This window comes from Urocitellus parryii, chromosome 9, assembly GCF_045843805.1.
Source record: "Urocitellus parryii isolate mUroPar1 chromosome 9, mUroPar1.hap1, whole genome shotgun sequence".
NCBI classification, from domain to species: Eukaryota; Metazoa; Chordata; class Mammalia; order Rodentia; family Sciuridae; genus Urocitellus; species Urocitellus parryii.
The window spans coordinates 67,126,318-67,352,791 of record NC_135539.1 but is presented as its reverse complement, the minus strand read 5'-3'; the positions used below and the strand labels follow the sequence as shown (position 1 = coordinate 67,352,791).

The window sequence follows — 226,474 nt, the reverse complement described above, 5'->3', positions numbered from 1 at the left end:
AAACCTCTTGGAAGGGTGCGGGGAGAGCAACCAGAGCCTGCTGGATTGAAGGTTGATGGGGGATGGGATCCAGTCGTTTGATGACCTTGGTCTACAAGGCTTAAAAGGGCCAGCTGCTTACCTGTGACTAGAATTTGTATGTGCGTGGGAGGGGTGCACATTGCTTAGTTTCCAACTAAGCAATTTGGGCTTTCCAAATCCAAGAGGAAAAGAAGGTATTACCTGCTTGGCCCTTCGTTTTAGGGGGCCTCAAAACAATGACCCCCTCCCCCTGCCCCAAGGTAATCTTCAAGTTAGGGGGATACCGAGGAGAACAAGATTGGCTGCCTCTGAGGCTTGGTGGGAAAGAATCCTTTTCTAATAAATGTGAGAGTCTTTTCTTGTCTGATGATTTTCTTTATCTAAAAATGGTTAAACAGGGTAGGTGCTCCAAAGATTTGATTCCAGCAGACTTCCCCTTGCCTTCTTTTGGCAATGGAAAGTGGATATCAACTTTTACAACTGGCAGCTCCGAGGGGATGGGGGGGAGAAAGAGGGAGAGGGAGAGGGAGAGAGAGAGGGAGAGGGAGAGGGAGAGGGAGAGGGAGAAATATGAATATATGGCTCTGGCGGGAAGGAGATGTGTTCAGCCTCTCCTGGTGTCTGCGTTCCCTGAGTCCTCTTGGATCTCAGGTCATTTCCATTGTGTTCACAAGCATTTTTTCTCTGTCTTTAGAACCAGTCACCAAAGCTGTTGCCAAAGCAGAGACCCTTGGATCCTCAGTCTTGGCTACCATCCCTGGATCCTCCTTTAGGAGAGGCGTCTTGGGGCTCGCGATGGCCACGTACAGGCCCAAATTTTGTTTCCCTGGGTATGCTACACTCTGGTCAATTCTTTTCACTAAGCTTTGTCTTCTTTCCACGTGCCTAATCCAGCTGATCCTGGAGGAAACATAGGATCCACACTGCGGCTGTGGGACCCAGGGATGGGAGTAGGGACGGTCACTCTCTGGGTCCTGACCAACGGGTGGAGCTGAGCTGGCTGTATTAAGAAGCCAGGAGTAGGCGGCTGCCAGAGTGCAGCAACCTTGAGTGCAGCTCCGCCCCTTTCAGGAGCTAGGGTTTCCGAAGCTCCGCTTATCAAAGGTTACAAGTCCCAGGAAGCAGAGACCTTGGTTCAGTCGTCTGGGCTGCAGGAAGGTCAGCTCCGCAGTTCTCTCGCGCGCCTCTCAAATACGAATCGACGAACCTAGTTCTTTGTTTAAATCCACACTAAGTCCTGCACATAGTTCTCTCCAAGCCAGCAGGATTGGGTTGTAGAACTTTTCTACTATGGATGAGTGGTTGGAAATTTTAAAAAAGGTTCTTAAGAAAACAAGCGTTTAATGCGCGCGCGTGCACACACAAAAACCCCAAGAAAGAAACGGATATTTTAAAAGATGAAGGCAGAAATCTCAACATCCGAATTTAACTGATTTTTTTTCTAAACAATGATTTAAAATTGCTACTGTTTAAGCGCCATCAAATCCAGCCCCCAAGTACTCTGCATCTGCTGGTGGTATTTAACATTTTTAAAATTTTACTTAAATCCCCTACTTCAGATGCAGACAGGAATCTGGTTCGTCCTTCCTTAACGCCATCTCTCCTTAGACAGCAATTTGCTTTGTGAAGAATTTCATTTCGCAGAAAAGCCCATTGCTCCCTCTCTTCGACTCCGGGTTGGAGATAACAAAAGAGTGAAGGGAGGTAATAATTACAGTCATTAGTTCACAAAGGAGGCAGCCACCGACTGGTTAGAGAAGGCGGGCCAGCGCTGGGGAAAAGCTTTGGAAAGGAAGGCCTTTCCGAATAGGGGGACAGACCCAAAGCTCCAAGGGAAGTCCGCTGGGCACGGTTTACTTGCTGCTGTGACCTATTTCTTGTCCGTAGTTTACCCAGAGGTCGCGTCGTAGCCCGGGCCAAAGAAAAACTATCTGGTACAAGTTTTCCCTTGTGTCCTTTTTTCAGTGCTTAAATGTGGAGGGACAGAGGAAGGAGGAGGGATGCTAAAAAAAAAAAAAAAAAAAAAAAAAAAAAAAAAGGATAAAGAAAAAGGAAACAAATACATTGCAACATTTCACCAAAGCATTGGCCATTCTCCTTTCCAGTCTCACTTAAAAAACAAAAACAAAACAAAACAAAAAACCCTGTGGGGAAGGGCGAGGGGAGAAGTAGGGAATTTAGGGATAATAGCTGATGCCTCCCTATCCAACAAACCAAGCAAGAGCTGATTCCAGGGCTCTCTGATCTGCAGGGGACACCTGGGAAGCTTGGGTTGAAGAATGGGCCTAGCAGCGAAGAGCTCAGTCAGAGCTCAGTCCTCGCACGCACGTACCTGCAGAGGGTCTCCTGGTGGTGGATGGGTAGGAAGGCAGGAGTAGATGGGGCCGGGCCACCTCAAGGTAGACCCTTGAGCCTACCCCTATAACCAGCTACATGCCCTGCTGTGCTGGTTTTGTTGGTGCTAGGACCAGGTCCCATAGCTTCGTGGGTCCACACAACCAGGGGTGACTCTTGGGTCCCAAGCCCTGACAGCGCTAACCCAGGAAACGAGCAGGGCCTACAGAGCATTTCAACTGGTGGTTTGTCCCAGTTCCAGCTGGAGATTTCCCTGGGGCTGGACTTCCATAAAATGGAGAGGGTGCACAAGTCCAATCTCTGGGGGAGCTTTCGGATCTAACTCTCTGGTGAGACTATTACAACCCGTGGAGAAGCGGCGCTACAAATATTATCACACCCCACCGCCACCCTGTCACTTGCTAACTCCCAGTATTTTCCCAGTCTTCTGGCTCGGGCCCCAGGATACAGGAGCTGAGGATACTCCTGGAAAGGACGAGTCCCAGCCAGAACACTTCTTCTGATTCAGTGGTTCAAGGAATCACTTAGCCATCCCACCTCCCCCTTTTCCCGGAGGAGACCTGAAGGATGTCTTTTCTAGAAAGTCTTAACCCTGTTTTTGAATTAACTTGCAGTCAACTGCTGAATGCAGACCTCTGCCCATTCACTACTTTCCCCCCTCATCTTAAGTACACTCAAATTCGGAGCGGTCCAGATTGCCCCAAATCTCAGAGTAGGTGAACTTAAAGCCTGACAGTTCCCTTCACTGGTAGGGCTGGAATTGTTCTAGGCAAGACCAAAGGAAGCCACACTGATTAGGAAAGCAGCACGTTTGTGTGTGGTGTGTTGGGGGTCTGGAGTTTTGTTTGGAGGCCGTGTTTTCATGACAAATTCGGGGGGATTAATTTAGATTGTGTGGGTTTGAGGTGGTTGGGGAGGGCGTTTGCTAATGGCGACTGGGGGCACCTCAGCTCTTGTCTCTGGGAGCTGCCACCAGCACATCTATACAGCAGAAGCGGGGACCCCAAAGCGAACTTGATGAGCCTGCTCTGCAAACCACGGATTTTTCAAGGCGCTTCGTTTATTCAGCAATCTTAGTGACCACGAGAAAGGAAAGCTCAGTTTGAGATGAAATTCACCTTCCTTGCTCCCACCCAGGCTTTGTTCTGGAAGACTCATCCCACCTGAAACTGTCCAGTAGGCCTGAGACGGTTGTTTGCAATAAAGGAAAAAAAACAAAAAACTTTGATGTCACCCAAAATGAGAGAGGGGCTGATGTCAGCTCAGATGCAGCTGGATTCACAAAAAGAGTCTCAAACGAATGAACAGATACATTAGGGAGATAGGGACAGGGCTGCTCCAACTCAAGGGCTCTGGAGAAGGGAGTGCGGGGTCCGGGGAGGGTCTTTAGGGTGCAGCGCCTGGGGCTTCCCGAGGGCTCCTCCTTCTGGGCACGCAAGGCTGGCCCCAGCATTTGAGGAGCACGCACAGCGGGAAGCCCCTACCGAGGTCTAGCACTGGGCTTCAGTCCCTGGAGGTGTCAGAGCTCCAGATTTTCCCTCCTTGGTCCCTGTGGTCCCTCAGGCTTGAGCACTTTCTGGCCACGGTGGCCTCTCAGTAGCTGCGCTACAACTGCTCTACCAGGCGCCGGCGCTGGGAGGTTTTGCGCAGGAGCCTCCGGTAGTCGTAGGGGCTGGCTGCTAGCCCGGTCTCCTCCGGCTCTTCTTCCTGCTCCTCCTCCGAACTCTCCGCACTCTCCGCTGCCCAGCATCTGCGAGCGAGATCCAGGAGTGTCAGCGGCGCCACCCAGCGCAGTGCCTCCCTTCCTGGCACTTCCCACCAACCCCGTGCCTTTAAGAAAGACACCATCTAAATGTCTGGCTAGGAGCTGGGGTTGTGGCTCAGCGGTAGAGTGCTTGCCCAGCACGTGTGAGGCCCTGGGTTCCTTCCAAATAAATAAAATAAAATAAAATAAAATAAAAGCATTGTGTCCAACTACAACTAAAAATTAAAATATATATATATCAATTTAATTTATATATATTAAAATTTCTGGCTAATGGCTAAATGTATCTATCATAATTCTCTCAGCAGGTTTTCAAAATGGAATCCAGTGACTTTATGTTTAGATGAGAGCTACACAAAGCATCAGAAGGCATGATCAAAAAGACAAATTTCTTTTGGGATAAAATAATTCACAACTAATAAGCCACATATTTATTTTAGTACTTTGATTTTTTAGTTGTAGTTGGACACAATATCTTTATTTTATTTATTTTTACATGGTGCTTGGGATCCAACCCAAGGCCTCACAAGTGTTAGGCCAGTATTCTACCGCTGAGCCATTACCCTAGCCCCCAGGACTTTGATTTTTAATACACTTTGGTCAAACAGGAAACCTCAGGATGCCTAATCAGGTACTCACATTTTGAGTTGTAAAACTGCCTTAATATTTTTCAAAATACTCCTCTAAATCTGACCATTCTGTTAGTTACACAGGATCTCTCTGCCCTGTTGGTCTTTCAGTTTTAATATTTTCAGTGGGGCTGTCTAGCCAGCTTTCCTGGATCACTGCTGGGAAACTGCCAATGTTTTCCTTTAGATTGTGCAGTTTGCCTGGGGAAGTGGGGTGCTCTCAAAGATGCTACCACACAGATTCATTCATTCAGCACCTACCAAGTGCTGGGCAACGCTGTAGGTGATGGGTGAACAAAAGTCCCCATTTTCATGGAGTTTTAAATCTAAGGTGGTAGAGGAGCATGGACAATTTAAAAATATCAGGTGATGAGAGGTGCTATATAGAAAAACAAAGCAGGGTAAAGGGGAGTGTGAGGGTTATGCTATAATATCATTTATGTCATAGATGAGGATCTCTATTAAGGTGACATTTGAAGAGAGGCCTGCAGTTAAAAGAGTGACCAAGTCTTGCAGGTGTCTTGCAGAAGGGCAGTTATTCTGGGAGGACAGAGCAACCAATGGAAAAGTCCCAGGACTTCAGTGTACATATTGTGTTCAAGGAACAGTAAGGAGGTCACTGTGGCTTGAATGGAATAAACAAAGGGAAGAATAGAAAGAGATGAGTACAGGAATGAGGATAAAATATGGCAGATAACTTAGGGCTTCAAGACCATAACAAGGATTTGGATTTAACTTAAGAGTGAAAAGAAATATTAAGAGGTTCAGAGTAGAGGAATGACTTATAGAAGAATCTGGCTGCCAGAATGGAAGTAGGTAGGCATGTTAAAAGACTCTGCAGCAGTTCAAGTAAAACTGACAATGGTTTGGACTAGACTTATAGAGGAAGAGGTGAGAATGGGCTGGATTCTGTCATACTTGCAAGGTAGAACCGAGAGTTTGCTGATGGTCTAGGATATGAAAGATAGAAATCACAAATATCCCCAAGACTTCTGGCTTTAACAATGGGAGGATGGAGTTATTTAGTAAGATGGGGAAGACTGCAGAGAGCATTTTGGGGTGGGGATAAGGATTTTAGTTTTGGTTGTTCTAAGTTTGAGATATTTATTAGACATTCAAGAGGAGAGACTGAGTAGGCAATTGGATGTATGAATCCTGGTGTAGGCCAGAGACTCCCGTTCAGGAATTTCAAGTATATAGATGATATTTACATCATGAGAGTGTGTGTTGATACACACACACTCACTTTGACATACACACACATGCACACACATACACATACATTATCTAGAACATTTCACTATTTCAAGTTGAGGACTGGTCAGCAAAAGAGAATAAAGACAAGCAGCAAGTGAGGCAAGAGACAAACCAAAAGAAGTATTGTCTTGGAGGTCAATGAAGAAAATGTTTAAAGACAAACTGAGAAATCACAGTGTTAAATAATGCTAATGGGGAGGGATAAGGATTGGGAATAGATCACGGTTTATGGCAAAATGGAGGTCATTGGTGACTTTGGCAGGAGCAGTTTCAGTAGAAACCTGAGTTAGAGGCTCAAGAGAAAATGGAAAGGAAAGATATGGAGGAGGCAATATCTTTTGCATATTACTCTTTTACTATAATAAAGAGCAGAAAAATAGGTAGTCTCAAAGGAACATTAAGGGTGTTTTTTGGGGGGTTCTGATTGCATCATGCTCATAAATGGCCAGAAATGATTTTATCAAAAGAACCCACAACCAAGATGCAGCAGAGAGGGAAACAACTGCCATACAATATTCTTGAGTGGATGGAAGGACTTGGATGGAGTGCACAATGGTAAGGTGTGGCTTTAGCGGAGGGAAGTACATGCTTAAGTGGCAAGAAGGCTAGTAGATGTGGTGGTGGAAGCTTGTGTCTATACTCTGCTACTGCTTTCTTTCTTTTTTTTAAATTATTTTTTTATTTATGACAGTGGAATGCATTATAATTCTTATTACACATATAGAGCACACTTTTTCATATCTCTGGTTGTATATAAAGTATATTCACACTAATTCATGTCTTTATACGTGTACTTTGGATAATAATGACCATCACACTCCACCATCATTTATAACCCCATGCTCCTTCCCTTCCCCTCCAACCCCTCTGCCCTATCTAGAGTTATCTATTCCTCCTATGCTCCCTCTCCCTATCCCATTATGAATCAGCCTCCTTATATCAGAAAAAACATTTGATATTTGTTTTTTGGGGATCGGCTAACTTCACTTAGCATTATCTTCTCTAACTCCATCCATTTACCTGAAAATGGCATGATTTTATTCTCTTTTATTAGTAATATTCCATTGTGTATAAATGTCACATTTTTTAATCCATTCATTATAATGAAGGACATCTAGGTTGGTTCCACAGTTTAGCTATTGTGAATTGTGCTGCTATAAACATTGATGTGGCTGTGTCCCTGTAGTATGCTATTTTTAAGTCCACAAAATTACAATTATCTTATATTAGACAAAGTTGCCAAAAATATGCATTGGAGAAAAGATAGCCTCTTCAACAAATGGTGCTGGGAAAACTGGAAATCCATATGCAACATAATGAAATTAAAACCCTATCTTTCACCAACTACAAAACTCAACTCAAAATGGATCAAGGACCTAGGACTAAAACCAGAGACCCTGCATCTATCTAATAGAAGAAAAAATAGGCCCTAATCTCTATCATGTTGGATCAGGTCCCAACTTCCTTAATAAGACTCCTTTGGTGCAAGAATTGAAATCAAGAATCAATAAATGGGATGGACTCAAACTAAAAAGTTTCTTCTCAGCAAAAGAAAAAATCTGTGAGGTGAATAGACACCTTGGGAGCAAATCTTTAACCCTCACACATTAGATAGAGCACTAATTTCTAGGGTTTATACAGAACTCAAAAAATTAAATATCAAAAAAACAAATAACCCAATCAATAAATGGGCCAAGCACCTGAACAGATACTTCTCAGAAGATGATATATAATCAATCAGCAAATATATGAAAAAATGTTCATCATGGCTAGCAATTAAAGAAATGCAAATCAAAACCACTCTAAGATTTCATCTCACTCCAGTCAGAATGGCAGTTATTATGAAGGGAAACAATAATAAGTGTTGACAAGGATGTGGGGGGAAAGGTACATTAATACATTGCTGGTGGGACTGCAAATTGGTGCAGCCAACATGGAAAGCAGTATGGAGATTTCTTGGAAAATTGGGAATGGAACCACCATTTGACCCAGCTATCCCTCTGCTACTGCTTTCTAGATAAAAAAAAGGAAAGAAGTTTGTCAGCTGCGAGTGGAAAATTATGAGGACAGAGGAAAGAGAAGCAAATCTTATCAAGTGGACTGGGGAGGGGGAATAATGGACTGAGGCCATACATTTTAAGTGAGAATAGATTTAGCTTATCTCTAACCATGTTAAGCTACATATGGATGCAGGTACAGATTGGCAGAAAGTGGGATTACCCAGCATGAACCTGCCAATAGGGTTTGCCAGCTGAAGATAATTGAGGTAGAATGAGGCAGGGTCACTGAAGGTACATACAAATGGTTGAAAAGAATGATAAAAGAAGAGGGCTAGAACATTGCCTGCTCGTGGAACATGTCATGTATTTTCTGAATAAGGAATCATAAGAAGAACAAACTTTTGGCAAGATCTTTCAGGGCATTTTGAGCTCAGTGGATACTTGACAGGAGAGGTCTTTTGTCTTATAATGGGTATCATAGTTTTATAATAGGTGTCATGGAGCATTCTCCTTTGAGTTACTGACTTGAATTCTCCTATATGAGAATTCAAAAAATGAGTAGTAACCATTTGCCAGATACATTACACACATTATCTCTAATTCTAAGAATGGAAATGCAAGGTCTTAGATCCTTCCTATCCTCAATCTGCTGATGAGAAAACAGATTCTAGATGACAGAACTAGTAAGGTGTTTTGAATGAGGATCCAGCCTAGATTTATAGGGCCCAAATATGCTTCTTACACTGTATCCCTCGACCTCTTTTCTGGCCATACTTCTTTCATAATTCTCTTAGCCTCAACTGATATACTCTTGTTCCATCTTACTTTTAAGTTCTTCCATTTTCTCCATACCTCTTTTTCATAATTAAAATCTGCATATATCCTTAATAAGCCACATCCTTTCAATGCTGCTCAACAGAAACCCCACTGGATTCCATTTTGGGAGGACATAAGAAATGGTCACCATTAATTACCTGCTATCAACTTTTATTTAGAATTCATGAAAATTTATTGAAAGAGAAATCAAGAAAACAATTTCAATTATAATAGCTGCAAAAAATAAAACTCTTGAATTTAACCAAGGAGGCAAAATATTTGTGCACTGAAAAGTATAAGACATGAAGGAAATTGAAGAAGGTGCAAATAAATGAGAATGTATATCCCATTTTCATGGATTACAAGGATTAATAATGTTGAAAATGTCTATAACACTCCATGAGCTACAAATCAAAGCAATCCCTAATCTAAATTCCAACATTTTTTTAATAGAATAGGAAAAACAATTCCAAATGATTTGCATGGAGCCACAAAAGATCCTGTACAGTCAAAACAATCATGATCAATAAGAACAAAGCTGGAGGCATCATACCACCAAATTTCAAGACCTACTCCAAAGCTATGGCAATACAAACCGATAATGGCATGAAAAAAGACACACAGAACAATGTAACAGAATAGAGGGCTCAGAAATAAACCCATACCTTTATAGTAATTTGGTTTTTGAAAAAAGATGCCAAGAAAACATTAAGTAAAGGAGTTTCTTCAATAAGCAGTATTGGGAAAACTGTATATTCACAGGCACAAGAATGATACTAAACTATTATCTCATGCCATATAGAAAATTGAATTAAAAATTTAAACATTAAGACCTGGAACTGTAAACCTACTAGAAGAAAACATAGAGGGAAAGCTCCATGACATGGTCTGGGCAATGATACTTTGGATCTGACACCCAGAGCACAGGCCACAGGAGCAAAACTAGACAAATGGGATCATTTCTAATTTAAAAAATTCTGTGGAGCAAAGGAAACAATTAAAATAATGAAGGTATAACCCGTGAAATGGGAGTTAATATTTGTGAACCATACATAAAACAAGGGGTTAAGATTCTAAATATATGTGGAACTCAAACAACTCCACAGCAAGGAAATAAATAACCCCATTAAAAATGGGTAAAGGGCTTGAGTAGACATTTCTCAAAAGAAGACATACAAAAGGCCAATAGGTATGTGAAAAAAAAAAGAGAAGAAACTCAACATCATTAATCATCAAACCTCAATGAGATATGCCCTCACACTTGTAAATATGGCTGTTATCAAAAAGTCAAAAGATACAAAGTGTTAAGCTGGGTGTTATGACACATGCCTATAATCCCAGAAGCTTGGGAAACTGAGGCAGGAGGACTGCATGTGCAAGACCAGCCTGAGCAACTTAATGAGACCCTGTATCAAAAAAGAAAAAAAAATGATAGCAATTGTTGATGAAGATATAGAAAAAAGGAAACTCCAGCACACTGTTGGTGAGAATGTCAATTAGTACACCTTTATGAAAAGTAGTCTGGAGGGTCGTCAAAAAAATAAAAAAAAAAAAGGTACCTAACAAATTATTCCCAAACTCCCCTACTAGGTATATATGCAAAAGAAATGAGGGAAGTACCTTGAAGGCAGATCTGCATTTCCATGCTCAGGGAAGCACTATTCACAATAACCAAGATACTGAATCTACCTAAGGGTTACCAGAGGACGAATGATTAAAAAAAATGTATTTTCTATACTCAATAGAATACTACTCAGTCATAAAAGAAGAAAATTCTGTTATTTGTGACAATGTAGATGAATTTGGAGGACATTATGCTAAGTCAGATAAGCCAAGACCGGAAAGACAAGTAACATGTGGTCTTGCTTGCATGTGAAATCTAAAACAATCAAGCTTACAGAATCAGAGAATAGAATGGTGGCTGCTAGGGCAGGGGCAGGGGAGAGGACTGGGGGCATGCTGATCACAGGACCAATATCTTAGCATGAGTAAGTTTAGTAGATCTATTTTACAACATGGTGACTATAGTTAATAACAATATATGGTATATTTGAAAACTGCCAAAAAAGTAAATTTTAAATGTTCTCATCATAAAAGACAAGCATGTGAGATGGTGTGTTTGTTAATTAGCTTCATTTAACCACCTATAACGTGTATATATACATTTCTATACATCATGTTCTATACCACAAATGTATATAATTTTTATTCATCAATTAAAAAAACCCATAAGTTTGTCTATTCCTCCCATGCTCCCTCTCCCTACCCTACTATGAATCAGCCTCCTTATATCAAAGAAAACATTCAGCATTTGTTTTTTTTGGTATTGGCTAACTTCACTTAGCATTATTTTCTCTAACTCCATTCATTTACCCAAAAATACCATGATTTTATTCTCTTTTATTGCTGAGTAATATCCCATTGTGTATCTATGCTACATTTTTTTTTATACATTCATCTACTGAAGGACATCTAGGTTGGTTCCACAGTTTAGCTATTGTGAATTGTGCTGCTATAAACATGGATGTGGCTGTGTCCCTGTAGTATGCTGTTTTTAAGTCATTTGGGTACAGACCGAGGAGAGGGATAGCTGGGTCAAATGGTGGTTCCATTCCCAATTTTCCAAGAAACCTCCATACTGCTTTCCATATTGGCTACACCAATTTGCAGTCCCACCAGCAATGTATGAGTGGCAAGGGGGCATGGGGTAATTAATAATGGTTGAATGTGATGATCATTATTATCCAAAGTACATGTATGAAGACATGAATTGGTGTGAATATACTATGTATACAACCACAGATATGAAAAATTGTGCTCTACATGTGTAATAAGAATTATAATGCACTCCACTGTTATATATATAAATAAATAAATAAATAAATAAATAAATAAATAAATAAATAAATTTAAAAAATGAGACATCCAATTTATCATTGCAATGGACACCATATTCCTGGGCTTACTCACATCTTCCTGAGTGATGTCAGAACTTGGTGTGTGTGTGGCTGTATTCACACACACCAAGACATTCTTTTTGCAATACTATCATCGAACATATAGTTTAGTCTCAAGTCCAGTTGCCCCCAAATGTCTTTTAGAGCCACTTTAAAATTTTTTTTTTCCTATTTTAAAACTAGAATCTTATCAGGTTTACTCACTGCATTTGGCTGTGTTATGTCTATAATCTTTAGTTTCAAAAATTCCTTTCTTGGAATTCCCTTCTTGGTCAGCTTTGCTTATTTTTATTTTTATTTTTTTGTAGTGCTGGGATTGAAATCAGGGCCTTACATATGCTAGGTAATTGCTCTATGAATGTGTCATATCCCTACCTCCCACTCTGTGATATCAGTATACTTCCCCTCAACCACCAAGTGCCTTGGATGAAAGGACCATTCCTTATGCATCCTTGTATACACCTCTTCCTAAATGCCCAACACAGTGCTTTGCATAAAGTAACAATATTGAATAGCAGTTAAAGTCATTGAATCTAAAACTGGAGAGTCCTGCATTCAAAATTTCAGGCTCCATCACTTACTATATAGGTGACTATTTGCAGTCTCTAAGTTTGCAGATTTAGCCTCTTTATCTATAAAATGGGGCAATAATACTTACTGTTTCCCTAGCTTGCTGTGAGGATTAAATGAGATAACAGCATAGAGCTAGAACAAATTAAGCATTCAACCAATGCTAGCTGCTGGCATTCTTATTGTAGTGATTACTAAATACACATCCATAAACATAATTTGATAACAGGTAACATTTCAGGGACATAATACTTTTATAGCAGATGTGTTTCTGTCATTGGGGGAAGAGGAAAAATATTCTGGAGAGAGGGAAGAGTTGGCTGTTAAAGTGTGAAGAAGGTAGTCAGTGAAAAACATTGGAGCACAGTGTAAAAACCTTGGACTTTATTTCACTCACTTTGTATGCGACCTGGAGTGAGTCATTTAATCTTTTTGGCACTTGAATTCTGTGGTTAGACTAGCACATCTATAAGCTCCAACATGTTATAGTTCTTGATTTCAAAATGGGAAGAATAAAATCTTTTTGGAGACAAGGAGTAAAAATGATAGTTCAGGTAGATTCTGGAAAAGCAAATAAATAATAGCCACCATGAATGGAACACCTTTCCTATGCTGCATATTGTGTTAAGTGATTCATCATTTCATTTAATCTCTGCAACAATGTAGTGAGGCAGTTATCAGCAAATCCTTTTGCAGATGTGACACTAAGGCTTAAAGAGGTGGGTAATGTGAGCAAGATCACTCAACCACCAAATAGCCTTATCAGGATCCAAATCTAAGACATTCTAACTCTAAAACCTCTGCTCTTACCCATCATGTCACACTGTAATGAGACGAGTGAGGGGTTCTAAATGTTCTAGGCTGATAGGTTGCTGGCTCAGGACTTTTAGATAAACAGCTTCTCATAGCCTGTCATTGTTCCGATTTCTCATATATCATGTTTTTGTCTTATTATCCTCAATCTTAAAACTTAAAAAAGAATTCGTGGAGACAGGGGGAAAAAATCCCTAAAGTTGCAAAAAAGCTGCAAAAGAAGTTGCTTAATATTACAAAGTTGTTGGTAGGAGAAAAACTCCAGTCCCAAATACATATTTTTCTATGAGTCTTACTCCAAAATATTTCTGATTTGATATTCTGATTCTGAGAAATTATAAACCACAATTAAGAAACCAATAAGGAATAAAATTACCATTTAGAGTTTAACATAGATTTTAGATATGGTATGTGGCAGTTTATCATCCAAACTGACAAACTTTTAAAAAGAGATGCTATTAATAATTAGACCAAGAAAACAGGTATACAAACAGGTATAAACTGGGATTTTGCTAAGAAAATGAAGATCGTTTGATTATGCTACTGCAACATTTTATCTTTAAACATTGTATCCTTTGTGAGAAGCAATATTCAGTAAAACCATTTTGTCATTAGCCCATAAGTAAAGTGAAGTTGCTAAAAAAACAGAATTGTGAGCATAAAGTTGAACATGCTGTATTTTAAAATGTAGTTTATTACCTTTCATTAGCCATAAAGCATTGACTCTGGAGTTCCTGCTGTTGTCTTGATTCTCTTAAGTTAGGGTCATGGTACTTTGGTCCAGAATGACTGGGCAAAAATTCCTTATAATAGAAATCTTCCAAATCTAATAATTTTCCCTGACTGTAAATGAACATATAACATATCATGACATCAGTGTAATTCTCTATTTACTTAAACCTACAGAGTATTTGTTTTCCTTTTTTTTTTTTAAAAAAAAATAGTTATTGTAATTTAAGAGTAACACATACAGGTCAATATAAATGAGTCTTGAAATGTGCAAAAACCATATAAATCATAAATTAAAAAGAAAAACAGACTTGTCATCTCTTACTTGGAATAAAGCATTAGCTGCTGGAGCAGCTTTTCCTGGGTCTCTTAGTTTTAACCTGGCATAAAACTAGTAGTTACTGAAACAGCCAGTGATAACGCTGCTCTCGTACATCTGTGTTCACAACTGACCCCAGGGCTGCTATCAGGAAAGCTGGTCTTTATGCACAAGCACAAAGCATTTTAAAAATATATCAGCCATCAGTACACTGATACATACAAGGTTTTATGATCTTAATTTCCCTCATTCACAGGGAACCCTCTGGCCTCCTTCTACCTGTTTGTCTTTAGGGAATTTATTTCTGTGTCAGATTCTAATTCCTGAACACATTATACACACAGGGGTGTGTCTCAACCATTTTAATTCTTGGATCTACTCGGGCCAGAGTCTTGCTCCTGTGGTGCTCAGCACCTGTGGTCTGATGGACATCACAGGATGTAAACCAGTAGGTATGGAAATCCACCAGGTCTCACAGGGCTTCTGGGTAGATGTTTTTAAAGTTACAGATACCAGTTTATAAATAGACTTTCAGGATGCCATCAATTCATAAATAGAAAACTCTGTTCATTCATGCATAAAAGAAGAACACTCTTTTGTTATTAGCACTGTTCAGAAAGTGGTTGGCATTGATTAAAACAGTGGTATAGGGCTAGGGTTGTAGCTCAGTGGTAGAGCGCTTGCCTAGCATATGTGCTGCACTGGGTTCGATCCTCAGCACCACATAAAAATAAATAATAAATAAAAGTATTGTGTCCATCCATAACTGAATATATTTTTTAGAAAGCAGTGGCATAATGTTAAAATAGTAGAGTATTGGTTGACTGAAACCAATATAAGAAAATGAAAATCCCCTGAAGTTAAGTGTGCCACATCTGTAGGTTACACAAATCTTGCTATCCTAACAAACCCATGAAAATAAAAATAAAACATGAGATTTAGCATGTGTTGAAGGAGAAAAAGCAAAAGGAATTTAGGGAAAGAAATTCTGCGAATATGAGTATGTTCAAATTGCCCAATTAAAACTATTCAGTGGACTGAGAAAAGCAAATTCTATATTGGGGATGGTATCCTTTTTTTCAAAACATGTTCAAGTCCTTAGAAAATGCTTCTTACAGTGCTGGCTCAATATATTTTCAGTGGGAAAGATCTTGTAAATTACACATAAACAACACATTTTAAAATATGTTGAGAGCACAGCACTACTAAATGTATCCACATAATACACAGGATTTTTGACCATAATTTGAACAGTGGATTTATATCTCTGTTTGAACAAGACGACTTGTTGAAATCTAGAAGTAATCATTACCTGTCTTTCCTTGGTCTTCGTTTCTCTTCTTGGATTGACTTCTAAAGGGAATATAATTAAAAAGTTCTAATATATAACACTGTGTCATCATAATCTGAAATATGATGGCATTAATGGAAGATAGGAAAGAGGGAAGAGCCCAGTGAGTAGATTTATAAATTTATAAAATTACTTGGTCACTCATAAAAGACCACGTACTATGTGATTCTAATTGTATGGAATGTACAGAAGAGGCAAATCTATACAGGCAGAAAGTGGATTTCTGAAGGCCTAGGGATTGTGGGTAGGGAGTGACTGCTAATGGGTAGGGTTCCTTTTAGGGGTGGTGAAAATCTGGTAAAATTGGTTGTGGTGATGGTTGTACTAAAAGCCATTTACTTGTATGTTTTATATGGCATGCAACTTACATCCCAACAAAGCTGAGTGAGTGTGTATACTCGTGTATAGACATGTCTATGTACATCTTCATACAGAAAATGTAAAAAAAAATTAGTATTAATTTTGGAGCTAGAGAGAGACCTAAGCTCTCTCTAGTTTAGGAGAGAGACCTCTTAGCTAGGGAAATAAAAGAAGAGCTCACATGATCAAATTCTGGGCAACAACAAGAGGGTGACAAGCCTTTTGAAGAAACTCAAGAGATATCACCAGAGTATAGGGGAAGGACTAGAAGACCCTAACTAAGGTGGAGTCAAGTGTGAGCTTCATTGTATCTTGGGAGGTGGAAAATCTGATCTCAACAAATTCTCTGGGTTCTAGCACATTTTTCTGAGTTCTCTGTGGCACAGAGAAGAGTTGCTCCTCTCTGTGGCAATCAGGAGTGAGTGAATCAGTATTGCAAATGGAGTTCCCATGGAGGGAAAGGGACCTGGGACTGTGAGAGGATGCCACTCCCTGGCAGAGTTTCAAGTAGTTAAATATGACCAGTGGACATGGAGGGACCAGGATATAAAGCTGAAGAGTAGTCCCAGGTTCAAAACAAGAAGGTCTTGGAAGGAATCTGGACTGTATACTAGTGGAGCTGCTGAGCCATTAAAGGGCCTATCAAAGGAGGAACAAAATCAAAGTTATGGTTTAGAAAAATTTTCTGATGCAGCCTGTGTGTGAGGTGGAGTCGGGGGTGAGATTAGAAGCAGGTAGGTGGGGCTGGAAATACTCCAGGTGAGAAATGATGATGGTCTGAAACAGGGTAGATGCTGTGAGGTTTCAGAAGGAAGATGAATTGCAGTGAGCTTTTGTCCATAGACGTCAGTTTAGAGCAATGGATCAGGTATGAAAGGGTGAAGCAAGATTCAGGATGACTTCCAGGTTCTTGGTTTAGAAAACCAAGTGGACAACAGTGGGATTTATGGAGAAGAGGAACATGAGAGCAAGGGACACCTAGCAGGGGTGATGTCAGTGAGTTCCCATCTGCAAACTGTGAGTAGAGTCAGAAGACCTCGTAAAATTAGTGGCCCACACATGCTTACCTGTGTCTTGGAATCCTGAACCACGAGATGCGGATATGACATTAAAGGCTGCTTCTGGGATTAGAAATTACAGTGAATGTGAACAAGCAAATCTTTAAGCCTGTAATTTAAGGTGTTCAATGACTGTCCCCTTCTCTTTCACCATAACCCACCCATTTGCATTCCTTAATACACACCCTCTGTAGACAGCTCCAGTCATGATGGCTTTCCCTTTCTGGGTTGATATTTGCATATAAGCTCAGATTAATGGCCAGCAAAGAAAGTTGCTGTCAGAACACAGTGGGTCCAGGACCATAGGAGAGATCTGGACCATGAGGAAGAGGGGTGAGAGGACAGGAAAGTGCCTAGATACTCAGCTGGGGGAAAGTCAGTGAAGAGGCATTCCAGAGGTGTCTCTGGTTTGCCAGGCCTTCCTCTGTGACAGTGTGCCTGCTGCAGCACACTGGCCTTCAGAACATACTCTGGCTCCCGTGGGTAAGAGTGAGCCACTTACATGTAGTAGATAATAGTATGTGGAATCTTCGGGGTCATTTAATGTTTTGGGTTTCCGGGGTCGTCTTGGGGGTCTCAATATTTTTGGTTCTTTTCCTTTAGAGATATCTATAAGAAAGGAGATCATGAACAAATATTTAAGTACAAAAACTTTTATCATGAAATGTTTTCCTTTTGGGGTACATAAGAATTTATATGAAACAACTGAGGTGAAAATTGGGAGGAAGAGGAAATATGTTCCCCCACCAACCCTTACCATAATCCTCACCTCATACTATCTTCCAAATGTCTTGAGAGCTAAGGGAAAGAAAAGAAGAGGAAGAAAAGTAGTGTGGAGTAGGATACACCAATTCATAGGATGGAGGAGGAGGACAAAGTTGGCAGAAAAATTATTCATTTTTATATTTTTGGTGATGATGGGAATTGAACACAGGATCTTGCACATACCAGGCAAATGCTCTACCAGTGACTATTCAGTCCCATAAAACATTTTTAAAAGGGTCATTATATTCATACAACATCTTCTATTCCTTCCTGCCCCCTTCTATGACCCTGGTGAGGTGGCCCAACCACTCAAGCCCTGGGTGATCTTCATTTTAAAGCACCATCTGCTTATGGCCCAAATGAGCAGACTGCTCATTTGTAGGATTGACATGTTTTTAGATGCCTAATCTATCTTTCATGAAAATTTAAAAAGACAAACCCTTAGAATTTTTGGATTCAATTTAAAAATACTGACCAAGAAGGAACACATTTGGTCATCTTTTCCTGATCTTTCTGTCAGTATAGCCAACTTCTTAAAGCTAGAGCAACAGAACTTCTGATGATCTACATGCTTGGTTGTTTATATTCATGACAAATGGCTTTATATTTACAGAATTAATAGGCTTCTCACTAAATATTTCTAGTTTTCAAGACTCTTAAGCACCCCGTCTACCAACTGCAGTTGTAGAGAATGGCTACTTGACAACTACGTCAGGATCGGGGGAGAGGTGGGTCTGGGTGCTGCTGGAGAATGGTGCATTCAACATATATCTGAGCATATATTTCTTAGCAAGACTTTAAGGGCAATAGATCATTATTGCAAATAATGAAGGGACAGCAATGGTTTCTAACCCACAGATGAAGAAATACAGAGAGAAACTGAATCATCCCCAAACATACTGATCCAGTCAAGTTAAATCTATTCAAGTCAATGAATATGTAATACTTAGTATATATAAACAACTGTGGGAGGGTTACTCAGCTCCAAATAGCATGGAAGACTCAGATGTCTAACTTTCTAGTCTCATACCCAGCCTGCTAGGTGAGCGTATTTGTCACAACAGCACTTGTAGTCTAATACTATCCAGTTCACTTATTTCAAAATATGTAGGAAATTACTGGACGATAGAGAAGATCAAGTAATTAGGAGGACTTTTTAAAAGGTGTACTGCATGGACCAAAGCTAACCAGAGAAAATCAAAACAACCATAGTTTACTGCCCTTTTTTTGAATAAAACAAAAGAAAATGAATTAGTTGTTAAGGGAATTATGTTAACAGGGATTAATAATAGCCTGGACACTTTTCTAATCAATTTATCTCCCATTTTCTTTTCCTTCAACATAGAAACAGGACAAGGAGGTGGAGGGAGAAAAAAATATCTGTGCCATATCTAGCTACTGTCATAGACTGTCCTAGGCAAAAGATGGTAAAGCTTGAATTCTTGCTAACACCTAAAATAGTAGTATTTTATATTTTTCCTTCGTTTGATTATCCCAGTGTTGATCCTTAAATAGCTTCTATTTGCTCTTGCAAAGTTTTTTTTTTTTTTAAAGTGTCTTGGTCATATCCACTTATCTCATTTGAATCTGAATGGCAAGAAACGTGAAAATACAGTATCTAGTTACTGTATACTCTTACTATTTTTAGAGACATTTCAAAGTGGCCTGTGACTAAATTTCAACATGGCTTTAATACTATTTCAAATCTGGATTAAAATACCAGCACCTTACTATTGTAACACAAATGAAACTGAAGATGGCAAAGAATCTTATTAAATGCCACAAGAGTGAAAACCAGAAAAGACGTTTCTGGTAATACAGGAATTCTTGATCTTGTCTCCATTTGCTCATCAAATGATCCCTATTCAATCTGATTTCAGTTACAAAGACTCTATTGAAAAATGCCTTCTTGAAGGTCAAAGGTACACTTCATTGAAAAATCCGAAGGCCCTTTATCTGTCCTTATTATCTCTGACTTCTTCATCACTGAGCATTATCGACCACCTCTTGCCTTCCCAACAGAGGATGATGAGGTTTCTGAAGGCAGAAAATGCCTTATTTATTTTTGTACTCCCAGCACTTAAGGAAATGTTTGACATATAATAAGGGCTCAATAAAAGTTCACCCTGAATTCCTGCAGTTTGCACCAACTGCTCCATGCTGATGCACACCTCAGATTTGACCTTTCCCCCTACAAGAGCCCCTGCCCTAATTTGTTATTCCTCAATGAATACTTCTATCTTGAACTCCAGACTCAAATGAACCAGTGGTCCTCTTTTTTTCCAAAATTCTGTTCCCTACAATCTCAATGGCACCATTGTTTGTTGTCTTGGTTCAAAATACTCTGTGGCCTTTGCCTCAGCCTTCTTGCCTTCCTACAATGAATAATGTCTGTCCATTTTTTGACACATTCTTTGAAATGTCTAATATTCATCTCCCATTCTGTTTAGTTGCTACTGCCACCACTCTGGGCCCAATCACCCATATGATAATTGTGTCAGTCTTAATCTGGTCTCCATGCTTTATTTCACAATCAGAAGCCAGATTTTTTTTTCTGTCTTAAATATTATTTCAATTATAAAATTTCATTTTTTTAAAAAAAATTATGATGGCTCTTTTTTTTTTTTTTCAAACTAGACTTCTCCTAAATCCAGGTTATACTTCTCCTAATCCAGATAAAATTCTGATTTTATCTCTTATTTCTCCCCAAAATGAACTATCTCTTCTGTTTAGTCCAATAACCTCATGAGAATCCCGACACATTTTGGAGCCATAACTTTGCTTGTTCTTATCTTCTCATAGAAGAGTGTTTCACCACCTCACTGATCCACCAAGTGCCCTTCAGTGCCCATCTCTGGCCTTTGCTCTCCCTTCCATGAAGCCTTCAATGATCTCCCTCTCACTGATAGCTAATGGCGCTTGCTGATTGTACAAAACATTTGAAACTCATTATGGAATAAATTGTGCCCCCTTAAAATCTGCATCTTGGAATGTGAGCATCTTTGGAGACAGGGTTTTTAAACAGGAAATCAAGTTAAGATGAGGTCAGTCAGAGCTAATCCATCATGACTGGTATCTTTATAAAGAGAAGAAGTTCAGACCTAGACACATGTACAGAAGGAGGAGCACGTGAGGACGAAGGGAGAAGGTGGCCATCTACCAAGCAAGTGCGGAGGCCTCTAAGGAAATGGACCCTGCTGACACTTGGACTTGGAGTCCCCAGAACCATGAGAAAATACATTGATGTGGTTTAAGCTACTAAGTCTATAGTAGTTTGTTATGTCAGCCCTGGAAACCTCATATAAAACCTAACCCCACACTTCTTACCATCTATGATTTTTATCTATGATTTTTATCTATGATTTTGTGAAAACAGTTGGAACAGAAGTTTCTGGATGGAGGGGGTGATGACTCAGGTTTTGGTGTCCTCCTGCCTTCTCATGGGTGGGCCACATGCCAAGAGTGTTGCTTCCATTTTAGCTTAGAGGCATGGTGCTAAGTGAATAGTACACACTGAATATACTTTTGTTAACTAGATCACCAAACTGTCACATATAAAAAAAAGTAAATTCCTTAGGCTTTAAAGACAAATAGAAATTAAAAAATCAATAAAACTCTTGGAGGGAAATCCAAGAAATCCATTATGAACAATCTAGGGGAGTAAATGTCTCCATTCAAATTTAGAAGTCATAAGAAAGTTTACATATTTGCCAATTAAAAACAGATGAGGGGTTGGGGTATTGTTCAGTGATAAAGCACTTGAGTAGCATGCTTGATGCCCTGGGTTCAATCCTCAGGACCACACATACACACACACACACACACACACACACACACACACACACAAGAGGTGGGGGGAGCAGAGAAACCTTTTATGCAATGAAGCCATGGGACACGTGATAAACTAGGAAAACACTGTTTATAGCACAGATGACAGATAAAAGGGTTGGTATTTTTAATATATAAAGAATGCAGGGCTGGGGATGTGGCTCAAGCAGTAGCATGCTCGCCTGGCATGTGTGCGGCCCGGGTTCGATCCTCAGCACCACATACAAACAAAGATGTTGTGTCTGCCAAAAACTAAAAAAATAAATATTAAAAAAAATTCTCTCTCTCTCTCTCTCTCTTTAAAAAAAAGAATGCAAACACTACAAACGTAGAGACTGAAAAATGATCAAAAGATACAATAGGAAGTTCAAGATGAGCAAATTTAAAAATCAAGTAAGCATGGAAAAGCACAATCATACAATGAAATTGAAATAAAAATAAGATATCATTTTACTCTAGACACATCAGACAAGATTGAAAAGATAGATAACACTTCAGGACAGGATGTCAGGACAGTGTAGTCTTACTATTTGGGACAAATGTATTTAATTGTTAAAAGAAATGTTGACTGTTAGAACCTTTTAGGAAAGCAAGCTATCAAAATCAAAAATATCTCTCAACTGAATAATCCTACCACTGAGGATTTATCCTATAAAATTAAAATCCTAATATACAAGAACATTTTTAAAGATATTTAGTGCAACATTTTTCAGAGTGGCAAAATAATGTGAGACAAAGTGAATATCTAACAATTGAAAAAATTTATATAATCATTATAATCCCCAAATGGCATATTATGCAGCTACTAAGAATGAATTATAGCTGAACTAGTTGATGTGAAGGGTTTCCTGATAAGGAGCTGAGTGAGAAAATCAAGCTGCTTTAGTGTTTATATCATGATCTCATTTACATAAAATAATAGTAAAACTTTAGTGTTGGATATATAGATGCATGAATATACATCTATGGAAAATAGGAAAGAATACATAATTTTATAATAAGTGGTCCCTTGAAGGGAGGGTAATGCAGGTTGGGAGGGAGAACAGGAAAATGAACACAAAAAAAGAGAAGAAGAAAAAAAACCTACATTAAAATAACCCCTGAAATGTATGGTAGGGTCACATTTATGTAAAATTATAAATATGCATGTGGGTATATATGTTATAAAGATAACAAAGTCAAAATGCATGGATTTTCAGAATTTCTGATTAATTCTTGTCTTGTAGAATCTTCAGTAGTGTTTATTATTAACTTTTTTCCCTTTACCAGGATAATCTAAAGTGGAGCACTGAATATTCTTTAAAGGTATTTCACTTAAGATATTGCCATGCAAGGTAGGTGGGTGGCCAGTAAATAAAAATTATTGATGGAGGTCTTCAGCAGGTTCTGATTGCTCTGCTAACATTTCCTTGGATTATGTTTTTCAAAATTTTTAAGAGCAAACTTCCCATGAATTTACCAGCATATGAACATTTCAGAGAGGCATAAGTTTATTTTGCCCTTTAATGGCTCTCTGAAATTTTGTTCCTTCGGGAGAGTACAAACCCCATCTACTAACATCATTCTAACCCCTTAATTACAAAAATGACATAAACATTTATAATCACAAATTAATCAGTAGCATATCAATGTTGGCACTAGCAAAATTAGGTTTGTGGTTATTTTGTATGATGTGCATGATAAATATTAGCTTGCAAAGGTTATAGCCAGAAGGTAAGACATCTATTTATATTGCAGTTCTGGTAATAATTTCCTTAAGTGTTTTAATTTATCAGAAATACACCTCTTTTTTTTTCATATAGAATTGATAAAGCTTCTCAATATTTTTCATTTGAAGACAGGAAACAGATTTAAAACTCATTGTCAACATTTGCTTTAGAAAATGAAATTTCAGTATTATTCTCTTTTTTAATGATAATTGTACTTTTACTTAACTATACATGCACAGTATAATTTGCATAAGTATCCTATGTCTAAATCAGATATTAACAGAAGAGACCTTCTGTTGCTGTAATTTTTCCTTTAAGACATGAATTCTTTAGTTGTTGTAAATTTCCATTTCCTCCTGACAGTCCATGACCTTCAAGCAATATAGTGACCTACAGGAAATCTTAGAAGGGAGGAATTTGCATTACTGTATGTTAAAGGCAGACTCAGCCAGTCATGATTATGACCTGCCTTTGAGAAGCTGAAGCTTCCACCATTCACCTCATCTGCCCTTCCACCAGGCTGGCACTTCAGGAGGTCTGTATACAGGTCTGTGTACAGGTTCTGAGCTCACGGTGGACACTCCAGTTCCCAAGTGCTCCTATCTGCCTTGCATGGCCTCATTCCTCTGGCTTCTGGAGATGTCTTCAATTCTCGTGGTTGCCTTGGATTTGACCTCTTGCTTTTCCTGTGTGGTAACCTTTCTTCTGAGTTTACCTGAGGCGAAGTGTTAAGAGCAGGGGCTTGTCTTGCTCTATGTACTTAGCACTACCCATTCCTTTGGCTTTTCTTTTTCTACCAACTGAATATCAGTGCCCCAGGACCAGCTTGTTGGGAACTCTTGGTTTGAAGGTGTCGATCTGAGACTGCCCAGTTGCTATAGTGATGCTCTGTTCAATAGGAGGTTCTGTGCCAGCCACAGAGCTATTCAGTTCTTGATCTTGAGGTTCAGATGCCAGCTGCTCAGGGGTAGAAAGTTATGGGTGCAAGCTGATAATCATAATCAGGCTGCTTGTACTCATGACCTTGGTTCTGCTTACTTTGAAGAAACTTTCTCACAATAAATCCTTGGGATGTTTGTAGCTATATAATAAACATGCTGAGCTTCTTGTATGTCACTACCTTCCTACTAAGGAGTAGTCAACCACTGAGAACCAGTTTTTTCTCTATTTATGTGTCTGATTGTCTTTTCTCCATCCCTTCCATGCCCGGTCCATTAACCTGAATTAAAGGCTGTGCAGGACGTGGCACCAGCTTACACCTGTATCTATCAATGGACTTTCAGCTTTTTGCTACTTTATGACTTGCACTAATATTCAGAAACTTGGAAACAACTTTTAGTTTTATAATTATACTCTTAGATTTACATAAGGGGCTGCCTTCTGCCTCCCCCTCACCTTTCTTTGAGTGTAGACACAGAAGAAAGAGGAGGAGAAAGCAGCCCTGTCAGTAGGGTGGGAACAGACACACCCTCTGGAAGATCTCTTGTTTCTTGGAGATGGCCAGCACAGATCAGCCATCTAATTCCATCACCTCCATTGGGTTGAGGTCATGCATTAGAGACCTCCAAGGCTGGTTAGTCTTGTTCTAGGCATGGGGTTAGATTACACTCTTATTCCCAGGCATCTTTCACATATGTGCAGTCATCAAAAGGAGACGGACAATGGAAACACAGGGGAATGAATGCACACCACAATGCAGATGGGTCTTGAGATTGCCATCTTTGCTGGGCACAGCGAGCACTGTGAATGTGTCTCTTACCATCCATGGGCTGAGGATATGGTCACACACAAACACATACTGATCACACTTACCTGCTGGGAGAAGAAGAGGAACTCAGGGGTGGCATTTAAGACCCCTAACTTTTTCAAACTAATGTTGTCTTTATTTATCTGAAAAAAAATGTTTGGATATATAGCCTGAGATAAACGCTGACATTCTTTTTCCTAAAAGGCCAAATGTTAAAAATTATTTATTGACTAGTCACAATCATTCTCTTAGATTGGTCTTTTTAAAACACAGAAGAGAATAACATTCTTGGACTCTAAACACGTAACATTTAGTTTTTGCTTCCCTCTGCTCATACCTTATCACCCATAGATAAGAGTTTTTGGTTCTTATCAAGGTGAGGTGGAATACACTGGTATTTTTTAAAAGCCATCATTCCTAATTAGAGTGCATTTGGTCACATGCTCTAAGCTGGCTTAAAAGAGCTGGCTAGAAGAGATGTCAAGCAAGCTTCTAGTGGTTTGAGGCAGTTTGGTAGCAAAGATGACATAATCGGAGATGACGCTCTCATCATACAGCTCTGCGGAAGCTCTGTACCAGGTTGCAATGACATTAATCAGATTGTTAATTTTACATGAAGCAAAGTCAGCGAGGGATGGAGAGCATCCACGAGGCTGCAGAGGGAGCATTTTGTTTCCATTCAGCCGTTCAACTTTTCTAGAACTCTTGTTAATGAACCATCTCGAGAGTGGGCAGATTAAGCTGACTTATTTACGGTATTCCAATTCCCATCCTGCAATATTTTATCCAGTAGTTAGATTAGTAGTAGCAGTCTGCTCAGGTTATTCTTTGAAAAATTAATTTTAAGGGCCATTACTATTCCCTGTGTGAATGTGTCATTACTTATTAAACATTCTCTTATTGTCCAATTTGGTTTCTTGCCATGTACATAAATTTTTCTTTTTCAACTTATTTCCTTCTCATAAGTGGGTTTCCTGGGTCAATGATGTAAACTATTTCAGATTGTTATAATTGTTATTATTTTTACATTGTCAATCACTTTTCAAGATGTTGGCTCTTTACAGTCTTACCATTATGTCTGGAAATAATTCAACAGGCATATTCTCATCATAGTTAAAATATTTTTTCATACTTACCGTTTTGATAAGTAAAAACTCGCAACTCGTTTTAATATGTATATCTTTATTCTTAGAGTATTGTCATCTGCATTGCTTCTTCTACAAGCAAATTAATGTCTGGGGCCCATATTCCATTAGAACTATTAATGCTTTTCCTAATAATCCATAAGAACTCTTTCTTCTGTTCTACATGTTAACCTTTTGTACTTTATTCTAAACGTTTTAATCAGTTTGAAACAGCATTTTCATTTCTTTTTTTTTCTATTTATTTTTTAGTTGTAGTTGGACACAATACTTTTATTTGTTTTTATGTGGTGCTGAGGATCGAACCCAGGGCCTCACGCTTGCTAGGCAAGCACGCTACCAATGAGCCACAACACCAGCCCCATTTTAATCAGTTTGTCTTCTGTTCTTTCAACGTTTAATGATGCTTTTGAATCTCTAGGTTTTAATGTTTGTGCAATTTAAATCTTTCACCGTTTTGCCTTGTAATTCCTTTTTGTTATTTCTTATGTTTTATATTTTTATAAGCAGAGATTGTGAAATATTGTTTATGGAATTGGTTTCTTTTGGTTTATGTCTTATCTTTAAATGATTAAAGATTGGTCTTTTTAAAAATATTTGGAAAATACTTGTGTATTCAGCATAATGTAAGGATGTATTTTATTTCTTCTCCTCAAATCAGAGAAAATTTTAAGCATTATTCATCCATTTCTTATAGGTTTGTGAGGCATCTTTTTGTAAATGAAAGGTTTTTTGCTTTTTGTTTTTATTTTGTAAATACTCATTTCAAATTTAGGGCTACTCTCTTTCATTAATCTGTGACTAATTTTTTATAACAAAAGCCTATGTTTTGAATTATTATTGCATAATTTTATTAATCAAATAAAGAAAGTCCTCATTTGTAATTATTCTTTCCCTCCCTGAAATTTACAAATGATCTTTAGGGAGATTTATTAAGTTCCAAAGAAAATTTCACAGAGATTTTGAATGCAACTTCTTTTAAACCTAGAAATTAATTTTGGAGTGGTCATGTTTACAATATCTTATCTTCCAATCTAGAAACACAATGTATCATTCCAACATGTACCTCTTCTTTTTTTGTGATTTTCTTGTAAGCTTTCCTACAAGATTTTATCTTTGCAATGAGTTCTTTTCCCTTGATAAATTTTCTGGGAACAAATATGTAAAGTAGATTTCTATCCTTACTGGATTCTATTGGTTGTACAAATCATGACTTAGGTTCATACTTTGCATTTTTAAGACAAAATTCACATTGTCTAGTAATACTTCTACAATCCTATCTTTTCTTTTTTTGATAAGTATGATTCTCAGAAATTCTTCTTTGTTAACTTATTGCATCAACTAGAAATTCCCCCCAAATAAGAGAAAACATGTTTCTAGCAATTTATCTTAATCCTGCATTTAGTGGAACTGCTTCTAGTGTTTTATAGTTAATTATGATGCTGATGTTTAATTTAGGAAATATAACTTTCATATTGCCAAAGAATATCCCATTTCTAGTTTCATAAGAGTTTTGTGTTTCATCAGTACTAGGTGTTGGATTTTATTGAAAACTGCACCTGCATTTATCAAGATGACTTGTTTCTTTTGACCTTTAATATAATGTTATATTCACATGTATTATTTAGAAAATCTCTTTTTTGTTGTTGTTGTTTATTTATTAATTTAGTGATACTAGGGATTGAATGCAGGAGTATTCTACTCCTAAGCTATAATCTCCAGCCCTTTTTATTTTTCATTTTGAGACAGAGTCTCATTAAGTTGCTGAGGCTGGCCTTGAGCTTGCAATCCTCATGCCTCAGCCTCCCAATTGACTGGGATTACAGACACATATTTTGGCTTATTTGGATAGTCCTTTAAAGTACTATTGCATTCCACTGCCTATTACTAAAATAGTTTTTTTTTCCTAAATCCATAACTGATAATGATCCAGCTTTTTTAAAAAAATGTTGTTTCTCAGACTTATGTTCTAAGATGTATGAACTTTATAAAAGAGGTAACTATATTTTTCTTAAACAGATTATATAGTATGGAAATTATCTATTCTGTGAATACTTGGATGCATTTGCTTAAATACTACACAAGCAAAGGTAATTGTTTGACAGACAGGTTGTTATATTTACATTTTTTCTTTGAAATTTATATTCCATCCCCACATTGCTTTTGTTGAACTTTATTTATAGCATGCAACATTTTAGTATTTTCAACTATCATTGTTATAATCTCATTTTAATTTCTAATATTTTGGGATTCTTTTAAAAATAATTAGCCAGGACTTTGTTTATTCTTTCATTTTTAAAAACATTCTTATATCTTCATTTAGATAATTGTGTTTCTGAATCATCATTATTTTTTCCTTGTCCGATTTTTCCTGGGGTTAAATATTCATTTTTACTTTTTCAGCTTATATCCTTTTATTCACATTTCTTTGCTCTCAATCAACAATAAAAATATGTAATAATTTGAAAATTCCTATCAAATTAGGAAATTTCTGGCTACTTCACATTTAAATTAGGATCTGGCTACTTATCATTCATAGTTTTAATATATGGCTATTCTTTTTTTATTTTGAAATAAGTTATAATTCTAATTTATTTACTATGATTTATAATTTGCAGATTTGCTTTCCACTTCTATGTTGTATTATGGTCAGAAAAAGTAACCTGGTTTAGTTCTGATTCTTGGGGGTCTATGGACTGACCCAGTATGTCTACTTATAAGGACAATTTCTAAAATACACTAGATATTTTAAAAGAAGGCATTTTTCTCTAGCAACAAAATTATAAATACTCTGTAGATGAATTTGCCTTATTGGCTATATTATTATTTTATGCAGTTTCTGTTTGATTTGATCTTGTTTAGCTAAGAACTATGGTATTAAAATATGTAAATGAAAAACTAAAATCTCTGTTTCCAATGCTGAATGACATTGTTGACCTTTGTGTATGTGTGCATTTTTTAAAATCAGAATTTCATGATAAATTTGGAGGAAACATGTAGTTCGTTGTTCTCCTGCATCTATGTCAATTCAGTGTCCTTTGTACATTAGAAGAGATAAAAATTATGAGATGGTGATAGATAATTTGGATTTAAAAAATTAAGTTGTTTCCACTTATGGTTTCTAGTTTAAGTATTTTGCCTGAACTAATTCAGTCAGTGTGTCAGAAATCCATAGTTTATAGAGTATAAACTTACATAAGGCAAACTGTTTTTTTTTAATTTTTTTTTTCAGTTGTTGATGGACCTTTATTATTTATTTATTTACATGTAGTGTGGAGAATTGAACCCAGTGCCTCACACTTGCTGGGTAAGCATTCTACCACTGAGCCACAAACCCAGCCCAGGCAAACTGTTTTTTATAATTAGTATTTAATAAAATTATAATAGAAAAAATGGTTCTCAAAGCAATTATGAAGTATGATTAAAAGTATTTCTTTTTTAAAGAGAATTTTGAGGAATTAGTAATGCTACTTATGCAGGAAGGGAAGTAACAAGTAAACTTAAGAAGGTTAAGTGTTCACCAGAGGCATACTGATTCAGGAAGCAATATAACTTCTCAAATCACATTACTTTCTATTCTTCATGAAAAGATATTCCTAGAAAATACCCAGCTCACCATTATTTGAACTCCCTGGTTTTCATATGTGGAGTTTGTTGATACATGTGGAGATGCATTCTTGTACAGTTTGAAAAACACATGTCTAGATTCCAGCATTACAGTAAGTGATAGAGATACTGTAAAGCAGATCAAATCTGTACCATAATAACTGAAAATACTAGGGCTATTTTATAAATATAAATGACATAAACATTTCAACATAAATAGAAAATTGCTATTTTCCCCTTGACATTTACTTGAAAGCAACATAAAAATATTTCCATAAGATCAACTATATGTGTACATGGAAAGGGACTGCTCTGACTTGGTATGGAACCTACAGATAATATTGGGTAAATGAAGCATGGGGACTATAACAGCATTCTTATTTATTAACCTTGCAACCCATTAAAAACTTTCAGCCTGTTGGATAGTCAGAAAAAGAGAAAAAAAATGTGCTTTGGAGGTACCAAAATGTGCTTTGGTTTTTATCAAATGAAGAATCTGCTTTTCATTTATCTTATAACTAATCTTTTCTTCCCTCTCCACAATGGGCAACACAAATCACCAGGTGTACCATAATTAAGAAGAAAAAAATCCTACAAAGGAGAAGTCTTCAGGAAGAAATCTGCAATACAGGTGATGTCATCATAGACAAATACAAGACCATTTGTTAGGGTCTGTGATCCAATGGCCATGTTCTAATTATCACCCTCTCATACTGCATTTCTCTCAGTGGAAATGCAGGTGTAGTTGGCTCCTATCATTTTAAATTTACAACAATTATTCTCAAATGACAAAGTAAGTTCATATATTTACCTTATTTTATTTTTAAACTTCATTAGTCCTTGGCTTTCATTTGGATATAAACTTTTACCTGATACTTCAACACATTTAAACATATATCTCACAGAAAGAGCCCCTTATAAAATAAGGTTACAGTTACAGTTACAGGTTACAGTTTGTTAAACTTCATTTGAAAAATTTAACTAACCCTCATGTATTATCCATGTTTTCTAGGGCTTTTAAAAAAATAAGTGGTAAGATTTTCCAGATCATTTCCATAATTCAGCCAAGGCTTAGTGAGTTTCTTCAACACAGAGCTAGGTATAGCAAATTATTAAAGATGCCTGCAGATTTTTGAGAGGTATGAGATAAATTTTGGTGGCTTGCAAGCTATTTTAATGGCAGAGTTATCTATAAGTGAATTTGACATTGTTTTCCAAAATTAAATATTTCCTGGGAAGGTATGGTCTTCCAGGAAGTACTGTCCTGCTAGATGACCTGTGGAACCTGTGCTAACACATCAGCCATTCACCTGCATCCTTCCTCTGCAGGTTAGGGCAGCTGCTTGCACTGCAAGGTTTCCAATTCTGTGATTAGTCCTTCTGATTAACTAAGGAGTTAGGATATCTATATAAAACCTTCTTTTTCTGACTAGAGGAGTTTCAAAGCAGATAATATAAGAAAATGAATGAGCATTTAAAGACTATAACGTTACATTCTTCATTTGATAAAACCAAATTTACAAAAATTTTACTTCTCTGGCCACTATGCTTTGTTCCAAAATAGTGTTTGAAGGAAATTAAGCAGCTTTTCAACAAATTAATAGCAGTTAATTACTGTCACTATGCAATGAAAAGAATGAGTACATAGTAAATGACATGATCCTGCTTGCAAAAGACTGAAAATCTACTTGAAAAAGGCAAAGCTAATATATATGAATAAACTTTGAGGATAAGTACATACAGATTTTGGTACTGATAATCTGTTTCCGCCAACAAGTGTGCATCTGAATACCTTTTAGGAAGTTTGTGATGCCTGTGAGGTGTGTAAAAATAACTGCAGAAAAAGCATTAGATCTGCAAGAATCTGGAATGGGTCATGATAATTCTTAGTTTAAGTGTGGAAAGGAAATAAATCTAGCTGAGGAGGTGAAAGACCTTTACAATGTAAACTACAGAACATCAAAGAAAAAAAAATAGAAGATACAGAACATGGAAAGACCTCCCATGTTCATGGATAGGCAGAATTAATGTTTTTCAAATGTCTATACTGCCAAAAGCAATATACAAATCTGGTGCAATCCCCATCAAAATACCAATGCCATTCTTCACATAACTAGAAAAAAACAGCCCTAAAATTTATTTGGAAGAATGAAAGACCCAGAATAGCCAAAGGAATTCCAAGCCAAAAAGGCAATGCTGGAAGCATCACAATAGCTGGCTTCAAATTTTACTACAGAGCTATAGTAACAAAAATCGCATGGTGCTAGCATAAAACCTGATACATAGACCAGTGGTACAGATTAGAAGACACAGAGACAAACACATACAGATACAGTCATGGTCATCTGATTTTGACAAAGGTACCAAGAACATATAATAGAGAAAAGACAACCTTTTAAACAAATGGTGCTGGGAAAACTGGTTATTCATATGTAGAAGAATGAGACTAGACCTTTCTCTCTCATCCTGCACAAAAACCAACTCAAAATGGATCAAAGACCTAGGAATTAGACCAGAAACTATGCAACTCCTGGAAGAAAACATAGGGTCAACAGTCCAATAGGTAGGCACAGTCAATGACTTTCTCAATTGGACCCCTAAAGCTCAGGAAATAATGCCAAGAATTAATAAATGAGATGGCATCAAATTAAAAGCTTCCGCACAGCAAAGGAAACAGTTAAGAATGTGAAAAGAAAACTTGCAGAATTCGAGAAAACCTTTGCTAGTTACTCTTCTGACTAAGGATTAATATCTAGAATGTATAAAGAACTCAGAAAACAAACAAACAAACAAAAAAACCCAACAACCCAATTAATAAATGAGCAAATGAACTAAACAGACATCTTTTAAAAGAAGAAACACAAATGGCCAACAAATCCATGAAAAAATGTTTGACATCATTAGCAATCAGAGAAATGCAAATCAAAACTACCCCAAGATTTCCTTTCACTCCAGTCAGAATAACAGTCATCAAGAATACAAACAAATAACAAATGCTGGAGAGACTATGGAGTAAAAGGAATGAACAATTTTATACTGTTGGTGGGACTGTAAATTAGTACAACCACTGTGGAAATCAATATGGAGATTCCTTAAAAGACTAGGAATGGAACCACCCATGACCCAGCTATGCCACTCCTTGGTATTTATCTTTAAGAGTTAAAATTATCATACTACAGTGACATATGCATACCCATATTTATAGCAACATAATTCACAATAGCCAAAACTATGGAACCAACCTAGGTGTCCATCACCTAGGCTAAAGAAAATGTGTGTGAAAAAAAAAAAAGAAAATGTGTGTGTGTGTGTATAATAAAGTTTTATTCAACCATAAAGAAAAATGAAATTATGTCACTGCAGGAAGATGGATGCAACTTGAGAACATTATGGTAAGCAAAATAAGCCAAACTCAGAAGGTCAAAAGTTGTACGTTTTCTTTCATATATGGAAGCTAGAGAGAAAAAAGGAAAAGAATAGTGGTGATGGGGAATTTTGTGAAAATGGAAGGGAGATCAGTAGAGCAGAGAAAAGGGACCAGGAGAAGGGAGGGGGGAGAGGGGAAATACTGGCAAATGATACTGACCAAATTATATACTTATATTGGATGTATGTACAAATATGTAACAACAAATCCCACAAGTACGTACAACTATCATGCACCAGTAAAAATATGGAATTAAAAAATGTTGACAGAAGATTAGCAAAAATACGCTGTTCTTAAAGAAAAATTAGAAAAATCTTACTTAGGAAGGAATTTTCCTATCCTGAGATAAAGCTGCACAACCAAAGGTACAATAATGAATTTGGTTCCTTTGTGAGGATTAAATATTAATCAAGCAATATCTGGCCCAATTTGTGACCTTGATTTAAATTCTCTGGCCTACATTTTATAGTAAGTGTTTATAAGCTATTCAAAATTTTTTTTAAAAATAAACAGATCATTAAAACATATGAATATGGTTTCTAATCACAGATATAGGGGATAAATCTTCCCAAAAGGAGCCCAATGATTATATCCCTCTTTCCTTCCGCGTCTGTTCTAATATTCAAATAACATTTGGAGAATTCAATTAATAACTGTTAACAAGTAGAAAATTTCCTGGATATTTTATAGTTATTTTCTTGCTCTCTCAGCATCATTTTCCCCACTAGCCTATTAAACCCCTTCTTGCTATGGCCTCTGAGATTCCAGGGTCCCTACCCATCCTACATCTTCTTTGGTTTTTCCTCTTTGCCGATTCTTCTCTACCTGTCCTGCCCATGTCTGAGCTCCTGTGTTAAGCCCCCTTCTCCTTCCTCTTCCCCTTTCCCTCTCTTCTCTTCCCACTGTAGGATTCCCTGCAAAATCCTACCTAGTACATGGTTTCAGTTACCATGTCAGTGTCCACCTGCCTACCTGAGAGACCTGAATTCATCAACAGTTTCTCTTATTTGACATGCCTTGACTCCAACCCACAGCTCTGCTCTTCATCTAACCCTTCCTGTCTCAGGTATACCCCGCTGGAAACCTTGACTTGCCCCATCTCATGCAATCTATCACTAAATCCTTTGCAATCTATTGACTGATCAGCTCGAAATGACCTTCTTGGCCACCGCCTCCTCCAGACTGCCAGCCTCTTGTGCTTCCACATTTCCCTTCATGTGGTCAAATTCTATTCATGTAACATGCAGAATGATCTTTTTAAAAACGAAGCTTTTTAACAGCATATAGCAAAGTTACATTTTTAATCACTACAATTCAGATTCACAAAAAATATAACTTAATTTTCCTAAAAATAGACTTAATTTCTACTTCTTAGGGCTCATCTTTACTTTCTTTTTTTAAAATTAGTTGCTCAAGACAATACAGTGATCTTGACATAATCATACATTTGATTCAAATTCTAGTATTTTTTTTTTTTTTTTTAGCAAATCCTAGTTCAACTCAATTGCTTTCAATTGTCTTTGTGTCTAAGTAAACTTAGCCATTTTGGGTTTCTGACCTTCCCATTTGTTGGCTCAGGGCCACATCAAAGTTGGGGGTGGGGTGAGAGATTTCAGCATCTCTAAGGCATTAGTGAGGAGTGGATACCTGTTCTGTAGCCATTTTGGGCTGTTCAACAGCATCTGTTGAGTGACTTGTCCTGTCTAGTCTCTGGTCACTGGCATCAATGGCATCTTCCCTTACTCCTAGATTTTGGAATGTCAGGTCCACCCAGGTCCTTCTGTGCCTTCTGAGCTACTTCAGACCCTCTCTGAGGTACTTTCTTTGCTACTCTTGGGCACTCAGGACAATTTGATGCTTGCCAATTTAGCCTTCAACAATTGTAGTAGAATACATACCTTCTCCACCTATATAGGGAATAAAAAGATTCTTCCTCTAAACCTAAAGGGTTAAAGAAATAGTTCTCTTCATGTAAACTAATAATTGATCTTTGATATTCTTCTTAAGTCCAAGTAAAACAATGGAAGATTAAAGACGAAAGTGAATCATGACTTGATTTTTCTAGTGTCATTCTGCTGCTTATCCAAAGTCCCTCAAAAGTGATAGCTAGGCCACATACCAACAGCTTCCACAACCTCCCAACGTGGTGCTTCCCACTTCTACCTCCTCTTTTCAGCCATGGACTTGGATAAACATGGACTATATGATCTGCTTTGCAGGTGTCCTGCCTGGCTTCCCCTGCATCCCCACACCTCTGCACCTCACTGCCCACACATACCAGCATAGTCACATGCAACCTGCAGCCGATACCCTCCTCCTCTGCCTAGTCACAGGTCATGTGCCTTGGGGCACAGGTCATGAGCAGTAGCCAACCTAAGGACCTCTGGGATCTGACTTGCTAAAATTCTATTCTTTAAAGCAAAAGGTTGTGGCCAGAACCAGAGAGCAGGAGAGCATCAGCAGAAAGCACCCAAGTGCCAGCAGGTACACCGTTTTTTTGTTGAAGTTTCCTTGTTGAAGCTTTAAGCTTCGCCACAATTCTTGACTTGGAAAGCAATATGGCAGGGTAACTGATAGAAATATTGCCTATTTCCCCTTCCTCCCATGCTAGGAGAGTAGCTGAGCTCATCTTAGTATTTTTTTTGCCTCAGAGATTTTGTGAGGAAGACATCAGAAGCTGCACGAGGCCAGTTGCTCTTCCTGTCTTTCCTAAGAGTCAAACTCATTCCAAAGATGGCATCAAGTATCTGGCAAGAAAGCAGAAGGCCTAAAAGAAAGTGAGGGAAAATAAATGCAGATTCTTTCAGAAAAATCTCCCAGAGGTCAGCAGGGTCCACATGGATGGGGATCCTGAAATTTTGAGTGGCCGTTGATATGGAGGTGATCAGGCCACAGAGGGGAGGCCACCTGGAACATGGCGGACAGTGAGACTCCAGACCTCCAGTTCCCAGGTGCAGCCTGTAGGGTCTGAGAATAGCAGAGATTCTCAATTTGAAGGGGTCATGGAGGCTAGCAATAACTTCACAGACAAATGGCTGGTAAATACAGACTCTATTTGGCCTTTGTACAGCCCTGCGGTGGGGGGTTGATAATTAATGAGGTTGAATTCTTCACCAGTTTAGTTTGGTGCAATGGGGGCTGTGTATGAGTAAGGCTGACCAGAAGAAAATTTTATAATGGCATTTCTTATATATCTGGGTTTTGTACATCTGAACAGAGATTTGCACTTTCCACACTATACTTAAGTTTGCTGGTGTTGACCAAAGAAATAGAAATATTTCATGTGTCTGTTTTCTTTTATTGATCCTGAATCCCGGCCTACTTTCTCTAAACCATTGTTTATTGTTCCCTTCTGGGTGTCATATGACAAGTTCTAATTAAAGTGTGTAAAAGACACACACACACACACACACAAAGTAAAAGAAGAAAACAAGAGGAGAAAGATGTATGAGAAGGTAGGAGGTAGGTAGAACATTCTGGAAAAATGTGTATATGCTTATAAGAAATGGAATGGAACAAAGGTTCCCCTGGGGACAGAACAAGTCACCTCAAATCTGCCATATAATACAGGTGGGAAACTAATAAAGTGTCTGGCAATTTCTCCCCCGTTAGGAAGTTCTGGCTTTATTGATTTTTACCTGAGAGGCACTGCTGAGAAGAAACCGTTCCATTAATTGACTTACAGGGATCAACACCAAGATGAAGTGGCTTCAGTTGCTGTGACAAAATCATTTCATTCATTTTTTTCTGCAGAATGAAATATTCTTCAGATAACTTTGATATCTAAAAAGGTCAAGTGTCAGAACAAATCAAGAAAAAGAATTCTTAGAATTCCATAGGAACACAGCGGTCTTCTGAATTCTTTATTAACATTCCCTGTCACTCCCATGCTCTTCTTTCTCTAGAACCCACCCTGACTTCTGCACCAGGTCTGATAGAGTCCTCACTTACCATAACAGATGTGTCATGCCATCTCCATCAAGTCCTTCCTGGGGTTCCTGAGATCTGACATCTGCCCTTACCATTCTGCTGGGATTGCCTTTCTAATTCTATCCTGAGGAAGCCCTCTGCTGCCTTTCACTATACTAAGCTTCACTCGTTCTTTCTTTTTAAAATATTTTTATTAGCTATAGATGGACATAATACCTTTATTAATTTTTTATGTGGTGCTGAGAATCGAATCCAGTGCCTCACACATGCTAGGTAAGCACTTTCCCACTGAGCCACAACCCCAGCCCCTTCCCTCTTTTTCTTTCCAGTCTTAGCTTGACTTCAGGGCACCTCTCTCTTTCCAGCCTACCCAGCTCTGACAACCTGGCTGTCCCGCTAGGGTGAGTGTGGGCTCCTGCTTGTCTGCCTCTGTGGAGCACTGAATCCACCCCCATGGTGTCATTAGCCAGCCCTGGTGGATGCATCCGTAATGCTAATTCTTTTTGGTGTCTCAGTGACATAGTAGGTCTGGGTTTTAATCCCTGATTTGATTTTTGAGTGGGCAAATTTATGCACCAAATGTGAATTCAATATCCATTCACTCATGAATGTGAATTCACTATTTCCGGGTGCCTAAAAAAGAAAAACAAAAACAAAAACAAAAACAAAACAAAATAGGGACTAGGTAAATTAATCAATGGCAGACCTCCACTGACAGCCAGAGGTTGGAGATGTTAGACCATTCCTATAACACTAAGATGGGGACCAAGGCCAATGATTGCATTTTTCATGGGCTCAGCTGCCACCAGAGACAAAAGGCAGATTTTAAGGGCTCAGGGATACTAGATAATACTTCCTTGAACTGGCCTATTATGATATTTCTTCTTATTTTATATACCATTGACTACCCTAGGAATTCATGTATTTTAGAGGTCACCAAGTTAAAACCTTTCACTTTATACAGAATAAAATAAAGTGCTAGGACAAAGTCATTTCCTTCAGGTTAAATGCCTAGAAAGAGCAGGAACTGGAATAGAACTTAACAGGAACTGGTTCCTATATCTCCCCACAGTAATAATTGGTTAGAAATCCATATATGCCTGCCAGAAGCCCTAAAACCTGAGACATGCCTATGGGTGACATGAAATAATCTCTATGAGAGAATTTCTTGTGTTTTTTTTCTTTGTGATCTTAATTATCCATGATTTGCTTATTGTTGTGAGGGTTTCATTAGATTTGTATATTATTATGGGTACATATTTCATTTTAATATCTAATTATGCCTTTTCAACTAAAATTGGAGTCAGGGAGAAAGAATAAACTAGGGGGCTTACAAAACTTATATATATATTTTAGCCGTAACAAAAGGTCTCACAGAAACATGAAATTTTGCACTATCCGATCCCAGTCTTTTAAAACCTCTCCAGTATCCTCACTACATGAGGTTTCTACCACATTTTTTTGCTTTATTTTTAATCATAGTAAATTTAAAAAAAATTATACAGCATTTAAATAATATAATCCTCGAGACACTTAATTAAAAAGGTCTCAAACAGATGAAACAATGCATCAAGGATTCATCATTTGTTTAATTAAGCTACTGGGTCATTCCCAGAGATTTATACTAGTAAATAAATTTGTTTGTATACATACCTGTTTTGAAAATATTGCCAAATCACAGGCTGCTTTTTCTGAAGTTGCTTTTGAGTGTCTGTCATCCTTCATCTTGATATTGGGGGTTTCCTCATGTTTTGAGGGACAGGAATACACATTGTAGGTGTTTCTTGTTACTTCTGCTGGTGTTGCCAGAACCTTTTCATTCTTAAAAGAAGGAGACACCCTGCCCTCCCTTAGTTGCTGCCTTTGCATAAATCCCCCATATTTGTTCTGAGTGAACACAGCAGCTTTGCTTTCTTCCTGGTCCTGTGTCATTGGTTCAACGGGCCTCTCTTTGACTGCCTGGTATCTCTGATGGACTCTCTCCTGGCTGTACACGGATGAATTCTGGGTAACTACTGAAGTCTTTTCTTTTTCTTTGCTATGATGTGCATTTTGAGAAACTGACCTTTGGTTAAGAGTAGGTTCCCAAGTCTTTTTAAAGGAATTCTCATTCTCAGCTAACCAAAGTCCTGGGTCGCATGGCCCTTCTGATGGGATCCCCTTTCCCAGATATGCTGCTTTGGATTCTTCAAAATTCCTTTCTTCAGTGTACCTCTGATAATGACTCTGGATCACAGTGTTTTCCTCCCTTGTCTTTATTTTGTTTTCTTCTTGGTCTTTGATATACTTCTGTTGGGGGCTTACTTCTTCTGCCCAGGGGTGCCCGATGAGGTACAGTTCTTGATCAGCCTTTTCTCCATACACATTATTCACTTTTTGCTGAGTTTGATATCCTCTGTTGTTACTCTCAACAGCATTGGTGGCTTCCCCTTTGGTTTTGAAAGTAGAAGCCTTCCCTACCAAGGGACTCCCTTTATTATTTGAAGCTGGAATCACAGTTTCATTAGTAGATACTGAATTTTCTGTCCGTTTCTTCACAAAAGATTCCCTGCACAAAAAACATTAGATCTGAATACATGATGATACTAAAACGAGAGCTTATTACTTCTTTTGGCAACAGCTACCAGCCATAAAAGGGTGGGAGAAAAACAAAAGGAGCAAAAAGAGCTCAAGAAAAAATTTTAGCAAGTTACATTAATCAAGAGCTTCCCAAAATGTTCTACTCTATTCTACAACTATTTGAATAATGAGAAAACGTGTTTCAGCTTAGAGGCAGATACAGGCAAGCACACAAAGATCCATATTTTCATTTCACGAGATAATCAAAATTCTAGGAATTTAATTGTATCATTTTTAGAACAAAATGCCACGTGATGAGAGGTTGTGGGAAACATGCCTAGTTTTGAGACCAGTAAGCAGAGTGTGTACATGAGGTTCAGGTAGATAGTTTAATAACCACCAAGTATATTGATCACAGGAAATAGCTTGCAAAATTAAAGCTAGAGCAGTGTCCTCAATAGAGCTCTGATCGTTATTGCTTTGCCAATATCCTTTAAAACTGATTTCACCTTAACTTGAAGATAAGGAAATTGGCCTTCTTTATAGCTCCCCCTCCTCTGCATGCCAAGGCCAAAAACCTCCCAAGAGCAATACAGACATGAAAATGGCATTTTGAATCATGGCATTTGCAGGTAAATCATTGGAGTCGGAGAAGATAATGTTAAGTGAAGTTAGCCAATCCCCCAAAAACAAATGCTGAATGTTTTCTCTGATATAAGGAGGCTGACTCCTAGTGGGGTAGGGAGGGGGAGTTTGGGAGGAATAAATGAACTCTAGATAGGGCAGAGGGGTGAGAGGGAAAGGGAGGAGGCAGGGGATTAGCAAGGATGGTGGAATGTGATGGTCATCATTATCCAAAGTACATGTATAAAGACATGAATTGGTGTCAACATACTTTATATACAACCAGAGATATGAAAAGGATTCCACTGTCATTTATTATTTTTTAAAATCAACAAAAAAATGGCATTTAGGTGGAGTTAAAAAGTCACAACATGGCATTCTAATACCTCTCCCTTCTCTCTGGGGGGCTTGTGCCCAACACTTTCAAATCAGCCCAGAACACATGTAAGAGTTTTGGTCTTTTGCAATTTGAGAAGAAGGACTCTTCTTTGAGTCAAAGGTGGAAAAATCTCCTGGGACTTCATTTTCTTAATACCACTGACCACTTGTTAGGCCTTCTGTGGCATCTTCTGAAGGCCTATCAGAATCTTGGATGAAACAGAAAACGATGCAGGGCACCACAAATCCCAACCATCATTTCGATGAGTGGCCATGCTAGTAATTAAATACTTCATCTTAATTAAACTCACCAGAATATTTATATTTAATCAAAATATGCAACTAATGAGAGAAGATAAGCATGTAACCTCTAAATGTCTACACTCCGGAAAAAACAAGCAAACATTATAAGTTAGTATTGAGACTTCAAATGCATCTTACTGGTAAGCCCTTGTATGCACTGCTCAAATTGCCAGGTCCATCCCATATCAATTATATGTCTGAATTCATGCTACAGAACATTCTGCTGTGCGCTGGAGGCTAGCACAGCACATGGAGGACTTTTAAAGGTTTTCCAAGATGCTTCTCAGGAGAACCTTTCAGAGCTCCAGCAGGGGAAGGACTAGTGATCGTCTCTTCTGACTCCTGCTGGAGAGGGTGGGAGGGCTCAACCTTTCTCCAAATCCTAAGTGTGGTTTTCTAGGTCACAGGTCAGGGGCTGCTCAAGGAAGGGTAAAGAAAACCAAGGGTTTCAGGTGGCTGCAGGAAAGGAAAGTCAGAAGTTGTGGAGGGCTGAGGGTGCTAGAGAGCAGAGCTTGGTAAGTGGGTGTGTGCCAGGTGCACCTGCCTCACTTTCCCTGACATTTCTTTCCTGCCTCTGAACGTCCCTTGCTTCTCTACTTGTACTTTTTCTTAGAAATTAAATTTACTTTAACTGATGTATAAAACACAAAAGTTATACGTATTAATGGGGTACCGGGTGATGTTTCAATACATGTAGCCATTGTGTCATCGAGTTAAACATATTCATTTCCTCCAACTTTATCACTTCTTTATGGCAAAAACATTCAAAATCCTTGTACTTCTTTTATGTCTGGTTTTGCAGTGCACTGCCTCTGACAGGCCAATAAATGTCAAATTTCCCATGCCAGTCCATGTGGGGAAGGTTTCTTATTCACATTCATGTGCTCTAACGTGGATCTGACATGTAGTAGATGCTTAATAAGTATCTGCTAAATTGAAAGCTAACCCTTGGTGTTCTCAGAAGATGGAAGCAAATTAGTGTCTTACCGAACATCAGACTTCCTCATTAAATGTAATATCTAAAAGTAGTAATTTAAATTCTACAGGTAGCAATTTCTAAAAGTAGTAAAATTGGTGTTTCTTTCTTCCATCTGCAACCAGTTTACATATCTCACAGATAGCATCCATCCTCCTGTCCCTGAGGCATGCAGGTGGTCACTCTGAAGTTCGATGGAATGTTTTACAAGGAGAAACAAATCACTTGGACTGTTTGTTACAGACAAGGACAAAGAGCATATATGCAGCTCTTTGAATACACAAAAAACTGAAGACACCACCAAATGCCTTTGCATTTCAGATAAACGTTGTGTTTGTCAAACAAGGAAACAAGGCTGGCCTGAGTGACATAGGGAGAGTGTGGGTGAAGGTGAGGGGAAGAAACGGTAGGAAAACCATCTATGAGATTCACTATTGGTATCAGTGTGTTGGGTGAGAGATTACCAGGTGTGGGTGAGTGGGGAGAGAAGGACATCATCTCTTCTTCTATCTCATTCTTTCACACTTTCTGTACCCAGCTCTGATGTTAAAGTTGGGGCTGGAACCATCTTTACCTCCCTGGAGAATCAGTCACTTATCTTTTGATCAATTCAACATCTAGGTATTTTTCCTTCCTTAATTTTTATCTTGAAGGCAGGGTTCCCTCTTCCTTACCCTCTCCAAACTGCTTGCATATTTTAACCCTTTTCATTAGAAATGTACTTATGGAAGAAAATGGAAGCAATTTGTTGAGATTTTGTTTCATTTATCTATGTGTGCCCACTGCATAGCAAACAGCTTGATGAATAAATGAGTTCAGGTGATCTGCTCATATGCACTTGGAAACATACATATTGGCATATTGGCTCTTAGACCACATAAATGAATGAATGAACCCAAGGACATTGTTTAGATGAGGAGAGGTATTTGAATGTGGGCAAAGGAATTATTATCAAAGGACACTCAGTCTTTGGAACAGAACTACTTCCAGAAAGCAGTCTGTCTGGTAGAGGCCAAGGGGAGCCACAGTACCCTGAAAAGAAAGCGTGATGATCAGTGTGAGATACCAATGACCTCCCAGCTAAGATAAGAGCACAAGGGTGGCCGCTACATGTTTACTGACATTTTTTGGGTCAGTACCTGGTTAGTATGAGAGAGACTGTGAACATTCTTCTATGACCTTATTGGTTTGAAAAACCTTTGTTTCAAATTGGCACAAGAAAGAACATCATTCTACCTCTTATTTTCAAAGTTTTTCTTGTAGTCAAGTTCTTGATCACATATCTGGATGGTTGCTCCTGCTGTGTTTTTCATGTTAACCATTTCTTTTCTTTGTTTCCTGGCTAGATGTCCTCTTGCAGCTGAAACACGCAAGGCCCAAAGCAGTGTTGAACAGAAACAAGTGTTTTTGACAACTTATTTTTTGACCACCCATTTTCAAAGGGAAAATGAAATTAAAGATGCCACATTTTTTTTTTAATGGGCTCAGTAACAAGATGCTTCTAGATACAATTTATAGTCATAGACTCCCTGAAGGGTCTTTCATACCCAAGGAAGGACTAAAATGAAACTAGAATGATACAGATGAACCAAGTCAATGACAAAATTGCCAAAAAATTTCCCCCCTTTTTTTTTTTTGTTATGTTCTACTCTTTACGGGAGAAAGTCCTTATTATCGTATTATCTAACTGCAGGTTTTGGACATTTGGCCAATTATCCTTGGGGCCTGATACATTTCAGAATTTGGATTACAGAATTTTGTTTTAGCTTGGTGCAGTGCGTGTGTACCCGTAGTCCCAGTTACTCAGGAGGCTGAAGTGGGAGGGCTGTTTGAGTCCAGGAGTTTGAGACTAGCCTGGATGACATAGTAAGACCCCCATCTCAGACCCAAAAGAAGTATTTTATTTTAGAAAGGAAACAGTGAGTGATTATCTATTCTGTAACATTCCTCATGTCAAGAAAGCATCCCATATCAAATGAATGAATACTTCAGAAAAATGGAATATTTCAACTCAATGGAATGAATACAGAACTGCACATAACTTCACTTTATATTAGGACATGTTCCACTGCCAAATGATTTCTGAAAGACTTGTTCTCAGAGCTTTGTGCATTTCAGAACTGTGGATGAAAAATTAGACCTCAAATTATAGGGACTGCATTTTGATGTCTTAGCGAGAAGTTCACAGCTTAAAATTCCAAAAGAGATAATGATGACCTGCTATTGATTGATGGAACTGGGACTGGGATGCGACTATCTTGAATGTCAGTTATTCCCACAACAAATCAATTTTCTGCAGAATACAACTACACACCTTTAGAGGATCATAAAATTGACTTAGTGGCCAAAATCTAGCATCTAAAAATGAAATGAAATAGACTAGAATAGAAAATATCAGAGTGTATTGCTGTGTGGTATGTATCAGGTTATCAGGTAAAATACATATTTTACTATGGGTATCCAGTCAAAAATGTTTGAATGACATGGTACCAACCATATTAGGCTCTATTTAAATTTAGCATCCTGTAGAAAAATAGACAGCAAAATACAAAGTCTATTAACATTTCAAGAAGAATTTGTGAAGGAAAGTACGATTATAGATATTATTTCCCTAGAGCTAGTAAAAAGAAATGAATGCCCTTTAACAAAATAAAATTTAATTAAGTTGTGAAAAATTATGGCAAGTGTAACCTTTGGAATACAGTAGTAAAAAAATCTCATTGTCAGATGAATTATAATACTGTAATATGATTCTTGAGATCCATAATTAATTCAATAATTTGCCATATCTTGTGCAATAGGTCAATTGCATTTCACTAATCCTTGACTGAAAATTTAAAAGTTATTTTACTTGAAACAAAAAATTATTCAAATATTAGAAGTGTCAGTCACCGAAACAATCTGATTAGATTTAACATAGAGGAAAATATCAAGGCTACCCAGACCGGGGGTAAACATATAAGCTACATGAAAATTGGAGGTCTGTATATAGCAAGTGCTAGAAGATCTGATTTCATGCCTATATCAAAACAGAACATTATGCTTTGTTACATTGTGAAGTGTCTGAGTAATTACCTGACTGAATTATTATAGCACTTTCTTTCCTTTTCTGTTGTATTTTTTGGTATCTTCTTGAACCCAAGAATGCTCTGACACAGGCTTGAATCAAAATGAGCTTGTCAATGGCTTCTTTCCGCATTAGATTTAGTTGTTCCACGTGATAATATTTAAGGAACACCTTAAAAGAATTAAAATAAAATGTAAATAAAACCATGGCACACAAATGTAAAGCAATCATGTACTATGCTTTGAAGAAACAAATAGGTTGTATGGTCAATCTCTTTTAGATTTTGGGAATCACTTATCTTTTGCTTGTTTGGCCCTGGCATTGCTTGGATAGCATAGATTTTTGTGCTTGAAGAAAACCATTCTCTGAGTAAGAATCAGAAGATGGCAATGATATTGCTCATTTATAACAGGAAATTTTGGGTTCTGTTGGATGCAATAATTAGAGTGAAGGATGTTGAGCTCTTCTAGAAAAATTTTAGCATCATGTATTCTGGGTTAAACAATTTTTTATGTCGTAAATAAAAAAAAGACGATGATACTTCCCAGAGACAATACAGTTATTTGTTTGTCAACTGTTTATTTAGATCTTATGTGTACTTATCTGGTGGGGATACAAAGATAAATAAGACAGAGGCACTGTCTTTTAGAGCTCAGGGCTGTCAGTGGAGGGTGTAAGGCAGAGAGAGTGACCCAGGCAGGTTTAATTAACCCAATAAATCCAAAGTTTTCAATTCTGTGAATATTTCAATGAAATTGACATCAATTCATTAAATTAGGTTGGGAATCACAATCTGAGCTTATATACTTTATGTATATTTGTATATGTGGAAAGACATATACATGAATATACATATATATATATATATTTCAAATGCTCTAATCATTCACTAATCATTTTTACTTTTTTTCAAAAGAAGAGAACTCTAAAAACATACTATTTATTTCAAAAGTTACCGTAAGTCGTATATTTTTTGCTCAATTTAAGTTTTTATATGTATCCCACAACATTTGGCTCAATTTAAGTTTTTATATGTATACCAAATCTGGGAGGATGGGACTTAACATATTAACACAATGTTCTCACTAGATCCAAATGCCATCTTCTAGAAAGGAGGACTGACTTTGGATCACTCTAAAAAATTAAAAGAAATGACAACAGGGAAGAGGCATGAAGATCTGGAGTGGTCTTCTCAGAATTTCTAACTTCCCCATTCCCCCTAATGAAATAAAAAGTTTTTTTTTTCCCTGATGGATAAATTTACTTATGAAGGTTACTTCAAAGAGTTTATTGAATCTATCAAGAAAGTCACTTAAATTCATATTTTATGGCTGACTCATGACACATGGTAATCCTGCATGGAGGATCTCTCAGTGTTCCATTGAACTTGAAAAGCTTGGTACCCACATGCAAATAGTTTAGCATTATAGATTTTGATTGAATTCAGTTATAATTAATACAGAACTCTACATTTTAATGTATTGAGTCCATTCTTCTGTTGACAATTCATTTAAAATACAATCTGTTTGAAAAGGTTATTATTTTTTTGCATAACATTAGAAATGTCCTTATATTAAATACTTTTATCCATGTTAATAAGTTAGAAAAGGTGAAGTGAAAAAATACAAATAGCTTTAAAATGCTACTTAAATATCATGCAAAACTGGGATGGCAAAGGGCCTTTCTACAAGTTAAAACTCCATTTGAAGTTAAGCATGCGTTTCAGACCATAAATGATGAAATTTCAGCCTGACAGAATTCATTTTTGTGAGCATCTAAAAGAAAACAGTGTGAATAAAATATGTATCTTTCTTTTCAATGCCAGGATTTTCCCTGTCTAAATATTAAAGCAAATATGGATTACTGAACGTGTAGGACATTGAGTCTAAGGTAGACTTTTTTTTTTTTTTTTTTTGTAAATCCCTTACACTATTTCAGTACAAACACCTCATCTGAACATTATGAAAATTCTCTCTCAATCCTCCAGCCCCCAAGAAACAATACAAATTTCTTTGCAAATGTGGAAGTTTGTCTTGGCACTGTTGTGGTGTGGCTGATAATAATTACCCTTAAATGGCCAATCTATGAATATCTCTTTACTTATGCTCAGCCCATTATGTTATCCTCCCCAGTGATGAGTTCAGCATGCCCTAAGATACATTTAGTGTGCACTGGTACCCTGTTTATTTCCTTATCTTTATCTTGGGATGCTAAGAGGATATCTGAAAATCCAATGCAGCTTCCCTCCAAACAGCTACCATCTTATTTCCATATTCAAGAAAGGTTGTAACTTTCTACTTTATTCTCAAAGGGATTAAATAGGATAAGATCCCACTGGTTCTCAAAGCTAAAAATAAACACACCACTATCAAAACACATAGAGCAAGTCTAGTAATAATGGTGAATATTTGACTCTAGATAAATTTCAAAATTTATAATAGAAGAAAACTCGAAAATAAAAAAAAGAAAAAGAAAAACAGGAATCCTATTTTGATCACTTTGATTCTCTACAGCTTTTCAACTCTGTTTGTTGGTGATTACAATAGGGAAATTGTATCAGTCTGTTTTCAGTACCATTTGAAGTAAAGTATATTCATGATAAATTTTGTCTGTTTTTGGATAAATCTTTGAGATATATTGTTCTTTGACATAATTTTTTCTTGCATTTCTTAAAAGAAACCTTTATGAAGAACAAAAGTATTTAATTTTGATGAAGTAAATCTTTATGGATTTGTAAATTTATGTCTCCTATTTTAAAACAGAATTCATAAGAAGTCATAATATTTTAATTTTTGTTTGTTTCTTCTTTTTTTTTTTTTTTGCAGTTCTGGGGGTCAAATCCAGGGCTTCAAGCCTGCCAGGCAAGTGCTCTACCACTGAGCTACATCGATCCTTATAATACTTTCAATCACTGTTAAATATTATAATTCTTAATAAATCATTGCTTCCCAAGAAAATTACATGAAGTGTTACTTTTGTTTTTCCAAGAGCCCAGTTATCAAGGCCAGCTTTTTCCAAAATGGTGGCACAGGTGTCAGGGCTCACGGGGGGCTCTTCACTGGACTTGTAGCAGAGAACATAGTACCTGAAAACAGAAAAAAAGAAATGGTTAGCACCATTCAGTGGAGTGGTCCAACATCTCAGCAGCCTGGTGGCCACAGCTTTGTCCAGAGGAGGGGAAGAGAATCCCAGACTTAATGCAGAGGACACTTTAGGAATTCTCAGAGAAGCTTCAAAATACATCAGTTCCAGGCCACTCTAATAGCAAGGTTTTCTGCTGTTGTATGAATCCATCAACAGTTGAGGGAGGAAGGGAGGAAGGGGTTAATGCAGGAAAGAACTGAACCATAAAATTTATTGGGGAAGGGGATGAGTTAAAGGAAGGAAAAATTAGTTTATGCTGTTAAGGATCTTGGGCAAAAAGGAAGATACTTAGTGTTTTCAACACTTCATGATTTTTATTTGATGTCTGGGGGTAAGATCGACCTCCAAGTCAAATGGAAATGAAACAGCAAGTTTTAGTAGATTTTGAATTTTAACACAGAGAATAGAGAGTGGCTCCTAATCTGTAAAGCCGGACATGCCAGGTGACTTTTTTAAAGTATCAACTCCATGACATTTGTTCTATCCGAACACTTCATTTATATTATATCATTTAATGATAATAAACACATGTAAAGTAGTTACTATTATTATTAATCCTATATGCAGATGAGGAAACTGAAACTTGAATCAGTCAAACCACTGTGCAAAGGTGCTGAGTGGGAAGTGGAGCTGACCTCAGTGGATTCCTAGTGTAAGGGGTCATTGGAAATAACTACAGTAAAATCTTAGTGCTACAGTGTGGATCGTTGACGTCCCCAGAGATTCATGTGTGGACGGCTTGTTCCCTGGAGTGGCGCTGTTGTGAGGCTATGAAATCTTTAAGAGGTGGGGCCTACATCTTCATCAGAGTTATACCCTTGAAAAGGGTATTGCCTGCCCATTCCTTTTCCTCTTTCCTTCATTCCCTGTCTCCCACGGGGTAAGTGGTTTTGCTCTAGCACATGAGCCTGATGTGCTGTCACAAGCCCAAGGCAATGGGGTTGGATGATTATGGACTGAAACTTCCAAATAGTGAGCTAGAAGAAACGCTTTCTCTTTAAAAGTTGATTATCCCAGGTATCCCAGTTATCATCATGATGGAAAGCTGACTCTCACACCTAGTGTCTCATGCAAAGTGAGGTCACCTGGCATATCTTCCCTTAAGACTGCTTTCTTATCACAAAACAGAAGAGTTTATCTACAGTGGATCAGATAAAAAGCCTGAGGAATTCTGCACCCTATAAAGAGGATTAGTCAAAGGAAGCAGGACAGAGGGAGGCTATTTAAATCCTATTTACACCCTCACAAGATGTTTGCAAATTGTTCTGCTTTCCTAAGGGGGCATGCCAGTGTGGTTGACAGCTTTCAAATCAGTGACAGAGAAAGGGTAGCCTTTTATTTCTGGAACTTCCTGTTATTCAGAACAGCTATTCATGTGTTTTCTAGATGCTGAGTTTTTTTCCCCCCCTCTTCCTTATTTATCATGAAGTAATTTGCTATTTTATAATAACAGAGGGCTTTGGAACATTTTTAAAGAATTTATTCTCATTTTTTATCTCAATAAATAAGCTACTTTCAATGACAACATTGTCAACACAATAAATTTAGTTCTCCTCATGGTCTACATTCTAAAACCATGGTTATTTTAGAAAGTATAAAGTTAGCTTGGCATGGAAGGTTCTCTCTTTGTAATTTTAATCCTACTGTTTTCCTCATTTTATCTTCTGTCATTTCCTACCACTCACTCTGCCAATCCAGTCCAATCCAAGTCCTGGTAGCTTTTGGCACACCAGCTTGAACACCAAGAAAGTCCCTTTCTGTTTTCTCCACTGCCAGATCCCAAGACATATCCAAGTCAGATCCCAGTTTGAACCTTTCTTCTTAATAACATGGAGATTACTCTTTCCCTCCCCCCCCTTCCAGTATGTGTACCATTCTCTTGGACTAGATATTCATTATTATCATTATTATTGTTTGGTACTGGGGATTTACTCAGAGGCACTCAACCACTGAGGCACATCCCCAGCCCCATTTTGTTTAGAGACAGGGTCTCACTGAGTGGCTTAGCACCTTGCTGTTGCTGAGGCGGGCTTTGAACTCGCAATCCTCCTCCTCAGCCTCCTGAGCTGCTGGGATTACAGATGTGTGCCACATGCCCAGTGTGGACTTGGCATTTATTACCTTGCATTGTATCCTTAACTTTCTGTGTCTAAAGCTCTGATAGCTCTAACTGAATTGTAGATTCTTGAAGATAAAGTCAGTTTTAAAACTCTGTGTCTCCCGCAGTGCTTAGCACAGTGACTTATTTATACACACACAGAAACACAATTACTGAAATTTAAGGTGGATTATATTAATATGACATTACCAATATTTATATTAGTAATTAAACAAGTTACAGGTCTGTTTTCCCAAATCATGCCATGCATGATAATAAGGTCAAATTGTACTTTCAATTTGAAATTTGAAACTCCTTTGTATCTAGGATTTTGGGGCTAGCTGCTTCCAAGGACAGAATGGAGAATTTACCTATTATCCAATGAGAAATTTTAATGCATTTTATTTCTTACTTTGGATAGAGAATTGGGTCTGGTCTGGAGGGAGTAGTCAATGATTAGATTTGGCTATATGTCTAACTCTAAAAAGTTGGTCTTAAAAAACTATAAAAATTCTTTAATGTAAAAGCCACACCATATTGATATAATTGATATAATTTTGATATCCACACCTTGATTTCAAGGCACTTCAAAGGACTACCTTTCTTTCCTTTTCCAGGTCTCTAAAGAAAAAAATTATCCCTATGATACTATGAATTACCAAAAATATGAAAGTCAGCAGAAAGAATTAAAATTCTCAACTGGGTGTGGTGTGGTGTGGTGTGGTGTGATGGCGCATGCCTGTAATCCCAGTGGCTCGGGAAGCTGAGGCAGGAGGATTACGAGTTTAAAGCCAACCTCAGCAACTTAGTAGACTGTCTCAAAATAGAAAATAAAAAGGGCTGGAGATGTGGCTCAGTGTTTAAGCACCGCTGGGTTCAATCCCTAGTACAAAAAAAAAAAATTCTTTACCATTAGTTCCTTAATAATGCGATACAAGATGAACTTTTTCTTTTTCTTTTTTTTTTCTTAGTGAGGAAGAATTAGAAATCACAACTAGTTGTATAATCGCAAAACGAGGTTTTACTTTGCTCCTAATATTCATTCATACACTTTGAAAAAGGCTGGAATGTTATAAATGGAGACTTCTTTAAACACTAAGTTTTACCTGAAAAGTGCAATAGACTTCACCTTTGGAAATAAAAATTTCTTTAAATTTAATGACCATGAGAAATTAAAGAATTTATAACTATCAGAAACTTAGGCATTCAAAATCTATTATTAAATAATGAGATATTTAACTTTGCCATTAGTGTGTTACTTACTAAAATAAAATACAATTACTATGTTGCTTAAATAATTTACATTGATCTCTTTTAGTCACACAAACATTGATGTTTTTGAAAAGGACTCTTTTTAATGTAATTGATAATTTTTTAATTAAAAGTTTTAATTGACATATGAGTCTGCTAAATCACCTTCAGAATCAGTGTCTGCTTTGATAACTATGACCACCCTATCAGATAGTCCTGGAAGATTTAGTAGGTGAAGAAAATGAGCTTCCATGTAGCCTGGGGTTTCTCTACTTGGTGCTGCTGACATTTGGAGTTGGATAATTGTGGGGGGCTGCCCTGTACATTGCAGAATGGATGTTCTGGGACTCTATCCACTAGATGCTAGTTGCACCTCCCAACTTCAGTTGTGACAAACACAAATGTCTCAAGACATTGCTAAGTGTCTTTTAAGGGGCAAAATCTCTCCCAGTCAAGAATTGCTCTTATAACCCTGAGGTCACACCGGAGCTAGGGGGAAAACCTGCATCTTCCAGCTTCACAGAACAGAACTTCCAGACTTTCAATCTTCCTGCTTCTGCCTTGTGTATTTTGCCTTCACAGAGGACCTCCAAGCTGACAAGAGAATCTCCCAGTCCCAGTCAATAACTACCTGTTCTTTTTAATGTATGATCATCTGCATGAACAAAAAAGTTATTTAGGTGGTCTCCTTCCTAGACCACCTAAATAACTCTTTCCTATCTTGTTTCCTATAATTCATCTGCAGAATTTTTATAGAAATAGTTTAATGGAAACTTAAAAAGAAGTCCACATACCGCTTTATGAAGTTAGCAAAAAGTATCCTATGTGAGTATCCCAGTCTTCGGATTCTTGCTGTTTCCAGAATTCCTGTGTAGCGAAGCTGTAGCAGAACTTTCTCTTTGTCATATTTTCTTGCCTGCCGCTCATTATTTGGTTTGATGCAACGGACAAAATGAGGCTGGCCCACCACCATTTTAGATAACAAATCCATCAGGGAATACTGCAATATACAACAAAAGTAAAATTCCCAGTGTAGCATACAAAAACATATGAGTTTGCAGTTCTTTCTTTTTACTACAAGGATAAAATTTGAAAAATGAACATTCTAAATGCCATGCTAATCAGAGCAAGTAGAAAGATGTGACTTAAGGAAAATTACAAATTTACTTATAAAAAAATAAAGGAAATAACTAGTTACTTGGTTATTAAAAACTTTGTCTATAAACTCTTAAAGTAACTTTAATTAGTAGATGAAATTATTTTTGATACAGTTAATATGGAATTACATGCTCTCAAACAAACTTGCCAAATTACAATACTTAGATACATAATCTGGTTATTCCAGCTAATATGCTAATTTTGTTGTACAATTCTCTCTGTACAGAAAATACAAAAGTATAAAATATTAAAAAATAAAAATAAAAAAACAGAAAAGATAGACACTTTAATCCCTGTCAAAATTCTCTCCTATCTTAAAATAAGGACAGAGAGGTTAAAGTAGTTTAATGTTTAGGGCATAGTATAAAAATAAGCACACTGATAACTACTTAAAAGTTCTAGTCAGCACCTGTTTGTTTATTTTCTTATTTCTTTTATATTTTTACTAATATCAATATTAAAGTTGTGCTACGCACCAATACCTTATTAAAACAGTCAATCTCTGGACACTTAAGAATAACATATTATTTAGATTTTGCTAAAAGCAGAATCTCAGCAAACTAGTATCTCAAGGACCAGGACAATAATTTATTGGTAAGTTGATGTAAACACAGATAACTGTTGATCATTAGATCTCTTTTAGTATTGGAGATATAAAAGCCCGTAGTCACAAAGCTAGTGCAAAGTAAACACTGAAATTGAACAGCTGACAAGCATTGAATTTGTATGCCTCCCTCTTGGGTACTGAGACTCAGATGTGATCTTTCCAAACAGCTGGGTCTCCCTTTCATTATATTTATCTGTGAGTCATCATTCCTTTAGTCACACAAACATCTGCCAGGTGCTGGTGATCCGAAGGTGGTACATGTCTGTTGTTTTTCTGAGCAGCAGCTTTTTGCAATTTAAGCACTGGTTTTTCATAGGGACTAAGGCATAGTGTTACACTATGTTCATTCTTGTTTGCAGAATGAAAAATAGCTTTAAAAACACATTACATGCTGTGTGGAATTACCTTCCATAGTTTTCCACATTGGCCTGAAAATTAAAATAACTTCATGAACTAATCTGGCTTAAACACACAGTGTTTGATGCCAACAACACAGGTAATGATAATGGTCTAGATAACTCACTTAATGGAAAGAAAATAATCTGGCCATAACACTTCCAGTGATTTACCTGTGCTGCCTTCCTGATGTAAAGAGAAGGTATCAGCAGCCAGTAAAGATGTTAAGCATATAAATGTCCCAGGCACCACTGAAGGATGATTAAACAAACACAAGCTGTCTGCTATGAGCTTAGGGCTTGAAGAAGATTCACGAAAAGTATTCAGACAGTTTATTAAAGTATTTCATGATTCTCTTAGAGAACTGGATATATTCACTGAACACTTGTAGTAGATTTAATCTGATTTCCTCTATCTCCCCCACCACATTAAATTATATTAAAAATCCCAAGTTTTTGGTGGCATTATCTTTATTTTCATTGGCTGGCAAATCTATTTTATCAGAAAATGCTAAAAAAAAAATAACCAGAACCAAAATAAATAAATAAATAAGGGCAGGTTATTGTGGGTTCTCTAAAGCACAGAGAAAATAAAAGTGCTTCTTTCTTTTTCCTTCTCCCATATTGCCCAAGGAAGGAAGTTCACTTTGGTCCTGTGCTTAGCAACTCCTCTGGCAGATCAATGTGTCTCTTAGATGACTCTTGTCCCTGCCCTTCCTTACACTGGGTTCTGTTTGCCTGCTGAGAGTGTCAGGTATGTGCATGAAGATATCGACTGGAGATGGATGCTCAACCTTGCCCCCATCCTAAGATAATTCATGAGGGGAAGGAGAACTGGTATCATAACATTGGTTTTTATACAGTGGAAATGCATTGGGTTCCTTTGGAAAATTTTAATCAAGGTATAGACTTCCATTGAGATTGTCATGACACACTGTATCTTTACAGACAAAATACTGAAGTAAATAAAGCCACAGTTATTTTTTTAAATGATAATATTTATTAGAAACATTTTTGAGGAGATAGTAGGCAGTGAATCCAGGGGTGCTCACCCATTGAGCCACATTCTCAGCCCTTTTTTGTATTTTATTTAGAGACAGGGTCTACACTGAGTTACTTAGGGCCTTGCTAATTTGCTGAGGCTGGCTTTGAACTTTCGATCCTCCTGCCTCAGCCTCCCAAGCCATGGGGATTGCAGGCATGCACCCGGCAAGCCATTGGTTTTTGATGGTACATTCTAACATATCCTGTACCCAACATATCCTGTAGTAAATGGAATACAATAAACATTCTCTTCTTGCTCAAAGCACTCAGATATTTGTTGCCAGTTTTTGATCTGTAACTCACTTAGAATTATACCTGTATTATGGTTTGGCTATGAGATGCAATCCCTCAAAAGCTCCTGTGTTAATGAAAGAGGTGAAATGAGTAGACTGTTAAGAGCTGCTACCTCATCAGTTCTTCCTAGTTTGAATGAACTAAATGGGTGATAACTGCAGGCGGGGACAGTATGGCTGGAGGAAGTGAGTCCCAGGGGGCATGCCCTGGAAAGGTGCATATTCTCTGGAGTCTCCTCCCCTTTTCTCTTCTTCCTGGCTTCCATGTCCTGAGCTGCTTTGCTCTGCTACCTTCTTCTGTCATGATGTTTGGCCTCACCTCAGGCCTAAAGCAATGAAATTGACCCACCGTGGACTGAACCTCTGAAAATGATAGCCCCAAATGAGCTTTTCCTCCTCTAAGCTGACAATTTGGTCATAGCATTGAAAAGCTGACGAACACAACCGCAAAGTACAACACACTGCAATTTAATAGCTTACTCGAAAATACGATGCAACTGTTTGTGTTTTCATGTTGGTTGTTTCACAGGCATGAGGTGTGGCTTCTCCAGTTTCACCCTAAGAAGATTAAGAAAGACAGTGAGGTTTCAGGACCCTGTGGCATTTTCCTTGCAGGTTATCTTAGTCTATGTATTTAAATACATAAAACCACAAAAAGTTGACATTCATACTTTCAGGTAATCGTCTTGTTAACTGCACTGGCATTTTGATTAGTCTTGTGCACAATGTGAATATTATTGACCTTAGTTGATGCAAACATTTTTAGATGGTCTCAATAGAACATTTAAAATTACCTATAAAAGGAGAGTAGGAATGTACCAGAAATATAAGATTATTTTAGCCATTAGTTGTAAAAAGAAAAACTAAGGAAAAACTGTGTATTTTGAGGAGCACCCAACTATTGCCAAAGGTTAGATTCTAGAATCACTATCAAGAAAAACAAAATGCATTTCCTTACCTTTGTCAGGTTAACTGATTTTTCTGAAGTCCTCATTTTATAGTTTATTATATTTTTAGTTTTAGAGAGTGGCAGGTTACCTGTGGGAATGTAGATAAAGTAAAATTTACCTTTTAGAATCCTTAATGGCTAGATGATTTTTTCCCATTTAGTTAAAATAAGCATGCTGGTCCTGCAATATTTAGATTCAGATGCTTGGTTAACTATTTATTGAGAAAAAGACAAAATAATGTTATATGAAAATCTATAACAAATCTTATATTCAAGAAAAAAAAACAAATATAAAAAAAATACCAAACCCTTCAACTTGGAAAATAGAAGAAATAGAGGTATTGGATTCTCTTTTCAATTGCAAGAACACATGAGGGGCTTATGATGGGGGGAGCAAGTTGCTTCGTGTGTGTGTGTGTGTGTGTGTGAAGTGGCATCTGAGATTTTAATTTGGGTCAAGCTCTACAAAAAGTCTTCAAAATAATATGGGTCATTAATTCAATGAGGTGATATGAGTGAATCAATTATAGTTGAGAGCAATGTCCATTTTCAATCTAAAATTTTGGCTCTTCATGCTAGAGGCAAATGTACACAATCCAAAGCAGTGAAAATACTATGGTGTAGTGAAAAGATTATGGTTTTGGGAAGCAGAAAGACCTGGGTGTGACTCCCAGCTGTAGTACTTCAGTTGTGTTGACACTGGGTCATTTACTCAGTCTCTGTAGTTTGAATCGATGCAACGGGGATAATGATGACTACAGAATTTCAATGAAACGTGATGATTTGACACACGGTGGGTCCCTGGGAATGCAGCTCATTGCTCTACTCTCCCATCCCAGCCTCAAGCACAATAAACCAAACCAAGTCCCAATGCAAGAGTTTTATATTCCTAACAGTAATGTTCAAAACATCACCAGAATTCAGCATCACTTCAGAAAGATTATGTATCTTCTTACTCCTTTTAAGTACTAGAGACAGTGTTTTTTTTTTTTTTTTTTTTTTAAATCTTTCCCATTTATAGTTGCAAAGAGTTGGTCCTGAGAACATGGTGCAGGACGGAACCCTGCCTGAGATGTGCTGGCAGTGCCTCTGATCTGCTTTCTTACTGTTCCCAAACTGCACTCTGTTCTGCCTACTTTCCAGATGGAAAACATTTTTCTTAAAATTTACTTTTATTTTTTTTTTCAGATGGGAAACTGAACTGATTATAGCAAGGTGGACAAAGATAGTAACATTATCTTCAGAGAATTTTCCTTATTGCCCTTTTCTGGACAGGGAGTGGGTAATCAGAGAAAGTTTTAGGAAAAAACTCTTAGTGGGAAAAAAATTACCACAGACTTTGAGATTTCTTAGAAACATGATAAATATACAAGTTCTAGGAGCACATTAATTATCCTAGAACAACTACTTAATAGATACAACTACTTAATATTAACCAAATTATTTGAATTTTAAATTTATCTGAAAACTAAAAGACTAGAGAGAATTTGGTAAAGGATTAGTACTCTCCCTCAATTTATATATTATTCATCAACTTATTTAACAAGAAAATAAATGAAAAGTCTTTTAGAAATTCATCTGTACAAAAAGAACAGGTGCTACAATTAGCTTATATCTCAATTTCAGAAAATACATCAGCTTTGCTTTTACAGTTTATCTGATGAACAAAACTGTGATAAGCCAAACAAGTAATGTAAGCAGCAAGAGCAATATCTCTCATTAATACAGATGCAAAACTTCTTAATGAAATGTTAACAAATTGAATCTAATGATACAAAAAAGTTCAGTCCATAATTAGCATGTGAGGTTTTCCCAGGAATGGTTGAAATTCGGTGTCATTCACCTTATTAACATATGGAAAGAAAATAATGACCTCTTCGGTAGATGCAGAAAAAGCATTCTGATAAAATCCAACAAACATGTCTGATAAAAACTCAGCAAATTAGGAATAGAAAGTAATTTTCTTCTTATGATAAAAAGCATCTACAAAAAATCCATAGCTAATATCATACTTAATGGTGAAAGACTAAGATCAGGAAAAAGGCAGGAATACTCACTCTCAGTAGTTGTGTTGTGTCGTGAAACTAAGGAAGAAGAAGGGATAAGAAGTGAACAAAAGAAAAAGTGACAGTCTTTGTAGATGACATGCTTGTCTATGGAGAAAATCGGAAGGATTATTTGGTTTTTGGTATTAAGTTTTTTGAGTTCTTTGTATATCTTGGAGATTAATGCTCTGAGGTGCGGGTGGTAAAGATTTTCTCCCATTCTGTGGGCTCTCTGTTCATGTTCTTGATGTTTCCTTTGCCGTGAAGAAGCTTTTTAGTTTGATACCATCCCATTTATTGATTCTTAATTTTATTTCGTGTGCTTTAGGATTTTATTGAGGAAGTCCATTCGTGAGCCAACGTAATGGAGAGTTGGACCTACTTTATCTTCTAGTAGGCCCAGGGTCTCTGGTCTAATGCCAAGGTCCTTGATCCACTTTGAGTTGAATTTTGTGCATGGTGAGACACTGGGGTTTAATTTCATTCTATTATATATGGATTTCCAGTTTTCCCAGTATCATTTGTTGAAAAGGCTATCTTTTCTCCAATGTATGTTTATGGCACCGTTGTTTAGTATGAGAGAGTTACTGTACTGATGTAGTTATATCTCTGTGACTTCTATTCTATTCCATTGGTCTTCATTTCTATTTTTGTGCTAATACCATGCTGTTTTTTGTTACTATAGCTCTGTAGAATTATTTAAGGTCTGGTATTGTGATGCCTACCTGCCTCCTGCATTAGCTTTCTCAATAAGGCTTACTTAAGCTATTCCACATCTCTTATTTTTCCAAATGAATTTTGAAGAAGAAATATGAATGGTCAAAAATATATGAAAAAAAATGTTCAACATGTCTAGCAATTAGAGAAATACAAATTAAAACTACACTGAGATTCCGAGTCACTCCAGTCAGAATGGCAATTATCAAGAACACAAGTAACAATAAATGTTGGTGAGGATGTAGGAGAAATGGTTCCCTTAACATTGCTGGTGGCACTGCAAATTGGTGCAACCACTCTGGAAAGCAGTATGAAGAATCCTCAGAAAACATGGAAGGGAACTATCACTTGACCTGCTATCCCACTCCTTGGCTTATACCCAAAGGACTTAAAATCAACATATTACAGTGACCCAGCTACAATCAATATTAATAGCAGCTGAATTCACAATAGCCTAGCTATAGAACTAACCTAGGTGCCCTTTAACAGATGAATGGATAAAGAAAATGTGGTATATATACATGATGGAATATTATTCAGTCATAAAAAGAACAAAATTATGGTATTTGCTGATAAATGGATGGAACCAGAGAATATCATGCTAAGTAAAATAAGCCAGTCCAAAAACAAACAAACAAACAAACAAACAAAAAACCCAAAGGCTAAATGTTCTCTCTGATACGTGGATGTTAACCCAGAATAAGGCAGGGTACACAGGGGAAGTTCATTGGATTAGACAAAGGGGAATGAAGAGATAGGAGAGGGGATGGGAATTGGAAAGATAGTAGAATTATCTGGACATAACTTTCCTATGTTCAAATATGATACATGACCAGTATAACTACACATCTTGTTCATGGGATCAAAATTGCAATGGGTTGCATTGTATGTATGCATGGTATGTCAAAATACACCCGGCTGTCATGCATATATAAAAACAACAAAAAAGTAAAAAAAAAAAAAAGAAGAAAGAAATTTAAAGCAAATACACACACAAAAAAAAAAAAAGAGAAAGAAAATAATAGGATGAAATTCACATGCACAATATACCCCTAAAATCGAAAATCAAAACCAGAAATGCTTTAACAAATGAGGTTTACAGGTGGCAGGGCAAAAAGATCAGTATATAAAAATCAACTGGATTTTTATAAAAAGAACAAACTATATGAATTAAAAATATATTTATAATAGCATAAGAAATGTGAGACATTTGCAGATAATTCAGTAAAAAGTATAAGATTGTGGGCTGGTGATGTGGCTCAAGCCGTAGCATGCTTGCCTGGTATGCATGCGGCCCTGGGTTCGATCCTCAGCACCACATACAAATAAAGATGTTGTGTCCGCCGAAAACTAAAAAATAAATATTAAAAAAATTCTCTCTCTCTCTCTCTCTCTCAAAAAAAAAAGTATAAGATTGTACTTGGACAAGTATAAAACAATGCCGAGAAATGAAGAAAAGCTTAAATAAATGGAAAGTTATACAGCACTCATTGACTGGAAGTTTTAAAACTGTGAAGATCTCAATTCTCTCAAAATTGATCTATAGCTTCAGTGCATTCCAATCAAAATCACACTAGTTTTTTTTTTTTTTTTTTTTTTTGGTGGTGCTGGGGATTGAATCCAGGACCTTATGCATGTGAGGCAAATACTCTACTAACTGAACTGTATCCCTAGCCCCCACACCAGAATTTTTGGTTAAGATTGTCAAATTCATTTTTGGTTAAGATTGTCAAGATTTGTACGGAAAAGCAAACAAATCATTGTTACCTAAACTCTGAAAAAGAACAAGGCCATGTAACTAAACTGTCCTATTTCAAGACTTTCCATAAAGCTACAGTCATCAAGAAGTGAGGTATTGGTATAAAGACAAATACCAATGACATTCAGACAAGAAAGAGCCCAGAAATAGACTGTTATATATACTCATTTGAAAGGTGTCAAAGCAATTCAAGAGGGAGAAGAAAATTTGTTCAAGGAATGATGTTACAGCACTTGGAGAGAGGCAGGAAGGAGCAGAGGAAAGGGTTATAAAGGTCTATGTGGAAACATCACTTGTGACAGTTAACATTTTCCACTGGTAAGCTTTGTCCCATTGTTCCAGACATAGCGCATCTGTCAAAACTTACATATAGTACATAATATACAATATAATCACTATATGTACAGTAATACTATATATACTACTAATATATATAATAATACATAATGTTACTATATGTAGTACATATATAGTAATACTATATATACGTATGTATGTATGTATATGTATGAGCTCTAGATTATGATTTCCAACCTATTTAATGTACTTGTATTAATGTTGCTGAAATATTTGCAGAACTGAAAACTTAGGACTTAATGGGTTATTTCAACACAGAATCACTGCCACCTCATTCACAAGTTTTCCATGAATCCCAATCTTGCACTAAAGACAGTTTAGTAGCAAATGATGTTTAAGTAATAACAGCATGATTTAAAAAATAAAAGTTCACATAATAGTTACAACCCACTTTTTGCCAAAAAAATTGTGATGATTATGAGGAAAAATATGGTAACATGCAAAATTGAGAATTAAAGTCTCAAAAATCACAGAGACAAAAACTATTTGGTGGGTTCTTGAGGAGCCCTCTCAGTTAAATGAAACTGCTCTTACCTGTTTTTGTGAGAGGGTGGTGAACTAGTTGCCGAATTACACTGTTTTCTGATGACCTCAAAAGTAGCACAATATCAGTTGGCAGAGTGTCTCTATTTTTAGCTAAGAACCCACTTGCACTATAGAGGACCTGTGGATAAAGGATGTTATTGCAATTATCACAATCAGTGTCACCGTCATTGTCATCACCATCAGTAAATATTTAAGCAGCTCACTCTGTTCTGAGCAGCAGGGATGCAAAGATTATATAAAGGTAACCCCTTTACAATTTCATTGAAAAACAACCCTCACCAGGTTTACAGTGGATCTAAGAGAAAAACCTGGGCTCACTGATTTTATGTGAGTTGAAATGACCAAAGAGGTTTGGTTCTTCCCATTATACTGGGAATTTGGTGCATTTCTTTTCTCTGGAGGGATGGGCAGCATAAAGGAAGCACACAGGCATTCCTGTTTACGATAACTGATCCACCTGTATTGAATCAGTCAGTGGCCATGATAGATTTTTATCTTAGTGGGAGCAGAATCTAAACACACTGTGGCGTTTGTGCTCCTGGCACTTCTCAATAATGTTAAGACTTTCAAAAGGGGGATGGATTTCAACAATCTCTGAAGGATAATTCACTCTGGTGGTTGTTATGAACTGAATTATGTCCCTCCATAATTCATATCTCCGCATGGGTACAGAGAAAAGGTCCTGTGAGGACACAGTGAGGTGGCATCTGTCTGCAGGCCAGGGAGAGGCCTCATCAGATGCTAACCTGCTAGGAGCACCCTGATCTTGAACTTGCAGTCTCCAGAACAGTAAGACAATAAATTTCTGTTGTTTCAGCCTCTCAGCCTGTGGTATTCTTGAATGCAGCCTGAACGGAATAATAGAGTGGTTAAAATATACTGGACAAAATGGTCATAGTCAATTCTTGATGGATGTTCATTTTTAAAAAGAGGTTTTATTTAGAAAATCATATGCTAAAAACCATGAGAGGTTATAATTGTATACAAACAGAGATATGATAAATTGTTGTATAAAGGTGTATTAAGAATTGTATGCAAAAAAAAATGAGAGAGCTCATGTATAATGGCATTATTTGGCGTGAACATACTTTATATAGAGTTATGAAAAATTATGCTGTGAGTGGATAATTATGAATGTAATGCACTCCACTATTGTCATGTATGTCAGAAATAAATTTAAATATATATATATATATATATATATATATATATATATATATAATTGTGATGGTTCAAAGTTAAACGTTTTTAACAACAAAAGTCTGTGGAACATTGACTAACGTGGAAATTGCTAAAAATGGTAGTAGTTTTATGTTATTTAACTTTTCTAATACATCTCTCACTTTATACATTATTTCTTGATTTGAATATCTTCTCAGTCCTCCAATATGTATGACATAATTATCATGGCCCATTATTCTTCACAAAAGGGGTGAGGCATCTCTGGGTACAGGATCACACATCCGAACCTGGCTCTGGTGTGTGAATGAGTTTCTATCAATGCATGAATGATGTCTCTTCCTCCAACTGCAAAACAGTCCATTAACCAATCTGGGCTATCTCAGCTATCTAGAGTATCTCCAACCCTGCACGTACCTTCTCTTATTTAGAGGGAGGAAAGACAACAGCTGTAGTGGGGAGAGAAACATCTAAAATCCGAAAAGGGCAGTTTCCATAAAAGATCCTCAACTTTCATTAAAAAAACAATAATAAATAAAAAGAAGGGGGAAGGTAACCATTGCCAGCTAATCACCCACAGCAGATATTAAGACCAGGAAGATAGACTCAAAGAATTGTCTCTTTCTTTTTTTCCCTCTTTTCCCTCAGCTTCCTAATAAAAATTCCTCTATGAAAACTATAATATCAGAGAAGTTTTTTTTGTTGTTGTTGTGTTTTTTCCCTTCAGTGTTAGTGGTCATGAATGGCTGGCAAAGTGGCAAAGATCAGGACAGATTATAGGAAGCAAGAGAGCAGCATTGGGGATAGACAGGGGCAGAAACAGCCACTTCATCATAACCACATGCCAATATTTGGGGCCATAATTTTCATGTCCATTCTTATTATTTGATAAAAGGCTAAAGATAAACTCAGTCATAATTCTAAAGTGTCCTTACCTTTCCTGCATAATGGTGAATTCCAAAACTAAGTTCCATTCTTTTGGGTCTCCAGAAGTACTGTGATTTCAGGTTACCCTCAAATTTTTCTGTAGAAAAAGAATTGAACTCCAATGTCAGGCATGTAGAAAATCCTCAAAGAAAACTGATAGTCCGAATCATTTATTTCACCACAATGTGCAGTGAACAAAGACAGAAGATTTTATATAGCTAATCCATGCAGATTTAGAATACAATTATAAGTAGTAAAGCAAAACTTACACTAATAAAGTTTTACCACTGCATTATGATCTAGGGCAGTTTTTAAACTTTAGCACACAAATCAGAGTCACCTTGAAGGTCTATTGAAATACAGGCTGCTGTCCCCATCCTCAGAGTTCCTGACTCAGTAGACTATCTTGGGAGGGAGCCAAGAATGCACATTTCTACTAAGCTCCAGGGTGCTGTTGATGTTCCTGGTCTGGGGACTACTTTTTGAGAACTTCTGGTCCAGAGGAAAGGAACTACTTGAGACTGGCCAAAGAGGTTTGTGAAAAAGAGTTTCATGCCAAGCCAAGAAAATAAAACATCAGTGGTTTGGCCATCCTTTCTATTTGAGGAGCTATAGGTTGCTGATTATGTAAGAAACACAATAGGACCATAAAGGCAGTTAAATTTCTATAACTTCTTTTAATGCATTCAGAGAACTTTCCATTACATGTTTTAGAAGGATTTTTTTTTAAATTAGTGCAGGGTAGTTATACCTAATAGGCTCATTTTGACATATTCACAAACATGTATAACATAGTTTTTTCCATTGCAATTCCCAGTCCTCTTCCCTCTCTGCTCCCTCCCCTGATCCCCTTCCTCTACCCTATTAGTCTTCCTTCTATTTATTTATGTTTTAACTGTTGTGTTATAATTATATTTAAAATTGGAATGCATTGTGATATATTCATCCATGCACATAACACAATTTGGTCAACTTTATTCCCCAGTTCTCTTCGGCCTCCCCTACTCCCCTCCCTTCTTCCCTCCTTCCCCTCCCACCCCACTTCTACTCTATTGCTATTCCTTGTATTTTCATGAGAGTCCCCTCCCCCTCCGCTTTTTTAAAATTCCCTTTTTCTCTCCAGCTATATGAGAGAAAATATTTAACCCCTAACTTTCTGAGTTTGACTTCTTTCACTTAGTAAGATGTTCTGCAGTTCCATCCATTTACCAGCAAATGACAATTTCATGTTTCTTTATAGCTGAGCAGAGTAGAACTCCATTTAGTATATGTACCACATTTTCTTAATCCATTTGCTTGTTGATAGACACCTAGGGTTTTTCCATTAACTTGGCTATTATGAATTGTGCTGCTATAAACATTGGTATGAAAGTATCACAATGGTGTGCTGATTTTAGTTCTTTTAAATAAATACAAAGTAGTGGAAATATTGGGTCATATACTGATTCCATTCCTAGTTTTTTTGAGCAATCCCCATACTGCTTTCCAAGGTGGTTGTACTAAACTGTTGTAATAAACCAAGAATAATGTTCCACCACACCCTTGCCAGCAATTACCACCATTTGTATTCTTGATGATTGGCATTCTGACTGGGGTAAGATGAAATTTCAATGTAGTTTTGATTTGCATCTCTCTGACCGCTATGGATATTAACATTGTTTCATATATTTGTCGGTTATCTGTATTTTGTTTTTTTAAAAAAATGTCCCTTTGGATCTTTCACCCATTTATTGAGTGGGTGATTAGATTTTTCGGTTTTAGGGTTTTTTTTGGGTGATTTTCCCGGTTCTTTGTATACTCTGGTTATCAATGCCCTGTTGGAAGACTAGCTGGCAAAGATTTTCTCCTACAGAGTTCTCTCTTTCTGCTCTTAATGGTTTCCTTTGCTATACTGAAACTTTTTAATTTATTTCTATTCTACTTATTGATTCCTGGTTTTATTTTTTGAGCTTTGGGAGTCTTATTAAGGAAATCAGTGCTTGCATGATTGTGTTAGAGTGTTGCCTTGCTATTTACTTCTAGCAGTTTCACTGTTTCTGGTCTAATTCCTAGGTTTTTGATCCACTTTGAGCTGATTTTTGTTCAGGGTGAGAAGCAGGGATCTAGTTTCATTCTCATACACATGGCTATTAAGTTTTCCTAGCACAATTTGTTTAAGAGGGTACCTTTTCTCCAATGTATGTCTTTGGGGTTATTTTTCTTTCTATCTAGTATTATCAATTAGAGAAGAGAACATGCCAATCAGGGGGTCAAGGGGAAACAATATCACAGACTTAATTGTAAGAAACAGGCTCTGCATATCACCAAAAGTAAATAATAAAAAATGTGAACCTTTATTTTTTGCTAGTACTTATTATACATAATAAATGTTTCTTACCATCAGGGAATATAGTGCTCCACATTTTAAAAATGATTTTTTCAGTTACCTGAAAATTCTGAAGTATTTTCTTTTTTGAACTTAAGTGAGACCTCTCCATTTCAAATTTTTGGATGATCATATTAAGTATATTGTATTCATCTCTGCCTTCTCAAACAGAAAAAAATGAATACATTAAATCTTCCTTTGATGACTCAGGATTATTATCATAAGCATTTATTAATGTGCTGTAACTTAGAGGTTATTAAGGAATTTAAGGCTATTTGTCTCTATTAAATAAATGGCTGGAACATCACAGATAAATTTGTTTCCTGCCTGGTAGCTATCTTTTCAAATCCTAAAATTGTCTTTCTGCTCTGCCCACCAATTTCTAATCTTGGAACAGACAATTTCTAAGGTCATTTCTAACCTTAGATTCTGTGATTGGGACCCTACCATGAAGTACAGAGAAATCCAACATCTATCACTTTATTATAAACATTCACTGGTCCAGGTATTAGGTTCAAATTTTCTTCTTTAAAACCAGCTAGGCAGGCTTTGTGACAGCTCCTTTCTCCCATATAATTTAAAATCATTAAAAAAAAATCATTCAGGATTACATAACTATATTCACAGCATCAAAAAGTCACACTGGATTTGAAACTCACCTATAAGGGTCTGGTCCGTGGCCTTGGGAAATCTACTTTCTTCATCAAGTAGGGAAAGTAAACCCATTGGCTTCTGCAGGAACATATCTAAGAGGGGCCGGTTATCTTCATATTCAATAACTCTAGCATCAACATCTTCGTTTAGGTATTCATTCTATTATAGGTGATGATATAAACAGAAAAATTCACTTAAAACTGTGTGAACAGTATGTAGCTTAATAATAGTAACCTAAAATTCTGCTGTATATGCATTATAATAAGTTGCTGCCTATGACATTGCCTTTAAACTGAGGGACTCATTCTCACTTTCTCTCCACCTAATTACTCGTTCCTTAAAATCCGCACTGATTATACTTGGGATAGTAATAAAAGGATTTCTAGTCTCTATCCTAGAATTACAGACATCTCTAGTTTTCATGTAGGATAGATAATACATGGTTAATGAAAAGCGGTAAGAATCTGTTCCAAGATCTATAGAATATGAATAAGGTACTTTTCCTAGTGGATTTTTCAAGAACATTGACATAACTTTTTGGTCATGACTTGAACATTTACATTGTTAATATGGTGGACATCTGTTGGTCGTAGGATCAACCACAGGGTTTAGAATCAAGGACACACAGATTAACCCCTGGGTTCTGCCACTTAATTGTCTGAATAATCCTTCCAAATGTTCTTACTCTATAAGTTTCCCTCCTCTCATCTATTAAGTGGGGGTAATAATCCCTATCTCACAAAGCAAAAGTATATGGTACATGACTAGCCGATGAGTGCAAGATGTGTGAAATAAAAACAATGGACCAGACAATGATTGCAAGACAGCAACACAGGTGCTCATGATCTGATTTAACAAAGGGACACAAGCTGTAGAAACACAAGTGTGTTTCCGTGACTGCCTTCACACCACACCCCTGTCCCAGTGCAGAAGTTTGTAAAAGAGAAGAGACATAGGTGGCCTCTGAGCTTTCACTTACTAGTGATGCTTCTGTGTAGGAGAATGATTGGTTTTCAGGGATAAGGCAAACATTACTGCTAGGTAAGTATGGAGTATCTGCTGACGTGGGCAGGATGTCTTGCCCATGTTTAAATTACAGGTTATTTTCATGATTATTTTAAGATACTTTTAATTCATGAAATATATTCATCAGATACCTAATAACAATGCACTGTTACAAATGATAAGGAGATGTTTAAAACAAGCTCCCTGATTCAGCAGATTTAAAATATTTTGGGGGCCGGATGTAGTGGTACACACTTGTAATCTCAGTGGCTCAGGAGGCTGAGACAGGAGGATCACAAGCTCAAAGCCAGCCTCAGCAATGATGAGGCACTGAGCAACTCAGTAGTCTCTAAATAAAATACAAAAATAGGGCTGGGGATGTGGCTCAGTGGTTGAGTGTCCCCGCTTTCAGGGTGATTTCACTCTTTGGGAGAGATGGAAAATAATAGACATGCATAAAATTCAGTGTTCCCCCGCCAAAAAATATTATTTGAGTGATAATTCAAGGTAACATGGTAGGTGGGCACTAGGACAATATACTCCAAGAGGTTAGAGAAAGAAATTTTATTTCTGACAACTTTGGAATTTAGTGAATGGCAGGTGAGGCATTTGGTAAACTCAAACTTTTAAACATCATGATACGAGACTCATGAAACTAAAATCTTATTTTAAGGGTGCCACACAAAAATGTATTTTTGTTTTAAATTTTAATTTTTTGTGGTGCTGGGAGGATTAAACCCAGGGCCTTGTACATACTGAGTTATGCCCTCAGGCCAATGTATGTATTTTTAAAATAAAACAAAATACAATGCATAAAAGGAGGTTAACCCATGGTCTGAAAAGTGGAGAACTGGAAAGACATTTAGTTTACTCAGTACAAGAAAATGAAAATAACGTCTTAGAGCTTCATGCCTTTTCAGTTGAAGGTAACCTTGGGAGAAGTCTGTAGCCCTAGAATTATTTTACTGTTAGACACATTATGCTGACAGCATATAATAGCTTAAGTCACAACTGCAAAGTTCAAGAGAATTTTTGTGTGTTTTATACAGAAAGCACATGAGGTTAAGGTCTAAACTGATGCATTTGTCATTTCTATTTGCCTGTGTCAAAATCCATGGAATGCTTTTATGGCAGGTGAAACAGAACAGAGATGAGTAACTTGGCAAACAATGGACTCCCCTGAAAGACACTTGTTAGTATTATGGGTTCCAGGCAACCAATGGAGGAAAAAAAATACTATTATTGTACTCAGGACTAGTAAAGTACTCCTAGTAAAATAATCATGTCTAAAATAATGTTACATATTTTATAGCAGTTTTGATAGCAAAAGGCCTAATTGTACATAGAAAAGCAAAACCCGTATTTCCTCAAAAAAGTCCTGCACATTAAAATCACACTTATAGCAGAAAATGAGCAGAGTTATTATCTTCATTAATGATGAAGTATTTAGTCTACATAATTTCCACTCTGTTCAGATTGCCTGAATTCCCTTTTGAAAATGGGTGGGTGAATAATCATTTTAAATGCACATCAAGGAAGCAGGGGAAGTCAGAAGACTCAGAGGTTGCCAAATTGATACCTCAGTCAAGTTCTTGTGTTTTTCACTGAATTTTAATTATGAGCAATGAATGGACATTGTTACAAGAAAGCTCATAGCAGGTGCACCTCCACGGCTAAGGCATCCAAAAAAGATACACCTCCATAGCCACAGGGTCCACAGCAGGTACATTTCTGTGGCCATGGAGTCTTTGGCTGGGCCTAAACCACATTAAATACTTAGGGCTAAAATGTCATCCCAGGAGACATTCAAGATTTCTACACTGAGTTCTCAGACTCACACAGAATCATGGAAGTGTGGCCCCACAATCTAAGAGAGGCTTTGAAATTCTACCTGCCTCCTAAGTCAGGTGCAAGTTGAAGCACAGATTCCTCATTGATGGGTAGCGCAATTAAATGTTAGCTGTCATCATTTTGGTCTCACCTCTTCAGAAAGACCTTCCCTCCATCTCTTAAGAGTAACTGAGCAAGCTGTCTTCCTCAGCTGGCCACACTTCAGCATCCTACCATGCTTTATATTTTTAACAGTGTTTCTGGAATTTTATACATATCTATTGTTTTCCATCTCTCCCACAAGAGTGAAATCACCCTGGAAGCAGGAACTTCATGTTACTCCCCTCTCTATCCAACACTAGGCTTGTTAAATAAATGACTAAGTCTTACAGATTGAATCCACCCCATCCCCAATTCATATGCTAAAAGCTCCACATACTGATGTAATTGTATTTGGAGATAACAAGTTTAAAGAGGTAAAGGTAAATGAACTCACTAGGGTAGGACCCCAGTCCAATTTGGTTCCCATAGAGGCACTAGAGATTCCAGTGTCAAGATGAAAGGACCTGTGAGGACACAGAGAGAAGAAGGCCATGGCATCTTGGAGAGAGGACTCAGGGGAAACCCACTCTGACAACACCTTGATCTCAGACTTTCAGACTCCAGATCTGTGATAAAATTAATTTCTGTCGGTTAAAGCAGACTTTCTTGAAGTCTGTGGTATCTTGTTGTGGCCTCCATCACAAATAAATAAAACAAACTTTCTGAATTCCTCTTGTAAAAGTTGTTTAGAAAAGCAGATTTCCAGAGACAGGAAGATTGGGTGAAATCAACAAATTATGTGTGCATATGTATGTGTGTACGTGTAATTCTAATTGTAAATGTGACACATGTTCATTAAACATTTAAAATACAGAGAAATCACTGACATGTAATAAAAATTCAAATATAATCCATCTCCTGTAGTTAATGCTTATTAACATTTAGTGGAATCTCATGCATAATTTTTTTAAAATAAAATAGAATTTCTACTATTAATTCAACATTATTTTTACTTTACCTCCTTTGAAAAAAAGGAAAATACTATAAGAATGTTCCTAAAACATTCTTTGAATGGTGATACAATATGATATCTTGTAGTTTTCAATTCCATAAGGGGCCATTTTAGAGTACTTCTTTATTTTAAGTAGTGCTCTGAGGCTCATCTGTGTGTACCAAGCTTTTCTGTATTTTGTAACTTAGGACAGATTAGTTGACTGAATGGTGGACATGTTACAGATCCTAATATGCATTCAAAGATTGACTTTTTTTGAAAATTTGCAGCACTGTGCACTCTAATCAATACAATGTGAATCTCCCAACTTGCTGCATCCTCAGCAGCAATAACTGTTCTCATTAATAATTTCTTATCTGATATTTTTGATAGGCAAAATGATAATCTATTATTGTATTTGCATTTCTTTGATTATCATTTTATCTACAATGAGGGTTTTGGGAAAAATGTATATATGATTAGCACATATTATACACTTACTGCCTGCCAGTTATTATTAGATCCTTGATTCTCTTCTACTTTGCTTATTTTTTCATGAGAACAACCCTGGAGAGCTCTCAAAAGACCTGGATTTTGTTAGTAGTTTTGTTTTGCCAGCTTGTAACCTTGGGTAAATCATGGGGTAAGTTTTACTTGTGACATACAGATAACCCGTTTCAATTCCCCAGGTGTGAACATTTTACATTTGTTTTTCACTTTTTCTTTTTCTGTATGTATGTATGTATATATATATACACACACACACAGTATATATATAATTTTTAATAATGACAAATAAAATAACTAAGCATTTAAAAATAAAAATGAACAAAATAAAGTATTAATAATCCATGTTATAAAATTCCAGACTCTTGATGTAAAATAATATTTATAATTTAAAATCTCTTTCTTCCTGTATCAAAGCTGATATTGATGATCCTATTAGTTATTATGTTAATGTTGATGGTGAGTCACAGGGTATGTTGTTCATCATTAATTTGAGGTGACAATGGTCATTAACTTAGAATTTGACAAATAATCTAATAAGAAGGTATTTCAGGTAATTCCTAATAAAATGTCCATGTTTTATTTTATGCACATTTTGTTGAACTTTGGAGGAGTTTTAGAATGGTGCTCTCTAGAATAACCTCACTACTCAGAAAAAGATGTGTGCTACACATGTTGAGATAAAAATCCCAACTTTGTATGTATGATATTCTTGAAAATGCCTTACAATTCATAAAAGATTTTACAAATCTACATTTGTTGTCAGGTATCTCCTTACAGTAAGGAGACATTTGGATTAGGAATTCAGAAATGTAGTTTTCTATAAGCCAGAATCTCTTTTACCTTCAACTGTTTCTTCCTTATTGTTCTGTTTATATCTTTAGCAAAAATTTCAGTCTGTCAACAGTGTGCTGTAATTTCACATGCAGAAAATGAGAGTAGTTATACAGCTCTCTGTTCCCAATTGTATGTTTCATTAAAATAATTTTTATCAAAAATTTAAAAATATTTAAAATATGAGCAAATGATCAAAATAAGTACCATGAATCTTCACATCACATTGAAGGTATTGGCTCAGCTTCATCATTGAAAACGAAAGACTCCTACTCAGTTTGGCTGTTAAGAAATGTAGGACCCAGGAGCCTGAGGAAGTGACATGTTCCCACCAGGGGCTGCCGCAGGGCACCCAGATATAACTCACGATTAGGACATCAGCTTTCATGTTCAGGGTGTAAGAACACAAGGAACATTTGGATGTGATTCAAATGATAGCCCCAAACTTGGCTGAGCATATAAAAAAGGAGATTTACTGTATCAAGGGCTTCTAAATGTATTGAGTGTCATAATGTTTAAAGAAAACGCCTATAAAATGGGCTCTATTTCTTGGAGAGCTGAAATAAGATACATGTTACCAACATCCCATGCAGATGACTTAATAGGGAAGAAATTAAGATATGAAATAAAAAAGTCACACTTTAAATCAAAACAATGTGAAGACATTTATAAGAGGTTTGTTTTTAATTGCCTATGCAGTTTTAATCAGATGATTGATTCTTTTTATTTTGTAATGTTAAAAAATTTGAAAAATCTAGGTGTTGTGTATTGGATGAATTATTATTCTTTGTAATTGCTTCAAATTATGTGTTATGAGTCCATGTCCAAAATTTCAAAAGCTTTAAACTTTAGGATGTGAACAGCTGGAGATGAAAGCCATACACATCACTTTCCACAGGAAAAGCAAGAGCCATAATTGCAGTTATTGTCTCCATTATGTGCTGTAAATAGTTTCCTGCTTATAAAATTACTTTTAGCTTTCAGTTCCAAACCCACGGGTGCAATATAAATGATATATGTAAAAGCACATCTTTGTGCAGAAACAAACATTAATAGCTCACTTTAAAAACAAACGTTAGTCCTACTAATAACTAGTCAAATGTGCTGCTTTAATGTATGAAGAAAACTTATCTAAAGCAAAAATGGACAAGTAGGGCAGAAGAATGAATCTATAGGATTCTAAAACAATGGTGTGTACCATCATATATGTGTTCTGGGTGCTCAACTGCCCTAAAGGGCAATTGGCATTTGTTCCAGTTCGAATTCATGCCTAAGGTTGACCACACTATGGTTGGCCTGTGCTCCCCTTATTTTTAAATAAAAACTATTAGGGAGCATGGTTCATTTCTTTTGTTCATTCCTTCTATTTTACAATGGTGCAAAATTAAAACAAAGGGTAAAATCCATGCTACAGCCCCAGCACAAGTGTGCCTTTGAGAAAGAATGTACATTTCTAACGTGGGATTTTAATATGGGACATGATTCTAATATTGGATTTTAACTCACGGACATGTAACTCACAGAACTTCAAATTTTCTATCATACTTTATTACTTTTGTACTCTCTTTCACGTAGAAAACCATCAGAAAACATATAAATAAGAACAAACGCAGCCTAAACCTTGGCTATCTTTTTACTGTGGAAATGCAGAGTGAAAGCTGTCACAAACAAACAAACAAACAAACAACAACAACAAAACTTCCTTGTTGGAAATGGTATAACTTTCTTGCTGCCCTCTGGGCTAACATAGAAGTCAACACTAATACTAGAGAAATGTTATATGGAAAGCTAAAATATGAGTACTACATTAGGGGAATTAATACAATTGAGAGAAGATGATATATTTTCAGGTGTAGTTCATTCAGAAAAGTTTCAGTCTCAAGTTTTAAAAAAGAATACAAATGTTCTCCTCATCTTTCATTTAAAGGGGTGGGCATGCAGATTATCATCTAATTCTCACCCTATTGCTTTTAGATAAAAGTTGATTTAAATGTTATTAAAATCAATATACACAGGGGATTCAAGGTGGCAGGCTAGAAGGGGGCTGCATTCTGTGTTGCTTTGTGACCTGGGATTCTAGTTGTGGGAATACTGTTTCTCTGCAAATTATTAGAGGACCTCTGACAGCTGCTCCTGTGCTGGACTCCTGGCCACTTGCCCACACAGGACCATGGGCTTCAGCACCCAGCTGGGACCCCTGGCCATCCACCCACTGAGGAAACCCAGCTGCAGCTCCCATGAAGGATATTTAGCTGCTGCCTGCATGCAGGACCTCCAGCTGCCACTCCCATGAGGACCCCCATCTACCATCATGGGGCTCCCCTGGTTGCCGCCATCCTGGGACACTGTAACCACTGCCATAATCCCCTACACATGGTAGCCTACACCTGGGGACACAGGACAGGGTCTGGAGTCAGCCACCAGGCACAACACTGCACACCACAAGGTGCATCTCTGAACACGCCTCTCAATGCCACCACCAGGCTCAACCCAACCCGACACCCCATCACCGAAAGCAGCCACTCCATCTTGGGACACCTTTGGCACCATCTTTCGGGGCAATTACCAGCATGGGACACCTGCTGGGGCCTGGAGGCAATATAAAGTACCTGTAGTCCCCAATTTCCCCCCCCTCCCCTGCGGCGACTAACTCAGCACAGTGCTTGTGGCTACATCGCTCACAGAGCCTGGCCCTGAACTGCCCAATGCAAAACAGCTCTCTGTGGCAAGTGCACAGCCTCCAGAGCTCAACCCACAAGACCTCCAGAGAGAGAGGTTCTGGACTGGGAAGTAGAAAGGAAGAGGTACAGTTTAGAGACTAAATTAGAGACCAGGAATTGTGAGGTCTACAGGTGACATAAGGAGATAAGACCAGGTGCTCACATCACACAAGCAGGCCCCAGAGGAGATCCTTGGGGTGCAGTTTCCCATTGGGGACCAGCAAGTGCTATACCCCATTCCAAGAGCTACACCTCAAAACCAAACCTCCCACCTTAATGGCCTTCATCATCCTAGGGTGGAGATACCAGCAAACAACAGACAACCCCACCTATTGGATGAGAAGAGAGGCAAGAAAGATACTGAACTCCCACAAAAGCAATCCTTGTATTTTCCTTCGAGATTTTTCTTTTCCTTTTTCCTTCTTTTTTCCTCTCTCTTCTCCTGCCCTCACATCCCCAACATTAGTGAAACCAAGTAGTTTTCATGAATTAGACTACTAAGGACTGGGATGTCTGAATAATATATTACACTTTTGTTGTATATTCTTTTATCTCCTATTTTTACATTTTTATTTTTCTTAATTTTTATATTTGTTTGTTGTGCTCTCTCTATTGTCTTCCCACTTACTTGTCTCCCCAAAATCACTTTATCTCTTTTCTCCTGCTACTAGCCAACTTCTTTTGATTCCTCTTTCAAGTTTCCTAAGATCTCATAACTCTACATTCTCACCTCCTACCTCCATAACATCTCATCCTACTCCCTACCCCTGATTCTCTCTTTGTCCGTCATCAGAAACTGTAGACCCTTTTGCAAACCTACTGTTTATATTGTAGATAATTGTTAAACTCAACATTTCTGTATATTGTGACAAAACCATAAATGTCTTAATAGCAGCTATGTGGTTTAAGGGTGTATATTGTTTGTATTGGGATCTGTTAATATTGTTCTTCCCCTTAAACAAGAGGTATTAGATCCCTGCAGGGACACTATAAGCCTACAGGGTAAAAACTTTAACACCTGGGATCCACTGTGCTAGAAAGGAAGACACATGAACCACATGAAAAATCAAGGGAAGAAAGTGTCCCAAACAAACCAAGATGCTACATTATTAGAATCCATGGCCACCACAGCAGAAGAAATTACAGAGAAGTAGTTCAGAATGTACATAATGAAAAAAAAATGCATTTCAATTCATAGTCCACACATTTTATGTCTCTGGTTGTACACAAAGTAAAGTCCCACCATTCGTGTCTCCATACATGTACCTAGGGTAATGATGACCATCTCATTCCATCATCTTTCCTATCCCCATACCCCCTCCCTTCCAGACTCTCTCCTTATCCCCATCCCTAAACAAAGTTAAAGTTTACCTCATTTGATTCTAATGATTATTAAACAAGACAGCACACATAACATCAGAGTGTCTGGCACCAATGCAAACTCAAGCAACATCAATTCATCTTTTCTCTCCCAAATCTCTTTCACGCCAGGCATCTCCTCTCTCCCTAATGGGTCCTATTCTCATCACTCTTGTCCCTTTCTGTGTTGCTCTGATGTTGGATTTTGCATCTTGTAGATAGTCACTCCAGTCCTGCAACTTCAATCCTTACCTTGCCTCAGAAAATCGTATCTTCACAAAAATGCATTCTGCTGTCATGTATAACAAATTAGAATAAATAAATAAATAATTTTTTAAAAAACCTATATACATAATATAGTTCTTCTAGGACTGGGAGTGTATGGAAACTTCAAGTGCTGTGAAATATCATGCACCAGGAAATTTTCAGGGCTTATATAGTATACACTCTAAAAGGATAATGCTTATAAAGATCATTTCTCTTCTAGATAATGAGAAAGGTACACAAGTTCTGGGTGCTATAGGTTGGTTGTTAAGAGATTCTGAGGCATCTGACTAATGTCCACAGAAAAGGAGACTGTATAGAGAAAAGAAGCTCAGCTTCTGGTAAATGGATAACAGGGACTTCCAGGCTTAGAAAATGTTTAAGAAAGTGTTTTAAAAGTAACACAAGTGGTTAGTTGGAGGTAACCATTCCAAGAAATATAAAGCTATCTACTCGGCAAGCTAGAGAGTAGGTCACCAACATAAATTCTTTCACTAAAAATGTTTTACTGCTGTCTTCTGATTATTTTTTTAATAACAGAAGCCAAAGGGAAAATGACATTCAAAATATCTTTGTGAAGAACTGTGTTGGCGTGTCCCACTGTATGTTATATATAAATTAAAATTGGGATAAAAAAATTCTCAGCATATGTTCCAATGTGGTAAAACAATAGAACCATAATGTTTCACCTGCAAAGGTGCTGTCCAAGGTATGTGTCCTGCCAGGTATTTGGCCAGATCATTTGAATGTCACATGAAGTAGGGAACACAATACCCTACTAATGCATAGTAATTGCTCTGTTAAACTAAGGAGCTCTCAGGTCAAACCCATGATTCTATTTGACCAAGAAAAGTGTGATAATAACACTGAGAAGGATTGGGAATGCTTTTCATTCCTCAAGGTGCTTTGGGTAATTCTGAAATTCTAGTGGAATTTTTAGTTTTGTTTGGCGAACATTTTGAGTTATTTTATTTTGAAGCTCTCTCAAGGATACTTTTAAAATGTTTTAGTCATTGGATTGTAGTTATACATAATAGTGGGGTTCATTTTGATAAAATCATACGTGCATGAAATATAATTTGCTCCACTTCAGATCCCAGTACTTCCCCTTTCCCTCCTCTCCTCTCTCTCCTTACTACCTTTCCTCTACTTGACTGATCTTCCTTCTATTTATTTACCCCAAGGGCATTTTAAAGGGTCTTATAAGAATAGTTTTTGTAGCAAGGCAAAAGACAAATGAAGTACATTGGAATCATAGATGAAGCTCAAGGCTAACAAACCAAGTGATTTGTAAACTGTTATATTCTATAAAATGTAAATAGCAGTGATTATTGAAATTTGTGTATACAAGTTTAGGACTAGTTCCAATAAAACCCAATTCTAACCCCAACCCCCCAAGAAAGAAAACTATTAAAGGTATAGCAAATGCACGTCATTAATTAATTCGATGGGAGATACATGAGGATGCCCCTGGTTCCAAAGAGTAGGATCCACCATATTAAAAAGACCAAACCAAACGAAACTTACTTGTTCCAGTCTCCAGTGTGAATGGATTCTGCGAGTTTTGTGAGGCATGAAAGCAAGATACTAACTTAATTAACATTTATTGAGAACTTGCTAAATCTCAGCAAGTACAGCAAATACAAGAAGAATTAATCTTGGACATGATCTTGGACCTAAAGGAGCTTATGTCCTACTGAAAGAAGCAAAAATGTACTAATGACTGATGAGACTGGGCCATTCCAGGGGTATGGTGGAGGGTAGGGTCAGGTGCTGCCTGCTAAAGTGTTCCCAGTTGGGGAAGAAGTCAATGCAATGCCATGTACTACTGTGAAGGAACTCAACCATGGGAGAAGGGAGGCCAGGTCTGAATAGATAGGCAGAGTGGAGAAGCCTTTGTGGATTGTTTTTTACTCTTGTGTGTGTGTGTGTGTGTGTGTGTGTGTGTGTATGTTTGTTTGTTTAAGATTTTAAAGCAATTTCATCATGTATCTATGTTATGGGGAGGAGTGAAGGGGAGAAGAAGGGGCATAAGAAGAGAGAGGGAATGAATATTTGGTGCAACCAGATCCTGGTATAGATGAGAGCAAGAGAGCGAGAAAGCAAGAGAGCCTGCAAGAGAAAGAGGGAGAGAGAGAGAGAGAGAGAGAGAGAGAGAGAGAGAGAGAGAGAGAGCGCTGAAAGACAGAGTCTTGCATTTTTGTTCAATATTTGGATTAAGACAAGTCAGAATCTAGAGGTTCAGTGGTAGAGTGCATGGAGCAAGAACAGGGCCCTTCATTCCAACTCTAGCACCCCCCAAAATGAAACAAAACAAAATTTAAAAAGAATTGTTTTCAAAATGTACTTTCAAAATAAACTCTCAATAAGCCTAAATATTTTAAATAAAGGTGACTCATGTACCTGTAATTTATCTTGAACTTAAGTTAGAACACCAGTTCCAATCAGTAAACATAAAACAAAATAATGAAGTTCATATTTAATATTGAAGAATATTAAACATGATGCTTTTGACTTAATAAAATAATTTTAAAAACTTAATATGACAGTTTTGCCAAATGCAATTCAAGTAAGTCACTGCTTTTTCTCTAAGGAAGAATATTTTTGAAGCTGAATCAGAAATTACACATTGTAACCTGATAATGTACCGTTTAATGGCATTTGCATCAAATCCATTATCTTGTGTGCTGTTGCCTAGCTACTGAAATTCTGAAGTTTAATGCATTTTAAATGGATATTGAAATTTCAGACAGAATTTCAACTATGCATTCTCCAGAAAGAGAAAGTGTTAGACGCATCTGCTTACTTAAATTTCAAAGGGAATTTCTTTGTTTGCAAGGGTCAAACTTCCTAGGCGATGGAGAAGAATTAATGACTTTCCGTGAAGGACTTTGAACATTGCATATGAAATCACAGTAAATTCATGCTAGGTTTTGTTGTTGTTTTTACTATGGACATGGAGAAAAGAAAATCTTTCCTTTGTTTTTGTAAAGACAGATTTTAAATCTATGGTTTAGGTGCTGCTTCATCTGTACAATTATGCATATAACATAGATGCATGCATCTTTAGTGTAAGTACCTGAACTTACCTGTTCCCATGTGAACACATGTTGATTAAAATAATACTGAATTTGTTCATTTGCAATGTTAATGCACAGCTGCTCAAAGGAATTTTTTCTGAAATTTTCAAAGCCAAATATATCAAGTATGCCGATGCTCAGCTCATCACCATTCCCACTGGAAAAATTAAAGTGGTATTATTTTGACTTTTTGTTTATTTCATTTGGAGGTAATGCAAAACAGGGTAAAGTTCCCATTTGTGATTAAGCTAAAAAACTACCTTCAGGATATACAATTAAACTTAGCTGAAAACTTTCTCTCCATAGAAAATAAAGATAATGGAGGTAACATTAATTTTAATATAGAAATAGAATAATATTTTCCTGTACTACAGAAACCACTCCTACATTCTTATATACTTAAACAAAAGGAAAAAAAAAACAGTTTTACCTATGAGCTATAAGTACCAAGTCACAGCCCTGAGTGAATCAGAAATCATAGGTACAACCTGGCAGACACTCAGAACACAGCAAACATATTCTATCAAAACTACACCAGGAAAGCAAAAATTCTGCTAAGGACTTTAGTTTTTCATTTTAGGAGAAAAAATTTAAAAAATCTTACTAAAATGATCTTAGTTATGTGGAAGAATTGTTATCTAGTTTTGGTTTACTTGCTTAAATTTTTAAAATACAGAATAAATGGTAACATGGAGAAAGATAAAAATATAGCAGGATTCATCTTACAATACTGTGAAATACTATTTCACAATTGATCACTTCAAATGCATTTTCTTTCTGCTGTTCCATGTGTTTACTTCTGTTCACTAGAGGTGACTATTTGGTCAGAAAGTTTGCTCCTCTACCAAGAAATAGATGCACTGAAAGTTATTTTCCTATGCATTTCAAAAGGAAAGTACCAAAGCTCCTCTTCATGTTCACCATTTATATAGTGTAGGTCACGCTCAGTGCTGTGAGGACATGACTTGGAGATGACAGCTAGCACCTGAAGAGTGCTTCCACATTTGGAGACAGAGATAGCACTGAATGAGGAAGGCTTTAAAGGTGTGATAGATTGGACAGAAGGACAGCCACATATTTCTGAAAGTTTCTTTTCTGAATAGTGAGTATTACTCTATATGATTATATGTCAAGGTAAGACAGACATTGTTAAGATTTATGCTGGTTTATAAAAAATATTATTTTACAATCTCTTTTCCAGATAGGGTCCCACTAAGTTAAGTATTTAGCTTACTGAACAATAATGTGTTAAAGCCAAGTTGGACCTTAGAGATCATCTAGTTCAGGGATTCTTAAAACAGGATCTGCTACTAGCCTTCAAGGGATATGGAATCACAACCGTGTGAAATATTTCAGTGGGTATGTACAAATGAAGACACCTTTTATTTTGGAATGAAGGACAAAGAGAGTTTTCAGGAGATTCTTAAAAGGCTCCATGATGCCCACCAACCATTAAAACTTGGCTGGGGGTGGGGTGATGGTGCACACCTGCAATTCCAACTATATGGAAGACTGAGACAAGGGAGATCACAAGTTCAAGGTTGTTTGGGCAATTTATCGAGACTCTGTCTCAAACAACAACAACAACAAAATGGCTGGAGATAAAGCCCAGTGTTGTAAAGTACACCTGGGTTCAATCACCAGGACTACAAAGCACAACAACAAAACCCACAGATTTGTTATTCAGTGCCTTTATTTATTTATTTGCCTTAACAGCAAATGAGGAAGAGATCCAGAAAAAATGCAGTCATGTGTCCAGTGTCACCTAAGTTAGTGGGAAAGCCTTGCATAGAACATGGGTTCTCCAAAATCTCAGTGTAAATCTTGACAGAACTGAACTACACTACTTCAATTAGATTTACTTTAATTTATTGAACTTTTTGCAAAAAAGTCTAATCCTTGGATAGTTTTCATTAGTGTATGGAAAAGAAAGTTAGCAGTTTGTGACGGCTATAGTAGAATTTTTGGCAGACCACCCTGCTGGGTACCATCTAGTAGTAAACATGCAGATAGAGGGTACCTAACAAGGTGAGGTCAAGTCTCTAAATATTTTAATTACATTATATAGACTATACTTATGGTAAAAAAAAATCCTGAATTTTTACACTTTTATGTGAATGCCTAACATCACAGAGATGGCTGGCTACAAATGAACCTACAAACCATTGCTATCATTAAATCATGGACAAGCTGGGTTGTGCTCCATGAACTCAGCTATGGTAAGGTAGAGTTCAGTAGGCAGTTACAGAAGCAATTCTGAGGAATAAAAACATGGAGGGAATAATAGATTATCTTTTAGAGAATTTGGATAATACAGTATGGGATATATTTTAGTGGAAAAAAACCTGTATGTTTGCAAAGTATATAAAATGATTTTTTTGTGCTTAACCAATAGGTGTGAATTAGGTCACCTTGAGGTAGGCATCCATTTGGCTTTTCTGCATACAAATTTCCAAAATTTGTATAATTTATAGCAAAACAAAGCTTTAGGTGTAAATGTAAGGGACTCTAGTCAATGGCGGCTACAATTACCTTGATTTTATATTTTATTTTGAGACAGGGTCTTGCTCTCCAGATCCTCAGCATCCAGTATAGCTGGGATTACAGGCATACTCTACAGATTACCTTTATTTATAAGATGAGGTGCTTGGAAGGTTGTAGACTCAGGGTCAGAGATCATTAATGATGTCATATTCTCACTCTGCCAATCTCTAGTGCATTTCTAAAACAAATTTCATGGGAGCTCATAACACCTGCTCTTACAGGGTTATAGTGAGAATTAAAATGCAAAAAAAAAATTTCCTTTATCTTTAAGATTTATTTAAATCTCAAAAATAAAGAACTGCTGAACTGGCATTTTATATAACATGGTATATTCTTCATGGTGCACCTTCTAATTAAAGGAACATATTAATAGTAATGTCAGATTTTTAAAAAATCACTTTCTATTGGTGATTATTCATGCTGCTATAGTTTTTATATTACAGCAGCTAAAAACTTTTACAGTCATGGCAAAACAAGGTGGTGTTATTAGGAAACAAAGCATGTCTTGAAATATAACTTTGGTAATCAAACTGTATCAATTACAAACATCTTCAAAGAGACTTACATAAATCAGAAAATTACAAAATAGACATATCAGCTGACATTTGGGGAGAAAGTTTGTACAGAAATTTTTACCTTGGCAAGGTATCATGCTTCAACAAACTGTTAATGCGATTGACTATCCAACTGAAGAGACGCCCATATAAAGTTTTAGCCATGGCATCTCTGACATCAGAAGCTTTTTCTACAGTGTTGGGTCGGATAATTGTTTCTCCTCTTGTGATCACACAGTGGGAGGTGAGAGCATCCTGCAGCTCATCTGCCTGAATGCAAAGCAAAGAGGCAGCTGTAAGATAAATAGATGTAGAAATCGCGTCAATAAGTCACTTGCAGCAAAATAAAAACGTCTTAATTCATCTTAAATACATGGATAGTTTATAGTGTTAAATATATGGATTGTTTATAGTGTAAGAATAAGTTACTTTCTAACAGTAGTCTTGTATCTGTTCAGGATCATTTTTCTCTCCTCATCTCCACTGACTGTGGCTGCTGAGTACTGACATACCCTAAATCAAATGGACTGACAAAGTTAAGCGGCTGCATAGTAAGTGGTTACTGATGTGTTGTCAAGCATAACTTAATGAATTATGCTAACTAAATCTTAAAGCATAGTAAGGAGATTTGATGTAATTTTGATACCATTATTATATACTTAGTTTTGAAATGCAGAAATTAATTGGAAGGTTACTTAGACTTTGGGGGGTATACCCAAACAAGTAGATAAGAACTACTTTCTGCAATATACAACAGAAGGAGCATACACTTAAATCTTGACGTTCATGTATCTCTGACTAGGATTCTTAGCTTCATATTTCAAAATCACTGAATTTTGTCACAAAATTTGATGACTGGGCTGGGGACACAGCTCAGTGGTTGAGTGTTTGCCTAGTGTGCACAAGGTCTTGGTTTAAATCCCGGTACCAGCAACAAAACAAAAAAAAAACTTTTTGCCCAAACTAATATTTTTTAAACATTAAATGACAAATAAATATTATTTTAAATTAGTAATGCTTAAAGCCAGTGAATTAATATAATTTTTAAAAAATATTTTTTAGTGTTGATGGACCTTTATTTTCTTCATTAATTTATATGCGGTGCGCTGAGAATTGAACCCAGGGCCTCACACATGTGAGGCAAGCACTCTACCACTGAGCCACAACCCCAGCCCTGAATTAATATAATTTTAACCCAAATTAGTACATTACAGGATAAGTTTTCAAGTTAGTTGTTTTATTTTTTAAATACTTTGAGCATTTTGGACTTATTTTAGCAATCTTGACAAGATGTTTCTTCATTATGTGGCTAAGATTATTAAACTCTATCTTAAACAAAAGTCTTTTTTTTAACACTCTACAAGTAATACAGGATCACTGCAGAAATTTTACCATCGAAGTTAACATTCTTCATTTCTTTTTTTTGCATTTAATTTTTTAAATTTGTTTTAATTAGTTACACATGACAGTACAATGATCTTGACATATCATAAATTTGAATCAGATGGGGTATAATTTCTCATTTTTCTGAGTGTACAGGTTGCAGAATCACATTGGTCATGTAGTCACGTATATACATACAGCAATAATAATGCATTCTTCATTTCTTTACTTTGTGACATGTTTATTGCCATTATTCTGCATAATCTATCTTAATAAAACATCTTAAGCATTGCTAATTTTGATGAATATTGTTAACAAATATAATTTTAATGTGCTGTATAACATTCTGACATGTATTATAATATATTAATACTTTTAAATTGTAGGATGTTTAGGTTATTTTCCTATGTTAATAATAATAAAAATATTGGGATAAATATTTGGGGCACAAAAATTGCAATTTATTCAAACTATCTGAACATATATAAGCTTTTTGACATATATTACTTAAGTGTTTTTCAAAAACTGGATCAATTACACTCCTGTCACTCAAGTGAAAGACCAAGAATTTCAACACAATTTCCTGGGTACTGTGGATTATCATTTTTAAGAACAGCCAAATTTAGAGGAAAACATTGTCTTCTTAATATTTGGTTTAAATTGATTCCTAGAAGTTGAACATTTTTTCTTTCATTTTTATTCATTATTTGTGGTTTTAATTTTGTAAACTGCCTTCTTTCATTGACACATTCTGCTTTTCCCAATTTACAAGAGTTCTTAGAGTAATGTTTTGATATATTTGTTGCAAATATTTTCTCTCATTTTCATGGCAATTTCCTTTATGCTTTATTTACTATTAAATAGTTTTAATTTTTAGGTAGTGAAATAGCCATTTTTTAAGAAAAAATTTCTGCTTCTGGTTTTCTGAACATAAACTTCTTCGTGTGGTTTTTCACATCAGGATTATATGAATGTAATTCATTTGGAATGTTGATGATTTTTCATTTTTAAATTTATGTACATTTAGAATTCGGTTGGGTAAATGATGTTTGGGAAGGATCCAAATATCCCCTCTCCCAAATGGTCAGTCAGTTGATCGTCTCGTTTTTTAGTCAGCTTTTTCACTGCTGTGACTAAAGGTCCCGACAAGCACAATTATAGAGGAGGAAGAGTTTATTTGAGGGCTCACGGTTTCAGAGGTCTTAGTTCAGAGAAGGCTGGTTCCATTCTTCGGGGCTTGAGCTGAAGTAGAACATCATGGTGGGAGAGGGTTGACGGAGGAAAGCAGCTCACACCATGGTGATCAAGAAGCACAGAGACAGACTCCACTCTCCAGATACAAAATATTTATCCTATAGCCACATCTCCAATGAACTGCTTCCTCCAGCTACACTCCTCCCCCTCAAGTTACCACTGGATTAATCCCGTTAGGGATTGATTCACTAATTAGGTTAAGATTCTCACAACCCAATCATTTCTCCTCTGAACCTTCTTGCATTGCCTCACACTTGAGCTTTTGGGAGACACCTCACATCCAAACCATAACACCCCTACAATAATGCTTCCCTACTGATTTGCAATGCCATTTTTTGGTACTTTCAGAGGGATCTTTTTCTAAACACTGTTTCCCTCCAATCTGTCTACTTTTATTTCCGGATTGCCCATTCATCTGACATATTTATTGAGTGTCTGCTACAAGCCCGGCATTTTACCTGGTGACATATTGCTAGGTACAATGCTTCAAAAACAAAGTTGCAATCTTGATGATCTTTATCCAGAAGAAATGGGAGGCTAATCAAGCAGTTTAACTGGGAAGAGAGAGGGAGGAAGAGGAAGAAAGGAAAGGGGAGGGGAAGAAAGAGGTGGAGAGGGAAAGGAAGACAAAGAAAAGAGGTAGAAGAAAGGAGGAGAAAGAAGAGGAAGATTGAGGCCAAGAGCCCACTGATAAGTCAGTTAAGTGGTTTTTTAATGAACTGTGGCAAATAACCTGGAGAAGATTGGTTCCTGATGTAGAGCAAACAATTGGGAGGTTACTTAATTCAGGTAAGAGGTAACAGTTGAAGCTTGGATGTTGTCTTGGAGAAGAACGGTGAAGATAAAGAGAAGTAATCAAATTTGACAGACATTTATAGGATGGTATAGACAGAACCACTGCTGGATTGAAACAATGGATCTGTGAAACCATTTGGAATGTGGCTTTTGTTGGAATTATTTTTAAGTTTAATTATGAACAATTTTAAGATAAATTAACAAAATTTCTTTATTCCACAAGTGGCTATTCAGAAAGTGGCTCGATTAATTTTCATTCTATTCATGTTAATATTAACATTAACGTTTTTTGATCTATGACTTTCCTGATATATAGAACTAGATTCTAATCATCAAAATCATTTTTTAGTTTGGTTGCTTTTAAGTGTATTCTTATCTACAACTGTTTTGGTTTGGATCTTAAATGTATTAAATGTTCCCAAAGGCCCATGTGCTAAAGGATTAGTGGCCAGTCTATGGTGCTATTAGGAGGAGGAGGAGGAGCCTTCAGAGGTGAAGTCTAGTGGAAGGAAGTTAGATCATGGGGGTGTGCCACTGAAGAGTATCCTGGGACCCCAGCCTCTTCCTCTGTCTCTTTTTTCTTTCTGGTCACCATGAGATGAGCAGCTTTGTTTCACCACATGTTCTCTGCCATGATGTCCTACCTTGCCACAGCCACATAAGCAATGGGTCAATCAGCCATGGATTGATCCTCTGAAACCATGAGCCAAAATGCAACATTCTTCCCTTTTAAGTTGATTTTTCTCAGATATTTGTCATAGCAGCAGAAAGCTAACACAACCCCCTAACAGTACTGCATCTCATTCTGTTGGGTGCTGATAATGCTTCCAGTTATGAGCAGATGGTAATAATTTACTTTTATCAATGGAGTTGTCTGGTTATTTTTTTTTACTTCTGATAACTTATTATCTTATGCTCCAATTAAGTTAGTTTATAAATGGAAGATGAGAACCGGTTTCTTCAAGATTTCCAAGTACATGCCAATCACGGCATGCAAACTTTAAACCCTTGATCTACTCTATTATCAAGTTTGTTCCAAATCCACAATAGGACACAAATGACACTCTTAAGGACAGGTTGAGATTAGGAGGTTTTCACATTTGACCCTCTGAAACTACCTTGAAACCTCTGGTTCTGTTCCACAATGAGTATAATTCAGGAAAAAATATACAAGGGGCTGGGGATGTGGCTCAAGCAGTAGTGCGCTCGCCTGGCATGCACAGGGCGCTGGGCTTGATCCTCAGCACCACATAAAAATAAAATAAAGATGTTGTGTCCACCAAAAACTAAAAAATAAATATTAAAAATTCTCTCTCTCTCTCTCTTTAAAAAAACATGAAATTATGTATCATGATACTTTAAGGCTATGACTAGAACTTATAACAAATAAGAATTATGGGGACATATGCCAATAATTGTGTATCTTCTAAGTAGAAAAAAGCTGTGCCACTAGAATTATTAGTGGGATACCTTAAATTATTGGGAATAATTCGTCAACCTCTGTTTTTAGGAGAAAACTTGATTTGAAGCAAATACCACAATGTGCTTTTGTAAGCTAAATAACTGAAAAATTAATTAACCCAGGATAAATGGGTATACAAAATTCATCTAGGAAGAAAACAAAGGTTTTATTACTTATAAAATGATAAGTTTTAAACACATGATATGGCAAGTTTCTTTTGCATATCAATTAACTAAATTTCACCCACACTTTCACATTAAAATATAAACAGCTCCTAACTTAGTCAATAAAAGCTTTATGTTCAGAAATGTTTTCTACAGTTATCAGTTCACATGCATGAAGATGTTTTAAATAATGGAGTTTAAAAATTTCATTTTACACAAATTGAATCTGAGTATCCTCTTAAGGATTCCATATAAGCATAATTGCTTGGAATTATCCTTATGTGACACCGAATAAGACTTGAGAAAGTTCAGTTTTGCATAGAAGACAATAAAACTCACAGTTCTCCAGAGCTGCATGATTGCAAATGTAGCTTTTGTCAATCTGGTGTTCAGTGGCCACAGAAGAAAATTCAATGTTTCCAACATTTAAGATGGCAGCGAGTATGCTGTATACACTTCCCAGTTGCTGAAACACACCATAGAAATGTAAGTTAGCATCAGAGTCTCCTCTTGACGACAGCAAGGTGGTGACTATGGCTGGGAGCAGCTGGAGAAGAAAGCCTCAGGTTCCAACATGAGAGGTCCTCCCCCAGACTGTGGTGTCAGACTAAGAGACACAAGTAGGCAAGATCCATGCAGGCTTGCCCTCATTTGCTATTCTGAGTTTAGAGGTGAGAACAGTGCCTGTTACCAAATAAGTATAAAATAAAAATAGAAACGAACGAGCTCTCAGAGGAAACAGAAATATTCATTAGGTTATAGATAAATCTATCCCTGTGAATCCTTAGAACTTAGTGTGGTTGTTACCATATGTACATTTTCATGACATCATTTAACAGAGGCTATGTGCCTTGATGAAGAAGAGTAGGAAAAGAAAAATATAAAGATCCTATCACCCACGTCAATGGATGTATATGACTTCAGGATAGGCATGAAAACTTTGGACTATAGCTTAGAGTTTATAGTTGTCATCACTGCTTTAATGTAAATTCATACATAATGTAGATTGAAAACATTCAGAAACACATATACACATACGTATGACTCTTTTTAAGGTGCTGGAGGAATTTTGCCAAGGAACCTGATAATTCTAGGTGTTATTCCAACTATGTTCATGGTGAAGTCAGGTAAAGAGACAAAATCCTTTATTGTTTTTTTTTTTCAGGTTGATGCATTGATTCTAGCCTAGTTCCCACACTTAATAAAAATGATTATTTCATCTACTCTTGACATTCCAAGTCAGGATGAACACTGTCTATAAAAAATGTCTTCAAGGACATTTATTCATTCATAAATAGCACACACATAGGGGCTGGAGATATAGCTCAGTTGTTGGAGTGCTTGCCTCACATGCACAAGGCCTTGGGTTCAATCCCAGCACCACACACACACATACAAAGCACATAAATAAACAACACATACACACATATATATATATATTTCACAAATATATATAAATGTTTAAAATGTATTTGTTGAATGAATTTTATTTATTCACTTGTCCAATATTTATGCCAGGCACCATTATAGTCACAGAAGATTCAGTAGTAGGAAGACTAAGGATTTTTATTTCCCTCTCTCTGATATTCTGTAACAAAACACTGATTTGGATTAAAGCTGGAAGTTCAAAAGACAGGAAAAATGGTCCAGGCTGCAAGGAGAGAGACAATAAGAAAATAAGCAAAAGATAAACAAGACACTTCAGAAATGCATAAAAGAGCCTATGAATAAAACAAAACAGAAAGGCACAATGAAGAGTGACTCGGGGGTGGCAGGGGGGAGCAGGAAGGGCCTTTCCAGTTGGGACTTCCGGGAGGGCTGCCCTCAGTGGAGGTGACACTGAAGCTGAAGCCTGAGTGATGGGAAGGAGCCTGCTATGAAAGGAACTGGAAACAGACTACTCCAGGCAGAGGGAACCAGAGCTAAGCCCTTCCTTGAGCAAAGAAGGAAGATCTGCATGGAACTGGAGGAGGGAGAGGGAAGGGAAAGAATGGTATGATAAGGATCTGGAAGGGTGAGCACAGGCCAGATCACCTGGGCTCTCTGGGGTTTGGATTTTATTCTAATTACCGCAGCACTAAACCCCCTAGAGATTTCAAAGCAGGGAGCAACATCTCTGTTCTATTTTACATTGAGAGTCCGGCCACTCTGCGGAGTTAGTGGCAGGCAGGATGGAGAGTCAGGAGGCAACTGCAGTAATCTGGGTGAAAGATGATGGTGATTTGGAATAGAAAGAAAAGATGGAGGGAATTAAATGGATTGGGGGTGTATTTTGGAAGCAGAACAACAGATATGCCAAGAGATAGGGTATGAATCACTTTTCCAAGAAAATCCTCCTGGTAAGGAATTGCCATCTGTCATGTGCATATCTTCCAGTGAAGTGACCAGCATGGGCTTCTGTGGTTTTTAGGTGGAGAAATTAATATAGATTTGATATTCTGCTGTATATTTTCTTTTTTATTTACTCAATGAAATCCATAATAAGAATATTCCTTTCAACAGTTTGTTGAAAACTGTTCTGTCAAAACTTTGTGCACGTTTGTCTATTACAGATTAGAAAATCAAGGTATATAAACTCTCAAAGTTGTATTTTTGACAGCATTTAGAGATTCATTATAGAGAACTACACACTGAATAATTCCTATTCAATTGTGAGTATGACTGCAAAATTTTTCTGAACTGTGGGGCTCTCCTTGATGTTCTGTAATAAGAACATCAATTTGGATTGAAGCTATAGGTTAAAAGACAAAAAAAAAAAAAACAAAAAAACAAAAAAACAGAAAAACAAAAAACAAGGCTGTGGCTCAGTGTGCCATGCCAGTAAATGCATGGCCTCAAAGGACCTTGGCCTCAGTCACAGGCATGTTCTTCACCAAGGGAGCAGTTGAGTTATCTGTGACCTAACAACGCATCATCTCTGTGGCTGACCATCACCAAAGAGACTCAAGTAATTATTTTTCATTAGAGAATTATAACTATGCACAGTAGTTGAGCTCATTTTGCTAAACATACATGCATGGAATCCGATTTGCTCCATTTCAGTCCTAGGAGCCCCTGCTTTCCTTCCACTCCCCCCTCCCGCCATTCTCATACCTCTATTCTATTGATTTTCGTTTTGCTCATTCATTTATTTATTTTTGATTGATGCTTTACACATCTACATAAAAGCGAAATTCACTGTGGTATATTTATGTGCACACATAGTGTGATGTTTTAAAATTCATTCTGCATTTCCTCCCCTTTCCAGTTCCTCCTCCCTTCCTCTCCGTCTCCTTCTTCTACTTCACTGAACTTCTTTATATCTTTATGATATCTAATCCCCCACCCTCTTCTCCCTTATTTTGCTTGGGTTTCTTCATGTGAGAGAAAAACATGTGGCCCTTTATTTTCTGAGTCCGACTTATTTCACTCAGCATGAAATTCTCCATTTCCACTCATTTACCAGAAAATGCCAAACTAAGTAAAACTCCACTGTGTGTATATTTACCACTTTTCTTAATCCGTTCATCTATAGATGGGCATCTGGTCTGATTCCTTAATTTGGCTCTTGTGAGTTGTGCTGCTATAAACATTGATGTGGCTGTATCACTATAGTATGATGACTTTAGTTCTTCTGGATAAATATCAAGTAGTAGGATAGCTGGGTCTCCTAGAGTTTTGGAGAATCTCCATGCTGCTTTCCAGAATGGTTGAATTAATTCATAGTCCCACCCAAAATATATGGATGTACCTTTTCTCTACATCCTAACCAGCATTTATTATTATTTGTATTCTTGATAATGTCCATTCTGATAGGTATGAAATGAAACCTTAGTGTAGGTTTGATTTGCATTTCTTTGATTGCTAGAGATTCTGAACATTTTTTTTTCACGTGTTTGTTGGTTATTTGTGTTTCTCTTTGGAGAAGTATTTGTTTAGTTCTTTTGCCCTTTTATTGATTGGGTTATCTGTTGTTCTTGGCATAAAGGTTTTTTAATTCTTAATATATTCTGGTTATTAACCTTTATGCTGAGGAGTAGCTGGCAAAGATTTTCTCCCATCCTGTAGGCTCTTTCTTCATGTTCTTAATTGTTCAATTTGCTGTGCAGAGCTTTTTAATTTGATGGCATCCCATTTACTGATTCTTGAGTTTTATTTCTTGAGCTTTAGGGAGTCTTGTTGAGGAAATTGGTGCCTGCACCAATATGATGGAGTGTTGTTCCTGTTTTCTTCTAGCAATCAAAAAGTTTCTGGTCTAATTCCTAAGTCTTGGATCCACAGTGATTTGGCTTTTATGCCAGATGACAGGGATCTAATTTCATTCTTCTACATATGGCTATCCAGTGTTTCTAGTAACAAAGGTTTTCTATTCTCCAACATATGTTTTTGGATCCTCTGTAGAATATTAGATGACTGTGAGTAGGTACATGGATTTGTCTGTGTGTCTTCCATTCTATTCCCTTGGTTTTTATGTCTATTTTTATGCCAATACCATGCTGTTTTTGTTACTATAATTGTGTCATATAATTGGAGATCAGGTATTGTGACGCTTCCTGCATTGCTTTTCTTGCTTACTATTGCTTTGGCTCTTCTGGGTCTTTTATTATTCCAGATGAATTTAAGGACTATTTTTGCTTTCTATTTCTGTGAAGAGTGCCATTGGTATTTTTATGGGATTACATTGAATTTGTATATTGCTTTTGGTAGTATGGCCGTTTCGACAATATTAATTCTGCCTATCCAAACACATGGGTGGTCTTTCTGTCTTCTAAGGTCTTCCTCAATTTCTTTCTACACTTTTCTATAGTTTTCATTGTAGAGATCTTTCACCTCCTTGGTCATTATTTCCCAAGGTTTTGTTTTCGTTTTTTGAGGTTATTGTCAATGGGATGGTTTTTCTGATTTCTTTCTCAGATGAATTTCCATTGGAATATAGGAAAGCTATTGATTTATGAAGGTTGATCTTGTATCCTGCTACTTTACTGAATTCATTTATCATCTCTAGAAGTCTTCTGGTGAAGTTTTTTTGGGTCTTCTAGATACAAGATCATGTCATCAGCAAACAGAGATAGTTTGACTTCTTTTCTTGTTTGTATTTCTTTACTTTTTTCCTCTTGTCTGATTGCTCTAGATAGAGTTGGGAGAACTATGTTGAACACAAGTGCTGAGAGTGGACAGCCTTGTCCACCTTGGTCTATTGTTTTCTTTCCTTGATGCGTCTTTGTGGTATCAGGGTTATACTGGCTTCATAGAATATATTTCAGAATGTTTCTTCCCTTTCCATTTCATGAAATACTTTGAGACAGACTGGCCTTAATTCTTCTTTAAGAGTCTGGTAGATCTCAGCTGAGAGTCCATCTGGTCCTGGGCTTTTCTTTACTGGAAGACTTTGAATTGTGGTTTCAATTTCATTACTTGTTATTGGTCCATTTAGGTTTTCTATGTCTTCCTGGTTTAATTTGGTCTGGTCCTACATATCCAGAAAAATTATCAAAGTCTTCTAGATTTTCTAGCTTATTAGAATATAAATTTTCAAAATAGTTTCTAGTAGTTCTCTGGATTTAAAAAAGTGGGTCTCTGGTGATATCTCCTTCCCCCCCCACTTCTGATTTTGTTGATTTATGTTATTTTTCTTGTTGTTGATTGCTATTTTCATATATTATGATATGGTTCTATTTCATGTCTTAATTTAATTTGAAAATATATTTTTTCCTGATAATGCTGTATTTAATACAATGAAAATAAGCTGTTGTTTATAAACCAGAGTGCAGAAAACAATATGGCATTTCATCAGAAAGCATAAGCAATGATTCTGGTGGAGAGGTTTGTCTGTATATTGAGTTTCAAATGCTACCTACCCAAATTTTTGTAAAAGTTGTTCAAAGAGGCTCTGATGAACACTGGGAAGGAATGACACCTGAAAGATGCCCAGTGGAGCGTGTGATACACTGGGTCACACAGCTAAATGACAGCTGAAATGCAGAACTTGGGACTCCTGGCAGACAGGACAGAGCACAGCTCTGAGAAATGATCAAGACCTCTGACTTGGATTAAATTCCTATGCAGCAGTCGTTTTAGACTGGAGGTTGTGGGGAGGAAGAAATGATTCTGCCCCAGGGAATATATGGGAATATCTGGAAACAGTTGACATTTTAGGTTATTGCGAGCTACTGGCCTCTAACAGGTGGAGGTCAAGGATGCTGCTCAATGACCTACACTGCACAAGTGAGACCTCACAACAAAGAATTATCTGGCCCTAAATGTGCTGAGGTTGGGAAACTGTCATATGAATAAGGAGGATCTAGACCCTGGACAAAGTCTCAAATTCCCTGTCCCAAAGAAAGGTCCTGAACTTTCAGCCTTTGCTCCCTACCATAGGAAAATATAAAAGAAAAGAAGTATTGAAGTAAGTCAAATTCATAATGCCCATTCTGGGTTAGCCTGTGTCCCCCATATTTCATATGTTAAAGTCCTAAGATACAGAACCTTCAAATGTGACCTTATTTGGAAATAGGGTCACTGCAGATGCCATGAGGTAAGATGAGGTCATGCTGGAGTAGGCTGGGTCCCTATTCCAACAGGACTGATGTCCTTCTAAAAGAATACCCCATGAAGAGACAGACATACAGGGAAAATACTGTGTGAAGATGGGTGAAGGCAGAGGGCTGGGTGATGCATATGCAGTACGAAGAATGCCAAGATCATCAGAGAACCACTAGGAGAAGCAAAGAACAGATTGTCCATTACAGTCCTCAGAAGCCAACACTGCTGAGATATTGATCTCAGACTTCTAATCTCCTGTACCACCAACAATAAATTCCTGTTGCTAAAGCCACTCAGTTTGTGGTACTTTGTTATGGCATCCCTAGAAAACAAATGCAGGATCAATGCTTTTTCTAAAATCAAATATATGAAGCAGATATCGAATTGCAAATATTTTCTTTTATTTTGAAATGTTTGAAACCTTTAAAAATATCAGAGACATAGTGAATAATCTGACAATTTTAGTGACTTAAAATCAAATGCTTATTTGAGGTGACATGGTTTTAATTTGAAAACTATAACATAACTTGATTGGAAATTACCTTCAAGTGTGTAAGGTGACTTGATTTACTACATTAATAATTTTGAATTATTAGATTTTCAGGGTTAATAAGTTTAAGTGCTTACAGAGATTTAGTTAAATAATTAGGAAGTTTAGGATGTGTTTATCCATCTTGTAAGCCAGCATGGTCAGAGTGAATAAAAAGTAATCTAAGCAGAACTTTCAAGCTCAAGGAAAAAACTAGATACTTGGTTTAAAAGTCATTAATATACTGAATTAAGTAAATACAAGTGACTGTAAACAGTCCTTTTTTGAGTACAAATTAAGTAAATGCAAGTGACTGTAAATAGTCCTTTTTTGAGTACAAATTAAGTAAATGCAAGTGACTGTAAATAGTCCTTTTTGAGTACAAATGTGACTTCTTTGAGCGGCAAAAAACAATTATCACTGTAAAACTATAATGAATCAATAAAAAACAGCCTACACTTTGCTTCATGATTATCCATGACGTTCAAGGTCAGGTTTAGATTCACGAACATGATCGGTGCATACACTTGCCTCTGGAATTATGTTCCTAACCAGTTTCCTTGCCTCCGGTCTTGCCCTTCTCCAATCCATCCCCCACATGGCTCTCAGAGAGATTTCTTTTCTATCAGGCAAATCAAGTCATCTTAAGTCTCCAATTAAAATCTTCCCATGGGCCCTCTTCCCTTAGGGATCAAGTTCCAGCTCCTCACACAGGCATGCAGAGGAGAATTCTGCATCTTCTTGTGTCTGTCTCTCTGTTCTCATTTCCAGCTACTGTTATCTCACATTTTCAGCCAGCCAAATGCCACAGATACTTGGTTTAAAAGTCATTAATATACTGAAGTCATTAAAATTCTTCAATGACTTCCATGTTCTATCCATACCTCTGTTTCTGGTTATGCTGCCCTTTCTTCCATGCCCTTCACATGATGTTTTTAAAAAATCTTTTACTGACTAACCCCAGAATTCATGTTTCTATAAAATTCTCTGTTTGAGACCACAGAATTGCCTACACTTTACTGAAATTATGCAATGATGCCTCATGTATTTATCTTCTATCAGACTATGAACTTACTGAGAATAGAGACCGACTCATTCATCTCGCATCTCTGGCCCAGGGCCTGGTAGACATCTGGAACTCAATAAATGCTTGTCAAACTATTTTGTTTTGTGTCAGTCAAGTGACAGTACAATTTTGTCCACTTTTCAAACAGAATCTCTCTTTTATTTGTCTCATTTGACATAAGACTAGTTTATAACGATCTTAATCTGTGGCTCACAGTTTATATTATCTTTCTCAGAATTTTCTTGTCATCTAAATGTCCCCTTCTTTTGGCCTCAGACTTTGCACCCTGAGTTCACAGTTGGATTTGTTGAGAACCTTATATACAGACAGGCTGTTTTCTTCTAAAAGTCAATTCATTCTCTAAAGGGAACAGACCCACGTTGGAGAAGGCCTGACTCCCCTGCACTGGGGAGATGCAGGCTGGTGCACGTGGTCCTTTTGGTGAAATCCATACTTGATGCCTAATTGAAAGGCTCATGGGGAAGTGGTAGGAGAGGGGACCACGCCTGGATCTGCCAGCAGGGAGGGTTCACCATGGAACAGGACAAGTTCTGGGGAACATGGTACCACTCAGTCTAGTCCTGGGACAGTGGAGTATTAATGATCCCAGTGAGAAAAGACAGAGGTGGCAGGCTGGGGAGGAGGAGCCTGGGGTCCGGATGTTATCAGAGCTCACACATCAGGCAAATAGGAACTGATGGGAGAGAAGGGAAACTCTGTAAATAGCATTTGCAGCTGTTAGTACATACGGGATATTATGCTCTTTATTCTTAGGTTGAATTCTGCTGATACTTAAAGCAATAAAATGGCATGAGCAATCTGCAAAGACTAGAATGAAATTTAAATGGCCTTCAATTTTAGTCATAAGATCATAGTTAATGAGAGAAATGACTCAGAAATTAACCATCCCTCTCCTCTCCTTTAAGACACTTAGATCAGAGAGGTTTAGTTATTAGTCTAAGGATACACACCCAGAAGCAAATAGTGCCAATGACATTAACCCAGGGATCTTGAACCTCTAGCACACAAATATTTTTATTATACCAACTGCCTTCCTGGTCCTGTTATTCAGTTCAAGTCATCAATGTTGCCTGAATCTTGATATTCCAGAATTGTAAATTGTTGCATTCTTTTTGAGTGAAAACAACTGTGTATCAAATTATTATTTTTAAAGTATTAATATTATTAAATTATTATATTAATTATTAGTAACCAACTTAAAGGGAACCACATAACCCTCCCACCCTAGCCAAAACAAATTTCTAAAAAATGAATTGATTGTATTTCATGGAAATTCAGAGCTTTGTATGATGCTTGAAAACATTTAATTTTGATCCCAGATTATTCTTTCATAAATATTATTTGATCCTAATTAAAATCCCAACTGATTTACCTGAAGCAAAAAAATGCCAGTTTGGGATTTTAGACTACCATAAGAAATACAAGTAAAATTACAGCAGAAATGAAGGGCATTCTCATAGACATAGGACTCTGGGTAAAGAAAAACAAAAATTCCTGTTATGATATGGTCTAAATGAGCTGGTAAATATGGTCTCCAAATGAGTTGAGTCATTGAACGACTAATCACTTATTTTAAAACTCTGGCAAGATAATGCTTAGGAAATCATGTGGTTTAGAGATTTTCAAGTTTTCCCATTTGTGTTATTTTTAGAGAACTTCTAATTTTGATTCGCCTGTCCTTTCTTTGGATCATGCTGAATCACAAATGACACGTGGATTGCAAACCCTGGGATTGTTTAAAGAGACATATACCCTGTGGGTGCTGTTGATACTCCTAAGAGAAAGCAGGAAGGAAAAGAAAGAGAGACAGACTCTGTCCTGGGAATCACCAAAATTGTGCAGATGTGAGCAGAGATGGCAGAGTGCTGTGCTGGGAGCACATGAGAACCTTGCTCTCTCATTTGATGTTCAAAGCTGCCTCTTTCCAAACGGATTTGAAGCAGCGACTGACAAAGAACAGATCCAAGAAACCAGAAAGACAGCATTTAAAAAATCAGGACTAGAATAAAAGAGAAACAAACACCTACTTAGTTTAATTCTAGGGTTTCAGAACCAGGCCAGCCTGCCCTGCTAACTCCCAGAGCTTCTGTGTGAGATGGGAGACCACTGCACCCTTGGAGGGTCACCCTGTACTGGATTAAAAGTCTTGATGTATTATCTAGCAGTGATGCTGCTTTCGAAACAGAAACAGATGTTAACAGTATCCTTTATCGTAAAAGACAGGTTTGGATGTTCAATAAACCCTGAGTATGTGTAAATTTGGAACATGCAGTTTTGAAATGAATTATATTTGTCAGTAGATGCTAACTGCAAAACTAGTTTAATTTTAATGTTACTAAACATTGCTCTACTAAGCAAGAGAAAGTAGTTGAACCAAATATAAGAGAAACATTTCCTCTAATGAGTGGAACTTAGAAGTAAACAAACCAATTAAAAATGATTCCTTGCTTCTAAGATAGCAACCTCTGGGGGAGTGGATTGGTAAGAAGCAGATCAGCACTTCTGGTGGGAAAAATCTGGGAAAAGGACTACAAACAGGCTCATCCACAGGTCCCAAATAGGCTGGCTGCCATGAGTGATGTGCAGCATTCTCCAGTTTGGAAGATGCCCCGAGATCCAATTTTCTTCTCCTGCTTTCCGCTAACCAGGCACCCAACAGAGCCAAGCCACCACCCAAAGGGAGCATCTATTCTTAGTAATACTGATCTTATGAGCAAGGAGTAGAAAAAAGGACATATGCTGCTTTTTTCTTTATTAAATGCACCCCAAATAAATTGACTTTGCTTTAAGCCAGGGTACTCCGGGTGCTTAAATAGGTTTGTCTTTACAGGTGTAAGCTAAGGGAAGGGTGAGGACCAGCTTGGAAGAGTCTTGGATGGGGAAAGTGATAATGGAAAAAATTGAATTTGAATTTTTGCTGGGGGAAGTGGGAAGTATGCAACCGGAAGTTGCCATGCCCAAGAAAGGGTTGGGGTTGGGATACAGTTAGGGTTCAGCTAATCAACATCCTGCTGCTTAGAGCAGCAAATGAAGGGTTTTTTTTTTTTTTTTTTTTTTTTTTACTTCTGCTGCAACTAATCTAGGAATTACATTGTGCTGAAACACTTAGGGGAAGTGACTTTGGTCCCTTGAGCCAGAATAAGAACAGAAGATTCAAGGGGTCCCCTATGACATTTGGGGCCATGGATTAGAGCACAAGAATGGAACAATGCTTGAAAGAGAGAAGCACATGGAAAACCCTTGCCTCTTGGGGCTTGTCTGCATTCTCTGGGTGGGGCGGGGTCACATATCGCTTCACATGACTGAAGTTCACATCTTTCTTCTAGAGCTAAAGTCCTTACAAACACATTTATTTCAGTGGTAATATAAATATCTATTTTCCTGAAATGTATCAGAGTCACCCCTGACTCCTGATGCTACAATTCCCCAAAGGCACTCAGGTAAGGTCAGTAGCACAGATTGCAGCATGACATGATGTCCACTAACTAGACCTCCTGCCAGGTAGAGTGTATGCATACCACTCTACCCTGCACATGAGCTATCCATAATATGCTTAGTGATCTCTCAGTTGTTCAACTCTTACTCAATCCTCCTCAGTTTTTATCTGAACTCTCAAGCAAAGGGTGCTATTTGTCAAACATATTCTGCTGTCCTTTGTACGTCCACCTAATCATTCTGTACCATTCCTGTCTTTTTTATTTGGGTAGGAGATGGAGGGACAGTAGAATGAAATTCATATACTGGCCGCTTTAGGAAACAGGCACTCTCTCTAGAAGAAAGTTCTTCACCGTAACATATTACAGCTAAGAACAGAGTCTAAAAGCTTTTGCAAAACCCCTCAGAGGCCTTATATAGGCAATGGATTTTTGTTCTGTTTTAAAGTCTGAAAGCTATTTAATACATCAGTGGAGGAAAGGGCTCCAGACATCTCTATTCTGCCTACAGACCACAGACCCCTTGATTTCCCACACGACAGCTTCAGTTTAGTCGTTTCAGAGTGGACAGCTGTCAGCCCAAAGCTCCAGGTAGGGTCCATCAATCAATGAAGATAATGTGTCATTTTAAAGATGAAGGTGGTTAAGTTGGAGCTTCTACTTTGGATCGAAAAAGTTACTCAACTTCAGCTCAAGAATTCCTGTGAGTAAAGTATTGGCCTAAGGATGGGCTCAACCTCGGTTTGTCACTGGGTCTAGAGAACAATTTCCTTCTTGTGCTTATGATTCACAATGTTCTGCCAAAAAAGTGAGAACTCTTTGGGGGAAGTCGTTGCAAAAATGTTCCCTGTGGTCCCAAGAGGAGTTAATTCTCTTTGATTGGTTCTAGGAACATCCTTCCAGGTCCCTGCTGGCTCTTCAATCTCTCTCACTTACCTGTCCCTATGACCAATTAATTCATCTAGAAACAGTTACCCCTGTTTGTTTAGAACTCAGCCAGGAACTCTTAAGTCCCGAGGCTGTAAAATAGCCGGGCAGGAAAGAGTCTCCCCTTCAAATCTGAATTCCTCTTGGTTCTAGAGAAGAGTCACATTAGAAAAACTTACCTTAAAAACCCAATGGTTTTACCACAGCCATTTCATTTGCCTATGACATATCAGATTACTCTGAATAGTCACTGTTAGAGATACTGTCTAAATCCTAGATCAAGTCCAATGACATTCATTTCACAGTTGTTTTGATTTCTCATTTCTTCAGTTAGAGAAGTCAATCTGTCCTATCCTTATTTTATTTTTCCCCCCAATTTTATAGGAACTTTACAAAACAAAATCTTTTAAAAAGCCCCCATTAATAGCTATTAAAAATAACTGAGACTCCATTTGAATCTATGTATTCTTATTTTATCAAAGATCTGCCTGGAATATCTCTAAGCTGTAATGTTAGCCTTGGGGACTTGAATTGCTGGAGATCTCTAGTAACACTGTGGACAAAGATCACCCTGACCTAACCATCCCCTGTTAGGTAGGGCCCTAATTCTGAATAAAAAGAAAAAAAAAACATTTATCGGTCCTTCTATAGCCTCAACCAGTTGGTAGAGATCACAGATCACACTCATTCCCTGGAAGCAAAGTCTTGAGACTATTGTTTCTCGGGTGGGTATCGAAGATACCCAAGATGGAAGCTAAAGCTTTCAAAGACAAGGCAGGACTGGGAAGCCATCTGTCACTCGAGCTGCAATGACAAAGTTCTGTATTTGGACAAAATCCTCTTGGCAGTAAACTTTATTGAATGCCAATAACAATTAGGTCTTTAGAAATATTACTTTCTAACAAGCAAATGGATCATGAGACTAAATATTATTGTTGACAGTCTCCTATTTTAGAAGGTAACTGCTATAATCTGAATCTTGTATCTCTCCAAAAGGCTCACATGTTAAAGACTTGGTCCATAGGGTAGCAGTACTGGGAGGTCACAGGACTTAGGGAGGTGGGATCTAGTGAGAGGTCTTTAGGTCATTAGGGGTGAGTCCTTGAAGGGAACTGTGGGACCCTAGCTTCTTCCTCTCTTTCTTCAATCCCTGTTTGGTGATATAAGTGGTTTTGTTCTACCACATATTTCTGCCATTGATGTGCTGTCTCACCATAGGCCCAAAACAATGAGGCATCACAGTTTGATGATTCATAGACTAGAATCATCAAAACTTCAGCTAATACCTTTTTTCTTTTAAGTTAATTATCTCAGGCATTTCATTATAGGGATGGAAAGCTGACTAACACAGGAGTCAACAGTGCCCTAAAAGCAGACTACAAAATTATAAGATTCAATAACTTCACTGTACATACTTAGAATTAATTTTGTAAAGTTTCACTTCTATCAGTATCTCCACATTTTATATCCTGCTGGTAACATTTCTAAATTTTTCAAGAGAATTTGGGATTTTTTTTTAAAGCTTACTCTCTTAGAGATCTGATAACCCAAGGAATCTCAGTAAACTTCTCAAGAAGACACATTACCTGTTTAAAGCTTCATGAGAGTGAAGAGTAATTTATGAAATTTCAATGAATAACACAGTATTTTCCTGAGAGGGTTCATCTAAAAGACTGTTTCACATTCAAAGTGAAGTTTTCTTTTATTATAGGATCTGAATCAATACAGCAAACAGGAAACTGCAAAGAGAAGAGTTTGAAAGCTGCTCTAAAAGCCCTTGGGAATCCCTATTAAATGAGATACTTTGGTGTAAAATAAAAAAAATATAGCCTATGGGACAGAGATATAGCCTTACAAGACTTCATTATTAAATTAGAAAAATGAAGAAATAGAGGAAACAAATCTTTTTAAGAAGAAAAAGAAGAAGCCAAATGATTGAATCAAAGTATAAAAAAGCTGGGCGCAGATTATGCCTGTAATCCAGCGGTTAGGGAGGCTAAGACAGGAGAATCGAGAGTTCAAGGCCAGCCTCAACAATAACAAGGCACTAAATAACTAAGTGAGACCTTGTCTCAGGGCTGGGGATGTGGCTTAGTGGTTGAGTGCCCCTGAGTTCAATTCCCGGTACACACACCCCCAAGAAAAGGAAAAATATTAATATCAATAATACAGATAATAAAAAATTTATAAGATATGCAAATATATCCAACTGTTTTTGTTTTTAATTTTTAAAAATAAAAATTGAAGACTCTTTGTAAGCCAATTTAAAGATAAAAGATCAAGGTCAAAAATTATATATGATTAGAATGAGAAAGGAAACAAAGCCAGAGATACAGGATAAATTTAAAGGATTATAAGAAAATTAAGCTAGCAAATTTATGCCATCAAATTTGATTATTATTCTTGACAAATTTCAAACAACTACAAAGCAAAGAAAAGTTGAGTGGATAATTACCATAGAAGAACCAGAAACATTATGAAAAGACTCAATATCAAAAAGGCCCCAGGAAATGATGCTATGTAAAACACTTAGCATGGTGCCTGGCATGTATTAAGTACTTAATAAATGCTCACTCTTGCCGTTAGTGATGACAGAAAGATATTTTAAGTTCAGATGTCTTTCATACTTACCTCCATTGTAAAGCCTATGACTTTGAAACACTGCTCGATTAATTCATACTGGGCTTTATAGAAACTATTATTCATCATGTCCTGTGCTGTTCTGAGTTGATCACTGTATAGGTACCTGAAATAAAGTATAAAAGGACAAGTGAAAAATACCTAAGATTAAATGGATATGAGGATATTTCTTATGAAAGTACAACCTGGTCGATTACCTGGGAGGCTTATTTTCAGGCAATTTGTAAAGGGCCAGTTTCTTCTTTTCAGCTAAACCAGCATAAATGTAGTAAAAAATATGAAAATTTTTTTCTCCACTGAAAAAAAATAAAACATTTTCAGTAAGGTGGTTAGTAAGAACATTAATTAATTGTTAAAATACTTGACAATGCAATTATTAGAACAGAAAGAACTTTGAGGGCTAGGGATATAGCTCAGTTAGTAGAGTGCTTGCCTTGAATGCATAAGGCCATGGGTTCAATCCCTAGCACCACCACAAAAAAAAAAAAAAAAAAGAAAGAAAGAAAGAAAGAACTTTGCCTGAATACTCCATTCTGTGGTTGTTTCTGTCACATTATTTCCAATAATCACTGTCAGTAAATTCCACCCACCATGATAAACAGTTGATATGAATCATTCAATGTCTGTTTGTGGGTGATTTCCATCATTGTTCTAGACACTGGGAATACAGCAGGAGCAAAGCAGTCAAGAATCCCTAACTGCTTGGAGTTTTTTGTCAGGGGGACAGACAGGAAAAGAAAAGAAACAATAAAAAATATATATAGCATGGCAGCTGGTGATAAATGTTGCATTCTCTAATGTACCCAGCATAACTCCCTGAGGTAGGCACTGTTTCCCCATTGTACATATCAGGAAAATCAGACTAAGAGCTACCAAATTCCCCCAAGGTTCCAGAGTTATATGGCTATTTTGGATGCAAACCAGGTCTATTTGACTCCAAAGTTTGTGTCTTTAACCATACTTTCACACAGTCTCTCTGAGGCTCAGTTTTCTCACCTATGTGAGGAGTCTTTCTTATAACTCTCAAATTCCATGACCTTAAGACTCTAGGTATAAAGATCATTTCTCAGATGTTGTAATAACACAATGAAGGGAATAGGGATCACAACAGGGTGAGTCTCTGGCTCAGGATGTCCCACAACGTGTTTGCTGGGACTCCAGGGTCTCACCCCCTTCTCCTCTTTCCCTGGGGCCCTCCTTTCACTCTGATGAGCTCTTGTTACAGGTGGTCCTAAATCCTCCCTTGACTACACATTCCACTATCACTAGCTGGGGTTGGGTCAGGGGAGGATTCTTCCTAAAAGGGTTAAATTAATATAATGCCTCAACTGTCAAGGCTTTGTAACCTTGCTTCTTTATATTATTTCTCCTCTTTCCATTCGTCTTAAACTCATACCATTACAAAGCTCTGGATGTGACCACGGGGCAGGTTATAAAATCCTACATTATTGCTCTTCTCTTGCCTGCCCTAGGCCATGACGGAGCTGTCTTAGGGTGTTTCTGTCTCATGCCCCATTAATGTCTGGATATCAGGTATTCTCCAAAAGTCTGTGTTGATGCAGGAATATTCAGAGGTGAAATGATTAGATTTTGAGAGCTCCGATCTAATCAGTCCACCCTACTTTGAATGGACTAACTGGGTGTTAACTATGGGCAGGTGGGTGGGGCATGCCTAGAGGAGGTGGGTCATGAGGGGGGGTCGGTATTATCCCCTGGAAGGGTTCATCTTCCCTGGGGCCCCTTCCCTCCACCTCCTCCTCTCTCTGCTTTCTGGACACCATGTGTGGAGCAGTGCTTCTCTACCATACCCTTCCACCATGATGTTCTGCCTCTTCTTGAGCCCAGAACAGTGGAGTTGGCCATTTATGAACTGAAGTCTCTGAAACCATAAGCCATAAGGAAGTTTCCTCCTTTCATTTGTTCTTGCCAGGTGTTTTGGTCACAGAGACAAAAGCTGACTAACACTCCCTACTCCAGGGCAGCAAGTCTTTCCCCCTTTGAGACACTCCTCTCCTCCTTTCCCTTACCTCCTTCATAGCCAGTGTCAATGAACTCAGGGACCAATGAAATATTTTCAGAAAAGGAATTACCATTATCAAGTTGTGATTTTCTCTTGAAAAGGGGAGCCTTTAAAGGCTTTTCCACTTGAAGACCATGGAAAAGGAAAAGTGTGTACTTGATGATATGCGTAATTCTACACAAATTGTTTTACTTAAAAGATCAGAATGGATTTTAAAACTTTCCTAGGTCTTCTCCTCCTGCATATGCTATGCAATATAATTACAGAGGAGATGGAAATTTAATCTTTTCTCATTAGAAATTATTTATTCTTTCCACACCCAGAAATTTTCAACGGTAACTTAAACATATACATATAGATTTCCTTTTTTCAAGGATGCAATAAAAGATGTTTGGAGTTTGGGGAACCCTGTGGCTTTATTTAATAATCTCTATTAAAGAAAGGTAAACTTAGAAGAGAGAAAGATGTACACATTTGGGCATGAATTATCCAGAGCTATCTGTTGAGACCATAATATCAAAAGAATTAAAAAATGAGGGAGAAGAGAACAAAGAACAAAGAACTCAAGGACAAATCTTGGCAAACACCCATCTTAAGACTGGATGGACGAACTGAAGTCGGAGAAGAAAAATTCAGAGAGGCAGAAGGAAAACCAGGAGAAACCAGCTGCAGAACAAGAAGTGAGGGTTTCAAACAGATGTGGTTCGCAGGTCAGATGCTTATAGGAGGACTGGCAGAGCCTTTCTTCCGAATTGGTCCAATTTACATGTTCCAAGCCCCTCTCTGTTGCTTGTTGTGACTGCAAGTATGAGTTCAACCAACTCGAACATTGCACATGAGCAAGGTTAGAACAAAACTAAAAGTTTTGTTTAGTTCTCATCTTTCCCCACCACAAGATAATGAAAATTCTCTAAGCCTAGCACAGCATATAATTTAGTTTGCTTTGTTCCAATGAAATCACATTGATGGCTCTGTGTGTCTCATCTTTAACACTCAAGTGATGCAATGTACAATTAGTGAAGTGACTCATAAATGTAGACACAAAATTAGTGGATTTCTCTTTAATTGCCAGTTTACATTTACTGAGAATTGTAATTTGACAAGACCTGGAGATACTGTGGTAAATAGCTGACCTTCAGTGGATAAACAACAGAGAGTTAAAACAATGAGAAAAGAATCCATCTCCAAAGATTACCCCCTCTCAGGTCCTCTCCCAAGCCCCATGAAAGTTGCACTTGAGAGAGCCCCATAGCATCTCCCACATGCCAATGTGACCAGTGTGTCCCAGGTCAGGAGTGCCTGGAGCAAAAGCAGGGTCTCAGCAAACTACCAAATATCATCTCTCTGACTCTGGCCGAACTTGCTTTGTGCATCCGTTAATATTATTTTTGAGTTCCACTCAGTCACTCGCAGAAATGTTCACCTGCCTTGGACCCTGAGGATCATCTTTGCATCTCAGCCTCTACTACCCTTGAACTTGTGGCAAAGTCTTCACAAGGGCGTAGCTTAATTCATCTGAGAAACTTTTGAACTTTTAGTAACAAGGTTTGGAAAACGAATGATGAGTTTTGCTTTCTTAAATCCCCATAGATATTCGCATAATGGTGCTTTCCGTTTTTATCTCTATTTATAAGCTCCCTCCTCCTAGACACCTACTCTCCTCAGTTCCCCTCCTTACCACCTACCTGCTCATTCTTAGCAGTCAAACTCCATTTCCTACTTTCCTGCAATAGTAGAGACCAATGAATGACCAGTGAGCTTTGCAACAAGGCACACAGGGTTCTTAGGAGACTGTGAGCTGCTTCACCCCAGGAATTATCTCTTATTTGGCTTATATCACCTGTGCTTAGCATATAGTAAGTAGTCCGTAAATATTTGTGAAATGGATGAACGAATGGATAAATGGTGAGCTCCTGAGTCAGAGACAAGGGTTCAAACTCCAACTCATTTATTTACCAGCTTTTTGATATTAAGGCAACTTATTAAAATGCTCTTAGTTCCAGTTTCTTCGTGTATAAAGTAGACAATAACACCCTGTCATCCAGCTGTAAGAATTAAATGGCATAATGGCTGTACCGTGCTTGCCAGGAATAATTGCTCCATAAATATGTTTTCCCTCCCTCTACAGCAGAGAGCACCAAGTCTGCCACTTCATTTATGACTCTTAGGGAACCTAGTAAAGGGCTGGCAAGGGACAGAAATGCAATCAATGCTTGCGGAACTACACTGTCGTAACAGGCGGAAATGGCAGTAGAAACAGCTATAATATATGTATGAGAGAATTATCCAGCACTGCCTTCAAAATGCTCATTTTCTCCTTGAAATTAAGTAGCCTCCTTAAAAACATTCCTTATAATCATCAACATTTTGAAAAAAAAATCGAAGTGACAAGTCATGAGAAATATAACCTATAAGTGTGGTCAGAGAACCCGGGTGGGATGAGGTGTACAGAGGTAAAAGAGAATAGAAGCCAATTTTCTTAAAAGAAAAAGTGAGTTCAGTTTAAAATATATGTGTCTGCTCTGGTTATTCCCTGCCCCTTCAGATCCTCCAACTTTCTCTGCCTTGCTCTGTGACCCCTAGATTCACTTCTGCCACAGCAACACCTGAGATCTGGGGTTCTGGGGCTCTGGGGCTTCCATTTGGCTTCCGTCACTGGGATGCACAGAGGACACTGGAGAGGAGAGGCACAGCATCTCACCTTGCCTTCCCCTTGACAGAGGCTACCGTCTTCAAGGCAAAAGACCTTACAGGACAGTCCCTGCCCTGTACAAATGGTTTCTCACCCTTGTTAGTGCCTGGGCACCTGGCCATTCCTTCTTAATTCTATGATGTCCTTACTGCCTTGGCAAATAGGTTTTGCAGTTCAACCCTTTGAACTTATTCTTTCCTTTTTGTAACCCTGATTGATATAATAATCCCTTTAAATGTATAATTTTAAAAATGTACCTATAAATAATGCTTCTACTGTTTGTCTGATATTTTCATTTTCGAAGGTCACAATAAACTTCTCTAAGATGTACAAAATACAATTCCCATTAAAGAAAAAAAGTAAAAATGGGAAAATGTTTTATTTTCAATTATAAAGTAGCCATGCTCAAATGATATCTGAGTTGTATTTTAACTTGATTTTCAATTTGGGACTTGGAATGCTTTCCCCAGTAAACAATATAGTAAAACTAAAATAGCTCTTAGGCAGCTAGAGGGAAAATGCTTAATTATAGCATGTCTTAAATATAATCCAAATTACTTTATTATTTACTTATTTACTTATTTTTGGTACCAGGGATTGAATCCAGAGGCACTTAACCACTGAGCAACATTTCCATCCTTTTTTATTTTTATTTTTTTTGAGACAGGGTCTCGGTAAGTTACTTAAGGCCTTGCTAAGTTGCTGAGTCTAGCTTTGAACTTCTGATCCTCCTGCCTTAGCTTCCTGAGTTGTTGGGATTACAGGCATGCACCACTGCACCTAGCACACTATTTTCTTTAGAACCAGAGGGTATTGGGCACAGTGGTCTATGTGAGTGATGCTCTAGCACATAACTTCATAGAACAGACTGGGAACAAAGCTTCTTGACATTGCACAGCATGGTGGCTCTGTCTAAATATCAACAGGTTACTGGGTAGTTCTGTCCCCAAAGGCCTGAGAGGCTTATACAAGTATGAGAGTAGAACAAATAACTCTTGAGAACCAGTTAAGCCTCCACATCTACATACATAGACCCCAACGTTTCCCTAGGTATTGAGTGAGGAAGGCTCTGAATGTCCAATAGGATCTGGGTAGTGGACACACACACACACAGTAAGTTGCAATCTTTAAGTTCCTATTAGGGTCCCATAAGTGTCTTTAAGATCCTGTAAGGGTCTTCAAGGTTTAAATATCTTACCCAAGGTGGACTTTCTGGAGTCATAATTCAAAACCAAATTTGTCTAATATTCGTTCTTTACATATTTTGAATTGAGGACTCAAGGGTGATTATCCAAATTGAGGGATGTGCTTAGGAGTTGGACTCCAGGCAATTTTATTAATTTCTCTCTCTCTCTCTCTCTCTCTCTCTCTCTCTCTCTCTCAGTTCTGGGGATTGAACCCAGGGCCCTGTGTATGCTAATGGCACATTTTACCACAGAGGTACACCTCCAGTCCATATTCATGATTTATTTATAAACTGAATGATAGCAAATTTGAAAATACTTACAAATTAAATAATAATGTACTAATGCATAACATGATACCATGTTCTTATGAATTTAGCATGAAACATTGCTTCAATACAGTATGTTTAGCATGAAACCAACACGAGAAAAAAGAAGGATTCAAACTTATCTCCCTTTCTTTAAAAATAATATAACTACCAGGTTACAAATCCAATGTGTAACTATAGTTTTCTATAATAACCACAAAAATCTTTTGGAATCATTAGATAGGAGGAGAAATTTTGCCATTCAGCTATACATTGCCAAAAGGAACTCATTCAATCTAATATCCAAACCATCTAGATAGTAATGCTTTCAATAAGTTAGCAACAAAAATGGAAAGACAGGAGGCTGGGGTGTGGTTCAGTGGTAGAGCGCTTGCCTCCCATGCATGAGGCACTGGGTTCGATCCTCAGTGTCACATAAAAAAATGAATAAACAAAATAAAGATACTGTGTCCATGTATAACTAAAAAATATTTTTTAAAAATGGCAATACAATACAGCCTATTTCTAAATCTTTTACTTGGTCCTTTATGTGAAAACACAGGAAGAACAGAATTAATATAAAGATTTGTTTTTTGGTAGCATCATTATAATTTTTAATTATTTCTTATTAAATTTCAAGTTGATTTTGTATAGAGAGATGTATTCTTTCCTACTTGAAAACTTGTTTTCATTTACTCTGTTAGTACCACTCTGATTGGTTTGGCTTTCTGCCTGATAGCATGATTTTTAGGTTATTTGTTAATTCCTCTACTGGATACAACAAATGTGAGAGTAACTTGGTGCTGCGGGGCTCTCTGCTTTCAATCATAGTAGGTTATCAACATCAGTTTTTTGAATGAGAAAGACCTTTGATTATTCAAATAGAAGCACTGTCTTTGCTGATGTTTCCCAGAAAACAAGAGCTATCTCATATGAACCTACATGGCTTGATGGATAACTCGGGATTTCTCCAGAAGGTATTCAGAAATCTGTGCTCCCACTACAGCTCCAGAAGTGGTAAATTTCATTTCCAAGTATTTCCCAAATCGGCTGGAATTGTCATTTATAATAGTACAGGCGTTGCCAAAGGCTTCTACCAAATTGTTCACTTGTAAAATCTTCTCTTGCAGGGTTCTGTTGTTAGCCTAGGGAGGAAATGTCAAGATACAAAAAAAAAAAAAGTGTGAAAAACTAACTTTGTCAATAATAAGATGTCTCTTCTTTGATAAACACTTTATGTGGACATAAACATTTGGGAGCATATTCGTGGTCTGTTGTCAGGTGTCACAACCTGGCCTGTATTCCCCCTCTAGGATATGTGTTCACCCACTTGCTTTCTTAAAAGTGCCTGAAGACAGACTCTACACTTTTCTATTCCAATGCAGTACTGTGCAGTGTCTGACTGAAACACAACTTACAAGCAGACTATGCACACTGAAGTACACGTCTCATTTTGTTATTCCTATCACTCTGTATTGGGCCCCCATCCAAATCTTCCCCAGAGCCAGAACCACTTCCTTTGCTTCCAAAGAAGCTTCCAAGCCTGAAACTAAGAGAGTAGAGTTAACTCGAGAATTCAGAAGTGGAAGAAAGGGAATCGTGAACATTAAGAGCAGCTCAGAATCATGAATGGGAGCCAATGTGGTATCCTTCTATTTTCTCCTACCCCATCTCTGTCTCTTATGCTTTTCCCTTCAAGCAAATGTTAGGCTTGTTTTTTTTTCTTTACCATTTTATCTGAAATTCTACCAAGTAAGAATTTATTTGCGTTAAGAGCCAACCACTTTTAGAAAGGCATGTCCACCCTCCAATCCCCTAATCATCCACATCTTGGCAGAAATCTGCTCAAGGATATCAGAGTTAGTCCTTAATACCTGGCTGAGCTCAGCTGTGTTAAAGGCAGAGGTATATTTGAGTTACAGGAAAGGAGCAGTGGCTAACTCTGGAACAGAGGCTACACTAGAATTTGAATGGACTGTAGAGGGGGTGATCACAGTGAGGTTTTTAGGCTGTGTAAGGACCCTGGGAGTCTTTTAAAAGATGCACTAAGGGGTGAAAGAAGGGAGCGGGGAGTATTAGGACAAAGTTGGCTCTTTAAAAAATGTTTTTGGCTAGCCCTAAACCCACAAAAGGGTGAGATAATATCTTCAGCCACCTATATTAAATAGCAGAGATCTGCTACAGAAGGATCAGAGGAATACTATTCCCAAGATACAGTCTATCCAGCAAACACCCTGTTGTTTTGCATCTAGTAAATCTTTATCAAAGAGGTAAGTAAAAAAAGAACAAGATAAGACCTGATAACAGTGCGCGCATGCACACACACACACACACACACACACACACACACCACCACCAACAACATTAGATCACACATTTAGATCTAGAACAAGATGAAGAGATTAGATGAACAACTTTGCTGACATGGACAAAACAGCATCCACACATGGTTAATCCATTATTGATGGGAAAATCTGTTAGTTCACTAAGCAAAACAGAAGAGCAAGAGTGGCCCTGGAGTACATGAATTCAGGTGTTCAGCCCTTTTATGCCTGAGGACTATGCTGTGCCTCACTGATCCGTTTCCTGTACCGCATCTTATTTCACTGTCCTTAAAACCTTTAGCATGATATTTATTTAGAAGTAAGGAGAGGGGAGATGCTGGGCAAGGGGAGTGGAAGGACCTGAGAAGAGAGACCGGAAGTGGTGCCCCCGCCTTCCTAGTCTTTGGCAGCCCTTCCAGCCCCAAGGAGCCACATCCCTGGGGGGCAGAGGTCACATTAACCACTCAGCAAAGCACATGTACACCCCACACCAACATGCCAGAGAGAAAATATTACAGTCAGTTGGTGTTTAATAGGAACATGGAATTCTTTCTACTCATAATTTTGAAAATGAATTAGACTCAATTAAGCAGCTATTTTACCTTATGTAGCCTCACAGTTTTATAGAGAGATCTAGCTTTGCATTCACTGGTACTTCATAACACAAAATTCCTATAATCACGGTGCTGACCATATATTTAACATAGCTCTAGTTATAACAAGCTAGATCACAATAAAAAAGTTTTACAAGGGTAAGTTGTATCAATGACTTCTTTTGATACTAGCCTAATGAGAAAACATAATTCTTGTCTTATTTTTAGGGCTCTACTAGAATATCAAAGTTTCCATCTTCAATTTCCTTTTTTCTTTTAAATCAAGGCATAGTTTACATAAAGAATCACCCTTCATAGTGTTCATCTCCGAGAGGTTTTACAAACATTCAATCACTTAATCTCCACTGCAGTCTGCACATAGAACAGTTCCTTCACCCTTCACAGTTTATGTCTCCAACCTTGGGAGCTAATCCCTCCCTCTACTTTGAGCTCCTGTCAATCATCCATCTATTTCTATTCCTGACATTTCAACATCACAAGAATGAGGCATAAATTGAATCATATGGCACATTAGTCTTTTGACTCTGGTTTCTCTGACTCAGCACCATGCACTGGAGTTTTTTTTTATTTATTATTTTTTTTTAATTTAAGAAATCAACGTTTATTTTCATTTCCTTTGAAGTTTCACATGGCAGGTTCTTTGGGGACATTAAAAATGTCTTCAATTCACAAAGCTGTTTAGAAATTCAACTATAGAAATGCCAAGAAAGCGAGATATCCAAAATCTCTCACAATTAAAGGGATATAGCTACTATGTATCAGGTACTCTGTTCTGCCAGGTAGTTTTCAAATGTGATCTTATTTAACCCCCCACACTAAACCTTTAACATAGGTCTTACTGTCTCCATATTACAGATAAGAATACTGAGACCTCAGGATTTTCAGTAACTCACCCACAAAGTTTGGCTCTCTGCTGGCCACTTGTCAGACTTTACCTCACTTATTTCTATTGAATTAGAGTTGCTCTCAGATTCTAATCATCCAGGAAAAGATGAAAGGACCTGAGACGCTCCATCCTGTGTCATGGTGGGACAAAGCTTGGGCCAGTTTTGCTTACACTCATGTAACTCTTGTAAATCATGTGCACTGGAGGTTTAACCCCTGAGATTTATCACTTCCATCAGTGTTTATTCCTTTTTACTACTGAGTAATATTCCATTGTATGGATGCACTATGGTTTATCCATTTTCTAGTTCAAGGTTTTCCACTTTCTGGAGTTTATTAATAAAGTTTCTCTAAATAATTGCCAATAAAATTTTGTGTGAATGTGGGTTTTCATTTCCTCTGGATAAGCAGGAAGATTGCTGAGCCAGGTGGTAAGTGTAATTTAGCTTTATAAGAAACATCCAAACTGTTTCCAGAGTGGCTGTGCTACATTGTGTTCTCACCAGGAACACATGAGAGTCTCAACTGCTCCACAGCCTTGTCAGCACTTCTTCCTGTGCAATTGTAACCAGTTCAATAGGTGCTTAATGGTGTTTAATTGTGGTTTAATCTGCACTTCTCTAATGTCTTTTGAACAACTTTTGATTTATTTGCAATCTACATGTCATCTTTGCTGAGGTGAATGTTCAAATAGTTTGTCCATTTATTGTCATTTGATTTATTGAGTTTTAAAGTTGTTTCCATATATTCTAGATACAGCTAAATACAGCTTTATTAGATATGTGACTTGCAAATATTTTCTGAGAATGTGGTTTGTGTGTTCATTTTTCAACAGTGTCACTGGAGATTAGAAGCTCTTAATTTGGGTAAAATATGATTCTTCTTTTTATGAATTATACATTACATGTTGTATCTAAGAGCTCTTTGATTAACTCAAGAGTTCTAAGAGGTTTTACTAAGTTTTCTTCTAGAAGTTTTATAGTTTTTGGGTTTACATTTAGGTTTATTATCCATTTTGAGTTATTTTTAATAATCTATGAGGTCTAGATTGGGGTTTGTGGGGTTTTTTGGCATATGCAATTATCCCAGCACCATTAGTTAAAAATTAATTCATTAATTGACTATGTGCCTTTGTCAAAAATAAAAAATATGGGGCTGGGGATGTGGCTCAAGCGGTAGCGCACTCGCCTGGCATGCGTGCGGCCCGGGTTCGATCCTCAGCACCACATACCAACAAAGATGTTGTGTCCGCCGAAAACTAAAAAAAAAATAAAAAAATAAAAAAAATAAAATAAAATAAAAAATAAAAAATATGTGTTCTTTATTCTCCTCCATTAATCATTTTTACCCTTCCTTTAATAACATACTTCTTGAGGAAGGGGAAAAGGAGAGGATGAGAGAGGATAGTAGGGAAGGATGATATAATCTAAGAATGATATGTGCATGTATAAAAATGTTATGGTCAAATCCAATAATTTGTATGATTATGAGTCAATAATGATAATAAAATAGATATAAAAATAACATACTTCTTGACAATTATAACTTTAATAAATCTTCTTTTTCAAAATTACTAGGGACTAGGAGCTGGGGTTGTGGCTCAGTGGTAGAGCGCTTGCCTTGCATGTGAGAAATCCTGGGTTTGATCCTCAGCACCACATAAAAATAAATAAACAAAATAAAGATATTGTGTCCATGTGTAACTAAAAAAAATTACTTAGCTAGTCTAGGTCCTTTGTTTTTCCATATATATTTTTGATTCAGTGTGTTAATTTCCTCCAAAAAAAATCCTTTTGGGATTTTTACTGTTATTCCATTGAATGTCCAGGTCAATCTGTGAAGAACTACAATCTTAATAATATTGAACCATTTGATACATCAGTCTGGTATATCTCTATATTTATCTAGTTATATATATATATTTCTAATTTTCAGCATATGAATCCTGCATGTATTTAATAAAATTTAGATTTACATAGTGCATGTTTTGTTTTGTTTGATGCTACTGAAGATGGTAATTTTGAGCTTCAACTTGTAATTGATTATTTCTAATATATACGTAATACTAAAGTCAACTGACATTTGTGCAATACTATATTTTAACCTGCTAGCAACAAAAGCAAAGAGAGAAAGGCATTCAGCAAGTGCTTTGGGGCTAAGCAGGGAAAGGTCACATTCATAAAGCCTTGCTTGAGAAAAATGTATCTGCCTTTTATATTGTTTGCTCTATTTTAAATTCAAATGATAGCAATTGCATTTTATAATTTCCATTATTGAATGCGGGAGTTAGGGAATATTAATCTAATTAATTATATGAAATTCTGAAATACAACAAATATCTCTGCTAGGAAAGAGAAAAAAATTTTACCTTTCCAAGCACCGTCAGTTGCTGAACTAAAAGATGAGCACTTTCAGTCTTCCCAGCCCCACTCTCTCCAGAAATAACTATGCACTGCATGAGGAAAAAGGACATGGTGAGACTCATCCTCAGGAAAGTAAACTGGCACACAAGAAACCAAGAGGGGGATTTAATCGCCTTACCTGGTCTGAATTATATGTGACCATAGACTGATATCCTAAGTCAGCTATTGCAAAAACGTGAGGAGGGCTGGCAGTTCTCTTTGCTCCAAGATATAGTTTGGAATGCTAAAGGTTAAAAAAAAAATGCGTTATAGGACTTTTTAGTTTTGCTTCTGCTTTTGTTTAAACTCTGAACTATTCACAGATAAAACGCTAATTTTTAAAGCAACATATAAATAAAATACCATTACATGCCAACAAAATATCACACACACACACACATATACATGTATGCCCAAATTGCAAGTTATGCAAAATAAAACATTCATATGACTTCTGTAGCAAAGCTTAAGGCTTCAAAATACTATTACTTGTTTAAATTAAAAATACTTCATAAATAAGACAATTTGGTATCATTTTATTGACTACTTCTTGAATACAATAATGCCTGGCTTATGGCCTCTATTTTATTTCCTTTCATTTCATTTAAACTAAATTGTCTTGTCTGATTTGTACAAGATCACACAATTAATGTGCAGGAGAATTCTGCTAAAGCCTAACTTCTTCTGAAACTTAGGTCAAATAATCTAAATTTTAGGTTGGTAGAGGTTAACCTTATATATTTTTTACATGCAAAATATAACTATTAGAAAAATATTAAATAATTTTCTAGAATATACAAATAGCTAGAAAAGAATAGGTCCAATTAAAAATGAAAAACAGCCAAGTGTAACTCTATACTTAAACCATTAGGGGTTGAATCATTGATAATTATATATTCATATTCATAAAACACTTCTAATATGATCGTAAGAAAGCCCATCAATACAATGAAAAGGAACTTTTAAAGTGACAAGAAGTTTTGCAGCCACTAAGTATGTATTATACACATAAAAAATGCAGTTGCACTTTTGACTCTTCAATATTGGTTTGGAGACAGATAATTAAGTATATAAATAGACATCAGTTTAGTGAGATGCTATGTAGTACAGAACTGTTACCAATTACTGAATACAATTAACATTCTGAAACATACTTTTGGAACGAGGAAAACCACAAGCTACACCTAGACTGACTTCATCTATTTTTGATATCATTATGTTTTAACAATAACTACATCACTTTTTTTTAAAGTGCTATATAAAAAAGTTTTTGACATCCTTTTAAATTAGGAATCTGAGTAAAATAATTATTTGTACAAAGTAAGAGAATGCAAACACATCACATACCTTTGTAGAGTAAAGACCCAGATTCTGAAAAGGGTTAAGAGCAATGAGTATATCTCCCACATAGATATAGATCTGATCTCTCGAATAACACTTTTCAAGCTGCTCTGAGACTGTATTCTGCAAGAAAATAAAAATAATTTCTCTCTCCTAAAAATCAACTACAATTTGAAAAGTAAATAACAATAAGTAAAACACCTGGAATCTAGATGAAGAATTAGAAAGAAACATAATCATAGTAAGCAATGTAACATCAGGTGTGCAGGTACCCATCTGTTCAACAGGCATTTGCTTAGGTTTCTGAGAGCCAAAGAAGAATGTCATTGTAAACCACATTTTTCAAAGGACATAATATATCTCTATGCTAGATATTATGTTACACACAGAAAATACAGGACACACATACATATTGTTACATTCCACAAAGCTGGTGAATTACTTTGATTTGGAATAATATTATATTCACTATATTTTCAATTGCTTTGCTAGTGTATTTCTCTTTCCTTCATCTACTACATTTATTTATTATCTTGAAATTTATCTAACAAGCATATAACACATTAAACATATAGACAGACATAACACATTAACACAAAGTTCCATATTGTTATAATGCATTCTCATAACTCATTGTATGTTACAAACAATATGTGTATATATTGGCATACATATTGTATATATGTATGCATACATATATATATACATATACATGTGTATATCCATATATATGTGTATGTGTGTGTATATATATATATATGTGTGTGTATATGTGTGTGTGTGTGTATGTATGTATATATATCTCAAATTTTCTAACAAGTCCAATGTCTAAGGGAAGGAAAAATTCAAAAAAGTAACTTTCATAGTTGATAAATCATGTGAGCAAATGGATCAATTTTAATAGTGTCAGAAATCATTATTTATATAGTACATAAAAAAGAACAAAATATAATCTAAACAACAGAAAGAAACAAATTCAGTACTTAATACGTTAATATATTGTCAGCAACATGATTAGTGAAGCTTTATAATCCACAAGCCTAGAATTTACATAATTGGAAAGTTTGATACATAGCAGATTACTCCTGTTCAGAACAGGGCTCTTGATTTGTTGTATTTCTGAGTAAAATGTTCAGACATATATTAGAAATATTAAGAAACAAAAAGCTATTGTTGAGGCAGGATAGAAGTCCCAACTTTTACTGAAATGAGAACATTTTATTTCTTTAATGATCTGATTATCTGGAATAAAGAGGGATAAGGGGAAAGAAGGCTGATATTATAATTTACTGGCTTTTTTTTGCACTCTTTACACAAGATACTTGAACTAGTGCAGAGATAATTGGAACGAGAAATTACAAACAGAATTCAATGCCCTAAAAGGTAAGCTGGATGAGAACAGGGGTTTTCTGGTCCCATGCAGGTCTGAGTAGGATCAATGGAAGCTTCTGAGGTACCATAGAGGCTTTTGGGCACTGAGGGATGGAGCAGAAGAGGATTATATGTGGTGGCTATAAGAGGCACATAGTAAATGATACCTTTGAGATTCCCAGAAATAATTAAGGAGAAGAAAGTTCTGCAAAACAACAACTTATGCTTGGGGGAACCTCACAACCTTTTCACCTGAGCATTAAAAAAAAATGGTAGAGAGCTTGCCTAGCACGTGTGAGGCACTGGGTTTGATCCTCAGCACCATATAAAAATATTGGGTCCACCTAAAACTAAAAAATAAATATTTTTTTTAAAATGACATTAGTGGGCTGGGGTTGTGGCTGAGTGGCTGAACACTTGCCTCGCACATGTGAGGCACTGGGTTTGATCCTCAGCACCACATACAAACAGATAAACAAAATAAAGATATTGTGTCCCTGTATAACTAACAAAAATATTTTTTAAAAATGACATTAGGCTGGAAGGATCTAGAAATTTGAGTTCTATATATTAAAACTGAATATGGAAGAGATAATCAGGAAGTTAGGAGACAAAGCCTGAGACTTACAGATGTATTCAAAGAATTCCCTGTCCACATCACTCCAATAAATGTTTTAAAATCTGGAATGTCTAAGTTTAATTAAACTGAATTTTTACCTCATCCAGAACTTCTAGGGTTGCTAAATCATCTACATCCTTCAGATGGGAAATTAGAGATCTGTTTAAGTTGCCTTTCTTGGTGTGAATACGTTCATGTCTGTGGAGAAAAACCATTTCTGATTTAAGAACTTATTACTGATCAGAGTAGAAATAAGTTTTTGATACATGAGATGAAAAACCCCCATGATTCTGTCTCCTAAATACAGTGATAGCATACCAGAAAATACCCTAATACATTTGATCTTTGCTATTTATTTTCTCATTTCCATTGGGAAAATACGACATATAAAACTTTATTCACGAATGATCAAAAAGATCCATGATTTCTGTCAAGAATTTTTCTGAATTTTCTATGAATTTACAGCTTTCTTTAAATTTCTATGTGTGGTTCAATCTGTTATGAGGTGGTAAAGTCAGAAATATTCTCATTTATTGGATTTTCAGTTTTGTCTGATGTAGTATTTGGTCACTGGTAGTCAAAGTAAGGTAACTTTTTTTTCCTTTTTTTATTTATTTCTTACATACATGACAGTAGTGGAGTGCATTACATTCATGATTAACCATTCACAGCACAATTATTTGTAACTCTGTATATAAAGTATGAATTTTTAAAATGTTAATTCAGCAAACTGTAACATAAATACAAAATAAATAACATCATAATTTGAAAAAGTTAAATTTACATATTAAAAACCTGATTTGGGGTACCAGAAAAATTTATTTCCAAAGAGGAACATTTTAGTGACTTTCCAAAATACTGCCAAGATCTTGATGTAACGTGGAGACTAGGAGAAGTCACTGGGTTCAATGCAATGGTTTTCTTAGTCTTTTCTGGAACCTGCTCTATTGTGAGGAGAATTGTATTTTCATTGTTTATTTTGGGACATACTTTTAAGCACCTGGTTTGATCCACTGGTACAAAGTGAAAAGAATAAGTAAGGAGTACTAAGAACCATAACACTCCCTCAGAAGACTTGAACGGTTTCTCCTTGCTTAACAAATTAGATCCGCTGGGGCTGGGGCTGGGGCTGGTGTGTGTGAGGCCGTGGGTTCACACCTGAGTACTGGAAGAAATTTTTAAAAAAAGGGAATGAGCTCGACAAATAAATGCAGCCCCCAAGGTCACCTGCTCCTTTGGGGGCACCAGCATCCACATGTTCACTTGCTACAGGGCATGGTTTCTTTGGCTGCTTCTCTCATTCCTCCATCATTTGTTTTTTACCTTCAGCTGTCAAAACAGCTGTCTCATAAACCACAAAAAACCCCTATCTCCTCTGATTTCTAGTTCCCTCTACTTATCATTCCATTTATTTGCTTCATAACAAAAAAAACTTTTAAAAAATAATTTATACTTCTTCAGGCATTCATCTCATACTCTATAGAAACACTTTTTTTTGGTTTGTTTTTTGGTCATTTGTTTGTTAATGATGCTAATGACCTCACATTGCTAAAGCCAGTGGTCAATTCTATTTTTTTTTTTTTTTTTTTTTTGGTGGGAGCGGGTACCAGGGATCGAACTCAGGGACATTCGGCCACTGAACCACATCCCCATCCCTATTTTGTATTTTATTTAGAGACAGGGTCTCACCGAGTTGCTTAGTGCCTTGAGGTTGCTGAGGTTGTCTTTGAATGTGTGATCCTCCTGCCTCAGCCTCCCAAGTCGCTGGGATTATAGGCATGTACCACCATGCCCAACTCCAATGGTCAATTCTAAGTCCTCATTTTACTTAACCTATAAGCAGCCTCTAACCAACACTGTCATGAACACATCCGTCTTAGAGTCCTGTACATTTTCCTTGATTCTCTTCCTTGCTTCACTGGCATCTCCAGTTTAGTTTTCCTGCCCCTCCCCCATCTTTCTGTCACATTTTGGGCTCTTCTGAGCTTCAGGTCTTGGAGTTATATTTTCCTCACATTTATTTCCTTTTATTTTTCACAACTGTAAATGCCACTCCTTCGTGAACAGCTCCACAACTAGGCACCCCTTGTTTATTGAACCCCTCACTTGGAAGTCCACCAGGCAGACTTACTGCCTTCTAAGCTATACTCCTGCCTTCGCTGGCCAAGACCTGCCCCTCCACCATGACTCCCTCATTTGGTAAATGGAGGTTCTACTCTTCTGAGGTGTTCATGACCAATACCTCAGAGATACCCTTGGCTCTTCTGTTTCTCACACTTCTCATGCAATCTAGATTCACATCCCATAAACTCCATGACCACATTTATCTAGGACTAGATGTTTCTCACCACTATCACCTCCGCCATGTTGCATCCCAAGATGGCCACGACAGCCTCAAGGTAGTTTCCTCAAGGTAGTTTTCCAGCTGCCACTTTTGCCTTCCTACATTCTTTTCAACACATGGCCAGAGAGACCTTTTAAAAATAAGTCCCATCATGCCACTCCCCTGCTCTGAAATCTTGCCTCCCCATTACCATATCCAAAGCCTCAACATGGGCTACAAAGCCCTAGAGGGTCAGCCCCCACTCCCCTCCTGTCACTCCCGCTTATTTCTCTAATATTATCTTTCTAGTATCTCCTCTGCTAACTCATTCCATCCACATTGTCTTTCCTGTCATTTCTTAAATATGTTAAGCATGTTTCTAAGGCACAGACTTGGACTTGCTGTTCCCTCTGACTGGGATGTACTTTCTACTGATATCCATAAAGCTCCCTCCTACTTTCTACAGGCCTCTTGTAATACTATACTGATCAGTGTCCTTTCCTGGACAGTCCATGTAAGTTAACATCTTCTATCCAGATTCTATCTAGAACTTCCCAACAGCTTCTTCCTGCTTTATCTTTATATTACCTCTCTGTCTGTCTCTCTCTCTCATGTGTGTTTATGTCTCTCTGTGTGTGTTTATTGTTTTTCTTTGCTCCCGTCAGACTGTAAACTTGGTGAGATGGAGTAGTAGCATGATTCACTGCTGTGTTCCCATCATCTATAAGAGTGCCTGGCAAATAGTAGTCACTCATACATGTGTTGAGTGGCTTGCTGAAAGCAACTCCTCATTCTAGCATTCAAAGCCGTCAATAATACCATCCACACTGTCTTCCTGGTGTATTTGCTGTGAAACACTTTTTACTTGAGCTTAATTGAATCTGTTCCTCTTTTTTGTTTTTTGTTTATATCTTCTGAGCTCTCTCCATTTACCCCTTTGTTTTGACTTCCTTTTTTGGCCTCATCTGTGTGATGAAATTTCATTCAGTGCTCACAGTGTACCTCAAATGCCTCCTCTTTTTAAATCTCTCAGCAGAATTCTTTTCATCCTTCAAGATAAAAATTCGGTTAAGTCGCTTCAGTCACCCATTTGTTTACTGGTATCATCCTTTTACAAGGACAGGAAGTTCACTTCAACATATGGTGCCGAAACACCTGGATAACCACATGAAATAAGAAAAAAGTAAGATATGAGAAGCTGATTTTACTCTTTCACAAACATTAACTCAAAATGGACCGCACACCTGTATGTAAGATGCAAAACTTATAGATGTTTTGAATCCATATGTATCTTATACAAAACTCATGGAAGACAACATGTAAGTTAGATAGATAGCCTTGTGTTTGGCAATAGGTTTTTAGATGCAAAACCAACACTACTATCCATGAAAGGAAAAACTGGTAAGTTGGTATTCACTAAATTCCAAACTACTGTCTGCAAAAGAAACTGTTAAGAAAATAAAATGCAGATGGAAAAAATATTTGCAAGTCACATACCTGATGAAGGACTTGTTTCTATTGCTAGGAATAGTGTCTTACTCCTATTTGCCATCCTTAATTAAATTCCTTCATAATTTTTACAGCACATAAAATTTATGCACTAATATTCGTATGGACAACATAGCTAACATTTGAACCCTGATTAAAATGAGAGTTCCAAGAATCAAAAGATTAAGTTTTCAGTTTCCCATCGTAGTCCATGAACAAGTGGATTATTTAAAGCAACAGATCCTCAATAAATGTTAGATGAATGAAAAGGAATGTATTCTACCACAACTTCTGGCACAGGATTTGCACAGTTGGTTTCTGCATTTGCTGAATGGACCAGGTATCATCTTATTTATTCCTCTATTTCCAAAGAGAGTTATGTAAGTACAATCATTTTGATGTATATATTTTAAGGAAACAGAGAAAGAAATCAAATTATCCATTTAACTGAAATGGAGGGCCCCGAATTTTCAAAATTTGCTTTTATGGGCCCATTTGGCAGTTAGAGACTGTTCCTGAAGAATGAAAACAAGTGAAGAACAGGGAAATCAATATTTGGTTGGCTGGTACCTTCCTCTCTTCCTCTCCTGTGAAGTTACTCTCCATGATGCTTTTGGTATTAACTGTCAAAAACTTTGAAAAGATGTGGTTACTACAATGACTAAAAACCCCAGATGGCTCTCCATTTTCTACAGCACAACTTACAATTTCCTTGGCATGAAATTCAAAGCCTCTATAATCCTGCATTAGTCTTGCAGCATCACGAGCCATCCATCATCTCTGTACAGAACCTCTCTTAATAGGCCAAGTATTTTCAAGGCTCTATATTTCATTCATTCTGTTTTCTCTGTCTGGAATTATTTTCCTTCTATGCCTGGCAAAATTCTACTTATCCTTCAAAGTCTGGCTCAAATTCAACCTCTATATGGAATCACTGAAGGACTTTCCAGAGAGAATACGACACTAGCAGAAAAGTTCTCCTATTTAATTAGGTCTATATATGCTCATCATTTCTGGCAGACTGAAAGAAACTTGAGGGCAGAAACTAAGTTTTTCCATCTTTACAATTAGTGGCTAGAATCTTCATTATTACCTTACTAGGATATATGTATTTGCATGAAACAAAACTGAATTCTTTGAGGTTTGAGCAGAAAAAAAATCTCTAAATGATTTTTAGTATATTATTGCTATATTTTCAGATTCTTAGTATTATACTATTTTTTAAATAAGTAAACCTCAGTTTTCATCAGAACATCTAAATGCTTCCCTAATTTTTAGATGTCATTGAATCAATCATGATTGTCTCTTTTTCTGGTGAATGTCTGTGTTTTTAACATCAAATAGTTTTTTAAATATGAATACATTGCTTTGTCATATTTAGCTACATGTCAAATCCATATAGCAGAATTGTAGGAAAAAAATTTTGATAGTTAAAAATCTCTGCATTTACAAAAATTAATAGATAATAGATTTTGAAAGGTAATTTTGCTGAGAACGTTTTTGTATCGGTATTATATTAATACAAATCGAAGTGCAATTAAACACAATCCGTGTTTATTGAGACCCCACTATGTTCAAGGCATTGACTAGTGTTGTAAGATTATTGTAGGTGGAATGAGATCCAGATCCTCCATTTGATGAGTTTCTGTCTCGTGGGAGATACAAACACAAATCTTTACAATACAATGCATATGACAAGAGCACCAACCGAAGTAATAGGTGAAGTGTTATGGAAATTTTAATTTAATTTTAATTCCATTCTGGTAAAATAAGTATGGTTTCTAGTAGATTTTTCATTTAATCTTGATGTTTAAGTAAGAGTAGGATTCTAGTAACCTGAGAAAGAGCATTTGGGTGGGATGGTGACTGATGGGTGATCAAATCTGAAACAACATGTGTACAGGGATAATGGCAAGGCCAAGCCTGTGGGGACAGAGATGATCTGCTATGACCAGAAGGTAGAGGAATAGAGTACATGAGGTTGGAGGTTGAAGAAACAAACTAGATTGGGGAGGACATGGTCATTGGGAAATACAGAAGTCTTAAATGCATTCAAGCTCCAAATGTCCAGGAACAAAGCACGATCTTCCCTTATAAAATCTGAAAGTCCTGGTATTTTCTGTCTCATTGACTGATACCACTATCCACTATCCATTTAACTGTACACACCAGACATCTCCATCTCTCTCACCTCCAATATCCACTCCAGCACCAAATTGTTTTAATCTCCTTAACATTTCTCAAAACTCCAAAGTCTCTATATTCACTGAGGAGATGATGGTACCATTGATTGAGGTGGAGATAACTAAGGCCAATAACACTGGGAAAGACAAGGAAAAAAGTTATATGTCATGAAAGCTACAGAGAGAAGTTCAAGGAGAGAGTAGATGAATCAAGTAAAAGTTGACTGTGTTTTCAAGGTTTTATATCTTGTTTTTATGTTCTGAAAAATCCATCTTCTCCATCGTCTATAATCTATTGGTGATGCTTTCATCTGAATTTTTCATCTGATTTATTATGTCTTTCATTTCCAGATATTTGTTTGATTCCTTTTAGAATTTTTGTCTCTTCATTAAAATGTTGCTTCATGTCCTGTATTTACTCTTATAGTTCATTCCTTGGATCTTCTTTTAATTCACTGATAATTTTAATGATCAATTTTCTAAATTTCTTTATCTGGCATTTCCTCCACTGTGGTCCAATGGATCACTTGTTGAAATGTTATGTAGAAGTGGGGCCTTTTTACATATTGCTTGCATTTCTGCCCATCAGATGGAGTGTGATGGAATGTTCACCTCTTCTATTGTTGTAAGGGGACTTTTTAGTTAGTTGCTTTCCCTTTACTAAATGCCCCCGGCTGGTCAACTATCTCAAGTGTCCATGCTCTCACTCAGCATGAACCCACTGCTACCTGCAGTCCCTGGCACCTCACTAAGAGGACAAACTAATCCCCAGTTAAGTACAACCACTTCAAAACAAAGCCACGTGCTCATGAACCTTTAAAAAAATGTTTCTTCAAAATGTTCTCCAGAAGTTCACTAATCCACTTGGAAAATGGAGGTGATGTTCTTGAATAGGTTGAGAAACCAGTTATTAGAGAAAGTAAGTTACTATTAAACCATATTTGGCTCTCTGGTCGGCTGTTCTCTCACTGGTGGGTTCTGCTCTGTGGAGGAGTAGAGCCTTACTGTCTAGTTCCACTGCACCACCATGCGAGTGCCAGTTTATTTATTTTTGAAATAGAATCCTTTCTTTCTGGGGTTTCAGACATTGTGCAAGTTTGTTTGTTCTCTGCTCTGACCCAAACCAGTCAAATTCATTAGGGGGTTCTGTATGTGGATTTCCTCTCCCTTTTTGTTTAGCCAACTCTGTTAACCTTTCTTCTGGGAGCCTCAGTTCCTGTGCTGGGGAAAGTTGTGTAGCATGCATCACCCTATCTTCCAGACCCTTCTAGGCTTGGAAGAGGGATCACCAGATCTGAGTTGACTTTATTCCATCTCAGTTGCCCCCCACACTCCAGTGTCAGCCAGGCTCCTTATCCTAGGGCTCAGTTTGACAACTTCAAGTGGAAGTGCCTTTCCCATTTCTCATCTCTGGGCTCAATTTGCTACAGCCAAATTGCTGTTTTGATTCATTCTTTGGGAGCTGCTATGAGATGGTGGGTTCCTCTGATCCACCTTCTTCCATTCCCCAAAGGGATAAGCTAAATAGATTTAAAGGATGTTAAAAAATATGCACGTTAAATGAATAAAAGAAAGAGCAGAGGAGTAAAGAGAACAGGCAAGGGAAATGGGGAGAAAAGGAGGAAATATGGGGAAGAAATTGGAGTAAATGATGTGCATATATGAATGTCACATCCCACTGTTATATATGATTATCATGCTCTAATAAAAACATTAAAAAATAAAGGTAGAGGACACAGTAAAATCAAATAGGATGAAATGTAAACAGGGAAGTTGAACAGGATCAAAAGTAGGCCATCTTACTTCTGAGAGACTGATAACAACAATGCCAAATAAGGAAGGTTTCTGTAAACTCAGATATCCCCAACTTAAGAGCAGAATGGGTTATAGCTTGAGAAGAACAAAGCAATCGAGGAACTGATAACTTAGGAGGCATAAGACTTGATAAGCGGAAAATATGGATCCAGTGCAGACAAAGATTTTCATGGTAAAATGCAGCAAAGACCCAAGGAAAGAGAGTCAAGAGACAAGATAAGAAGGTTGACTATGAAATAGTAAAGTTGCCCCTCCCCCAGGAAGTGAGAGACGGGGTACCTGAGAAGTTAGGTGAAAATAAACTCAAATGTTGAGATAGATGGGAAGGAACCAAAATGAGTTATGTTCATTTCCACTGAAGAAGAGAGAAATAGATATTGGAAGCTTAAAAAGAAGAAACTTCTTTGGACAACTGCTACAGTGAATGAGCCAGGAAGTCACCTGTGGCTGATTAAAATAATTAATGAGTAGACATCAGGGACCAGGGAGGGAAATCTCAAACATTCCACGTAAGTCAGTCCTGAGTCTAGAAATCAACAACACTGAGGCTAAAGAGGCTGGTCGGATATGTTAGTCAGGGTCCTGGAGGGAAAGTCAGTACACTTCAAAGAAGTGTGATTGAAGAGGTTTTCTTTTCTCTCCTTTCTCCTCCTTCCTTCCTTTCTTTTTTATTAAAATAGACTTTTTGAAAGAGCAACTCACAGCAAAAGTGACGAGAAGTTACAGAGATTTCTGACATAACTTCTGCCCCCTAGGTGGGCATAGCCTCCTCCACTATCAACATAACCATCTCTAACACTGAACACGCTCCTCCCTCAGAGACTCTGTCCAGATGGAGAGCCACACTGGAGGCTGTGAAGTCTGAGTTGATCATTTTGGACATTGGAATTCCACTTCCCCAGCCACAGGACTGCTAACCCTCCTGAACCTCACTCTGCTTTTCTTTAAAATGCATCACTACCTAATATATTATATAAATAATTAATAATCTAAATTATTATTAATTTATAGGTCTATAAGCCCCATGAAGATAGAGTTTCTAAAATGGTGAGTGCTGAAATATATTTCTTGGCTGAAAGAGTGAATATATTTCACATTTTTTCTTTCTTTCTTTTTTTTTTTTTTTTTTTACTAAACAATGTTCTACTATGGGACCATCTTTTCTTTCTTTCTTTTTTATTTATTTATTTTTTGCTCTACTTATAAACAATTAAGACGCTCAAATAAAACGTATATATGTTTTGAGAATATATTACACTTTCAGTATTTTCCTTTACCCTTTGTTTTACAGAATTGGTTGACATTCTTGTTACTTTATTAAATGTTTATTTTTCTGGAAGGCTTGGAGAAAGCCAAGTCAGAATCCTCTAAGATTTCTGTCCTCTTGTGAAAAGTACAACTTGTTAACCAGATTATATTTTCCATTTACTCCATAATACTGGAGAAGCATAGCTTTAGACTATAAATATTTTCTTTCTGTGTTGACAAAGGTCACAAATACCCTCAGGGGTGGTGATTATAGCTTCACTTGCATTTCAGTTCAACACACTCAAAAAAGAAACAACTATTGCTGCCCGGTGTTAAATTCTCATCCTTACTATTTAGTTGTACTATTATAGTGGAACAGCTTTATTTGCTTTTACTTTGGTTAAAAATACTCTTGTAAATATCAGCCTCTGTCACGCAAGGTGATTCAGGAGCCACTGGGGTAGAATAGCAATCCTTTGTTAAACATAAATCTCATCAATGTTTTTGTGTTAGTTTTTTTATCCATCTTTAAATTCCAGTAACAAAGACAACCAGTAGTACCAATGGGAATACAGGCTCTTTCGCTGGTGTGCCCTGGAAGACTAGCTTTCCTATCTGCAGTTTGATTCCTTCGCCCCAGTGTCTTGTTTCTAAATGATGGTGGAGAAGAAAAGATGTGAGCCTGGTGAGCCCCATCACTGGATCACTGTGGCAACAACTGGAACGACAGATGTCATAGTCACTCGGCATCCATTAAAGTTTTAATTGCCCTCTTCATTCACAGAGCCCTTCCTCTTTCACATATTCATCTTTAAAGATGTTTCTGAGTGTGTAGAGATAAATATATATTCAAAAATTTACAACAATGTCAGAAGAAAGCATGAGGCTGGGAGCAGATAAAAATTTGTACAGGAACTCTCAGCTGATGACCATAACTCATACTCCGTTGAGTAATTTTAAACAAGTAGAAGTTGCTTCAACTTACTCTGCCTTCTTTCTGGTCCCTTCTTTGAGCAAAGGCCAACTATTCTACATGTACATTTGCTATCCCCAGGACTCAATGCTATAATGATCCCTGCCATATATATTATCAACCATTTCCTTCTACCAGTATACAATGGCACCCTGTACCTCCCACCTTTAAAATATCCTCTCCCTTGATCCTCCATCCTTGACAGCGGCTGCTCCATTCTCATTCCTCCACAGCTGAGCTTCTAAAGGACAGTTCACATTCCCTATCTCTTCTTCCACATCTCCTCTCCTCTCTCTCCTCCATCTCTCCCCTCGGGGCTGCCTCTACCTCATTGTGCAGAGACAACTCTTGTCAAGCTCTGTGTGACTAAATTCAATGTTACTCTACTTTTCTTGAATATTCAGTACTATTTAGCAAAGTCAACTATTCTTTCCTTGAAATACTTTGTTCATGTGGCTTGCAGTAGGCCCATATTCCCTGGGCTTTCTCTATCTTTAATTTTGGCTTCTCTGCTAGTTCCTAAATGTTGGTGTCTCTCAGAGTTCTACCCAGGGCCTTCACTTCTCCTTCTCAACACTCACATTCAGTGACCTCATCCACTGAATAGTCTAGTAAGCAAATTACTAGAAAGCCATCTCCAACACAGTCTTCTCTCCTGAAGTCCAGGCTAGTATATCAAACTATCTACTTGATAACACTATTTTGATATTAATTGGCATTTTTAATTTAGCATGCCCCCAACAGAATACACGACACACTATCTGAATAAATATAAGGGACTAAACTATCATCCATTGCTAAGAAATAACACCCACATTTCAGTCTAGTTCTCTCCTCATATATGTATGTAGATACATATATGTACACAGACACATATATGTTATATGTATATATCATACACACACACACACACACACACACACACACACACATACGGCTTCCTGTATTTATAGGTTCCAATTTCATGAATTCAACCAACCACACACTGAAAATACTTAAACAAAACTGTGTACTGAAATTTTACATATTTTTCTTGTCATTATTCCCCTAAAAAACAGAGCATAACAACTTTTTACATAGTATTTAATTTGTACTAATTAAGGTAATCTATAAGTAATATAGAGATAATTAAAGTATATGGCATAATTTGCATAGGTCATATGTAAATACTACCCATTTTATAAACAGACTTGGGCATTTGTGGATTTCTGTAACTATGGTTGCAGTAGGTGGAGTAGCCCTGGAACTGATCCCTCGTGAATCCTTAAGAATAACTGCATATATACATACAGAATATAGACATACTGGTGTATATAAGCGTGTATGTATACCTATACATAGATGATTTCTTTAGAGAAAGACTTATGGCCAAATCTATGTAGGAATCAATCATGAAATAATGGTATTCTATCCTAAATTCTGCTTCCAAGATTGAAATTGCATGGTTAGGTATTTAATTACTTCCCTCACTTTCTTTTTGATACAACACAGGTGATTTTGACTTGAGATTTTTTTTCACCTAAAAAGAAAATCCAGCTGTATTTATGTAAATGTATAATCTCTAACTTCAAAGTAAATTAGAATCTTCCAAAACTAAAAATTCTGTTAAACTCAGCACTTTTTCCTTCTTTTTTTTTCTTTTGGCAGAGATGAGAAAAATAAGGCGGGAAGCAAACAAGATTAGGGCATATCAGCAGTCAGAGATAAGGCTTTACATGCCTGCAATGAGGAATGAGGGCATGATATTTCAAGTTCCACCCAAAGAATAAAATATTTTATCCTATGTCTTGACCACTATCCTCAAATTTTTTTCTCTCCCCTTCCCTGTCAAAAATAATGGTTAAAATTTTTATCTACTTTAAAGCAAAAATTTTTCCAGTAAGTTAATATCAATAGATATGTATATTTTTTACAATGGACGAATTTTACATCATGGAAAAAGGTATTTAGAGGATCAAAAATGTGATGACGCTCAGGGAAAATAGGTGCTCTGTACTTCATTCCATCCATGCATCTTGCTTCACTACCCAAAATAAGATATTATCATCTATACTCAGTGTCCTATCTCCTGTGGGATATTGCAGAATTAGGTAGTAAATGTATTTCTACACAAATGTGTCTTTTTTCATGACAACAACAGCAAAATTGGTTTCAGTCACATCCTAGGCCACTGCTGATTTGGAAAAAAAAAAAAAGAAATAAAGAGGCAATACTACAATATTTCTTGCCACCTTCAAAATGTTGGTTAAGGTTTTGATAATCTCTTGTGTGTGTGTGTGTGTGTGTTTTTAAAATAGGCTAATTCTTTTAAGAGAAAAGGCAAAAAAAATAGAAAAGTACACACAAAAAATTTCAGGATATTGTTCTATTTATAGTAAAATGTGCTTTATTTCTCCCTACTGATTTACATGTATTTGTTGGATTCATGGTATATTATCCCCTGTAGTAAAATGTAATAGTTTTCAGAAGCCTCTTTACAAAATAATTGAAAATTCAAGAAAGCCTACAAATATTTTAAAAACATGTAAGGAATTGAGTCAACTTAATGTAGCTAAAAATGGCTTATGCTATTGAAGAAGTTTTTAATGACTTCTAGAACATCATCAGAAACACTAACATTATAAAAATATGGGAATCTCATATAAACTTTCAGAATTTGTAAGTGTGGTCCTAATATCTGATAAAATTTAAATTTACCTATTTGTAGTTAGCATATTTTAATACTGAATATGCAAGAAAAATAATATTCCATTGAATGTTGCTGAAAATAACAAAGAATTAAGAAATTAGTTGTCATGAACTGTAGGGAAACATGTCCTCATACAGATTTGCTGAATGCATTCTTACATGGAAGCACTTAGGAGAACAAAATCTTTTAGGCTAAGACTCAGATCATTAAACTATGGAGTCGGGATGGATTTTAACTCTATTTAATTCTCTATTTGTGCTAAAATTATGTTTACATAGCTAGTACCAAAGATGGTAGTCTATTTGGGCTATAAAGCATATATCTTCAAAATATTCCCAGTCTTCTGATGCACACATCCCAACCACCCAATTGTAGGGGCAACATTAATTTTCTATTTATGTGCTCTGGGGTGAAGGCCTTCACATGAAACATGGAATATGGAATGGTGCCTACTGGTTCAGGAGCGTCTCCGTGTGTTCTTTGGTATGGTGATCTCAAGATGTAGCAATAATTTCATGGCAGTTCCTGGCTCTCAATGTTTCAAGATACATGACGTGGACACTTAGTTTATTATGGTCTGGCTTCAAAACATTTTAGCATCACTTCATCTGTATTCTTTTATCTGAAGAAGTCACAGAGACTCAAAAGGGGGCCACAGAGACACCAATGTTAAATATCCCATTGACACAAATTTGACAAGAAGTGTCAAAAAATTGTGGTCATCTGTAAGCCACCATACCATGTCTTATTTTACATAGAAGCTGAGAAAGAGTTACTTCAAGTTAAATGACAGGGTAAAATAATTGTTTCTTTCCTTTGAAACTCACTAAATGAGAAAAAGAATAAAAAGTAGAGAAAAGCCTCTTTCACTAATGAAAAATAAAATGGTCACAGGCTCAAACCACAATGTATAAAGCATAACTGTTGAGGACTGTGAAATCTGTTAAAGTGAGAGAAGAACCTGAGAACCACAGAACTCCTTAGACCTTGGTCACTAACTGATTTTACTTAAGAGTGAGAGACACTTTGGATGTCTCCAGTATAGGGACACTGGTGGGCCATGGGAGATGTGGGAAAGAGCCCTGATAATAGTTCAGCATGCAGGAGAGCAAGGGGGTAGGTGGCTGAAAAGAACCACAGTGACAATGACCCACCAATGACTTCCACAGAGGGGTGGTTGGTGGCTTAGGGGGACTGGGCAAAAGAAGGAGAAGGGACAGCAAGGGCTGCTATGTATGATAGAAAACTGGCACAATAATAGGCGCTGTGTCTTTGTGCTTTCAGCCACAGAGAGGACAAGCTATAGGGTGCTCCCTGGGATAGCACAGCTCAGTGGCCCTGGACTCCTGACTACTTCAGGGTTCAAAACTGAGGGTCCATGGGTCAGGGCAAGATCAGTCTAATCCAAACTGAAGACCTCTCTAATCATCCTTTCACCACTGTGACAGTGTTTTTTGTTTTGTTTTGTTTTTGTTTGGCTAGAATATGGTGGTGTGTTCCGTGCCACTGGAGAAGACATTGATCACTATGCAGACCCTTACCCCTGCCCACCCCCACCCCCCGAAGAAAAAAGAAGAGGGGAAAGAGGAGGAATGAAGAACATAAGCTAAAAAGCAGATGGAGAACAGGTACTACAGGAAAGAAACATGGAAGACATTTAGATGAGAGGCTTCCCATCTCTCAAAAGACATCTCCAACATGATCTGTCATTTAAAAAGCAAACATCTTTAGGAGAAAATATAAAACTTTAATGAAGAAATATGATAACAGAAAGAGATGAAATCTGAGCGGGGTGAATTCAGAAAGTAGAGAAAAATCAAATCAGGACAAAGTGAATCTCAAAAAAATGTTTTCAATAGTATGTTACTTTTTTGTTTATGGATTAGTAATTCATAAACATACTGAAAAATATAATATGCTGTTCTCTTTGTAAAGCAGCATCAATATAATGATTATTTACAGCTCTACTATATATTCATTTTTATTTAAATGACACTGATGCCATCCTATAAGTAAATAAAGAATACTTTACACTCTTTTTTAAAAATAAGTATCAAGATATAGAAATAAACATGACTGAATTCACAGCAGGGGTAAGGGGCATGGCTCAGTCAACAATGAAGGAGAACCAAGATTCACTTGGTTCTCGTGAGCCAAGTGGAGCTGCCACAGTGTCAAGGCTGAACTGATATTGAAGAGCTAACAGTGAGACACTGCTTGGAATCCACAGTAAGACCCTGCTTGGCAAAGGCACTGAAAACCTCATGGGCTTCCTCACTAAAACTGCTAGTCACAAAATAAAGGGGAGAATCTCGCTGCCTCAGCTCTCTCAAGGCCAATCCACACTACCAAAGAGATAGTGAACTATGTTTTTAACGTTTGAGGAAAAGAAATGGTAACCTAAGAGAATCTTTACCCAACTAAACTGAACTTCAAGTTCAAGCATTCAGGGTTTGAAGCACCGAAGAAAGAGATGATACGATGTAGGTACCCAAGAGGATATCAGAGATCTCAGGAGAGGGCAGTGGGTAATAGTAAAAAATACTATGGTGGGGACTGAATTGATTTAAATACAGAAAAAGACCATAAAACCCTAGAAATTATATTATAGAAGGACTAAGAATATCAAACCATGACAGTACAAAAGGATGGTGTGATGGATACCAGGGGGTAGGGATAAAGGAGCAAGGGGATGATAGAAACTATCTAGAATTGAATCAAAATGAACCTGACCCTGTAAACACCAACAACTAAGCAAAACAGATCAGGTTCATTTTGATTCAATTCATACAAACCCCTACCCTCATCACAGAGATGGACTCTTTTCAAAAGATATCAAAATGATCACCATGTTGACAATCATTGACACCCATGTCAACAGGTCATTTAAATCTTATTCTAAATGATTATATCCCAAACATTCAAAGTATACTATAAGCTTTTTTTTGTACCAGGGATAAAATTAAAGGGTGTTTAACCACTGAGCAACATCCCCATCCCTTTTTATATTTTATTCTGAGACAGGGTAAATTGCTTAGGGCCTCGCTAAGTTGCTAAGGCTGGCTTTGAACTTGCCTCAGCCTTCTGAGCCCCTGGGATTACAGGCATTGCTATTTTAAATACAGTTGTTTCCACATTCTATACAAATAATTAAAGAAAAAAAAAGTCTTAGGGAAAACAGGCAAAGAATCTTTGACCAGTGAACTATACCACTCAGTGATGCAAATTTCAATTGCTGTGTATCAGAGACAGGCTAAAATGTAAGCTTAAATGCCCACTGTAAGTAAGCCATAGAAAGAAGTTCAAAGAAATCAAACAAAACCTCCAATTCTCCACAACATCAGTTTTGTGATTGCTAACTTCTATTACTAGTGAAGAATACAGAAACTTGTAAAAGCACTGGTCCGAAAATGGCATCTGAGTTATGGCCCTGAGCTGGTTGTTAATTGACTACTGTCTCAGAAGGCAGCATTCAATTTCTCAAGGCTTCAGTTTTTTGATCTCTAAAACAAGGAACCATGTTACGAGTTCCTTTCCAGCAAGAATAATCTGTGATTGTATGATTTCTTTGGAGAAAAAAAGAGGGTGAAGCCTAAAGACAGGTTCTGACCTAGATGTTAGGACAAGGGGCTTCTAGGCCAGCTCCTCTGCAGCGTGACATGCTGTTGAATGACTGTGACTTCCCTGGTTGGTCTCAGTTTCCTCTGATGATGTGATTTAACATAGATGGCAGATTGTATGAATGTGATAGTTTTTCACTCTGTTTTGTTTTGAAGCATCAATATAACTTACTCTTGGAATTATAGTATTTACAGACTTTTTGTACACATGAGCATTTTTCTTCCTGTTTTTTGAATTTCTTTATTTAATGCTACCCAGGAACAGGGGTACACATAATGGCCTTCTCCAGGGAGTACTTATTCAATTGCCTAATCCATATTAAATTCCTGGAAACCATGTTTAAAACCTATTTAGCTCATATTCTGGGAACTTTTCCATAAGGGGAAGTAGTGAACAGAGGCATAAAGGAATATTTCAGGGAAAAAGGAAGTTATTTCTTTTCTAAATTTCCCGGTGCTATTTATCTGCTGCTTCCTGGGTTAACCTTTAGGAGATCTTTCCTTCTAGCACTTCACAGGAACAATTCCTTTACTCTTGATGTTAGTCAAGACAGAACTGGAATATTTTAAAATGAAATATTACTTAGAATATAAGCACACATGCACAGATATAAATGCAGCACAAAATAATTTTTAAAAATCCACACAAGCAAAAATAAATACATATCAATAGATAACCTCATCCCCAAATATCCCAAACTAGCCACTAACTGCCTTCCCCCATCACAGCTTACTAGATATATACTAGGTCTGAAGCAAATTCATTAACCTTCCAATATTCAAGTCTCATTATTGACCTCTATTCATATTAGAATTACCTTTATGTAACTTTTGCTCCTTTTTTTTCCTCTTTTTTTTCCTAGACTCTCCTCTAGATCTGGTCATAGCAAGTAGTCATGTCATTTAGAGATGGAGCTAACATTATGCATTTTCTGGATTCATGATAGATTCCTATCTGAATAAAGGCAAACTCTAGGTTATCTTGTTTCCCAAACTGTGCTTTCCTGTTCCTGGTGTCTGATTTGAGATACCTGCAGTTCTTACCTCATTTTCACAGTCATTAGTGTTGATATAGAACAAGATGGAAGAAGAGAAATACTCCTGTCTGGGTCCCCATATAGGCTGCTATAGAGGACTGGAGTTGCAACCATGGTTGGTGGCTCCAAAGAGGCTTTGGGTTTCAAGTGTGTGTAATTAATCAATGATGATTAATGAGAGATGGCTGGAGGACAAGTCCCAGCCAGAGACATTTAGAAATAGATGATAATTAAACATAGTGAGGACCAACTTCCTCTACCTCTAAACATTACAGGAGTTTAAAATTAGGAGTCTGGTGTGGTGGCACACACCTGTAATCCCAGCAGCTCTGGAGACTGAAGCAAGAAAATCAAGTTCAAAGCCAGCCTCAGCAAATGTGAGGTACTAAGTAACTCATTGAGACCCTGTCTCTAAATAAAATACAAAATAGGGTTGGGGATGTGGCTCAGTAGTCTAGGGCCTCTAAGTTCAATCCCTGGTACCTCCTCACCCCCCCCCCAAAAAAAAAAAGAAGAAAAGAAGAAACAGTGAGATGAAGGTCATACTGAGAATAAAAAAAAACACATCCAAAATAATATCTATAGTGTGTCTTGGTGTATCCATAGTTTGCCTTCAGAATCCATGAAAGACCAGTATTCATTAGGACATAGGTGGTATAAGAGCAGGAATGCAGTAATTCCTGTGGCTATGAAGTTTACAGGTCACACCCTCTCTGACTTCCAGTGCTCTCCATGGTCTGCCCTCTGTGTAGCACTCCAATCCTATCTCTGAGCTACCCCTCTTACAACTTTGAATGTTTGTCTTTCTGTGAGCATATCTCCTTGCTATCATCATTATGCTCAGGCTGTTCTTTCCATCCATAGTGTTCAGCTCATGGTAATTCTATTTTGATGTGATTAGTTCCAGTTTATCTTTGCAGCGCTGATTCAAAGTTCTTCTGTTATGCCTAGCAGAAATATTCTAGCAGAAAAATCCTCACATTGTTTGCATCCCTTTTATGCGATTAAAACTCTCTACTTTGTATAATGGTCATTTACATGCTGGTCTTAACTCTTATCCTAAAAAGAAAGACAGCAAGCACAGACTCTATAAAGGCTTCTGCTGTCAGACCTCTGTGTTAGAACCTTTATCTGGAGCTTTAAACAAGAGCCTCCATAAATATTGAGACAATATGGGTGTCACCTCAACTCATGATTTCTATGGTGGCAAAGATTATATTACAATTGGCATTGCATTGAATGGTGACCTAAGAAATTCAGCCTTGCTTTAGACTAAAACTAGAAAGTCTAAGAGAGTAGTCTGTCAAGACAATCCCTAGATTTCTAATTGGTGATAATGGGATGAATGATGGTATCATTATTAAGAAAGGGAACAAATTAATTTGGGATGAAGTAGTCTAAGTTCAATTTTGGAGATATTGAGTTTGAAGTTTCTTTGAAACATTCATGTGGAGATGGGAATTGAAAAAATGGGCTGTTATAAGAGCAACCAGGACAGCACTTTCAAAGTCTCATGTGCTGAGGAAAAGGGGTAAATGTTCCAAAGGGTGAATAATTCTCACCATGACATAGTCTAAGCCATTAGAGAAAAATTAGTTTGCTTAGCAAATAGAAAGTAAAATGGAGTCATGCACTGGATTGCACCACAAGAACCCTTTTATTATTTTCAATTGATTTTTCTCCTTTCATTGTTCTCTTTTGCAAAATCAAAATCTTACTTGAGAGAATTTACATTGCATAAAGTCCCACACCTAATAAACAACTGACAGCTTGAACTAGGCACTTCTAACACTGAATGGTTGAACAGTTTTTCAATTCATCTTTCACTTGTTAATCCTTTCAGCTATGTCTCAAAGTTGCCTTACATTCTACCTTGAAAACCACATACATGGGCCAAGAGGGATGATTACAACAGTGTCACTAATAGTACTTTCTGTCTAAGAGACATCTATGTTTTAGTAACTAAATCTTGTAAGTATTCTTTATTGCTTCTGTGAAATTATATACAAAATATTACAATTTATACATATCAACATCAATTATTACTAGCATATAGAGGGTATCAAGTAAAATATTAAAGATATTTTGCTTTCTATATAAATATGAAAAAGGCTAAAATAATAACACCCTTATGATATAACTACTACAAAAGGCAAATTTAGTTTGCAATTTCTTATTCAAATAGATGCTAAGATTTTCCTTTATAAGGGAATGCAAGTCTTATGGCTTAAATGTTTTAGATAAATGTTCAACATACATTAAAGAATTTCAGGAGCCTGTTTAAATATTCTATAGAGAGGGTATTTATCCACTGCTTCAACAGATCAAAATACCTTCCAATATGGGAAGAAATTCCCAAATAATTGGGAGGTAGGACTCTGCCTCTTATTAGAAATTAGAAAGCACAGTGACTATAACTACAATATTCTTCCACACATGAGGGGCAGGAAGGCTCTGGACTAAGAAACCTTGAAATCAAATCATGGCATAAACTAAACCTTTAAAAATGAAGAAAATGCAGAAAGAAAGAAAAAAGAAACTCCCACTCGGGATGGGGAAGTAAAGTCACATTCAAAAGCACAAAGGAAGGTGAAATATTAAGTAAACCAATAACATCAATAATCAGAACAACTTATACCCATTGAAATGCAAATCTGATAGTGACTGTTGAAGAGTATGAATAAAATCAAAGAGAAAAAGAAAAAATGTATGTATCCACACACACACACACACACACACAAGCCACATATGAACAACCAGATACAAAAAAATCAGATATGAATGAAGTATAAATGATTCAAAAATAAAACTATGAGAAATTCTAGAAATGAAAAACTAAGTGTTGATACAGACATCAGCATGCAAAATTAATATACAGTATGGCTTCTAGACTAGGCCCAGTTCAAAGCCAGAATTAGTGAATTGGAAAACAATTCCAAATAATTCATCCAAAATGTAGGAGAAATTGATAAATGGATGACAAACATTAAGTAAAAATTTCAAAACATGTAGTAAGGTAGATTTGAAAATTCTACCATTCATTTCATAGGAGAAAAATAATAATAAGAATCAGAGGGGATCACTATTTAAAGGAATAATGGCTAAAAAATTTCCATAATTGAGTAAGGCATGGGCTCTCATATTAGAAGCATGTTCTATTCTTACCAATATAAACAAAAACACATCTTGTGATTCAGAATCAGAAGTATGAGCCTAAACATAATGTCCAGTATATAGTAATTTTTCAAGTGTTGATAACTGAAACCTAGAACATCAGGATTAAAATACAAACATTGTGTCTTAGTTTAACCATTTTTATATTTGAATGCTAGGAGAAAATCTCCCTGGGTCCCTCACATCAATGCATGTCTTGTATTAGTTTTTTGTTCAAGACTTTATTTTCAATGATTAAATAGCAAAGAACTTGGAAATTTAAAAAAACAAAAAACATTGTCTCTCTCAAGAACAGATGAAAGGTGTTTGTTTGCTTGCTTTGTATTTTATTTGCTATCCAGGATGGTCAAGATATGTCTCTTTCATGGCAAAAATTAGACTGGATACTAACAATGCTTTAAAAAGATTAGAGTTCCCTAAATACAGGGTTTTCCACCTATAAGGCAAGTCTACTCTGTATGCAGTATCCACCTTGAGAGTTCCATATTACCCTGAGGACTTAAAGGGCAGGGACAACCAACGTGAGAAGAAAACTTGTGCTTTCAGTTTTGCCATGAGTAATCAAGTCCTTTGTCCCTGATTTGTCTCTTTTTTTTTAAGTTTTTTATTTGTTCTAATTAGCTATACATGACAGAATACATGTATGCACTTTGATATATCATACACAAATGAAGTATAATTTCTCATTTTTTTGTGATTTTACATGTAGAATCACCTTATTCATGCAATCATATATGTACATAAAGTACAATCATATATGTACATAAGAATACACCCTTCTGTCCCTTTACTCCCCTCTGCCTAATCTGAAGTAACTTTATTCTTTCCTAGCCCCCCATCCATTATTGTGAATCAGCATCTGCATATCAGAGAAAACATTCAGCCTTTGGTTTTTTTGGGATTGGCTTATTTCACTTAGCATGATATTCTCCAGTTCCATCCATTTACTGGCAAATGCCATGATTTCATTTTCCTTTAAATCTGAGTAATATCATATACATATATACCACATTTTTTATCCATTAATCTGTTGAAGGACACCTAGGTTTATTCCATAGTTTAGCTACTGTGAGTTGATTTCAAACTCTTGAGTCTTCTATTAGCATTCATGAAGCTAGCAGGCCAACTTGTCAGTTTGCAAATAGAGTAAAATCTTAGGTGCTTCATAGTTCTTGACATTGAACATCCTACATAATGTTGGTACAACTCAATTTCTGTTTATTTTATTTGTTTGCTGGTTGCTTGTTTTGAGAAGGATGGGGTTGTGGAAGACTATGGAACTCCATTCACACAAAGATGTAACGACAGGACCAGAGGAGCCCATGGCCACCTCCTCACTATTGCCTGCCTCTTTCTTTTGGTCACTTAATTCTAGTCATAACCTTAATATTTACTTGTTAAAGGCATATTCATTCTGTCTCTGCACCAAGACCATAAACTCATGTAAGCAAGGATCATTATCTCCTGAGGTTATCCACAACTGTTAGACCTTTTGCTCATGGATAAGGCATGGGTGTTGGGATCAAGCCATTCATTATCCATGCAGCCTATAAGTTAATTACCTCTATAAACTTTATTTCTTTTCTTCTGTGAAAATAGGATGTCAGATTATTTTCTTCATTCTGTTTTAAAATCATATGAGACAGTATGAATAAATTCTATGACAATATCTGACACATAGTAGACATTAAACAATAGTAATTACATTTCTAAACTCACAACAGAAATTCAAATAAGCCATGTCCTGTTTTCTATTCATGTCTACCATTTTTCTTAATTGTGATATGCTTTGGAGATGAAACCAATAGGATTCTCAAAAATAAATTTAAATTACAAAAGACTATCTTTTGACTTAACAGTACCTTCCATGGGAATTTATCTTAAAGAAACAATAAGAGGGCTGGGGTTGTGGCTCAGTGGTGGAGTGCTCACCTAGGTTCGATCCTCAGCACCACATAAAAATAAATAAATAAAATAAAGTTACTGTGTCCATCTACAACTAAAAAAAATGTTTTTAAAAAAGAATAAGAAATTCCTGTACAACTCTATTCTTTACAATATTACTTGTTAAGGTAAAAACAATTAGTAGCAACTTACATATCTTATAAGAGAGAATAATTTAAAGCAATCATTGAATAAACAGGCAATAAATGCTGTGCAGCCATTAAAAAATTTGTGGTAGGAGGATATTTAATGACATGAATATTCACTATTCGTTGAAAGAAGACAGACTCCAGAGCACACGTAAACATTATTCTAAATTTTGCTTTAAAAATGTATATTCATCCATAAAAGATACTAAAAGTTTATAGATTAGAATTTTGTACTTGAGAAATTTTTTATGTTGTATAGTTCTATGTATCTTTTAAATTCCCTAAAACATTAGAGAAGATGATACTAAGTGGAGTTAGCCAATCCCAAATAACCAAATGCTGAATGTTTTCTTTGATATAAGGAGGCTGATTCATAGTGGGATAGGGAGGGGGAGCATGGGAGGAATAGATGAACTTTAGATAGGGCAGAGGGGTGGGAGGGGGAGGGACAGGACATGGGGTAATTAATGATGGTGGAACGTGATGATCATTATTATCCAAAGTACAGGTATGAAGACACGAATTGATGTGAATATTATTATGTATACAACCAGAGATATAAAAATTGTGCTGTATGTATATAATAAGAACTGTAGTGCATTCTGCTGTCATATATAAATAAAAATAAAGAAAAAAATCTAAATAGGAAATATGAAGAAAGATATTAAAATGATTTTAAATATAATTGAACCAGAGAAAATTATGCCAACTAATAATAGTATTAAAAAGTCTTTCAAGAGTTAATACATTTTCTTTTTTAAATCCAAGATTTAATATATTTTACTTTGCAAAAGACCAGAAAACAATTCTTTTGTTTTATATACCAACACTAATCATCATGAAGTCATTAAAAAATACTGCCAGCAGGGCACAGTGGCACACCCCTGTAATCTCAGTGGCTTGGGAGGCTTCGATACGAGGATCATGAGTTCAAAGCCAGCTTCAGCAACTTAGTGAGGTCTAAGCAACTCAGTGAGACCCTGTGGTTAAGCATCCTTGGGTTCAATCCCCAGTACCATAAAAAGAAAAAAAAATTGCTGCCAGTAACTTTACCTTTATCAGGATGCAACTCTACATGTGACATTCACTTTCCATGTAAGTAATCCATTACCTTCAAATCACAACCAGAGAACTTCAATGAGGTCCTTTTCCACCCTAGCAACTATTGACCTGTAAAACTGTCCAGGGTGTTCAGGTAATTTGGATTTTGGGACTCCAGATATTATTTGATTACCTGGCCTTTTCTGTGCCTCCCATGCAATGATGAATGTCAATGAATTCCATTAGCTGTTTTTGTAACATCACATCTTTGCCTTCGATTTGAGTAATGAATTGATGCTGTAAAAGATCTGATACTGTTGGGCGCTTTTCATAATCTTTAGTCAGGCACCTGCACTGGCAAAAAGAACACACAATCATTCAATAGGGTAGAGTTTTGAGACTATTATTTATATTGCTAAAAATCTACCCTACTAAGAAAGTGATACTTCTCACAGATGCTCAGTCCAAGCACATCTCAAAAAATATTAAACTTCAAAATGATGAATGAACGTCTGCAAATGTGCACATATCTGAGAATTAGGACACTGTATGATATCAACTTTCCACTCAATACCACTTCCTTAGTCTCCCTGTAGGCATTAATGTATAGTGATAATTAAACTCTGTCTCTACTGCAAAGTCTCCTCTTCAAGTCGGTGGCTAAAGATAAACAACAATGAAATCATCACAGTCTTAATGCTTATCTAAAATTAACACAAACTTCTCCACTGATTTCTTTCTATTTCTTTCGAGTGATAAAACTGCTAACCCACTGGAGAAGACTAATCTGCTGCAGACATTTGCATTCCTGTCAGCAGGTGTTTCCTGAGGTCATACAGTAGATGTAGCACTGCAGATCACACCTGTTGATAGATTCCACCAGGGCACACCATGCCAATGAGAGCACCTGCAAGGACACCAGGGGAGGAGCATCTGAACAGACTTAGGATGTTTTTTCAGCCATGGCAACTGTCTTCAAATATTTTAAGAGGCATTTGGTAGCTCTCAGTGGTTATGACGAGGGAAAAATCTAGGACTGAGGCATGTAATTAAGTGAGAAACAGCTTTCAAGTCAGTGTAAAGAAGAATTTTTTAAGTGAAGTTTATCAGGGTGTAATGGGGTGCAATGGAAAGCATAATTGTTTTTATTTTTTTTATTTTTATTTTTTGCATGATTGTTTTCATAAGGGATATTTCAGTACTGATCAAATGGCCAATTCACGCACATGTTCAAGAAGGATTTAAGCTCTGTGACTATGTGTTTGAGTTCTTATAACTTTCCAAGACCATTCAACCCTGAGATACAGAGGCTCTATAATTATGATAAAACTGGATACTAAAAAGTAGAAAAAGAAGAAGAAAAAGGAGGACAAGGAGAAGAAGTAGAAGTCCCTGCTGCCCAATCCTTGGCTTCAGGGACAAGCAGTAACACTGATCCTCCTGGGATTATAATTTGGCCATTTATTTCATCAGGCTTAACCAAAATAGATAAAAATGCTAAGAAATAAGGATGATAATGTCTAAAAATAAGAATAAGTTTTACTTAAACAAAATATGCATAGCAATTTTTAATATCTGTAACATACACATTTAAGCGATAAGAAGAGTCTCACATGAAAGAAAGTACCTTTACCAATAACCAATGTGTACCAGGTACACAGTGATCCTGGAGTGACAGTGGCAAAGAAAGACACATTCAGTGCTCCAGAGTTGCTTTACTGTGTAATTAGAGAGAAAGTCACCAAAAACAGTAAAGTTGAATAAAATTTGCAATGTTTCTAGTGGAAGAGGAACAAAATATAACACTCTGCAAGACAGAATTCTAACTCCCTGGAGGAAACCAGGAACATTTCTTAGATGGGACACAGTGAGAAACATGTCAAAGAACCCATGTTCCATGGAGGATCTGTTGGGGAGGATCTTGAAGACATGAGGGCAGACACTCTGAATCATGGGGATCCCTTTAAAGCTAACAGTGGTTCTCCTAGGAGAACTGAGAAATGCTATTGTAATTCACTAAATATAATGTAGTGTTTAACACATGCTTAGTAATATCTGATCAGTGAAAACTTGAAGGTAAAAAGGTTATCAATCTATCTTGGGTTCTTACAAACTCTTGAATCTAATTCTCTTGCTTTTAGAAATATAAGCAGATATTCTTGGTAGGAAAATCAGTGATAGCAGTATGTATAAAAATGGCTGGTTACTCTGCTTTCTTGTCCTTTTTACATTTTCTGAGTAGATTTTTGGCACACCACATTTTAATGCCCCTTCTCCTCGGTCCCATTTACAACTGGGGTCATCCTTTACCTTATCTTTTTAAGGTAAAGACATAACAAAAATTGTGAAAAAGGATTATGGGATAGATTCTTATAAATGACTGACACCTAGTTCCTAGTCAATTTTGTATGGAGACAGTGCTCCTGAGCTATTTGTCAAGTTTAAAATGTCCAATGGAAAGGAACAACAACAACAATAATAACAACAAAAACAATTGCCATAGACATTTACATATTAATAAGCTTAATCTACTACAGGGGATACAGCTCAGTTGGTAGAGTGCTTACTGCACATGCACAAGGCCCTGGGTTCAATCTCCAGCACGAAACAAAACAAAAAACAAACAAACAAAAAAATGCACTTAAGAAAAAAATGCCTCTGATGTTCACACATAAAGCTTTTTATAAATATGATTTTCTGATTCACTGATTGCAGTGAAAATTCTCTGACTGCAGGGAGAACAGTGATGTACATAAGTAAAGGGTTAAATGACTGGCTAAAGGGATGATGGTTGAGCTTGTACAAGATGCCTAAGGCATACCTGCCAAAGGCAAGTGAAAGGAGGAACATAATATGTCCATGGATGATAAGGCCTCCCCAGGAGCACAGCTAGAGATACGTGAATAAACTTGACCCTGAGAGCATTATTTGAGTATCAATGAACTCACAGAAGACACTACAGATGCTTCTTTTGAAGAAAATAAGGGAAACCTCTGGAGCTATTCAACAGATAAAGAGCAACAGGAGGAGATTAAGAAGCCCAGTGACACTGGCAAACAAGCACAGTTCAAAATCAATGCAGGATGTTATTTCTTCTTTAAAAAAAAACAAAAACAAAAACAAACCAGAAAACAAAAAAACTCTATTGTTACTCACTTGCTTATGAAGTCATTGAATTCTGCTGACCATAGCTCAGGCTGCCTTAGTTTTGGAGGTGGATTCCTAGAAAAACAAGAATCAAGGTCGGATGATGTCCACTGGGCAGTCAATGCAATAGAGAAGCACAGTCAGATAGACCAATGCATTACTGCACTCACCCACTGTAACTCAAGAAAGCCACCATTTTCCAATTCCAAGAGAGATAATTAGTTTTAATCATTCTTGACATAAAATGACAGGTTCCTTTTTCTTTTCTTCTGAAAGCATTTAATGTATGACCCAATTTTTCTAACTGCTAATTTTTTCTTTTAAAAGAATTTTTCTTGCTTTTACCTGACAGCCCTAGGGGAAAACATCAATACTTAGCAGAATAGAAACAATGAATTCTGGAATAAAGTAACCCCCTGCCCCTCATGAATCCTGCTGAAGTCTCTGAGGGTGCACAGAGGTGTACAGAGGTGACTTGAAAGGAGGACTGTTTAGAATAAGGAGGACAGTACTGCACAGAGAGGCACAGCAGAATGTGAGTTGTTCTTTTGTTACTGCATACATTTCAGGAAACAGTGTTACCGAGTGTTACAAAAGCAAGGGACTGTAAAATATTATTAGCTATAAAGCTCTGAGTGCCACTTAAAAGATCTTGTTATTAATTCTTTTCATTTTTCAAGCTGAACAATTACTTTCTTTTTTGGCACATCTGTGAAAACGAGGCTGATCTAACTCCATAATCAAGCAACATTGATCAACCATGATGGCTGAATCGCTGAAGTGCTGCTTTATGTTCATTCCAACAGCTCTTTGTTTTCATTAGTGGAATGGAAATACTTTGCCTTCGGTTCTGCAGTCCTCCTTAAATAGCTTATAATGAAATTAATGTACAGTTTGTACAGGCTCATTAAAGAAAAGTGCGGCTACTCATCTGCCCCAGATCACGCCTGAGCTCATTTCACAATCCTTAGGACAATTGGAAGATTTCTGATTTACAAGTTAAAAGAAGTAGTTCTTTTTACCAGCAATCTTGTTTTGTTTCTTGTCCCCCGAATATTTCCTTTTATGAGACTTATTGGCTCATAATAGAATAGTAAAGTCATAATGAGTTCACGACACTCAGAACTGGGTAACTTTTTAGATATCTTTCCTTACCTATGTCTACAGTCAATATTCTCAGACTTTCATTTTGGAGAGATACTGGTGGTAGAAATGATAAGAAATAATTAATATGATGCAGTTTCCAGAATCACCTGGCAAACTGCATAATACTGAGCTATCAACAACCATGTAACTGTATATCTGAATCAACAGCTGTCACCCTTCCTCCAAGGTGGCATTATAACCAAGACTAATAATATTAGGTTAAATATGATGGTTTAAACCACAATCAAAATGGCTCAGGAAATAAAGAGCTTCATTTAAATTAAGAATGACAATAGGGTGTAAGCAATATAGATTTTTTTTCCTGTTTTCCTCAAATTCAACAAGATGTCTTGAAGCTGGAATCAGACAGTTTTCCTCTCTTTTCTGTAATCTTGTTTCCCCACTTACCAAATAAGTAATATATGTTTACAAACAATAAGAATTGAAATAACATTGAGATTATTATGTAAAAGTTGCCATACACCTGAAGCAATATAATTCAGAACCTACAGATAGACTGGAAATTCAAGGGCAATAAAAAACAAAATTAAATGCTTTGATGTTATAAGAATTAAACTGCATGTCAAATATTTAAAATGGATTATTTGGGGAGTGAATAGAACACATTGGTGTTATTGTTATTCTTTTAGGAAGAATTCTTCCTCCCCAGGACTTTGTATGTGTGATTCTGTGTCTTCAGGTGTGGAGATCACAAATTTGTTTAATAGATAGTGTAATAACAGACTGTAATATATTACCATACCACTCCGCCCCCATCCCTGTCACCACAGGCTGTATTTATGCATTCTATTAGAATTAAGGTGCCAGGCATTTTGAAGACTTTAACATCTTCAAAAATGACACATTCACAATTAAGATAAGCAATCTTCTCACATTCGTTTTCTGAAACATCTAGAACTAACCAACAGACAGATAAAGCAATATTTAAAGAAATGAGTAATAGATAAGCCCATGGAAGATTTGTTGCTACACACACCAGAGGAGCGGAGTCTACGCAGTACTTTCATGGCTCTAAAGAGGGTATTAGTCTATATCATATTATAATGACATATTTTAAATCATTAGTATTTTATCACTAAATTTTATTTATCATTTTTAACAATATTATCTTAAGGTTCTGAACAAAGAGAAGTCTTAGCAAGTAGTAAAACATTTCTAGATTGGTAGATGAAGCAAATCACTGTTACACCGATCAGTTCGAGGGTGCCTCACTGACTCACTGGGGAAAGGATAAGGAGTCGGAGTGTTATTTTCTGAGCTCAAATTCTAGCAAAAGACACACTGATTATCAAGAGAAACTCTTTTACTTCAATCAGGGAAATGCAACTACTGAACAAAGATAGTCTTGGAAGAAGCAGAATAATATTCCAGGTCACTCTGCTCCCAACTTGCTGAACAGGTCTGAATATTTCCATGATGAGCAAGATGAGAAGTCAGTGGCTCAAGGAAGACTAAGGGGATGCAGATACTGAACCTAATGCTGACTGTCTGACCTTGGTATTTTGAAGAGTGCTCTCATGGGATGCAGCTCAGCCAGTGGAGGATCTCCATCACCCAGCTCAATGGCAGTTATACCCAGGGACCAAGTGTCACATCTGGCATCGTAAGTGGTATCTAATTGCTGCTCACATGCAATCACCTAAGAGAAGACAACACAAAGGTGAAGTGTGTGACTTTAACAAGCTTGCACCCTAACATTTAGAATAAAGATTAAATGTTTAAAGTGATGAAGACTGATAGCTATAAGTAAAGGAAGTAATTTAATAGTACAATAAGCAATCAACTTATTATGTAGTAGTATTTTTGTTCTGAGAACAGAGAATACTTTAGCAGGTTTGCAAATATAAGAAGCCTATTAAAAGGAATATTGTTGAAAATATAAAAGAAGAGTAGAAAGAAAGCATGTCCCCAAAGGAATGTAATGGGATCAACTACACATCTAAAGACTGTGCAGTGGCTGTCACTCAATAAACATTTGATGACAGAAAGGAGACATTCACCTGGACAGAGATAAAGTACAGATTTTCAAAGAATTAAAAGTGAAAGAAGTCAAGGAAAATAATCTTAAGGCAGTCTAGTTAGATGGCCCTGATTCTTATTGGCAAGTAGAAGGCAAGAGTATCCAAAGGAGGAATGAGGTTGGAGGAATGCAGAAAGGTTTAATCCATTAACTTTAAAAAAATCCTGAATAAAAATAAATATTGATAAAGATTTACCAGCAGCTTATCTGGGCTACATTAAATTGTAGTACTGCAACCAGGTTTAAAAACATGCCTCAAACCAAAGTATACAGTTGAGAGACAAGAGAAACAGGATATGTTTTTGCAATATTATAAGTATTACTTTATAAAAAATCATTGCATTAAATACATCATAATTCATTTCTAAATATGTAACTACAGACACAGATAGTTTACAAATGACAACTGTTCACATCAGTAATCACAAAAAGGAAATCAGCTTTATAGTTTTAAAAACCATTTTTTACATTTAAAAATTTTTACATTTTGTAAATGCCAACCTACCAGAAAAATAACAAATGGTTTTGGATAATGGCAGATAAGAATTATATCACTTAACTTCAGTACTATAAAATTATATGCAAAGTGAAAGAAATCAAAGGCCCTGTCGGCAACATTTCTCATCTTTCTGGCTCTGCTGAAAATCAGATGCAACACATTTAAAAACCCCTCATGCTGGCACACTGGAGTTGAGTTGGTAGTCTTTGCACATTTCACTTAGGAAGGGTGAATTCCTCATTAATAAGTTTTTCTTCCTACCGGACACTAAAAGCAATAAAATGACAGGAAATCACCTAAATATAAATATATAAGTATGATTTTAAGAAAATAAAAGAAAGGTAATGATGAGTACAACATGTAAATCAACAGTTCTCTAGAGGAGGCAAAAAAATAGGATAGAGGAAGAGACAGGAGCAAATGTGCCAATAATGTTTAGGTTCTGGGTTGGGCAACAAGTTCATGGGCAAATACATATGAAGGCTATGAGCTGATCCATTCCTAGCCACCTGAAGGCCACTAATAAATACAGACACAAATTATTTGTATAATATATATTACATATAACATAATACACGTAAATATATATTTATGTAATTAGATATGTTATGTAATATAGATATAAAATGTATAATAAAATATACAAATATATACTATATGTAATATATTTAAAATATATATACAGAGAGAGAGAGAAAGAAAGAGAGGCAATATTGTTTTCAAACTTAATATGCTAGGGACATCATCTTATACAGGGCTTCTCAAACTTTCTTACCAAAATATTTTTAATATTGCAAAAGGTTGAACTGCTAAAAGTCAGAGAGAATAGCCTGAATAACCAGGAGAAAGCATAACAGTTCCAAATTTTAAATTAAAAATTCATGTAGCAAATATTCATAGCTGTATTGTTCATGAGAGCCCAAATGTGGAAACAACCTAAATGTTCTTCAACTGAAGAACAGATAATCATAATGTGGTATATACTTACCATCAAATATTAGCATGCCACAAAAAGGCATGCTAATAAATGCTATAATATGGATGAATCTTGAAAATATTAAACTAAATGAAAGACGCCAGACAAGGGCCACATATTGTATGATTCTATTTATATGAAATGCTCATAATAGGTAAACCCATATAGCCAAAAGTAGATTAATGTTTGCCTAAGGTAGGGGAGTTTGAAAGGAGATGAGAAATGCTCATTAACAGTACAAGAGGGCAACAAAAATGTTCTAAACTTAGATGGTGGTGATGACTACACATTCACAGTCCTCTGAATGTACACTAAAATTGTAACATTGTACATGATAATTAGGTGGATTATATAGTCTACGCATTATAGCTCTTTAAGACCATCACAAATTTAAAAACATATTCACATGAAATTTCCATTCTGTTCCATATCTTTGCCTTAGCATAAAATAATATGTTTTTCATACCAATTTTTTTTCTAGTAAAATTGTTCCTTCAGGATAATTCCGTGTCTTTAGAAATGTGGTCTAGGAATATGTCCTCATAGGTTCAGGTGAACTTATGTGCCAGTTTGCCTGGGACATCTCTTGTTTGTGCTTGTTCTAGAAACTTTACCTAAACCACCCCTTGAACTCTCCAAGGTATACACATTCATACAAAATGTGTATGGTCACCTACCATTGTAGTCAGTTCCCTTGACCCCTTTGCCCTGGCACATCTGCATTCCAGTTTGGAAAGGATAGCTTTAGGTAACCAACAATACTACCTTGGAAGCAGACTTTAAAAAAAAAAAAGTCAAATCAATGATCAAGAATACCAACAACAATAAATACTAGCAAGGTAGTGAGAAGACAGGAACACTTGCACATTATTAGTGGGACTACAGATGAATATAAAAAATTTGGAAAGCAATATAGAGATTCCTAAAAAAAAAAACTAGGGATGGAACCACCATATGATCCAGCTATACCACTTCTTGGCATTTTCCCCAAAGATCTAAAACACTAGGGCGATACATCCACCTTTATAGCAGCACAATTCACCATAGTTAAATTATGGACTCAACCCAGTGAGTGGATTAAGAAATTGTGATACACACACACACACACACACACACACACAATAGAGTTCCACTCAGCCATAATATAATGAAATTATGCCATTTTTGCCAGTAAATGAATGGAAATGGAGAATATCATGATAAGTGAAATAAGCCAAACTCAGAAACTCAAAGATTGAATGTTTTCTTTCATATGTGGAAGCTAGAGTAAAATAGAGGAAGTGAGGAGAAAAGGATAGGATAATACAAAGAACCAATCAAGTATCAATTAATAGACAAGAGAAAGGAAATCCAGTAGAGTAGAGGAAAGGCAATGGGAGAGGGGAGGGAGAGTGGGAGCGGAAAGGGGGGCTCATAAACTGCAGTCGACTTCCATGCATGTAAGAATTTGTCAAGATGAACCCAACTACTATGTATAACTCTAAAGATCTGATTTTAAAACATTAGAAATTCGGGATTTTTTATTTCAACAAGCTTGCCTCTGAAGCCCTAAAAACAATGAAATACTTCTATGTCAATTAGGGTCAAAATATATATTATTCAATAACATAAACATTATTTATTTCATTAATAAGACAGAAGTGGTTTATATGGGGCATCTTGAAACTGATTATTCAGAACACAGTCTTCAAGATTAAAAAGTACTTATTTTAGAGAGATGAATAAAATATGCACAAAATCTCGAGCACATATTTATACGGCAGCTTGGAAGAACATCAGGGTGCCTTTTTTCTTCTCTATAATAACCTGAGTTTGTTAAAAGAAAGCCCTATTTACAGTTATTGTAGGTTTATTAATAATAAATAATGACATAAAAATGACTGTTTACTAATTACACATTAAGGACTGTTTTTATTAAAAGGCAAACTCAAATATGTGATAATGGCTTTGTTATTATAAATTAACATAAAACATAACTAGGGTATTAATCATAACTATCATAAGCTGCATTATTCATATTAATTATTAATACATGCTAACAAGATGCAAAATATTTAGTAGAAAACTACATTTTTATTGACTTCTCACTGTTTTTAATTTTTTACAAGTATTCAAAACATTAGTGAGATATCAGAAAAAAATACTAAAGAAATTCTTTTTGATGGGAGAGGGTATCAGGGATTGAACTCAGGGATACTCAAACACTGAGCCACATCCCCAGCTCTATTTTATATTTTATTCAGAGACAAGGTCTCACTGAGTTGCTTAGCACCTCACTTTTGCAGAGGCTGGCTTTGAACTGGTGATCCTCCTGCCTCAGCCTCCAGAGCCACTGGGATTACAGGTGTGTGCCACGCCCAGCTTAAAGAAACTCTTTTGAGATTCTCATTCAATTCTGTTTTTGCTAATGACTACACTTTATATTTTTATTTTCAGATTTAGCCCCTGTTAAGTTTTTTTTTTTTAATCCGCTGGATTTTCATAAAGTCTCGTAAAATAGTAAATTCTCTCTCCTTATTTTGTATGTATACATTCTAACTTTTTATAAAAAATAATTGAATTGGTATTCAAATAAAAAGATTATACCAGGATTTAAATGCCAAATTTAATTAGAAGCTTTTGCAATATTAATATAGTGTTTGAATTGCTTCTGCTTCCTTTACTCTCTAGAAAACCATAGGTAAATAGCAGAGCTTTTCCCAATGGTTGCAGAGAGGATTTTCAAAAATAAGTGTTCTTTATTGATAAACATAACAAAAAAGACAGAAGGCACTAAACAGTGGCTGCGGAGGGAAGATGTAACTGAACACTTTTTCCCTTAACTATTTTAGTAATTTATCTACAATTTCACTCACATAATGATGAAAAGAATCTACTAAAGCTGACCCCAAGTGGGTGAACAATATGGGAACTTGATATCTTGGTCAATGGACCTCAATCTGATATAACAAAGTCAAGGGTTCTCACATTTCTAATTTAAAAACAAAACACACAAATCTATAACAGATACATGCTAAACCAAGAAGTAAATTAATGAAAAATTAAAACTGCAAGTAGCTTCTTGCTACCTCATTGGGTTGACTCATTCATTCCACTTCATATTTGTTCATTCGTTTATTCGTGGCTCATTTATGGGGCAACTCCAGGGTTCTTTCTCACACATGCAAAAATCCTATGTTTAAATAACACAAAGCACCCTTTCTTCTGTTGTATTCCAAAATACTGTGGAGATACAGTATACGTGAAAAGGGAAGTGAGAACACTGTCTTTCTCAAAACTCTGACCTCAGGAGCCATCCAAAATGGTGTTCCCACGGATGTGTTCCGACGGTGCCGGGTGCTGGTGAGCTGGGCAGACACGCCTAGAAGAAAGAGACGAGAGATTACCTTTTACATTAATTAGCCTTGTAAAGTGATTTCGATTGCTATAAATTTTCTTTCAAATGAATATTAAAATTCTGTTCCCTCAAAGCTGTCACTGGACTTGAACTCACTTTAAAGAAGAATGAATCAGGATCTCTGCATAACCAAAATACAGAATAATTCTCTTATTTCCTATTTTCATATCTAAATCCTGCCCAAGGTCCCATTTCAAGTCTTATGCCCCCATTCTGGCTTCTAATCTGCTTCCAATCATACTAATCTCTACTTCCTCTGATGCTCTACAGTTTATACTATTTGAACTCTAATTACATATTTTGGCATATAATTGTTTTCCTTCCTTCCTCTCCCCATAAATAAAGCTGGGGAATTTTAAAATGTTTTATATGATGTTATATACATAGTAGTTAAGTTGTAAATGTGCATAAAATTATTTTACATCTATCAACTTTGGCCAAATTACAAGTTTTAAATTAACTATATCTAACATTTAAACCAACATCATTAATAGAATCAGTGATTTTAAATTTAAATTTATACTAAACCAATACATAAAATCATAAAAATCACACATATTTATGAGGTATCATGTGATGTTTTGATACATTTATATATTGTATCAAATTAGATTAATAATATCTGATCTTATCTATCTCTTTAAATGTTTATGATCTCTTTATGGTGAAAACACTCAAAATATACAGTACATTATCTTTATCTACAGTCGGTCTACCATGCAGTAGCACACCAGAACTTCTTACTCCTATTTAACTAAAATTGTTTCTGTGGGTTTGTTTCAAATATATATTTATTTTAGTTGTAAATGGACCTGTATTTTATTTATATGTGGTGCTGAGACTCAAACCCAGGGCCTCACACTTGCTAAGCAAGTGCTCTACCACTAAGCTACAACCCCAGCTCCAATTTTTGTGTTTTTTTTTCCCAGTTTGTTTCTATTTATTTAAATAGAATTGTTCTGAGTATTCAATTTCACAAATAAAAAAGTAACATTGAGAACAATTATACTGCATGCCAGAATATTAAAAAATGCAATTCAGAATATTTTCTTACTTAAAAATAAACAAGTGTGAAAAATGATTTCTTAATAATAATGACTTATATTGTTAGTATATAGCACATATTTTACATATCACATATTTAATGTGTTCCACCGATGCTAGGTATACAAGTATTTTTTGTGAACCACTTGATCTTTCAAAACATTAAAGCAGAACTTTTTATTTAAAAAGTTATTTATGTATACATTAATAAAAATGACCATTTGCCTCATTTTTCTTTTCTTTTACCTTTGTAGAGATTACAAAATGAAGTGCTATAATGAAGAGACAACCAAACATTATGTCATATTTCCATTACTGCTACCTGGTTAGACGTAAACATCACTGATCCTCATGAGAATTTGAAATAAGATGTCTCCTCTCAATTTTCATCCTCCTCTTCCTCATGCAAGGGGGACAGTACAGTGCTCCTGCCCTTGACCTGCTCTGGACTTGATGGGATAGACCCAAATCATGAGTGGTCATTGATTTCTCTGCTTTGCCAAGTACCTTATAAGTGTTCCATTAGTATTCGGCTCTCGCTGCTTATCTAATAAGCCAAGTAGAGGAAGACAATGATTGAGATTTAAAATGGGGGTATATTTGATTCCCTCAAGATGGCATTTAACTTTCACCATGAAATTTAAAGGCTAGATTTGGCCAAATGGGTGTTTCAATGGTGCGATAGTTGGACATTGGGGTGTTTTGGTTCCATGTTAGATATATCCCTTACTGACTTTCTCCTTCTATGCATAAATCCTATCCTAATTGATGAGCTTCAAAATTCAATGAAGTTTTAAAAATTTCATTAAAGATAAAACACCTCCTCTGTATCATTTTTCAAATTTGAAGGGAATCACCTTTTGACCCAGTTATCTCACTTCTTGGCATATACCCAAAAGACTTAAAAACAGACTACTACAGTGAGATGGACACATCAATGTTTATAGCAGCTCAATTAACAATAGCTAAGCTATGGAACTGACCTAGGTGCCCTTCAATTAAATTATGGCATTTGCTGGTAAACAGATGGACCTGGAGACTATCATGCTAAGCTAAATAAGCTAATCCCCAAAACCAAAGGTCAAATGTTCTGATATGCAGATGCTTACTCATAATAAGTGGGGAGGGAGACAGAGGGAAGAACAGAAATTCACTGAATTAGAGGGGAATGAAGGGAAGAGGGGGCATGGGAATTGGAAAGACAGTAGAATGACTGGCATAACATTCCTGTGTTCCTATGTGAATACACGAACAGTGTAACTCCACATCACATACAACCACAAGAATAGGAAGTTATACTCCATGTATGTATGTCAAAATATATTCTACTATCCTGTATAACTAAAAAGAACAAATAAAAAATTGTAAAAAATGATTGTCTTGGGCTGGGGATGTGGCTCAAGCGGTAGCATGCTCGCCTGGCATGCGTGTGGCCCGGGTTCGATCCTCAGCACCACATACAAACAAAGATGTTGTGTCCGCCGAGAACTAAGAAAAAATAAATAAATATTAAAATTCTCTCTCTCTCTCTGTCCCCTTCTCTCTCTCACTCTCTCTAAAAAAAAAAATGATTGTCTAAATCAACACTTGAAGTTTCTCCCTTAAACATTATACAACAGAGTATCTGAAGAAACAATATCAGCACTTATTATCACTCTTTTCCAAAATGCTACTCAGGCAGTTTATATTTCAAAAAAGTTAGATTTTAATCTCCATCTTTTTTCCCTATGAACTAAAGGTCAAAATGATTAAACATGGATTTTCTTCTATTTTTATTTTTAATTTTGGTCGTGCTGGGGGTAGAACCCAAGGCCTTGTGCATGCCAGGCAGACACTCTACAGCAGAGCCATATTCCCAGCCTAAATATGGATTTTATGATAGTATCAAAGAATAATAATTCATTGATACAGAGCAGGAAAGAAAAAATTAATTTAAAATGTAATCTGAACTTTCTAAAATTTATTCTAAGGGTTTTCAATTATTTCTGAAAAAACTTTATATTATATTTTATCCCTGAAGGTATAAAGAGGGAAAAAAACACCCACAACCAACAGTTTCTCTCTCTCTCTCTCTCTCTCTCTCTCTCTCTCTCTCTCTTTCCTGGATATGAAGATGACATCATTAGAATCGGCATTTTTCAGCCAGTATCGATGTCCTAGCATTAGGAGTTATAGACATGAATGGTTGGGAAGGATCACAGGAAATATAAGGAAGGATGTTAATAAATGATTTTTGGGGTGTGGCATGTAGCTGAAGATAGATTGTCACATTGTTTCTTGGAAATGTAAATCCTGAGTGGAGACACTCATGGAGGGAAGGTAACTACAGCTGAGTCAACCAAAGCAAGGCCCTGGGGTACAGAGGGTGGGGCCTACTCCTGAGGTCCAGCACTGCTGCAGCTCTATTCTTAGCAGGCCACATCACCTGCTTCTCTTTTGATTTTGTGAGCCAACTACTGCTCTTTCTGTATTCTTATTGGTCAGAGTTAGTTTCTCCCATTAAAACCAAGCAACCCTGAATACAAAGCTCTAGTGATTTTATAACTAACATAGTAAATTAACAAGGGCAATAGTCACTCATGGGTTAATAAAGCCTAAGAGTCATGAGGCTTTATATTTATATGAGAGTGCAGTAAATTTGAATATTTAGATTACTACGAGATTAAAAATTTTCTAAAGCCAGGCAGAGTGGTGTACACCTGAAATCCCAGAGACTCAGGAGGCTGATGTAGGAGGATTGAAAGTTCAAAGCCAGCCTCAGCAATTTAGCGAGACCCTGACTCAAAAAATAAAAAGAAGCTGGGGATGTAGCTCACTGCTTAAGCATCTCTGAGTTCAACTCCCAATAACACCCTCCCCCCAAAAATCTAAGGAACACATTTGTCCTCTAAGATCTTGAGTCAGTCATCCCAAATAATAAGAAAAATTCAAGCAGTATACTGTAAGCAGATGCAGAGACAGATTCTTCTTTATATGTTTACTGACATATTAATATACACATTCATAAAAGTATTAATTATAATTTTAAAGCATTCAGTTAAATAGCAATCTGATAGAAATGCAACTATTTCTTCCTGAACTCCAATAATGTTTTACACACAGGCTGGTATTGATGCCCCTTCAAAGACCACTGGCCTAAGAGGCGCTAGGGTGATGAATTATAACACTCTTTGCATTTCATATATCATTTGGTGTAAAACAGGATTTCTGGAGAAGTAAACGGAATGGTAGAAATAAAGATTCATCCCAGAATATCAATAAGAAAACAAAAGGAACCAAATTAAGTGAGAAATGAAATTAGATAGAGTAAGAAATGTTGAGATTAGAACTCCCAACTCTTTGTCAAAGGGGTAAACCAGTTTAAATAACCTCCATGAATGTGTAAGAGTTTCAACTTCTCCAAACACTCACCAACATTGTTATTATATGTCTTTTTAACACAACCATTTAGTGAGTATGAGGTGCTATCTCATGATTTTGATCTGCATTTTCCTAATGACTAAGGATATTGAACATCTTTTCATGAATTTATCGGCCACTTAGATAGATTTAAAGAACTGTCTCATTTCCCAATTGGCTTATTTATCTTTTATTACATTTGCATTATTTTTAATTGACAAATCATAATTTTAGTATATTCATATGGAGAACAATGTGATGTTTTAAGTCAAAGGAAATTAACATATACATCATCCTCCTTGACATTTTTGTGGTGACACTTTGAAATTTACAATACGTTGTTATTGATTCTAGACACCCCACTGTGCAATCCATCTCAAAAGTTATTCCTCCTACCTAACTGAAACTACCCTGTCCGGTAACTCCCAATTCCCTCCCCACTCTCTAGCTTCTAGTAACTATCATTTGACTATACTTCTGCACAGTCAATTTTTCTTAGATTCCACATATAAATGAGATTATGTGTTTTAAAAAAAGAAAATTTGAGATTAGAGGACTATTACATTAAAAACAGGACACACACCTCACTCTGTAAGGGTGACAGAGGAAGGCATTTACTAAATTCCATGTTTTCTAAGTGCACCTACAATGCCTATGAAACCTCAAGATCACTTTGCCCACGTAACCTAATAGATTCAAAGTAAAAGTCAACTGGATGGTCATGAGTTCTAACTTGTTCACTTTCAGGTTAAAAATGAAGCTGAGAGAAAAGTCACTTCCTTGAGGACAAATGGCATTTTTTACTTAGCATAAATTCTCTCAGGAAAAATAGCTAAGAAGGTGGAAAAATGCAAAAGTCTATTAAAAATGATTGACATAAATTACTTTAAAACACCACAGGGATCCAAAGTATGAGTCCAGTAGCCTCAGGAAGTAAAAAAAAAAAAAAAAAAAAATTAGGAAAATCATTTTGTCCAGAGAGTAACGAATGGAATAAGTCACCCAAGTAAATAGTTACATAATCATCTCAAAAGAGAAGATGCTGAATGGTGGAAAATTCCAGGCAGAAATTTGGGATAGTGAAAGGATATGGAAAGGCACCGGAGGCCAAAAAGAGATCAGGGCTGAACAGCAAATAGGCCAGGAAAGAGGGCAATAATCCATTAAAAGTCAAAGCCATGGAGACATTACAGAGGTTTATGTTAATGATTCTTCAGCCTTTTGCTTTGCTAAGGAATTCTCTTGCCATTTTTGCCCCATCTAACAAAGCTTCCTGGTCTATTGAGTGGCTACACAGCAACTTTATTCTCTATTGCATAAGTCCTACTTCTAGGGAGAGAAATGCGCACTCAAGATTTATCTTGGGGTCTTAGGGAGACCGTATAAATACCAAATATGTGGTTTCTAACTGTAGGGAACTTGATGTGCTATAATTCACACAGCAAAACCCTTATAAACAAAATTCTACAAGCATGAGAATTTAAATTATAAGAATATAGAATTCTGTCAACATAAAGGGTCATTGCGTCATTTAATTCTGCCAATTTTGTAACTAAGGTTAAGATAGTATGATGGGTAAATGTATATATCCACTTGGCAGGACCATGAAAAACAGATATTTGGTCAAATATTATTCTGGGTATTTCTGTGAAGGTGCTTTTTGGACCAGATTAACAATTAACTTGGTGGATATTAAGTAAAACAAATTACTGTCTATAATGTAGATTTATACAGCCTCTAGCATTGTGAGCCAATTTCTTAGAATAAATCTCTCTCCTCACAAACACACATGCACACACACACATACACTTGAACACAAACACATATTTTACATGGGCACACACATACATTCACATATTCACACATACACACACATACACACATACACACATTCTGCTGGTTCTGTTTCTCAGCAGAACCCTAAAAATGATGTCTTCCATTTTTAAAAAACTTTTTTTTATCTCATATAACTCTCTTTTTAAAATTTTTTTATTAGGTGCTCAAAACATTACAATGATCTTGACATGTCATACATTCGATTCAAATGGGGTAAGAATTTCTTATTTTTCCACGTGTACAGATTGCCGGATCACATTGGTTATACAGCCATGTTTATACATACTGCCATACTAGTGTCTGTTGTATTCTGCTGCCTTTCCTATCCCCTTCCTATTCCCCCTCATCACCTCTCTCTACCCCATCTACTGTAACGTATTTCTCTCTCTCTTTTTTTCTTGCTTCCCCTTCACACCATCTTATAGGTAATTTTGTATAACAATGAGGGTCTCCTTCCATCTTCCATGCAATTCCCCTTCTCTCTCCCATTCCTTCCCACCTCTCATCACTGTTTAATGGTAATCTTCTTCTCTAGCTCTTCCTCCCTGCTCTGTTTTGAGTTGCCCCCCTTATATCAAAGAAGACATTCGGCATTTGTTTTTTAGGGATTGGCTGGCTTCACTTAGCATAATCTGCTCTAATGCCATCCATTTCCCTGCAAATGCCATGATTTTGTTATTTTTTGGTGCTGAGTAATATTCCATTGTGTATAAATGCCACATTTTTTTTATCCATTCATCTATTGAAGGGCATCTAGATTGGTTCCACAGTCTAGCTATTGTGAATTGTGCTGCTATGAACATTGATGTAGCTGTGTCCCTGTAGTATGCTCTTTGTAGGTCTTTTGGGTATCGTCTGAGAAGGGGAATAGCTGGGTCAAATGGTGGTTCCATTCCCAGCTTTCCCAGGAATCTCCATACTGCTTTCCAAATTGGCTGCAACAATTTGCAGTCCCACCACCAATGTACAAGTGTAACCTTTTCCCCACATCCTCGCCAGCACTTGTTATTGTTTGACTTCATAATGGCTGCCTTTCTTACTGGGGTGAGATGGTATCTTAGAATGGTTTTAATTTGCATTTCTCTGACTGCTAGAGATAGTGAGCATTTTTTCATGTATTTGTTGATTGATTGTATATCCTCCTCTGAGAAGTGTCTTTCAGATCCTTAGCCCATTTGTTGATTGGGTTATTTGTTTTCTTGTTGTTTAATTTTTTGAGTTCTTTGTATACTCTGGAGATTAGAGCTCTATCTGAAGTGTGTGGGGTAAATATTTGTTCCCAGGATGTAGGCTCCCTATTTACCTCTCTAATTTTTTCTCTTGCTGAGAAAAAACTTTTTTGTTTGAATACGTCCCTTTTGTTGATTCTTGATTTTAACTCTTGTGATATAGGTGTCCTATTAAGGAATTTGGAGTCTGACCCCATGAAATGGAGACTAGGGCCAACTTTTTCTTCTATTAGATGCAGAGTCTCTGGTTTGATTCCTAGCTCCTTGATCCATTTTGAGTTAACTTTTGTGCATGATGAGAGAAAGGAATTCAATTTCATTTTGTTGCATATGGATTTACAGATGCTATCCTTCCTCCATTGCATGCTTTTAGCACCTTTGTCTAATATAAGGTAGTTGTAATTTTGTGGATTGGTCTCTGTGTCCTCTATTCGGTACCATTGGTCTACCTGCCTGCTTTGGTACCAGTACCATGCTGTTTTTGTTACTGTTGCTCTGTAGTATAGTTTAAAAATCTGGTATTGCTATACCGCCTATTTCACTCTTCCTGCTTAGAATTGCTTTTGCTATTCTGGGTCTTTTATTTTTCCAGATGAATTTCATGATTGCTTTTTCTATTTCTGCGAGGAATGCCGTTGGGATTTTGATTGGCATTGCATTAAACCTAGAGAGTACTTTTGGTAATATCGCCATTTTGATGATGTTAGTTCTGCCTATCCATGAACAGGGTATATCTTTCCATCTTCTAAGGTCTTCTTCTATTTCTCTCTTTAGGGTTCTGTAGTTTTCATTGTATAGGTCTTTCACCTCTTTTGTTAGGTTGATTCCCAAGTATTTTTTTTTTTTTTAGGATATTGTGAATGGGGTGTTTGTCCTCATTTCCATTTCAGAGGATTTGTCACTGATATATAGGAATGCCTTTGATTCCATTTTTTGGTAACAACTCTTAGGGTTGTTCTCTCAAAACTAAAATGGACTGGTTTACTCCCTATCAGACATGTCACACATGATTATTTTATTATGTACCATAGTTGCAGCAACTTCTAGGGGTCTAAGGACCAGAACTTTTTTTTTTTTTGCTTTTCATTTTTACCCTCATTAGTTATTCTCTTTTTCCTTTTTAAGAGCCAGATATTAAATCTAGGACATTCAAAAGAACACAGAGCTGAGGATGTAGATCAGTGGTAGGGTGCTTGCCTAGAATATGCAAGGCCCTGGGTTTGATCCTTTGCCCTGCAAAAGTAAATAAATAAGCAGAAACAACAATAAAAACAAAAGCAGCCATGTATCTGAAGAAATTTTTTGTTTGTTTTTTGGTACTAGGAATTGAATTCAGAGGTGCTCTGCCATTGAGCTACATCCTCAGCCCTTTTTAAAACATATTTTTTATTTTATTTTGAGACAGGGTCTTACTAAGTTGCTTGGAGCCTAATTTGCTAAGTCTGGCCTTGAACTTGGGATTCTCCTGTCTTGGGTTCCCAGTCACTGAGTGAGATATAATTTCCTGAGATTTCAGGTATGTACTACAATACCCAGCCCTAAAAAGATCTTTAGTTTACACTCTAGGTTCCTGACAAAGAGAAAAACTACAATTTAAAACAAACAAAAACAAAACAAAACAAAAATCAGCAAATTCCTAGAGAATGAGGAAGAATCTGATTTCCAGAGTTACTACATTATTAGATTAAAATATCTAATTTTCAGCAACAACAATAAAAAATCATAAGGTATACAAAGACATAGGAAATTATATCTCACTCATGGGAAAAAAAAGTAAACCATCAGAAACCAGCCCTGAGATGATGAACTTGCTACACAAGTACTTTAAAACAACTGTCTTAAGGATGCTCAGAGAACTAAAGGAATATATTGAAAACATTAGGAAATGAGATGTGAACAAAACGGAAATACATTTAAAAAAATATTTGCCTAAAAATGAACTCTGGAAATAAAAGTACAATAACAGAAGTGACAAATTTATTAGACTGATTCAAAAGCATATTTGAACATGTAAAGGAAAGAATCAGTAAATTTGCAGAAAGAACAATTGAAATTATCAATTGTGTAGAACAGAAGAAAAAACAATTGAAGAAAAGTGAACAGAGCCTAAGGAATCTATGGGACACCATCAAGTGGACAGATGCACAGTGTGAGAATCCCAAAAGGAGAAAAGAGAGAGAAAGAAGGAAGAGAGATTATTCAAAGAAATAATGTCCAAAAATTTCCTAAATTTGATATAAGACATTAATATTCAAGATCTTAATGAATCCCATGTAAGATGAATTCCAAGGTATCTATACCAAGACACATAATAATCAAATTGTCAAAAGACAAAGATGAAGATAATCTTGAAAATAGCAAGAGACTAGTGGCTTATCAGATAAATGATAAATAAGATATCAGAAACTCTGAGGCAGTGGGGCTGAATTTTTTGAAAAATTTCATCCAAGAAACCTATATCCAGTAAGACTATCCTTCAAAAGTAAGGTAAAATTAAGACATTCTCAGATTAACAAAAGCTGAAGAAATGTCTTAAAAGAAATGCTAGCCTGGCGTGGTGGGGCACACCTGTAATCCCAGCAGCTCTGGAGGCTGAGGCAGGAGGGATCGCGAGTTCAAAGCCAGCCTTAGCAAAAGTGAAGTGCCAAGCAACTCAGTGAGACCCTTTCTCTAATAAAATACAAAATAGGGCTGGGGATGTGGCTCAGTGGTTGAGTGCCCTGAGTTCAATCCCTGGTACCCTCCCCTCAAAAAAGAAAGAAAAAGAAATGCTAAAAAAGAATCCTATTTTTTGAAATAAAAGGTCACTAAATAGTAACTGGAAGCTGTAACTGGAAGCTGTATGAAGAAATAACAATTCAGTAAAGATAAATGTAATTAAAATTATAAAAACAACTCTTGTTTTAACTTTGGTTTATAATTTATATTTTTGTTTTTTACATAATTTAAGAGATGAATGCACATTTCAAGAATCTACTATTAGGGCTAGGGTTGTGGCTCAGCAGCAGAGCACTTGCCTAGCATGCTTGAGGCACTGGGTTCGATCCCTGGCACCACATAAAAAAATGGGCAACTAAAATAAGAAGGTATTATACCCATCTACAAATAAAACAATATTTTTTTTTAAAAATCTACTATTAAAGCTAGTATAAGTGTAATTTGGTTTGTAACTGTGATATATAGCTTTCTATAGGGCTTAAGAGATTAATGTATAAAGGGCACAATTATTAGTTTGTATTTTGGACACACAATATATAAAAATGTAATTCTATGTTATTGATAATTGAAAAGTTGTTTACAGAGATGTATGGAAGTAGAGTTTTGATATGTTATTGAAGTTAGGCTGGTATAAGTTCAACTATAAGGCATAAAATGTAATCTCCAAGGTAACCATAAATAAAAGGAAATGAGAAAGGAATTTGAATACTTTATAACAAAACAGAATTAACTAAACAGAAAAAGAGAGAGTAATGTAAGAAACAGGGACAAATGCAGCTATCAGATATACAGAGAGCAGGGCAAAATGACACAAGTGAGTCTTCCTTATCAATAATTACTTAAATTTCCATGAAATAAATTCTCTAAGACAAAAACTGGCATAATGAATTTAAAAAATCTGTTCTAACTCTATGCTATCTACAAGAGGTTCACTTTAGATTTAAGGACATGAATAAGTTGAAAGTGAACGGAAAGGGGAAAATCTTCCATGTAAATAAATGACCAAAATAAAGAAGTGACTATATAATATCAAATAAATAGATGAACTTTTTTAAAAAAATTTACAAGAGACAAAAAGTTTCGGTATAGAAAAAGTAACAATTATAAAAATTTATACTCCTAATATTAGGACCTCAAAATATCTTAAGAAAAAACTGAAAAAATTGAAAGGAGAACTAGACAATTCTAAAAGAGTAGTTGAAGAATTTAATACCCTACTTTCAACAATAGATAGAACAACTAGACACAAAATAAGTAAGGAAACAGAGTTCTTAAAAACCACAATAAACCCAACAATAGAATACACATTCTTCCCAAGTGCCCATGAGACATTTCCCAGAACAGACTACATGGTTCGCCACAGATAAGTCTCAATCAATTAAAAAAGATAGATATAGCAGGATATGGTAGCACACACCTATAATCTCAGTACTTGGGAGGCTAAAGTAGGAGGATAAGTTTGACTCCAGCAACTTAGCAACACCCTGTCTCAAAATAAATTAAATAAATAAATAAGGCTGAGGATGCACTCAGTGGTAGAGTGTTCCTAGGTTCAATTCCCAGTACCACATGCACACACATTCATACAGGCACAAAAGAAGGTATACAAATTATATTCTCTGGCCATAATAGAACGAAGTTACAAATCAATTTATAGAAGGGAAACTAGGAAATTCAGAAATTTGTGGAAATTAAAGAAGACATTCTTCAACAACCAGCAGGTCAAAAAGAAATCAAGAAGGAAATTAACCAAATAACTGATACAAATGAAAAGGAAAATAACATACCAAAACTCATGGAATGCAGCACAAGCAATAGGTGAATTCATAGTTATAAACACACATTTTTTTTAAAAAATGAAAACTTTCAAGTGAACAGCCTAACTTTATAACTTAAGGAGCTAGAAAAAGAACAAACTAAACCCAAAGTTACCAGAAAGTAGGAAATAAAGATGAAAGCAGGAATAAATGAAATAAACAGAAAAACAAAAGAAAAAACTTCATTAAACCAGGTGCTAGTTCTTCAAAAAGATGAACAAAATTACAAACATTAAGCGCACTAAGAAAAAAGAGAAAATTCAAATTATTAAGGCCAAAATGAAAATGGAGACATTATTACTGATGCTACATATATAAAAAGGATTATATGAGAGTACTATGAACAACTGAATGACAACAAATTGGATAACATAGATGAAATATACACACTCCAACAAACACACAACATACCAAGACTGAATAGTGAAGAAGGAGAAAATCTGAGTAGATCTATAGTTAATAAGGAGATTAAATCAGAACATAAAATCTCCTAATGAAAAAAAGTTCTGGACTGAATTTTTTTTTTAAGAATTAACGTTTAAACTAACTAGAAGAAGAAGAAAAAATTTTCCTTATTTTTTCCATTTGACCAGCATTGCCCTCATACCAAAGCCAGAAAAATATCCCCCAAATTTTATGTACCATTATCCCGTAGGAATATGAATAATAAAAATCCTCAACAAAATATTAGGAAACCAAATTCAAATATATCTTAAAAGGATTATACACCATAAATAACCAAGTGAAAGTTATTCCTGGAATGCAAGTATAGGTTCAATAAATAAAAATCAATCCACATATTAACAAAATTAAGAGGAAAAAAATACACAATCATCATGATAAAGAAAAAACACTTGACAAAATCCAAAATCCTTTCATGATTACACACACACATAAGACAGAAGGAAATAACCACAATATAATAAAATCAATATTTGAAAAATTCACAGTTTTTCATGCTATTCAATGGTAAAAGACTGAAAGCTTTTCTTCTAAGATCAGGAACAAGGAAAGGACTCTTGTCTACATCACTTCCATTTAGCATGGTACTAGAAGTCTTGGCCAGAGAAATTAAGCAAGAAAAATAAATAAATGATATCCAAATTCGAAGGAAGAAGTAAAATGATCTCTTTCACAAATCATATGATATATACATATAAAAAGAACCTATATGCTGAATACTACAAATCATTACTGAAATAAATTGTAAAAAAAGATACAAATGGATACACATTCTTGTTTGAATTGGAAGACTTAATATTGTTAATATATCAATATTACCAAAGGAATCTACAAATTGAATGCAATTGCTATCAAAATTCCAATAACATTTTTTGCAGAAATAGAAAAAACCACCCTAAAGTTTGCATAAAGTTAAAGGAGCCCTAAACATCCAAAAATATCTTTAAAAAAAAAACAACAACATACAGTTGGAGGATTCACACTTCTTGATCTTAAAACTTATTTCAAAGATGTGGTAATCCATGGTACTGGCATAAAGAAAGACATACATGCCAATGGGATAGAAGAAAAAGGCAAGAAATAAAGAATTGTATGTGTGATCAGTTGATTTTTTTTAATTGTTGGAAGTTCAAAACATTACACAGTTCTTAATATATCATATTTCACAGTTTGATTCAAGTGGGTTATGAACTTCCATTTTTACCCCGTATACAGATTGCTGTATCACATCAGTTACACTTCCATTGATTTACATATTGCCATTCTAGTGTCTGATGTATTCTGCTGTCTATCCTATTCTCTACTATCCCCCCTCCCCTCCCCTCCCCTCCCCTCTTCTCTCTCTACCCCCTCTACTGTAAATCATTTCTTCCACTTGTATTATTCTTCTCTTACCTCTCCTTTCTTCTTATATGTCATTTTGTATAACCCTGAGGATCAACTTCCATTTTCATGCAATTTCCCTTCTCTCTCCCTTTCCCTCCCACCTCTCATCCCTGTTTAATGTTGGTCTTCTTCTCTAGCTCTTCGTCCCTACCCTGTCCTTAGTTACTCCCCTTATATCAATGAAGTCATTTGGCATTTGTTTTTTAAGGATTGGCTAGCTTCACTTAGCATAATCTGCTCTAATGCCATCCATTTCCCTCCAAATTCTATGATTTTGTCGTTTCTTAATGCAGAGTAATACTCCATTGTGTATAAATGCCACATTTTTTTTATCCATTCATCTATTGAAGGGCATCTAGGTTGGTTCCACAATCTTGCTATTGTGAATTGTGCTGCTATGAACATCGATGTAGCAGTGTCCCTGTAGCATGCTCTTGTTAGGGCTTTAGGGAATAGACCGAGAGGGGAATAGCTGGGTCAAATGGTGGTTCCATTCCCAACTTTCCAAGAAATCTCCATACTGCTTTCCAAATTGGCTGCACCAATTTGCAGTCCCACCAACAATGAACAAGTGTACCCTTTTCCCCACATCCTCTCCAGCACTTGTTGTTGTTGGACTTCCTAATGGCTGCCAATCTTACTGGAGTGAGATGGTATCTTAGGGTGGTTTTGATTTGCATTTCTGTGACTGCTAGAGAGGGTGAGCATTTTTTCATGTACTTGTTGATTGATTGTATGTCCTCCTCTGAGAAGTGTCTGTTCAGGTCTTTGGCCCATTTGTTGATTGGGTTATTTGTTATCTTATTGTCTAATTTTTTGAGTTCTTTGTATACTCTGGATATAAGGTTTTTTGTTTTTTTGTTTTTTTGTTTTTTTGATAAGAGTACCAAGACTATTCAATGGGGAAAGCACAGTCTTTCCAAGAAATGGTGCTGGGAAAACTGGATATTCACATGCAAAAAATGAAGTTGGACCTTTACTTAACACCATATACTAAATAAAATGAACTCCAAATGGATCAAAGGCTCAAACATAAGAGCTAAATCTACAAACCCCTTTGAAGAAAGCATAGGAGAAAAGCTTCTGGACATTGGATTTTAGAATGGTTCCCTAGAAAAGACGCCAAAAGCATAGGTAATAGAGGGAAAAGAGAGAGAGTGGACTTTGTGAAACTCTAAAGCTTTGGCCATCAAAAGACACTACTGACAGAGTAAAATTAACAGGGTAAAAAGGAAAACCACAGAATGGGAGAACATATTACATATCATATATCTGATGAGGGATTAACATTCAGAATATATAAAGAACTCCTAAAACTCAGTGACAACAGAACAACCAACCTGATTTTAAAATGCGCAAAAGACTTGGAGAGAGATTTTTCCAAAGAGAAGGGGAATTGCATGGAAGGTGGAAGAAGACCCTCATTGTTATACAAAATACACGTATAAAGATGTGAGAAAAAAAAAAGAATAGTGTCACCTTAGATTGGGTAGAGAGAAGTGATGGGAGGGGAGAGAAGGGAAGGGGGGAAAGGAAGGACAATAGAATGAAATAGACATTATTATCTGCATGACTGCATGACCAATGTAATTCTGCAACCTGTACACTCAGAAAAATGAGAAATTATATCCCATCTGATTCAAATGTATGATGTGTCAAGGTCATTGTACCATCATGTGTAACTAATTAAAACAAAAAAATTTAAAAAGAAAGAAAATATACAAATGACCAATAATCAGAGAAAAAGATGTTCAACATCATTAGAAAAATACAAACCAAAACCTTACACCCATTAGCACGGCTACTATTAGAAAACAAAACAAATAAATGTGGGTACTTTCCTTAAAAACAAACAAACAAACAAAGAAACAAAAATAAAAAAATTTAAAAAACCCAGACTAGCATTAAGGAGAATAAGAATAAAATAGAACACTTGTGCACTGCCTGTGGGAGTGTAAATGGTACAGGAATTGTAGAAAACAGTATTACAGTTCTTCAAAATATAAAAAGAGAATTACTGTACGATCCAGCAATACCCAAAATAACTGAGTGAAAGGACTCAATGAGACATTTATTTGTAATGCCTTGTTTTTAGAAGCATTATTGGTAATAGCCAATAGATTTACACAAACTAAGTTTCCATCCACAAATTAATAGATAGACATAATGTGTTATATAGATATGAGGGAATATCCTTCAGCCTTAAAAAGAAAGTAAAATTTGACACACACTATATTTGCCACACTATATGGATAAATCTCAAGGACATCATCCTAAGTGAAATAAATCAGTAAACAACAAGACAAATAATACACAATTCCACCTTATGAGGTACTGAGAGTTGTAAAACTCATAGAAACAAAATGCAATGATAGGTTTTGGGGTTTGGAAGGAGGAGAAAATGGTGAGTTATAATGAGTACAGAATTTCAGTTTTGCAATGTAAAGAGAGTTCCATGGATAGATGGTAGCGATGGTGGCACAATAACATGAATATCTTTAATACCACTCAGTTGTACAATTAAAACGGTCACAATAGTAAATTTTATGTTATAAACACACACACACACATACATACACACACCACAATAAAAATGTGTTATTTTTTAAAAGGCAAAAAAGTAGAATATTCTACAGCTGACCTAGAATAAAAAAGGCCTAAGACCTCCCCATCAAATATACAACTCTCTTCTTAAATGTTTTTAAAAGATTTAAAGTACATAAATAATCATATATTATTTATAAACAATGCTATATCTGATAATCTTGTTTAAATAGTATTTAGTAAACACATGCAATACTTCACAGTTGATATTTTTCAGAATTATTGCACATCTCTAATAAAAAAAAATACATTGAAGTGTACCTTTCAACCAAACACTTTCTCTCCCTAAACTTTTTTTTCCCTTTGTTAATTCGGAAGATAGGAATAAATCAATGATCCTTTATTGCTTATGGGTCAAAAATTACTTAGTGAATCTCATGCAGGCTATACCCTTTCTCACTAGGAAACTCATATTCAGACAACCTTTTGACATATAAGGGGGACCAAAAATCTTCTGATGGTCTCCTTCAGAAGATCGAGATAGTCATCATTATACAAAATTCATGTATGAAAATGTGAATTTGGTGTCAACATACCTTATATACAAACAGAGATTTGATAAATCATGGTATAAAGGTGTATTAAGAATTGCAATGCAAAAAAATATGAATGTAATGCACTCCTCTATTGTGATGTATGTAAGAAATAATAAAAATAAATAAATTAATTAATTTAAAAAAAATCTTCTGATGGCCCTGTGACAAATGATATTCTAAGTTCTCCCCAGCTTTAACACTCGGTGAAATCTATGAGATGAGTCCAAGTTGGAATGTCTGGCTCTACCTGGCTCTAGATTTACCTCTTTCTTTAGGATGTAGTTCAGGCTAGGGATGTGACTTAGTGATAGAACATGTGCTCACTCACAAGCCCTGGGTTCACTCCTAAAATGAAGAAAGTATGGTGTTTTCTCTAAAGATATCAAAATCTCACTGCTTGCTACCTTCTCCTCAGCTTTAGACTTATGAATCGTGTCCAGAGTTGTCTGCACCATTCAGTTCTTTTTATTTTTTCTTTCTTGTTTGTTTGTTTGGAGTACTAGGGAAAAACCCCAGTTCTTTGCAAATACTAAGCCAGGGCTCTACCAGGGCTCTCCCCAGTCCTGCACCACTCATGTCTGCAGAAGTATGCACTTGTACTGGACCTCAGTTATAGAGAACTGAGTATACACTCTACTTGTTATTCATGGTGCACTCTCATTACTGATACCTTGTCTCATCTTATCATCACCTTCTGTCCAATTCACCTCTCCCATTGTCCTCTCTCCTTCTCTACCACAGAATCATTCATTCATGTGAAAGCTCTTCAAGCTTTTAAAATTTTCAGTTGCAGATTAAGATCATTTACAGGTCTAGTTCAAAACACTTGTTTTACAATGAGAAAGACTGAGAGGCAAAGAAGTGATTCTTAGAAATATAAGGAAGTCCTCTTTGATTCATTCAGTTATCTCATCATAGAAAAGCACACTTGGTACCTCTTATTAAAATCTCTCCTGCTATATTAAAGTATTTTGTTTCTGTATTACATAAATCCCTAAATACAAAATTCTTTTTTATCTGTTGCTAAGCAAAACCACAAATCTTTCAAAATGTCTGCAATTCACTTTTAACTTATATTACAGATTTTTTACATAATCTAGTTATGTAATTTAATTTTAGCAACTAAAGTCTAAAGTTTTAAATACCTGTCAGAGCACAGGGTAACATGCATAACATGCAACAATAAGAAAAAAAATTCTCTAGAATATTTAGAAAATATTTGTCTCACCCCTTCAAAAACACTCTTGGGGAAAAAAAATTTCTTCATTCACAGTCTTTTGCAGAATGAGAGGGCCTAGGAAGCCTTACTGGAACCTTCTCTGTTCATAACTAAATGGATGCAAAGAGAATATCTGACCCAGCTTGGAACAAAGGAGCTTGTTCTCCTACTCCACATTCCTTTTAGTTTGAGGGATTAAAAAATCTGGGTCAGTTAGCTGTTGGCATTGGACCCATAAAGTCAAACAGACAGAGGAGGTTGAAGGCTACTGTTTCTTGAGTAGCTTTGGGCAATTTGTAACTCCAGAGGGTGGTCTGCACACACTCATAAAGAAGCAGAGAGACTGTTTCTCCAAGAGACAGAGGGAGCAGTCTTGGCTTCTACCTTCTACTTCCCTGACCCAGATTCAGTCTCTTCAACCCTGTTCTCATCTATGAGATTGCCTTCTGTATCCTTCCCATTTTTGGAGCTGGTTTGGATTTCTGGTCCTTATGACTAAAAGAACCTCATCTAAAGTATACAGCATTATCTATAATATCTAATGCCTTAACTCAACTTGGAAACATGATCAGTTTGAAACACTTGAACCTAGGGTTCAACAGAATCAGATCACTATAGAATCTACTTATTCATTGTTTAGTTTTATATAACAAATAATTATAAATGCCCTTTCTTTCAAATAAGGTAGGGGTCATGTCTGCAAAGTTCAATAATACACCCTACCCAAAGTATTAAATTTTTATGTATGTAGAAAAATTCTAAAGCTTTGTCAATTATTAAAAATGGTTTTCTCTTTTTTAAATATATAATTCCATTCTATAAGACACTAGGTCTCAGAGTCTCAAGATTCATAATATTCAATTAGTTTATATGTGTGTGTCTATATACATGCACATATAATATATGTATGTGTATGTATATATGTATGTGTGTATATATATATGCACGTATAATATATGTGTGTGTATGTATAAGTGTGTGTGTATATGCTAAATCTCTAGTCTCTACTGTATAGATTTTTTTTTTAAATTTTGACAGAATTTCAACCTTAGAGAAAGCTGGCAAAAGAAATACAAAGTGTTAATCTTTTCTTCCTGCTCTTCCTCCCTGCTCAGTTCTTAGTTGCTCTCATTATATCAAAGAAGACATTTGGTATTTGTTTTTTAGGGATTGGCTAGCTTCACTAAGCATAATCTGCTCTAGTGCCATCCATTTCCCTGCAAATTCCATGATTTTGTCATTTTTTAGTGCTGCGTAATACTCCATGGTGTATAAATGCCACATTTTAATCCATTCATCTATTGAGGGGCATCTGGGTTGGTTCCACAGTCTAGCAATTGTGAATTGTGCTGCTATGAACATTGATGTGGCAGTATCCCTTTGGGGTAAAAATGGGAGTTCATAACCCACTTGATTCTAATGTATGAAATATGATATATCAAGAGCTTTGTAATGTTGTGAACAACCAATAAAAAAGAAAAAGAAAGAAAAAAGAAAGAAAAAAAAGAAAAAAAAAGAAATACAAAGTGCATTTTTTTCTGAACCACTTGGGAGTATGTGATCCACATATGTTTTTTCACCCCAGGAAACTTTAGTTGAATTATTACAAACAAGGACATTCCCCCTATACAATAGTCAAAATCAGGAAGTTTAAACTGAAACATTTCTATCATCTGATCTTCAGATGTCTTTTACATTTCATTAACTATTCCATGTTCTTTTTTTTTTTTGCTACCGGGGATTGAATTCAGGGGCACTCGACCACTGAGCCACACCCCCAGCCCTATTTTGTATTTTATTTAGAGACAGAGTCTCACTGAGTTGCTTAGCACCTTGCTGTTGCTGAGGCTGGCTTTGAACTCATGAAAACTGCTGGGATTACAGGCATGCACCACCGCACCCAACCCAAATATGTTCTTTAAGCAAAACAATCAAGATGAGTTGTTGCTTTTTAGTTGTTGCTATTCAGTCTGGAATAGTTCTTCAACTCTTCAATGGATTGGCCTCATGAACTTGACATTTTTTTTTTTAAGATTTCAGGCCAGTTATTTAAAGAATTGTTCCCAGTTTGGGTTTGGTGGATACTCTCTCATAACTTTATTTTTGGTAGAAATATCAGAGACGTGATGCTGAGGTCTTTTCATTGCAGCCCATCAGGTGGTGGATCAAAAGCCCTCTGTGGGCTGTGTGTGGACTGTTGTGCATAGTAGCCTCCTGAGGGGATAAGTCTGGCACTGGGAACCTTCTGCGGCACCCTGGACAAGGACTGACCACCTGATGCAGGTGAACTTCCCCCTCAAGCTCTGCCAAAGATCCCACACAGCACCTAAGATGGATGTGACCTGCCAAGATGTCAATCAACCTGCTGACTGCAAAACATCTTGAAGCAAGCTCTGCCCTGGAAACCTTGTCCCTGCCTTTGATGTACCCCCTTAAATAAGCCAGGGGAACCATTTTGCCTTTGTCTACTTCCAGAACCCTTGTGGACTAGGTCTATCAGGGGCTTCACTTTCTGTAAGTATATTTTTGAGTATTTGTGCTTTGTTATTTACTAAATATTTAAGATTGTAAATTTTAGGGTGGCCTGGATTATCCTGGGCAGGAAGAAGAACCCCTTAATGAGACGCTGGCCATTATCCCCTCAGTAATGGCGTGATTTTCGTTTGTCTCATGACTAGTTACATTCATTTGGGTCACTCATTAATAATCGCCTGCCAGTCTTCTTCCCTACAAAGTTTATCGTTTATTATTAATAAATATCTTGCGGAGAGTTATTTTGAACTATGAGACTAATCTTATTTCTTTCTAAAACTTAACCCATTAATGCTAGCATTTTTGAAATTTTTGTGTGAATTAATTATTACTATGATGGCTGCCAAATGATTTTTTAATTTTCATTATTCTTTCTGTATTTATTAGCTGGCATTCTTCCATAGGGAAAAGTTTTTGCTTCTATTTATTTATTCCCGTGTGTGTGTGTGTGTGTGCACAGATTTCTATTTTCTTCAACGGATTGACCTCATTACTACCATTTATTATCATTATTTTGATGCTCAAATTGTCTTAGATCTGATCAGCAGGAATTATCTCAAACTGCCATACATACCTCTTTGAAGAGCCTCCATAGTTCTTTGAATTTTTTTTTTAACTTTCTAGATACCCATAAATTTCAGGCTACCTTCTGTAGCCCTAAAACCAATCAAATTCTCCACGAATCCTTAATTCCTTATAGTTGAGAACTGTATTTAAAAGTCAAGAGCTAAGTGCTTGATGTGCTCTCTCTTGGGGATGTCAATGCTCCCAATACCTCTTAATAGTAACAGCTAGTTAAACTCACTACAGAGATCTATCACATACACATATTATGCTTTTGTTTATATGTATTGAAAACCATGGGCTCACATTGTATCTTTAATTCCAACCCAATGCCACTGGGTTCACTTTATTCCCTTTTTCACATTTATAATTCTTTTTTTCTTAAGAATTAATTTTTTAAAATTTTAAGTAAAGATCCTTGTTTTCAGTGTCCCAGAGTATTTCTTGATAAAGTTCCTAATGTTATGCCTTCACCCCCATCCCTGCATATGCTCCCCTCGCCTTGCTTCAGCTCTCACAACCCAACTATGGCCACCGCCATCACCCCACAAGAATGTCCTGCTCTTCCCACGGGGGGACCCAGCACTGGATCCCAGGACACCACTACCAATGAGCTCCCAGCCTGGACACCTTCCTCATTCCACCAGTCTCCAAACTGTGTGCTGAGCTGCACCCCCTATTCCCAGACTTGCTTGTCTCAGCTAATGGCTTTTTTATTTTTTTCCAAATTATTAAGCAAGAACGAAAGGATTCCTCCTAGTTTTTAAGTTCAGGTGTACCTGCTTCCCTTGATGCTAAAAAGTGGGTTATTAATGAATAAATCACAACTTCTCTTTGACCTACATTATGCATTGGGGATTTGGTCTAAAATGGGGCATGTGGGTAAGAAGAGATTTAAAGCCATAAAATATTCTGTCATAAGAACAATGTCTAAATAAATCACAAAAAAGTACGTTCTGTACTTCTCTATTGAAATGTTAACTATCCTATTAGAAATCAAGTTCCCCAGAGAGAAATCTATAGAAATGAGAACCGAGGACTGCCCTTTAAATTTAGCTTCTCTTTCATCTTCTATTCAAGATAAGGACTACTTTTTTCAGACATTAGTTGACTTGCCTAAAGGGGTTTATCTCCTGGGAAGTCATATTATTTATGGACTGATCAGATACCAGCGACTGCTAATGCATTTCATTAATAATGTTTACAAGCTCACTTGCCTTTTTGCTCTCTAAGGTGTCCAGTGGTTTTCTGTAAAAGTGTATTCCACTTAACAGAGGAAAAAAAAAAAAAAGGTTTTCTTAAAGGTTGTGTTCATGACTAGTATTAGCAAATGAATCTTATTTTTAGTGTAATTAATTTGCTTGATATTTAAAGTAATAACTGAATTTATTATAACATAGAGCAATTGTTTGCTTGTTTTTTTTTTTTAACATAGAGAGACCCCTGGAACTAAGAGTTTTAATCTCTTACCACCCTTTATCAAGGAACTACTATGTGTACAGTACTCAGTAGGAAGTGGGGTGGGATTACTACTTCAGGGCAATGATAATAGCTCAGATTTTCAGGATTATCATGTGTCAGTTATTATGCCAAATAGTTTACACCTAGCATCCTATTTACTCAGTAGCACCAACCTTAGGAAGTAGTAAATATCCTTTTCCACATTGTTAGATGAACAGATTGATGTGCCTGGAGATTTTAAAGAGACTTTCCCATGGTCACACAATTGCATGGAAAATCCTCCCTGTCATTCATTCATTTGACAGTACTTACAAGCATTTTCCATTTGTCAGTACCATGATGGGTTCTAGGAACAAAGCGACCCTGTCACTGTGAAGTTTAAAGCTTAGCAGAACAGCAGTCAAATAAAACATATCGTTATAATAAAGTTCGACAAATGGTTGGTGAAATGAAGTACAGGGTGTTGGAGAGGTGCACAGTCAGGCACACAGAAGTTAATGGTGTACAGGAGTTGGGAGGTTTCTATGCAGATAAAGTATCATACCTAGAACTGGTCAAAAATTCAATATCTACTCTTGATTCATAGAGGATTTTCCATTTCTTCATTTTGCCTATAATTATGGCTTCTCATAACTGTCTGGGAGGAAAGTAAAGCTGAGTCAGAAATGATTAATCTGAAAGCCCTTTTCAGTAGAGTTCAGTTTGTCTTGGATAAGTGTTTGCTCCATCTTTCAGAGGTCATCCCTCCTCCTTAAAGACCTTGAGGCAGGGAGAAGAGGAAGGGTGGGTCTCTAGTCTCTGGGGCCATGTGCTTTTGTCTGCCTGACTGGCTCCCTGTGCTGGCATCTGCAGCCACCGAGCTTGTGGTCTGTTCTTCTCAAACAGCAGACTTTCTTAGTTCCTCTTGGCAGATTAAGGCTCAGGGTGGCTCCAGCAGGAGCTGAGAACACTCTGAGGTCTGGCTATGCCTCACCTTCAGACCTGGCCCAGGCAATCTGAGTTGTGCCTCACACAACCACCTGGTCCCCTAAGAAACACCTTCTAGACACTCTTCAGCCAGATTATTAGTTACTTTGAAGTTTCTAGAAACTAAGGGTAAAGATTTGGGGAAGTTAACCTTGAGTCTTTCCTCTGCCTAATCACTCTGCTGCTCCATGGTAACAAGGACATGGCTCACCCCACTCTGTATTGCAGCTGACAATGAAGTGGCCTCCTGTATGCAGTGAATGGGAGTGGAAGTGTGAGGTTTAGGAACATCTTCCTGTCCTCACTGTCATCTTCACTTGTTAAAAGCTCAGCTTGCTCTCCTGCCATGCTTTGTTTCATCTTTCCATAATCATCCTAGAATTTGCAAAGGGTTTCTCTCTTCTTTCCACCCTTTTACATGAACTGTATGGTATTACCCTGGAAATTCTCTTTTCATATGCTAAAGCAATTTGGACAGACTTTTTCAGGAGACAGCCTGGGCCTTACTACAAATTCCTATATTTGAAGGTTAAAAGCTGAATATTACCCCAGTCATTTTTCTGCATTCCTTCTGCAATAATAAATCTTCCCCTAGAAATGTTGCATCAGGCACAGGGGGGTTAAGACTGTACTCTTGGTTAAGTGAAAGAGAAATGCATACTAATAAACTTTAAAGTACTTCCTCAGTAATACGCATAAGAGCTCTGAGAAAGATTGTGGCACATTTAAGGGACTGCAAGAGACTGATGTGGCTAATAGGTAACAGGAAGACAGGTTCCAGGTGAGCACCAAAGGATATAAAGGAGGCATAGTCATTAAGAGCTTATTCTAAAGTAATTCAAATGACCAACAAATTTATGAAAAATACTCAACAGCATTAGCCATCACAGAAATGCAACTCAAAACCACAAGGAGATATCACCCCAACCTAGTTACAACAGTTATTTTCAAAAATCAAAAAAAAAAAAAACAAATACTGGTGAAGATGTGGAAAAAATGGAGCCCTCATACACTGTTGGTGGGAGGATAAATTATTACTGCCCTTATGGAAAACCAGTATGGAGGTTCCTTGAAAAATTAAAAACAAAGCTACTCTATGATACATTACTCCCACTATTGGGTATATTATCCAAAGGTAAAGACAAAGGTATACCAAAGAAATATATGTTTATAGAAGCATTATTCACAATAACTGAATACAGGAATCAAACTAGATGTCCATCAATGGATGAGTGGATAAAGAAAATGTGGCATATATATACACACACTATATATATGTATATATATATATATATTACATGGAATACTATCATTTGCAGTGAAATGGATGGCACTTGAGGTCATTATAGTAAGTGAAATAAATCAGACATAGGAAGACAAACATCAAATGTTCTTTCTTACAGTTAATCAGAACATTTAATAAAGATTATTAGAGGCTAAGAAGGGAAGGTAGGAATAAGATAGAGGGAGGATGAATAGTGATTACCAAACACAGGTAGAAATATGTTCTAGTATTCTATTTATCACATTGTAGGGACTATAATCTGTTGTATATATTACAAATAACTAAGAAGAGAGATCAAAGACTCCAAACACAAAGTAATGATAAGCAGATGGAAACGTCAATTCCTTTGATTCAATCCGTATGTGTTCATATATATATATGAATATATATATATATATATATATATATATATATATATATCTCAACTGCTCTGATTTGGTCATTACACACTGTATACATGTAATTAAAACTGTACCCGCAGAGCCAGGCACAGTGGCACACACATGTAATCCCAGCAGCTCAGGAGGCTGAGGCAGGAGGATTGTGAGTTCAAAGCCAGCCTCAGCAAAAGCGAGGCACTAAGCAACTCAGTGGGACCCTGTCTCTAAATAAAATACAAAATAGGGCTGGGGATGTGGCTCAGTGGTTGAGTGCCTCTGAGTTCAGTCCCTAATACCAAAACAAAACAAAACTGTACTCGCAAATTTGTACAATTAAAATAAAATCTTTTAAAATTAATAAAATAAAGAGCTTATTCTATGTCACTAGAGGAAGTCATTGAATGAAATAACAAAAATAAAGTGGGAGAATCAGATATGTTTGTGGAAAGACTCCCCCTTGTTACAGAATGGACTGGAGGGAAGAAAACAAGACTAGATGTAAGGATTCAGAGAAGTCAATTTCAGGGGCCTAGGCAAGAGGTGACAAGCAGGACTAAGCACAAGCAGAGGACCTAACAGAGACAAGTTTTGTGATTAGCTCTATACTAGGAGGTAAGGACAAGCAAAGACTTAAGGATGACCCTAAGTTCTGGCTTGAGAAATGAGTAGATGCAGGTGACTTTTTCTAAGACAGGAAACTCTTGATCTATAACAGATTTCTAGCAATGGGTGAGGTGGTAGGGTTTAACTTTGGGAATTCTGAGTACGAGATGCCTGACAGCCTTCTAAGATCTTCAGTGTCCCATATGAGCTCACGATCTGTTTTATGACATGAGAAATTAAAGTAAAATTTATTACAAAACTCTTTACTGCCAGCAGTTGCCTTTTCTGAACACTTGATTTGAACATAAAATGAGGGCACTGATTACTAGATTCTGCAGTTTGTGGTTGACCACATGGTATTCTTTCTACCCTCAAAAAAGTTTCTTAATGTACGCAGACATCCACATTCCTCAGGTTTTAATTCAGATAATAACCTACTAATCAATTTTTTGGTGGGAGTGCCAGGGATTGAACTCAGGGACACTCAACCACTGAGCCACACCCCCAGCCCTTCTTTGTATTTTATTTAGAGACAGGGTCTCCCTGAGTTGCTTAGCACCTCACCATTGCTGAGGCTGGCTTTGAACTTATGATCCTCCTGCCTCAGCTTCCTGAGCCACTGGGATTATGGGCATGCACCACCACACCTGGCCCCACTAATCATTTTTAAGGTGAACTGAACCCATGTCCTCTTACCACGGAGAACAGAATATAAATAATGCTTTATATGAAATGTTGGTATTCGATGCCAGACTTGCATTTAAGTGGCCAAATGGCTCTCATTTCTAATTATTGCTGAAAAAAAAATCAACAAACCAAATAATCTAAAACCAGTGCTGTCATTTTGTTAGCTATCCAACCTAAAATGATTTTTATTAAAGTGTCATATAAAAAATTGACCTATTTATTATCTAGGCTTATTTTTTAATCTAACTTATTTTAGAAGATATCCCAGGAAGATAATTTCTCAAAGATACTAGTTTACCAATTTTCTTCTTTAATGGCTAGAAAAGTTGTTTACTTACACTTGTTTGAGCAACTTTTAATGTAGTCTCTATGCATTGTAACCATTTTTTTTAAAAAAAACAAGGGAATTACGAGATTTTTAAGTTAACTATCAAGGTCTCCATTTGAAACTGTCTTTGAGTAGAGCCAAAATTATTCTCTGAGGAGAATAATGACCCTGCTTATGCAGTAGTGAGGAGTGTTTTGTTGTTTTTTTTTAATTTTTAAATTTTGTTGCTGTTTTTAAATTTTAAACAGAAGTCCTTATTAATACCCAGCCAGATTGTTCAAACATATGGCTCTCAACTCAACTAGCAACACAGACTGATTGCACCCCAGTTATAAATCAGGTATTTATTGTCAAGCTCACCGCTGTTCATTAGTTGGCAATAGTTCAGGTCAGAAAAACAATGCACAATCTGATGTGTGTTTGAAGGACATGCTATCATCAGTCTTCTCAACCTGCTCTGAAATTCATTCCTGGGCTAAGTCAAATACTAAAGTACTGGGTACTTGGATATTAAAACAATTTGAAATTAATCTAAAACTAATTAAATTCCCTCTGTTCAGCAAAATGAAGGGAGGTTTGTTCATTCAATTTACAGCCAATGAATTGCTATACCCAAAGCAGTAGGTCTATGAAACAGACAAAGACAGGGTTCTGCTTCTCAAAGACCCTGTCCATCCATATTTATTTTTTTTTTTACTTATAAAGACCAAATAGGAAACTATGGTTCTAAGTGGCAAATTTAAAAATAGAGAAATATACAGGGTATAGAAGCACAAGGTGGGAACCTTACCCAGCCAGAGTACAGAGGAAGGGAAGGGGAGGAAAGCCTACAGCACACTGAGGTGTCCTAGAATATTGCCATCCACTCTCAGAGGATTGCTGTAGTTCAGGGTCAAACAAGGGGAAGTATAAGAAAGCACTTTCACAGATGAAAAGCAGCTACCCAGATGAGGGTGCATGCATCAACAACAGCGCCTTTGGCTGTAACACAGAAATCGCAAATTGGCTTAGTAAATATGGAAATTTAGTAAATATGGAAATTTATCATTTCACCTAACAACAAGTCCAGAGAAAGGGTAGGCTCTAAAGTCGATTGACTTAGTGACTTGATTATGTCATCGGGAACCCCATTCTTCACTCTCTCAGCTCTGCCTTTCTCAGGATGGAGTGCTTTATAAGGTCACAAGGAGACCAGACCAGTTTCAGGCAATATGGTAAACACACAGAGTCTCAGGGAAGACAGAGACCATCTTTCCCTGTCTCCTTCTTAGGAGGCAGAAAATATCCCCAGATGACCCTTAATGATATCACCTCACATCTCAAAAATCCTGGATTTGGACATGTGCCCATTTATAAAGCCATCAATAATAAAGGCCAGGAGATACTGTTATAGTATCGTGTCGTGTGGGACACTATCTGTTTTGTAGACTAAGCTGGGTGACCTGAGAGCTGGAAATCTCTCAATTGCCTAGTTATTTATGTATTTCTTACCCAATGAGATACTGATATTTCCCTATTTTCAATGTATGGAAAAAGCAAAATGGTTGGGAAATGATAAAATCATATCATACAGTTCACTGTGCAACCCAAATTCATGCATTTAAACAAAACTTACCAAAATCTACCAGCTTAATTCCACCTTCAGTAGTCAACAGAATGTTATTTCCTTTTATATCACGGTGGATAGTTTTGTTGTTATGTAAATGCTGAAGTCCCTAGTAGGTGAGAAATAATAATGACTTTTTTTTAAAAAAAAGGCATCAAACCAAAAAATATTTTTCATATAATACATTTGGGAAAAATAAACAGTAAATACATGAAAAAATTAAAATTCACCCTTCACTATTTTACCTTCAGTTAGTCAAATCAAAGATCATCTTTTACACTTTGGATTATATAAAAATTTACAAAACCAAAGCATGCTCCTTAGCTTTTACTAAACATTTGATTAGAAAATGTGTTCATTTCAATAGAGGAAAATTTTTTTTATATATTTATTTAAGGTGATGGCAAATGAAAACGTATTAATTAAAAAAATACATCACTATTTTCATCACTATTGTGGTCTAAGAAACACAGGAAATCAGAATTCAGGATCCTGTTGCTACAAGGAAAGTCAATTTCTAATGGAAAATAGGAATTAGTCATGAAAAGCATTTCAGACTTTGCATATACTTTTGCATCAATAAATACTAATGTAGAAATATTTTTCTAAAAATAGGACCTACACTTTTTATTTAATTAAAGCAGCCTCATAATTAATGCACAAAGAATTTAAATTGCCTTACCATTAATGCTTCATGTAAAATATAAGCAATTACAGGCTCACTCATTCTTTCACCCCTCTTCAGAAATCCTTTCACAAGATCAGTCACGGATCCTCCATTGCACAGCTAAAAAAGAGTATTTCAAGATGCATATGACACTGAAGTTTTGGGCTGCAAAAAGTTTTCCTAAAACATTTTTTTTAAAAAATTGTCCCAACCTTCTGTTTTAAATGATTACTTTCATTATCTTTATGGACTCACAAATGAAATGAGCATACAAACTTGTAGGTATGTACAACTGATTTTTAAAACAGTTTTCATATAAATTAATTTTTAGAAGAGAATCTGAAGAAGCACTGAGCTTGATTTTTAAAATTAATGGTAATAATTATAATTCTACAAATTATTCCCAGATTTTATGATTCAGAGTTTAAAAGCAGCAGTGTAATAGACTCAATGGTCTCAATCCATACCTATCTACTATTATATATGTACTCTAATTTCTTTTTTAAAATCACATCCTTTTGGCAAATTTTGAATGCATTAAGGAATGATTAAAATAATATTTTAGAAAACTATTTAAATATAATATTTCCTATATTATTTGCATCCCCTAAATACCCAACAACTCACCCAAAATAGAAAGAATCTAAATAGAAAACAAGAAGAATAAAGAAGATAGGGGAAATTTTCACATCTGGGCTGTACAAACTTAGGTAACACTAAATCCCATGAGTAACTTTCAAAGAAGCTACACTACTTGATGGATGGATTAACACTGATATTAGCAGTGAACATGAGAGGGGAAGTAATTTGGCAAATAGTCCTAAACCCAGAGAATATCCCAAGAATGTTTTGGCTCCATAGGTCCTTGATCCTCAATGTCTGATTCTTTGGTCTTTGTTTTTGGCCTTGACCCTCAGCTCGGGACTCTTAATGGTGTCTCCCCTCCCCACCCTGATCTACTGGATCTTTTCCAACTGCCTTTGGTGCCCACCAGTGCCTGGGATCTAAAAGAGCAATAATTTCCTTGACCCTCTTCTAACTCAAGTACAGACAGAAAGGAGGTGAGAGCAAGTATATTTTTAGCATCCTGGTTTGAAATAACTGAATACATTTTCTCAAAACCTTTTTCTGATATGGTAATTAAATTTTGCTAGATGCCTGAACACTACTTCTGGTACATTATGGATTAGATAGTAATAGCTAAGATGCACTGAGCACTTAAAACTTGATGCCGTGCACATTTCTAATCCATTTACATGAATTATCTCTAAACCTCACCAACTCTCTGAAGTAGGTATTATCATCTTCATATTAAAGATGAAGAAACTGAAGCACATTCATAATTAGTCTTTCTACACTCAAAAATAATTTCTTTCAGCTAATACGGGAACATCTGCAGCCTAGCATTTCAAGAGCTGCATCTTGTTCTGTATCAGGAAGGGGATGCTGTTTAAACTGGATAAGTAAGACAGGGTTGTTACCCTGGAAGCAACGTACAGGGTCAGACTGCCTCCGCTCTGGACCAGCAATACTGGTTCACAAAATTACCCCTGATGGAAAACAAACTGCATCCTTCACAATTGCAAACCACTTATTTAAAAGGACCCATATTTTAGAACTAGTTCAAAAATTCCTAAAAGCCACTGAAGGAAGACTAAATTTTTCATTCTATTTCTCCAAAGTGTACCCTCTCTTTGACTGCACCTTTTGCAGTTGATGATTGTGGAAGAAATACGAAAGCTATCAGAATAAAAATGGAGTCACTTGTGCCAACCCTACAGAATAAAATAAACAAATACACAAAGCCTGGAGTTTATGAAGAAAGGGTTCTTAAACTTGAATCACAAAACACTATCAGGATCACAAACTGGCATAGAGGTCACCCTACATGAAAATTTCTACTAGGTCTTCTACCTGGCAATGTCTATGCAACCTTGGACTATCACCACTCATGTTATTAATCATAGTGCCAGGGATTATTGTTTCAAATATTTGATGTGATCATCCTCATTTTGTGTATTAGAAAGAAAAAAACTTTCCCTCTTGCCTCAATCTCTGTGAATATGCACACAGTGTACTAAGGTATGAATATTCCCATTGCGGTAACCTGCTATTCCCACCCCACAAGAAATCAGAATTCTTGGGGGGAAAAAAATCTCTCCCTGATTGCTTTATTTAGGTTGACACTACACTATTATTTGGCTTCTTTGACTTAGCATAATGAGTTTCAGATTCATCCACATAGTTGCACATTCTTTCTTAAATGCTGTTTTAATGTTGTTTCTTTTTTTGATGCTGAGTATTGCATTGATTGGACAAACCACATCATGGATTTACTCAAAGATATCTCACTTGTTTTCCGTTTTTGGCAATTATGAGTAGACTTCTGTGACTATTCATGTAAAGGTTTTTTTAAATTAATTTTTATTTGTTTTAATTAGTTATCCATGACAGTAGAATGCATTTATACACTTTGATATATCATATATAGATGGGATATAATTTCTCATTTTTCTGAGTGTACATGTTGCAGAATCATATTGTCATGCAGTCACATATATACATACAGTAATAATGTCTGTTTCATTCTACTATCTTTCCTATCCTCATATCCCTTCCTCTCCCCTCCCATTACTTCCCTTACCTAATCTAAGGTAATGCTATGCTTGTCTAGTACCCACCGCCTTATTGTGAATTAGCATCCTCATATTAGAGAAAACATTTGGCCTTTGGTTTTTGGGGATTGGCTTATTTCACTTAGCATGATATTCTCCAACTCCATCCATTTACTGGCAAATGTCAAAATTTCACTCTTCTTTAATGCTGAGTAATATTCCATTGAGTATATACACCACATTTTCTTTATCCATTCATCGATTGAAGGACACCTAGGTTGGTTCCATAGTTTAGCTATTGTGAATTGAGCTGCTACAAACATTGATGCAGCTACATTACTGTAATATGCTGATTTTAAGTCATTTGGGTATAAACCAAGGAGTGGGATAGCTAGGTCAAATGGTGGTTCCATTCCAAGTTTTCTGAGGAATCTTCATACTGCTTTCCAGGTTGGTTGCACCAATTTGCAGTCCCACCAGCAATGTTTCTTTATTGTTGTTGTTTGTTTGTTTGTTTTTGTAGTTGTAGGTGGACAGCATGCCTTTACTTTATTTGTTTATTTTTATGTGGTGCTAAGGATCAAACTCAGTGTCTCACATGTGCAAGTCAAGCACTCTGCCACTGAGCTACAGCCCCATCCCTCATGTTAATGTTAGTATTAAGTTTTAATTTCTCTTGGCTAAGTACCTGAGAGGGAACTGCTGAAGGTTGTTTGTTTAACCGTCTCTACACTGCTGAACTATCAAAATGGTCATACCATTCTGCATCCCCACAAGCAATGTATGAGATTCCTAGTTGCTACACATTCTCACCAGTACTTGATTTATAAAGTGGTTTCTTAAAGCCATTTTAAATGGCCTTAGTATTTCTTTGTGATTTTAATGTGGGTTTTCCTAATAACTAAGATGTCGGCCATCTTTTCATGTACTTATTTGCTGTCCATATATTTTCTTTGGAAAATATTCAAAATTTCTGTTCATTTTTTTTATCCATCATTTGCTTTCTTATTATTGATCTTTTTAGAATTCTTTATATATTCTGGATACAAGTCCTTTACAGGCAGGTATTTTTAAACATTTTCTTCTAGTCTGTGGCTTGCACTTTTATTTGAAGGGTCTTTTGAAGAGCGTTACGTTCTAAATCTATCATTTTAAAAAAATTTATAGAATTTGCTTTTGGTGTCATATCTAAGAAATTTTTGCCTAACCAAGGCCACAAAACTTTTCTCCTATAATTTCTTCAGGAAGTTTTACAGTTTTCAGTCTCACATAAAGTAGGTGTCTAATTCATTTTAACTTACAGGTGTGGGTTATATAGAGATGTACAATTAATATAGCACATTTTTTATGTTAGTTAAAAGTGTCCCAAGAAACAGAAGCTAGAACTCTGAATTGAGTTTAAAATCTAGTTGCCAACACCAAGAACAGGCAAATCTTAAATGCATATTGCTACGTGAAAGAAGGCAATATGAAAAGACTACTGTTTGTATGATTCCAAGAATACTATATTCCAGAAAAGACAAAACCAGAAACAACAAAATCAGTAGTTGTTGGTGGTTCTGGGGGAATGAATAGGGAAAGCATAGTACTTTTCGGGCAGTAAAATGAATTTGTGTGATATTATAATGGTACATACACATCATTACATATTTATCAGAATCCATAAGCTGTACAACACAAAGAGTAAACCCTAATGTAAACCATGAACTCGAGTTAGTTATTAATATTGCTTCATAAATTTTAACAAACCTACTACACTAATGCAAGATGTTATAATGTGGAGGAGTGAAGAGGAGCTCTCTGTACTCACTGTTCAATTTTGCTGCAAACCTAAAACTGCTGAAAAGATTCAGTCTATTTATTTTTTTAAAAGTACACCCTCGTTGCTAACACCAAGACTATGTAAAAGGGACCTGAAATAACGAAGGAACACACAAATAAAGCCCCCTTATAGTGTTTTGTCAGAAACTACACTGTTTATTCATGGTTGAATTTTATATCCAATACATTTTTACAGAAGCAAGGTACTGATCCAGAAAAAAATCTTGGAGATACACACACACACACAAACACACACACACACACGTACATATTTATACATATAGAAATTTTCATCATAAGATATTTAATTTAATAATGATTTTTAGAAGAATCATAATTTATTTATTCATATTCAACAAATATTTGTTGAACTGTTAATATATGCAAGGCACTGAACTAGGAATAAATCAAAGGTGCCAGTACAGTTTCTGCTTCAAGCCTAAAAATATGTTCAGAACAGTGGTTTTCAACCATAGAAGATTTTGCTTCCAGGGACATTTCACAATGTTTGGAGAGTTCTTTTTATCAACAGGGCTGGGGAACTGCTTCTGGCATCCAGAGGCCAGGGAGGCTGCCAAACATCCCCAAAATGCACAGGACAGTCCTCCACAAAAATGAACCATTCAAACTAAAATGTCCATAGTGCCAAGGTCAAAAAAAAAAAAAAAAAGAAAAAGAAAGAATAAAAAGAAACCTAACTAGAGGGACAATAAACAATTACCAAAATTATATGTTAGGTCTTGAATTATAGTTATGTGGATAAAAAGACTTGTGTGCAAAGTACTGTAGAATTTCACAACAAGACTTGATAACATTCGGTTGAAAGGGGAAAAGAAAAGGTTATAGATAAAGAGCAGATGGAATGTGCTAACACGTAGGTTGATAACAGTTTTCTCCAGGTTATTTCGGCCTAATTACTTTATTTATTATGTCTTCTAGAATACAGAATTATACTTTGGAGGGGAGCAAATGATTCCATTTTATTATTATTTTTTTATTGGTTCTCAAAACATTACAATGATCTTGACATATCATATATCATACATTTGATTCAAATGGGGTATGAATTCTTATTTTTACCATGTGTACAGATTGCAGTATCACATTGGTTATACATCCGCATTTATACATACTACCATACTAGTGTCTGTTGTATTCTGCTGCCTTTCCATTTTATTATATTTATGTTCATTTTTTCCCTTAGTCCTTTTAAAATAATACTCAGAAAAAAAGGCTTTTCTCCAAAAGGATATTTTCTGACCCTAACAACATGATAACTAAATCATTTTCTTACAACTTAACTTAAGCAAACAAAACTTTTAAAAGGAAGTTATGATTAGAATCCAAACAAGAAACTTTCAGTGGTAGAAAAGAAAAAGACCTTATATCGATGAACACTGTACTCTACCGCTATAGGACCCACTGAGCTAGCTTGTAGATCAGGAGACAGAACCTCACAACTGATTGTACACTAAAATGCAGTTTTCAGTCATTCTGAGATGTGAATAGCTTGCTTCAGAAGAAAAAGCAAAGTCACCCTACAATGTGAAGTCAGATACATGAATACTAATTCTCTAAGAAGTCTATGAAAAGTCAGTGACGATGAAAAAAGAAAAAAATAATAATTTCATAATCTTCTATTTCAGAGAAAAGTAGACAACATGGAAAAAATTAAAAACATTTCCATCCAGCCAAGAAGCAAAAAAGAGACCACAATAATAGTTGGAACACATCAAAAGTACTAACTACAATTACCTCCTTACCTTAGGCATAAATATACCAACCTATCTGAAAATATATATACAGAAATTTAAAGCAAATAAGAAATCTTTCTTCAAATTTAAATTTTGTTGCTTAACTTTCATCTAGTAACCCTTAAGTTTCACCTGATAAATTCCCTATGTATTACCTAAGCAGTTCAATTAAGATAGTAATTTCACACATAGGATGTGTAATAAGTTTGTATTCTAATTTACATTAGCTAAGTATTTCTTACAAATAATAAAGTACAATCTTAGGAGCTACATGACCTCACTTCCATTCCCAATAAACACAACCACTTGGTTTTTGTTTTGCTTTGTTTTGTTTTTTTGAGATTAAAAATTACTTTTAAAACAAACTAAAAATCATATTCTGAGTTTCATATATAAAGAATAGAGTATGTTAGGAAAAGTGAGATATTCAAGTTTTACTTATAGACAATGGCATATTTGAAAATATCACCAGTCTTATTTTTTGCATGCCTTCTACTAGATTGTTTGTTACATAATGCTATGAAATATAATTCATATTTAGAAATCAGTGGTTTGAGAGTAAAAAGCAAACAAAATCTACATAAAAATTGCAAAGAGATAACAAATTGAAGTCAGAGATAGAACCTCCTCATTCTTTCCGCCCAAATATGGAGACTCCCCTGCATGATATCTTGGAAGGAGGCCTCCTCCTCTATCTGGAAGTAGTAATGAGATGAAGAACAAAGAGAAAGAGGGAAGAAGCCAGACTTAGTGGTACATGCTATACAGTCTCAGCTGACCCAGAAGGCTGAGGTGGAGGATTCTTGAGCCCAGGCATTCGAGATCAGGCTGGGCAAGAAGTGAGACCCTGTCTATCTGTGTCTCTTTCCCTCCCTCCCTTCCTCCCTCCCTTCCTCCCTTCCTTCCTTCCTTCCTTCCTTCCTTCCTTCCTTCCTTCCTTCCTTCCTTCCTTCCTTCCTCCCCCCTACACACATACACATTCACACACACACCACACACACACACACACACACACACACACACACACACACACTAAATAAATAAATAAAAAAAATAAAAACCCAAAGAGAAAGAAGAAATTCCTTTCTCTCTTGTGCATCTATTTTATAAAGAACAAACACTAAGATTTTAACACTGTTGCTTTTACGGCTTTGTATGTATACTAGAGTCAGTGTAAACCCAGCCTCTTGTCCTTCAAAGGTACAGAATTCCTATTTTGTAGGGCCTGAGACACGCAGGTTTTATTCACTTACTCATTCATTCATTTCATTTGTTAAGTTACATTGAAAAAAGAAATACCCCACAATTATTTTAATTACTGAGATTAGTGACAGAGAAAAATCACAAATGACAAGATTTTAAGTCAACTATTTTCTTCATTTTTTTTCCTTCTGTATATTAGTTTATATTAGTTTGTCTGCTTGGCTATTGTTGTGTTTATCATTAGGGGAAAACATTGGGCAAGGTTTTACAAGGACCCTGACTAGGGGAAAAAAACCTAAGTTCTTAATAATTCCTTCCTTTTGGTTCCTTCCCAACCCTTCCATACCCTTTCCATGCACAGAATTTGTTTTTCTGACTGTTGCCTAAGCAGGACCCCTGGCTTAATTTTCAGAATACAAAGAAGTTTTATGAATGAAACTTCAAAAGTCAAGCTGAAATGGAAAACAAATGGAAGAAAAAGGAGAAAACAACAAAATGAAGATTATTAAAATGATAATAAGTACAAAAATCGATACTTCACAAATTCCTTTGTGGCTGAAGATCTTCCCAAAGAATCCTCAAATATGATACTGTCATGAACTCCCTAATTCCTCATTAAGAATTAGTAAATTTTTAATGGTCTTAGATGAAATTCACTTGTGCTCAACTAGCATAAAATGCATTTTCCATGTGTCACAAAGAAAAGTAACAAGGTATCCTTAAAACTGAAATATCCAGTTGTTCTTCATGAACATGAAGGATTAAAATACATAAAATAAAATGCAAATATTCTTTAATTAGGCAATAGATCATAAAAGACAAAAATGAGCTGATGTTTCTCTCAAAATAATAGGTGAACAGAGATGTCATAGCATATACAATTTCTAAAGCACTAAGATAAGACTAAAAGAGAATTTATAATAGGAGACCCAAAACTCTTAAGTATAGCTTTGCAATACAATGCTAAAATAGGCACATAATGTTCTTTAATCAAACAAAATTAGAGTACAATTTTCCTAGGCCAGAGCTAGACTAATTAAATAACAGCAGCATTGAAAGTGAATTCTCTATCCTGGCAGTAGGCAAGCATAAAAAATAAAAAATCCCAACCTTTAGTCAAAATAATGTTTCATCAACCAATCATTGCAACCAATTTCCAAAGCCAGTCTCTACTAAGTTCTCTGAATGTATTCTGCCTTTACTGTGTTAGGAGACAATATGAGATTTTTTACTCAAATCTCTAAAAAAATACCAGCTAATTTCTAATTTCTGCAGTTAGCATTTCTCACTTTTGCTGGTTTTCACTTTTGCTATTTTTTCAACCGTGTTTTGTTTATTCAAAGAATGTCACAAGGTCATTTTCTTAGTCTGACTATGTTCAGCATGATGCCACAAAAGCAGAAACTCTTCTATTTTCTAATCGTCATTCTAGTTTTTACATTGTTCATTTTATAAAAGTACTATCAACATTCAAGATTGAGTCTTTTTATAGATACTGATATTTAGCAAAAACCTACAAGTGAATCTTCATGGCTATCTATTAGGTATATGTATAATATTCTAAGACACTACTGTACATTTCCAAAGTAATTGCAACATTTTACACTGCCATAAGCAACGTGTAAGAGTTTAATTTGTTCCACAATCCCACCAATACTTGGTATTATTAGCCTTTTAATTTTAGACACTTTCATAGGTGTCTGATAGTATCTCATTGTCATTTAAATTTCCACAAAGACTAAAGATACCGAACATTATATATATATATATATATATATATATATATATATATATATGTATGTATATTATTCTTTAATTATATATTATGCATTTTCTTTAATCAAACATGTTATACTATGTAATTTATAAAGCCTATATATGTGATTTTCATACACACACACACACACACACATCTTTGTAAGGTGTCCAAATATTTTGCTCACTTATTTTTAAATTGGGTGGGTACACTTTATTATTAGGTGAAAATTTGATTATTCCTAGTGTATTGAGAGTGTTTATCACATATGGGTGTTGAATTTTAGCACCTATATTTGTATGATTTTTTCACTTTGATTCTTTCAATTGCAATTATGGTGCAGTAAATTTTTCATATTCTAACAAACAATGTTTTAACAAACTTATATTCCTGGAATAAGCCTGTTCTATCATGATGCAATAATATTTTTCTATACTTTTGGATTTAATTGGTAAAATTTTTGTGAAGGAAGCCAGGTATGGTGGCACACGCATGTAATCCCAATAGTTCGGGAAGCTGAGGCAGGAGGATCTGAGTTCAAAGCCAGTCTCAGAAAAAACAAGGCACTAAGCAACTGAGTGAGACCCTGTCTCTAAATAAAATACAAAATAAGGCTGGGGAAGTGGCTTAGTGGTTAAGTGCCCCTTAGTGGTTAAGTTCAATCCCTGGTACCCCATAAAAAATTTGTGAAGGATTTTTTACATATATGTTCATGTGGAATATTATACTCAAGTTTTTGTTTTATTGGTGCATTATAATCATACACAACAGTGAGATTCATTATGCCATATTTGTGTATGCACATAAAATAATTTGATCAAGTCATGCCCCAGTACTTTCCCTTTCTCTCTTCTCCTCCCTCCCCCAATCCTCTTACTAAATTCTAATCTCCCTTCTACTATTATTATTGTTTTAAATGCATTATAAGTATATATATATATATACATATATAATTATGTATATTCATTATGGTATATTCATACATGGAAATTACATGATTTGTGGGGTGGATTTCATTCCCCAGGAATTCCCCATACCTTCCCTTCTTTCCTCCCTCCCTCTTGATACCCTTACTATACACTATTGTTCTCCCTTTTATTTTAATAAGATCAATTTTTTTATCCTTTATTTCTATCTTCCACATCTGAGAGAAAACATTTGACCCTTGCTTTCCAATGGACTTAAATTTTCTTTTAATATCTTGATCTTCTTTTGTCAGTACAATGCTGACCTCTTAAAATGAGTGAATAGAACTAATTAATTGTTTCTTCAGTATTTCACAGAATTCTTGTTTCCAAGATGGCAATGCAAAGAACTCACAGATCCATTCTCCAGTGAGACAATCATAAACAGTAAAAATTAGAAAAGCAATTTAAAGACTTTGGAAATTGTCATAAAGGGCATTCAGCAAATGAATTCACACTCAAGGTCATAACTCAATCTCAGTAAAAACAGCAAGAGTCTGTAGCACTAGGAACCACCCTCCCCCCACATGCCAGCCATTCAGTGTGACATCCACTCTAGGTGGATATTGCCAAGAAGATTAGGTTCCTGATCCTCACAGTTTTCACCCAAGGTATTCTCCAGAGGAGCAATGAGCATTTCCCACACACTCCCCAACTCTACATTGCAGAGGCTAAATCCCAGAAAAATGCAAGGGATTCCCTTCTTCCACTTAGCCTTCCCTCCATTAATGGGGTGGAGGTCTAAGGTGCAGCTGTCTGAGAATAATGGAATTCAAATCACCTGTACCCCAGCTTGCTCATTAGGCATAGATAACATGGTAGAACAGGCAAATTGAACAAATAGAAGTTACTTACCTTTCTGGTTCAGAGTTCTGCTCATGATGTAGGGCATCCCTACAAGAGATGCTGCCAATCCAGAACACGGTTTGGGGATTTTGTCTAGGTGGAGAGGGAGCCACAACAACAGAGAACTCCAAACTACTCTCCAATATTCCTGACTTTATTCGAGAGGAATTTAGGGGAAGTTCAAGCCCAAGAAGACTCTTGAAAACAGCGGAGATTTTAGTAACTACAAAGGGGATGATAACTCTATGGGGGCAACAAGTTAACTCCAAACCAGCTAGGTCAGGAGACTGTCCCCAACAAAGAAATAGTTAAGAACTCTCCTGGGGTCAGAACAAACCTCAAAGACTAGGCATAAAAATTACTCTTGAAAGGAGGCATGCATTTAATTGGATCAGACTGTGAAATGATTTGTGCCCTAGGACACTGCTGAGAACAATAAAGGAACCAGCAAGCAAGTGGGGAGTCCAGTAGCTAAGTGTAATTCCAACAAAAGCAGACTGGCTTAATAGACAGGTCAAAGAAAGACACAAGGAGAGCCCTGTTAAAATCACTGTGGTTCCAGGATGACTGTCCTAGTCCCTAGGCTGTACCCTCTGAGGAGTGACATGAGAGGTTACATACTATAGGGGAAACAAATTTCACTAAAATAGTCCAGCCAAATTATTATTAAACAGATAAATGAGCAAACAATCTTCTACCAACTCCCCAGAATAGATTATGTCCAGAATTCTGACAACAGAATCACCTAAAATATCCAGTTTTCAACCAAATATATATATTTAGAAAGGAATAAGAAAATGTCATCCATATAAAAAGTAGCCAAAATAAATTGCATATGAAATGGTCCAGATAGTGGAGTTAACAAAGATTTCAAAGCAGGAATTACAAATATGTTCCAAGTACTAAAGGAAACAGTGTTTAAAGAAGTAAAGAAAGGTTTGATAGGAATGTCTTATCAAATAGAGACTATCAATAGAGACGGAACCCAAAAAAGAGACAGAAATGTCAATTACGGAGTTGAAAAGTACAATAATGGAAATGAAAAGGTCACCAGAGGGACTCAGTAGTAGATATGGACTGGCAGAAAAAAATAATTAGCAAACTTATAGCTAGATTGATAAGGATTATAAAATATGAAGAAAAAACAGAAGAAGAAATGAAAATAAATGAAATTCTTAGAGAAATGTAAGCATACTAGCATACATGTAATGGCAGTACCAGAAGAAAGGAGAGAAAATGAGCAGCAATAAATGAACACATAATGGCTGAAATTTCCACAAATTTCCACAGAAAGTTCAATGAACTCAAGCAGGATAAAGGCAGAAATCCATGGTTAGTTACATAATAGTAAGTGTTGACAGCTCAAGACAAAAGGAAAATCTTTAAAGTGACAGGAATAAAGCAAACTGTCACTTACAAGGAAATGCAATAAGATTAACAGCTGACTCCTCATCAGAAACGATGTAGGCTAAAAGCTATAAGGATGGCATGTTCAATGTGCAAAAAGCAAAGACCCTAACCACTAAGACTGTTTTACCCAGCAAAACTATCTTTCAAAAAGGAAAAGGAAATGAAGACATCCCTTAGTAAACAAATCTCAGAGAACTCATTGCTAGCAGACCCACCTTATCAGGTTTATTTTGTAGTATAGAATATTCAAGCCTTCTGTATTTCTAATACCTTTCTACTTACTCTTCAAATTATTAAGGAAATGATTTTGAAACTGACATTTGTTATGGTTTCGATCTGGAATGTTCCCCAAAGTCTCATGTTGAAGGCTTGGTCCCCAGTGCAGCCAATTTCAGAGGCAAGGCTTTTGGGAAACATTTGGATCATAAATGCCCAGATCTCATTAGTGAATCAATAAAAGGACTCCATAGCAATCAGCTTGAGGTGAAGCAGCATACCATGAAGGAAGGGCTTGGCATAGGAAAGCAGCTCAGGACACGGCAACCAGGAAGCAGAGAAAGAGCTCACTCACCAAAGGCACTCCTCCCATGACTACTTACTCCAGTATACCCTACCTGCCGACAGGTACACCTGATTAATGCACATCAGTGTATATCCACCAGTGAGGTTGCAGTTCTCGTTATCTAATCATTTCACCTCTGAACATTGTTACGTTCTCTCCTACGTGAGCTTTTGAGGGGCACCTCGTATTTAACCTATCACAATAGCTGAATAGACTATGGGGAGGTGGTGGAAACTGTGGGAGGTATGGCATTGTTGGAGAACGTACATCCCTGGGAGCATGTCCTGGAAGGGTTTTTCTTGTCCCCAGCCCTGGTACCCCTTTCTGCCTCCTGGATGCGTAAAGTAAGCAGCTTTTCCTCTGACACATTCTTCTGCCATGGAGTTCTGCCTCACCTCGGGCCCAAAGCAATGGAACCAGCCGATTGATCATGGACTGAAATTGCTGAAAGCAGGAGCCCAAGGAAATCCTTCCTCCATAAGCTATTCATTTCAGGTATTTTGGTCACATTAGGAAAAAGCTAACTAACACACTATTTAATATTGTGGACTCCCCCACCCCCCATTGGTTCTGTCAGTTTTTATCTCACAGATTTTAAAACTGTGTTATTAAATACACACAAATTTAGGGGCAATGTATCCTCTAGATGAATTTACCTTTTTGTCATTATGGATGTCATTTGTCTCTGATTGTACTGTTTGACTGGAAGTTGCTTTGTCTTATATTAAAATAGTCACTCCAAATTTTTATTAAGTTTCCATGGTATATCTTTTCCCATCATTTTAATTTTAATCTACATATCCATGTCCATACATTTAAAGCATGTTCATACTTGCTTCTCATCCAGTCTGGCAATTTCTACCATATTATAAATCTAATTATAAATTATTGGGTTTAAGTCTAGCATCTTGCTATTTTTCTATGTGCTTTATCTATTCTCTGTTCTCTTTTTTTCTATTTTCCTACTCTCTTTTGGTCTGAATATTTTTAGTGCTCCATCTTGTCCTCTCCTACCTTATTCACTATTCTTCACTTTATTTTTATCCATTTCCTGAGGGTTTATAATATGCACCTTTAATTTGCCACAGTCTAAATTAATAATTTTGCCACTTCACATCTAACATAAGTCACTGGAAACTATATATTTCCAATTTTTTTCTCCTGCAACTTGGGTATAATTATCTCCTATCTTAGTTCAACATGTGTGATACATGTGCATAGTTATGACTGTGGATTTTAATAGACAAAAATATAAAGTAAAGTGTTTCATATTTATCCTTACATTTACCACTGACGATATTCTTTATTCCCTCCTTAAGTCAGGAATCATTTTTGTTTAGCCTGAAAAATGCTCTTTGACATTTTTTATAAAGCAGGTTTCTGGGTGGTAAAATTTTTTTTCATTTAATAAATGTTTCTGTCCTAATTTTGGCTTCCTTGATGAATAATATTTTCACCAGATAAACAATGCCAAGTTGACAGCATTTTACTTTCAGTACTTCAAAGATGTGATTTTAATGCATTTGATTACAAATCAGTGGTCCCTTTTGTCTATAAACCCTACATTACATAATAATGTGTTTTTTTTATTCCTTATGCTTCTTATTATTAGTTTTCAGCAATTTGTTTACGGAATGTCTTAGAATGGTTTTCTCATCTCCTTGGGAGATTTTTAAAAATTTTTTGACATCCGCAGTCGCATTTTTAATGTTCATCATATTTAGCCAAACTTCAGCCATTATTTATTTAAATCTTGTATCCTTCCCCTTCCACCTCCACCATTCTGGGATAGCAACTACCCTTTGGTTAGAAGACTAGGTAATGTCTCAGAGGTCACAGAGGCTTTCTTTCCCCTGTCATTCTTTGTTATTTTTATAACTATGTTTCAGTTTGGACAGCTCTGATATGTCTATCTTTAAGTCCATCATCTTTTATCCCATTTGTCTAATTTGCGATTATATTCTATCATTTTTTTCACATATATATTATATTTTTTGTTCTAGGAATTATCTTCAGTTCTACTTAATAGTTTCCACTTTTTTCAACATTATGGTAACTTCTTCCTTTAACTACTCATGCATATTTACAACTGTTTTAAAGTCCTAACCTGCTTATTCCAATATCTATTTTTCTGGGTCTTTTTGTATTGACCAATTTTTCTTCTGAGGCTGGTTTATGTTTTCCTGCTTCTTCACGGGTCTAGGAATTTAATACTGTAGCTGAACTTGGGTAAAGTTACATTATGGAATGTCTGAATTTTGCTCTCTTCCATTAATGCGTGTTGAATTTTGTTCTGGCAGGCAGTTAATTTGTGGAGCAACCTGAACCTTTCAGAAAACTCACCTTTTAGAACTAGGTAAGCCCTTCCTCTAATAGATAAACTGTCCAGGGTTTCTACGAAGGGCCTCAAGTACTCAATGAAGTTTCTACAGTTGGGTGGTCAGAACTCAAGCACCTCTCAAACCTGCAAAAACTCCACTGATTGTGTGGATTACAGCCCCAGAGTAACTTTTGCTAGACTACCCCCTACCTTTTTGCTGTGGTTATTATTCTTTACCCAATGCCTGAAATTAAGGTCTACACACAACCAGCTTAGATTTCAGTCAAAGACTTTCAGGTCTTCATTTAGATTAAATAGATAACCTATATGTAGAGTTCTACAAACCTATTTTTTCTGCATAGACCCCTCTTCTCTAAAAATGCCAGCCAACTGGGCCCTTGCAATTTTTCAGTTCAGCAGGACTATTCTGGTCTCCTTGGGAATGTCCTCCTTGGGCCTATGGTCTGAAAACTCTCTCCAAGAATCAAGATGAGACGATTACAGTGTTCACTCATTTGTTTCCTTTTCTAAATGTCAGACTCCTAAGCTTTCTTTTCCAAAGTTTGAAAATGTTATTTCTGCCCAGTTTTGTCCAGTTTTCTAGGGACAAAAGCATACTATGACCAACAGAAGCTGATGTGCCAGAATATTTTTATGTATAATGAAATTGGAGTGCTCTTACAGTTCTTACAGTGTTTCACAAACTTGCCTTTGATAAAAATCACCTTAGTACGTTTATTTTTTTAAATACAGTTTCCAAGCCTCCATTCCTGGAGTTTTTAATTCAGTAGGTTCAAGGTAAGGTCAAATTTTTACTATCAGAGTAGCCTATAGGGTACTTCAAAGAATAAAGGCACCAAGACCATCCCCCCTTTTTTTGTATTCTGGTGTCAGACTAAAATGATAGGCCTTCTTTGACCATGATTCATTGCATCTTGTCTTTTATTCTATGTTAACATACCCATTTATGATCCTCACAGCACTAAAACAAATACATAATAACTTAATTTGTTTTTATTTTTCAATTCTTTCCCAACCACTAGACTGATGACAGAATTCATCTTGTCCCCTATTGAGCACATATAATGTACCAAAATGACTTGCTCAAAGTAAGAGATTACTGTTTATGGAATAAATAAATGACTGAACTTAAGTTCTGTGAGCTTATTTATGCACATAAACACACACACATTCAAAATAAAGAAGGTCATCTTTTCATATGGTATGGAAGGTACCTCTTCAAAGTGTAGCATATTTGATTTAATTTCAATAAAATACACCAATGTACATACTTCTAGATTCCAATAAAATTCTCATGAAATATTCATGAAAGCTAGCACCACCACCACCTACCAGACACTTTCTAATGTACAATTTTGCAGTGTTTAAAAATTTCACATTACTCTTCTGCTCTGTAAACCAGAAGCTGTATTTTATAGTTACTATTGACATCAAACATGATATGCAACTGGGTATATTTTTGTAAGTGTATATAACCATGTAACCATTAAGTCAAAATATAGGACAGTTTCCTACCCTAAAATGTTTTTAAAGTTAACATTACACATTGGTAATATTAACAACAAGATATCTATGGTAAAGAGAAAATAAAATATCATATGAAATATTGTAATGTGTACAATAAAAACCTATTCATTTATTAAATAGCAAGATTTCTCTGGTCATCCCACATCTTTTCCCTTTATAGATAATACTACAAACTTGTATTCAGAGGAGCATATTCTTTTGCAAGCACTGGAGTACTGCTAGGGCAGAAGGATATAGAAGAGTTTATATACGTACATAAATACACAAACACACACACACACACACACACTCATATTATATCCTAGGTTCAAAAGTATAAAGAATCACATTTAGACCTTTTTCTTATATTTTCCTTTAAACGAAACCTAAAATGAAATGACTCTGGTTAATTGGCTGTCTATTCTGTTGCAAGCACAGCAAATAATAGCCTTTTATGTGAGAACTGGAAATGGCTGTTCCAGCCCTAAGAACATGAAAGGAATCACACTGTCAGTCTGCTACCCCACTGCAATTGTGAACTGCCAAAGGCAGGAAGGAACGGTGTTGTACAATCAGAGGAAGCAAAAGCCTAGCTTCCCACTCCTGCCTGCTTCCCTGACCCTTCACGCATACACAAATGGCAATAGCTTTGTGTCCCTTCTGTGTACATAACATTAAAGAGTTAACAGCTGAACAAACAGAAACCACTCACTCACTCGTTCCAACTCATCTTTCTATCATCCTATGTTTCCTTTCCTCATGACAAGCCTTCTATTACATACTAGATGGAAGGATAAAAAACAGAATAATCAATAACACGTGACATATGAAAGTAGTATTTATGTCTATGAAAACCACTTCGGTGTCCTAAAATGTGTGGTTGAGAGGCTTTCTGATTATTTACTGAATTTTTGTGCTTTCAGATACCACCTGTAATTGCCAGTCTTTGATCTTCTGAAAGGGATATAATTTTAAAGAGAAAAATTGCTATAATTGAGAAGCAATGAGAGAATGCAATGTCACTATTAAGAACGAACAAATCAGGGCCAATTCAGATGAATAATAGAATGCATTCTGTACTACCACCGTGAAAGGAGCAATTACAGCTAGGATTGATTATGAGGGAAAGGGTCTTTTAACAGAAAGATGTCCCACCTCTGATTTCTAATAGAAGGTATCCTAGTCAAAAAGATGCTGAGAGAGAAGTCTATATTTCCTTAAATAGTTAAAATGTAGTTATTCAGTCAACCAAGAAGGGGAAAATTACAGTTAAACCTGTTCTTCCCTTTATATTCATATGTAGCAAAGGATTAATATAAGAGTAACTTAACTCAATTTGGGCTGGTTTTTTTTTTTTTTTTTTTGGTCTCCTGGTTCAGATGATAAGCATATGCACAAACCTCTTTCTTCATACAGACCCTCAAGAGTAGACACTAGGAATTAAAGGATGTACCAGGTAAAAAGTGGTACTTTACTAAATAGGTCAGTCAATAGGGAGGCAATAGGCAGAAAGGAATGTAAGATATCGCAAAATGAGATCTAAATAAAAAGAAACATAAAACACTGGTTCTTGTTCTATGCCTCTATCATTAGAAAAATCTTGAATAGTATGACAATAAAAATTCCCACAGAAGTTCTGTAAAAAAGCAAATGAGCAAACAAAGCAAAAAACAAAAACAAAACAACAACAACAACAAAAAACCCTTTCTACTCCTTCTCTTACTAGGTAATTTCATTCAAATGTACAGATGGAGGACCAGAAATTCATCTAAACCTGGACAACATTTAGCCTAAAAATGAACATACAGAGAATTAAGAAGGGAATAACTCCTAAACCAAATATTGTATGTTGTCATGCTCAAATATTTATAGGATAACAAAATAAAGAAAAAAGACAGGAAAGAGAAAAATTGTATAAAAAAGTTTTTAAAAAATCAAAAATCACAACTAAAAATAGACTGGTTGGCAGGGTCTGGGGCAACATTATTCTTAAGATTTCAATTCTGGCTTGAAATATAAGTGAAATGATTTTTCCTGGTGAAAAGTCCCTGTGCAGGAGTTTGCATAGGCGGGTACAGCTTTCAGCACATGCCAGGTTTACAACGAGGGCTGTCACTCACTGTTCTGATACACCCCCTCCACTGGATTACATATGCAGACTCACATTTGAAGCCCAATGTTGTTAGCATGATCCTCTGGGTAACACCAACCCCTCTGTGACCACTTTTTGGATATACTCATGCAAAATAATTTATTGGGGCTTTATTATGATAAGAGGTATAATTAGCAGTCATTTTGTAGCACAAACTATTGATGCCACAAGCCAATTTTCTGAAAGTGCCTCTAACACAGCACCTGCACCATTCATGTTTATAAATCAGGTAATTGTACATCTAGCCACTTATGTGTACATGTAATTACTCTAATTTACATATGCAGAGTAATAGTCTTATACATACAGTTTGCCAACTTCTTGCTTGCTTTATGCCTTCACCCCCATTTCCTAAGTTCAGCTAGATCAGATTCCTAAAATATCATTTTATTAAACTTCGTCTATTATTTTTTCTTAAGCCATGTAGGGATATTTACATCTGATAATAAAACATAAGGGCAAAGTTCCAAGTCCCTGTGTTACAACTCTACTGATTTGCTGTACCAGGATGCCACTTTACTTGCACCAAATGTTCCCAAACCATTTTAATCAGTCTTTTCTGCTCTCTCAAAACAATATTCAACTATGAGTAGGAGTCTCCAACTCTCACCTAATTCCAAATGCTAACATTGAGAAATGCCAATGTAGGTTAAAAGATGATGACTGGTCTCATTCAATATTTCTAAGCTCTGGGCCAAGATTCATACCTTGTTTCCTTGCCAATTAGGCCTATATTAGCCAGAGTCTCTGTTTAAATGCTAATCTGTCCATTATTCTACATGTACAAAATTAAAAATGCATTATTGAAAATGCTTTGAGAAGATACACAAAATTTTATTCAAGACTACCCTAAGGATTTACACAGCATTACATCTCAAATATACAAATGCAAACAAGACATAAAACCTTTAAAATTCACCACTAATGTAAGGCTAAATGGTTTAAGTTCATAATTTGTGTTCTATTACTTGGATAAATAAATTTAGATGAATAAATTTATCTTTGTTTCATGTGTGATTTCACTACCTTAAACTACAGAAATATAAAATTATTTTGCAATCGTAAACAAATTGCCATATTTTAAAGACCATAAATGGTTATCTAAAATTTTTTTTAATTTTGTAAAATAATACAATATAAAGATTCAGATGGCAACAAGGCTATTGAAAATACTGTTATATTTTGGAAGGCTCATTCAGTGTTAACACCATTATTAGTAAGTTTACTTCCCCATAAATGTAAATACCTGGCACTGTAGTTTAAGCCATTAGCAGTCAATAAAGACAGAAAAAGAAAATTGTAGCTGTTTTTGACAAATGAAGTCTCACTTAACATTAACTTTCTCTTACACCCAACCACCTGGGTAAAGATTCAGCCACGTTAACTGAACAAAATATAGATGAATCAATATATATTATAACAAAATCCCTTTTAACTGCAGGAAAAAATAACATCAATTTCCTCAGCATTTTATTGGGGACTCATTTCCTTTTAATCTTTAGTTGTCTTTGTAGATGTTTAATTTCATGACGTGTATCTGAAGATAACAAGGCCAGAACTGGCAACAGCATTCAACTAGGGACATGATCAGACAGAAATACACAAAGAAGCATTTGAAGCATTTGATGGTGTCAATGTTGTGTGTACATGAAATCATTCCAAGACCGCACGTCAAATTTCCACCCACAGAAGTAATGCTAAAACACTTACCTCAAGAACCAGCCATAGCTTATCTCCATTTATTTTATCCTTCTTAAAATAAATCCCATAGAATTTGACCACATTAGGATGGTCAGAAAGCGCTTTTAAAATATTATACTCTGCTTCAATCTCTTCATCAATATCCTAGTTTCAAAAAAATCATAAGAACTGTGAGAAAAATATGAATAATGTCAAAGAAACACATTCAGCTATCAGATATAGAATTTAATTTTGTTAAAGCAAAATCATAATAGTTTGAATTGTGCTTAGTACTATCTATTGAAATTTCTCTTACATTAAGAGGAAAGATTGTGACTTTCATGCTAATCAAATGCATCTCAAATTATATTAATTGAATTGAATTTAAACAGGAACAAATAAAAGGCTACCTTTAGACAGTGAGTCGCGTGTGTGTGTGTGTGTGTGTGTGTGTGTGTGTGTGTTGCTGAGGGCTGAACTCAGGGCCTCATGCATGCAAGGCAAGCATTCTACCAACTCAACTATTTCCCCCCAGCAATAAAAGACTACTTTTAAATGTAGTAGGAGGACTAATCCAGGTGATTGTGGTTTCACTTCATCAGTAACTGTGTTAACAAAGTAACAAAGACATTGCTTTGAAATAAAAACTTTCAGGAATAGAAAGTGAGTTTATTTTATTACTTTGGAATATAAGATATTGAAAAGCTATTTAAGACCAGTCAAGCAAGCAATAAATTCCTGATTCCAAAAAAAATGAAATAAACAATGGAGGGAGACTCCTCGAGGATTTTATAGCACTAACTAGGAGAACTAAACAGGAAATTCAATTCCTCACAATTAGAAACCTCACTTTGATTATAGACCAACACCATTTCTACTCTGGAAACATTTAAGCAAATCTGAAAATTAATTTCCCTTCTCTAAGAAATGTAATTTTTTTTTTAAATTGTCTTTGGCTTGGCTTACAAGAAATTCTGTCTGAAGCCTAACTGAATGCAGGAAGAAAGAAAGCTCTGGTTAAAATAATATTTTAGGGTTACTTTTAGACACAATTTTTTACAAGATTTTGAAATCTAAAATGATACTAAACCAACTACTGAGCCGTTGAGCATGACATTTACTTGTTTATGCAATTGTTCTTTATCAAGTACTTATTGTGCCTTATTTTATATGTAAAGTACATAAATCAGGAAAATCAAACAAGTAGGCTTTTTCGTATTTTTAAAAAATGTAATCTGGTTTAGAATGACATTGTGATGAATAACTACTGGCAGACTTTTTAAATGTTTAAAACAGATAAGATTAAAGTTAATTAGGGGGAAAAGCCAAAATTTACTTACATGAATTGGATCCAGAATTTTGACTGCTGCTTTTTGGCCATTTTTCTTATTCAACACTTTAAAAACTTTCCCATACGTTCCTTTGCCAATAGTTTCAGTGATTTCCCATGTATCAGAAGGATCAGGAAAGTTATCAAAGATGATTGTTTTTCCAATTAATGGAAACATCTCTTGGGCTTAAATCACTGGAGAGAAAAAGTACAGTTTTACCTGCTTGTGACTGGAGATATTAAGCGGCACATAAGCCCTTGGGAAATTAATAATTTCACTGATAGGATAAAAAATATACAAGAGTAACCAAATGTTCTTCACAAAGAAAAATTTAATTTCTTAATATGAGCTTAATAACGCTTTGCAAGCAGACTTTTATTTCTATATTTAATATGGCTTTATATTAACTGCTATTAATTCTTTTCAGATTAAAGAAACATTTATAGTATTTTGATTTACTTCTTTATATTCAGATATTATAATGAATCAATGAACTTTATATATAATTTTACAGATGATAAAGTTCAATTTCCTCATTTATGCAAATCCTTTTTATTATTTTTTTTAATTTGTTCTTTATAGTTATACATGACAGCAGAATGTATTTTGGCAAATTATACATACATAGAGTATAACTTATTCTATTTAGGATCCCGTTCTGGTGGTTGTACATGATGCAGAGTTACCCTGGTCGTGTATTCCAATACAAGGCTAGGAAAGTTATGGCCAATTAATTCCTATTCCCCTCTTCCCTCCCTTCCCTTTGTTCCCCTTTGTCTAATCCATTGGGAAAATCCTATACATTATAAATGATAACATTTTATGTCACTTTTCTATGTAAAACCTAATAATGGGCTCTCTCACTGCTTTTAGGATGAAAGTTTATTAACACAGCCTAACAGATCCCTTACAATATAACCACTGCTTAATTTTTCTAGCCTCAACTCCTGATGCCTTATCTCTCATACATTATGATCCAGCTGCTCTGGATCCATCAGGTCCTCTCCTTCCTGCTTTAGGGTCTTAATATATGCCATCCCCTCCCACCTCTGCCTGTGGCTTCTTTGCTAAATTCTAACACTTAGTTATCTTTAAGGTTTCAGCTTAGATATCATTTCCTCCAAATGTGAACACTCTCTATCTGTTTGAGTTTCATGCCCTACCCCTGCAATCTAGTAGCACGATGTACTGCTTTTTGACATAAGTACATGCGTCTAGCACCTGGCAGACGGCTAAAATGATTTTTGATTAATTAACTAATTGATTAAAATAACATGGTCAGTGAGGTCATTTATCAACATCATTGTCAATAATATCAACATCTGATATCATTACTGTATTTTTACATCATAAATATAATACACTATATTTAAAATGTACAAATATATAAGTGACATCATGTATTATTTATGATAGAAGATATTATTTGCAAAAAGGATATCTGATACCATCACTGTATGCCTAGCACCTGGTAAGTGCTAGAATAATTAGTCAAATGAATTAAGGAAATAATCAATAAGGTTAAGTGATTTCGTAAAACAGATTTTACAGATAACCTAAGATAAGATCCCAGGTTTCCTGACTTCCAAGTAAAGTTCTTTACCTCCACATTCTTTCTATATTACACTCAACTATATCTATGAAATTACAGGAAAGTGGGGAGGCTTTAAAAAAAAAAAAAAGAAAGTTCTCTTATCATTTTTGGTAGCCCTCACATTTTCTCAATTACCTACACAAAAACACACATACTCTTTCAATGTTAGAAATTTGACCACAGTTGTCTTTGTATTAATTTGCATATACTGAAATATATCTATTCCTAGATACGTACTAATCATCTATAATATTCAGCCATGCTCTTCACTTGTGTGATGACTTCATCCACATCACCAGTCCATCCATTCACCACTTTCTTTAGGGTCACCAACCCTCTTCAGTCTTGACTCCCTCCTCATTTTCTCCTTTCCCAGAATAGAGCCTATGGCTTCTATTAGTAGAAATGCCCTCAACACTCCTTTCTTTCTCTACCACCATCTCATAGGGAAAAAAACAAAAAACAAAAAACACAACTCTGACACAAAGATGGTAGAACAGATCTAGGCCATAACTCTCTACTCCTCTACAGCCCAGAGAAAAAAAGCAGAGAACCAACAGCTGCCCAGAGAGGTGGGTGACAGAGAACACTAGACACTGGGCTGCCTGAGACTTGGGGAGGGATCTGGAATTTGGTTACCAAAGCAGAGAATAAGACAAAACACCCCTCACTCTGAATGCTGACCAGGGTAGGGTCAGGGAGAAAGGTAACCAAGAAAGAAAGAGGGAGAGGAAAAGCCCCTGAGCTTACTTCCTTAACAGTAGAAGAAAAGTGGACCAAGTTAAAACAGGAAAGAAGCAACAAAGAGTGAAGGTCATGAGTTCAGCCCAAATTGTAGGCTGGAAGGTGTGCCGGGCAGGACAGGGCAGCCATTTTGTAGAGGCCACAGTTAGCCAGAATCCCTAGAAGAAATTAGATCAATACAGCTTCTCCCCACTTCTACATAGTAACAGATAAAACCAGAGGGAATACCTCTGAAATGGGTTGTCTTAATAAACTGTCTAGAAGGAGCCTGTTGAGGGATCACGAGTAGCTGAAGACTGTGGAAACCTCTCCCGGTCACTGTGGACAAGGGAAATGGGGAGAAACTTTCCCAAGATCTAATCACTCCTGGGAGTACTAACCCCAATCCAGTGCTCCCAACAACCTCCCCAGCATCAAAGATGAAGACCCTACCTATGTCACTGGGACAAGTAAAACCCTGGTGATCTGCAGCAAAGAGGAAAGAGGCTTCTGTGCCACAGACCACCTACAGAGAGCCTGAACCTACAGGTCCCACAGCTGCAGACAGCCACCAAGTGCTACAAAGAAGCTCCAGCAGAGGAGAGCTGGCACCTATTGATTCACAATTACCAGCCATCAGTCATAGGAGCTCAGAGAAAGGTGGGCCAACTGACACTCGACTCCAGTCATGAAACAGTACCCAGGTGATCGACATCAGCCTGGGTGGAGGCATCTGTGCCACAGGCCACCCATAGAGAGCCTACAGTCACGGGCCCCATAGTTGCAGGTAGCCATTAAGCTCTATGCTGCTATATATAAAAGCTCCCGGGGAAGGCAGAAGGTATTCAGCATCCCACAGCAGATAGTGACAACCCTAAGCCCTGCACCCTACACCCCCACACCTAATATAAACAGCCAGCAGATGCAGCACCCCTAAGCATACATACTTAGGCCTCTGGGCTGACAAACAAGTACCCGCTGGTAAGAAAACCACAGCAGCCCGGTAAGTAGCTCCTGTGCCCTAGTATCCTGTAGGAGGGTACAGAGCTGCGAGTCCCAGAGTGTCAATTCTCACTCAGACACATGGACCCACAGAAGGCATTCTCTGAGGACAACCCCAAGCAGACAACCCACAACGGCAATCAACCCCACAAATTACTTAGAGAGGAGCACTCCACAGACACCAGCCAGTGTTCCCACACACACGCCCATTGACCTGCAAAGTGTGCACTCTGAAGGGATCACCAACCTTATACTCTGTCACAGGGCTACCCAGAACCACATCAAAGAGACTATAATACCTCTGCCTCAGACCATCACACCCCACATGCTCCGAAATATACACTGGGGAACCCACATCAGATTTGAAAGTGCTAGAAACACAAAGATTTCAATTTGTGGGAAATAAAGTGATTAATTCAGGCAAACAAACAAACCAACAGTGTTTTCTACAGGAGGGAACACAAGACTGCATCCTGTGACAGGGAATAACCTGTCTGCTAATTCACAGACAACTAGGGATCATCTCCTCTGGTGTGAAAGAAAGCTAGTAAGTACCAAAGATCAGAGGAGCCACCTAGAAATGTATTAAAGATGAGGTGTGATTGATATCTCCACACCTAAGGGAACTCAGAGGAAAAGTTGAGGAGCAATGGGCATCTTCTAAAGGTTCAAAATACTGATGAATCCAAACCAGGAAGACTCAGTAAGAAAGCTCTCACTTCAGCTTGCATTATCCTAAATATCACTAATGTCATTTTTGATCTTAAAGATATTACTTTTCATATTGAATCGATAGATGGGTCCCTATTATTCAATACTGCAGCACTCAATCCATTTGATTGTATTGCTTCTGATGTCTTAAAGCATTAACTGGTATCGTTCTTTGTTTTTTTAGCTCAGCTTTACACTTGCTCTTCATAGTCTCTCTTTTCCATCTTACATTACCTGTTACTTCCTGGAACCCCACCCCAGCTTGTATTTTTTTCTGTCTTTCCTCCTCCTTTTTTTTCCTCTTTAGCCACTGTTCTCCTCTTTTTAATCCCTATATAGTGTAATAGTAATTTTGCTACCTTTAATAACTAATTTCTCAGCCACTTCAAGAACATTACTATAATTTTATATCCTGATTAGAGGAACTGGGAAGAACATTTTCACTGTTTTTCCCCCCCTAAGATTTATGAGTACATTGCTTTTCTCTAAAGCAATTGTTGCTAATAGAGCTTAGTAGCTTCTCTCAGTGATACTGACACTGGGAACACCAGAAGATATATGTTGAATGGGAGTATCGATACCTGAATATTAAACCAGCCTGGAGCACTTATTAGAAAGAAGTTCACTGAATACTCCCTTGCATAAAAGTAGAAAAAATAAGCATCCCAGAAATAATCTCCCCAAAGCCCACAACATTCCAACAACTTATCCCATTGACATGGCAATGAAGTAAATGTCAGAGTAAGAATTTAGGAAGTTCAAGTTAAAATATTCAATGAGCAAAAGAAGATGTAACGAATGAGTTAAGAAAAAAATACAGTAAGTGAAATATAGTTCCAATATGAAGAAATTCTAAAAAAAATAAAACAGAAATCCTGAAAATAAAAGACTCAATAAATCAAATTAAAAATTCGGTTGAAAGCATCACCAATAGATTAGATGACAAAGAAGACACAGATTCTTAGGCCTCAGAGACAAAGTGCATAATCTTGAAAATGAAGTCAACAATAAAGAAAAGATGGTAAGGGTCAATGACCAGATTATTCAAGAAATGTGGGATAATATTAAGAAACCAAATCTAAGAATCACTGAAGTAGAGGAAAGTACCAAAATACAAATTAAAGGAATGAACAAGCTTTTCAATGAAATAATATCAGAAAAATTTCCAAACATTAGGAATGAGATGAAAATTCAAATACAAAAGACATTTAGAAACTCAAATAGGCAAGATTTTTTAAAAATCCAAGAAATATAATTTTTTTAAAAAATGCACAATATACAGAATAAAGATAGAATTTTAAAAGCTACAAAAAAGGGCTGGGGATGTGGCTCAAGTGGTAGCGCACTCACCTGGCATGTGTGAAGCACTGGGTTCAATTCTCGGCACCATGTAAAAATAAAATAAAGATATTGTGTCCACCTTAAAAAAAAACTAAAAAGAAAATATTTTTAAAAAGCTACCAAAAAAAAAAACAAAAACCCAGCAAGTCACATTTAGGTGTAAGCCAATTAGAATTTCTACTGATTTCTCCCTCCATCCCCTAAAAGCCAGGAGAGATTGAAGTAATATTTACCAAACCCTGAAAGATAACAGGCACCAATCAAGATTGCATTATCCAGCAAAACTATCCTTCAGAATTGAAGTAAAATTTAAAAACTTTCTATGATAAGCAGAAGCTAAAAGAATTCATAACCACTAGGCCAATATTACAACACAAACTCAACAAAATATTTCATACAGAGGAAATTAAAAATAAATATCAGAGCCAGCATATGGATGAGTCTCACTAGAAAAATAGTTAATTAAAGGAGAATCAATTCTGAATTAAGCATTAAAAATAAATCAAAATGGCAGAAAACAAAAACCTCCCTATAATAACAATGAATGCAAAGGATCTAGAAGGTACTCAGCATCCCAAAGCAGATAGCAACAACCCTAAGCCCTGCACCCTACACCCCCACACCTAATATAAACAGCCAGCAATCAAATGACATAGATTGGCAAAATGGATTAAAAACCAAGACCCAATCATATTGTTTACAAGAGACTCGCCTTATAGGTAAAGACATCCTTAGGCTGAAGGTGAAAGGGTGGAAAAAGATATACCATGCAAATGAAGAATGAAATTAAGTATTGGTAGTTACTTTTATATCTGACAGAGTATACTTTAAGTTAAAATAAACTGGAAGAGATTTTTTTTTAAAAAGTTACTTCATACTGGTTAAGGGAATCATCCAAAAACAAGATACAATGATTACAAATATTTATGCTTCAAATTGGTGCAGCTCTGTACATAATGCAAACTCTACTCAATATAAAAATTCAAAAACACCTAAATGCAATAATTCTGGGTGATTTCAACACACTTCTCTCACCAATCGATAGGACATCCAAACATAACTAAGACTTTTCAGGAAAAAAAGATACTATTAATCTAACGGACCTAACAGATTCACTTTCTTCTCAGCAGCACATGAAACCATTTCTAAAATAGAGCATATTTTAGGACACAAAGCTAGTCTAGCAGATAAAAAAAGTGGAATGTATTTCCTTTTATGGTATCAGATTATAATAGAATGAAATTAGAAACCAACAACAAAATAAAAAACAGAAACAGAAACTACTTTAACACCTGGAGATTAAATAACACATTTTGAATGAGACATACATCATAGAAGAAATAAGGGGGAATTTAAAAATTCTTAGAAACAAATGAAAACAGAGATATATCAAAATCTGTGAGACAGTATGAAAGCAGCTCAAATAAGAAAATATATAGTATTTAGTGCTCATATTGAAAAAAACACGATAATAATCTAATCTAATCTTAATACCTTAAGGCTTAGAAAGGAAAAACTAATTCCAAAATCAGAAGAAGACAGGAAAAAAATTAAGATCCCAGAAGAAATTAATGAAACTGAGAATTTTTAAAAAAAAAATACAAAGGAACCAGACAATAAAGAGTTTATTCTTTGAAAAGATAAACAAGATTGATAAACTTTAGCCAAACTAACCAAAAAGAAAGAGAAGACCCAAATCAACAGTTAAGAGATGAAAAAGGAGATATCACCACAGACAATTCTGAAATCCAGAGGATCATTACAAACAATTTTTATTTTTTTATTTTTTTTTTACTTTTTATGGAGAAAATGTATATATTTTTTAAATTGATTGTTCAAAACATTACAGAGCTCATGATATATCATCTTTCATACATTTGACTCAATTGGGTTTTGAACTCCCATTTTTACCCCAAATACAGATTGCAGAATCACATCTGTTACATACTCACATTTTTACATAATGGCATATCAGTGACTGTTGTATTCTGCTACCTTTCCTATCCCCTACTATCCCCCCTCCCCTCCCCTCCTCTCCCATCTTCCCTCTCTACCTCCTCTGCTGTTGTTCAATTCTCTCCCCTTTTTTTACCTCCCCCTTGCCCCTCATAACCTCTTATAATTTTGTGTATCATTGAAGGTCTCCTACCATTTCCATACAAACAGTTTTTAAAAAGTGTACTCCAATAAACTGGAAAACCTACAAGACACTGAAGCATTTCTAGAAACATACCCCAATTGGACCACAAACCTAAATAAACCATTAAGTAATGAAATTGAAACAGCAATTAGAAGGCTTTCAACAAAGAAAAACCCAAGACCAGACAGATTCTCAACTGAATTCTACCAGACTTTAAAGAAGAGATAACACCGCTGTCCTCAAATTACTCCGTGAAACAAAAAGGGAGGGAACACTCCTCAATTCATCCCATGAAACTAATATCACCCTGATATCAAAACCAAAGACACATTAAGGAAAAATACAATTAAGACCAACATCTCAGATGAACACAGAGGCAAAAATGCCACTCAAAAACACATTAAGAAGAAAGTACAGTGTGATCAAGTGGGTATCACCCCACTTGCAAGGCTGGTTCAACATATGCAAAGCCGTCAATGTAATTCACTGCTTAAATAGAATTAAGGACAAGAATCACATGATCATCTCAAGAGATGCAGAAAAAAGCCTTCCACAATATCTAGCCCCTATTCATGTTAAAAATACTGGAGAAACTAAGGGTAAAAAGAACTCGATTCAATGTTATAAAGGCTATACATGACAATCCAGGGCCAACAAAATCTTGAATGGGGAAAAATGGAAAATATTTTTCAGGAACAAGACAAGGATGTCCACAAGGATGTCCACTCTCACCATTTGTATTCAGTGTAGTTCTTCAAACTCTATAGTCACAGCAATTAGAGAAGAGAATAAAATTTAAAGGGATACAAACAGGAAAAGAAGAAGTCAAACTATCTCTGCTTGCTGATGACATGATACTGTATCTAAAAGACCCCCCCCAAAAGAAAAACTCCACCAGAAGACTTCTAGAGTTAATAAATTAATTCAGAAAAGTAGCAGGATACAAAATCAACATTCATAAATTAAAAGTTTTCCTATACACTAATAGTGATTCATCAGAGAAAGAAATCAGGAAAACCATCTCATTCACATTAACACCATAACACACCCCCAAAGAAAAATCTTGGGAATTAATCTAACCAAGGAGGTGAAATACCTCTACAATAGATATTATATAACATTGACAAAAAAAATAGAAGATGAACTTAGGTAATGGGAAAACCTCCCATGTTCTTGGGTAAGCAGAATTAATATTGTCAAACTAGCCATACTACCAAAAGCATTATGCAGATTAAATGCAACCCCCATCAAAATACCAATGACATTCTTCACAGAATTAGAAAAAACAGTCTTAAAATTCACATGGAAGGACAAAAGACCAAGAACAGCTAAAGCAATTCTGAGGAAAAATCAATGCTGGAGGTATCTCAAAATTATACTACAGAGCTAGAGTAAAAGAAACACCATGGTATTGGCATCAAAATAAACATGAAAACCAATGGAATAGAATAGAAGACACAGAGACAAACCCACACAGAGATGTCATCTGATACTCAATAAAGGTACCAACAACATGTTGGAGCAAAGATGGCTTTTTTAACAAATGGTACTGGGAAAACTGGATACCCATTTGTAGAAGAACAAAACCAGATCCCTATATTTTACCCTTCACAAAAATCTACTCAAAGTGGGTCAAGAACCTAGGAATTAGACAAGAACTTTGCACCTGCTAGAAGAAAACACAAGCTCAACACTCCAACATATGGGCATGGGCACTGATATCCTTAACAGAACTAAATCTCAAGAAATAAAAAAAACAAGAATCAATAAATGGGATGGCACAGCAAAGGAATAGAGAGCCTTCATAATGAAAGATACTCTTTGCCGGCTACTCTTCTGACAGAGGACTCATCCAGAATATGGACAGAACTCAAAAAACTTAACACCAAAAAAAAAAAAAAAACAAAACAAAACTAATCAATAAATAGGCAAAAGAACTAAACAGACATTTATCAAAGGAAGAAATACAAAAGGCCAACAGATATATTTTAAAAGAAATGTTCAACATCTATAGCAATCAGAGACATGCAAATCAAAACTACATTAATATCTCAGCTTACTCCAGTTTGAATGGCAATCATCACTACAAATAATAATAAACACTTCTGAGAATGTGGAGAAAAAGATACATTCATACATTGTTGGTGAGACTGCAATTTAGTACAACCATTTTGGAAAGCAGTATGGATATTCCTTAAAAGAGTAGGATTAGAACCATCATCACAGTATTCAACTCCATGGTATTTACTAAATGAAAGAAAAAGACTAATTTTCTTTGATTTAAATAACTAAAATCAGCCTATTATAGTAACACAGGGACATCAATGTTTACAGCTGTGTGTTTCACAATAGCCAAGTTATAAAAATGGTCCAGATGCCTATCAACAGAGGAACTGATAAAGAAAATGTGGTGTACGAACACAATGGAGGTTTACTCAACCATAAAAAAATGAACAGAATTTGCAGATATATGGTAGAACTAAATAACTTCATGCTAAGTGAAATAAGTCTGACTCAGACAGTCAAGGGTCATTTTTTTTTCTCATTTGTGTAACCTAGAGCAAAATACAGCAAAAATTAGTAATAATAAAATGGGAGGATCACATGAAAATAGAGGAAGATCAATAGAAGGATTTAGAGGGGGAGCAAAGAGTAATGGAAATTGATCAAATTATGTTGTTATGGGGTGTGTGTGTGTGTGTGTGTATCGCAAAGAATTTCACCTTTCTGTATACCTATAAAGCATCAATTACAAAAATAATAAATAGAAGGAAGACCAGAATAGTAGAGGAAGGGAAAAGGACCGAGGGAGGAAAGAAAGAAGAGAGACTGAAATGGGTCAATTAAATTCCATGTATGTATGATTATGTCAAAATGAACCCCATTATTATGTATAACTATAGTTCACTAATAAGAACATTATAGAAAACACTTCAGGTTAAACCCTATATCTTCTTCACACATGGGCCTGTAGATGAAAACAACTCACACAACCCTGTTGACTACATGGACACCCTCAACACTGCCTAGCCATCTTACTTCACTGCCCTGGTTGTATATTCCCTTTTCACTGAAGTCATTACTTCACAATATCTGTCCTCAAATTTTCTCTTCTCAAATTGTTCCCTCTTTTCGGTCTACCTCCTCCCACAAAACTTCACAAGGGATGTGCTCACTTCATTATTAATTGAAAAATAATGGAAGCAGTAATAAATTCCTAAGTCTTCTCACCTAAAAAAGCACAAACCAATGTCCATGAGATATACTTATGAGTTCATTCCTATCCTTAATAATGGTTTGGACTCAATTAGTCTTTTTCTTTGATTCCATTCATTCCTTAATTTTCAGCTCAAATATGACTTTCTTAGGAAAGGTCTTTTCTGACCAACCTTCACAGTTAGACTTCTCCACTTACTTTCGTATTCTTCCATTAGAATGTAACCTACATGGGGACATGGACTTTGCTATTTTTACTGATGTATCCACAATTTCCACAATAACAGCTAGCACGAGGTAGACAACCAGTAAATGTGAGTTAAATAAGCAAATGTTTATGTATCAATTAATTCTAATGGAGGAGAACTTATGTATCTTGTTAACTTTCAAGTTTGATAATGCCCAACTCTGTTCCTAGTACAGAATAGATATTAAATTTATAGCTGTTGAATAAATGAATAAATATCATTCTCCAAAAAGCATTTTTTTAAAAGTAAGAGAGAAAAATAAGGATTAGGGACAACTGAAAAGAGTATGGAAATCCAAAATAAAATAAGGATCATATTATGATTAATTATACTTAAGGGCACATCATCTAGTAAATGGCTTTGAATGCCTGCTAAAAATTATATCACTACATAAAGAGACACTTCTGAATGGTTCTTAGAACACTTAATCTTTATGAAATTTGTGCTTTTGATCCAAAATGCAAAGAGGTAATCAGGAATAATCATCCTCTTTAATGATTTCATAATCAGTGACAAAATAACTACTTCTTACATCTATCTGCTTGAGTCATGCAAATAAGCATTTATGCCATCTATAAAATATAAATGTTAGACCAAGAGACCAATCATCTTGTTAAATTTCTGAAATACAAGTTTTCAACCAGGAGAAACATTCATTACGTGGAATACTGCCTTTCAAGAAGTGGTGTTATTGAACACAACTTTCATTTCATAGACATTAGTTATTAGGAATTAACTCTTGGTTTTTAATATACAGGCATAAAAATTCAACAAGAAAATGAATGAACATCAAATGTGCACAAAGTATTGAAACTGGAGTTTTGTGATGAAAACTAGATTCATTGCTTCTGCTGGCAGGTGGGGTCTGCACAAGTTACAGGCCTCTGCAGACAGTGTTGTAGCTCTTAGTGATGGGCCATGCCCCCCAGTATTGCAGCAGACCCCAGCAGCTCACCATCAATTTCTTCTTCTTTTAGAGTTCTTTTCTCATGCATTTAAAAAATGAAATCCACAAACCAGTATAAGAGTAGGATTTATTGAATAGTATCAGGAACAGAACTCTTACAAAGAGGGAACACCATAGGAGGTTTTTTTCCATCTGAATGTGGTAGCCTAGGGATTTACATAGCACTTGGGTCACTGCTATTGGTCCAAGCTTATGCTAACTAGGGTTTGGGAAAGTACTGATGTTACTGGTCCAAAGTTATGCTGATTATATTTTGGCTATGGTTAGCCCTGAATCCCATTCAGGTTTGTCTTACTTCCATTTGCTCTCCAGTTCAGAAAGTGGGAGGTTGAAATCACTGATTGCTCATGCTCAGTCTGGTGTCTGGAGCTGCAGTGCTGTGTGAGTGCAATTCTGCAATGGGTATCCCCACTGTGTGCAGGCCTGGCTGCTGCGGGGTGACAGATTGCCTTGTCCCAGCTCACCTGCATGGCAGGCTTCACCTGCTAGCCACCAGAGCTGGAACCCACCAGGGCTGCCACTTAGCCATTCCACGGCTCCACTGCTACTTCTTGGGAAGGACCACTAGGCCTGGCTGTGAGGCTATGGGAGCCATGTCAATATTTCAATAAGTTGTGGGGATTCAAAGATAGACAACTTGTAGACAGTCTAATAAACATGTAGCTAAAATATATTATGAAACTTGATCATAGAAATATGCATAAGGGGCCATGGTCAAACAGGTGAAGAAATAATCAATTCTTAGGCTGGGGCTGTAGCTCAAGGGCAGAGAACTTGCCTTCCACGTGTGAAGCATTGGATTAGATCCTCAGCAACACATAAAAATAAATTAATAAATAAAATAAAAGTATTCAAAAATAAATTATATGCTTTTAATTTTATGGGCCAGAGAATTATTTTTATTAGTTTATTAGATTTATTAGTTTATTAGTAATTAGTTCTGAAGTGATCAGAAAGATATGAAGCTGGACACTAAAAATTAACAGGAGTATGTCTAAAATGTGATTTTTCTCAACAGTATTCAATCAAATACTCAAAACAGTGTCTTTCTATAGTATAAAACAATGAACATAGAATGACAAAAAAGACAGGCATTTTAGAAACAGAATACACCTAATAGAGGAAGGGGTTGATGGAAGGAGGAGAGGAAGGAAAGGGAACTACTAGGAGTGAAATGAAGTAAATTATATTCTATGCATGTATGAATATGTCAAAATGAGCCACACTATTATGCATAATTAATATTCTAAAAATTGATGCAGAAAATGCATTTGACAAAGTTCAATGCTGTCTCAAGATAAAAAAAAAAACACTCAACAGACTAGACACAGATGAAAACTACCTCAACAAAATAAAGGCATATATCCTACTCAGTGGAAATACTGAAAATCTCTCCCCTATCACTAGGAGGAAGACAACAATGCCCACTATCACCACTTCAGTCTAACATAGTACTGGGAACTCTGGACAGAGGAAAAAGAAACAAAAAGCTTTTCAACTGGAAAAGAAGTAAATTACTACTGTTCACATACAACTTGATTTTATATGTAGAAAACCCTAAATAACACACACACACACACACACACACACACACACACACATTTCATCCCCAGAATTAAAATATGGGGGAAAATCTGTCAGAATGAATTAATGAATTCAGCAAAATTGCAAGACACAAAATCAGCATGCAAAAATCAGTTACATTTCTATACAGTAACAATGAGCGAGAGCAATCAAAAAATAAACACTAAGAAATTAAGAAAACAATTCTATTTATAATAACAACAAAGAGAATAAAATAGTTGGATATAAACTAAGTTAAGGAGGTGAGAGACTTATACTCTGAGAACTATAAAATATTATTAAAATTAAAGCACACACAAATAAATGGAAAAATACTCCCCATGTTCATAAACTGAAGGAATTAATACTGGTAAGATGTCATTATTATCCAACGTGATCTACAAATTTAGCGCAATTGCTATCAAAACCTCAACACTTTTTATTAGTACATTATAGTTATACATAATATTGGGATTCATTTTGATGTAATCATATGAGAATGAAATGTAATTTGCTCCAATTCCATCCTCTAAACTTCCCCTTGTCCTCCCTCCCCCATCCCTTATCCTTCACTTTACTGGTCTTCTTTCTATTTATTAATAGATTTTTTTAAATTAATGGCTTATAGATATACATAAAGGTGAAATTCACTGTGGTGTATTCACATATGCACAAGCATAATTTAGTCAATTTAATTTCACCGTTCTTCCCTTTTCCCCTCCCTCCTCCCTCCACTCCAGCCCCTTCCTCTGCTCCTTCCCTGTATTCCACTAATCTCTCTTCTTTTTTTCATGGGATTCTCTCACTCTTTTTTCCTTATTTTGGTCTAGCTTCTGTATATGAGAGAAAACATTCAACCCCTGAATTACTGAGTCTGGATTATATCATTTAGAACTATGCTCTTCAGTTCCATCCATTTCCTAACAAATGCCATAATTTCATTCTTCTTGATGGCTGAATAAAACTCCATTGTGTGTTATCTACTACATTTTATTTATCCATTGTTCTGTTGATGGGCACCTGGGCTGTTTCCATAACGTGGCTATCATGAGTTGTAGTGCTATAAATATTGATGTGGCTGTATCAATACAGTATGCTGATTTTAATTCTTTTGCATAAATACTGAGAGTGGGATAGCTGGGTTATATGTGGAAAATGGTGTGGCAATTCCTTAAACAACTGAACAGAATCATCATATGACCCAACAATCCTATTTCTCCAAATTACCTCAAAGAGTTAAAAATATGGGCTCAAACAGTACTTGTACCTCCATGTTGATAGCAGTGAAGTAACATGTGTCCACTGATGGATAAAGAGATAAACAAAATGTATTATATGTGTACAGTGGAATATTCTTCAACCTTAAAAAGGAAGGAAATATTGATACATATTACAACATGGAAGAGCCTAGAAAACATGCTAAGTGAAATAAGCCAGTTACAAAAGAGGAATGAGGTGTCTAGAATAGTCAAATTCAAAAGTAAAATTGTGTGGGGAGGGAGAATAGAATTTTTTAAAAATGGATTTAGTGAATTTACTTGTCACTGAACTGCACACAAAAATGATTAAAATTATAGATTTTATTCAATATTTATTTTAAAAAAGCAAAAAAAAATTATCCAGAATGTAATACAAGGGAACAAAACAATAGAAAACATAAGAGCCAAGTTAAAAGATATGGAGAGAATGAAATGGCCAGCTTGCTCACAGAAGGAGTCATGATTATGCCCTGAATCTTCAAGGCGGACATCTCAAAACTATATTCCCCACACTCATTGCCCTTCCGGTCTTTTGTGCTAAGAAATTCTGCAAATGAGAGAACCAAACAGGAAACTAGATGATAGGAGACAGGGAGACACCAAGATATTTCTCCTCAGTTTTCTCTGAGTTTTGTGGTAGAGTCTCCATCAATAGCTGTGTCTCCTCATCATACTTCTTCCTATAGCACAGAAACATGGTGTTTTTAGATATGGAACTCCACTTCTAAGTTCTGGTAAGGCTATCTTCTCATTGTATCCCTATGGTCCTAGGAAAGACAACAGGTTTTTTTTTGCTATTTCTAAATTTTAAATTGCCTCATTATCTCCTATTTGGCTTTTAGATGTACCAAAACATTTGTAACTAATTTCCTCTATTGAACTCCCTCTGTCAAACTACCTGACGTTAACTCTCTTTTCCAGCCAAACACATGACTAAATCTAAGTTTGAGAGAAGAGAAAATAGAGAATGGAGAAAAGGCCATCAGTAATAGCTGAAAGTTTTCCCAAATAGGTCAAAGGTGTAAACACTCAAATTTAGGAAGCTCAAGTAGTATAATTAAAAGAAAATCCCCACAAAAAACATCAGAATGAAACTATAGAATAGCAATAACAATGAGAAGCTCTTAACACCAACTCACCAGTGAAAAAACAGAAATAAGTACTTATAAGTGACTTTCAAGAGATCCACATAAAACTTACAGAGAAATATTAGAAGTAAAATAATGGTACCATGTAAATACTAACAAAAGAAAGTAGAGTGTCTAGATCAATATTGGACAATATTGATCCAATATATATGTTTTAAGGAAGAACTATTTATTAGCAATAAAAAGGGTTACTACACAATAAAGACTTAATCCACCAAAAATATGTTAAAAGTCCAAAACAGAGTTTCAAAATATATAAAATAAAAAATGAAAGAAACAAATGGTAAAATGGAGAAATTGAGTTTTATTGGAAGATTTTAGTATACTTCCTCAGTGATTTTTGATTAATCGGACAAAAATTCTTTCAAGAATAAATGAATTCAAACTACAAAATTACAAAGATACTTTAATGGGCATACTGCAATATATTTGAAATCTTGTATTTAAAAGAGAGATATTCTTTATGAGCACATATGACTATAATGCAATTATATCATAAATCTACAACAAACAGATAAATTTTTTTAAAAAACTGTACAATAAAATACTACAAAAGGCACTACTAAACAATTCAAGAACCAAGGAAAGCAAACAATGAATATTTAAAATAGATTTTAAATTTAATAATAACAAGAGACTATTCATCAAAATTTATGGCATGAAGCTAAAGCAATACACTGAGGAAAATATACAGCCTCAAAATTTAAACAAGAAAAGAAGGATAAATGTTATATAGCCACCAAACAAAGTCAAGGGAGATAGAAAAAAAGGAAGAACAGAAATTAAATAAAGACATTATAGAGAAAGAATAATATTATAAGATTGATAAATACAAAAATTCTTCAAAGAACATGTTTAAAAAATAGACAACTTCCAAAAAGATTAATCAAGAAAAAAATAATCAAGAGAGACAGTAAAGATGAATAATACTGAGGAGGAAAACACCATTAAATTAGAGCAAAGAGTAAAATGATAATTCTATATCTTACTGACAAAAATTTTAAAACATATTAAATGGAAAATATCTTAAAATACTAAAGAGGAGAAAACTAGAAAAATAAAAGGCATTTTTCCTTGGAATTTTTGTATTAATGGGCTTTGCTACTCTAACACCAATTAATTCATATCTCTAAGGACAATATATAAATTAACTCCTCAAAATCACTTTTTCCAAGTATTATCTCATAATACTTTCTATATAATGGCTAAAAAAATCAATATAAGGGCCTAGAAACCCAATTGAGGGACAATTATTTCATAAATAAACATAAGCACATTTCCTTCTTAATCTAATGCAAATATCAATCAACCTAGTTGTTAACTTTTCCAAATATATGCAGAAAACACCATTTCTCAATGAAAATGCAAGTTGCTTGCTATCCTGAAACATGTAAGAAAGCATCAGATGCTTTACTCAAAACCAAGTGTTATGGTTTAGATATGAGATGTCCCCCAAAGTTCATGTGTTAGACAACACAAGACAGTTTAGAGGTGAGATGATCGGCTTATGAACCCTTTACCTAATCAATGCATTGACGAATTTGAAGGGATTAACTGAGTGGTAGCTGTAGGTAAGTAAAGCATGGCTGGAGGAAATAAGTTACTGAGGGTTTACATTTGGGATATATATTTTTTCTCTGGTGAGTGAAGCATACCCTCTTACTCCCTCTGTACTTCCTCCCTCATTCTCTCTCTGTCCCAGCCCTCCTCTCTCTCTACTTTCTGATTGTCCTGTCCTGAGCAGTTTTCTTCCATCTCATCCTTCTGCTCTGATGTTCTGCCTCAACTCAGACACAAAGCAATGGAGGCAGCTGTCTATCAACTGAGACCTCTGAAACCATGAGCATCAAATAAACTTTCCTCCTCTACAATTGTTCTTGTAGATCTTTCATCACAGCAATGAAAAAGTTGACTAAAACAGAAATTGGTACCAGGAGTGAGGTCATTGTTGTGATTAAACTGACTTTGTGGTTCAGAAGCCTTTGGAGCTTTTTGGAATTTATGGGAGGAATTTTGAAAAGCATAGAGGTATAAGCTGGAAAAGCTTTAGATTGTTGTAAGTAAGGTTTAATAGGCAATTCTGGGAGCTGTGAGGACCACAATGTCAATTAAACTGTGGATAGTAAAAACTGGTCTCAAGAGTTTTCAGGGGCATGCAGCTAAAGCAATATATTCAAAGCCTTATATTTTAAAAAGGACAACATTCAGGTGGTGGCATGGATATTGTGATAATCAGAAGCAGAAAGCAGAGCATAAAGATCTGAAAAACTTGCAGTGTGGCCAGAAAATTGGGAGTAAAGAGCTGGGGATATAGCTCAGTTGGTAGAGTGCCTTCCTTGCATGCACGAGGCCCTGGGATTCAATCCCCAGCACCAAAAAAAAAAAAAAAAAAAAAAAAAATTGGGAGTTAAACTGAGGCTAAGAAGGTATGGTTGTTCAGGGAATTATGGTGATTATAGGGATTACACACACTAAAAAAAGTGCTAATTACTTCACCCACAAATAATTGGAAAGATGGCTTAAGGGCCTCTCATGCTTCAGGGGTAAAAGCAAAAATTTCTTTGAAAAGACACCATGGGGGCACCTGGCTTACACAGGGGGAAATAGCAAGTTGTTTTGCCAAGCTCAGCCACCCAGGCACACAGAGGTTCTTGCAGCTGTGGTTCCAGGATGCTTGGTTATTGCTCCAAAATGGTGGTAGACCTTGGTATCAACCACTTGTGCTGGTTCTGCTAGGAATGTAGGATGCTGGCACGAGGGGGTTACGGGGGCTTCCCTCAGAGGCCAGGCAAATTGTAGAAGGGTCAGAGTCCCTATTGGTCACCCCTGAAAGGGCAATGTGTGGAGATGTGAGAAGGAAACCAAAGCTGCAGTAGAGAACCCCAAGATTAAGAGATGCCAGTAACATGGAAAATCTCCCTAGGAAAGCTACAAGAATCCAGCAGAGACAAGCCAAGTGGCCATATGGGCTGCAAACACCAAAGCCATAGGGGCAGAGCTATGCGAGCCATTTGGAGAGAACATCATGATGCCATGTGCTGAACCTGGATGCTGGACCTGGAGCTACAAGACATGAACTTGTGATCCTCCTGTCTCAGGATGTTATCATTTCATAGAAAGTTCCTCCATCTTTAAAAAGTGGCTCTATAGAGAATTCAAAAATAATTTAAAAAACCTTTCAAGTTATTAGATCAATATTTTATGTGCTAGTATAAAAGTAGGAGTCAACATTACAGCTGTAAAATGGGATAATAACACATGTCCAAACAAATTTTTAGAGTTAGATATAAGTATCACCTGAGTTTTATGAGGAAATGCTTTGTGAATTGTAATACAGGATTACTTGTTTCCTCGTTTTAAAGGATGAAAATTGGCTTATAGTTTGGACCACACAATTAATTGTTTAATTTAGTAAGGGACATTTCCATAGTAAAAACAACAACAAAAAATTACAAACACAAATGTCTGAGGGGACAAGAGAGGTGAAACACATGAATGAAACAGGTCTTGATGAAATAATTGTGGCAAAGTGGAGAGTGTATGCCCCAAGCAAAGTGGCAACCCATCCTAATATTTTCAGAAAAAGCTTGAACTCTTGGAATTTATGCAAATTTCACTAATTTGGAAATGTTGTAAGTACACCAATTATTTTAAAGTACTTAGCTGACCCAAGTAAAAATGTTGAAGGTTAAATTCAGCTTTTAAATTAGGAACATATGACTTCTACATGAGGCTTTGTGTCCTTAACAATGTCCAAAAAACATAAACTTATGTATGTCTAAGTACCCTCAGATATAGGAGCAATGGATAATGTCAGTGGCCAGCATCATTCTGTCTGCTTACTGTAATCCAGGGACCCAGTGAGCTTATAGTTTTATATTCATTATGACAGTTAATATTTACAAGAAAAATTTAGAAAGGTTATTACTGTAACCCCTGATTTCAGAAAGAAGACAAAGGATTAGAAAATACTTAAGGTCCTAATACTGTAAATGAGTCAAGAAATAAACCAGGTCAAAGTCCACAGTAGATATTAGGTGTTCAGTAAGAGATGATTTCAGTTTAGTTTAAAAGAGTAATGTTTCCCATTCTGAGGTTCCTGATTCCCTATCTACCCTCAAATTGATAACTGTCTTATGTAACTTAGTTTAAAAGCCTAATGGGAAACGAAACTATTTTGTATTACCAAGGAAAAGGAGTTTGCTAGAATCATCTTTCAAATTATCAATTCATAAAAACTAATTAAGGGATCATTGTAAAAAAAAGAGAAAGTTGGGAAAAACAATGCAGAATTTAATTAAAAAGACAAAACATTTCACATCAAACTTTTATATGTTACATAAAGGACTATATATTCTAAAGTATATTTGAGCTTTCAAATATTCGTTTGATTAAACTTAGTAGCAACTTATGGATCTTCAAATATTTTAGATTTAATAGGTAAAAGTTATTTTTCAAAGACTGTAAGCAAAAAAAATATTAGGCTGTAAAGACAGTTGAAAAAGGAAGTGCAGGATGACATGAATGCATTATGTGATGTGACCAAAATCTCTTCCAATAGACACATGTACTAAGGTCATATTAAAGATCAGTGGAATGAATCTTTTACTTTGCATTTTTGTCCCCAGAATAATAATAAAAAGGGACCAAGACAGATGAGAGTAATTTTTCACATGCTAGACATCACATCAATATATTCATAAAGAATGTTATCTTTGAAAGCTTATACATTACTAAATCTTCCCATTTTAAAACAACTATTTTTTATAATGTAATAAAATCAAAATAGCACGAATAACATACAACCTCATTCACCTGTCAAAATTTAGCACTTAGGCTCTGCTAAATCCAGACAACTTGGCAACTTTATCAGTCTACCTTTAGCAAAGCTTGAAAATATAATGTTCAGATATCAAGACACACAATACACATCTAACGCTGCAGCTATGGTCCTGGGCCTGTAACACAACAACAAACATCATGGCATTATAAAGATAAATACTCAGGATCTGAACTTAAAACATTTTAAGCAGGAACAGCAAGACTGTAACTCATTTCTGGGGTTTAGCACTTTTACATAACGAGGAACCCAAAGCTCTTAATCACCTAAAGTAACTCTAAAGCTACTTGGACTAGTATGAATTACAAAACTTCTTGAGCATTTGGATGCCTGGACAATCAGTTAATTCACCAAACTACAGAAGCCATAAGAAAACCTTGGAAGATATTTTGGATTTTCACACACGCCCTCCCCCCTTTTAAAGTTAGTGTCAGCACAACAGCTATTTCAAGGTTTAGGGGCCCATTTCCATCTTAATAACAGCTGCTTTTTAAAAATCCTCAAAGGGGAATTTTAGCAAGACGCAAATACAAAGTACTGGAGAAGAGAACAGGGCAGCTGGTGAGCAAGCTGAGAAGGGATCCTTTTCAGGCAAGACTTCTGTTTCTTTACAAGGATCGCACGCCTCTGCTTTCTCTATTCTTAAAAGGAAAACTCCTTTACAGATGCTTTGGTGAGGCAGGGGCTCCAGCTGCTACAGAAATCACCCCTCAATACAGGTTTGAGGACTCAGGGTGTACTGTAGGCAGCAGCGGTGGCGCCACGCGTGCCACAGGTCCTCACCGCAGGGACCAGACCTGGGCGCACTGGCTCTCCACTTCGCCCCTCCAGTCGCGCTCAATTGCTCCCTCTTATTTTCTCCTTAAAGTCAGCTCTCATATCCCTCCGTACCCCCAAAACGTCCTCGGTATAAATGGCCTTGTAGATTATACCTAGGGTGAGAAGGCTCAGCCGCCTCGCGCTCTCCGAACCCAGGGTGCGCCCCACACGCCCCCAGCGCCAGAGGTCCAGCGCCGCGTTCCAGACGCCGCTTCCCCCCCCCTCCCCTGCCCCCGCGGGTCCCCGGCGCTGCCCCTACCCCTACCTGTGCAAGAAGCAGGTTGCTCCTCTGTTCCCTCTTTGCGCGTTGGCGGACGGCGCTCCCTAGAGGCAGGGGGGCGGGGTGACCCGAGGGGCGGTAGCCACGCCAGGGATGGGACAGGGCCGCTGGCCGGGGGCGGGCCGGAGGTGGGCGGGAAGAGCAGATCAGAGTCACCCACGCCAACCGCGCTGGGTAGGTCTTTGACCCACCACCCTAATCCCGTGCGAGGGTCTATTTTTCCTCC

General features: G+C 36.3%; 1 protein-coding gene across 1 annotated transcript; it reads right to left on the bottom strand.

Moving 5' to 3' along the window:
* Positions 1-3,981: 3,981 nt before the first annotated feature.
* On the bottom strand, positions 3,982-204,574 carry Myo3a (myosin IIIA). The gene is made up of 33 exons (XM_026401190.2): positions 204,407-204,574; positions 203,097-203,231; positions 182,471-182,575; positions 181,798-181,897; positions 153,014-153,090; positions 147,728-147,873; positions 145,077-145,142; positions 142,114-142,269; positions 118,335-118,434; positions 116,253-116,369; positions 115,045-115,149; positions 114,872-114,955; positions 109,623-109,825; positions 102,674-102,772; positions 102,468-102,582; positions 87,677-87,803; positions 82,362-82,572; positions 79,191-79,338; positions 66,555-66,708; positions 63,539-63,627; positions 61,413-61,542; positions 56,010-56,089; positions 55,532-55,609; positions 52,349-52,554; positions 48,035-48,146; positions 45,070-45,232; positions 43,231-43,354; positions 38,808-39,702; positions 36,863-37,007; positions 17,503-17,609; positions 15,544-15,584; positions 13,883-14,026; positions 3,982-4,126 (listed from the first exon to the last, which is right to left on the bottom strand). Exons 1-33 carry the CDS (start codon positions 204,572-204,574, stop codon positions 3,982-3,984), a joined length of 4,875 nt encoding a protein of 1,624 aa, XP_026256975.2.
* Positions 204,575-226,474: the final 21,900 nt, after the last annotated feature.

Coding starts and splice junctions, on each gene's coding strand:
- Myo3a (XM_026401190.2), bottom strand. CDS start 204,574: ATGTTTCCATTAATTGGAAAAACAATCATCTTTGATAACTTTCCTGAT. Junction 182,576..203,096: donor AGCTATGGCTGGTTCTTGAG/GTAAGTGTTTTA, acceptor ACTCTTTTTTAG/CTGTGCAATGGAGGATCCGT. Junction 102,583..102,673: donor CCTGAAAATAAGCCTCCCAG/GTAATCGACCAG, acceptor ACTTTATTTCAG/GTACCTATACAGTGATCAAC.